This window comes from Bufo bufo, chromosome 2 (genome assembly GCF_905171765.1).
Source record: "Bufo bufo chromosome 2, aBufBuf1.1, whole genome shotgun sequence".
Lineage (NCBI taxonomy): Eukaryota > Metazoa > Chordata > Amphibia > Anura > Bufonidae > Bufo > Bufo bufo.
This window is the reverse complement of record NC_053390.1, coordinates 360,416,718-360,705,075: the sequence shown is the minus strand read 5'-3', so window position 1 is coordinate 360,705,075 and position 288,358 is coordinate 360,416,718. Positions and strand designations below refer to the sequence as shown.

The 288,358-nt window shown below is 45.4% G+C and overlaps 2 protein-coding genes across 3 annotated transcripts; one reads left to right on the top strand and one right to left on the bottom strand.

Annotated features, from left to right (window-relative positions):
- The first annotated feature begins 66,979 nt into the window (after positions 1-66,979).
- ERMP1 (endoplasmic reticulum metallopeptidase 1) lies at positions 66,980-114,316 on the top strand. The gene is made up of 15 exons (XM_040417145.1): positions 66,980-67,255; positions 77,254-77,555; positions 80,489-80,616; positions 83,162-83,267; positions 83,793-83,939; positions 88,414-88,506; positions 91,758-91,970; positions 92,060-92,280; positions 93,354-93,528; positions 94,571-94,761; positions 103,648-103,800; positions 104,711-104,910; positions 111,289-111,404; positions 111,686-111,849; positions 113,682-114,316. The coding sequence occupies exons 1-15, from the start codon at positions 66,987-66,989 to the stop codon at positions 113,844-113,846; spliced, it is 2,643 nt and encodes an 880-aa protein (XP_040273079.1). The 5' UTR covers positions 66,980-66,986; the 3' UTR covers positions 113,847-114,316.
- Positions 114,317-132,315: 17,999 nt separating this feature from the next.
- RIC1 (RIC1 homolog, RAB6A GEF complex partner 1) lies at positions 132,316-276,280 on the bottom strand. Of its 2 annotated transcripts, none has more exons than XM_040417143.1 (26): positions 275,979-276,119; positions 260,466-260,573; positions 242,299-242,378; positions 217,177-217,284; positions 216,902-217,044; positions 213,551-213,681; positions 210,668-210,759; positions 208,221-208,309; positions 207,470-207,614; positions 206,219-206,267; positions 203,576-203,719; positions 201,919-202,122; positions 174,894-174,932; positions 169,262-169,372; positions 162,483-162,572; positions 162,169-162,329; positions 160,830-160,968; positions 160,559-160,675; positions 156,592-157,320; positions 155,768-155,926; positions 147,515-147,651; positions 139,404-139,690; positions 138,585-138,773; positions 136,859-137,036; positions 136,505-136,693; positions 132,316-132,854 (listed from the first exon to the last, which is right to left on the bottom strand). In XM_040417143.1, exons 1-26 carry the CDS (start codon positions 276,117-276,119, stop codon positions 132,569-132,571), a joined length of 4,245 nt encoding a protein of 1,414 aa, XP_040273077.1. In that variant the 3' UTR covers positions 132,316-132,568. The 2 variants fall into 2 exon arrangements, with proteins under 2 accessions (XP_040273077.1, XP_040273078.1); XM_040417144.1 differs by having other exon boundaries at positions 132,569-132,854; positions 213,551-213,678; positions 275,979-276,280.
- Between the last annotated feature and the right edge of the window lie 12,078 nt (positions 276,281-288,358).

Sequence of the window (288,358 nt, the reverse complement as noted above, 5' to 3'; positions counted from 1 at the left end):
TCTGGGGGTGAACCCATGCAGCTGGGGTTTGCTCGCCTGTCCGAGGGGGAGAGGGCACTCCGGAGACGCGAGGGCCGATGCATGTACTGTGGTCTCGGTGGGCATTTTCGGTTGGCATGTCCGAACCGTCCGGGAAAACGCTCGTACCTGAGATCCTGTCGGGGGCAGATCTTGGGTGGAGTCTCCTCGTCCCCGGTTTCCCGTGTTGACAAACCACTGATCACTGTTGTCCTCTCCTGGGTCGGGGGCTCGGTGACGACCCAGGCGTTGGTGGACTCTGGTGCTGGTGGTTTGTTCATTGATAGTGTGTTCGCTGCCGCCAATTCCATTCCTCTGCAGGCTCGAGGTTCCCCACTGGCTCTTGAGGCGATAGACGGCAGACCCCTTCTACCGCCACACGTGACTCATGAGACCCTTCCAGTGGGGATAGCCATTGGTGCCGTTCACAGAGAGTCGGTCTGCCTCCAGGTTATTTCGTCTCCACACTACTCGGTGGTCTTGGGGTACCCCTGGCTCCAGAAGCATAATCCGACTTTCGATTGGAGATCGGTCGAGATCCTCTCGTGGTCACCGCAGTGTGGGGCTAGTTGCATCCATGGGTCTGTCAAGTTGCTGTGTACTTCCTCGGACTCTCTGTTGCCTCCTGAATACGAGGAGTACCGGGATGTATTCGATAAGGTGCGCGCGGTTGCCCTACCTCCGCACCGCCCATACGATTGTGCCATAGAGTTACAATCTGGTGCCGTTCTTTCTCGTGGCAAAGTCTATCCACTGTCGGTAGCGGAGAATGAGGCCATGGAGGAGTACGTGAGGGAGGCGCTTTCACGCGGACACATTCGCAAATCTTCGTCCCCGGCAGGGGCTGGATTTTTCTTTGTGAAAAAGAAGGGCGGTGAGTTGAGGCCTTGCATCGATTACAGGGGTCTCAATCGCATCACGATCAAGAACGCTTACCCGATACCCTTGATTTCTGAGCTGTTCGATCGCCTTAAAGGGGCCACGGTCTTTACCAAACTCGACCTGAGGGCGGCATATAACCTGGTAAGGATCAAGGCGGGCGATGAGTGGAAGACCGCGTTTAACACCAGGACCGGTCATTACGAATCCTTGGTTATGCCCTCTGGGTTGTGCAATGCGCCCGCAGTCTTTCAGAAATTCATCAACGATGTTTTTTCCGTGACCTGTTGCAGCAGTGTGTGGTGGTCTATTTGGATGACATCTTGGTATATTCTGAATCCATGGAGGCCCACATTCTGGATGTCAGACGAGTGTTGCAACGGTTACGAGAGAACAAGCTGTTCAGTAAGCTTGAGAAATGCGAATTTCACCGATCCCAGGTAACCTTCTTAGGTTACATCATTTCCGCTGAGGGGTTCTCCATGGATCCTGAGAAGGTTTCGGCTGTCTTACAGTGGCCCCAGCCCAGTGGTCTTCGTTCCCTGCAGCGCTTTTTGGGCTTCGCCAATTATTATCGGAAGTTCATCAGGGACTTTTCCATGCTGGCCAAGCCTCTCACGGATCTGACCAGGAAGGGCAGTAATTCCCAGGTCTGGCCGCTCGAGGCCATCCGAGCTTTTGAGGCCCTAAAGTCCGCCTTTGTGTCGGCTCCGATTCTGTCGCATCCCAACCCTGGGTTGCCCTTTGTCCTCGAGGTGGACGCGTCTGAGACGGGAGTAGGCGCCCTTCTGTCTCAGCGTAGAACACCAGAGGGTCCTCTGCTTCCTTGTGGGTTTTACTCCCGGAAACTGTCTTCCGCGGAGTGCAACTATCAGATTGGTGACAGGGAGTTATTGGCCATCGTGCAGGCCCTTAAAGAATGGAGGCACTTGCTCGAGGGTTCGGTGGTTCCGGTTCTCATCCTGACGGACCACAAGAATCTGACCTACCTTTCTGAGGCCAAGAGATTGACACCACGTCAGGCCAGATGGGCTCTGTTCTTGTCACGTTTTAATTACGTGGTCTCCTACCTACCCGGTTCCAAGAACATCAGGGCGGATGCCTTATCACGGCAGTACTCCGAGCTGTCCAGGGAGGAGTCGATTCCGACTTCGGTCATACCTCCGAATCAGATCCTGGCCGCCATTCGCACCAGCCTGACCTCTCCCCTGGGTGAGCAGATTTTGGCGGCTCAATCTGGTGCTCCCTCTGGGAGACCCAACGGCAGATGTTTTGTGCCTGAGGAGTTGCGCACTCGGTTGTTGCGAACCTACCATAACTCCAAGACCGCGGGGCATCCTGGAAAGAATCAGCTGTCCTGGGCTGTTTCACGTCTGTTCTGGTGGCCTTCCCTACGTTCCGACATCGCCGCATATGTAGCGGCATGCTCCGTTTGTGCCCAGAGTAAGTCCCCTCGGCACCTTCCGTTGGGCCTTCTGCAACCCATAGCCACCGGGGAGCGCCCATGGTCACACCTGGGGATGGATTTCATTGTGGACCTCCCTGCATCCCGAGGCCATACGGTCATTCTCATGATTGTGGATCGGTTTTCCAAAATGTGCCACTGTGTTCCTCTCAAGAAGTTACCCTCTGCACAAGAGTTGGCCACGATTTTTGCCAGGGAGGTCTTCCGGTTGCACGGTTTGCCCAAGGAGATTGTGTCGGATCGGGGGAGTCAGTTTGTGTCCAGGTTCTGGCGCGCCTTTTGCTCCCAGTTGGGGATTCATCTCTCCTTCTCCTCGGCCTACCACCCTCAGTCCAATGGGGCCGCAGAACGATCCAATCAGGCCTTGGAGCAATTCCTTCGTTGCTATGTCTCCGATCACCAAGACAATTGGGTTGACCTCCTGCCTTGTGCTGAGTTTGCCAGGAACACGGCGGTGAACTCTTCCTCTGGGACGTCTCCCTTCATGGCCAATTATGGGTTCCAACCTGCCGTGTTACCGGAGGTATTCTCTCCCCAGGATATTCCGGCTGTGGAGGATCACCTTTCCGTCCTACGTGCTTCTTGGGTACAGATCTAGAAGTCCCTTGAGGTCTCTGCGCAGCGCCAGAGACTCCAAGCTGATCGCAGACGAGCGCCTGCTCCTTCCTACCAGGTCGGAGACCGTGTATGGTTGTCCACCCGCAACCTCAACCTTCGAGTGCCCACTCCCAAGCTGGCGCCTCGCTTTGTTGGTCCCTTCCGAGTGCTTCGCAGGGTAAACCCGGTAGCCTATGCCCTTGCGCTTCCTCCTGGCATGCGGATCTCCAACGTGTTTCATGTCTCCCTGTTGAAGCCACTGGTGTGTAATCGTTTCACTTCCTCGGTTCCTCGGCCTCGTCCGGTCCAAGTGGGCAATCGTGAGGAATATGAGGTGAGCAATATCCTGGACTCACGCCTGGTCCGCGGTCGGTTGCAGTTTTTGGTCCATTGGCGTGGTTATGGTCCAGAGGAGCGTTCCTGGGTTCCCTCCGCAGATGTCCATGCTCCTGCCTTGCTCCGAGCCTTCCACGCACGCTTCCCTCAGAAACCGTTTTGTGTTCCGCGGAGGAGGGGCCCTTGAGGGGGAGGTACTGTCATGGTCTTACCTTCTTGCTGTTCTCCTTCGTTTGACATGTGCTGGCGGCCATCTTGGTTTCTGGGTTTCTTGTAGCCTTCCACCCTGCGGCTCCTCCTTCCCACTGGGAGGAGCTGGATGCCTAGCTCATATATATAGGAGGTCTGTGGCTTCAGTTCCTTGCTTGGTCCTCTTGTGTTCACATGCTTCTAAGACTGCTGCTGCTTCTGGTTCCTGATCCTGGCTTCGTCTGACTACCCTGCTGGTTCCTGATCCTGGCTTCGTCTGACTACCCTGCTGGTTCCTGATCCTGGCTTCGTCTGACTACCCTTCTGGTTCCTGACCTCTGGCTTCGCAAAGACTCTGCTCGGTTTCACCATCCGTTTGGACTTTTGCTTTACAGCTTTATTTTCAATAAAGCCTTCTTATTTCCACTTATCTCTTGTTGTACGTCTGGTTCATGGTTCCGTGACAGGTCTGCCTGGGGAATTTTACAAAAAAACATCAAGAAGTTTTGCTCCCGCATCTCCTACAGGTGTATCTTATAGGACAGGTATTTTACCTAGCTCTTTGAGAGAAGCATTGGTGGTGGTGATGCCTAAACTAGATAAGGATCCCAATATGGTAGATTCATATAGACCCATCTCACTCTTAACAGTAGATCTAAAAGTGTTGGCCAAGGTACTTGCTAATAGGCTCCTGAATGTTATCTTCCACCTTATACATGAAGATCAGTGCGGGTTTATGCCAGGAAAATCCACGTCATTAAACCTTAGGCGTCTGTTCCTTAGACGCTGTAACGGCCTTTGATATTGTTGAATGGGAATACTTATGGGCGGTTATGGCAAAACTTCGGCCCTGAATACATTAATTGGGTAAAATTGCTCTATAGTCAACCTAGAGCTAGACTGAGAATAAATGGTAAGCTATCCCCAATGATGACACTGGAGAGAGGCACACGGCAGGGATGCCCTTTGTTACCCCTCCTGTTTGCCATTGCTATTGAGCCCCTGGCTTGTATTTTGCATTCTACGCCACTGATTCGAGGTCTGGAGAGGGGGATGGTGGAGGAAAGAGTCTCGCTATATGCGGATGATATGTTATTATATGTGGGTGATCTGACATCATCAATAGATCCCATTATATCGTTAATCTCAGACTTTGGAAAACAGTCTGGTTTATTAATCAATTGGAATAAGTCAGTTATTCTTCCGCTGTCCCCTCTTCTGGAATCTCTTTGCTTAGATTATGTTAACCTGAAAGTGGTCTCCTCCTTTAAATATCTTGGAGTCACTACACTGCGTGCAGAATTATTAGGCAAATGAGTATTTTGACCACATCATCCTCTTTATGCATGTTGTCTTACTCCAAGCTGTATAGGCTCGAAAGCCTACTACCAATTAAGCATATTAGGTGATGTGCATCTCTGTAATGAGAAGGGGTGTGGTCTAATGACATCAACACCCTATATTAGGTGTGCATAATTATTAGGCAACTTCCTTTCCTTTGGCAAAATGGGTCAAAAGAAGGACTTGACAGGCTCAGAAAAGTCAAAAATAGTGAGATATCTTGCAGAGGGATGCAGCACTCTTAAAATTGCAAAGCTTCTGAAGCGTGATCATCGAACAATCAAGCGTTTCATTCAAAATAGTCAACAGGGTCGCAAGAAGCGTGTGGAAAAACCAAGGCGCAAAATAACTGTCCAGGAACTGAGAAAAGTCAAGCGTGCAGCTGCCAAGATGCCACTTGCCACCAGTTTGGCCATATTTCAGAGCTGCAACATCACTGGAGTGCCCAAAAGCACAAGGTGTACAATACTCAGAGACATGGCCAAGGTAAGAAAGGCTGAAAGACGACCACCACTGAACAAGACACACAAGCTGAAACGTCAAGACTGGGCCAAGAAATATCTCAAGACTGATTTTTCTAAGGTTTTATGGACTGAAGAAATGAGAGTGAGTCTTGATGGGCCAAATGGATGGGCCCGTGGCTGGATTGGTAAAGGGCAGAGAGCTCCAGTCCGACTCAGACACCAGCAAGGTGGAGGTGGAGTACTGGTTTGGGCTAGTATCATCAAAGATGAGCTTGTGGGGCCTTCTCGGGTTGAGGATGGAGTCAAGCTCAACTCCCAGTCCTACTGCCAGTTTCTGGAAGACACCTTCTTCAAGCAGTGGTACAGGAAGAAGTCTGCATCCTTCAAGAAAAACATGATTTTCATGCAGGACAATGCTCCATCACACGCGTCCAAGTACTCCACAGCGTGGCTGTCAAGAAAGGGTATAAAAGAAGAAAATCTAATGACATGGCCTCCTTGTTCACCTGATCTGAACCCCATTGAGAACCTGTGGTCCATCATCAAATGTGAGATTTACAAGGAGGGAAAACAGTACACCTCTCTGAACAGTGTCTGGGAGGCTGTGGTTGCTGCTGCACGCAATGTTGATGGTGAACAGATCAAAACACTGACAGAATCCATGGATGGCAGGCTTTTGAGTGTCCTTGCAAAGAAAGGTGGCTATATTGGTCACTGATTTGTTTTTGTTTTGTTTTTGAATGTCAGAAATGTATATTTGTGAATGTTGAGATGTTATATTGGTTTCACTGGTAAAAATAAATAATTGAAATGGGTATATATTTGTTTTTTGTTAAGTTGCCTAATAATTATGCACAGTAATAATCACCTGCACACACAGATATCCCCCTAAAATAGCTAAAACTAAAAACAAACTAAAAACTACTTCCAAAAATATTCAGCTTTGATATTAATGAGTTTTTTGGGTTCATTGAGAACATGGTTGTTGTTCAATAATAAAATTAATCCTCAAAAATACAACTTGCCTAATAATTCTGCACTCCCTGTATTTCAGTACAGCCCCGATCTTATGTAGCGAATAACCTAGTACCACTAATGGATAGATTTAAACAAAAAATGGTCACCTGGCATAAGCTTCCATTGTCAATGATAGGTAGAGGTAATCTTCTTAAGATGATATGGATGCCGCAATTGCTCTACATATTGCATAACTCACCAGTATGGATTCCCATTCATTATTATTATAAGTTACTTTGCAAAATAAATAATGGATGCACTGGCACTCAAACATAGGTGACTCCCATGGATTCACGTAGATTTATTAGGCATTAAAAACTATGTATAAAAGAGCTGAATTGTACAGCTATAATATGGCACACTAAAATTGCACACTAAAAGGAAATAATAAAACCATAAAAACACGCATGGAAAGGTAGGTAGACCACAAAGTCACTCCACATATGTTCCGTGTTTTCACAAAAGTCTCATATATAGGTATTTCAATAAATCCAGTTGTAGAAAGTTCATATGTAGACCAGGATATTATAATGAGATCGGTTGTACACAGTTCATGTCAGGCAATTCTGCTATTTATTGTTTTATTGTTGCACTGCTCCTGAAGAAGGGGGATTTGTTTGTAACCCCGAAACGCAATGAGCTAATTATTAATGGTCATTGATGAAGATGCTGAGTCCTGGTGCTGACATCGATTTCTAACACTCTACAAGCTACCTCAGCGGGGGAGGCGAAACCTGTTGGTGTATTTAGTTTATCCTTCAGACCCCCTCCCCGCTGAAGTGAGTTCACAACTAATTTTTACCACTATAACAGGGGACCTCCTGATGGTAGAAATATTAACAACATGTACGTGAATCTATTTAGTTGATTTGTGGCGCTCGTTATTACCCCCTTTTCCTTACCTCACCTTGATCTCCTTTACTTTCTTCCTCTTCAGAGGGATTGTCTCCCTCTAAGGGCTTGTACTGTTTTTAATAGGGATCAGAGCAGATGAAGTGTGAGGAAGCTTGACCGTCATTACAGGGGAGGAATACAAGCCACATATGGCCCGAAGGAAGGGGCCCATAAATCCATAGTCTCGCAGAGTGGTGAACATGAATGGCCAGCTTATGTGATCAAACGCATTTTCAGCATCTAAACTAATCAGCAAGGCTTGCTCCCCGAGAAATGGATCACATCCAGCAAGTCGATATTCTGTAGGCTATTGCCTCCTCCCTGTCTACATGGCACGAAACCCACCTGATCTTTGTAAATCAGATGAGGGAGGTAATAATTCAAGCGCATAGCTAGGATTTTTGCTAATATTTTAAGATCAGAATTTAGCAGCGCTATTGGCCTATAATTCTGACATTCTATGGGAGTTTTGCCAGTTTTCGGGATCAGGTAAGGTGTGAATGGGATATTGAGGTACAGACTAGATCCCCATCCACAAATGTGTTAAAAAGAGTTACCAAGTAGGGCATTAGTTCAAGTTTGAAAGTTCTATAATATTGGTAGGAGAACAGTGATTAACCTCCTCAGCCATGACTGGCTTCTTAATAATATTAAGAGCATCTGCGAGTAAAGTGGGCAGTCGACAGGAAGACAGGTATGTTTGCAGTAGTTACTCCCTGGATTCTGCATGCATGGGGAGGGTGTTGGGTAAGCTATACAGTCCAGAGTAATAATTGGAAAACCGCGCTGTGGTTCTCCAGGGGTCATAGAGCATGCTACCATCTTCCCCCTTGATGGCGTATGAAGTTGTGTAGTCTGGGCGATCACTCAGTTGTTTAGCCAATAAGGAATAGGGTTTATTCCCCCAAGCATAGAACCTCTGCTTAGTATAAAGGAGGAGTTTGTCAACTCTAGCCAAGGCATTCTTGTTGAGTTGGCCTCAAATGTCCACAATAATTTTAAGGGTATATCTGGATGGCTGTGCTTCCATCAACTCCTCTTTAAGCACTGCAAATGTAAGCCTAGAGCCCAAGCCATAGCTGTGGAGTCCTTCTTAAGCCTGGTGCCTAAGGCTATACAGTGGCCCCTCATCACTACTGCATATGTCTGCAAATGATCCCCCATTAATCTCAAAATAGGCCTTCAGAGAAGAACGCAATTTTTTACAGAGTAGTGGCCGCTTGAGAAGAGTATCATTGAGATGCCAATGACACTGACAAGTATGTCCAGTGTTAAGGTTCAAAGTTACTTCAATCTAGGCATGGTCAGACCACTTGAAGGGGCCACAGAGGCGCCGTTCAGAGCTTGCAGGATGGATATAGTGCCCAAAAAAATTATAAATTATATTTTGGGTGCCATGTGGAGAGGAAAAAAAGGAAAATGACCTATCTTCGTAACGACGAATCACTTTGCACAGTTCCCTAGAGGCCCGCTGTTGACTAGAATGAGGGGAGCACCCAGGCAAGGCCAGCCTATCCATAGAGTCAGAAAATATTAGATTGAAGTCGCCGCCCAAAAGGACTAATGAGTCAGACCACCTAAAAACCTTCTGAAACATTCTACTCAGGACATGTACCTGAGATGTGTTAGGTTAATAAAGGTTGCATAGGGTAATAGGGCGACCTGCCATGGAACCCCACAGTATAACATACCTCTCATGCGAGTCAATTACTAAAGATTGTATTCTAATGGGGCACATGGAGGAGAGTAAAATTGCCACCACTGTCTTACGACGGAAGTGCATGGCTGAAGTGCATGACGGAAGTGCATGACAGGAGGAGAGTGAAACAGGATCACTAGTGGGGTGACATGAGGAAAGGGGAGCAGGGTCACTAGTTGGGTGATAGGAGGAGGGGGGAGCAGGGTCACTAGTGGGGTGACAGAAGGAGGGGGAGCAGGGTCACTAGTGGGGTGACAGGAGGAGAGGGAAGCAGGGTCACTAGTGGGGTGACAGGAGGAGAGGGAAGCAAGGTCACAGGAGGAGGGGAAGCAGGGTCACTAGTGGGGTTACAGGAGTAGGGGGAGCAGGGTCACTAGTGGGCTGACAGGAGGTGGGGGAGCAGGGTCACTAGTGAGGAGACAGGAGGAGAGGGAGCAGGGTCACTAGTGGGGTGACAGGAGGAGGGGGGAGCAGGGTCACTAGTGGGGTGACAGGAGGAAGGGCGAGCAGGGTCACTAGTGGGGTGACAGGAGGAGGGGGGAGCAGGGTCACTAGTGTGGTGACAGCAAGAGGGGGAGCAGGGTCACTAGTGGGGTGACAGGAGAAGAGGGAGCAGGGTCACTAGTGGGGTGACAGGAGGAGGAGGGAGCAGGGTCGCTAGTGGGGTGATAGTAGGAGGGGGGAAAAGGGTCACCGGGGACCAGTCACATGAGTCCACGCTCCTTACCTCTCCAGCAGCCCTGTCATGTTGCCCAAGGTCCTTCGGCAGCGTGTTCCGCTCTCCTTACTAGAGCCACAACGGGAGCCGGCCCCTCCTCCTTCACAGCTCCCGCCGGCTTCCCTTGCCTGACCCGACTTGTATTGCTGTGGCGGGCTCATACCAACCAAAAACAAAGCTTCTTGCTGTAAGGAGCTTTGTTATTGGTTATTTCAGGCACAGGCAGCATCGCTGCGCTGCCTGTGCTGTTCACAGCGCTCACTGCGCTGATGAATGTAGGGAAAAAGTCTAAGGCGTATTGTTACGCCTTCGACTTTTTTCAGGGAGTCGCACGGGCCGCACGGATTTGGCCCGCGGGCCGTAGGTTGGGCATCACTGCTCTAAAACATTATGGGCGAGGGCCTGCTGCTGAGCTGACCATCTAAAACTTTAGGGGTGAGGGTCTGCTGCAGAGCTGACTCTCTAAAACATTAGGGGCGAGTGCCTGCTGCTAATCTGAGCATCGAAAAAATTATGGGCAAGTGCCTGCTGCGGAGATGACCATTGAAAAAATTATGGGCGAGTGCCTGCTGCTTAGCTAACCATTTAAAAAATTATTGGCGAGGGCCTACTGGTGAGCTGACCCTGTAAAACATTATGGGCGAGGGCCTGCTGGTGAGCTAACCCTCAAAAACATTATATGCGAGGGCCTGCAGGTGAGCTGACCCTCTAAAAGATTGTAGGTGAGGGCCTGCTGGTGAGCTGACCCTCTAAAACATTACATGCAAGGGCCTGCAGGTGAACTGACTCTCTAAAAGATTATGGTTGAGGGCCTTCTGGTAAGATGATCCTCTAAAATATTATATGTGAGGGCCTGCAGGTGAGCTGGCCATCTAAAAGATTGTAGGTGGGGGCCTGCTGGTGAGCTGACCATCTAAAACATTACATGCGAGGGCCTGCAGGTGAGCTTGCCCTCTAAAAGGTTGTAGGTGAGGGCCTGCTGGAGATCTGACCCTCTAAAACATTATATGCGAGGGCCTGCAGGTGAGCTGACCCTCTAAAAGAATGTAGGTGAGGGCCTGCTGGTGAGTTGACCCTCTAAAACATTACATGCGAGGGCCTGCAGGTGAGCTGGCCTCTAAAAGATTGTAGATGAGGGCCTGCTGGTGAGCTGACCCTCTAAAACATTATATGCGAGGGCCTGCAGGTGAGCTGACCCTCTAAAATATTATATGTGAGGGCCTGCTGGTGATCTGGCCCTCTAAAAGATTGTAGGAGAGGGCCTTCTGGTGAGCTGGCCCTCTAAAAGATTGTAGGTGAGCGCCTGCTGGTGAGCTGACCCTCTAAAACATTATATGCGAGGGCCTGCAGGTGAGCTGACCCTCTAAAAGAATGTAGGTGAGGGCCTGCTGGTGAGCTGACCCTCTAAAACATTATATGCGAAGGCCTGCAGGTGAGCTGACCTTCTAAAAGATTGTAGGTGAGGGCCTGCTCGTGATCTGACCCTGTAAAACATTATGGTTGAGGGCCTGCTGGTGAGCTGACCCTCTAAAACATTAGATGCGAGGGCCTGCAGGTGAGTTGGCCCTCTAAAAGATTGTAGGTCAAGTCCTGCTAGTGAGCTGACCCTCTAAAACATTATATGCAAGGGCCTACAGGTGAGCTGACACTCTACAACATTAGGAGCGAGGGCAGACTAATAAGCATGTTGATATGATGGAAGAGGAGGAGGAGAAAAGGAAGATTGAACCATATACCGTTTTTTGTGGTGGAAGGGGTGCATGGGAATACAGTGTATTCAGTACATTATACAACAAACATTTAAAGTGCCTTTATGTTCAGTCGCTTTCCTCTGGTGGAGTAGAGAAGTCAGGGGCAATCCAGGCCTTGCTCATTTTTATAAGAGTCAACCTGTCAGCATTTTCAGTTGACAGGTGGATGCTCTTATCAGTTATTATGCCCCCAGCAGCACTAAATACTCGCTCTGACAAAACGCTGGCGGCAGGGCAGGCCAGCACCTCCAAGGCGTAGAGAGCCAGTTCGTGCCACGTGTCCAGATTGGACACCCAGTAGTTGTAAGGCACAGAGGGATCATTGAGAACGCTGCACGGTCTGCTACGTACTCCTTCACCATCTTCCAAAATGTTTCCCTCCTTGTGACTCTAGGCTGCGCATCAGGGTGAGGGTGCTGGTGGGGTGTGATGAAACTGTCCCAGGCTTTGGAGAGTGTTGCCCTGCCTCATTTGGAACTGCTGTGTGATCCCCTCGTCTCCCCTCCTCGGTTGCCCAAGGAACTATGTACTCTGCTGCCAGCATTGTCAGCTGGAAATTTTTGGAGCAATTTTTCCACAAAAATTGCTCCACCACAGGAATGAGAGATTAGAAGTTCTCTTTGTAGCGGGGGTCGAGAAGGGTGAACAACCAGAAATCCGTGTTGTCCAAAATGCGTAAAACGCGTGGGTCACGGGAAAGGCAGCCTAACATATAGTCAGCGATGTGTGCCAGAGTCCCAACAGGCAAGACTTCGCTGTCGTCATCAGGAGGATGACTCTCAATCTCCTCATCCTCCTCTTCTGCCCATCTACGCTGAACAGATGGAATTAAACTTCCATGAGTACTAGCTTCTGTAGCGGAGGCAACCGTCTCCTGCTCCTCCTCCTCATCATCTTCCAATTTGCGCTGAGACGACAAACTGAGGGTGGTCTGTCTATCACCCTGTGTAATGTCTTCCCCCATTTCCACCTCTTCCACATGTAAAGCGCCGGCCTTAATTGTGAGCAGCGAGCGTTTGAGTAGACACAGAAGTGGGATGGTGACGCTGATAATAGCGTTATCGCCGATCACCATCTGTGCTGATTCCTCAAAGTTTCTTAAAACCTCAAAGAGGTCAGACATCCATGCCCACTCCTCCCTTGTGAAGAGCAGAAGCTGACTGGAAAGGCGATGACCATGTTGCAGCTGGTATTTCACTACTGCCCTCTGCTGCTCACAAAGCCTGGCCAACATGTGGAATGTCGAGTTCTCACGTCGCACAACAGTCGGTGAGCTGGCAATTATAAGCGCTGCTGCAGCGTTGACAGACTGGCGGAAGCTGTCGATGACTTGCGGAGATGGGAACACGCGCGGTGCACCTTTATTAGTATCTCAGGCAAATTGGGGTAGGTTTTGAGAAACCGCTGAACCACTAAGTTGAACACGTGGGCTAGGCATGGGATGTGTGTGAGCTTGCCGAGCTCCAAAGCCACCACCAAGTTACAGCCATTATCAGACACCACCATGCCTGGTTCTAGGTTGAGTGGCGAGAGCCACAGCTCAGTCTGGTCTCTTATCCCCTGCCACAGCTCTGCGGCAGTGTGCTGTTTGTCACCTAAGCAGATCAGCTTAAGCGCGGCCTTTTGACGCTTCCCCACTGCAGTGCTACACTGCTTGCAGCTACCGACTGATGGTTGACTGGTGCTTCAAGAGGATAATTCTGAGGTGTAAGGTGTGGAGGTGTGGAGGTGTAAGGTGTGGAGGAGGAGAAGTGGGGGTTGGAGCCACTAACATCGGAAATCCTGATGGAAGTAGGCCCTGCAATCCTAGCGTCGGTAGCCCCTGCGCCATCCCAGGGTCGCTCCCAACCTCCACAACATTCACCCAGTGTGCCGTCAGGGAAATGTAGCGTCCCTGGCCGAAAGCACTTGTCCATGTGTCAGTGGTTAAGTGGACCTTCCCAGTAACTGCGTTGGTCAGGGCACGGGTGATGTTACGAGACACATGCTGGTGTAAGGCGGCTGGGGACTGCGTAACGAGGGATGGCCTCCGACATCAGGCTGCGGAAGGCCTCTGTGTCCACAAGCCTAAATGGAATTTTTTTTAGGGCCAGTAATTTGGAAAGTTGCACATTTAGTGCTATTGCCTGTGGGTGGGTGGCTGGGTATTTGCGCTTGCATTCAAATGCCTGGGGTCAGGACATTTGCACGCTGCGCTGGGACACGGAAGTGGATGTGGTCGCTGATGGTGCTTGCGAAGGTTCAGGTGCAGGTCGGGAGGCATCCGGGCCTGCGCCTTCGAAAGGGGAATGACCAGCATGTAACACAGGGAAAGAGGAGGCAGTGTTGTGACCCGCAGACACAGATTGTGGACCCAGGCGTTCGGGCCACCTATTACGGTGCTTTGATGCCATGTGGGGGATCATGCTGGTGGTGGTGAGGTTGCTAGTGTTCACGCCCCTGCTCATTTTTGTATGGCACAGGTTGCAAATTACAATTCTTTTGTTGTCCGCACTTTCCTCAAAAAAGCGTCAGACTGCGGATCACCTACCCCTTGGCAAGGGAGATTTCCGCAAGGGTGTGCTCCGGGCATCAGTTGCGGGCCACACCAAACAGTTTGGTGTGGCCTTCCTTCTCCCTTTTGCCACCCCACTGCCTCTTCCAGCCTGTTGTGGTGCTGCGGATCCCTCCCCCTCTGTACTGCTGTCTTTGCTCAGCTTTCCACCTTCCCAGGTTGGGTCAGTGACTTCATCGTCCACCACCTCCTCTTCCACTTCCTCACTCTGCTCATCCTCCTGACTTGTTGACCTAACAACAACCTCAGTTTTTGACAACTGTGTCTCATCCTCATAATCAACCTCTTGAGACACTAATTGCCGTTGACTTAATGGCAACTGTGTCTCATCATTATCATCCATCTTGTGAAACACTAATTGCTGTTCCCCACCGTCATCTTCTTGTGACTGTCAATGCTCAAGAGTTTGGGAATCAGGGCACAAGATCTCATGTCCCTCCTCAAGTGGGCTTGTCGAGAGGCCCAAATGAAGGAATGGCGCTGAAAATAGCTCCTCGGAATAGCCGAGTGTGGGATCACTTGTTTGGCAAGACTCTCCATGGTGGGAGGAAGGAGGATCAGGGTGAGGATTGTGTTGAACAGACTCTTGGCTACTGAGACTGGACTTGGATGAAGACAGGGTGGTGCTTAATCGACTGAAAGCAGCATCTGCTGTTATTGAACCAACCACCTGGTCGCAATGGTCCGACTTTGAGAGCGTTGTCCTGCGCCGCCCTGCAAACTGGGACATGAAGCTAGGTATCGTGGATGATTGTTTTTCTTGTACTCTGGCAGCAGGCAAAGTTTCAGCGCGCCCAGGGCCACGGCCTCTGCATGCACCATCAGCATCACGGCCACTTCCCTGTCCCTTACTGCTCGCCTTCTTCATATTAAATGTTATATATGCTTGAAAGTATGCCACACATACAGTAGCATAGGATTTGTAAGTCTATGCGGAAAAAAAAAATAAAAAAAGGTATTTGGGATGTGGAAACATCACACAGGAGATATACCGCAGATAATGTCGCTGATGTCAGCAGCGGCTAATATAAAATTACAGGGAATGTCACAGGTATTTTGTATATGGAAACGTTACACAGGAGATGTACCCCAGGTAATGTCTCTGTCCGCAGCGGACACCGTCTACGGAAAAAGTACACTGGATGTCACAGATATTTTTGGGATGCGCACACGTTACACAGGAGATATAGCGCAGATAATGTCGCTGTCTGCAGCGGCCTAACTATTGCACGCTATTTAGCACAGGATGCGTTAAAAATATATATTGCTGCCACACACAACAGTCCTTAACCACTTCAGCCCCCAGTGCTTAAACACCCTGAAAGACTAGGCCACTTTTTACACTTCTGACCTACACTACTTTCACCGTTTATTGCTCGGTCATGCAACTTACCACCCAAATGAATTTTACCTCCTTTTCTTCTCACTAATAGAGCTTTCATTTGGTGGTATTTCATTGCTGCTGCCATTTTTACTTTTTTTGTTATTAATCGAAATTTAACGATTTTTTTGCAAAAAAATGACATTTTTCACTTTCAGTTGTAAAATTTTGCAAAAAAAACGAGATCCATATAGAAATTTTGCTCTAAATTTATAGTTCTACATGTCTTTGATAAAAAAAAAATGGTTTGGGTAAAAGTTATAGCGTTTACAAACTATGGTACAAAAATGTGAATTTCCGCTTTTTGAAGCAGCTCTGACTTTCTGAGCACCTGTCATGTTTCCTGAGGTTCTACAATGGCCAGACAGTACAAACACCCCACAAATAACCCCATTTCGGAAAGTACACACCCTAAGGTATTTGCTGATGGGCATAGTGAGTTCATAGAACTTTTTATTTTTTGTCACAAGTTAGCGGAAAATGATGATTTTTTTTTTTTTTTCTTACAAAGTCTCATATTCCACTAACTTGTGACAAAAAATAAAAACTTCTATGAACTCACTATGCCCATCACGAAATACCTTGGGGTCTCTTCTTTCCAAAATGGGGTCACTTGTGGGGTAGTTATACTGCCCTGGCATTCTAGGGGCCCAAATGTGTGGTAAGGAGTTTGAAATCAAATTCTGTAAAAAATGACCTGTGAAATCCGAAAGGTGGTCTTTGGAATATGGGCCCCTTTGCCCACCTAGGCTGCAAAAAAGTGTCACACATCTGGTATCTCCGTACTCAGGAGAAGGTGGGGAATGTGTTTTGGGGTGTCTTTTTACATATACCCATGCTGGGTGAGATAAATATCTTGGTCAAATGCCAACTTTGTATAAAAAAATGGGAAAAGTTGTCTTTTGCCAAGATATTTCTCTCACCCAGCATGGGTATATGTAAAATGACACCCCAAAACACATTCCCCACCTTCTCCTGAGTACGGAGATACCAGATGTGTGACACTTTTTTGCAGCCTAGGTGGGCAAAGGGGCCCATATTCCAAAGAGCACCTTTCGGATTTCACAGGTCATTTTTTACAGAATTTGATTTCAAACTCCTTACCACACATTTGGGCCCCTAGAATGCCAGGGCAGTATAACTACCGCACAAGTGACCCCATTTTGGAAAGAAGACACCCCAAGGTATTCCGTGAGGGGCATGGCAAGTTCCTAGAATTTTTTATTTTTTGTCACAAGTTAGTGGAAAATGATGATTTTTTTATTTATTTTTTTTTTCATACAAAGTCTCATATTCCACTAACTTGTGACAAAAAATAAAAACTTCCATGAACTCACTATGCCCATCAGCGAATACCTTGGGGTCTCTTCTTTCCAAAATGGGGTCACTTGCGGGGTAGTTATACTGCCCTGGCATTCTAGGGGCCCAAATGTGTGGTAAGGAGTTTGAAATCAAATTCTGTAAAAAATGACCTGTGAAATCCGAAAGGTGCTCTTTGGAATATGGGCCCCTTTGCCCACCTAGGCTGCAAAAAAGTGTCACACATCTGGTATTGACGTACTCAGGAGAAGGTGGGGAATGTGTTTTGGGGTGTCATTTTACATATACCCATGCTGGGTGAGATAAATATCTTGGTCAAATGCCAACTTTGTATAAAAAAATAGGAAAAGTTGTCTTTTGCCAAGATATTTCTCTCACCCAGCATGGGTATATGTAAAATGACACCCCAAAACACATTCCCCAACTTCTCCTGAGTACGGCGATACCAGATGTGTGACACTTTTTTGCAGCCTAGGTGGGCAAAGGGGCCCATATTCCAAAGAGCACCTTTCGGATTTCACAGGTCATTTTTTACAGAATTTGATTTCAAACTCCTTACCACACATTTGGGCCCCTAGAATGCCAGGGCAGTATAACTACCCCACAAGTGACCCCATTTTGGAAAGAAGAGACCCCAAGGTATTCGCTGATGGGCATAGTGAGTTCATGGAAGTTTTTATTTTTTGTCACAAGTTAGTGGAATATGAGACTTTGTATGAAAAAAAAAATTAAAAAAAAAATCATCATTTTCCACTAACTTGTGACAAAAAATAAAAAATTCTAGGAACTCGCCATGCCCCTCACGGAATACCTTGGGGTGTCTTCTTTCCAAAATGGGGTCACTTGTGGGGTAGTTATACTGCCCTGGCATTTTCCAGGGGCCCTAATGTGTGGTAAGTAGGTAAATGACCTGTGAAATCCTAAAGGTGCTCTTTGGAATATGGGCCCCTTTGCCCACCTAGGCTGCAAAAAAGTGTCACACATGTGGTATCGCCGTACTCGGGAGAAGTTGGGGAATGTGTTTTGGGGTGTCATTTTACATATACCCTTGCTGGGTGAGAGAAATATCTTGGCAAAAGACAACTTTTCCCATTTTTTTATACAAAGTTGGCATTTGACCAAGATATTTCTCTCACCCAGCATGGGTATATGTAAAATGACACCCCAAAACACATTCCCCAACTTCTCCTGAGTACGGCGATACCAGATGTGTGACACTTTTTTGCAGCCTAGATGCGCAAAGGTGCCCAAATTCCTTTTAGGAGGGCATTTTTAGACATTTGGATACCAGACTTCTTCTCACGCTTTGGGGCCCCTAGAATGCCAGGGCAGTATAAATACCCCACATGTGACCCTATTTTGGAAATAAGACACCCCAAGGTATTCAATGAGGGGCATGGCGAGTTCATAGAAATTTTTTTTTTTTGGCACAAGTTAGCGGAAATTGATATTTTTAATTTTTTTCTCACAAAGTCTCCCGTTCCGCTAACTTGGGACAAAAATTTAAATCTTTCATGGACTCAATATGCCCCTCACGGAATACCTGGGGGTGTCTTCTTTCCGAAATGGGGTCACATGTGGGGTATTTATACTGCCCTGGCATTCTAGGGGCCCTAAAGCGTGAGAAGAAGTCTGCTCCCTGGCAGAATGCACCAGTGAGGGGAGCCCCCCCCCCTCAGCTAGGGCCGACCCACCGCCGGCTGGACACTCGTACCGCATGGGGAGCAGCGCCGCTCCCTGGCAATGTGCACCGGATCAGAGGGAGCCCTTCCTTTACCTTAGGCCCCGGCCCCCGCTGGTTTGAATCGTGTGCCGCGTGAGGAGCCGCACAGCTCCCTGGCATTGTGCGCCGGTGCGGGAGTGCCCCCCCTCACCTAGGGGCTGGTTGTTGTGACTGGAACCCGCTGGGAGACTGAAGCCTGACCGGACCTACCTGTGACCGTGAAGGCTGACCTCCCAGGCCGTGGCTGACCCGCGTGCGTAGACGTGACGCAACTACCCGTAGATGCCCACCCAGTGCCTGTAGTCAACGGGAGTGCGACCGAGTCTGTGGATGTGACCGACTAGCCCCTGTAGTCATGAGGGGACCCTACATCGAGAGTAGCGGTAACGGACCATCGCCTGTAGACGTGGTAGTATTACCTCACTAGTCTGTTGACATGAGACTAATGCCTGCAGTCGTGGCAGGGCTTTCTAACGAGTCTGTAGTCGTGACAGACTAATGCCTGCAGTCATGGCAGGGCTTTCTAACGAGTCTGTAGTCGTGACAGACTAATGCCTGCAGTCGTGGCAGGGCTTTCTAATGAGTCTGTGGTCGTGTCAGACTAATGCCTGCAGTCATGGCAGGGCTTTATAACGAGTCTGTAGTCGTGACAGACTAATGCCTGCAGTCGTGGCAGGACTTTATAACGAGTCTGTAGTCGTGACAGACTAATGCCTGCAGTCGTGGCAGGACTTTATAACGAGTCTGTAGTCGTGACAGACTAATGCCTGCAGTCGTGGCAGGACTTTATAACGAGTCTGTAGTCGTGACAGACTAATGCCTGCAGTCGTGGCAGGGCTTTATAACGAGTCTGTAGTCGTGACAGACCGATGCCTGCAGTCGTGGCAGGGCTTTGTACCAAGTCTGTAGCCGTGACAGACCTGGCAAACCAACAATTATATATATATATATATATATATATATAAATATTTATTTATATATATGTATATATATTATTTTTTTTTATATATATATTTTTTTTCCAACTTCCCACCAAAGGCCACGACTGTGGGCGCCACCCTGCAAGACATGCATCAGTGGCCTGAGCTTAGATAGGCCACCATACCCAGTCCCCTAAGTCCACGCGGGAGTAAAGGGGTGGCCCACGCATGCGCACCATACCTGACTCACCTGGCGGCCATGACAGCCACAAACCCCGCAGAATCGCAAAGTAGCCAACCACCTGTGGACCTGAATAAACAAGGACAGACATGTGAGTGAGCGAACCCCGGCTGAGTGATCCTTCACCCACGCAACCGTTCCCTAAATATCCACCGGCTTGTCGCGGCTGTGCCCCGACCCGAGCCACTAACTCCCTACGTACCGTATGTGCTATGGGCGGCCAGGCTACGTGCCCGAGGCGTAGTGGCAATCCCCCTTCCTTGAACCCCCTTATTTAATAAAGCCCCTTTTTTTTTTTTTTTTTTTTTTTTTTCAACTGACGCCTGCCTTAGTACCTAGACACTAGTGCTGAGCAAGGAGCCCAGTACCTGGACTGCAGTACCAGTAACTGGTAACACTTTCACCTGTCTCAGGTGTGTTCAGACCTATGGCATTCCCAGCTTACCTCATATTGTTTTAAAAAAATAATAATTACTCATTAACTTAGGTGGATATAGGTTAGGAATGTCACTACCACTGTGTCAGGCCCTACATGACGAAACACTGAGTGCATCTGGTTTTATAGACCGGTACAAACATGTTATCTGCTTCTTCCTACTGTTTACTAGTTATCTAGTTCATCCATTAACCAAATAGATCTGCAAATGATGTTGCATTCTGGTATTATGTCCCATACATGTATGCAGTTTGATAAATCATTGAATTCAGAGTATCATTCCCGATCTGTTTGCTATACAGGATGCATGAAATTTTAACTAGTTATTTGGGCCGATGGCACATTATATAAAATCCACCCACTCATATGTTTTACACTAAACCTGTAAGAATGGTCTGCCTGTAGGTGTCGCCCTCTCTCAGCTAAGACCTGCTGGAGCGCCGAAGGGCAGTAAGCCGCACTGTGAAGCCGGTGGGCGGCGTGAGCGATGCGCTGCGTGCCATGGTATGAGCGGGAGTGCGACTGGCCGCAGCGGAGCAACAGGTGAGGGGTGACCGAGGAGGCTATTGCACCGTTAGCCTGGGGGACGCTGCATGTGAGCGGGGGAGCCTTAAACCGGATCGGAAAGTGCGGGCAGTCCCAGGTGCGGCTGGGGACCACGGCCACGCTCGGCTGCGTAACATGACATAAATAAACGAGACGGGTGGGCATCCCCCCGGCCTACCTATACTCCGCAGCGATGAGCCCGACGCAGCCGACCACACGAATTAACAACGAGACACGCGACCTCTCTGGAAGGACAGCCATCCCACGAGCCGATTCGAAAGCATTCAAACCGACAAGTGGGGGCAGGAGAGCCAGGTTTAAATAATTAAAGCCCCGCCTCCCCTCACACAAACACGGCACTCCTAATTGCCTACCACTCATGGCAGATAAGCCACAAATTTGCATTTGTGGATTTTTATGCAGCAAATCCAAAGCCTAAGAAATATCATCCGTACGCCGTGTAAATCTGTAGTGTAAATTAACCTATAGTGAGAATTTGAAATCTGCAGCATGTCAGGTTATAGAAAACATATAAAGACTGACACCACTACTGTTAGTAATATAAATGCCATCTTTATTAAATATACATGGTTCAAACACATTAGAAAGCCGTTATCAAACACGCACACAGCACAGGGAGGACTGGTAGGCAATGCTAGTTAACTCTTTGAGTCCCAGAGGAAATTCTTGTTTTTGCATTTTTGTTTTTCCTCCCTACCTTCCTGGAGACATACAGTAACCTCTTTATTTTTCTGGTCACATAGCCGTCTGAGAGCTTGTCTTTTATGGGACAAGTTGCACTTTCTAATGGCCCCACTTAAAGAGGACCTGTCACTAGTGATGGACGAACATCGGCCAGGACGTTCTCGTTCGCGATAAAATGTTCGCGAACCGCACGTTCACGGCGGGCCCCATTAACTTTAATGGCAGGCAAACCTGAAAAACCTTCAGGTCATATTTTCAGCCACCAAATACTTATTAGAAGTGCACAAATAGTACCACAACATGGACAGTGACATACCAGAGGGGGATCAATGTCAAAAATTCCCACAAAAAATATATATTTTAATCAGGGGCCATTTTTATGTGTCTTAAAGGGAAACTCTCAAAAGTGTGCCCTGCTGGAGCCTAGAAAACTTTTATTTTAGGCCACGGGAGTACAGGCCCCAAAAATTAGGCATTCACCTGACAGAAAAGAACAAGTGATTATGTGGCTGGAGGTACATTAGGCAGTCACTGAATAACAATTTTACTGTAGGCCAGTGGAGTACAGGCCCCAAAAATTAGGCATTCACCTGACAGAAAAGAACAAGTGATTATGTGGCTGGAGGTACATTAGGCAGTCACTGAATAACAATTTTACTGTAGGCCAGTGGAGTACAGGCCCCAAAAATTAGGCATTCACCTGACAGAAAAGAACAAGTGATTATGTGACTGGAGGTATATTAGACGGTCACTGAATACCAATTTTACTGTAGGCCAGAGGAGTACAGGAGTACAGGCCCCAAAAATTAGGCATTCACCTGACAGAAAAGAACAAGTGATTATGTGGCTGGAGGTATATTAAACGGTCAGTGTATAACAATTTTACTGTAGGCCAGTACAGGCCCCAAAAATTAGGCATTCACCTGACAGAAAATAACAAGTGATTATGTGGCTGGAGGTATATTAGACGGTCAGTGGATAACAATTTTACTGTAGGCCAGTGGAGTACAGGCCCCAAAACTAGGCATTCACCTGACAGAAAAGAACAAGTGATTATGTGGCTAGAGGTATATTAGACAGTCAATGGATAACAATTTTACTGTAGGCCAGTACAAGCCCCAAAAAGTAGGCATTCACCTGACAGAAAAGAACTAGTGATTATGTGGCTGGAGGTACATTAGGCGGTCACTGGATAAAATTTTTACTGTAGGCCACTGGAGTAGAGGCCCCAAAATTAGGCATTCACCTGACAGAAAAGGCCTTTTATGCCGCTGTATATACATAAGACAAGGACAATTCTTTGTTCTGGGTTGTGGCGGATATGTGTGGGCTGGCATGAGGAAATTCAATTACACGTGGTCGTCACAGGTGTTAAATTCCTCTGAAATGTGAAATGTGAGGTAGTCCACACTGTCATGAGCTAGGCGACTGCCCAATAAGGTCACTATCCCCCCTGCTGCGCTAAACGTCCTTTTGGACAGGACACTCAACGAGGGTCAAGCCAAGAGTTCCATGGCAAATTGTCACAGGTCAAGCCTGCACACTCAGTAGTCCGGGGGTTCCTCGCTTCTTAGTGCATCCATATCGACCGTTAACCCGATGTAGTTGGACACCTGTCCGTCTAGGCGTTCCCTGAGGCTGGATACGGAGGGTGGCTGTCAAGGGGTTGGCTGCAAGAATGATCTCATATCCGAAGTGACCAACACATCTTCAAACCGCCCTCTTCTTGCAGGTGCAGTAGGATTGGTACCCGCACCTGTTTCGCTGTGGGTGGAAATTCTTCTGCCAGAACCCGCAACATCAGAATGCAGCATCTCTCGCAGCAAGGCCTAGAAATGCTGCATTCTGCCAGCCCACTGTGATGCTGGTAACATGTCTGCCATTTTGTGTTTGTACCGGGGGTCTAAGTACAATGCCACCCAGTACTGGTCCTTGCCCTTTATGCTTTTTATACGGGGGTCCCTCTTCAAACACTGGAGCATGAAGGCTCCCATTTGCACTATTGGAAGCGGTGGAGCACCCTGGCTCCTGCTCATCGCCCAGGAGAATGTCGTCCTCGGTCTGCTCCCCCCAGCCACGGACAACACCAGGGATCCCTGAAAAGTTTAAAGTCCCCCTCAAAGCCTGCTCTTCTTGCTCCTCCTCCTCCTTCCCCCAGCCACCATCCTCCTCTGACTCCTCTTCACACTCCTGCTGACATGTCTCAGATGGAGTAGCCCCCCCTGGGAATTCATTCAGCATTGCGATTTCCTCATCTTCCAGCTTCTGATCCTCGACGGCTTGATCAATGACACGATGCAATGCACGCTCCAGAAAGAAGGCATAAGGTACGATGTCACTGATGGTGCCCTGGCTGCAACTGACCAGCTTGGTGATCTCATCAAATGCCCGCAGATATCTGCATGCATCACGCAGGAGCAGCCACTGGCCTGGTGAAAAGAAAACAAGCTCCCAGAACCTGTCCTGCTGCAGAGTTCGTACAGATAGTCGTTAATGGCACGTTGCTGCTGGAGCAGCCTATCAAGTATATACAAGGTGGAGTTCCAGCGCGTTGGGCTGTCACAAATCAGACGTCTGACGGGCAAGTGGTGTCACCGCTGAACATCAGCAAGGCGAGCCATGGCCATGTAAGATCTTCTAAAATGGCCAGATATTTTCCTGGCCTGACGCAAGACGACACCGGACCCCGGGGGTTTTGGACACAAATCGCTGCACGACTAAGTTCAGGACGTGTGCCAGGACGTGTGCCGTGTGTCATTTTGCCCTGTTTCAACGAGCTCAGCAGATTGGCACCGTTATCGCACACCACTTTACCAATTGTCAAATTGAGCGGGGTTAGCCACTGATCGGCCTGTGACCGCAGAGCTGAAAGCAGTGCAGGACCAGTGTGGCTCTTGGCTTCCAGGCACAACAGCCGCAGCACAGCAGGGCAACGTCTCACCTGGCACGACAAATAGATTCTGGGGAGCTTGGGGGTGCAGCGGAAGAGGCGGTAGCAGTGGAAAAGGAGGAGTCAGCCGAGGAGGAGACCGAGAATGGAGTAAGAGCAGAAGAAGCAGGCCTGCATGCAATCTGTGGCGGTAACACCAAATCCACACGTGTGCCACGGGTTACATGCTTGACGGCCATCAGAAGGTTCCCCCAGGGGGCAGTAAAAGTTATGTACCTTCTCTGCCCATGTTTGCTAGACCACATGTCTGTGGTCAGATGTATCTTGGCACTGACACTGTGTGCCAGAGATATATTCACTTGCCGCTGAACGTGGCCATATAGCTCTGGGATGCCCTTCTAGGAGAAATATTTCCTTCTGGGGACTTTCCGTTGACGTGTGCCAATGGCCACAAATTTTATAAAGGCCTCCGAGTCCACCAGTTTATATGGCAATAGTTGGCGGGCTAGCAGTTCCGACAAGCCAGCGGTCAGCCGTTCGGCAAGAGGGTTATCTGGCGTCATCAACTTTTTACGCTCGAATATTTGGGCCACGGAAGCCTACCTTCTGCCAGATGATTGCGACGACGGCACGGTAGAAGGTGGAGTGAAGGACAAATGGGAGGAGAGTGGAGAGGGAGAAGAGGCAGGACGTGGAGCATCGGGAGTGTGGCTTTGTGGGTTCTGACGGCGTTGCTCCCACTGGGCTCGGTGATGGGAGGCCAGGTGCCTTCTTAAGGCGGTCGTCCCCAGGTGAGTGTTGGGCTTACCACGACTTATGCGTTAACAGCACAGGCTGCAGATGGCAACACTATTGTCAGAAGCTGCTACACGTTAAAAAAAGCCCACACTGCGGAGCCATGTGCCGGAATCCTGGGAGCGCTAGATGTGACCATGCATGGTGGATGGCTCGCTCCAGATACATTTGCAGTCTGCTTTTTGCCTCCGGTGCACTGCGAGTTCTGCCTGCTTCTCCTCCCTATCTGCTGCTCCGTCTCTCCCTATTAACTCCCCTCCTCTTCCTCTCTTGTGGGCACCCACATGACATCCATCGACGTGTCATCATCGCCACCTTCACCACCACTGACATTATGGAGATCTCGGAGTAGGCACCAACAGCGGGGACCACCCTCCTTGGGCTGATCTGGGTACTGTCGTCAGACCCCTGGGTGGCGGCCGTTGCTACCTCCTCTTCCTCATCCGATGCCAAGAATGGCTGCGCATCGGTAAGGTCTGGGAATGGATGGGAAAATAATTCCTCTGACTTGAGTGGAGGGGCTATGGTGGTGGTGGTGTCTTTGGGGTGCACACAGCAGAGAGTGAGGAGGGTGCAGATACAGAGGTTGAGGAGGGTGCAAAAGCGGAAGGCTGAGTGAGCCACTCAGCCAACTTTGGTGCGTCCTTTGACATAATCGCACGCACCTTCTCCAACTTCCCACTTAGGCTCCGGCCTGGTGCACCTGCCTGACCCCTACCACCCCTGCGGAATGGCCTGTCTCTTCCTCTGCCTGTCATTTTCAAAATGACCCTGTGCCAAAGTCCCTAGAGAAGAGCAGTATTAGTGGAAGCAGGTATATAGCAGGCCTCAATCAGTATTTGGTGGAAGCTGGTATATCAAACCCCTTAATCAGTATTTTGTGGAAGCAGGTGTATCGCAGGCCTCAATCAATATTTGGTGGAAGCAGGTATATCAATCCCCTTAATCAGTATTTTGTGGAAGCAGGTGTATCGCAGGCCTCAATCAATATTTGGTGGAAGCAGGTATATCAATCCCCTTAATCAGTATTTTGTGGAAGCAGGTATATCACACCCCTCAATCAGTATTTTGTGGAAGCAGGTGTATTGCAGGCCTCAATGAATATTTGGTGGAAGCAGGTATATCGCATGCCTCAATCAGTATTTTGTGGAAGCAGGTATATAGAACCCTTTAATAAATATTTGGTGGAAGCAGGTATATCGCACCCCTCAATCTGTATTTTGTTGAAGCAGGTATATCAAACCCCTTAATCAGTATTTTGCGGAAGCAGATATATTGCACCCCACAATCAGTATTTTGCGGAAGCAGGTGTATTGCAGGCCTCAATCAGTATTTGGTGGAAGCAGGTATATCACAATCCTCAATCAGTATTTTGTGGAAGCAGGTATATAGAACCCTTTAATAAATATTTGGTGGAAGCAGGTATATCGCACCCCTCAATCTGTATTTTGTTGAAGCAGGTATATCAAACCCCTTAATCAGTATTTTGCGGAAGCAGATATATTGCACCCCACAATCAGTATTTTGCGGAAGCAGGTGTATTGCAGGCCTCAATCAGTATTTGGTAGAAGCAGGTATATCACAATCCTCAATCAGTATTTTGTGGAAACAGGTATATAGAACCCCATAATCAATATTTGGTGGAAGCAGGTGTATTGCACCTCTCAATCAGTATTTTGTGGAAGCAGGTGGATTGCAGGTTTAATCAATATTTGGTGGAAGCAGGTATTTTGCACCCCTCAATCTGTATTTTGTGGAAGCAGGTATATAGAACCCCTTAATCAATATTTGGTGGAAGCAGATATATCGCACCCCTCAATCAGTATTTTGTGGAAGCAGGTATATAGAACCCCTGAATCAATATTTGGTGGAAGCAGGTATATCGCACCCCTCAATCTGTATTTTGTGGATTGCAGGTATATCAAACCTCATAATAAGTATTTTGCGGAAGCAGGTATATCACACCCCTCAATCGGTATTTTGTGGAAGCAGGTGTATCACAGGCCTCAGTCAGTGTTTTGTGTAAGCAGGTGTATCACAGGCCTCAATCAATATTTGGTGGAAGCAGGTACTGTATATCAATCCCCTTAATCAGTATTTTGTAGAAGCAGGTGTATCGCACGCCTCAATCAATATTTGGTGGAAGCAGGTATATCAATCCCCTTAATCAGTATTTTTTGGAAGCAGATATATCTCACCCCCCAATCAGTATCTTGTGGAAGCAGGTATATAGAACCCCTTAATCAATATTTGGTGGAATCAGGTATATCGCACCCCTCAATCTGTATCTTGGGGAATCTTGTATATTAAACCCCTTAATCAGTATTTTGTGGAAGCAGGTGTATCGCAGGCCTCAATCAATATTTGGTGGAGGCAGGTATATCAATCCCCTCAATCAATATTTTGTGAAAGCAGGTATATAGAACCCCTCAATCAATGTTTGGTGGAAGCAGGTATATCGCACCCCTCAATCTGTATCTTGGGGAATCTTGTATATCAAACCCCTTAATCAGTATTTTGTGGAAGCAGGTGTATCGCAGGCCTCAATCAATATTTGGTGGAGGCAGGTATATCAATCCCCTCAATCAATATTTTGTGAAAGCAGGTATATAGAACCCCTTAATCAATGTTTGGTGGAAGCAGGTATATCGCAACCCTCAATCTGTATTTTGTGGAAGCAGGTATATCAAACCCCTTATTCAGTATTTTGTAGAAGCAGGTATATCACACCTCTAAATCTGTATTTTGTGGAAGCAGGTATAATCAAACCCCTTAATCAGTATTTTATGGAAGCAGGTTTATTACACCCCTCAATCAGTTTTTTTTTGGGCAACAGGTATATCACACCCATTGCAAATAGTTGTTCCAATAGCGCTTGTCCCGCTATATACCTGCGGTATCGCAGCAGAACCGCACACAACTGCTGCACAATACAAATGCACTATAATATACTTTCTATGTTAGAAAGTATATTATAGGTATATCACACCCCTCAATTAGTTTTTTTTGGGTCAACAGGTATATCACACCAGTTGCAATTAGTTATTTCAATAACGTTTGTCCCTCTATATAGCTGCAGTATCGCAGCAGAACCGCACACAACTGCTGCACAATACAAATGCACTATAATATACTTTCTATGTTAGAAAGTGTTTTATAAGTATATCACACCCCTCAGTATATCACAACTATCGATAGCACACCTATACCAGTCTTTAGAAGGACTTTTGTGGCCCTATTAGCTAGCGTTTGGTGTCCCTAACAGTCTGTCCCTGCTCCACAAAGCAACCTCTCCCTACATTGGCAAAACACAAAATGTAAAATAGCTGCCAGATCGGGTTCTGTTATAAGGTGGGGTTGAGTCCATGTGCTCAAACGTCTCAATTGGCTGTCCTGTCCCACCTGATGGATGTGTCATGGTTCAAAGTTTGCATATTTGGCGAATCGCGAACGAGCAAAGTTCGCCGCGAAACGACCGCCGGGCGAACCACAAGGCCATCTCTACCTGTCACATAGTCACATAGTTAATACGGTTGAAAAAAAGACATAGTCCATTAAGTTCAACCAGTGAGATTCAGATTTCTACACATATTCATAAGCATTATATTTACTTTTAAGAATTCATCTAAACCCTTTTTAAAACTGTTTACTGTTCCTGATGTGACCACACCCTGAGGAAGTCTATTCCACAGATTCACAGTTCTTACAGTAAAGAAGCTTTGACGCTTCTGGAGACTGAACTTTTTCTTCTCCAGTCGGAGGCAGCGCCCTCTTGTCTTTAGAGGGCCTTTTACATGGAACAGTTTTCACCATATTTTTTATGGCCCATTTATATACTTGATTAGGTTAATCATGTCCCCCCTTAGACTCCTCTTCTCAATACTAAATAAATTTAATTATTTTAATCTTTCTTCATAACTAAGACCTTCCATGCCCCTGATCAGTTTAGTCGCTCTCTTTTGTACTTTTTTCAGTTCCAAATCATATTTTCTATGGACTGGATAACTTTACATTTATTCACATTGAACCTCATTTGCCAAGTTGATGCCCAATCACTCAGTGTCCAAGTCAGCTTGTAGGTTTTGGACATCTTCCATAGACTGCACAGTACTACATAGCTTAGGCTACTTTCACACCTGCGTTAGGTGCGGATCCGTCTGGTATCTGCACAGACGGATCCGCACCTATAAATGCAAACACTGGTATCCGGTCAGTACGGATCCGTCTGCATAACTAAGTAAAAAAAAAGTCTAAGTCTAAGGCCTCATGCACACGACCATTTTTTTTTGCGGTCCACAAAAACGGGTTCCGTAGTTCCGTGATCCGTGTCCGTTTTTCCTTCCGTGGGTCTTCCTTGATTTTTGGAGGATCCACGGACATGAAGGAAAAAGTCGTTTTGGTGTCCGTCTGGCCGTGCGGAGGCAAACGGATCCGTCCTGACTTACAATGCAAGTCAATAAGGGACGGATCCGTTTACAATTGCACCAATATTGTGTCAATGTAAACGGATCCGTCCCCATTGACTTACATTGTAAGTCAGGACGGATCCGTTTGGCTCCGCACCGCCAGGCGGACACCAAAACGCTGCTTTTGGTGTCCGCCTCCAGAGCGGAATGGAGGCGGAACGGAGCCAAACTGATGCATTCTGAATGGATTCTTATCCATTCAGAATGCATTGGGGCTAAACTGATCCGTTTGGGGCCACTTGTGAGAGCCTTGAAACAGATCTCACAGGCGGACCCAGAAACGGCAGTGTGAAAGTAGCCTTAGTATCATCTACAAAAAAAAAAAGGGCTATTATTCCCATCCTCTATATCATTAATAAGTAAGTTAAATAATAGAGGACCCAGCACTGAACCTTGGGGTACATCACTTATAACCCCGGACCATTCTGAATAGAAATCATTGACCACAACTCTCTGGAGACGGTCCATCACTTTCAGACAGTTTTCAATCCAATTACAAATTATACTTTCCAAGCCTATAGACCTTATTTTACCTATTAAACATCTATGAGGGACAGTATCAAAAGCCTTTGCAAAATCCAGAAACACTACATCCACAGCCGCCCATCTGTCCAGGCTACTAGTCACCTCCTCATAAAAACAAATCAGGTTTGCCTAACAACTTCTGTCCTTGGATTTAAAGAAATGTTGGGCATTTGTTTAGCTCTCTTTTGCCACCTGCTGTTTGTTTTGTATTTTTGCAGATTTTACCTTCTTTTTACAGATTTTATTAAGCCCTTTGTAAACTTCTAAATCGACAGCTGACCCCTCAGATTTGTATTTTTAAATGCCCTTTTTTGTCATTTATTGCCCTTTTTGCATTAGATATAAGCCATGGGGGGTTAAATTTTGGCCATTTATACTTGTTACCTTCAGGAATAGATTTTATTGTGTAATTACTCACTATGGATTTAAAGCTCTCCCATTTATCCTCAGTATTATTATGTGACAGTATCTTCTCCCAGTCATGCCCTAAAATACTGCCCTCAACCCAGTGAAATTGGCCTTTTAAAAATTCTGTGTTTTGCTTCTTATAGTTCAGGGGGAATATAATTATATTGTGGTCACTATTACCTGGTGTTTCTCAATTAGTAACATTTCCAACAAGCTCATGCGTTGCATTATTAGAAATTACCAGATCCAACAGAGCATCACCCGTAGTGAGATCTTCTACAAACTGGCCCATAAAATGGTCCTGCAGCAAGTTGAGGAATCTTCTCCCCTTTGCAGTTGAAGCAGAACCATGACCCCAGTCAATATCTGGGAAGTTAAAATCTCCCATTATGACCACTGTACCAGCCTCTGCAGTCTGCTCTATTTGGTTATACAGTTGAGCTTCTATCTTCTCTGTGATGTTAGGGGATCTACAGATTACACCATGTATTATTTTTTCAGTGTTTATATCCCTTTGTAATTCCACCCATAAGGTTTCAACATCCTCACCATCAACTGCCTCTTTCACACTTGTGTTCATATCACTCCTCACATACAGACACACGCCACCGCCTTTTCTATTGACCCTGTCTTTCCTAAATAGTGTAAAACCCTAAATATTAACAGTCCAGTCATGTGAAGAGCCCAACCATATCTCAGCCACACCAACTACATCTATGTGTTCCTCTTGTACCATAGCCTCCAGCTCCCCAATTTTTCTAGCTAGACTTCTGGCATTTGTGAAAATAAATTTTAAATTACTATTACTCGTAAAGTGAATGTCCGTGATTTTTTGGGTACCTTGGTTGATATTGTTGGTATGTAATAGGTCCATGTTACCAGCAGCTCTATTTTTCATCAGTGTACAGTTCTGACCAGTCTTCTCCCTACTTTCCTTACTAACCCTAGCCCCCATTAAATCCCCACTGTCACCTTTCCTGACATGTCTTAGTATTGATGGTACTGTATCAGAGTAAAGGAATGGCTCCCCTGATCGCCACATGGGGGATCCGTCCCTGTCCCAGAATTGCTCGCTTCCAGGTTTTCAGCATTTAGATGCCGTGGTTACATTTGACCACAGCATCTAAAGGGTTAAAGGTGATTATGGGGTTATGCAGGGAATCTCAGAACTTGTAGTGGAGAGGGTGAAAGCTACAGCAATTTCTGTGGTAAAAAAATACATGCAATTCAATCAGTTTTTTGTTGCTGATGCTCGGCAAAATCCAAAGCAGAGTTTTCCATTCTATTTTACTGATGGATGTACCCTCAAAGGGACTCTGTCAGCCGATTTGACCATGCTAAGTAGGGACTGGGGGGAGCAACAGTAAACTACTTTTTGTGGAGCTTTTCTTATAGGGAATAGTATGAATATGAACTTTTATTCTGCCAAATTCTGCTTCTACAAGTGCACTGGAGGCGGAGATTCACTGTGAAGTGCTCTTGGCATTGAGATGTTTCACATACTGTACATCCCAATCATCTTGGATCTGCGGGACTGTCCTAAATTATCAGTGGCTGTCTCACGGTCCCGGGACGGCTGTTCCATTTTCAACTACAGTCAGGTCCATAAATATTGGGACATTGACACAGTTCTAACATTTTTGGCTCTATACACCACCACAATGGATTTGAAATAAAAGAAACAATATGTGCTTTAACTGCAGACTGTCAGCTTTAATTTGAAGGTATTTACATCCAAATCAGGTGAACGGTGTAGGAATTACAACAGTTTGCATATGTGCCTCCCACTTGTTAGGGGACCAAAAGTAATGGGACAATTGCCTTCTCAGCTGTTCCATGGCCCTGTGTGTGTTATTCCATTATTATCCCAATTACAATGAGCAGATAAAAGGTCCAGAGTTAATTTCAAGTGTGCTATTTGCATTTGGAATCTGTTGCTGTCAACTCTCAAGATGAGATCCAAAGAGCTGTCACTATCAGTGAAGCAAGCCATCATTAGGCTGAAAAAACAAAACAAACCCATCAGAGAGATAGCAAAAACATTGGGCGTGGCCAAAACAACTGTTTGGAACATTCTTAAAAAGAAGGAACGCACCGGTGAGCTCAGCAACACCAAAAAGACCCGGAAGACCACAGAAAACAACTGTCGTGGATGACTGAAAAATTCTTTCCCTGATGAAGAAAACACCCTTCACAACAGTTGGCCAGATCAAGAACACTCTCCAGGAGGTAGGTGCATGTGTGTCAAAGTCCACAATCAAGAGAAGACTTCACCAGAGTCAATACAGAGGGTTCACCACAAGATGTAAACCATTGGTGAGCCTCAAAAACAGGAAGGCCAGATTAGAGTTTGCCAAATGACATCTAAAAAAGCCTTCACAGTTTTGGAACAACATCCTATGGACAGATGAGACCAAGATCAACTTGTACCAGAGTGATGGGAAGAGAAGAGTATGGAGAAGGAAAGGAACTGCTCATGATCCTAAGCATACCACCTCAGCAGTGAAGCATGGTGGTGGTAGTGTCATGGAATGGAACTGGTTCTCTTGTATTTATTGATGATGTGACTGCTGACAAAAGCAGCAGGATGAATTCTGAAGTGTTTCGGGCAGTATTATCTGCTCATATTCAGCCAAATGCTTCAGAACTCATTGGACGGCGCTTTACAGTGAAGATGGACAATGACCCAAAGCATACTGCAAAAGCAACCAAAGAGTTTTGTAAGGGAAAGAAGTGGAATGTTAGGCAATGGCCGAGTCAATCACCTGACCTGAATCCGATTGAGCATGCATTTCACTTGCTGAAGACAAAACTGAAGGGAAAATGCTCCAAGAACAAGCAGGAACTAAAGACAGTTGCAGAGGCCTGGCAGAGCATCACCAGGCATGAAACCCAGCGTCTGGTGATGTCTATGCGTTCCAGACTTCAGGCTGTAATCGATTGCAAAAGGATTTGCTGCAACCAAGTATTAAAAAGTGAAAGTTTGATTTATGATTATTATTCTGTCCCATTACTTTTAGTCCCTTAACAAGTGGGAGGCACATATGCAAACTGTTGCATTTCCTGCACCGTTCACCTGATTTGGATGTAAATACCATAAAATTAAAGATGACAGTCTGCAGTTAAAGCACATCTTGTTCGTTTCATTTCAAATCCATTGTGGTGGTGTATAGAGCCAAAATGTTAGAATTGTGTCGATGTCCCAATATTTATGGACCTGACTGTATATCCTTTTTTTTGTCATTTATTGCTTTCTTTACAGTTCTATTTATCCACATTGGTTTCTTGTTCCTTAACCGCCTCCGGACCGCCTAACGCAGGATTGCGTTCCGGAGGCGGCTGATTCATTCCTCCTAGACACATTTACGCGTCATCTCGCGAGACGCGAGATTTCCTGTGAACGCGCGCACACAGGCGCGCGCGTTCACAGGAACTGCAGGTAAGCGAGTGGATCTACAGCCTGCCAGCGGCGATCGTTTGCTGGCAGGCTGTAGATGCGATTTTTTTAACCCCTAACAGTTATATTAGATGCTGTTTTGATAACAGCGTCTAATATACCTGCTACCTGGTCCTCTGGTGGTCCCTTTTACTTGGATCGACCACCAGAGGACACAGGCAGCTCTGTAATAAGTAGCACCAAGCATCACACTACACTACACCCCCCTGTCACTTATTAACCCCTTATTAACCCCCTGATCACCCCATATAGACCTGATCCCCCCCCCCTGTCATTGATCACCCCCCTGTCATTGATCACCCCCCTGTCATTGATCACCGTCCTGTAAGGCTCCATTCAGACGTCCGTATGTGTTTTACGGATCCACGGATCGGATCCGCAAAACACATACGGACGTCTGAATGGAGCCTTACAGGGGGTGATCAATGACAGGGGGGTGATCACCCCATATAGACTCCCTGATCACCCCCCTGTCATTGATCACCGCCCTGTCATTGATCACCCCCCTATAAGGCTCCATTCAGACGTCCATATGTGTTTTATGGATCCACGGATCGGATCCGCAAAACACATACGGACATCTGAATGGAGCCTTACAGGGGGGTGATCAATGACAGGGGGTGATCACCCCATAAAGACTCCCTGATCACCCCCCTGTTATTGATCACCCCCCTGTAAGGCTCCATTCAGACGTCCGTATGTGTTTTACGGATCCACGGATCGGATCCGCAAAACACATGCGGACATCTGAATGGAGCCTTACGGGGGGTGATCAATGACAGGGGGGTGATCACCCCATATAGACTCCCTGATCACCCCCCTGTCATTGATCACCCCCTGTCATTGATCACCCCCCTGTAAGGCTCCATTCAGACGTCCGTATGTGTTTTACGGATCCACGGATCGGATCCGCAAAACATATACAGACGTCTGAATGGAGCCTTACAGGGGGGGTGATCAATGACAGGGGGGTGATCACCCCATATAGACTCCCTGATCACCCCCCTGTAAGGCTCCATTCAGACGTCCGTATGTGTTTTACGGATCCACGGATCGGATCCGCAAAACACATACCGACGTCTGAATGGAGCCTTACAGGGGGGTGATCAATGACAGGGGGTGATCACCCCATATAGACTCCCTGATCACCCCCCTGTCATTGATCACCCCCCTGTAAGGCTCCATTCAGACGTCCGTATGTGTTTTACGGATCCACGGATACATGGATCGGATCCGCAAAACACATACGGACGTCTGAATGGAGCCTTACGGGGGGGTTATCAATGACAGGGGGGTGATCACCCCATATAGACTCCCTGATCACCCCCCTGTGATTGATCACCCCCCTGTAAGGCTCCATTCAGACGTCCGTATGTGTTTTACGGATCCACGGATCGGATCCGCAAAACACATACGGACGTCTGAATGGAGCCTTACAGGGGGGTGATCAATGAAAGGGGGTGATCACCCCATATAGACTCCCTGATCACCCCCCTGTCATTGACCACCCCCTTGTAAGGCTCCATTCAGACGTCCGTATGTGTTTTACGGATCCACGGATCGGATCCGCAAAACACATACGGACGTCTGAATGGAGCCTTACGGGGGGGTTATCAATGACAGGGGGGTGATCACCCCATATAGACTCCCTGATCACCCCCCTGTGATTGATCACCCCCCTGTAAGGCTCCATTCAGACGTCCGTATGTGTTTTACGGATCCACGGATACATGGATCGGATCCGCAAAACACATACGGACGTCTGAATGGAGCCTTACGGGGGGGTTATCAATGACAGGGGGGTGATCACCCCATATAGACTCCCTGATCACCCCCCTGTCATTGATCACCCCCCTGTAAGGCTCCATTCAGACGTCCGTATGTGTTTTACGGATCCACGGATACATGGATCGGATCCGCAAAACACATACGGACGTCTGAATGGAGCCTTACGGGGGGGGTTATCAATGACAGGGGGGTGATCACCCCATATAGACTCCCTGATCACCCCCCTGTCATTGATCACCCCCCTGTAAGGCTCCATTCAGACGTCCGTATGTGTTTTACGGATCCACGGATACATGGATCGGATCCGCAAAACACATACGGACGTCTGAATGGAGCCTTACGGGGGGGTTATCAATGACAGGGGGGTGATCACCCCATATAGACTCCCTGATCACCCCCCTGTCATTGATCACCCCCCTGTAAGGATCCATTCAGACATTTTTTTGGCACAAGTTAGTGGAAATAGATTTTTTAGTTTTTTTGTTTTTTCTTACAAAGTCTCATATTCCACTAACTTGTGACAAAAAATAAAATCTCACATGAACTCACCATACCCCTCACAGAATCCAAATGCGTAAAAATTTTTAGACATTTATATTCCAGACTTCTTCTCACGCTTTAGGGCCCCTAAAATGCCAGGGCAGTATAAATACCCCACATGTGATCCCATTTCAGAAAGAAGACACCCCAAGGTATTCGCTGAGGGGCATATTGAGTCCATGAAAGATTGAACTTTTTGCTTTTTGTCCCAAGTTAGCGGAAAGGGAGACTTTGTGAGAAAAAACTAAAAAAAAATCAATTTCCGCTAACTTGTGCCAAAAAAAAAAATCTTCTATGAACTCGCCATGCCCCTTATTGAATACCTTGTGGTGTCTTCTTTCCAAAATGGGGTCACATGTGGGGTATTTATACTGCCCTGGCATTTTAGGGGCCCTAAAGCGTGAGAAGAAGTCTGGGATCCAAATGTCTATGTCACGGCTGTATGTGAGCAACAGTAGTATACACAGTAAAAGAGCTACTGACCGGACCCAAACTAGGGAGGATAAAGGGTGACCCCTGTCAGACCCTCAAAGCTCTCCCTATGCTGCTAAGCACATGCCCGGATCCAAATGGCGGAACGAGGCATGCCCACGTACCTAAGACTAATGACCACTGTAACCCCTACAATAGTGGAAGGGGCACGGCCACCGGTGCCCTACTCAGTATATGGAGGGAACCGTGGCCACCTCAGATCCAGTCAGAAAATGATCTGGTACACAACAATGTCTGTACACTTAGCTGAAGGTGTTGCAGCCACAGAGAAGACGGATCCAAGGACAGCTGGCAATATCCGGAGTGCTTGCTGCAGCAGAACACAGGTCCAGTGAACTGATAGCTACAAGTGAAGATACTAAAGCAAGAGCTACAACTGAAATGAGAACTATAATCCACGCCCTACAATAGGAGGAGGGGTGATATAAAGAGAGGGAAATCAAACGCAAGAGGAACAGCTGGGAGGAAGGAAACCAAAAGTAAACAGAGCAGTGAGAACTCCTCCCAGCTCTAGTAGTGACATCATCACAGGGGTGGAGAAACAGAGCTGTGAGAACGTCCCAAAGCTCTGGTAGTGACAGTACCCCCCCCCCCTCTACGGGTGGACTCCGGACACCCAGGACCCACCTTCTCAGGATGAGCCCTATGAAATGCCCTGATGAGGCGAGTGGCTTTAATGTCCGACACCGGAACCCACATCCTCTCCTCAGGACCATAACCCTTCCAATGAACGAGGTACTGAAGAGAACCGCGGACAATGCGAGAGTCCACAATTCTGGAAACCTCTAACTCCAGATTGCCATCAACCAAAATCGGAGGAGGAGGCAAAGAGGAGGGTACCGTGGGCTGGACATATGGTTTTAAGAGAGATCTGTGAAATACATTATGTATCTTCCAAACCCGTGGAAGATCAAGACGGAAGGCAACAGGATTGATGACTGACAAGATTTTATAAGGCCCAATAAACTTGGGACCCAATTTCCAGGAGGGAACCTTCAGTTTAATATTTCTTGTAGACAACCACACCAGATCACCCACATTCAGGTCCGGACCAGGCACACGTCTCTTATCAGCCACACGCCTATACCTCTCACTCATCTTTTTAAGATTACTCTGAATCTTTTGCCAAATGGTAGACAAAGACGAGGAAAATCTCTCCTCCTCAGGTAAACCAGAAAGAGCCCCTCCCGAGAATGTCCCAAACTGCGGATGGAACCCATATGCACCAAAGAATGGTGACTTATCAGAAGATTCCTGACGACGGTTGTTCAGAGCAAACTCAGCAAGAGGGAGAAATGAACACCAATCCTCCTGGTTCTCTGCCACAAAACAGCGCAAATATGTCTCCAGATTCTGATTGAGGCGCTCAGTCTGACCATTCGACTGCGGGTGAAAAGCAGAAGAGAAGGACAGCCGAACCCCCAGGCGAGAACAGAAAGCCTTCCAGAACCTGGACACAAACTGCGTGCCTCTATCGGAAACAATATCAGAGGGAATGCCGTGCAATTTAACAATATGGTCGACAAAAGCTTGCGCCAACGTTTTAGCATTGGGTAAACCAGGGAAAGGTACGAAATGAGCCATCTTGCTAAAACGGTCCACCACCACCAGGATCACCGACTTCCCCGAGGAACGAGGAAGATCCGTGATAAAGTCCATGGACAGGTGTGTCCAAGGACGGGAAGGTATGGGTAACGGGAGAAGGGAACCTGAAGGCCGTGAACGAGGGACTTTAGCGCGAGCGCACCTCTCACAAGCAGCCACAAAGCCCTCCACCGACTTACGAAGAGCCGGCCACCAAAATCTCCGAGCAATGAGATCTACCGTGGCTCTACTCCCGGGGTGACCAGCAAGAACCGTATCATGATGCTCCTTAAAGAGTTTGTGACGTAGCTCAGGAGGCACGAACAACTTCCCAGAAGGACAACGGGCAGGTGCCTCAGTCTGGGCAGCCTGGACCTCGGCCTCCAAATCGGAATATAGAGCAGAAACAACTACCCCCTCCGCCAAAATGGGACCCGGGTCCTCGGAGTTTCCTCCTCCCGGAAAACAGCGAGAGAGAGCATCAGCCTTCACATTTTTTATCCCAGGTCGAAATGTAACAACAAAATTGAATCTGGAGAAGAACAGAGACCATCTGGCCTGTCTCGGATTCATACGCCTGGCCGACTCCAAGTATGCCAGATTCTTATGGTCGGTAAAAACGGTGATAGGGTGCCTGGCCCCCTCCAACCAATGGCGCCATTCCTCGAAAGCCAACTTGATGGCCAACAACTCCCTATCTCCCACATCATAGTTTCTCTCTGCCGGGGAGAGTTTTTTAGAGAAAAAGGCACAGGGTCGCCATTTGGCAGGAGAAGGGCCCTGGGACAAAACCGCACCCACACCCACCTCGGAAGCATCCACCTCAACAATAAAAGGTAAGGAAACATCGGGATGCACCAAGACGGGAGCAGACGCAAAACTCTCTTTAATCTTAGAAAAGGCTGCAAGCGCCTCCTCCGACCAAGAGGAAAAATCTTCCCCCTTTTTTGTCATGTCAGTAAGGGGTTTGACAACAGAGGAATAATTCAAAATGAACTTTCTGTAATAGTTCGCAAAACCCAGAAAGCGCATCAATGCCTTCTGATTCTCAGGAAGCTCCCACTCAAGTACAGCACGGACCTTCTCCGGATCCATGCGAAAACCAGAAGCAGAGAGGAGAAAACCCAGAAATTGAATCTCCGATACCATAAAAAGACATTTCTCCAGCTTGGCGTACAATTTATTTTCCCGCAGAATCTGCAGAACCTGAAAAAGATGATCCTGATGGGTCTGAACATCAGGGGAAAAAATCAAAATATCATCAAGATACACCAATACAAATTTCCTCATTAAATGGTAGAAAATACTATTAACAAAATGCTGAAAGACGGCCGGAGCATTCATCAGGCCGAAAGGCATAACGAGATTCTCGAAATGCCCGTTAGGGGTATTAAAGGCCGTTTTCCATTCATCCCCCTCTCTGACCCTGACCAGGTTGTACGCGCCTCTCAAATCCAATTTGGAAAACACCTTGGCCCCAACAATTTGGTTGAAGAGGTCCGGGATCAGAGGAAGGGGATAGGGATCGCGAATCGTGATACGGTTCAGCTCCCTAAAATCTAGGCAAGGTCTCAGAGAGCCATCTTTTTTTTTAACAAAAAAAAAAAACGCGGCCACAGGTGACTTTGAGGGACGAATATGCCCCTTCTCGAGACTCTCGGAGATATAAGTTCGCATTGCGATTCTTTCCGGTTGTGAGAGATTGTAGAGGCGTGCTTTTGGCAGCTTGGCGCCGGGAATGAGGTTAATGGGACAGTCAAACTCCCGGTGAGGAGGTAGCTCCTGAACACCGCTCTCGGAAAACACGTCCGAGAAATCAGAGAGAAATGATGGCACAGTTTTAGTAGACACCTCTGCAAAAGTCGCTGTGAGACAATTCTCTCTACAAAAGTCACTCCACTCATTTATTTGCCTTCCTTGCCAATCAATAGTGGGGTTATGTCTAGTGAGCCAGGGTAACCCCAAAACTAGAGGAGAAGGCAATCCGTTAAGGACAAAACAAGATATTTTCTCCACATGAGTGTCACCTACAGCTAGCCGGATATTGTGAACAATGCCCTTCAGAGATCTCCGTGAGAGTGGAGCAGAGTCAATAGCAAAAACAGGTATATCCTTTTCTAATGTGCAAACCTGAAAACCATTCATGGCTACAAATTGAGTGTCAATAAGATTGACGGCCGCTCCACTATCGACAAAAATCTCACAAGAAATGACTTTGCTCTCTAGCGCCACCCTGGCAGACAGGAGAAAACGGGAACTGCAGCTCAGAGGAAAAGCATCAATTCCTACATCAACTTTGCCCAAAGTAGCAGATGAAGCAGAATTTGATGATCTACCTTTTGAGGTTTTTCTCTTATTATCGCTCTTAGTACAGTTCAAGAATCTCCTAGACGGACAAACATTTGCCAAATGACCTATGCCCCCACAACAAAAACACACCATACTCTGAGGACTAAATCCTCTTTTATCAGGGGCAAGTCAACCTAGCTGCATGGGCTCCTCCTCAGAAGGGAGCGAGACAGGATGAGGCCCCTGCACACTGAAAGAGTCCGCACCACTGCCCCTAGACTGACAATGGCTGGACAGAGAGGTATCGTTTCTTTCTCTTAGACGCCTGTCAAGGCGTACCGCCAATGACATGGCAGACTCTAAGGACGTTGGTCTCTCATGGAAAGCAAACGCATCTTTCAATCTATCTGAAAGACCATGACAGAACTGACTCCGGAGTGCAGCATCATTCCAACCCGAATCAGCTGCCCATCTCCGAAATTCAGAACAATAAAGCTCCGCAGACAGTTTGTTCTGGCATAAAACACGTAAGTTAGATTCGGCCAGAGCAACACGATCTGGGTCATCATAAATCTGCCCCAGGGCCACAAAAAATCTTTCCACGGATCGAAGGGAGGGATCCCCTGATGGCAGCGAAAAAGCCCAAGTCTGAGCATTACCCCTGAGCAGGGAGATGACAATCCTCACCCTCTGCTGCTCATTACCAGAGGAGTGGGGACACAAGCAAAAATGGAGTTTGCATGCCTCTCTGAAGCGAACAAAATTCTCACTTCCCCCGGAGAACGTTTCCGGAAGTGAGACCTTTGGCTCGCAACAGACTCCATGAGCCGGAGCAGAGCCCAATGCTTGAAGCTGAGTCATAGATTGACGGAGATCCGCTACTTCCAAAGAAAGACCCTGCATGCGGTCAACCAGGCCAGAAAGCGGATCCATGTCAAAAAAGGACGGTTTTGGTGGATTATAATGTCACGGCTGTATGTGAGCAACAGTAGTATACACAGTAAAAGAGCTACTGACCGGACCCAAACTAGGGAGGATAAAGGGTGACCCCTGTCAGACCCTCAAAGCTCTCCCTAAGCTGCTAAGCACATGCCCGGATCCAAATGGCGGAACGAGGCATGCCCACGTACCTAAGACTAATGACCACTGTAACCCCTACAATAGTGGAAGGGGCACGGCCACCGGTGCCCTACTCAGTATATGGAGGGAACCGTGGCCACCTCAGATCCAGTCAGAAAATGATCTGGTACACAACAATGTCTGTACACTTAGCTGAAGGTGTTGCAGCCGCAGAGAAGACGGATCCAAGGACAGCTGGCAATATCCGGAGTGCTTGCTGCAGCAGAACACAGGTCCAGTGAACTGATAGCTACAAGTGAAGATACTAAAGCAAGAGCTACAACTGAAATGAGAACTATAATCCACGCCCTACAATAGGAGGAGGGGTGATATAAAGAGAGGGAAATCAAACGCATGAGGAACAGCTGGGAGGAAGGAAACCAAAAGTAAACAGAGCAGTGAGAACTCCTCCCAGCTCTAGTAGTGACATCATCACAGGGGTGGAGAAACAGAGCTGTGAGAATGTCCCAAAGCTCTGGTAGTGACAGTCTAAAAATGCCCTCCTAAAAGGAATTTGGGCCCCTTTGCGCATCTAGGCTGCAAAAAAGTGTCACACATGTGGTATCGCTGTACTCAGGAGAAGTTGGGCAATGTGTTTTGGGGTGACATTTTACATATACCCATGCTGGGTGAGATAAATATCTCGGTCAAATGCCAACTTTGTATAAAAAAAATGGGAAAAGTTTCTTTTAGAGAGATATTTCTCTCACCCAGCATGGGTATATGTAAAAAGACACCCCAAAACACATTGCCCAACTTCTCCTGAGTACGGCGATACCACATGTGTGACACTTTTTTGCAGCCTAGGTGGGCAAAGGGGCCCACATTCCAAAGAGCACCTTTAGGATTTCACAGGGCATTTTTTACACATTTTGATTTCAAACTACTTCTCATGCATTAGGTCCCCTAAAATGCCAGGGCAGTATAAATACCCCACAAGTGACCCCATTTTGGAAAGAAGACACCCCAAGGTATTCTGTGAGGGGCATTAGTGGCAAAATAAAATATATTCGCCGTTCAGCGTTGCACTCATCTGTTGAAAAGCCTTTTGTGTAAAAGTAGAAAAAAATTAGGGCCTAACTGCCGTTCTGCGGTGCATTGATATATTCTGAAGCCCTGTTTGTTGTGTATTAGTGGCGAAATAAAAATAATTTTGATCTAACATTCGATCTAACAGTATGTTAGAGCCTGCACAGGGGAGTGGCAGAGGCCTAAATGTTTCTGGCACAGGCAGAGGTCGCAGCAGAGTAAGGGTCCGTGGCAGCTGGGATCACTTTGAGAGGCCTGAGCTCCCAGTGTCAGCTAGCGGTCATGTCGTGACCAGCAACCCAGCGGTTCTTAACTCAATCTTCGACTTTGTCGCAAGTGACATCAGACACCCCAAGCCAGGAGTAGGAGTAGGCCCTCTGTCCTCAGCCTTCCTCTGTCCTTTCCTCCACTAGGAGGGCAAGTAGTGATGAGGAGAGTAGCGTGGGAGCTGGTGTTGCGAGCGGTCAGGCTTCTGACCCGGAGACGGTTGAGGAGGACATCAGTGACGTGCAGACAGCACTCGATGATCATGATGTAGCTGATCACACTTGGGAGTCGGGTAACAAAGGGGCTTTATTTTTTTTTTCTTTACATAATAATGTAATATAAAATCTGGTGTCTCCATGATAAATCTGCAGCGTGGGGGCCCCGTGTGGCTTCTACACACTTTCAAAATAATCCTTCAGCCGAGCGAATAGATGCCGGATGACCGGGACACTCCATGACCTTTCCAGGAGCTTCTGTCGGGAGCAGCGGTTCATTTCTGAGACGTCCATATAGTGCGGGGGGAATCCGAAGACCCTCTCTATCTCCATGCACCACAGGATGTCCTCATTCCTATCCATGATGACTGGGAACTCATGATGTTTTCCCTGACGAAGAGACCAGGGGCTGGTAGTTATGGTTTGAATCTTGATGAACTTCGCGACTCTTCCGGGCTCCAAGCAATCTTGAAGCTTTGTCTTATCATTGTCTGTAGCTACTATAGGCCTATTCATGCCAGGCAGGTTCCCCCAGAAGTATCTGGCTCGAAGAGCAGCCGATACCGCACTTGCATCAATCTTGACAGGATTCGTCTCCAGGTGGAGAAAAATTGTTCTTTGGAATGCTTTCTCAATCACAACCACGTCGTCAAATAACCAGAAGACTGTCCGATTCTCTCCTGTCTTAGGCAACACTTAATTTTTTTAATTAAATTTAAATATTTTATATTAAATTGAACCAAAACTTGATTAAAATTATATGAAACTAAACTTAAATTCCCCAATATATTATCCCAATCTTCGATGGAAATTCCCAGACAATCAATTTGCCAAGCCTTTTGTGCCGGAGAACATGTATTATTAAATCGTGCCGAACCGAGGTGGCCTCCTCATTCTGCTGCCACCTCCACAATCTCTCATTGTCGTGCTACTCTGTGGCTTCCTCATGCTGCTGCCACGTCCACAATCTCTTGTTGTCGTGCCACTCTGTTACCTCCTCATGCTGCTGCCACCTCCACAATCTCTCGTCATCGTGCTACTCTGTGGCCTCCTCATGCTGCTGACACCTCCACAATCTCTCATCGTCGTGCTACTCTGTGGCTTCCTCATGCTGCTGCCACGTCCACAATCTCTTGTTGTCGTGCCACTCTGTTACCTCCTCATGCTGCTGCCACCTCCAAAATCTCTCATCATCGTGCTACTCTGTGGCCTCCTCATGCTGCTGACACCTCCACACTTTGTCGTCGTGACACTCTGTGGCCTCCTGATGCTGCTGCTACCTCTACACTATGTCACCTATTAAATATTTAATATTAAATTGAACCAAAACTTGATTAAAATTATAAGAAACTAAACTTAAATTCCCCAATATATTATCCCAATCTTCGATGTAAATTCCCAGACAATCAATTTGCCAAGCCTTTTGTGCCGGAGAACATGCGTTATTAAATCGTGCCGAGCCAAGGTGGCCTCCTCATGCTGCTGCCACCTCCACAATCTCTCATCATTGTGCTACTCTGTGGCCTCCTCATGCTGCTGCCACGTCCACAATCTCTCGTCGTCGTGCCACCCTGTTGCCTCCTCATGCTGTTGCCACCTCCACAATCTCTCGTCCTCGTGCCACTCTGTGGCCTCCTCATGCTGCTGACACCTCCACAATCTCTCGTCATCATGCTACTCTGGCCTCCTCATGCTGCCGACACCTCCACACTTTGTCGTTGTGCCACTCTGTGGCCTCCTAATGCTGCTGCAACCTCCAGAATCTCTCATCATCATGCCACTCTGTGGCCTCCTCATGCTGCTGCCACCTACATATTATGTCACCTTGCCACTCTGTGGCCTCCTGATGCTGCTGCCACCTGCACACTATGTCACCTTGCCACTCTGTGGTCTTCAGATGCTGCCGCCACCTCCACCCTCTGTCATTGGGCCACTCTGTGGTCACCTCATGCTGCTTCCACCTCACCACTATGTCATAGGACCACTTTGTGGACTTCTCATGCTGTTCCCACCCTCCCCAATTCATTACTGAGCCACTATTTAGCCTTTTTGGCTTGGCTGACATCATCATTTATTTGACCCTTTTTCTGATCTATCAGAAGGAAGGAAAAATGAGAAGCACAGCGGATCCTCTCTGTGTAGCAGCTGTAAGGCCTGTATGGTCCCATCAGAGTTGGCTTAAAATTTGGTAGCCAAAAGCAGGAGTGGGTACAAAACACATAAGACATGCAAATATTCCATTCACGTGTCATCTCTGTTTTGGATCCACTTTTTTGGGCATTAGCAATACTGATGGATTACTGACCAAATGCTGAAGGCGGATGCTCAACAGACAGGATCTGTTTTTTTTAAATATAATGAAGCTGCACCAAAGTGTCAGATAACCAAAAGTGTGGTGCTCACAGCTGGATAGATCCACCCACTCTACATAAGAAAAAGTATACAATAGTATGACAACTGGGCACTCACTGATAGTTGGGCCAATAATAAAAGCTATTTTATTAAAATAAATAAATATAGATAGATATAGATGGCAAAGCAAGTTATACAATAAGCTAAATAAAATAATATAAAATGCGAGAGGTGGACAAGAAAATATAGCAATCCTATGGTATATGCAATCTTCCAATAATGAATAGGGCACAGTCTCTCACTTCATATTCGGTCGTACACCAAAGAATAACTCATGCCAGACCCACTCCAGGGTTCCCATGCAGTCACTTAGAACAATGATTATAGTAAGATAAGATAACATTCCGTAGCAAGTCAGCGGCGTCCCGCTTCACAGAGTTTCACTTTGCAGAGCTCTATAGCTGGTCTCACAGGTGTAAATTGCAAACTGTACAGCATAAGGTAAAAGTCTTACCGGGGTTTTATGCATATACGCAGTCTTGCATAGGACACTGCATTCTCAGTGTAGCTATTAACACTTACGGCTTAGCGTTCCCACCGCCTGTCTGTACGACGCCGGCTTGCACCGTACGCTGACCTCTGCCTGTATTCCGCTGCCGGTTCACTCTGTAACCAATGCAGTCTTTCGCGCGGGCAGGTTCTGTATTCAGCGGCTTGTAATAACTCCCGGTATCTTTATTGCAGATATTTCCTTAATGCTGTATTTGTGATCCAGTGATGCCATCCTGGTATTAACAATTACAGTTATTCTTGTCCTTTCATGGGAGAGCGGTACCATACGCGTTTCGGGACTACTGACGGTCCCTTCCTCAGTGGTTACTTATCTCCCATGATCCCCCCTTATTTATAAGGGGCTCAGTCTTTTCCAAAATATGGTATGGATTTAATTAATAGTATTACATAGGTTAAAAAAGATCATATTGAAGTTCTAAAATTGATAGAAAAAGATATACACTCACATATTTCAAGGTATAATAACCAAAAAAACATAAAATGCAACAAGGATCATAATGCGATTCTGATGCGGTTCTGTCCTAATCATACATTTTTAACTTCTTTAATTTAAGGACAAGTAAAGGAGAATCTCTAAAACTTCTTTAGTACATTTTAACTCTTTAAAAAAGTCCTCTTATGGATAAAATAACAATAAATATTAAATATGAAAACAAATAAATAAAAATAGAATTAAAAATAATAACAATAATATGAATTCTCTTATTTTCTTTATATAGGAGTCGAATCTTGGGACAGGATCAGTTTTTGTGGGTTATTATTATGACGGATCAGAGAAAGGGCAAAATATTCAGTGACGTCATCACAAATTTACTGCTGACACCCTCTCCACTCTGTCGGGAGGGGCTCTACTTGTTTAATAGAACAGGTTCTGTAGACAGCTATGTGGAATCAGCTGACGACAGTGTAAAAGGAGTGCGCTTCTTCTTGGCGCTAACATCAACCTGTAAGGCTGAGTTCATACTTGAGTTATTTGGTCAGTTTTGGCCCTGTGACTGCCCAAATAAGTGAAGTGTGCAGTGATTCTAAGAGCGACGCCTGTCATCTGCATGTCATACAGATTCACAGTATTATTTCACTACCAGAGCAGACTCCCTATGCGTGTTACTGCAGGGCACAGTGTTCTACACCCCTATAAAGGATCTCTGCAGCCTGGAAATAGCCGTTTTTTAACGAAATTCACCGCAAACAAATTCAGATCCAACCTAATTTTTCTTGGCGAACCAGCGATTCGAATTTATGAAAAATTCGCTCATCTCTAATTATATCCCCTAAATTTGAAGATTTTTTACATCTAAATCCGATTCCGTTGATAAGCAAGTTGAGGTCTAAAGTGACGGTATGGCTTCGACTGCCTTTATCTAGAGCTGACAGAATATCCCTGGTTAAGATGGTGATATTACCCCAACTCCTCTATATTCTTAGGAATTCTCCATTGTGGACTGAGGATAAATTCTTTAAGTTAATTGAGAGAATTATTAATGATCTGGTGTGGGGAAGAAAGCGGGTGAGGCTTAAACTGGAATACCTTTATAAGCCGTTGGAACAGGGGGGGTTGAACCTTCCCTATTTTAAGGGCTATTTTATCTTCACAGCTATGGCTTTATAACCACTGGGAGGAAAGTCCACTTTGTAGGAATCTGTTGAGTAGATCTACATATGATAATATGTTTACATTATTAGATACTGGCTTATTATCCAGAGTTCAACAGGATTATAGGGAATCTAGAAAGTTATTTATTAAGACGTGAAGCACTATTAGAGATTGGTTGGGAATAAGGAGATCTCTCCACTGTACGCCCCTTTGGTATAATTATTATTTACAGGAGTTGGTTGATTTAGCTGAAGATAAGTACTGGAAAAAAAAAAAACTATATTCTTTATGTTGCACAAGTGGTGAGTAATGGAGATATACTTCCTTTTTTGGAGTTGACACAAAGAGCGCATATAATTGATTTATCTTTGTTTAGATATTTACAGTTACGTTCGGCACTTTGTAACGTAAAAGGGAATTTTTTGTTACATATAGACACTTTTACTCCTTTTAATGATTTGATGGGAAATTTGGGGCAGAAGTGTAAAATTTCTCAACTTTATAAATATCTTCTTGATGCACTATTTAATGGTTTACATTCCCCCGGACAAATGGCTTGGGAATCTGCTTTAAGGATCCAACCAGACGACTGGGGGAAAATGATGTCTAATTTAAGATTAGTGTCACACAATTTTAATCATGTTTTGGTTCAATTCAATATCATACATAGATTATATGTTACACCAGTATGGCTTAACAAATGTGGGTTGAGAGGTACATCTAATTGTCCACGATGTGACTCACTTGGGGCTGATTATTTACACATGTTCTGGTCTTGTATACAACTAACAGAATATTGGGAGGCAATAGCTAAACTTATTACTCAAAAACTGAAAATAGTGATTCCATTTACGGTGGAATGCTGGATTCTGGGTGATTTTTCCCAAATTAATTGTGACAAGTATAAAAGGACCCTCCTGATTAAAATACTTTTTTTGGTGAGACTTTTAATCACGTGAGGTTGGTTTTCACGAAATACTCCTAATGTGTATATATGGTTAAATCTGGGCAATAAGATTAAGAGATATGAAAAAAATCTTATATAAACAGAGAAATATTGAGGAGAAATGGAAAAATATATGGGGGATTTGGAAGTCTTAGGTCTTCTCGCTTTCACCCCACTGTTATCCCTGCTCCGTCCTAGTGGATGGAGGGGATAGGAGACGCATCGCAAGGAAGGGGTAGGAATGGGGGGGGGGAAGTTTTGTGGTAAAAAGGAGAAATTTTATAATGTTGAAGATTAAGATGTTTAGAAAATAATTTTGTATTTTTCTCTGTCAATAAATCTAACTAAAAATAAAAATAAAAAAGGTAAGTATGTGGGGTTTATTTTTTTTTACTTTCTGTGAGGGGCACATAACTGGACATATTACTGGGGGGCACATAACTGGGCATATTACTGGGGCACATCTGGGCATATTAATGGGGGCACATAACTGGGCATATTACTGGGGGCACATATGGGCATAATTCTGTGAGGGGGCACATAACTGGGCATATTACTGGGGGCACAGCTGGGCATAATTCTGTGAGGGGGCACAATGTGGCATAAATACTGTTCGGTGGCATGAAGGGGGAATAATTACTATGTGGGGGCATTAAGAGGACTGCTTGGGATTAGGTGCATAGTTATGTTTTTGGCGGAGTTAGAGGTGTGGCCTATTGTGGAAAATTTTTGCCGAGGCACGCTTTACATGCCGCACAATGTGACCCTCTTTGTTCATTTAGAAAGTTGGGAGTTATGCTATACATAAAGGGGCACATATAAGAGGCATTATACATAAAGGGGGCACATACACTGCCTTTCCAAAAAAAAAGTCGCCACCTGGATTTAACTAAGCAAATAGTTATGAGCCTCCTATTGGATAATTACTGCATGGGCAATTATCTTTCAGCTGGCAACAAGTTATTCAACCCCAACTGGTGCAATGAGTTGCTTCTCATTTCTTAAACAACCATGTCGAAAGACACATCTCGTGGTCGTGGAAAAGATGTTAGTCTGTTTGAGAAGGGTCAAATCATTGGCATGCATCAAACAGAGAAAACATCTAAGGAGATTGCAGAAAGTGCTAAAATTGGGTTAAGAACTGTCCAACGCATTATTAAAAACTGGAAGGATAGTGGGGACCCATCGTATTCGAGGAAGAAATGTGACGGGGAAAGAATCCTGAATGATCGGCGATCACTTAAACGTTTGGTGAAATCAAATCGAAGAAGAAACAACAGTAGAACTCAGGGCTATGTTTAATAGTGAAAGTAAGAGCATTTCCATACGCACAACGCGAAGGGAACTCAAGGGATTGGGACTGAACAGCTGTGTAGCCGTAAGAAAACCACTAATCAGTGAGGCAAACCAGAAAAAAAGGCTTCAATTTGCTAGGGAGCATAAAGATTGGACTCTGGGGCAATGGAAGAAGGTCATGTGGTCTGATGAGTCCAGATTTACCCTGTTCCAGAGTGATGGGCGCATCAGGGTAAGAAGAGAGGCAGATGAAGTGATGCACCCATCATGCCTAGTGCCTACTGTACAAGCCTGTGGGGGCAGTCTATGATCTGGGGTTGCTGCAGTTGGTCAGGTCTAAGTTCAGCAACAGTATGTGCTCCAAGAATGAGGTCAGCTGACTACCTGAACATAATGAATCACCAGGTTATTCCATCAATGGACTTTTTCTTCTCTGATGGCACAGGCATATTCCAAGATCACAATGCCAGGATTCATCAGGCTCAAATTGTGAAAGAGTGGTTCAGGGAGCATGAGACATCATTTTCACACATGGATTGGCCACCACAGAGTCCAGACTTTAACCCCAATGAAAATCTTTTTTTTTTGGACAGGCTGTGTATAAGAGGCACTGCACATAAAGGGAGCACATATAAGAGGCTCTATACATAAATGGGGCACATATAAGAGGCTCTATATATAAAGGGAGCACATATAAGGCTACTTTCACACTTGCGTTCGGGGTTCCGCTTGCGAGTTCCGTTTGAAGGCTCTCACAAGCGGCCCCGAACGGATCCGTACAGCCCCAATGCATTCTGAGTGGATCCGCTCAGAATGCATCAGTATGGCTCAGTTTCGCCTCTGTTCCGCTCAGCAGGCGGACACCCGAACACAGCTTGCAGCGTTCGGATGTCCGCCTGGCCGTGGGGAGCCAAACGGATCCGTCCAGACTTACAATGTAAGTCAATGGGGACGGATCCGTTTGAAGTTGACACAATATGGTGCAATTTCAAACTGATCCGTCCCCCATTGACTTTCAATGCAAAGTCAGGACGGATCCGTCTGACTAACTTTTAGACTTAGATTTTTTTCTGAAATATAATGCAGACGGATCCGTTCTGAACGGATACCATTGTTTGCATTATAGGAGCGGATCCGTCTGTGCAGACACCAGACGGATCCACTCCGAACGCAAGTGTGAAAGTAGCCTAAGAAGCACTATACATAAAGGGAGCACATACAGTCCTGATCAAAAGTTTAAGACCACTTGAAAAATGGCAAAAAATCATATTTAGCATGGCTGGATATTAACAAGGTTCCAAGTAGAGCTTCAACATGCAACAAGAAGAAATGGGAGTGAGACAAAATATTTTTTGAGCATTCAATTTAATGAAAACAACGAATAAACTGAAACAGGACCACACCTCCCAAAAAAAACTAAACCCCCCTAAACAGAAATCCAACTTCCAAACATGAACTCAGTAATGAGTAGCTCTGCCGTTATTGTTTATCACTTCCAAAATTCGTTTCGGCATGCTTGATGCAAGCGTTTCCATGAAGTGAGTGGAAACATTTCTCCAAGTGGTGAAGACGGCCGCACGAAGGCCATCTACTGTCTGGAACTGTTGTCCATTTTTGTAAACTTCCCTTGCCATCCATCCCCAAAGGTTCTCAATTGGATTTAGATCAGGGGAACACACAGGATGGGCCAAAAGAGTGATGTTATTCTCCTGGAAGAAGTCCCGTGTCCTGCGGGCATTGTGTACTGTAGCGTTGTCCTGTTGAAAAACCCAGTCGTTACCACACAGACGAGGGCCCTCAGTCATGAGGAATGCTCTCTGCAACATCTGGACATAGCCAGCGGCCGTTTGACGCCCCTGCACTTCCTGAAGCTCCATTGTTCCACTCAAGGAAAAAGCACCCCAGACCATTATGGCACCCCCTCCACTGTGGCGCGTAGAAAACATCTCAGGTGGGATCTGCTTGTCATGCCAGTAACGGAAACCATCAGGACCATCAAGGTTAAATTTTTTCTCATCAGAGAATAAAACTTTCTTCCACCTTTGAATGTCCCACGTTTGGTGCTCTCTTGCAAAGTCCAAACGAGCAGTTCTGTGGTGTTCAAGGAGACGAGGTCTTTGAAGACATTTTTTGTCTTAAGGGCCTTAATTTGGGTCGAGGATCGTCCAGTGTCTTGACGGACAGCCAATTGGATCCTCCGGCTCAGTGCCGATGAAATTTTTTTGGGTATTCCACTTGACTTTTTTGTTCCATAACCCTCAGGGTCATTTAAGAAATTCCAAATGACTGTCTTACTGCGTCCCACCTCAGCAGCGATGGCGCGCTGTGAGAGACCCTGCTTAACCAGTTCAATAACCCGACCACGTTAAAAAAGGGAGAGTTTTTTTCCCTTTGCCATCACAACGTGTGACTACCTGACAGAAAATGACAATGAATCCACATCTTTGCACAGATTTGGCCTTTTAAAGGCGTGTGGTCCTAAACTTTGGATCAGCTGAAAAACAGCCTGTTTCAGTTTATTTGTTGTTTTCATTAAATTGAATGCTCAAAAAATGTTTTGTCTCACTCCCATTTCTTCTTGTTGCACGGTGGAGCTCTACTTGGAACCTTGTTAAGATCCAGCCATGCTAAATATGATTTTTTGCCATTTTTCAAGTGGTCTTAAACTTTTGATCAGGACTGTATAAGAAGCACTATACATAAAGGGAGCACATATAAGAGGCTCTATACATAAAGGGGGCACATATATGAGGCACTATACATAAAGAGGGCACATATAAGAGGCATTGTATATATAAAAGGGGCATATATGAGGCACTATATATAAAGGGGACACATATGTGAGGCTCTATACATAAAGGGGCACATATAAGAGGCACTATACATAAAGAGGGCACATATAAGAGGCACTATACATAAAGGGGGCACATATAAGAGGTACTGTATATATAAAAGGGGCATATATGAGGCACTATATATAAAGGGGACACATATGTGAGGCTCTATACATAAAGGGACACATATAAGAAGCACTATACATAAAAGGGGCACATATAAGAGGCTCTCTCTCTCTCTCTCTCTATATATATATATATATATATATACAGTACAGACCAAAAGTTTGGACACCCCTTCTCATTCAAAGAGTTTTCTTTATTTTCATGACTATGAAAATTGTAGATTCACACCGAAGGCATCAAAACTATGAATTAACACATGTGGAATTATATACATAACAAACAAATGTGAAACAACTGAAAATATGTCATATTCTAGGTTCTTCAAAGTAGCCACCTTTTGCTTTGATTACTGCTTTGCACACTCTTGGCATTCTCTTGATGAGCTTCAAGAGGTAGTCCCCTGAAATGGTTTTCACTTCACAAGTGTGCCCTGTCAGGTTTAATAACTGGGATTTCTTGCCTTATAAATGGGGTTGGGACCATCAGTTGCGTTGAGGAGAAGTCAGGTGGATACACAGCTGACTTCTCAGAATAGACTGTTAGAATTTGTATTATGGCAAGAAAAAAGCAGCTAAGTAAAGAAAAACGAGTGGCCATCATTACTTTAAGAAATGAAGGTCAGTCAGTCAGCCGAAAAATTGGGAAAACTTTGAAAGTAAGGGCTATTTGACCATGAAGGAGAGTGATGGGGTGCTGCGCCAGATGACCTGGCCTCCACAGTCACCGGACCTGAACCCAATCGAGATGGTTCGGGGTGAGCTGGACCGCAGAGTGAAGGCAAAAGGGCCAACAAGTGCTAAGCATCTCTTGGAACTCCTTCAAGACTGTTGGAAGACCATTTCAGGGGACTACCTCTTGAAGCTCATCAAGAGAATGCCAAGAGTGTGCAAAGCAGTAATCAAAGCAAAAGGTGGCTACTTTGAAGAACCTAGAATATGACATATTTTCAGTTGTTTCACACTTGTTTGTTATGTATATAATTCCACATGTGTTAATTTATAGTTTTGATGCCTTCATAGTCATGAAAATAAAGAACACTGTCACGGAACCATGAACCAGACGTACAACAAGGGATAAGTGAAAATAAGAAGGCTTTATTGAAAATAAAGCTGTAAAGCAAAAGTCCAAACGGATGGCGAAACCGAAGCAGAGTCTTTGCGAAGCCAGAGGTCAGGAACCAGAAGGGTAGTCAGACGAAGCCAGGATCAGGAACCAGCAGGGTAGTCAGACGAAGCCAGGATCAGGAACCAGCAGGGTAGTCGGACGAAACCAGGATCAGGAACCAGCAGGGTAGTCGGACGAAACCAGGATCAGGAACCAGAAGCAGCAGCAGTCTAGAAGCATGTGAACACAGGAGGACCAATCAAGGAACTGAAGCCACAGACCTCCTATATATATGAGCTAGGCATCCAGCTCCTCCCAGTGGGAAGGAGGAGCCGCAGGGTGGGAGGCTACAAGAAACCCAGAAACCAAGATGGCCGCCAGCACATGTCAAATGTAGGAGAACAGCAAGAAGGTAAGACCATGACAGTACCTCCCCCTCAAGGGCCCCTTCTCCGCGGAGTAAAGAACGGTTTCTGAGGGAAGCGTGCGTGGAAGGCTCGGAGCAAGGCAGGAGCATGGACATCTGCGGAGGGAACCCAGGAACGCTCCTCTGGACCATAACCACGCCAATGGAGCAAAAACTGCACCCGACCGCGGACCAGGCGTGAGTCCAGGATATTGCTCACCTCATACTCCTCACGATTACCCACTTGGACCGGACGAGGCCGAGGAAGTGAAACGATTACACACCAGTGGCTTCAACAGGGAGACATGAAACACGTTGGAGATCCGTATGCCAGGAGGAAGCACAAGGGCATAGGCTACCGGGTTTACCCTGCGAAGCACTCGGAAGGGACCAACAAAGCGAGGCGCCAGCTTGGGAGTGGGCACTCGAAGGTTGAGGTTGCGGGTGGACAACCATACACGGTCTCCGACCTGGTAGGAAGGAGCAGGCGCTCGTCTGCGATCAGCCTGGAGTCTCTGGCGCTGCGCAGAGACCTCAAGGGACTTCTGGATCAGTACCCAAGAAGCACGTAGGACGGAAAGGTGATCCTCCACAGCCGGAATATCCTGGGGAGAGAATACCTCCGGTAACACGGCAGGTTGGAACCCATAATTGGCCATGAAGGGAGACGTCCCAGAGGAAGAGTTCACCGCCGTGTTCCTGGCAAACTCAGCCCAAGGCAGGAGGTCAACCCAATTGTCTTGGTGATCGGAGACATAGCAACGAAGGAATTGCTCCAAGGCCTGATTGGATCGTTCTGCGGCCCCATTGGACTGAGGGTGGTAGGCCGAGGAGAAGGAGAGATGAATCCCCAACTGGGAGCAAAAGGCGCGCCAGAACCTGGACACAAACTGACTCCCCCGATCCGACACAATCTCCTTGGGCAAACCGTGCAACCGGAAGACCTCCCTGGCAAAAATCGTGGCCAACTCTTGTGCAGAGGGTAACTTCTTGAGAGGAACACAGTGGCACATTTTGGAAAACCGATCCACAATCATGAGAATGACCGTATGGCCTCGGGATGCAGGGAGGTCCACAATGAAATCCATCCCCAGGTGTGACCATGGGCGCTCCCCAGTGGCTATGGGTTGCAGAAGGCCCAACGGAAGGTGCCGAGGGGACTTACTCTGGGCACAAACGGAGCATGCCGCTACATATGCGGCGATGTCGGAACGTAGGGAAGGCCACCAGAACAGACGTGAAACAGCCCAGGACAGCTGATTCTTTCCAGGATGCCCCGCGGTCTTGGAGTTATGGTAGGTTCGCAACAACCGAGTGCGCAACTCCTCAGGCACAAAACATCTGCCGTTGGGTCTCCCAGAGGGAGCACCAGATTGAGCCGCCAAAATCTGCTCACCCAGGGGAGAGGTCAGGCTGGTGCGAATGGCGGCCAAGATCTGATTCGGAGGTATGACCGAAGTCGGAATCGACTCCTCCCTGGACAGCTCGGAGTACTGCCGTGATAAGGCATCCGCCCTGATGTTCTTGGAACCGGGTAGGTAGGAGACCACGTAATTAAAACGTGACAAGAACAGAGCCCATCTGGCCTGACGTGGTGTCAATCTCTTGGCCTCAGAAAGGTAGGTCAGATTCTTGTGGTCCGTCAGGATGAGGACCGGAACCACCGAACCCTCGAGCAAGTGCCTCCATTCTTTAAGGGCCTGCACGATGGCCAATAACTCCCTGTCACCAATCTGATAGTTGCACTCCGCGGAAGACAGTTTCCGGGAGTAAAACCCACAAGGAAGCAGAGGACCCTCTGAGACAGAAGGGCGCCTACTCCCGTCTCAGACGCGTCCACCTCGAGGACAAAGGGCAACCCAGGGTTGGGATGCGACAGAATCGGAGCCGACACAAAGGCGGACTTTAGAGCCTCAAAAGCTCGGATGGCCTCGAGCGGCCAGACCTGGGAATTACTGCCCTTCCTGGTCAGATCCGTGAGAGGCTTGGCTAGCATGGAAAAGTCCCTGATGAACTTCCGATAATAATTGGCGAAGCCCAAAAAGCGCTGCAGGGAACGAAGACCACTGGGCTGGGGCCACTGTAAGACAGCCGAAACCTTCTCAGGATCCATGGAGAACCCCTCAGCGGAAATGATGTAACCTAAGAAGGTTACCTGGGATCGGTGAAATTCGCATTTCTCAAGCTTACCGAACAGCTTGTTCTCTCGTAACCGTTGCAACACTCGTCTGACATCCAGAATGTGGGCCTCCATGGATTCAGAATATACCAAGATGTCATCCAAATAGACCACCACACACTGCTGCAACAGGTCACGGAAAACATCGTTGATGAATTCCTGAAAGACTGCCGGCGCATTGCACAACCCAAAGGGCATAACCAAGGATTCATAATGACCGGTCCTGGTGTTAAACGCGGTCTTCCACTCATCGCCCGCCTTGATCCTTACCAGGTTATATGCCGCCCTCAGGTCGAGTTTGGTAAAGACCGTGGCCCCTTTAAGGCGATCGAACAGCTCGGAAATCAAGGGTATTGGGTAAGCGTTCTTGATCGTGATGCGATTGAGACCCCTGTAATCGATGCAAGGCCTCAACTCACCGCCCTTCTTTTTCACAAAGAAAAATCCAGCCCCTGCCGGGGACGAGGATTTGCGAATGTGTCCGCGTGAAAGCGCCTCCCTCACGTACTCCTCCATGGCCTCATTCTCCGCTACCGACAGTGGATAGACTTTGCCACGAGGAGGAACGGCACCAGATTGTAACTCTATGGCACAATCGTATGGGCGGTGCGGAGGTAGGGCAACCGCGCGCACCTTATCGAATACATCCCGGTACTCCTCGTATTCAGGAGGCAACAGAGAGTCCGAGGAAGTACACAGCAACTTGACAGACCCATGGATGCAACTAGCCCCACACTGCGGTGACCACGAGAGGATCTCGGCCGATCTCCAATCGAAAGTCGGATTATGCTTCCGGAGCCAGGGGTACCCCAAGACCACCGAGTAGTGTGGAGACGAAATAACCTGGAGGCAGACCGACTCTCTGTGAACGGCACCAATGGCTATCCCCACTGGAAGGGTCTCATGAGTCACGTGTGGCGGCAGAAGGGGTCTGCCGTCTATCGCCTCAAGAGCCAGTGGGGAACCTCGAGCCTGCAGAGGAATGGAATTGGCGGCAGCGAACACATTATCAATGAACAAACCACCGGCACCAGAGTCCACCAACGCCTGGGTCGTCACCAAGCCCCCGACCCAGGAGAGGACAACAGTGATCAGTGGTTTGTCAACACGGGAAACCGGGGACGAGGAGACTCCACCCAAGATCTGCCCCCGACAGGATCTCAGGTGCGAGCGTTTCCCAGACGGTTCGGACATGCCAACCGAAAATGCCCACCGAGACCACAGTACATGCATCGGCCCTCGCGTCTCCGGAGTACCCTCTCCCCCTCGGACAGGCGAGCAAACCCCAGCTGCATGGGTTCACCCCCAGACAAGTCATCCCCAGGAGGCGTGGGAGGAGAGGGAGGCACGGGTGGGACAACAAACGTAGGCGCCAATCTGTTAGAAAACCTCCGCAGGCTCTCCTTAAAGGAAGGTCTCTCCCTGAGTCTGGTGTCAATCAAAATCAGGAAAGAAATAAGAGACTCGAGCTCCATTGGTAGGTCCTTAGCTGCAACCTCATCCTTCAAGGCATCCGAGAGACCATGAGAGAAAGCAGCGACCAGAGCCTCATTATTCCAGCCCACCTCTGCTGCCAGGGTACGAAACTCAATGGCGTATTCAGCTACGGATCGTGAACCCTGTCTGATGGACATAAGGAGCTTCGCAGCAGAGGCAGCACGAGCCGGCACATCGAATACCTTCCGAAGAGAAGCAACAAAACCGGAAAACTCGGCAACCACCGGATTGTTGTTCTCCCATAAAGGGCTGGCCCAGGCCAAGGCCTTGTCCGAGAGCAGCGAGATCAAGAAGCCCACCTTTGATCTCTCAGTGGGAAAGGCATGTGGCAGCAACTCGAAATAAATGCCCACCTGGTTAAGGAAACCTCGGCACTGAGTTGGCTCTCCCCCAAAGCGCTGTGGAAGAGGGGCAGAACCGGTCATACCCCGAAACACCGCAGGTGCAACAACAGGTGTCGGGGTAGACTCTGGCGCAACAACCGGAGCGGCAGTAGGAGCGAGCCCAGGAGCGACAACCGACCCATCGGCAACGGGAGCGAAATGAGCCGTGCGTTCAAGCAGGGTTTGCAACGCCACAGCGAACCGACCCAACAGGTGATCCTGCTGATCAAGTCTGGCAACCAGCGTGGGTAGCGAGGATGGCCCTGTACCGTCAGAATTCATGGCTTGGTCCTAATGTCACGGAACCATGAACCAGACGTACAACAAGGGATAAGTGAAAATAAGAAGGCTTTATTGAAAATAAAGCTGTAAAGCAAAAGTCCAAACGGATGGCGAAACCGAAGCAGAGTCTTTGCGAAGCCAGAGGTCAGGAACCAGAAGGGTAGTCAGACGAAGCCAGGATCAGGAACCAGCAGGGTAGTCAGACGAAGCCAGGATTAGGAACCAGCAGGGTAGTCGGACGAAACCAGGATCAGGAACCAGCAGGGTAGTCGGACGAAACCAGGATCAGGAACCAGAAGCAGCAGCAGTCTAGAAGCATGTGAACACAGGAGGACCAAGCAAGGAACTGAAGCCACAGACCTCCTATATATATGAGCTAGGCATCCAGCTCCTCCCAGTGGGAAGGAGGAGCCGCAGGGTGGGAGGCTACAAGAAACCCAGAAAGCAAGATGGCCGCCAGCACATGTCAAACGAAGGAGAACAGCAAGAAAGTAAGACCATGACAAACACTCTTTGAATGAGAAGGTATGTCCAAACTTTTGGTCTGTACTGTATAAAGGGGGCACATATAAGAGGCACTATACATAAAGGGGGCACATACAGTTGCAAGAAAAAGTATGTGAACCCTTTGAATGATATGGATTTCTGCACAAATTGGTCACAAAATGTGATCTGATCTTCATCTAAGTCACAACAATAGACAATCACAATCTGCTTAAACTAATAACACACAAAGAATTAAATGTTACCATGTTTTTATAGAACACACCATGTAAACATTCACAGTGCAGGTGGAAAAAGTATGTGAACCCTTGGATTTAATAACTGGTTGAACCTCCTTTGGCAGCAATAACTTCAACCAAACGTTTCCTGTAGTTGCAGATCAGACGTGCACAACGGTCAGGAGTAATTCTTGACCATTCCTCTTTACAGAACTGTTTCAGTTCAGCAATATTCTTGGGATGTCTGGTGTGAATCGCTTTCTTGAGGTCATGCCACAGCATCTCAATCGGGTTGAGGTCAGGACTCTGACTGGGCCACTCCAGAAGGCGGATTTTCTTCTGTTTAAGCCATTCTGTTGTTGATTTACTTCTATGCTTTGTCAACATCCATCTTCTGTTGAGCTTCAGCTGGTGGACAGATGTCCTTAATTTCTCCTGCAAAATGCCTTGATAAACTTGGGAATTCATTTTTCCTTCGATGATAACAATCCGTCCAGGCCCTGACGCAGCAAAGCAGCCCCAAACCATGAGGCCACCACCACCATACTTCACAGTTGGGATGAGGTTTTGATGTTGGTGTGCTGGGCCTCTTTTTCTCCACACATAGTGTTGTGTGTTTCTTCCAAACAACTCAACTTTGGTTTCATCTGTCCACAGAATATTTTGCCAGTACTGCTGTGGAACATCCAGATGCTCTTGTGCAAACTGTAAACGTGCAGCAAAGCATTTTTTTTTTGGACAGCAGTGGCTTCCTCTGCGGTGTCCTCCCATGAAAGCCATTCTTGTTTAGTGTTTTACGTATTGTAAAGTCACTAACAGGGATGTTAGCATATTCTAGAGATTTTTGTAAGTCTTTAGCTGACACTCTAGGATTCTTCTTCACCTCATTGAGCAGTCTGCGCTGTGCTCTTGCAGTCATCTTTACAGGACGGCCTCTCCTAGGGAGAGTAGCAGCAGTGCTGAACTTTCTCCATTTATAGACAATTTGTCTTAACGTGGACTAATGAACAGCAAGGCTTTTGGAGATACTTTTATAAGCCTTTCCAGCTTTATGCAAGTCAACAATTCTTAATCGTAGGTCTTCTGAGAGCTCTTTTGTGTGAGGCATCATTCACATCAGGCAATGCTTCTTGTGAAAAGCAAACCCAGGTGTGTGATTTTTATAGGGCAGGGCAGCGGTAACCAACACCTCCAATCTCATCTCATTGATTGGACTCCGGTTGGCTGACACCTCACGCCAATTAGCTCTTCGAGATGACATTAGTCTAGGGGTTCACATACTTTTTCCACCTGCACTGTGAATGTTTACATGGTGTGTTCAATAAAAACATGGTAACATTTAATTCTTTGTGTGTTATTAGTTTAAGCAGACTGTGATTGTCTATTGTTGTGACTTAGATGAAGATCAGATCACATTTTATGACCAATTTGTGCAGAAATCCATATAATTCCAAAGGGTTCACATACTTTTTCTTGCAACTGTATTAGAGGCTCTATACAGTTGCAAGAAAAAGTATGTGAACCCTTTGGAATGATATGGATTTCTGCACAAATTGGTCATAAAATGTGATCTGATCTTCATCTAAGTCACAACAATAGACAATCACAGTCTGCTTAAACTAATAACACACAAAGAATTAAATGTTACCATGTTTTTATTGAACACACCATGTAAACATTCACAGTGCAGGTGGAAAAAGTATCTGAACCCTTGGATTTAATAACTGGTTGAACCTCCTTTGGCAGCATTAACTTCCACCAAACGTTTCCTGTAGTTGCAGATCAGATGTGCACAACGGTCAGGAGTAATTCTTGACCATTCCTCTTTACAGAACTGTTTCAGTTCAGCAATATTCTTGGGATGTCTGGTATGAATCGCTTTCTTGAGGTCATGCCACAGCATCTCAGTCGGGTTGAGGTCAGGACTCTGACTGGGCCACTCCAGAAGGCGTATTTTCTTCTGTTTAAGCCATTCTGTTGTTGATTTACTTCTATGCTTTGGGTCGTTGTCTTGTTGCAACACCCATCTTCTGTTGAGCTTCAGCTGGTGGACAGATGGCCTTAACCCCTTAAGGACTCAGCCCTATTTCACCTTAAGGACTTGGCCATTTTTTGCAAATCTGACCAGTGTCACTTTAAGTGCTGATAACTTTAAAACGCTTTGACTTACCCAGGCCGTTCTGAGATTGTTTTTTCGTCACATATTGTACTTCATGACACTGCTAATATTGGGTCAAAAAAGTTAATTTTTTTTACATAAAAAAATACCATATTTAACAAAAAATTAGAAAAATTTGCAAATTTCAAAGTTTCAGTTTCTCTACTTCTGTAATACATAGTAATGTGATGTGATGACTTTACATTCCCCATATGTCTACTTCATGTTTGTAGCATTTTGGGAATGATATTTTATTTTTTGGGGATGTTACAAGGCTTAGAAGTTTAGAAGCAAATCTTGAAATTTTTCAGAAATTTACAAAAACCCAATTTTTAGGGACCAGTTCAGGTCCGAAGTCACTTTGCGAGGCTTACATAATAGAAACCGCTCAAAAATGACCCCATTCTATAAACTACACCCCTCAAGGTATTCAAAACTGATTTTACAAACTTCGTTAACCCTTTAGGTGTTGCACAAGAGTTATTGGCAAATGGGGATGAAATTTGAGAATTTCATTTTTTTGCCTAATTTTCCATTTTAACCCATTTTTTCCACTAACAAAGCAAGGGTTAACAGCCAAACAAGACTGTATCTTTATTGCCCTGACTCTGCCATTTACAGAAACACCCCATATGTGGCCGTAAACTACTGTATGGGCACACAGTAGGGCGTAGAGGGAAAGGTGCGCCGTATGGTTTTTGGAAGCCAGATTTTGCTGGACTGGTTTTTTGACACCATGTCCCATTTGAAGCCCCCCTGATGCACCCCTAGAGTAGAAACTCCATAAAAGTGACCCCATCTAAGAAACTACACCCCTCAAGGTATTCAAAACTGATTTTACAAACTTTGTTAACCCTTTAGGTGTTGCACAAGATTTAATGGAAAATAGAGATACAATTTCAAAATTTCACTTTTTTGGCAGATTTTCCATTTTAATATTTTTTTTCCAGTTACAAAGCAAGGGTTAACAGCCAAACAAAACTCTTTATTTATTGCCCTGATTCTGTAGTTTACAGAAACACCCCATATGTGGCCGTAAACTGCTGTACGGCCACACAGCAGGGCGTAGAGTGAAAGGTGCGCCGTATGGTTTTTGGAAGCCAGATTTTGCTGGACTGGTTTTTTGACACCATGTCCCATTTGAAGCCCCCCTGATGCACCCCTAGAGTAGAAACTCCATAAAAGTGATCCCATCTAAGAAACTACACCCCTCAAGGTATTAAAAACTGATTTTACAAACTTTGTTAACCCTTTAGGTGTTGCACAAGATTTAATGGAAAATAGATTTATCCACCAAGCTTCATCCATACACCTCTAGCATAGGTATATCCGCCAATACAGCTACACGCTCGCACGACATACACACCCCGTTTCATCTCGTAGACTAGTGTCATACGTCATACGGTCTGTTTTCCACAAATCCTATACTTACATACATCACCTACCACGTCTGTAGGTTCTTTAGCCCGCAGTATTCGTTTTTAATTAATCTGCCACGTCACAGATTCACACAAACTCGGGCTCGCTTCATACGTCAGTGGAAACGACTATCATACTCCCTGTCAGCCTCGAAGGCTTTTCGTTCAATCGTTTCACGCTGCTGGGGGGGGAAGGGGAGGGGCTTAGATTCCGTCATCTTGTTTGTCAGCTTACGGGCAGCAGGTCGTAGGGTTAACAGGTTGTTTTTTTTTTTTCTCTTCTCTTTTTCTTTCTTCGTTTTTTTTTTGTTGTTGTTGTTTTGTGATGTTTGTTGTGTTGTTTGCAGTGGTCTACGCCATCTGCAACTTCAGCCAGTGCAGGCTCCTGCATGTCTGTGCCACATGTTTTAGGGCACATCCGGTCACTGTCTGCACATTGAAGCCGGCGTGACTGAGCCGGGTGAATGTGGAGGCACTAGACCAGCTGCTGCGGCTTCATCCGGTTCAGCCGTTCCGTACATTCCTGGTGGAAGGGTTTTCACGGGGGTTTCACACTGGGCTCATCACCTTGCCCCAGCAGACTCATGAATGCCCCAACTTGCAGTCGGCTTCTAAACATGCTGGTCTGGTGGATTCACTCTTGGCAGTTGAGCTGGACAAGGGTTTCATCATTGTCCTTTCCAGTCCCCTCCTTTCTGCACTTGGAGGGTGAGCCCGGTGGGGGTGGTGCAGGGAAAATATTCCAATAAATTTCGTTTGATTTATGATTTGTCTGCTCCACATTCTTCCCACGTTCCTAGTCTCAACTCGTTGATTCCATCCGAGGAATTTCCTTGAAGTATACTTCCGTAGACCAGGCTATCCAGGTCATTCTTCAGACAGGCATGGGGGCTTGGCTGTCCAAAGCAGATGTCTCTGATGCGTTTAAACTGCTGCCCCTTAGCCCATCTCTCTGGCAGTGGCATGGCATCAAATGGAGAGATGCGTACTATTTCGCCACCAAGTTGACGTTTGGTTCCTAGAGCAGCCCCAGTCTGTTTGACAGGTTAGCGCAGGCACTGGAATGGATTTTGTTGGAACAGGGTTGCCAGAATGTCATTCACTACCTGGATGATTTTCTGTTGATCGAAGAACCCTCACAGGCACCTGTTGACTTGCAGGTTCTCTTGCAGGTCTTCAAGGAGTTAAACATTCCAGTGGCCGAACACAAAACAGAAGGGCCTGCGCAGGTTGTCACGTTCTTGGGGATCTCTCTGGATTCACGTGCCATGTCAGCCAGTCTGCCACAAGACAAACTCGACAGAATCAAATCAGGTGTCCGTTCCTTGCTCATGTCTCAGGTTTGCACCAAGAGAGAATTGCAGTCTCTGTTGGGCATGTTATACTTTGCCATGAGGATCATTCCTCAGGGTAGATCATTCATTTCAAGATTGCTAGTCTTATTACAACAGACCAGTGATTTGGACGCATCAGTGCATCTTAATGCGAACGCCCGAGCAGATCTGTTCATGTGGGACAGATTTCTCAGTGGGTGGAACGGCATTTCCATGTTTATTCCGAGGGCCACTTCTGATTTTCCACACGTATTTTCAGACGCGGCTGCCTCGGTAGGTTTCGCGGCCATATTTTGCTCACATTGGTTCGCCGGCTCATGGCCCACACACGTGCTACAGTTGCCGGGGTTTTCTCAGATGTCGGCATTGTTCGAGATCTATCCTATCGTAGCAGCTGCTATAGTCTGGGGGCATAGGTGGTCGGGTCACACGGTGGTTTTCCACACTGACAACATGGCGACCGCAGAGATCATTAACAAGGGCAGATCTAAATCGTTACTCATCATGTCTTTCATGCGTAGATTGACCTGGATAGCTCTGGAACAGGGGTTTCATTTTCATGCCCTGTTTTTGGACGGGGTCAGCAACGTTGCAGCTGATGCTTTATCTCGTTTTGATTTTTCTCGCTTTTTCTTACAGAACCCAGAAGCAGACTCAGTGGGCACCCCGGTACCGGACTGGCGGCTGCTGGTCTTGGATTAGACTCTCTGATGGTGGTCGCCAGTTCACTCATTACCAAGTCTTTGTCGGCCAGTACGTTGCGGTTGTACCGCCGAGCGTGGGTGGTTTTTTCGAACTTTAAGTTGGCATATCCTAGAGGTGACACAGGTCAGGTCAAGTATATGGTGGCTTTCGTGTCTTATTGTCATTCGGTATTGGCTTTATCCTACAACACCATTAGGCTACATTTGGCTGGGGTGCAGCATTTTTTGGCATTTCAAGAGCCAGACAGACCCTCTATATTTTCAGCTCACCCGATCAAGGCCATCCTCAGAGGCATTCAAAAAAGCCAGGTCACGGTCAAGTCGGTCCGTCGACCTATTAAGGGGGACACGTTTCGTAGCCTGTCGGAAGTTCTCACATTGTCACCATTCGGAGTCCTTCCCAGCCTGGTGATCAAGGCGGCGATGTACTTGGCGTTTTACGGGTTTTTAAGACCAGGTGAAGTGACACAGGCCAGACAAGGGGCGGTGGCTCTCCGCAAGGAAGATTTAGTCAGGATGGGCAGTAACTCATTCGCAGTTGCCTCACAACAAAACAAGGCAGGTGGGTCCCGGCCATGTAGTTAAGTTCTTCCAGACCACAAACGCATGGTGTCCAGTGACAGTCTTGGACAACCTCTTGCTGGCCCTTAGTCTTCACAGCCCCACCGACCCATTACTTCCATTCCCTGTTGGTCCACTGACGTCCAGCCAGTTCATCAAACATATTCGCATCCTGTTGACCAGTGTAGGATTGAATCCGGCTCAATTCTCGGGGCATTCTTTCCGCATCGGTGCGGCATCCGCAGCGTCCAAGCATGGAGTCCCTGTGCATATCATTAAACACTTGGGGCGCTGGGGGTGCTTTGTACGGTATATCCCGGAGCCACAAGCGGAGCTGGTCCAAGCATTCAGTACATTGGCAGAGTAGCACCTCAGGCCAATCCTTCCCTCACTGGTGGGTTTTGCCCCCTTTTTCAGGCATAACGACCTAGTGAGGCCAAGGCACACCTCAGGCCAATTAGGTAGGGGGGTGGTGGTTGGGCATCTTCCACTCGTTTAGGTCCTGACCACAAGTGTTAAGGCTGGCCGCAGGCTAGCCTGGATTTGTGGGAGGGGCCGGTACCTGTCTTAAGCAGTCTGGCTCTCCCAGGCAGCACGTCGGCATTCGGACGTCCCCTGCCCACCCATTCCCATTCTTCATTCAGTCATTCAACCATCACATTCAGGGTATGCCCCCTTTTTCAGGCATACCGACCTAGTGAGGCCAAGGCACACCTCAGGCCAATTAGGTAGGGGGGTGGTGGTTGGGCATCTTCCACTCGTTTAGGTCCTGACCACAAATAAGAGGCTCTATACATAAAGGGGCACATATAAGAGGCACTGTACATAAAGAGGGCACATACAAGAAGCACTATACTTAAAGGGGGCATATAAGAGGCTCTATATATATATATATATATATATATATATATAAAGGGGGCATATATGAGGCTCTATATATATATATAAAGGGGGCATATATGAGGCTCTATACATAAAGGGGCACATATAAGAGGCACTATATATAAAGGGGGCATATATGAGGCTCTATACATAAAGGGGCACTATTTATAAAGACCACCACTCTTGTATGGATGCCTCCAGAGACAAGCACTTGAGCCCTATAAATAAACCACTGGATTTTCTACCTGCAGTTTTACATAAATCAAAAAAGTCAGTTGAACCCAAGTAGAAAGTATAACAGGAGTCCTTATTATTGAGGCAGGCTCAGACAGCCGCATACAGACACTGGGCATGTTCACACTACAGCTATGCCCCAAAAAGCGCGCTCTGCTCAGGAATGAGCGGCGGTAATTTGACCCTCTCCGCCCACTGTTACTAGCCGGCAAGGACAACCGGGAACTGTCCGCGCGTCAGCTGTTTCCCGCCGCACGCTGATTGGATGACTCAATGACAGCGCGTTCTCTAGTTGGCCTGGGGTTACTATGGCAGCGGTAGGCGGAGCTGGAGTGTTTCAGTCATGGAGAGGTCGGGGAGTACGGGGCTGGCGGTCCGTAGGTCCCGGCACAATGTGCTTAGCTCTGGGGCAGGACCCGGACATGGGAACCGGCGGGAAGATAACGGGGGCAATGATCGCAAGTCTCGGAGCCGAAGCTTGGTGTTCGGAGCCGGAGTCCCGGTTGTACTGCTGCTCTATGTGCTGGGGGTGAGAGCTCTGGTGCACTTCTCACTGCGGCAGCTGGTGACACCTGGTACCCGCAGCACCGGCTTCAATGCCAGCTCTGCCAGGTAACTGGATGTCAGTGCGGGGTCTGTGTAGAGGTCCAGGAGAGCGCTGGTGGTAAGGTAGTGTCAGTGTGGTGCCTGTAAAGCCCTTCATGCCAGACTAGAGGATCCAAGCTGGCAGTGTCACTGGCCATGGTCTGTATCAGTCAGCGGGGAAACGTGCAAAAGATCTCCCGTACCAAAAGCTTCACGTGTTTGGTGCGGATTTGCTGCAGATCTCAGCCTTGCATTGGAAAGGGTGAAATCCACACCAAAAATCGGAGGCGCTGCGGATCTCGCCTTCGGGCAGGTTGGTACCTCCATGGAATGAATACGTGACCTCTGTCTAATCTCATGCGGTTTTCTGGTGCTGTATTACGCTGCGGTTTTTCTACACGGGAATTCGAGAGGAAAAACTGCACGCGTTCCTGATTGTGTGCAGGTGGCCTAAGCCCTCTTCCCATGAGCCGTACGGATTGTGTCAGGATTAGGGATGAGCAAACTTGTGTGGCCAAGCTCTGCGTATCTATGGATTCCGCTACCACAGACCATAAGTTATGGAATATAATATAACAGAATTCGTAGATAACCCGAACCTTGTACGTCGAACTTGAAAACACGCTCAAGTTCGCTTAACACTAGTCAGGATCTGTTCAGGGAAAAACTGATGGTTCTGCACTCAAGTTCAATCAGTTTTTTTTCTGCAATTGCGTTCAGCGTGTGCGTTTTTTTAACGCTCGTGAAGAAAAATCTATATCTCCTAGCAACCCTCAGGGAAAAACGCATTGCACCCGGATACCTTCCGTTTTTCATTCAAGCCCCATTCACCTCTATGGGGCCAGGGCTGCGTGAAAAACGCACAATATAGAACATGCTGTTATTTTATTTTTATTTTTTTATATATATATATATATATATTTTTTTTTTTTACGACGCGTGAAAAATGTGTGCACAGACCCACTGAAACGAATGGGTCAGGATACAGTGCGGACGCTTTGTGTTCACTACACGCATCGCGTCCCTCTGAAGGGGTATTCCAACTTCACAGTGTTGATGGCCTATCCGGACCCATACTGACTGTGTGAAAGTGACCTAATATGTGGAGATTCAGCATCAGATTCTGTTACTGATCTGCAGGCTATACGTGGCTGTACCGCGCTCATCCTCAGGCCACGTTCACATGTCCAGCGTGTACGGATATGTGAACGGTGTGATTCTTACCTTGTAAACATCTGCGTTTTGCGAGATCTGTCATAGGTTCTCAGGAAAACGCTTCAGTTTTGTCCCAGTTAATTGTCAATAGGGACAAAACTGAACGTAACGGGGTGCACCAAGGTGCATTTCGTTCCATTCCATTGCGTTCCCATACCGGACAGAGATACGCTGCAAGCAGTGTTTTTATGTGTGTCGAGGGATGCAGAGCAAGACGGATCTGGCATGAAACACAATGTAAGGGCTCATGCACACGACTATGTATTTTGCGGTCCGCAAAAAAAAATAAAAAAATACAGATGACGTCCGTGTGCATTCCGTATTTTGCGGAACAGAGCAGCTGGCCTCTAATAGAATAGGTCTATCCTTGTCCGTAATGTGGACAATAATAGGACATGTTCTATTTTTTTGGCGGAACGGAAATACGGAAACGGAATGCACGTGGAGTAACTTCAGTTTTTTTTTTGCAGACCCATTGAAATGAATGGTTTCGCATACGGTCCGCAAAAAAAACCGTAACGGACCCTAAGTCAAAGGTGCCGGATCCATTTTCTCTGCCATTGACAATGTGTGTCGTGCCGGATGCGTCTTGGTCATTTTAGAGATAATACAACCAGATCCGTTCGTAACGGATGCAGCCGGTTGTATTATCGTGACGGAAGCTGCTCCCTGCCACAGATGGGAAAGTAGCCTTAGTTTAGTTTTGTTCCCGAGATGGTGTTAGGATCACACAACATTGGTGCGCTGTGATCAGGCAGCAGATCAATATCTGATAGCTGCCACTAACCACAGCAAGCAGCTGAATGCCATAGTTCAGCCATGTTGGTTGTCACAGAGCCAGTTTGCTACATACAGAAATTCCCTCGGTGTACCTATGTCCCTCATTACCACATGCAGCATATCTGCACAGTCGATCAGTGTGCTGCCGCCAGCTTATTCCATAAAGTGCTCCGCTCCATACCGGGGGACCTTGTCCTCACAGTATTGATTGCCTGAAGTGTTCTCGGCTTAGGTGTGGGCTGTATTTCCCAGCTCCCAGTACAGGGCTGGTCAGAGGAAGCCTGTGATCCTGTGACACCTGCACACCGCAGACTGGTTCCTCACATCCTGGCGGACATCTGCCCACTTCTGTTTAATGGCGCCCATACTGCTCTGCATTTCCTTATGTAGTGGTATAGGCAGGTTGGGGCAACAAATTGTGGAGCCCATCTCGCCTCCTAAACGCCTATCCATATTAGAGACAGTTGGAGGAGGACAGAAGGTGGCAGTTATTGGTGGCCGCCACAGAGGGACAGCTTCTGGGGTGGTATTTTGTGCTGCACTGTGGTATTTGGTTCTGTGGGATGGGATTCTGTGCTGGTATTACTGACCCTGCCAACGTGTGTTACCCCACCTTCCGTAATTTTGGACCCACCTACAACATTAAGGCCACTTTTAGTTTTTTCCCAGTCAATCCCTAATGGAGGACAGTACAGCAGGTGTCAACCCAGAATGCTAAATGCAATGATTGCGCCACATATATTACTGACTTTTTATACTGAAGTACATGAGGGACAGCCATGAGGTACTGTCGATGTCTACGATTACATTCGCTGCGCCATTCTGATAACTGACACAATGGTGGCAAATGAAAAGCTGGTCATACACCTGAGGAAGCTGTTTGTTGAGCACATGCCTGGCCTAAAGCTTTTTCTCCTGTCTTGACCGTTACCGCTAGGCGAGGCCCTGGCAGCGGCTTATCTCCTGCAGAACAAAGGATCTTTCTTTCCTCAGAGGGCAGTGTTTACAGTTGATATGCTTGAGGATTTTCTGATATAATAGCCTTTCCTGCCAAGGATGAAATAAGTACAGTACTGTACTACTGCACTAGTGGGTTTCAGTTTACATCTGTTGCCCTGTAGCTGCCGGCTCGTCAGGTTTCAGATTACCAGGTTTTATAAGGTAGACACACCTGTGTTGCATGATAAAGCATAATTTTTTGATAGTATCGATTTTATTTCATTATGTCAAGAGTGGTACCCTGTTACTATATGGCTTTATATTTAAATATACATATTTTTATCCTTTTGAAGTAACTCTCCATTAACCTCAGTGTGTGTTACATGGGGAATGTTTTGGATTTTTTATATAAATTATAAATCTATTCCTTGGGACTCCTCATCTGACCCAGCACTTCAGAATAGTTTGGCCCGACAGGTACCGTTGAGTGACGTCACCAGCTTTGCTGATATCTAATTCAAGGCAGGTAAAGCTTCCCCCATATTGCCCCTGAGGAGAAGTGAGTTACAGCGACATGCACATCATACTGACGACATGACTATGCTAGTGATCCTATAGGACTATTCAACCTAAACCCCTTCCCGACATATGACGTAATAGTACGTTATGGCGGCAAGTGACTTGCCGCATTTTGATGTGCTATTACGTTATGGTGATCGGGCGGGCACCGGAACGGTGCGTGCCGGATCACTGCAGGCGCCTGGCAGTCGCTGATAGCCGGGCCCCTGCTGTACCCTTTTACAGTGATGCTGGCGGATTAACCCCTTCTATGCCGCGGTCAGCACTGACCGCGGCATAGAAGATGCATGTCCCATAGAGAATGAATGGGTCCGCACCCGTTCCGCACGGATGCGGACCCATTCTACGGGCGTGTGAATGGACCCTTATACTGTGTAATATACTAACAGGCAATGCATTACAATACACATATCGGCAAGGTTAGATGCCGATACTGATAACTTTAAAAATCATGAATATCAGCCGATAATATCGGTAACTCCGATAATCGGTCAATCCCTAGTAACAACCTGCTCTATAAAAATAGCACATGATCTACCCTGTCAGATGAATGTTGTAAAAAAATGAAAATGGTGCCAAAACAAGCTTGACAAAGGCTCTATGGATGAGCCGAAACATCGCTGTTGCTGTATTGTTCCACATGGGTGAATAAACTTTTGTATTGTTTTATATCCTTTGGAGTGCTGTCCACTTTTCCATTTATATATCTTGGGCTATTAGCCTATGCCCCAGGACATAACACCCATTTTTCTTCCTTTTGATTCATTGTCGGTGCTGCCAATATAAATAAATATATATATATATATATATATATATATATATATATATATATATATATATATATATATATTAGTGTGTCGGGTCCATAAATATTGGGACATGGACACAATTCTTTCATTTTTGGCTCCATACACCACCACAATGGATTTGAAATTAAACGAACAAGATGTGCTTTAACTGCAGACTGTCAGCTTTAATTTGAGGGTATTTACATCCAAATCAGGTGAACAGTGTAGGAATTACAACAGTTTGCATATGTGCCTCCCACTTGTTAAGGAACCAAAAGTAATGGGACAATTGGCTTCTCAGCTGTTCCATGGCAAGGTGTGTGTTATTCCCTCATTATCCCAATTACAATGAGCAGATAAAAGGTCCAGAGTTCATTTCAAGTGTGCTATTTGCATTTGGAATCTGTTGCTGTCAACTCTCAAGATGAGATCCAAAGAGCCGTCACTATCAGTGAAGCAAGCCATCATTAGGCTGAAAAAACACAACAAACCCATCAGAGAGATAGCAAAAACATTAGGCGTGGCCAAAACAACTGTTTGGAACATTCTTAAAAAGAAGAAACGCACCAGTGAGCTCAGCAACACCAAAAGACCCGGAAGACGACGGAAAACAACTGTGGTGGATGACTGAAGAATTCTTTCCCTGGTGAAGAAAACACCCTTCACAACAGTTGGCCAGATCAAGAACACTCTCCAGGAGGTAGGTGTATGTGTGTCAAAGTCAACAATCAAGAGAAGACTTCACCAGTGTGAATACAGAGGGTTCACCACAAGATGTAAACCAGGGCTGGCCAACCTGCGGCTCTCCAGCTGTTGTAAAACTACAATTCCCACCATGCCCTGCTGTAGGCTGATAGCTGTAAGCAGTCTAGGCATGCTGGGAGTTGTAGTTTTGCAACAGCTGGAGAGCCACAGGTTGGCCAGCCCTGATCTAAACCATTGGTGAGCCTCAAAAACAGGAAGGCCAGATTAGAGTTTGCCAAACGACATCTAAAAAAGCCTTCACAGTTCTGGAACAACATCCTATAGACAGATGAGACCAAGATCAACTTGTACCAGAGTGATGGGAAGAGAAGAGTATGGAGAAGGAAAGGAACTGCTAATGATCCTAAGCATACCACCTTATCAGTGAAGCATGGTGGTGGTAGTGTCATGGCGTGGTCATGTATGGCTGCCAATGGAACTGGTTCTCTTGTATTTATTGATGATGTGACTGCTGACAAAAGCAGCAGGATGAATTCTGAAGTGTTTCGGGCAATATTATCTGCTCATATTCAGCCAAATGCTTCAGAACTCATTGGACAGCGCTTCACAGTGCAGATGGACAATGACCCAAAGCATACTGTAAAAGCAACCAAAGAGTTTTTTAAGGGAAAGAAGTGGAATGTTATGCAATGACCAAGTCAATCACCTGACCTGAATCCGATTGAGCATGCATTTCACTTGCTGAAGACAAAACTGAAGGGAAAATGCCCCAAGAACAAGCAGGAACTGAAGACAGTTGCAGTAGAGGCCTGGCAGAGCATCACCAGGGATGAAACCCAGCGTCTGGTGATGTCTATGCGTTCCAGACTTCAGGCTGTAATTGACTGCAAAGGATTTGCAACCAAGTATTAAAAAGTGAAAGTTTGATTTATGAGTATTATTCTCGCCCATTACTGTTGTAATTCCTACACTGTTCACCTGATTTGGATGTACATACCCTCAAATTAAAGCTGACAATCTGCAGTTAAAGCACATCTTGTTCGTTTCATTTCAAATCCATTGTGGTGGTGTATAGAGCCATAAATGTTAGAATTGTGTTGATGTCCCAATATTTATGGACCTGACTGTATATATGTGTGTATATATATTATATACATACACTGTACGGTCAGCCATAATGTCACCCATACTGTGCCTAGAACATCCAGACATGAATGTTAAAGCAAACATTACTGAAGATATTTTAAAGAGTTTGGGAATTTTAGTGTTGTGGACACAATATGCAACTCTCACTAGTATAAACAGGTATCTGGAAAAACCTGTCTCACTTTCTCCTCCTGAGAGTGAATAAAGTTGTGACTACTCCTAAACATTATGCACAGTACAAAAACTTGCTTATAATTTATTATTTTTCAGTTTAAGAAAGTATACTGTGTATAATGCAGCTCTCCGAGCAGATTATTAAAGAGGTTATTGTGCAAAAAGTATTACAATGAAATGAATGGGGTATTTCAAATGAAATAGTATTGTAATATACATGATAAAGAAATAGTGTTTTTTATGTACATCATATTTTATTATATTTTCCTCTCAGGTAGCTTCCCTCGCTCTTTTTCCTGTGGCCAAAGCTTTGGTCCACCTTCTCTTGCATTCAGTGAGGGGCAGATATGTTCACTAGCAGTGGTCGCAATAACGTCTCTGCACAGATGTCATAGATGCCTGTTCAGGCCATTTTACTACCTTTAAAAAAAAGTCTAAGGAGTACCAAAACGTTTTACACTTTTCCCTGCCATTCATCAGTGCAGGGTGCGCTGTGAACAGCACAGGCAGCGCAGCGATGCCGGTTGGTTCGGGGCAGGCTGCCTGACCATTCAGCACACCGCTCGGAAGTTGGGAGGGAGACTCCTTCAGCAGCGTCCCTATGACATATCAAAAATGTGATTTGTTTCTAAGCCCCTGAGGGGGGTCTGGAATGAACGCACAGCGGGCTTCTATAGCCAAGTGATAATACAGGGAAGAGCCACTATATTGGACTGTACTTTATCACTTGGCTATAATAGCATGTGCTGCTTTCACTCCAGACCCCTCCCCGGGGCTTATTAACCCTATGCTAGAGGGAGGGGGTTGTTATTTACATGGGACTGTATGTTAGAGAAACTATGGGGAGGGCATGTTATCTGCTATTTATTTAACTGACAGGAAAGAAGCTGAAGTGACTCCGCTGACTATGATGGGATCTGTTCGGGATCCTGTCTTTTTACCAGACAAAAAATTCCTGCATACAAGGCTTTTTTGTCTGGTCTTTTTGACAGAATCTGCAACAGAGGCTACGTATTGGTCTACGTATTATGTATTTGAATTACTGCAACTTTCTTACTCCTCAGCTAAAAAAAATTTGTGTGACCTCTGCCCATTAGCTTCGTTCCCCTCAGAGCTGGCGTAGTGATCTCATCAGAGTCCATAGATTTCTGTATATCTTTATACGGGTTGCAGCAAGCACCATGATGCCAAATATATATATATTTTTTTTTTTTGTGTTTTTGTTTGGTTTTTTTTTACCACTTTTTATGGGGAAAAAACATATTTTTAAAATAAACTTTTATTAATTTTAACTGTTTATTAACTTCTAGTCATTGACTATACATGACTTTTATAATGCATTGGTAGATCTTATATACAGTCCTGATCAAAAGTTTAAGACCACTTGAAAAATGGCAAAAAATCATATTTAGCATGGCTGGATCTTAACAAGGTTCCAAGTAGAGCTTCAACATGCAACAAGAAGAAATGGGAGTGAGACAAAACATTTTTTGTGCATTCAATTTAATGAAAACAACGAATAAACTAAAACAGGCTGTTTTTCAGCTGATCAAAAGTTTAGGACCACATGTCTTTAAAAGGCCAAATCTGTGCAAAGATGTGGATTCATTGTCATTTTCTGTCAGGTAGTCGCACGTGATGGCAAAGGCAAAAAAATCTCCCTTTTTGAACGTGATCGGGTTGTTGAACTGCATAAGCATAATTTCTTAAATGATCCTGAGGGTTATGGAACAAAAAAGTCAAGTGGAAGACCCAAAAAAATTTCACCAGCACTGAGCCGGAGGATCCAATTGGCTGTCCGTCAAGACACTGGACGATCCTCGACCCAAATTAAGGCCCTTACTGGTGCTGACTGCAGCCCCATAACCATCAGACGGCATCTGAGACTGAAGGGCTTCAAAAACAAAAAACGTCTTCAAAGACCTCGTCTCCTTGAACGCCACAGAACTGCTCGTTTGGACTTTGCAAGAGAGCACCAAACATGGGACATTCAAAGGTGGAAGAAAGTTTTATTCTCTGATGAGAAAAAATGTAACCTTGATGGTTTCCAACGTTACTGGCATGACAAGCAGATCCCACCTGAGATGTTTTCTATGCGCCACAGTGGAGGGGGCGCCATAATGGTCTGGGGCGCTTTTTCCTTCAGTGGAACAATGGCGCTTCAGGAAATGCAGGGGCGTCAAACGGCCGCTGGCTATGTCCAGATGTTGCAGAGAGCATAACTTATGACTGAGGGCCCTCGTCTGTGTGGTAACGACTGGGTTTTTCAACAGGCGCTAAAGTACACAATGCCCGCAGGACAAGGGACTTCTTCCAGAAGAATAACATCACTCTTTTTTGGCCCATCCTGCGTGTTCCCCTGATCTAAATCCAATTGAGAACCTTTGGGGATGGATGGCAAGGGAAGTTTACAAAAATGGACAACAGTTCCAGACAGTAGATGGCCTTCGTGCGTCCGTCTTCACCGCTTGGAGAAATGTTCCCACTCACCTCATGGAAACGCTTGCATCAAGCATGCCGAAACGACTTTTTGAAGTGATCAACAATAACGGCGGAGCTACTCATTATTGAGTTCATGTTTTGGAAGTTGGATTTCTGTTTTGGGGGGGTTTAGTTTTTTTTTTTTGGAGGTCTGGTCAGACGACCATTGTGTTTTGCGATCCGCAAAATCCGGATGCCGGAACGCACAGCCCATTATAGAAATGCTTATTCTTGTCTGCAATTGCGGACAAGAATAGGACATGCTCTATATTTTTTGCAGGGCAGCAGAACGGAACTACGGATGTTGACAGCACACGGTGTGCTTTCCATATCTTTTGCGGCGCCATTAAAATGAATGGGTCCGCACCCGTTCTGCAAATTTGCGGACCGGATGTGGACTCATTTATACGGTCGTCTGAATGAGCCTGTGGCACAATCTCTAATAGGCATATAGTCATGTCAAGCATAGGGGCCTTAGTTAGGCCCCCAGCTTGCATGGCCAAAAATCTGCTTCACGTGATTGCGTTCGCAGGAAGCTGATGGTGGTAGAGTAAGCACTTTCCCTCTAACTGCCTAGATGCCGCAGTCGCTACTGGCTGCAGCATCTAGGAAGTTGAGCAGCTGGGATCAGAGTTGCAGCAGGAGCCTGGCTTTCTTCAGTGCCAAGCTCCTGCTGTGATCCGCAGCACTGTATTAATGCACCCTGAGGGGTCTGTTCCTGCTAGCCACACCAGGATTAAAGGGTTATCCGGGAAAAGATATTGATGCTCTGCCAGAACAGCCTACTGGATCTGCTTGACTGAGATATTAATGAGGCCTTAGATTTGGAGACTAGAAGATGTCTTCTACCATCAGCCCCTAGAATAGATAAAGTTTTTCTTCTACTATGTGAAATGTAGACATTTAAGCCCCTTCTGCGTCATTGAATACCCAGGACGGGTATTCAGACATGCAAACTGCTGCTTCATTAGTCTGTGCTGCTCCCTGTTGACTTCCCCATGCGTGTGGCAGTGAATAAGATTTGGGCATGATTATGTAGTTTCTGTAAGTACAACTCTCTTTTGTTAGTATGTGATAACTAGGCTGGTACTTTTTTCTAAGGACCTCTATATTTTAGACGTATAAATCTCATGATATTTTGTCTATATGTAATGTCATTGAAATGGGATTGTTTGAGCTGCGGATTCTGGGTTTTTAATCTATTTGTGATTTTTACAGGACTTACTTGGAGCATATTACCGCTATAGACTCCAGGACAGTAGGGAGCCCTGCAAATGAAATCCTTACCGTGAACTACTTATTGGACAGGATCAATGAGATTGAAAAGAAGAGCAGCAAGGCCCACAAAATCACAGTTGATATCCAGCGGCCTACTGGAACATTCAGCATAGACTTCCTTGGAGGTTTTACCAGCTACTATGATAATATAACTAACATTGCTGTGAAATTGGAGCCAACTCTGGGGGCACAACATGCGGTTCTAGCAAATTGCCACTTTGACTCTGTAGCCAACACCCCAGGTAAGGTTTGTTGGAAACCTGCACAATGCTGGTGCATAATTTTTGTACGTACTCAACTTCCTTTAATTTTATTCCCATAAAATAATACTGTTACAATGGCCTTATTTCTTTTACCCAAAACCAGGAGAAGCTGTAAAATATGAAACGTATAAAGAAAATCCTATTGAAAGTGTTTTTTATTTTACTTCTTCAGATATAAAAACGATTCCAACTTAACCATTGTAGACTTTTTCACGACTGCAATCCTGTTCCCCCATCCCCACCCTTACAGGGAACATTATTAATGTAAAAGAAAAATCTAAATCCGATATCTTATAGCGCGTGACGGTCTCTTTCTAACAAACTTAGGGCTCATGCACACGACTGTATGCCCTCCTTGCCATACGGTCCGTAAGCGGGCCAGAAGTCCTGGAGCGGCATGCATCGTGCGAACGGGAGCGCACAGCATCATGGGTTACTATGATACTGCGTGCATTGGGCTGCCCATGGGACTACTGTCCTGCACTCATATGATTTATAGTAACCTATGATGCTGTGCGCTCCCGTGTACACTATGTATGCCGCTCCGGGACTTATGGCCCGCTCACGGACCGTATGTCTCGGAGATATTCAGTTAACACCAGTCACAGATAAACTTAGCTTTTTCTTTACTGGAGTGTGGAATTAGAGGTTTTCTGGGTCTTAAATATTAATGACAATCAAGAAAAACAGCCACAGGTATACATTACAGCCAACCAATATCTCATGCCACTGATCCAACAAAAATATCATGGCCATATCGCTTTGGCACATACTGAATGAGATTTGCTTACGTGCGTGTGTTGACCTATTAGACCTTTATTCAGAATTTTTGTCATTTGTCTCTATTGTGTCAGCCATTTTTGCAAAAATGACTACAGGAAGTGTAGCCGTTTTGGTTCTCAGTAGGGATGAGCGAATCGACTTCGGATAAAACATCCAAAGTCAATTTGCATAAAACGTTGTACCTTGGAACCGAGCCCGAGTTCGGGAAAAGGTTTTTAACAGTAGAAATACATTTTGAACTTATTACCCAAAGTCTCGCGAGACTTCGCAAAGTAATAACTTCGGCTCATCGGAGCCAATACATTCTAATACCGTACAGTATTCTAAACAAAGTTTTATGTGGATTGACTTCGGATTTTTCATCCGAAGTCGATTCGCTCATCCCTAGTTCTCAGTTCTCCAAAACTTTTTGCAAATTGTCAGTTTTTTTTTATAGTGATGAGTGATATGTCTGCCCTCTTTCTTTTGCTAAGGCAACAGGTTTGAGATATGGCAAGTAAATGAAACACAATGAACACAACTTGGCTTCTGCATATTAAGTTATTTATAATCAATAATTTTAAAGGGTTGTCCCAGAATAAAAAGTTATCACCTATCCCCAGGATAGGTAATAAATGTCTGATTTCTAGGAATGCTACTGCTGGTATCACCACTGATCAGTAATATGGGGCCCTGAAATCCCCTTTCCTCCTCAATGCACCATTGCAGTGAGGAGCACTTTGTATGAAGCAGCAGTTGAGCTCCACTCCTTTCAGAGTGAAAGGGACTGATGGAGACAGCAAAGTCCCATACACACTGAATGGAGTGACAGGGTGGTCATACAGTGAAGAAAACAGGAGGCTCAAGGCCTAGTTCTAGTGATCGGTGGGGAAGCGGCAGTGGAGCTGCCAGAGATCGTCGATTTATTACTTATCCTAGGAGACATCCGTTTTGCATAATTTTATAATAACCATTTATGAAGTTAACAGTAAGTTTGTAATGTATTTCTTTTACCCTTATTGCTCCTATCTCCCGTTCTGGGCTGTGGTCACGTGACCATGTCCATGCAGCTCTTTCTTATATCCTGTGATGGTATGTCCATGCGCTTGTCAAAGCAGCAACAGGTTCAATGACAGGGGAGTGTCTATGTAACTAGCTGGTGGGAGGAGCTATACACTAACTGGGTGTTAGGGGCAGTGATAGGGGAGAGTCTATGTAACTAGCTGGTGGGAGGAGCTATAAACTAACTGGGTGATAGGGGAGTGTCTATGTAACTAGCTGGTGGGAGGAGCTATACACTAACTGGGTGTTAGGGGCAGTGATAGGGGAGTGTCTATGTAACTAGCTGGTGGGAGGAGCTATAAAGTAGCTGGGTGTCAGGGGCAGTGATAGGGGAGTGTCTATGTAACTAGCTGGTGGGAGGAGCTATACACTAACTGGGTGTTAGGGGCAGTGATAGGGGAGAGTCTATGTAACTAGCTGGTGGGAGGAGCTATAAAGTAGCTGGGTGTCAGGGGCAGTGATAGGGGAGTGTCTATGTAACTAGCTGGTGGGAGGAGCTATAAACTAACTGGGTTGTGTCAGGGGCAGTGATAGGGGAGTGTCTATGTAACTAGCTGGTGGGAGGAGCTATAAACTAGCTGGTGTTAGGGGCGGGGCTGGAGCTGTAGCAGAGAAAGGAAAAATGCATCATGGGTTTGGTTGGCTGCAGCAACAGGAAGTGCTACATACAGGATGGAAACAAACCAGAGTGATATGTTTCCATGGGGAAAATGGGTCAGGAGAGCCCAAATTGAAAAAAAAAAAGGGGAAAGATGTACATGAGGTATGCAACTACATGAACATGTCTGTTAAAAACCATAGTAATCCTGGAAAACCCCTTAAGTCTTGGCTCATGCCATAACTTTATTAATGTTATTGGGCTGACTTACAATACAATCAGTCAGTAATGGATCTTACAGAGTCTTTTGCCTTTGCCTGTTGATTAAGAATGTCTTGTACCTATATAAAATGATTTGACTGTGTACCATGAAGCGGTTCTTGTCTGAGCCGTCAGTGCCAGAGGCTGCCATTGTTAGCCCTATATAAAGTCGTTGTAACTCGGATGTGCTCTCTTATTATAATAATGTGATATTGTAATATTACTGCAGGTGCCAGTGATGATGCCGTGAGCTGTGCCGTTATGCTTGAAATCTTGAGTTCCTTGTCGAGCGCATCTGTTCCTCTGAAGCATGCAATCATATTCCTTTTCAATGGGGCAGAAGAGAACATTTTGCAGGTAACATAAATCTTCCCTTTGTGACAGGCTGATGGGTATTAAATGGTATTCTCATCTTATAAACTGATGGCATGTCACCAAGAAAGACCCTTGTAAACCAGGGCCTGCTGTGCTGGTGTAGGTGCTTGGTTTAAATATATATTTAACACCTTAATGACTACCAATACACCTTTTTACGGTGGTCACTAAAGAGCCTTAGGCTGGGCCGCTACCTTTTCATGGTGGCCCGGTCTAAGTGCTGCACGGGTCTCCCGGCAGAATTGCTAATTTTATTCTTAATCGCCACCGAAAAAGCGTAATAACAAGCGATCAAAAAGTATAATTTACTCCAGAATGATACCAAGTTGTCTGACAAAAATCAATCCCTCACACAACTCCATAGAAAGGAAAAAAAAAAGTTATGGTTCTTAGGAAGCAGCGATGCAAAAAGATTTTCTTCCTTTTTTTTTTTTATCGCAAAAGTAGTAAAACGTAAAAAAATATATGTATTTGTTATCGCTACTGATCCAGAGAATAAAGATATTATTTACACGAAAAAATTAACGCTGTAAAATTTATAATGTAAAAACGCAGTCGCTGTATTGCAGTTTTTTCCGATTTCCCTCCCAGAAAGAGTTAATAAAAGTTAATGAGAAAGTTTTTGTTTACCCCAAAATGACGATGAAAAAAGGAAGAGAAATGCTTGGTCATTAATGCCCAAAACAGGCTGGTGACTAGGGGTTATTACTGCTAATTACTCAATGATATCATGCCATGGCTACCTACTAGTTGTCGTGTACAATAGTCGCCCTTTGACCATATTTGTACAGTTATATTTCAGATCTGTGTTGGATATAAACCAGTCATTGGAGTGAGGAAAAAGATATTCAAAAAGAAGGCAAAGGTTTTCCTTGATTTCCATGACAGGATCCAACTAGGGCTGGGCGATTTTTATTTTTTTTGGCAAAAAAATAATCTGTTGTTTAAATTTTATGGACTATTATTGATCATAATCTCTATTTTTTGTTCTTTCTAAATGAACTAAAAATAACACGTCCATGACAGTCGGGTTCTTTACAAGTGGGATCATATTCTCTCAGTTTTTGGCTTCTATTCTAGGTTGGGTACATTAGGTTTAGAACACAGCAGGGGTCCATTGTAGGTCCTGTATATTCAGGAGTCAGATATCCTCAGGTGTCCACTCAAGTACATAGTCAGATGCTACTAACTTTCCATTCTAGGTCTTGCTTATGTACAGGTGCCACCAGGACACCATCAGCAGGACCTCGTTATCCATAGTTTAGGGTGAGCTATCAGTCCACATTTCTCACCGCACTCCACCATTAATGAGCCCATTTCAGTAGAGCACCAGGAGATAAGAGGCCGCCTAACACTTCTGGTGCAGTCCTACAACCCATCCCTCCAGAACCCTGACCATTGTCATTTGAGTTATTTATAACACACTCCATGTCTCCTCCTGATCCCTGTCCTTGGGCAGGAAGGAGGGGGGTGTAGGAGCACTTCTGGAATATCCTGCCTGCTCTGTGCACAATGAGACCAGGGCAAGAGAAGGAACTGCCTCCAACCCCCAGGTGCCTGATGCTTCATCCTACTCCCTGCTGCATCCCATCTAGGCCACCAGAAGCTTTGCGCTCACCCTCTGTGTGGGGTCTCTTCAGTCTATGCTGCCCGCCCGTACCATCAATTGTGGAGCGGGCAGCAGGGACTAAACGGAGTATACAGGCTGTGCTGATGCAGCATGCCATAAGAAAAAAAAAATCAATATGGCTTTAAAAGGGCGAATTAACCTAAATGAAATAATGCTCAGATCTTTTTGTGCCTGGCTTTTGGCCATGAGGAGGGTTTAGGGGGCCCTTTAGGCATCTGACCACTGGGAAATTTCCCTGTAGGATTTATGGCCAGCCCTCTATAACGGACAGGGATACCTGTAAATAAGCAATTAAGTGCACCGAGGGCAGGCCCAAGCCACTCTGTGCACCTTTGCTCCTCCTGCTTTCTCTGCCAGCCTTTCCTTCTTCTTGATTGATAGGGCCAGGTTCCAGTATAGTCATCTCGCCTGGCCCTGGTAATCAAGAAAAAGAGGGAGGGGCAGGCGGAGTAGCTAGGGTGCACACAGTGGCTTGGACTTGCCCTTAGTGCACTTAACTGATCATTTGCATATGGATTAAAAATATATTTCATCCAGAATGAAGCATCGGATCACTAAGTGAAAGGTATCATTACATTCAGCTGAGCTAGCTCTACTACAAGACATTGTGCCTGGTCTACCAGTGAATTTCCTGGTGACAGACTCCCTTAAAATGTGTCATAAAGTAGAATTTACAGTTTTGCCTATCGGCTATATGGATTTCTTTGTTTCTGTGGTATGAACTGGGAATATGGGTGTCACAACATATTATATGTACACCTCCTCGTCTTCGAACATGCTGCACTGTGCATTTACAGTGTCCGCTCTTGGTGACTTGCTGTATGAATAGTACATGGCACTGAACCTGAAATGAAGATCTGTAAAACAGGTAATAATCACTTGATTCTCTCTGAACAGGGCAGTCATGGGTTCATCACACAGCACCAATGGGCCAAGCTGGTTCGTGCTTTTATCAACCTGGAGGCTGCAGGAGTAGGAGGGAAAGAGCTGGTATTTCAGACTGGTATGAAACACGCTTCTATAAATGATTCATGTAATGTTCCATAATGTCCCAGTGCAGTGCCTGAGCTGAAATCTCGGGTACCATGGTTATATCTTATCTTATATGTTGATTGCTTATGTTTCAACATGTATACAACGCAGTCCATGGATATGCCTTTTTTATGTCAGGGTTGACATTTTCTGATAAAAAAAAAATTATGTATTTTATTTTTAGAAATGGGCTTTTTTATTTTTATTTATTTATGTATTTATTTTTTAAACATGTGCCCCCATGGGTATTCTCCCAATGTAAACCTTAAACACACACTGCTAGAAGGCACCCCCTGCCACACAGTTGCATATCCACAACCTATATCCAGAAACCTCTAGTTTGTACTTCTGTACAGACATACGAACTGTATGAGAGCACAGCAATTTTTAGATATAAGGTAGAATGGATTGAATCACCAAGTAATACTTGTCATAGTCTTCTGCAGTAAATGCTGTAGAGGAAGCTGATGTTTTCTGCTTATCACAATTGTTTCAGGTCCTGAAAATCCATGGCTCGTACAAGCCTATTCTGCAGCTGCTATTCACCCGTTTGCATCGGTGGTGGCCCAAGAAGTTTTCCAAAGCGGCATCATTCCTTCAGACACCGATTTCCGTATTTACAGGGATTTTGGCAATATACCAGGTCTGTTCTGGTGTATTTTCCTGAAAGTAGTGATTTATTATATTATAAAACTTTCCTTTTCATACCTGGTCCAAGGCAAGATAAGATCCTACTATATGTGGATGGCATGGTCCTCCTCTTGGGTGAAACAAACCATGTACTGCAGAAATTAATTGAGAGGTATTCAAACTTTAGAATTAATTGGTCATCCTGTCTTTTCATGGACCGTGAGGAAGTCCCAGAAGAGGCAACTGGCCGACTGATGGTGCTGGAGTTCTTTAAAGCGGTTGTCTCGCCTAAGACAATAGGGGCATATCACTAGGATATGCCCCCATTGTCTGATAAGTGCAGGTCCCACCGCTGGGAACTGCATCTATATTGAGAACTCAGCGGGCCAAAGTGGTGGCTGGAGGACTCCGGTCTGGCCACCGCCAAGCGCCCTCCCCATACAAGTTAATGGGAATACACCACTAATGACTGCCACCGCTCCCATTCACTTCTATGGGACTGACTGGAATAGCCGAGCTACTGCTCGGCTATTTTCGTCAGCCCCATAGAAATGAAAGGAGGGCAGCTATGCATGCGCAGTGCACCCTCCACCATTTTCGGGCTCCATTTAGGAGATAGGTGCGGGTCAGAGCGGTGGGACCCTCACCTGTCAGACAATGGGGGCATATCCTAGTAATATGCCCCCATTGTCTTAGATAAGACAACCCCTTTAAGCATCTGTGGGCTTTTTTTTTTTTTGCAAGAGCCGTATACCAATATACAGATTTGAATGTTCTTGCACTATCATAAAAGATTGGAAACAATAATGATGTATATATTCGTAGCGGCCAGGACTGGTGGTGTGGCCACAGGTCCTTTTTGTACTACAGAATTGCACTGTTTGGTTGGCAAAAAAACTTTAAAGGGAGCCCGTCATCTCCTGTATCCTGCCCGTCACAGACCCGCTAATTTCACCGGTCTGTCACTCCTGTTATGCCAAAACCCGCAGTGTGCACCAGCGATGTAAAAGAGATGCATCCAATGCATGATTCATAGAGATGAATCCACACACTTCCCCCACCCTCCCTCTGGACGATGATTGACCTTTTCTAATTGCCGATAGGAAAGAAAACTATCAGTCACCATCTGGAGGCGGGCAGGGGCAGCGAGCAGCATCGGTCTGTAAGTCTGTGACTACACTATGCTGCCCTCAGATAAATATAAAAAATAATAAAAATATCCAGTATTTAAAATGATAAATTATTGGGGATTTCAGAGACAAGATTTTTGGGCACTGGGAAAGTAAATGAATAAACACCAACAGGTTACATGTTACTTAAAATATGGGACACAAATAATAAGAAAAATATTAAAGGGTTGCTCCAGGCAAATAAAAAAATATTATAAAAAAAAAAAATCGTTAGCTCAAAGTAATGAAGCTATAAATTGGTCTCAGTTTCATTCACCTGAATGGTGCCATTACAGAGATCCCCCTGCTGTCCTCTACTAGGCCGCAGCTGGAGCCTGAGCTGCCATAATAACAGAGCACTACTGTCCTAAGCTACATCAGAGTCAGTATAAGAAATATATGGAGACCGCATCACCTAACGCTACGATGACTAGCTCCCTGCAGGATACTAACAGGACACCAGGCATGATGGGGCCTGGATAAAGTCCAGATGTAAAATGACCTCAGGTTTATGTCTCAGGCGCCATAATACATTTTCACGTCTGTGGGAGGGACTTAGCTGTGGGCACCGCCCACTGACATATATGTACTGAGATCTAGTTGCTATAATGCTGACTCCATTACTGGCCGTGGAGTCATGGGGGATGGCAGCTGCAAAAGGGAGAAAATCTGGTAATTGGAAATAAAAGAAGCAGAAAGCCTGAATGTAAAAGTAGGGTGCACATATAAATGCCAAGTGATGGCTGACTTCTCATGTTTGACCAGAGTGGTCCATGCATGGGTATTGGTAGCACACTCCAGTTTAGGTTAATAGACAGTGAAGAATAAGTCCATTAGAAAACTCCAGGGAACGTGGTACTATGGATATACACTAATCATTTAGGGGAGCAAGACTGAAATATTTTGAGGAATTAATGGCGGAATGTCAGTTTGGAAGTCAAGATTTACAGTATTATTTTTAGTGGCACCGCATTTGAAGAACCCACTGCTAGACATCATGCAAAGTAAAAATAGGGAATTGTCTGGATTATGTAGCTTTTTGGGCAATAAGCAGGCACAGGATTACAACACTTGAAGCTTTTGGAAATGGAAGGCGGCATTAACTCATTTGTCAATGGAGCAATGTAAAGATTGCATGATGATAATTTTTAAGAACGACACAGGACAAATTTTCACAATTGTTAGAGTACAGCCAAAATCTAATAAATTCCTCAATAGAAAGGATACAGTGTGTAAAATGCCATCAGAAGGAGTCCCTTTATTAAACTCTATGGGGAATATTTATCAAAATGCTGTAAAAAGAAAACTGGCTTAGTTGCCCATAGCAACCAATCAGACTCCACCTTTCATTTCTCAAATGAGCTCTGAAAAATGAAAGGTGGAATCTGATTGGTTGCTATGGGCAACTAAGCCAGTTTTCCTTTACACTAGTTTTGATAATTCTACAGCTAAATTCATGGAAAACCTTTGTTAGAATGTATTTCTTTTTATTTCGGCTGTGCTATACCATTGAAAACTAACTACAAAATGCTGTCCTGCAAAACCTTGAATAAGGCTACTTTCACACCTGCGTTCGGGTGTGCGCTCGTGAGCTCCGTTTGAAGGGGCTCACAAGCGGCCCCGAACGCAGCCGTCCGGCCCTAATGCATTCTCAGTGGACGCGGATCCGCTGAGAATGCATCAGTCTGCCAGCGTTCAGCCTCCGCTCCGCTCAGCAGGCGGACACCTGAACGCTGCTTGCAGCGTTCGGGTGTCCGCCTGGCCGTGCGGAGGCAAGCGGATCCGTCCAGACTTGCAATGTAAGTCAATGGGGACGGATCCGTTTGAAGATGACACTATATTCAAACCGATCCGCCCCCATTGACTTTCAATGTAAAGTCTGAACGGATCCGCTCAGGCTACTTTCACACTTAGAAATTTTTCTAAGTTATAATGCAGACGGATCTGTTCTGAACGGATGCAAACGTCTGCATTATAGGAGCGGATCCGTCTGATGAAACATCAGACGGACCCGCTCCGAACGCTAGTGTGAAAGTAGCCTAAGCTGACGATCAGCCTCACAGATCCTGAAAAAACTTTCATTCTAAACCACTCTCATGGTTTTAACAGATGTATCAAAATACAAGAAAACTCATATAAGCTACTGACGAGGTGGTATAAAACAGGATCATTCCGAAGCTACCCACCCAATGCTGGAGATGTGGGTCGGATGTGGGCTCCCTTTCCCATATTTGGTGGCACTGCCCACTCATTCAACCTTTTTGGTCGGAAGTGGGCTCAGTGATAGACCAGATATGCCATACAAAACTCACATTAGACCCCAAATTGATTTTACTATGGTGCCCAAACAATACCCTTACACCAACCAAGCACGACCTCCCTACTAGGCTTCTCACGGTAGCACGCTCACTTATTCCATATCTTTGGAAAAGTAGCTCTGTTCCTACTAAGTCTGCTTGGATAGATAAAGTGGACCAGATTTATTGCTTCGGAGAGCTGGCCCACTAGGAGTCCCATACCCGTTCGACGTTCCTAAAGATTTGGGGACCTTGGAAATAATTTAAGAAATTCAATACATACTGCCCCTCCCTTCACCAGCAGCTTCTCTACCAAGGAAACAGTATGACAGATGTGAGGATCGCTGGTCAATACACCTGACCTGAACCCTAAGCGCTCAGTAGAGGCCCTGACACATTGAAGACTCGTGTACTCTGACCTCAAATGATTCCATAAATATACACCATTGATAGCACTAGAGTTACTATTGTTAACTGCTCTTCGCTCAAGGCTAGCAACTCTCCCCCCCCTTCCCCCTCACCTCACCCTACCTCACCCTATCTCACCCTATCTCAGAGTACATAATCCACCTTATGTTCTCACTATTCTTTCTCTCCTCCTTCTCTTTCCGCGCAGTTGTTAGATTCGTAAAATCATAACAAGCCTAAATCGCCACACATTCTCTAGGCAATATTTCAGAGCTTGAGGTTGCCAATACAGCTTCTGTGTGATAAATACCACGTGTGTTGTTTATATTGTCATGATGTTTTACTGTTCATGTATACTTGTATAACTTTATTCTTTAATAAAAAGAGAATTGATAAAAAAATAAAAAAATTGTGAATAATACTGTAAGTTTGTGTCTGATCACAGGTCTACTGTACTGTACTCACATAATACCTGGAGCACAATACAGTAGACGCATGGTCAGGCAGGAATCGGACACGCGTGTGAAACTGGGGGTTACACAATAATAGAAGTAACATTTGGTCTAGGGACTGTAGTTTAGTTAGTTCTCATTTCTTTATGGATTCCTTGTAGGCATTGACCTGGCTTTCATTGAAAATGGCTACATATACCACACAAAGTATGACACCGCAGACCGGATTCATACAGACTCTATCCAGAGGGCAGGTAAGTGATGCTCTCCTTTCATTTCTCCAATACAATTTTTCTTATATTCCACTGTTCTCATGAAGTACACTCATCGTTTTTCCATGCCAGATGAGGAAAGCAAATGTTATGACCATATGAAAACCTTAGTTTCTTCAGCAGAAATCCCACAGACATGCTCTGTATTGCTTCCACTCCGTATCTTGCGAATTGTGGACCCATTCAAGTGAATCCATACTTCGGTTCCGTGGCCCAGCAAAAAAGATAGAACATGTCCTATTGTCCGCATTGTGGTCAAGAATCGGCATTTCTATCATAGGGATAGCCGGTATCTGTGTATTGTGTATTTGCAATTTGCGGGCCACAAAAACGGATACGGTCGTCTGGTTAAGCCCTTATAAAGGAAGACTCGTTGATGGAGTCTGGTTTCTCTTCCTCTATTGGCTGAGTGCCGTGAGCACAGACACTAGATTACTAGTCATTAGAACCGATAATACACAAAAATTCAGCAGTTTTGTCTAGCTACGTTACCATGTCACTGCTGCAGGATTTAGTTGAACCATTGATTTTAACCACTTAAGGACCACAGGTTTATACCCCCCTAGTGACCAGGCCCTTTTTTACAAATCGGCACTCCACAACTTTAGCGGTTTATTGCTCGGTCCTACAACTTACCACCCAAATGAATTTTACCTCCTTTTCTTCTCACTAATAGAGCTTTCATTTGGTGGTATTTCATTGCTGCTAAACTTTTTTTGTTATTAATCGAAATTTACATATTTTTATTTATTTTTTTTGTGCAAAAAAATGACATTTTTCACTTTCTGTTGTAAAATTTTGCAAAAAAAACGACATCCATATCTAAATTTTTCTCAAAATTTATTGTTAATGTCTTTGATTAAAAAAAAAATGTTTGGGTAAAAAAAAAAATGGTTTGGGTAAAAGCTATAGCGTTTACAAACTATGGTACAAAAATGTGAATTTCCGCTTTTTGAAGCAGCTCTGACTTTCTGAGCACCTGTCATGTTTCCTGAGGTTCTACAATGCCCAGACAGTAGAAAACCCCCACAAATGACCCCATTTCGGAAAGTAGACATCCTAAGGTATTCGCTGATGGGCATAGTGAGTTCATAGAACTTTTTATTTTTTGTCACAAGTTAGCGGAAAATGATGTGTGTTTTTTTTTTTTTTCTTACAAAGTCTCATATTCCACTAACTTGTGACAAAAAATAAAAACTTCCATGAACTCACGATGCCCATCACGAAATACCTTGGGGTGTCTTCTTTCCAAAATGGGGTCACTTGTGGGGTAGTTATACTGCCCTGGCATTCTAGGGGCCCTTATGTGTGGTAAGTAGTTTGAAATCAAAATCTGTAAAAAATGGCCGGTGAAATCCTAAAGGTGCTCTTTGGAATGTGGGCCCCTTTGCCCACCTAGGCTGCAAAAAAGTGTCACACATCTGGTATCGCCGTACTCAGGAGAAGTTGGGCAATGTGTTTTGGGGTGTCTTTTTACATATACCCATGCTGGGTGAGATAAATATCTCGGCAAAAGACAACTTTTCCCATTTTTTTTTTATACAAAGTTGGCATTTGACCGAGATATTTCTCTCACCCAGCATGGGTATATGTAAAATGACACCCCAAAACACATTCCCCAACTTCTCCTGAGTACGGCGATACCAGATGTGTGACACTTTTTTGCATCCTAGATGCGCAAAGGGGCCCACATTCCTTTTAGGAGGGCATTTTTAGACATTTGGATCCCAGACTTCCCCACATGTGACCCCATTTTCCCCACATGTGACCCCATTTTGGAAAGAAGACACCCCAAGGTATTCAATGAGGGGCATGGCGAGTTCATAGAATTTATTTATTTTTGCCACAAGTTAGTGGAAATTGTGAGAGAAAAAAAAACAAAAAAAAACAAAAAACAATTTCCACTAACTTGTGGCAAAAATAAATAAATTCTATGAACTCGCCATGCCCCTCATTGAATACCTTGGGGTGTCTTCTTTCCAAAATGGGGTCACATGTGGGGTATTTAGGGCCCCTAAAATGCCAGGGCAGTATAAAGCGTGAGAAGTCTGGAATATAAATGTCTAAAAAATTTTACGCATTTGGATTCCGTGAGGGGTATGGTGAGTTCATGTGAGATTTTATTTTTTGACACAAGTTAGTGGAATATGAGACTTTGTAAGAAAAAATAAAAATAAAAAATTTCTGCTAACTTGGGCCAAAAAAATGTCTGAATGGAGCCTTACAGGGGGGTGATCAATGACAGGGGGGTGATCAGGGAGTCTATATGGGGTGATCACCCCGCTGTCATTGATCACCCCCCTGTAAGGCTCCATTCAGACGTCCGTATGTTTTTTACGGATTCACGGATACATGGATCGGATCCGCAAAACACATACGGACATCTGAATGGAGCCTTACAGGGGGGTGATCAGGGAGTCTATATGGGGTGATCACCCCCGTCATTGATCACCCCCCTGTAAGGCTCCATTCAGACGTCCGTGTGTGTTTTGCGGACCCGATCCATGTATCAGTGGATCCGTAAAAATCATACGGACGTCTGAATGGAGCCTGACAGGGGGGTGATCAGGGAGTCTATTTGGGGTGATCAGGTGTTAATAAGTGACAGGGAGGGGGTGTAGTGTGGTGCTTGGTGCTACATATTACTGAGCTACCTGTGTCCTCTGGTGGTCGATCCAAACAAAAGGGACCACCAGAGGACCAGGTAGGAGGTATATTAGACGCTGTTATCAAAACAGCGTCTAATATACCTGTTAGGGGTTAAAAAAAATCGCATCTCCAGCCTGCCAGCGAACGATCGCCGCTGGCAGGCTGAAGATCCACTCACTTACCTTCCGATCCTGTGTGCGCGCCTTCACAGGAAATCTCGGCTCACGCGAGATGACGCCAATCGGCGTTAGTGTAGCCTGGGAGCGCCGCAGCAATGACGCCTTTCGGCGTTACGCGTGCGGCAAGAGGTTAAAGAGAGGTCAGTTTTCTGTGGGGTATTTTGAACCCCCTCACCCCTATGAGTATTCTGTACCGGTTTCGCCTGTCCTCCCATTTCAGGAGGCCAGTAGATTGTAATTCGACAGGGTTCCATCTTCATTGCTTTTTCCGGCATATTTTATGGAATCAATAGAATTGGACAGGATTGAGAAGTGACCACACTTCCCTCAAGATCATTGCACATTTGATTGCTTTTCCCTTGTACCGGTCCTATTACAATGCTTAACATGTCTGTTTTTTCCTAGGTGACAATATACTGGGTGTTCTCCGGTATTTGGCGACCTCTCCCCTGCTCGCTGACTCCTCAGAGTTTCGCCATGGCAATTTGATCTTCTTTGATGTCTGTGGCATGTTTGTGGCATCTTATCCAGCACGCATTGGAACTATTATAAACTATATTATAGCCGTTGTCACTCTATTTTACCTGAGCAAAAAGACTATTAAATATAGAAGAGGAGGTAAGCTTCACAAATCTGTGTTCCATGTATATGCTTCTGTGTGTTAGATCACCGTAGAATAACTGTTTTGTTTCTTCCTATGAATTTAGGTATAAACTATGCCCGTGACCTCATGATTGGCCTGTTCATAAGTGTAACCAGTTGGATCTCTGCTCTTGTAACTGTCCTCATTCTAGCGGTGCTAGTCTCTCTCACTGGCAACGCCTTGTCCTGGTATACACACTTTTATGTTGCTGTGAGTTTGTATGGAGCTGCTGCTGTGGCCAAGCTGATACTGATACACACAATGGCCAAAACCTTCTACTTTGCTGTAAGTTTATAGCTTTCATTATCTTCAGGCCAGTGTGATGTTAGATGGGCTGTGGTGACAAGTGTTTGGTCAAGTGTAGCTCTTACAAAAAGTTGTAAATGTCACCCAAAAATCAGTGTGATGTAGAGAAAAAAGCAACAATTACTGTATGTGTGCTTTTTACATACAGTTTGTTGTCAGTTATGATTGGTGCATTATCCTTCATTGTGATCGAATTAACAAATAATGATTGCATTTCTAGTATCTTGGGAGCCTGTTAAGCTGGCTATACACATTAAACAGCTGTCGGCCGACTGCTTTCTTCTCCATACTCGTGCATTGGCTCAGCCAAGCAGGGAGAGGGGAGAAAGCTGCTGCCAGACATTTATGTTAGCAGCTTATCTCCCTGGGAAAAAGAGTATCGGGGATGTCCAGTCCTCATCTGGGGTAGCTGGGAGGCCCAGATACAAATTAGATTGCCTGGTCCTGCTGACATTTACCAGTAATTTGCATGGCCACCTTTTAAAGAGGACCTTTCATTACAATAAAAAATGTAAACTAAGTATGCTGACATGGAGAGCGGCGCCCAGGGATCTCCCTGCACTTACTATTATCCCTGGGCGCCGCTCCGTTCTCCCGGTATAGGCTCCGGTATCTTCAGATTTTCGGCTCAACTGGGAGGAGCCGGCTCTTGTTCTCCTGGGCGTCTCCTTCTCCCAAGGAGAGTTATTTTTTTTCTCCTAGTCTATGAGCTGAGTGCTGCGATTGGCCAGCACTCCAGCCTGGGAGAAGGAGACGCCCAGGAGAACAAGAGCAGGCTCCTCCCAGTTGAGCCAAAAATCTGAAGATACCGGAGCCTATACCGGGCGAACGGAGCGGCGTCCAGGGATAATAGTAAGTGCAGGAAGATCCCTGGGCGCCGCTCTCCATGTCTGTATACTTAGTTTACATTTTCTATTGTAATGAAAGGTCCTCTTTAATCTTATCAACTGTAGCCGCAGTCGCCGTTTGCTTTCCTACTGTTATTAACACTTCTCAGTATGGCAGGTGGATTGGCTTTGACCATGCACGTTTTTTTTTTTTCTGTCTCTCAGAATACAAGTAGACCGTATTTGGGAGACCTGTTCTTCGATGTTTCCTTACTGTCATGGGGCATTCCAATGATGCTTCTTACTCAGAAGGGCCTGTGCTCCGCCTACTTCTTCGCCATGTGGGTGATTTTTCCATTAGTCACAAAAGTGATTGCTGAACAAGAATCTGTCCATCAAGGTACTGAACTCCTCTGTCAGTCATTGTTTATATGGTCTAACATGCTAACAACTGTATTTTTTGCTTTGTAAGACATAACTGATGTCGAACATAAAATTAGACCCCCCAATCTTTATCAGACCTCAGACTATCCCCCCCAATCTTCTTCAGACCTGAGATTAGAACCATAAATCAGACCTGCAATCTTTATCCGATAAGACCTCAGACATAAAATAAATGAAGTCACCTGTCCTGCTTCGGACAGTACGTTTTTTCTGCACTCACCGCTTCCTGGTCGTCTTCCGGACACTGTGGTGCCCAGAAGAAAAGAGAGCAGTCAATACAGCAAGTGCTACACTCGCTACTCCCTGCACCTCCTGCATACTAATAAACGTTTCCATAATGGAAGCGCTCATTAGTATATGCTTTATAAGACTCATTGCCATTTCCCCCCCCCCCCCCCCTACATTTGGTGGGAAAAAAGTGCGTCTTATTATAAAGCTAAAAAAATGGTATCTCTGTTTCTGTATTCTTCTAATGCTACATTAGCAAACAGTCAGACATGGTGGTCACCTTAAATAGTCTTTCCCGGGAATATAAACTGTTCAGGGATACTCTACATCACATCCGGTCCCCAGTTTTTTGTCTTCCAGCTAGGGAATGAACATGATACTTTTGCAAGACCATGCATGCTAGGGGGCCTTCCCTTTAATAGTTCATATTCCCCCAAAAATCCTTTAAAGGGGTATTCCAGGTATGTTGCTATTCCCTATCAACAGGATAGGAGATAACTATTTCAGGGGGCTCCACAGGGTACGGGGCCCCTTTCTTATGATTGGTGGGGGTCCCAGCAGTAGGACCCCCCACGATCATGAGAACTGAGGACCCCTACCCTACCCGTTCAGGCATGCGTGCAACCACTTTACACGCATGCCCGAGCTGTTGCTTCATTCATTTCTTGGAGCTCCACAGGGTATAGGCCCTCATTCTTGAAATTGTGTAAAGCTACAATTTTTTTTTATATTTCCCTGCATAAATGATGTAATCTCTTTCCCGTTCACAGCTTCTTCTTATAGATACATAGCAGTCTATCTGCTGGGAATGTTTTATCCTTATTTGCACACAACCTATTATGTATGGGCTGTTTTTGAGATGTTCACACCTATATTTGGCCGCAGTGGTACAGAAATTCCACCAGACGTTTTGATGGCTTCCTTCTTCGTCATTTGCACTATCATTTTAATGACTTGTTTTGTAAGTATATTTGTGTGTATGTAGTACATTGTTACAACATAAAATGTACTTACTCTTACCTAGATGGACTTTAACCAGTGGCAAATTTTTGTATCTGTTATTTTGTATAAACCAATTATTTGTGTGAATATATGAAATATACCTTTTTATTAGGGGAAATCATTCAGTGGTTCAACTGTATATAAAGGTCTAGAAAACTCCTGAGTAACCAAAAAATGGAGATGAGCTGGCCATGCACTGGCACGTCTACTTTGATGGTCGCCTAGTGGACTGATCTTGGTATAAGTGTTGGTCCCACATGCTTCATGCCATTTATAAAAATGTAAGATAATTAGTTTTTTGGAGTTTGGGGAGCCTACCGCTCTATTATGAAAATATTAACATTTTATTAGGTGTAGGTGCAGTTATTGGTTAAATAATCTACTTATTGTTAAAATAATGTATTTTTGTGACCATTTATTTTCATTTTAGGAAAATTAGGCTCAGGTATCCATAACTTCTTCTTATTTAGGATTAAAATGAGTTACATATAGTAGTTGTGCTGGAACTAGGGCTTGTTTTGGAGATATCCTTGTACAGGGAGGAGGAGAAGGCCACGTTTCTCAGTGGACGTCTCCTTCTCCCTGGCTGTGAGCTGTCTAATCACAGCGGACTGCACCACAGCCTTGGAGAAGGTGAGATTTTTTTTTTTTCCCCTCCCTGGCTGTGATGTGCTCCTCTGCGTTTGGACAGCTCACAGCCATGGAGAAGGACATGACCCCTGCGAAACTGGGCCGGCTCCTCCTCCCTGTACCGATGGTATGGATTAGCATACAGGACGGGAAACCTGAACGGGGAGCACAGCGGGAAAAGAGAGCAGTATACAGGAAAACAATAAGCATAAGTACATTTATTCAACATGCCCTATATTTCCATTTACTTATATTGTGAAGTCAGGACTGATGAAAGGTCCTCTTTAAATAATAACTCTTTAATTGAATGGTATTAGGAAAACTAGGTTTTTGTACTTACCGTAAAATCAGTTTCTCTTCCGTTCATTGGGGGGGACACAGGCTTTGACCATGGGTATAGCTGTTGCCACTAGGAGGCGGACACTAAGCACACAAAGTGTAAGCTGCTCCCTCTTCAGCTATACCCTTCCTACAGGGACTGAGCTAAATCAGTTAGTGCAAAAGCAGTAGGAGATGCAAGACGCAAGAAAATCACACTATGTACAAACCCAGAACCAGACAGGCCCGAAAAGGCCCTTAAACAAAAGATTGGGTGGGAGCTGTGTCCCCCAGTGAATGGAAGAGAAACAGATTTTCTCGCCCAGTTTCCTTGGGGGACACAGAAGACCTTGGGTATAGCTCATCTCCATAGGAGGCGTGACACTAAGTGAAAACTGTTAAGCCCCTCCTCCACAGCTATACCCTCAGCCTGGAGAGAGAGACTGCCAGTTTTTGCTTAGTGTCCAAGGAGGCAAGACACTCCCTGCTCTGCAGGGCTGTTTTCTCCTTGTTTAAATTTTTGATTTTTACTTTTTTCTTTTCTTTTTGTTCCAGATCATAAGGGACAACAGAGACGCACTAGACCTCTCTGTTCTCCCGGGGTTGAGCTGCGCCAGTGCCGGTCACCCGCACTGCTGCCTCCCCCACAGAAGGCAAGGTGGATCAGGGCAGCCCAGCTCCCCTACATCCCGCCAGCGCAAGGGTCGCCCGCACGCCAAGTCCCTCTTCCAGCGTCCTGCCACTACGGTGCCAGTAGCTGAAGGGGCGACCCTGCTGGAATGGACCGAGGGTGAAGACGGCTATGGTGAGAGATTGGCTTCTCCAGCCCTAGTCCCCCACCCCCCCACCCTGGTCTCCTGCGTGCCTGACCCCCATGCTGGGCCTCTGGTCCCTGCCGGATCTGCGCTGGCCCTTAGGGTGCCGCAGAGCGGCAATCTGCTTCTGCCTTCACCCCCCTGCCTGGCTCCCATGGGACATGCAGCCAGTGGCTGTCTCCCCAGAGTTGGCTGCAGGAGCTGCGACGTGGTTTCTGCGCGTCGCCTGCCTTCTCCTCTGGTCAGCGCAGGCATCCGGTCTCTGGGTCCCCCCCCATCTCCTTACCGGAGTGTTGCTCGAGGCCTGAGGTCCGCTCCAGACGAGCTGTGGAGTGGGGCCTCGCCTCCGGCCGGCATTGGTGATCCGGTGCGGCTGGGCGCCGCAAAAATCTTAGCCCAGGCTCCGCGGCCTGCTAGGCCGCCATTCCGGGTCCCTGACTCTTCCGGCCGGCGGGGTGGGCTCCCGCGGCCGGCAGGCCTCCATTCGGGTCCCTGACTCTTCCGGCCGGCGGGGTGGGCTCCCGCGGCCGGCAGGCCGCCATTCCGGGCCCCTGACTCTTCCGGCCGGCGGGGTGGGCTCCCGCGGCCGGCAAGCCGCCATTCCGGGCCCCTGACTCTTCCGGCCGGCGGGGTGGGCTCCCGCGGCCAGCTTTGGGCTCCAGCAGGCCCCGGCCGACCGTCGGTGCCGGTCGGTGGGGCTCCGCAAATTTTGGCCCAGGCTTCGCGGCCTGCTGGGCCGCAATTCCGACCGGCCCGCGGGGTGGGCACCCGCGGCCGGTTTGATGCGCCACTCCGCCTCAGGTCCCGGCGGTACATGCCGGGCGCCGCAAATTTAGACCCCGGCTTCACGGCCTACTAGGCCGCAAAATTCCGGCCTCTGGTGGAGGGGGCGGGAACTTCTCCAGGCGCGAATTCTTCCCGCCGGGAGGTTCATCCGCCCCCAGGGGATCGCAGCGCCGCCCTCCAGGCCGGATCCCTGTTAACCCTTTGGGTACAGGCCGGCTCCCAATGGGCCTGTATGGCTGCCCCCCCCCCCCCCCCCCCTTTTTCCTGACAATCTGTGCCCCTATATGGTGGCCCCCTTTAGCCTCAGAGAGGCTGTGTTTTAAAATAAAAAATAATAGATTTCTTGTGGGCTGCGCAGGACGCTGCAGCCTCATCAGTAGTGCTGCATGTCTGCATGCCCTCTTTCCACAGGCGGCATGATGTTGCGCTCCCAGCCTGCGTCGCTGCTAGGGCATTTCCCCTTTTAGGCGGTTTTCTTGCCCTCTTCCAGGATACGACGACCTGGCCAAGTGCATGCGGCCCTTCCGTAGGCAGCATTCATCATCTCTCCAGTTATGGTGCCTGCCATGTGCATTCCCCCCCCCCCCCCCCTCCTAGGCGGGATACTGCACTCTCCCTGGCTGCCGGCTGGCCATGTGCATGACCCCCTTTTAGGCAGGATACTGCACCTTCACCGGATACGGTGCTGGCCATGTGCATGACCCCCTTCCATAGGCGGAACGCTGCACTCTCTCTGATTTGCTGCCGGCCATGTGCGTGACCCCCTTCTCTAGGCGGAACGCTGCACTCTCACTGGATTCACTGCCGGCCATGTGCGTGACCCCCTTCTCTAGGCGGAACGCTGCACTCACTGGCTTCACTACCGGCCATGTGCGTGACCCCCTTCCATGGGCGGAACGCAGCGCTCTCACTGGATTCGCTGTCGGCCATGTGCGTGACCCCCTTCTTTAGGCGGAACGCTACACTCACTGGATCTGTTGCCGATCATGTGCATGACCCCCCTTTTTAGGCGGAATACTGCACTCACCGGATACGGTACTGGCTATGTGCACGACCCCCTTCCATAGGCGGAATGCTGCACACTCACTGATGTGCTATGATGTACTATGTTACTATGCTGCACTCTCACTGGTTTCGCTGCCGGCCATAGGCATGACCCCCTTCCATAGGCGGTATGCTGCACTCTCATTGGATTCGCTGCCGGCCTTTGGTATGCCTCCTTCCCTCAGGCAGCATACATACATCCATCTGTCTGTGGTTGTTTTTCTCGCAGGTACGTTGCTGGCCATGTGCATGTACCCCATACATGGCGGGGTGCTTGCACTCTCGCTGGATCCGCTGTCGGCCACATGCATGACCCCTCTTCCGTGGGCGGTGTACGCACTCTCGCTGGATTTGCTGCCAGCCATGGGCATGCCTTCCTTCCTCAGGTGACATACACACATTCTCACTGACTGTGTTTGTCTCTCACCAGTACGTTGCTGGCCCTGTGTATGACTCCCATACATGGCGGGGTGCTCGCACTCTCCCTGGATGAGATGCTGGCCATGCGCATTACCATCCCTTTTTTCTGGGCGGCATGCTACACTCTCACCGGATACGTTGCTGGCCATGAGCATGGCCCTCTAACATGGGTGGAACGCTTGCACTCCCATTGGATACGGTGCTGGCCTTGTGCGTGACCACCCCTCATTCCATGGGCAGAATTTGGCACGCTCATGAGAGTCACGGCTGTCCTTGTATGGCTGTGCTGGACTTGTACATGTCCCCTTTCATTGGCAGAGTAGTTGCACTCTCGCTAAGTTCAGTGTTGGTGTATTATTGCACACTCACTGCTAGGATAACCCTGTGCATGTTCCCCTTTCACTAGGTGGACCTCCTGCGTTCCTGCTGGATTATAGGGTATGTCCTGCTTCTCTGAAGCAGGTACGGCCCTAGGCATCACTCCCTTTTGGGACCGGCCTTTGCACTCTTGCCGACTGCAATTTGCCAGGTACAATTTCCCCCTTTCGGGGCGGACTGCTTGCGTTCCATCGCATGCTATACTAGGCTTGTGCATTACTCCCTTTCAGGTTGCACTTTGCAATTCCGTACATGCTGTGGCACTCTGTGGCGAGCCCCCTTTTTTCGCTGAAGTACGGGGCTGCTCGTACGTATGCCTCACCTGCTTCCTGCGGCATACTTTTGTTTTCTTGGGATACGATGCTTGCCACAAGCCTTGCACTCGTCTCTAAGGAGTTCATTCTGTCCACCTGACCCGGACGGGCTCTACTTGCTCTCTGCTGCACGGAGCTGGGTGGTACTCATTCATTTAGTTGGCCCTTCATCCCAGGGAGTGTTTGTGGTTCCTAGATGCGTGCCCATTCGTCCTTCCGCGGTATTGCTTCCCTGCGCTAGTGGTCACATGGTCGAGAGTGCTGTTGTCTGCAGCGCCCCTCGAATTCTTTGTTGGCTCTGGCAGGACTGCGGTTCCCTTGCCTGCTGCAATTTCCTCCTCTTCGGATGCAGTGTGGTATGAATCCTTCCTCTTGGCGCCTCTACGCTTCAGTCTGATCTGCTACCAGGTGCGGGCCGCTTTTCTCGGGAAGGTCACCCAATTTCTCTTGGGTGCTTGATTACCCAGGTCCGGAGGACCTCCACCTTGGGTTCTTCAGGGTATTCGCCTTCTGCGAGGCGGTGAACCGGGCATCTCAGTGTAGCAGGGTTCTGCTTTTGAGCTGTCCTATGGCTTCCCTGTTGCCCACTCCTCCTTTCGGTTGGAGGGTGTTATGCCGGCCTCTGTCTCGACTACCTTATCTCGCCGGCTCTGTTTGGCTCCCGCTCGGTACAGATCACTCCGATGTGGCGTCTGCCCCGCCAGACTTCAGAGGCTGTTCCTTCACTGTCCTCCCCTCTGGGGAGAGCATGGTTGTTCATGTGAATGGTTCCGGTGTTCCTTTTGGCCTCGTACTGTCTCCCTTGTTCACACTGGCTGTATTAGCTGTGCCTATTTACCGAGTCTACCGCGTTCTGTCCTCCCGCTGAGTGCAGATTGCGTGGTCCATTCTAAGACAATGGTCCTGCTGTAGACTTACCTTCTCGGTAACTTGGGGGGACTACCTTTCGGTCCAGATTGTCCTTTGATCTCCCACACCGGGACTGTAGAACATGGCTACATCAGCATGGACTTTAGTCTGTCTTGTCCTGGCATCTGGCGGATGCTGGGCGGACCCTTTGGTTCTTTCTGTTTGTCCTTCTGCTCCCCCACTCGGGTGGATACGGGACAACGTTGCTCGGGGGCCGACGGGACCAGTTTTGTCGACCCTTCTGCCCGTGTTACTGGTCTGCGCCTGATCACATTGGGTTTTCGCCCGCTTGCCAGGCGACTCCAGCGGGTTCGCTTCTGTCCGCTCCTGGCTGTGTTTCGTCCAGGATCTGTCGTAAGACTTATGGTCTTTGTGTCTGGGGTTCTGTGGGAAGCTGTGCATTCCCCACTCTGACTTTTTCTCTCCCCATGGTTCTGTCTTTTTTCCAGTCCGGCCTGGGACTGGGATTCCTTTACTTGAGGTGTCAAGTGTCGGCGCTGTTCTTCTCTTCCAGCGTTCCCCGGCCCTCTGGGCCTGTCAAGACCTTCTTACTTGAAGTGGCTCTTTGGTTCCTGTGTACTGTCCTTCGGTACCGCCCTGGGAACTACATACTGAGCTCTCGGCGCTCCAATCTTGTCCTTGGAGCCGTTACAGAAGCTCTCTCTACCCCGTCTGTCCTGTACGGTTGTGTTTCCGTATCAGTCGTGTCTCTGACGGGTGGCTGAATGGCCTCTTTTTTGTTCTGAGCCTTCTGTCTTTTCCTAGGACAGGGCTGTTCTACATCCCGTTTCTTCCTTCATTTTGAAGGTGGTGTTTGCCTTTCGCTTCAACACTTCACCGATTTGGACGTTGTTTGGGCCTTGCCATTTTTACTTGGAGATCTCCGACTCTTGTCGACGTTCGGTCTCTTGGGTTTTCTGGAGGTCCGCGCTTAGGGTTAACGGACTCCAGGGTGCTTTTTCCTCGGCTTTATCAGATTGGCAGGATTCTGCCTTTGCTGTCACCGTTCATTTCACCAGAGCGGTCGGTGCCTCCTGGGCCGGAGGCATTGGGCTTCGGCCATGCATCTTGGCAAGGCGGTCTTCCTTGCACGCCTTACCGAGTTCTACAGGGTGCATACTCTGGCTTTGGCAGATGCTGCCTTGGCCCGCCTTGGTCTGCAGGCGGCGGTTCCTTGATGCCTTTGGGTGCTTTGCCTTGGAGCTGTGGTCCCTCCCCTTTTGGACTGCTTTTGAACGTCCCAAGGTCTTCTGTGTCCCCCAAGGAAACTGGGCGAGAAAACGAGATTTTTGTATAACTTACCAGTAAAATCTCTTTCTCGCTCTTTCCTTGGGGGACACAGCACCCACCCATTCATTGTTTTTCTCTACACGGTTTCCGAGTTTTTTGTTACCCGTTGGGTAGTTGGCTTGTTGGTTCCTTGTTGGACTTTGCCTTTTCTCACTACTTGGACACGCAACTGGCAGTCTCTCTCTCCAGGCTGAGGGTATAGCTGGGGAGGAGGGGCTTAACAGTTTTCACTTAGTGTCACGCCTCCTATGGAGATGAGCTATACCCAAGGTCTTCTGTGTCCCCCAAGGAAAGAGCGAGAAAGAGATTTTACTGGTAAGTTATACAAAAATCTCGTTTTACGGTAAGTACAAAAATCTAGTTTTCTCATCCGTCTCATTGGGGGACACAGGCTTTGACCATGGGACGTTACAGAGCAGTCCCTAAGGGTGGGCATAACAAGCAACCCTCTTGTCAATCAGAGAACCGCCGTCTGCAAAACTCTACACCCCAGAGACACGTCAGCATACGTAAAGGTGTGCACTCTATAAAACTTGGTCGTCTTTGCATACTTTTTCCAAGTAGCAGCCATGCACACCTGGAGGGTCGAATCCCCGGGATGCACTGCCCAAGAGGCCCCCACTGCCTGAGCCGAATGAGCAGTCACCCGGAAGGGCGGGGCCCGATCCTTAACGCGGTACGCTTCCACAATAGCCAAACAAATCCATCGGGAAATAGAAGTCTTTGACGCTGCCAGCCCTCGTCTCGGTCCCTCTGGAATCACGAACCGGGATCCGTTCGCCGGAAAGATGCCGTCTGGGACAGATAGATCCGAACTGCTCCCGAGGATGAGACTGGTCCGGACAAAATGAAGGGAGAATAATCTCATTTAGATGGAATGTTGACACCACCTTCGGCAGGAAAGACTGCACAGGGCGAAGTACCATCTTATCCTGATGGAGGATCAGACAGGGCGACCGACATGACAGAGCCGCGAGTGCCGTCACTCTATGGGTAGAAGTAATATCAACCAAAAAAAGTCACCTTATAAGACAGGAAGCGCAGCGACACCTGCTGCAAAGGCTCAAACGAAGAAGATTGGAGAGCGTTGAGCACTAGATTAAGATCCAATGGAGGATGGAAAGGGGGCGCAGCATGCGCCACCCCCTGTAGAAAAGTCCGAACCGCTGAAAGCAAAGCTAAATTCCGCTAAAAAAGAATTGAGAGCCAGACACTTGCCCTTTTGAGGGAGCTGAGAGCCAGCCCCAAGGCCATGCCCGACTGCAGGAAAGCCAAAAGTCGCGGCAAAGAAAAAAACGAACGGGAGACAGCTGTCGCCGCTCTCACACCAACTAAAGTAGGACTTCCAGGTCTGGTGGTAGTCAAAACTTTATACTCACCTATGCGGCGTCTTCTACCCCCCTGGCTCCAGCCGGATCACCACCTTCGGTGTGCGGCCCCTTGGTGAGGGACGCTACCACGGAAACAGAGGGAACTTGCGTTGGGGCGGCCGTGGTGATGCAAATGCTGGCGAGAGACAGATGTTTTTAAAGGAACCTCTGGTCCTCCTTTCCTTCTGGAGCACGGGAAGGAGCAGGGGGTTTAGGTGGCCCCCTGTCTCCTGGGTTGGAGTACAGGCAGTTTTAAGGACTGCCTGAATCTTCCCACTAAAGAAGGAAAGAAGAAAAAACAAAAAATAGGCAGACCTGCAAGGCAGGGAGGTCTGCCTCCTACAGACACTAAGCTAAAACTGATTTAGCTTGGTCCCTGTAGGAAGGGTATAGCTGAAGAGGGAGGAGCTTACACTTTGTGTGCTTAGTGTCCGCCTCCTAGCGGCAACAGCTATACCCATGGTCAAAGCCTGTGTCCCCCAATGAGATGGATGAGAAATGTGTATTTGGTACACATGCAGTTGTTCAATGTAAATTTACTAATTTCAATTTTGGCTTTGTTCTCTTTTAGGTCAAGTTCATTTATCTTGTCAAGAGCACCAAAACAATAATACTGTTGTTGGCTGTTGTGTCTGCTGTGACATTTATCCTTGTGTGTTTTGGGGTGTTCTTCCCCTACAGTGCCAGTATGGACAGCCCCAAGCCAAAGAGAATCTTCCTACAGGTATATTATACATCATACGTTATTTATACTCCGCTTATGGACTTTGATTTTACGTGTAGATATAGCAGTGTAATAGAGGGGTCTTCCAGTACTGACATTTTCATGTGGTATATCCATGAGGCATTTCACCTGGGGCCCCGCTGATCTCTAAAACAAAGTACTTTGTATTGTACCAAAGTTTTGCCTAATTATAGATTTCTATAACTTTCTAACATATTGAGTATACAATAACTATTTATTCTATATGCTCAACACATTGCAATTAAAATAGAGTCCCGGGTTAGAGACCCCCACTGATTATATCTTCTAACATGCTGCATCTGGTGTGAGAATGGAGCAGTTTTAAACTGGAAGACCCCTTTAAAGGGAACCTGTCTTAAACTTTGTGTCCATACTAACGGCAGTATAAAGAAATGACAGGTCAGTTGATTTCAGCGGTCTGTCATTTATAAGTTAAAAGTAAGCGGTTGCCGAGAACCAACATCACAATCATTGCAGACTGGGCCTGGAAAAGAGTCCCGGCCACCTGAGAAGAGTCCTGGTTATTCATGAATTCCTGCTCTCCCGTCCACCTGCTGATGATTGACAGTCTTCTACCTAGTTTTCTCTCGTTCTATCTAGGAGAGAACTGCCAATCATCAGGAGAGCAGGAGATTATGAATAACCAGGACTCTTCTCAAGTAGATTTGACTCTTTTCCAGGCCTGTGCTGCAATGATTATGATGCCAGTTCTCGGCAACCACTGACTTTTAGCTCATGAGTGACACATCACTGAAATCAGCATTTCTGTCACTATTTTATGCTGCCCTCAGTGAGGTTAGCATAAAGTTGATGACAGGTTCCCTTTAACTATCTTATATACTTGTGTATGTCAGAAATATGTGTCAATGTTCATTCTCCCCTGCTTCAGCACACAACCCGATTGTTCCACAATTTGAATGGAGATGTGATAAAGCGAGATTCTGGGATATGGGTAAATGCCTTTGATTACAATGGAATAACACACCTCACGCCTCATGTACCGGAATTAAATGATACAGCAAGGGCTCAATGTGATGTCGGTCCATTCTGTGGGTTCCCTTGGTATTTCCCTGTGCATCAGTTACTCAGGTTAGTAAGTGTTCAATGTCGGACTGATTCTATGTGTGTACCAATATGCAGAAGTTCAGCATGTTGCATGAAGCACCAAGTTTTTAACCCCTTAGTGACCACCCATACGTGTTTTTACGGCGGTCACTAAGGGGCCTTAGGCTGGGCTGCCGCGTTTTTACGGCTCCCCTGCTCTAACAGCCCGGAACGGCAGGAGTGCCGATCCGGGCTGTTTAACCCTTTACATGCCGGGCACAATGGCGCCCCCTGAATGTAAAGTGGTGACAGAGGGAGCGGTCTCCCATCAGCACCCCGAAAATGCGATCGCGGGGTGCTGATGTGCTGGGAAGCTTACCTTGCTTCCGATCAGGGCCCCGAGCCTTTCTTCCGTTACTTCCAGCAGGCTGTGCCTCTCTGGCGCAGCCTGCTGGTCAATGTTCGAATAGCATTGCTATTGAAATGCAATGCATTATAGAGATAATGCATTACATTTTAAAAGCAATCAAAATAGTGTATTTCTATAGTCCCCTTGTGGGACTATTAAGTAGTAAAAAAAATAGAAAAAAAATACACATTTATTAAATAAAAAAAATTCCATAAAATAAAAAAATGTTTTTTTTTCCATTGAAAATACGCTTTTCAATGAAAAAAATTGCAAAAAGAAAATATCCCCCATATGTTTGGTATTGCCGCGTCCGTAACGACCGGGACTACATAAATATTACATAAATTATCCCCTATGGTGAACGCCATAAAAAATAAAAAAAGACAGAATTTCGAATTTATTCTTAGTTTCCAACGAAAAAAAACTTAATAACAAGCGATCAAAAAGCGGCATTTACTCCAAATTCATACCAATGAAAAATACAAGTCGTCTTTCAAAAATCAAGCCCTCACACAATTCCATATAAAAAAAAAAAAAAAAAGTTATGGGTCTTGTGAAGTGGCAATGCAAAATTATTTTTTGGGTTAATAAAAGGTGTTTTATTGCAAAAAAAGTAGTAAAACGTAAACAAAATTATAAGTATTTAGTATCACTGTAATCGTACTGACCCAGAGAATAAAGATATTATGTTATTTGTACCGAAAAATGAACGCCAAAAAATGTATAATGTAAAAACGCAGTGGCAGTATTGCTATTTTTCCCTATCTCCCTCCCAGAAAGAGTTAATAAAAGTTAATCAGAAAGTTGTGTACCCCAAAATGGCGCCATTAAAAACTACAACTTGTCCCGTCAAAAACAAGCCCTCATAAAGCTATATAGATGAAAAAATAAAAAAGTTATAGCTCTTGGAACGAGACCATAAAAAAAGGAAGAAAAACGCTTGGTCATAAAGGCCCAAACAGGCTTGGTCACTAAGGGGTTAATATCTGCTTGACAAAGTGAAAGCATTGTACTGTGTTGGGTTACATCTGTGTTACCCCAACATTCAGTACATTTAAATAGAAATATGATAAATACTTAGAATACAATTATACAAAAGACCAGGCTTGTCAGTGTAGGTGGGATTTCTTATCATAAGACCAGCACACCGATAATATATCAATAATAGGGATGAGCGAATCGACTTCGGATGAAACATTCGAAGTAGATTTGCATAATACTTCGTTTGGTACCACTTGGAACCAAACCTGAGTTCGGGAAATGGTTTATTACAGTAGAAATTATTTATGAAGTTATTATGCGAAGTCTCGCGAGACTTTGAAGTAATAACTTCGGCTCATCTGAGCCAATACATTTGAATACTGTACGGAACGCTCAATCCGTACAGTATTCAAACGAATTATTATGCGAATTGACTTTGGGTGTTTCATCCTAAGTCCATTCGCTCATCCCTAATCAATAATATCAAAATTATACTGTATTTTTCGCTTTGTAAGAAAATTGGGGGGAAAATGGCAGTTCTTCTTATAAAGCGCTCACTAGTATGCAAAAGGTGCGGGGAGTGTCGACTGTAGTGCTTTCTGTTCTCACTGCTCCCTGGTCATCCTCCAGGTGCCGCACTGCATGTGTCCTGACTGTGTAGAGCTTCAGGATGTAGTGAGCGCACTATGACCTGACGTACACAGTCAGGACACATGCAAAGTTGGGCCCAGAGAAGACCAGTGAGTGCAGGAGAAGACCGCCAGAACTGCAGAGTGGCAGCGGAGCAGGAAAGCTAAGTTAATTTATTTAATCTCTGATGGGGCTCTGATCTGAGGTGCGTCTTATAAAGTGAATAATACAGTATGTGTGTGTGTGTGTGTGTGTGTGTATATATATATATATATATATATATATATATATATATATATATATATATATATATATATATATATATATATATATATATATATATATATATGTAGAGCTTCAGCTAGAGATCCTCAATATTTCCCCAATATAAGCAGTAACTAATAAACAGATATGTCATAGTCCCTAGATAAAATGTTATCACCTGACGAAAACTGAAAATCTATGTCCTTACCAAGATTTATGTTACTCGCAGACTACACAGGGAAACTGTTGTTTTTTTCTTCTTCTCCTTTTAGCATGGTCTCTCGCTGTATCCTGGGAACAAGCATTCACAGATGAATAAATGGCACCATGTATAAAGTGTGGTAGGCAAGTAATGTAGGACTCTTCCCCTACCAAATGCCCCATGTGTGCTGCCCTACTCCTGCTGGCTAGCCCTGTTTACCTCTGACTCGCCCTATAAGGTATTAAATACATATGATGCAGTCTCAGCTTGTTTCCTCTTTTGATAAATAGCTTTATCCAGGGATTAGTTTGAATGCATCAAAAGAAAACGCAGTTGCAGGTAGATTGCGCCTATGCCCCATGCTGAGGTCACGACACCCAGATGCCCACTTTTAATTCTATATATGGCCGAACTCTGACATACTCACCATCTGGATGTTGTGATCTCAGCATATGGTATAGGTGCTGTATGCCTTCACATGTGTTTTCTTTTGATGTGTTCAAACTGGTCCCTTAACCACCTGCCATCTGGGCCATTTGCCCCCTTCCTGACCAGGCCAAATTTTGCAAAACTGACATATCTCACTTTGTGTTAATAACTTTGGAACGCCTTTATTTATCCAAGTCATTCAGATATTGTTTTCTCGTGACACATTGTACTTCATGATAGTCATAAATTTGAGTCAAAATATTTCACCTTTATTTATGAAAAAATCCCAAATTTACCCAAAAATCTGAAAAATTCGCAATTTTCTAAATTTCAATTTCTCTGCTTTTAAAACAGAAAGTGATACCTCATAAAATATTTATTATTTAACATTCCCCATATGTCTACTTTATGTTGGCATCATTTTGGAAATGTCATTTTATTTTTTTAGGACGTTAGAAGGCTTAGAAGTTTAGAAGCAATTCTTCAAATTTTTAAGAAAATTGCCAAAACCCACTTTTTAAGGACCAGTTCAGGTCTGAAGTCACTTTGTGTGGCCTACATAGTGGATACCCCCATAAATGACCCCATTGTAGAAACTACACCCCTCAAGGTATTCAAAACCGATTTTACAAACTTTGTTAACCCTTTTAGGCGTTCCACAAGAATTAAAGGAAAATGGAGATCAAATTTTTAAATTTCACTTTTTTGGCAGATTTTCCATTTTAATCAATTTTTTTCTTTAACACATCGATGGTTAACAGCCAAACAAAACTCAATATTTATTACCCAGATTCTGCGGTTTACAGAAACACCCCACATGTGGTCATAAACTGCTGTATGGGCACACGGCAGGGCGCAGAAGAAAAGGAACTCCACATGGTTTTTAGATGCCATGTCCCATTTGAAGCCCCCTGATGCACCCTTACAGTAGAAACTCCCAAGAAGTGACCCCATTTTGGAAACTAGGGGATAAGGTTCCAGTTTTATTAGTACTATTTTTGGGTACATATGATTTTTTGATCATTCATTATAACACTTTATGGGGCAAGGTGACCAAAAAATTGGTTGTTTTAGCACAGTTTCTATTTATTTATTTATTTTTACAGCGTTCACCTGGGGGGTTCAGTCAAGTGACATTTTTATAGAGCAGATTGTTACGGACGTGGCGATACCTAATATGTATACTTTTTCTCATTTATTAAAGTTTTACACAATAATAGCATTTTTGAAACAAAAAAATTATGTTTTAATGTGTCCATGTTCTGAGAGCTATAGTTTTTTTATTTTTTGAGAGATTTTCCTATGTAGGGGCTCATTTTTTGCGGGATGAGGTGACTGTTTTATTGGTACTATTTTGTGGGACATACGCGTTTTTGATCACTTGGTGTTGCACCTTTTTGTGATGCAAGGTGACAAAAATTGCTTGTTTTGACACTTTTTTTTTTTTTTTTTTTTTACGGTGTTCACCCGAGGGGTTAGGTCATGTGATATTTTTATAGAGCTGGTTTTTACGGACGCGGCAATACCTAATATGTATACTTTTTTTTTATTTTTTATATTTTTAACTTTTATTTTTTTCATTCCTTTTTTCATTCCTTTTTTACATGTGAAACTTTTTTTTATTTTCAACCTTTTATTTTTTATTTTTTTTTATTTTACACTTTTCGTCCCCCATAAGGTCATACAAGACCTCTGGGGGACATTTACTTCACTTTTTTTTTTTTTCACTGTTGATTTCTCCTGTAACTGGGGCTGACATAGTAGCCCCAGTTACAGGACAAATACACCCCTAGAGAGTCTGTACAGCAGCAATCCAGCTCTGTACAGCCTCAGAGCAGGGCTGATCGAGGTCTCTGAGAGACCTCACACAGCCCCTGCACTCTCCGGTCACGGCGGTCACATGACCGCCGGGCCGGAACAGGAAGCGCACAGCGCTTCCTTCTCTGCAGACACAGCGCTCGGTGAGCGCTGTGTCTGCAGCGATCTAGAAGGCAGGGACACCTGGGCACTGTCCCTGCCTTGTCTTAGGGTTGCCCTGCTGTCACTGACAGCGGGCAACCCGATCAGCAGCTGCACGATTAGCGTGCAGCTGCACTTTCTGAACGGACGTTCTGGAACGTCCATTCAGAAATAGACATCCACCCATAGGACGTTTATATCCTATGGGCGGACGTGAAGCGGTTAAAGAACTACCGGTAATTTACAAAAAAAGGGGAAATGTGTTGGGACTTTGCTTCATTTGTATTTAAAGGGCATCTGTCAGCAGATTTGTACCTGTGAAACTGGCTGACCTGTTACATGTGTGCTTAGTAGCTGAAGGCATCTGTGTTGGTCCCATGTTCATATGTGTCTGCATTGCTGAGAAAAATGAAGTTTTAATATATGCGAAAAAGCATCTAGGAGCAACAGGGGCATTGCCGTTACACCTAGAGGCTCTGCTCTCTCTGCAACTGCCGCGCCCTCTGCACTTTGACAGAACCTGGCAATGAAAACATCATCATGCCTGGCCCTGTCAATCAAAGTAGAGAGGGCGCAGCATTTACAGAGAGAGCAGAGTCTCTAGTTTTAATACCATTTATAGGGGGAGTCAAGATTATACTGGGCTAGCTGCCAGGAGTGGGGGCTTTACCTCAAAGTATAAGGGACAGCATACATTTAATAAGGCAAGAATCCTACACCAAGAATCTTATATGGTGCCCTGTCTTCATCTGTGACTGCTTGTTCCCAGGATACGGTGGAAGATCACGCATAAAGAAATGTATAGACTGTGTCTGTGAGTAACCTAAATCTTGGTAACTATAGATTTATAGTTTTTTGTCATGTGATCATTTTCATTTTGTTATGTTTCTGTGTACATTGATCCTCTTTAGCTGGGGTTTACACACATTTTACAGCATTGTTGCATATTATCAGTGTGCTAGTCTAAGGCCCCTTTCAGACGAGCGAGTGTCACGCTGCGAACTCGCAGCACAGCACCTGACCTCCCAGCACTGACGGGGTCGCATAGCATTACATTGATTTATGATGCTATGTAACCCTTAGAGGTCTGGAACGTATTGGATAACTCTGATATAATGTTGTCAGTGTTATACAATACATTGCAGACCTCTAAGGGTTACATAGTATCATAAACCAATATAATGCTATGCAACCCCGGCAGTGCTGGAAGGTCAGGCTGGGTGCTGTGCTGCGAGTTCGCAGCGTGACATTCTCTTGCCTGAAAGGGGCCTAATTGTGGTTAAAAATCCACAGCCTACGCTAACTCATCAAGGCTTTTATCTCTATTTTCAGAGGATTTACTATATTTCTATTTTAATGATACGTCCATTAAAAGTTATGTTTTAATAGTGAGGCTTTGTATTCTGCCTTCATTCAGTCATTTCATCTTTGCCCTCCGGTTGGATTTATGACTGTGTACCCTCTGCACACATTTGCTATCTATGAAGTTCAAACAAAAGCAAATCTTTGGACAGATCAGCTCAAAAAATTTTCTTCTCCTTTCGAACAGAAAAAATTGGTACATTCCTGTTTCTCCTCCTCCAGTCAAAAAGGACATGGACTTTAAACTGGAATCCAAAGAAGAAATGCCCTGGGGTACTATACGCCTGAACTTTGAAGTTAAAGGTAAGTACTTTGCTCTATTTCTAAATAGTAATAACTATTTCCAAATAATCGGATAATGAACATAGAATAATATTAGAAAAAGCTGCACTGAATGATGTTTATTCCAGTAAAATGCTGTTTTTAGATGTATTTTCTGCTGTTCAGGAAGAGTTGACCTTTAGCAATTCATTTCAAATAACAACTTTTTATAATAGTATACAGTGTATTGCATTCTTCGGATTTGACAGTGTGAATAACACTGCATTGCTTCACATATAGTATTTTTTTTTCCCTTCTGGCAGGGCCCAGTCATATAACCGTGTACATCCGTCCACATGAAACGTGTGTGCTGTCCAGCTGGTCCTTGGGTGATGGGACACCACTATCTGGCAGTGGGGGGGACTATTTTATATATTATTCCCATGGCTTGCATGCTCCTGCATGGGAATTCTGGATTGAAGTTAAGGTAAGCAGATGGGTCTGTCCTCTTTTTGGTATTGGAATGATATTATTTGTGCTTTTTCCTGCATGCCTGATAGAATACAATCCTATTTCTGGAGAGATATAGATATATATTTATATAGCCTGCACACTAAGTGGTAATATACTAATATGAATGAAGCTTTAGAGATTTTCTGCTTTCTACAATTGTTCTTTTATTTTATTTAGATTGTGCTGTTATGTCATGTCTTCTACTCCATTCATACCCAAAACTACCTTCCTAATTCTACTGCACTGTCTAACCCATCTTCTACTCAGATTTCTCTGCTGCTCTGAATTCAGATGCAGTTTGAATGTGTATAAGCTTTCAGAGTAACCATCTACCCAAGTTTTCTGGCATAAAATGGCAAACCCCGCGTTTGCCCCTTTTTAAACGCCACTGCAACATAATTTTGTCACAAGTGATGTTTTAATGCCGCCTTTGCCACTTTCTAAAAAGGTAGCCTGGTGATGGAGGGGTAGAGCCTGCTGGGAGAGTCTGAGATAAGTGAAAGTAGAAGCACTGGCCCTCCAGGAAGAGTTACCAGTCTGCATGAATTTTTCAAAAACTTCATGTTTTCTTAAGGGGTTATCTGGGAAAAGATATTGGTCATCTGTCCTCAGGATGGGTCATCAGTATCAGATCTGTGAAGGTCAGACACCTGCCGATCGGCTGTTTGAAGAGGCCGGTGCTCCGTGAGCGCCACAACCTCTTTCTAAAGCCTCATGCAGACGTCCGTGGAACACTGGACTGGCATTGGAGGAGCCGCACGGCGTCATTGGTTGCTATGACACCGTGCGCTCTTGCAATGCCAGTCCGGTATCTCACGGACCGTGTTCCACAGACGTCTGCATGAGGCTTAAGACAGTGACGTCGCCGTATATCGGTCACACCCAGTTGCAGCTCATCTGTTTCTTGCTCTCCCACCTCAGAAATCTGAGACCAGAGGGTGTTCATATACCAATTTTCAGGGCAATTTAAGCATATTTGATTCAGGTAGAATCTATTCGGACAGAATGAAACTGTTTGAAAAATTCCCTGAATTGGACATGAAACAAACTTCAAGAAATTTGCTCTTTATCTAGCTCATACCTCTACATACTATACTTCCAGAGAGTGAGCTGTTGTTAGCAAGGAGGTATGTTATACCTCCTTGGCTACTGACCATTACGGGCACTGTAATCTGCCCTACAATTAAAATAAAACGGGCATTGGCCTCTGGATGAAAATGCAGGAGATGCAGAGTAAAAGATGGTTGACTGACCCATAACATGTAAGGAGTTCACTTGTGATAATTAATATGAACTCCCCTAAGGCTACCTGCACAGGGGTTAAAGCAGAGATTCTGCATAAATTTACGCATAGAAACCAGAAATCGGATGTGTTACTTGCGATTTTTGGTGCAGATATCACCCTTACATTGAAAATGGTCAAATCCGCACAAAGGAACTGCTCAAAAAATTGATGTGCTGTGGACATCACCGGTCAGTTTCTGCACTGAACGAAAATCCAAAGTGTGTATGAGATTTGTCTAATCTGATACACTTTGCTGTTTGTTCCTAACAAGAATCTACGAGGAAAACCGATGCATAATCCGCAGCGTGTCCAGGTAGCCTAAGAGGTGGTGTATGCAGCCCGAAGAGCGTGGCCACCTTCCTGTGAGCGTACACCCATATTTTCCGTAGTACAGTAGAAAGGAAGAAGGAAAAAAAAAAAAAGTTTGGTTACTCTTTAAAGTCCTAAATTAGCACATCAACCCATTTTACGTTGTGTTTTGTGTATATCACATAGCCACTTACATTTTTGCTTTTTCCCAGGGCTCAGATGGACACCTTGATGGAATAGTCACAGTTGCAGCCGCTTCACATTACTTCTTTGGGGAGAATCAACACTCTCCTGAGCTTGACTCTTTACTGCAGAGGTTCCCAACCTGGAGCTTTCCCTCCGGCTGGGTCAGTTCATATAAGCAGTATGTGTATTGATGTCTTTCTATGCAAGCATCACCATAGTGCTCTATGTGCATGCACCATAACAACAACGTTAAGGGGAAAGGAATATGACGAACGCATTTGTATTAACTCTATGACTGCAATGACACATGGACCACTGCAGTTATTTGTTCTGATACTTGGGGAATTGGTTGATTTCATAATGATGAAAGCTGCACTGAATCTTCTCAATGGACGTGGAAATACATTGAACTGAATATATCCTGTGTATCTTGAACTAGTCTCCTGCAAAGAACATTATATATGGACTTAATATTTTTCACACTGGGTCATCCTTGTTTACATAACATTATTGTGGTCTAAACTAATGCTACCTGTATGTCTGTATTATAACCCTCATCATCTGGATCAGCTAGTCCTAATATGCAATGTCTGACAGGCTCATTGTCACATGTGCTCGAATACATGGAAAGCAGGAGTTTGCTTATGTCAAGAGTTATCTCTCTTCATAAAAAGGGTTTGAAATCAGTCTTGGGCCCCTTGCACACAACCGTGTGTCTTTTTCTGTATTTTGCGGTCCACAAAAAATACAGATGACGTCCATATTTTGCGGAACGGAACAGCTGGCCCCTAATAGAACAGTACTATCCTTGTCTGTTACACAGACAGTAATAGGACAAGTTCTCTCTTTTAGCGGAACAGATATACAGAAACGGAATGCACACTGAGTACATAAATTTTTTTTTTTCTGTGGAACCATTGAAATGAATGGTACCGCAAAAACGGAAACAAAATACGGTCGTGTGTAAGAGGCCTTAGAGACAGTACACCAAAACTGCTTCATATCTTGTACTAAGGTGTTCCTTGATAGTAATTACATTGCAGATGTATTTAAAAAAAAAAAAAGAAAAAGAAGGCCTGTTAGCTCTCCTAACCTATTCAGATATCTTTTCTTAAAACACTGCATTGTGCCGTTACTCAGTTATTCCTCCTGGTATTTACCACTAGGAGCTACTATTATTAGTGTCTCTACGGACTAACACAGTTCAGTCAATGCTGACACAGACCGTTGTACCAAGGGTTAGTAACTTCTAGTTGTCAGTTCCAGGTGGAATAACAGAAGAAAAGCCCAACGCAGAGCTATAAGAAAAGATGCTCCTGACATGTCTGTTTTAGTAAATACCATGTGCCTCGTAAAAAAAACCATTGCAGATGAAAAGAGCTAACGGTCAACCAGGTGACAGCATTTATGTGCTCGAAACATGACAGAAGGAATTGGAACTTGTCTGCCACCTACTGGTACTAGTTTTTGTATAAGGTCAAATATCTTTTACTATAGATTTATATACTGCAGAGAGATCGAGTTTTGGATTTTATGATCCAGTTTTCCAAAATTTTTTGCGTATCGGATCGAAGACCCATTTGTCAGTTGGGCTGCAAAAGCACGTCTGCTGTCCGCATTAGTTTGTCTGTTTCACTGGCTTGTTATAAAAAAATAGAACATATACCATTCTTGTCTGATACAGGAGATAAAAAAAATGATTTGTATGCTCACAGCTGGTATCCATCTTTTGAAGATTTGCTGACCACAAAACACATGCGGTTGCGTGCATCAGTCCTTAAGATGCCTACTGATTTGTTAATTCTCTAGGTGAGGGGGTTATATGATTTTATACTTGAATTCTACTTGATATACTTATCATATATGTTTTAAATGACTGATTTAAATTGTGTACACCTTTTCTATAACAATAATGTCGGTAGAACTGCTAAAAAAAAAATTGCCCTGGAGCTCTTTATCTTCTGTTTTTTGTTGCAATTGAGTCTGTAAAATCTGCTATTATAAGCAAACCAACCTCATTAATGGAAACAATTGTATTGTCTACTGCATTTTAATATTCATTGTAACATAAAAAATGATCAAAATGCTAATTGATGCTTCAAACACATGCATATGCATGGTCTTCTTGGTTATTACTTTATTTTGCTTTTTATAGTTTGTTTTACAGTAAGACTAAAAAGAGCAATGAATCGGATGTACAAATGCGCCATAGTAAAAAAAATTATAATCCTAGGCTCCTCACCATTTGTAGATCAAGAAGTAGCTCCTAGGAGTAAGTATAGGTCATAGTAGGGCAGGGTCATCAAAATCACAATAATTTGAAGATTTTACCTCAATTACAAATAATGAACGATTATTTTGTTTGTTTATTTTCCCCTCATAGTTCGATGTTGATAAGTGGGGTTTTTGGGGGGAAAAGGGTGCAGCCGCCGCAGGTGCAGTATCCTGACACAAACGTCTCAAGAGGAGTGTAGCAGCTCTAGCTGTAACCAGAATAACTGAAAGAATTGACATGGGAAAGATTTTGTCAATTAATCAGGCTGCATTTCAGTTTTTTTTTTTCAGCCCTAGATCATACAGTACATGTTAACACATTAATAGCAGAGTATTTCTGTGAAAGAACAAAGCTCTAAAGGCTGTACTAGACAGCCTGATTCTGCAGACAATTATTGGAAAGGAAGTGTTCCTTCCCAGCAATTGCCTGCTCAATAGTGGAAGAGAGTTCTACTATTGCATGGAGCGATCTCCTCCACAGATTCAGTGCTCCAGACTAAAAAAAAAAAATACCTAGTAGCCATTGGCTCCTGAACTAGAAATTTAGGAGCCAAATGAAATTTTTGGTCGCCAAATCGAAACCGAATCAAAATTTTGGTATTATGACAACGCTACGCCGATCAGATCGGCGTAGGGTTTTTTCGATACCAAAATTTTGATTCGCTTTCGTCACCATAAAAAAGTATTGCGATACTCAATACCGCACAAAAAAAACCCACCAAATAAAGCCGCGTGCATTTCGCATTTTATGAAACGTTCGGCCCATAATAGAACAGTCCTTAATATGAAAACGCTACGCCGATCAGATCGGCGTAGGGTTGTTTCGATACCAAAATTTTGATTCGCTTTAGTCACCATAAAAAAGTATTGCGATACTCAATACCGCACAAAAAAAAACCACCAAATAAAGCCGCGTGCATTTCGCATTTTATGAAACGTTCGGCCCATAATAGAACAGTCCTAGCCTATTTTTTGGGGTGACAAAGTGACTAAAAAATGGCGAATGCTCACCGCATAGGAGATATTTTTTAATAATTTAATAGTTTGGACTTTTCTGACTCAACGCTATGTAATATGTTTATTTATTGTTTATATATTTTATATGTAAAATTGGGAAAGGTGGGATTTAAACTTAATATTTTAGGGTACTTTCACACTAGCATTTTTCATTTCCGGCATAGAGTTCCGTCACAGGGGCTCTATACCAGAAAAGAACTGATCAGGCATATCCCCATGCATTCTGAATGGAGAGAAATCCGTTCAGGATGTCTTCAGTTCAGTCATTTTGACTGATCAGGCAAAAGATAAAACCGTAGCATGCGCCACCAATGAAGATAACTGACCTGTTAATACAAATACAGGAGGCGGGTGCTGGAATCAAATAGCCGGCACCCGACCTCTATGACAGGGAGCTGCGATCAGCTGCAGTTAACCCCTCAGGTACCGCACCTGAAGGGTTAACTGTCTTGTCGCCATTTGTAAATTCTAAGTCGCATTGGCGACCATTTTGGTCGCCATCTGGAGCCCTGAGATTGTTATACTACCACTTGTCTCAAAGCTGTCCAGTTGTTTGCCAGCATCAGATTTTTGTTAGAAAACCTGGCACTTTACTGGACCAAATTTTGTCACTTATTTTTTGCAGAGCCTCTGATGCAATTGTGAACGAAATGTTAACTGGACATTTATGTTTAGGACTCATACATACAAAGGAGACCTCCTGGAAGAGCTGGCAAATCTCCCAGGTGCCACACGAGGCTGGCTTTCCAGGAGAACTGTAACTACATTATATGGAGGGGTCAGGGTGCGATACAAAAAGAATGGGGGATGACTGGATAAAAGGCATGCATAAATGCCCAAAATACATCTGAAGCGCATAACTCCCACCTTCCAGAAGCTAGTGCTTATAACCCTTTTGCTTCCAGGGGTGTTTGGACATTTTCCACCTCTGGTAGGCAGGACAGTGTTTGCAGTTTGGACATGTACAAATAAAACCTAAAATACAACATAAAAAAAATAATAATCATACTCCCTCCCACTAACCATATAGGTTATATTTTCTGAAAGTGGACACCTGGCAGAATGTGCCTATACTTGCAGACAACTTCATGCAACTTTTATTTTTCATAAAAGTAGGACTCAAGCAAAATTTTATATGGAGCACTTCTTATGGCTACCTGCACACAGTGTGGATTTGTATGCAGAAATTCAGCGTGATAAACTGCACTTAAATCTGCACTATTTATTGTAGATTTTGTGTGGTTTTTGGTGCAGATATTCTATGTATTTTAACAACCCCATTGAAGTGTATAGAGAAACCACATTACATTAGCCTGGATGCAGACAATTGTCATGCTGCTTATTTAAAAATAAATAAATAAAACACCACAGGTCAATTACGGTGTATACAAAATACGCACTGTGCACATGAGATTTGTAGATCTAATCCATATAGTGTAGTTACCCTAAAAATAAAAGCTCAACTTGCGCAGCGTTCCTACATACAACTATGGCCTAAATTTACATGTAGGTAACTTCATAAAATCACCAGAACTAGGAATACCAAAAATCTGGTGTTTAAGATGGAAATAAAAAAAGTAGCAGCATGCTTACTTACTGGGATTACAGTCCTTGAAAAGTAAGTGACCCCCAAAACCTATATATTTCCTGGAAAGCAGACATGATGATTGTAGTTGCCTTGACAGACTGTTGACAACTTTCACCACGTTGTGACAAACTAATTATTAAAAATAAAAAAGTATCAAAACAATCATTTGCACCTAAAACTCACATCTAGCAGAAGTTTACATGTAAAAACTATGTAAAAATAATATATTCCCTTACGTCCTACCAGCAGCACAGATGGGGTTAACCACCCCCCATGGACTGGTAGGACCGGCGGAATTTTAATGAGCCCAAGTAATAATTAAACACTTAAACCTCCCCTATAAAAGAGGGAATCCCCTCCAGCCCATTGTGGTTTTTTCTGTCCTCCCGGACTGTTGGACTAGGCGGTGATGCCCCCTCTCTTAGGGGGGAATCTTTTTTTTCATGTTATCTGCGGGCTTTGCCTCCGCTTTTATTACTATGGCTTGTCTGGCAGCTTACCTGCTGCCGGCGCTGCGCAGCGGTGCGTTTTTCGGCATCCTCGGTCCTTTTCCTTGCGGGGGGGGGGGGGAAACCTTTTTATTTACGGTTATGTGTTTTCTCCTCTGGGGGCGGGACTTGGCTCTGAGCCCACTCCCTCCCCTATTTAAGAAAACATTGTGAACCAGGTCGTTCTCTGGCTGCACATGCTTTTTAAGCTAGCTCCCAGAGTCTCATAAGCTGGTGTTCCTCCACTTGTTGGTGCCTTATTTCTGGTCCTCATTTTCAGCTATCCGCCAGTCTGCCTTTTCTTTTACCTTTTCTCCTGAAACCTTTTATTGGTTGTTTACAAATGTTTTACTTATCCTTTTTTTCTTTTTCCTGCAGTGAGGTCAGTCAATGGTTATTCTAAGCTGAATTTACCTGCACTCGTCAGATCGCAGAAGATAAGCAGCTTGGGGCTTGGTAGGAACCAGCTTGGGAGACTGTTTGGGAATCCCTTGTTTCGTTGACTTTAAGAAAAAAAAAAAAAAAGCCTCCACGGGATTCGAATGGCAGAAAGGAAACATTTTTTGTGCTATGATTGTAGCGCGCTTTTGGAGGATAGCTGTCCCTACTCCAGGTGTGACGGCTGCCGTCCGAGGGTTCAACCTTCCACCGAACCTACGATGCAGGATATGTATCAGTGGGTAAAGACCTATGTTGATGGATCCATCAAAGGGGTTATAAGCCTGCTGGATGAGAGTCTTCCTACTCAGACTCCTATGAAGTCTTCGGCTCCAGTAGAGAGACCGTCCGTAGTCTCCTTGAGTTCCTCCTCCTCGGATGAGGAGCTTACTTCATGCTTTTTTCCTCCTGATAGGACGCAAAAGTTACTTAAGTCCATCAGGTCGGGGGACCATGATGTTGACCTGGGGGAGCCCTCTGATCCCGCTAGTCGGGCACTTCGTGTCTTTAAAGCGGATGAGACCCTACTCTCTGTCATGCGCACAGAGCGGAAGAAACCCGAAAGGGGTCCGATTCTAACTAAAGTTTCAGAACCATGTTTCCGATGGCTAAACCCTTGGTGGAATCGTGGGGTTCCATTCCCAAGGTGGACATGGCGATTGTCAAACTGTCCAAGCGCACTCTGCTCTCCTGTCAAGGGGATCCTGCAGACTCGACCCATCGTCCTCAGGAACCAGAATGCATACTCAGGAGAGGTTATACGGCAGCTTCCGCGTCTATGGCCATCGCTGCTACAGAAGTTTCTACCTTCCTCCGGTCTCGATTAAACCAGATCCAGATGGATGTGGATCAGAAGGTGTCTCGGGACGACATTCTGGTAGCTTTCAAGACTGTCAACCTGGCGATGAATTTACTGTCTGATACAGCGCAACAACAGCTGAAGTTGGCAGCCAAAACCATAACCCTGGTGTCAGCGGCCCGCAGGCCTTTGTGGCTTAAGCCTTGGGTCGCTGACAATTCCATGTAGCCTTCCCTTTGAGCCCAACCGTTTGTTAGACTCAGAGTTGGATAAGATTATGGAAGACCTGTCAGATTAAAAGGGAAAGAGTCTTCCCCAACAGTCCTTTCGGGGGCGGGGCAGACAAAACCGTGGTGGTAGGTCTGACCAGCAGTCAAGAGCCCGGAGGGACTGGGGAGCGTAGCAAAGTGGTTCAAGGCGCTCTTGTGAAGGAGCCAAGGATAAAAAAAAAATCCACCTCCTGACCACGGGCCTCCTCAAGGCTCTTGGATGACTCCCGTGACTCCTGCCATCCTGCCAGAAGACTTCCCCACTCCTCTGCCTCATCTTCCCATCGGAGGTCAACTCTCCCACTTCAAGGACATCTGGATCCGAGAGATTTCGGATCCCTGGGTCCTAAATGTCACATCAGAGGGGTACTCAATCTTCTTTCTCTGTCTCCGGACAGGTTCATCAGAACCAAACTTCCACAGGCCGCAAGGCAGTCGGTTCTGGAGGCTTACATTCAGGATTACATCCACAAGGGGGCTCTGGAGGAGGTTCCGGCAGGGGAACGGGGCTTAGGGATTTACTCACCAGTGTTTCTGGTTCCCAAGGCGTCAGGGTATCTCCGGATGATTATCGATTTGAGATTCTTCCACCGATACGTAAGGAAAGTAAGGTTCCTATGGAAACCATCAGGTCAGTGGTTCACGTTCTCAATCCTGGAGATGTGACTGCAACCCTAGACCTCAAGGATGCATATTTGCACATCCCGATTCATCCTGCTTCCAGGAAATATCTCAGGATCGCGGTCCAGGTGTCACCAGACACCTTTAGTTCGTTGCCCATCCCTTCGGCATTTCTTCTGCCCCTCACACTTTCAGCAAGGTGGTAGTTTCTGTGGTGGCGGCTAGCACTCCAAGGACTGACCATCATTCCTTATCTGGACAATTGGCTTCTAAAAGCCTCTTCCTTTGTGGTCTTGACCCACCATCTTCATGTAGCGATTTCCTTTCTGTTCCGCCTAAGGTGGATCATTAACTGGCAGAAGTCGAACGTGAGGCCGTCGACTTCAGTAAGATATATTTAGGCTTCATAATCGACTCCGTTGGGAGATCTCTCCGGTTGACTCCAGAAAGATGATCCCGAATACAGAACATGGCAGAATTCCTATCCGCGCCTTGGCGAGTTCCACTTTGGACTCTTATGAAGATGTTGGGGCTCATGTCTGCGTAAGCAGTCCCTTGGGCTTTATGGCACCTCCGGCCGCTGCAGTCGGAGGTTCTCTCCAAATGGAATGGCAGCCCCGCCGGGCTGAGCTCCCTGTCTTGGCAAACTCTGCATTCCCTCAGATGGTGGAGCCATCTTTTAGAGGGGAAGTCTATGACCCAGCCAACCTGGGTCATATTGACAACAGATGCGTCCCAAGTAGGCTGGGGTGCTTATCTAGACAACTCTCCAGTGCACAGATCCTGGTCTCCTCAGGAGCGGCTCTTCTCATCCAATCTCCGCGAGATTCAAGCTATCCGGCTAGCCCTCCTTCACTTCGCCCCTCAGATCCGGGGCAAACCGGTGAAAGTCCAGTCAGACAATATGACTGCGGCACTTTTACATCAACAAGCAGGGAGGCACAAGATCACTTACCCTCTTATCAGAGATCGGAGTGATTCTGGATTGGGCAGAATTGAACCTTTCACACTTATCTGCGATCCACATTCGAGGCTCCCTCAATATGATAGCGGATCGGTTGAGCCGCGGTCTTCCAACAGTGGAGTGGTCTTTACATCCGGAGATATTCAAGCAGATAGTCCTCAAGTGTGGAATGCCAGAGGTGGATCTTATGGCAAAAAGGTTCAACGCCAAGGTGGAGAGGTTTTGCTCCCTTTACAAGGAGGACAACCCCCTGGCGATAGATGTTTTGTCAAAATCCTGGAGGTTCAGGCTGGCTTACATCTTCCCTCCCTTTTCCATGATACTGAGGGTATTGATGAAAATTCGTCAGGATCAGGCCTCGGTAATAGCCATCATACCGTTTTGGCCCAAGAGATCCTGGTTTACCCAGCTCATTCAGATGAGTCGGGGACATTATTGGAGGCTCCCCCACGGCAGACCCTGGTGTCATGGGACACTCACCTCTGCCCAGATCTGCACAGGTTCAACCTGACAGCCTGGAGGTTGATCAGTCCCTTCCCAGAATAGAAGGGCTTTCAGAGTCGGTCCTGAGAACGCAGTCTCATTCAAGAGCAGACTCTACTAAGAGAGCCTACTCACAGATTATGAGGATATTCTCCTCTTGGTGTTCCTCAAAGGAGGTGGCGTCTGCAGATCCGCCCCTCCCCATCATCCTTCAGTTTTTGCAAGATGGCCGTGACAAAGGCCTTGCTCCATCTACCTTGAGGGGTCAAGTTTCAGCCATTCCAGCTTGTTTCAACAAGTCTTTTTCGTAGGACCCGCTCATTAAACGGTTCCTTAAAGGAGCTGAAAGATTAAAGCCTACAGTACTGAAACCCATCCCTCAATGGGATTTATCAGTAGTTCTCAGGGGGTTAGCATCTCCCCCCTTTGAGCCTTTGGAGGAGGTAGATTTCAAGTTTGTCACATGAAAACTTGTTTTTTTCTTCTTGCTGTGACTTTGGCCAAGAGGGTCTCTGAGCTTCAAGCTCTATACCATTTTTTTGCAAGACCGGGTCCTTTTAAGATTTCTCCCGTACTTTAGGCCTAAGGTTCCTTCTTTCCAGAATATCAACCAGGTGATATCCCTCCCGGTTCTTTCTAGACCTTCTACCACCTCCGAGGAACCTGCTATACATCCTTGGATATCTTGAGATGCCTCCGGATCTATGTGGATAGATCAAGGAGTTCAGGAAAGATGAAAATCTTCTAATCCTGTTTGCCGGTAAGTTTAAAGGCCGTAAGGCGTCTAAACCATCCATCAGTCGATGGATTAAGGAGGCTAATGGGGAATCCTTTGTTTCCCAAGCTCTAGACCCTCCGGGGTTTGTAAAAGCCCATTCTACGAGGGCTGTAGCTACTTCTTTTGCCGAGAGGAGTCTGCCTCCTGGAGCTCTGAATCAACATTCATCTCCCATTATAGACTAGATGCCAGATTAGCTGAGTACTTGGCCTTTGGGCAGACTATTCTTAGTTCTGCCAGGCATGATGGCCCTCCCTAGGGGTTCTTCTTGCTATCTCCCCATCTGTGCTGCTGGTAGGATGTAAGGGACATCGTTAATTTCTAACGATAATTTGTTTTCCCTTAGTCCTAACAGCAGCACACAAATTTCCCACCCTAGTAAGACTAGTTTTTTCTTGCTATAACACAATGGGCTGGAGGTGATTCCCTCCTTTATAGGGGAGGTTTAAGTGTTTAATTATTACTTGGGCTCATTAAAATTCCGTCGGTCCTACCAGTCCATGGGGGGTAGTTAACCCCCTCTGTGCTGCTGTTAGGACTAAGGGAAAACAAATTATCGTTAGAAATTAACGATTGGTGCACAAATCTCATATGCTACAAATATATGTTACAACAAGAATTTGCGGTCTTAAAAACATAATACATGGTCATCATGCACAAATGCGTTAAATATATATATACTGTACACAGCAATCAGCTGTTACCAATGTTGTCACCATGTTACCAAAATCTAAAAATTAACCCCTTCCCAACTTCTGTCGTACTATTACGGTGCAGCAAGAAGTGACATCCTGACCTGTGCCATTTTAATTCCGGCGCTCTGATTGGTTGGGCACAGAAACCGCGCTTGCTCGATCAGTGGCAGGGGCCCAGCTGTATGCGGCGACCTCGCTAATAGCGCCGATGCTGGTGGATTAACCCCTTTATATGCCGCAGTCAGTGATGACTGGCTCCCTCTGTCTCTCCATCGACCCACCACGCTGCAATGACTGGGCCAATGGTTGCCATGGCAACCCACAGGCCTGCAAAGACCCTGGGGCCGTCCAGCACCCAGGCTGCGTCTTATCGGTGAACTGTCAGTGTAAGGCCAAACTCACGCTTAGGGCTTGTTTATACGACCTTATGGTTTTGCGATCCATTTTTCACGGATCCGTCGTTCAGTTTTTTGGATCCGTTGTGTTTCCGTTTTTCCGCAAAAACAGGAACTTTGTAATCATTGCAAACACCAAACACATGTGCAAAATGGGCTGGGCATATAATTTCTACAGCATGGATCCGCAAAAAACGGATGACATACGGACATGTGTTCCGAATGTATTCCAGTTTTTTATACTGACCCATTGACTTGCATGGAGCCACTGAACGTGATTTGCAGACAATAATAGGACCTGACTCAAAATATTGTGGAACAGAAATACAGAAACTGAATGCATACGGAGTACATTCAGTTTTTCTGTGGACCCATTAAAATAATGGTTCCGTATACGGAAAGCAAAAAACGTTTGTGTGAACGAGCCCTTATTTGATCAGTTATTTCCATCAGTTATTGTGAGCCAAAACCAGTAGTGAAGGCTAATCAGAGATAACATATAATGTAAAGATTTCCTCCTGTTCTGTGTTTTTTCAGGTGGACATGAAAATAAATAAAAATGGTGCCAAAGCAACCATTTTTTTTATTCACTTTGCCTCACAAAATGTATACTATTGATGATACCTATGAAAACTTCCTCATCCACCAAAAAATGAGCCTGCACACAAGACCATCGCTAGAAAAGAAAAATATATGTAATGATCGGCTGTAAATATCGTTTGAGCTACCCATTTATGAAAACGAAATGAATAAAAACGGTCCCAGAACAGTTTAACTTGCCTCACAAATAGTGTAATATTGAGCGATCAAAAAGTCGTTATGTACCAAATTAAAAAAGTCCCCTCATCCTGCAAAAAACAAGCCCTCATACAAGACCATCTCCATAAAAATTTTAAAAATATGGCAACATGATTGTTTTTCAAAAATGCTTTATGTAAAAGTGTTTAAAAATAAAAAATATATATAAAATTGGTATCTGTTTAATCATACTGAAACATCCAAAGTCGATTTGCATAAAACTTTGAATACTGTACGGAGCGAGTACTCCATACAGTATTAGAATGTATTAGCTCAGATAAGCCAAAGCTATTACTTCGCAAAGTTTCGCGAGACTTCAGAACTTAATTTCTACCGTTAAAAACCTTTTACCGAACTCTGTTTCGGTTCCAAGTGGTACCTTGGATAGTGATCATAGGTCATATGTACACTAAAATAAAACCAATGATGATCGCAACTTATCCCGCAAAAAATAACCCCTCGCACAGTTCCATCGAGAGAAAAATAATCATATGGTTCTCAGAAAATGCCTGTGCTGGTTCCCCCGAGGCTGTTCAACATGGCACTCGTAAAATCTGAGCTGCAAAAGCCAAATGATGGTCGCTCCCTTTTTAACCCTGCAGCATACCCAAAGAGAAGTTTACTGTACATGCACATTTATGGCATTTCCGTAGCCAGTAGAACCCGCCCAACAATTTAAAGGGTGTGTCTCAGCACGAGCTGGGCACAACATATTGGGCACTGAAATGCATTTTCTGTTGAAAACCTCCCATTTAAATTTTGCACAGTCCCCTGCTTATTAATTTAACACCTGTGGGATCAAAATGCTTACTGTACCCCACAATAAATACCTTGAGGGTGTAGTTTCCATCACTTCTCGGGGGTTTCATTTATTATTTCACCCCAGAGACTCTACAGTTGTAAGCACAGGAAGGGAGGGGGGGGAGGGGATTTCACTTTTCACAGCTCCTTTGGAAAATGAAAAGTGGAATCTGATTGGTTGCCATGGGCAACTAAGCAAGTTCTACTTTACACCAGTTTGATAAATCTCCTCCAAGATGCGTAAATCACCACATTGGGCCTCCTGAGCCCTATGGTATGTCCAAGCAAAAGATTAGGGTCACATGTATCACACTGAAATTGGATATCTGTGTTCCTTTGACACCTGTGGGGTCAAAACATTCACTACACCCATTGGTAAATTCTATGAGGGGTGTGGTTTCTAAAATGGGGTCACTTCTGGGGAGTTTCTTTTTTATTAAACCTCAGAGCCTCTGCAGTTGTTGGCCAGTGCTGTATAAAATCACCAAACCAGATCTCAATGCACATTCTTTTCTGAACTTGTGTGCACATACAGCACTCACAACCACATATAGGATGTTTCTGTATTCAGGAGAAAATGAGTAACACAGTGTAGGGGGATTGTCTACTGTTACCCCTTGTAAAAATAAAAACTTGGGCCTAAAGTGAACTTTTCCATTTTCAAAGTCAAGGGTTTATGAATTCTATGGAATGCCTGTTGGGTCAAAGTGCTCACTGCACACACCTTTAAAAATTCCTTGCTGGTGTAGTTTCTTAAATTGGGTAATTTTTTGGGGTTTCCACTTTAGGGGTACCTAGGTGTCTACAAATGCGACATGGCACCTGAAAATTATTTCTGTGAAATCTGTGCTCCAAAAGTCATTTTATGCTCCTTCCGTTCTGAGCCCTGCCATGTGCCCATACAGCAGTTTATGACCACAAATGGGGTATTTTGACATATAGAGGAGAAAATGGGTAACAAACTGGTGTGCATTTTCTCCTATTACCCCTTGTGAAAATGAAAAATTTGGGCCTAAACTGACGATTTCTTATAAAACATGTAATTTTTCATTGTCACAGCCAAGTGTTTCTAAATTCTATGAGACGCTTATTTGAGAGCTCAGGACAACCCTTGAAAAATATCTTAGGGGGTGTAGTTTCCAAAATGGGGTCACTTTTTTGAGTTTCCACGGTAAGGGTGCCTTAGTGGTCTTCAAATGTCACATATCGCCCAAAAGAATTCCAGCAAAAATCTACGCTCCAAAAACCATATGGCGCTCTTTCCCTTCTGAGCCCTGCTGTGTGTCCATACAGCAGTTTTCCACAACTCATGGGGTGTTTCTGTAAACTACAGAATCATGGTAATCAATATTGAGTCTTGTTTTGCTGTTACAGGAAAATGAGGTTAAAATTGAAAAGTGGCAAAAAGTTACCTCTATTGTCCTTTAATTTTTGTGAAACACCTAAAGGGTTAATAGTTTGTAAAATCAGTTTTGAATAATTTGAGGGGTGTACTTTCTAAAATTAGGTCATTTATGGGTGGTTTCTATTAACCCTTTGGATAAGAGGTTTTTTTGTTTTTGCATTTTTATTTTTCTTCCCTATTTTCCGTGAGCCATAACTTTATTTTTCCGGTCACATAGCTGTATGAGGACTATTTTTTGCAGGACAAGTTGTACTTTCTTTCTAATGACACCATTAATTATGGCATAAAATGTTGTGGGAAGCGGTAAAATTCCAAATGGGGTGGAATTGGGAAAAAAAACGCAATCCCTCCACCGTTTTATGGGTTTTGTTCCCGGCAAAACTTACTCATGCACTTCATTCTCTGGGTCAGTATGATTACAATGATACCCTATATGTATAGGTTCTTTATGTCTAAATAGTCTAAAAATACATTTAAACTTTGCGAAAAATTATTATTTTTTATATCACCATATTCTGACCCCCATAACTTTTTTATACTTATGTCTACTGAGCTGTTTAGGCGCTCATTTTTTGTGGAACAATCTGTACTTTTAATTGATACCATTTTGGAGTATGTGTGACTTTTTGATCACATTTTTTGGGGTAAGAGAAGCAATGAAAAAATGACAAATCGGCCATTTTGACAGTTTCTTCCGTATTGTTTTTATTTTTTTATTTCCATTTTAATAGTATGGGCATTTTCAGTCACTGTGATACCCATGATGTTTATATTTATTGTTATTTAGGTATTTATTTTTTAATTATACGGAAAGGGGGGTGATTTAAGCTTTTATATATTTTTTTACTTATTTTTAGTGATTATTATGTGTGTCATATATGAGCTTTTTAAAAAAAATATTATTTTGGTTTATCAGGAATTTATTATTAGCTTATTTTGCTCACTTTTGCTCATTTCTTATCCTGGCCTGTTATCTGGTGGCCAAAATAAGAATTGCAGTTTGAATACTGTCAGCTTACTCAGCGCAACTACCTATGCCCGGATTGGACAGGACACACGGTGCATAGGTAGGAAGCACAAGCTTCCGGGTTTTTGCGCATTTAGGTGCCGTGATCTCACTTGAGATCTCACATTGAGCAATGTAACAAACTCCATAAGATATTGGTTCCTTGACTGTAAGAGAACGCACAAATGTGCCTGGAAGAAAAACAAAAACACTTGATCACGACATCTAAAGCATTTAATTACCGTGATTGGCATTATTGCCGGTCACGGTAATTAGCCGCAGGTCTCTGCTGTATGAAACAGCACAGATCTGCCGGCCATGACGCCCGCTGCACGTGTGAGCAGGTGTCATGTTTACACATCGCACCAGCGCCGTACATGTACAGTCCTGGTAGCCTAAGAGTTAAGTGTCACGAGAAAACAAACTATCTCAGAATGGCTAGAATAAGTAGAAGTATTTCAAAGTTATTACCACACAAAGTGACACAGGTCAGGAAGGTGAAAAATGGCAGGGTCTTGAAGGGGTTAATACACACAACCATATTCATGCAACTTTGCAACAACTAGTGGTAATATCAGAAATTGGCCGAAATTCAAATTTGCAACTAAAATGCAGAGTCCTTATGATGAATAAAACCGTCTGCAAAAATACTGCAAGATGTGAAGAGTTCACACATACTGCACATATCAACATTCAATGTTGCATGTGTTACTGAAATTAAAAAAACAACAACACAGGAATGCACCAACCAATGTATGCATGCATGTATTGGGAATTATATAGTATATAATATGTACAATCTGTATTCCTAATCCTAGAGCAAGTCTTGCTGTGCAGCCTTATCAGCACTCCTTTTTCTGGGCATATTTGAGACTATGTAGCAGCTTCAGATTTGTGGTCTTGTTTTAAAGCTGACAGTCTAAGCTTTAAAATGAGGCAAAGATTGCAGTACTAGCTCTACAGCAGGAGATATAGCCTTTAGAAATGGGGTTGAGAGTCAGAGCTCCATATATATGCAGCTCTCACTTGGGCCAATTTGTAAGTGCTGCAACTCCCAATGGGTCGTAGCTAGTTCTTCCATGAGCTTGTTTTAAAGCTTTGATTGTCAGCTTCAAAAACACAGCCAGAGATGCAGGATCTGAGTTAACACCCCCTAGCCTGGCTGACCTAAGAATCACTCACTTAGTCCCCCACTGCTCCTGCACCATGACTGCTTTCGTCAATCTTCCAGTCCCAGGCTTGTTTACTTCCAACTAAGCTGCCTGCGGACAGGGTCATTTGCACCACTGCAGCTAATAATTGGCCTCGGCAGTGACACATTCTCAAGCAGCATGTGAACCAGCAGTGACATGCTGCTTGGGGACACATCCCCACTGAGGCGAGTCACTGGCTGCAGCATGCATATGGCCATGGCTGGACGTAAACAAGCTTGGGACAGAAAGATTGACAAACACAGCCAGGGTGCAAGACCGGAACAGCCAGGACCAGGTTTGTATGATTCTTGTATTAAGTCAATAATGCTAGGGGGCTAACTAAAATCCAAAGGGATCCTGGACCACCCCTTTAACATTATCTTCTAGATATTCTAACATTAAAAAGATTCACCAATGTGTAAAACCAAGACAAAAAAAAAGGTAAAACAAACCATAATAACCACAAATCAAATGTATGGAAAAGCAAGTTACAATAGCTTTATTACTTTAATAATTTATTGCACTTATTTGAATTAGTGTCTGATAGAATTGTGCATTGAGCAATGTAACAAACTCCACAAGATGTTTGTCCCTTGACAGTAAGAGAATGCACAAATGTGCCTGGAAGAAAAACAAAAACAGTAACTAAATGAAGGGAGTGAGGGAAAAATTCTAATAAAAATAATCAAGCACAGGTTTCAGAAGAGTATTCTATTTAAAAATATAGTCCATTTTTACATAGGCGTTATATGACATTTACTGGGGTTCTGAAATCACTAATTCTTTATACATTAAAACCTGCAAACCAAATAACTGTAAGTCATTTGAAAACATTCTCCCCCCCCCCCCCCCCCCCCCCCCATATGTGTTAGAGATTTAAATTTCCTTGATCACACCATTAGCTTAATATTGTGCACAAAGTGGAACAACTACAACACATCTTGATGCAAGTTAACTACAGTGTACCTAGAGATCATACATATGACCTTAAGTCAGTGTGGGACAGATCCCAAACATGGTGGTTATGCATTCCAGGGGAGGCATACATACCATTGCATTTCCACAAAGATATTTTTTTTCTCCATCAGATGCTGTACATTTGCCATATTCCCCACTAGTCATGCTATTATAGAGTTAATTTAGAGGGGGATAGAGTGCAATATGTGGCAGTAAATACTAAAAATGCACCATATTGGAGCCTGTGACAGATCGGGCCTTTGGCTGTGTTCACACTAGCATCAGGTGGTTTACTTAGTAGTACAACATCCTAATTGAAGTGTTTGAGGACTTCACAGCATCTATTCCCATGGAATGGACCCCTGCTACACTGTCATTAATACAGTCCCTTCCATGGGATAAGTGTAAATATTTGTACAACTGAGGCCCTGGGTGTAATAAATCCACCATTTTTATTACCATAGTTATTATAATCCTTTTTACAAATGAGATACAGTTATTTGAGCATTCTTTACATTTTAGGGAGACTCCAGGATTAAGAAGATCTGCTGAGCCTCAAGTGTCCTCTTCATACCTGAATGGAGCACTGCTCCCCCAGTGTCATTGTGAAACCTGTGTTGTTACAATCACCCTTCACATTCAGACGAGTTACTAGAAACATTTGGTCCACATAATAATCCAATAGATCTATTATAAAAATAAACGTATGTCTTGTATAAAATAATACATTTTGTTTTCCCCCCCAATTGCACGGTACAAACAGACCAGTTTCTATATCTTAATACTGTAATGCAAGAATATCAGCTGTAGATTTTAGATCCGGGGACATTAACAAGAAGAGGAGATGAGGTTTGACAAAGTGTATGTTCTTCTTTTCCAACTAAATACACGATTTATGGAAGGTAAAATTAGGTGGAATCCACACACTTAATAAAATAGTCAGAAATACATTTTTGCCTATAGTTGAAATTCAATTTTCAGGTATTATGGAACATGATTGCTGACTTTATTTACAAAAAAAACCCTATGTTCAAGTGAATTATTGTACAAAGGTAATAAATAAAAACCTTCTTGTACCTCAATTAAAAAGCTAGACAACAGAAGGATTTGTTCTGGGGTCAGTCACAGTAGTTAAATGAAGATTCTGTAAAAGCACAGTGTAGTTGATGAACTGATATTACAGAGAGTCATGTCCATTGCAAAGTGCAACAAAAAAATGGCTTTCCAGCTAGTGGCAGGCTGGCGCTGACGGACCTGCACCTTTATCTTACAAATTCATAATAATAAACTGCAAGAGAGAACTATTCACAAAATACACATTATTTACACTGCAATACCAAACCGATTTAGATGTAGGAAAGAAAGATCGGAGCACCTAAATGTCTGATGCATTGAGGTGGATGACAAGTCAAATTATATATTCCACCGGCCTATACATATCCCTCCAAAAAACGGAGGAGACCCAAATACCTATCCAGACTCTTGCTAGTTTTTGGGTTATGAGAAGATGAAATAAACAAATGATTGAGGCCGACATTAGGTAAGAGCAACAACCGTGAAAGAATCAGTGGAACCACATAATTACATTTACACTTTCACTCCAGATCCTCTCGTGTCGGCCTCTTTACGGTGCTTTTCGCACACGATACACATCTATCCTGTTACCAAACAGCTCAGCTTTTTATCCAGGAGATAGGAGCGATTGGTTCCATATGTACACTGGAGTTCTCATTAATAAGAATAAAAATGTATTTAAGAAAAAAAAAAAAAGTTATAACAACAAAACAAACGTAAGGCTTCAAATTTGCAGAGTTGGTTTCTTGGAAACCACTGAGAAAAAGAAGTCATTTCACACCTATTAAAAACCGCCAGCCATGTGACCAGCCACAAGTGATTGATTCCTTCTATAATACTGTTGTGATGGCTGTGTGAGCTCACTCAACATTAAGAGATTACGCAGTCGTAACTTCCCTCTTGAAGAGCCTCCTCTTGCTCTTGTCTGGATGCATTCTCCTCATATCTGCTGATGTTGCAGCTGCCTGGGTCACTTTGAGGGCTGGCACTGTGGCTGGTGGAGCTGCGGCTGTCCTCGGCCCTGGGGCTGGATTGCTCTGTGACTTTTGAGATAACTGTGGGCTGAAAAGCTTCAGGTTGCACTTGCTCCACAGTCACTTCACTCAGCTTCTGAAGTTGAGGTTTTATTATGTTTAGGAATGGCTTGTATCCAGGGCTGCAGAATAATATATAATGCAATGTAAAATAATATTCACATAAGTAGCAAAACAATAAAAAACTAGTCAAATAAAGAGGAAGTACGGGTTTAAAACTATGTTGAAGGGGTTTCCTGAGATTCGAATATTGATGGCCTATCCTCCCAGGAGTCGGACTCCCACTCATCAGCTGTCTGAAGAGGCCACGGTGTTCTTCCTAGGCTAATGATGTTCATTAGTCATGTAGCCTAGGTTCAAGTGAACAGCTGCAATACCAAGCACAGCTGCTATTCGGTGGACTGTTCAATGCTTGGGAGGCTGCGTGCTCACCCTTCGCAAACAGCTGTTATGTCCTGAAGATAGGTCATCAATATCAGAACCTTGGAAAACCCCTTTAAAATTTAGTAAACGATACCTAAGGTATGCCTTACAATTATAACCGCCACGGGGTCCTTTAGGGGCCAAAAATTGTCAAGTATAAAACACGCTTGGCACAACTACACTTACACGATCGCTAGTGAAAGCACAGATATCAATTCTAGCCATCTACCTCAATTGTAGCCACATACCACAATTATTTTAATTACAGCAGCATCTAAAAGGGGTTTGAAGGGAGTCCGTCAGCATCTGCACCACTCTTAAACTGTGCCCTAGGTTAGATCGGTATTGCTCACCGGATTCCCCGACAGTGCTTCTTTCTTAATTTCATATTTTCTATGTCAAGCACTGTGCAATGAGTCATTGGCGCATGCGCAGTTGAAGAATTCTTGCCCAGGCAGAGATCTCCGGCTCCACAGCGCATGTGCCGCTGTTTCATTGCGCGGTCCTTGTGTGAGAGGACAGGGCCGGGCAGGATGACGTAATGCCTGGCTCTGTCCATCAAACTGCTATGGGAGGGGCTGGGTGGCACAAGGAGCATATAGCAGCAATGCCATGGGTGCAGGGAACAACTCATTTGCATAGTTTAAAAAATGCAATTCCGTTGATATAGAAAGTATAAAATTAAGAAGCACTGTTGGGGAATCTAGTGAGCAATACCTGTCTAACCTTGGTCACACTTTAGTAGTGATGCGGATGCTCACAGACTGCCTTTAATAGCCAGGATCAGATTTCTCTCCACTGTTCTTACAGCCCACCAATCATAGCAGCTACGCCCATGATATCACCAGGACATAACTGTACTCCTTGGTCCATTAAGCACTGCAAACAATCAAGGGTTAAACGTTTTTTTTGCCACAGAATCAACTATCCACAGGATAGGGAATGAGCATGTGATCTGTGGGGGTCTGACCACTGGGACAAGAATGGAGATGCCTAGCACCAGTATAAAGCAGCAAGTTGAGACACTTTATTCTTTCTCTATGGGACTGCCAGGTAGAGTACAGCGCTTTGCTATCTCCAGCAGACCCATAGAAAAATGAGTCACAACGCAATGGGGGAGGGCCTGTTTGTTTAAAACTAGCGCGATGCGCGGCTCATGGCTGCTAGAGACGCCAAGTATTAACCAGGGACACTGAAAACCAGGTAGTGTCCCACCTACCTAAGGAGCATTATCACATGCATGCTCTAATCTATGACACATAAGTGGGATTGCGATTCTGCATCCCCTTCAAGGACTTCTTCTGGGATTACCTACACCCCTTGCTAGAAGAGACATTAGCCCAGTGTCCCCGGATGATTCTGGGGCTAGAAATAATTAGATGAAGCGCGTTGGGCCACGTTATAGGTTTCTTTTTGCACTTCTCTATTGTTTTCTTTGCACTTTATATTTGTTATTTTTTTTACTTTGGGTGCACCTTTCTGGTTCTATCCAATATACCACCTTTTCAGCATATATACGGTATTGTACTACAGCGTGAGGGCTGCCTAGGGCCTTGATCAGGGCAAGGTTCCGGACAGGTCTGCTCTTTTCAGGGCGATGACTCTGTATTAGAAGGTCATTAGGGTCTATCAACTTGATTAGGGACAACTAGGAACAGATTAGGTCCCTGCCCCCACCCATCACGTGTTGAAGCCGTATGAGAGTGTGACATCAAAAGAAAAGCATTGTGATAAGGAGCTTCAGGAGAGATTTGTTGCTTGCTGCACTCCATTTCAAGCTACACTCACATAAGGCAGAACTACAGGATTGGTAAGGTTCATCTACTTTCTTACCAGCCTTTTTTCAAATGGTTGGTTAAAGAGGACCTTTCACTTGTAAAAACTATGTGAACTAAGTATGCTGACATATAGAGCGGCGCCCGGGGATCTCACTGCACTTACTATTATTCTCGGGCGCTGCTCCGTTCTCCCGTTATAGGCTCCGGTACCTTTGCTCCTTAAGTTATAGTAGGCGGGTCTTCCCTTGTCCTGTGGGCGTCTCCTTCTCCTAGGCTGTATCGCTGGCCAATCGCAGCGCACAGCTCACAGCCTGGGAGAAAAAAACCTCCCAGGCTGTGAGCTGTGCGCTGCGATTGGCCAGCGCTGCAGCCTAGGAGAAGGAGACGCCCACAGGACAAGGGAAGACACCGCCTACTATAACTTACAGAGCAAAGGTACCGGAGGGCATAACAGGAGAACGGAGCGGCACCCGGGGATAATAGTAAGTGCAGTGAGATCCCCGGGCGCCGCTCTATATGTCAGCATACTTAGTTCACATTGTTTTTACAAGTGAAAGGTCCTCTTTAATATATATATATATATATATATATATATATATATATATATATATATGCGTATACATGTTTTTGGCGTTCTTGGTCTTATAATGGGGTTTTTTGATTTAAAGGGAGTCTTTCACCTAAAATCACCATTATAGAACACTAACATCAGGATTTCCATTACATTCCCCATGTTAGAATGCTACCTTCCATATTGGTGTCCATCTCCGGATTTCTCAGAAAACCACTTTTATTTAATATGTTAATTAGCTTCTATAGCTGCCCAGGGGCGGCGTTCATGCGTCCGGTGCCCAGGCCCCTCGTCGCTTTTCATACGAAACCCCTCCCCTTTCACCCCTCTGGCCGGCCCTAGGTTCTTCTGATTACGTCCTCCTCTTAGTGAGAAATACAGCGCCAGCGCCGTTCAACAGATTCGCCGCGCCTGCGCACTTCATTCGAGGCACAAGAGCGTTTAATGCGCATGTGCCGGCCCGTACATCCCGATCTAGCCGGCCTTGTGTCTCTGCCCATAATGGGGAATGAAGTGCGCAGGCGCGGCGAATCTGTTGAACGGCGCTGGATTTCTCACTAAGAGGAGGATGTAATCAGAAGAACCTAGGGTGGGCCAGAGGGGTGAAATGGGAGGGGTTTCGTATGAAAAGTGACGAGGGGCCTGGGCAACGGCCGCATAAACACCGCCCCTGGACACCGTGAGAAGCTAATTAACATATTGAATAAAAGTGTTTTTCTGAGAAAATCGGCGATGGACACCAATATGGAAGGTAGCATTCTAATATGGGGAATGTAATGGCGATCCTGATGTTAGTGTTCTATAATAGTGATTTTAGGTGAAAGACTCCCTTTAAGGGCATTATTATATGCTTTTTTTTTTTTGCCTTTATATATTAAAAGTTATGTTTTAATGATTACTACTGCTCCCCTTCCACATTATTGGTAATGGCACACCCTTAAGATTTTGCAGGTAGCCAAAAAAAATAAAAAATCATGGTATTTGCAGTGTTCACACTCACCAGTCATTAAGGGCCCAGGCATCCACAGCCTGTATTCCATTTTGAATGCCCTGTAACATCTCCTCTGCAACTTCAGGGCATTGCAAAAAGATCAACACTTGGTTAATGATGGAGGAATCTCGTAGTATAAGACCAATGATGACACACCACTCCAGGCAGCCTGCCTCCAGGAAAACATGCAACAGGTACCTGCAGGTTGAAGAAATAACCAGCTCATTCTGCATCTGACATCAGACTTCCAGGGCAAGGAGCAGACAGTAGCCATGTGAAACATGGCAAATATCCCAACAGAAGTTCTTGTTCTATGGTTACCTACTGTATATGTACACACAGTATTACTTAACTACCACTTACCTTAGTTGGACTTGAGATTTGTGAGGTCCCTTGTTGGCCAGCTCCATTGAAATGTGTTCTAGTTCTGACTGCGTCAGACTCAGGGTGGAGAAGTTCTCATCCACCATGGTCCAGTCCCCATCCACCATGGAACTTGTTTCCGTGAGGTCAGTGGCCGATCCAATGCTACATTCATCTCCTACAAGTACAGCAATTCAAAGACAGAAAACCATTATCGTCTGCAATAAGATTGATCCAATAATGCAATGCTGAGGACTAGGACTAAGACAGACTTTTAGTAGTGAAATATTCCCATTTTATAGGTGATTTCCCACATTTTAACACTGATGACCTATCCTCTGGATAGGTTATCAGTATCTGATCGGTTGAGGTCCAACTCCGGCCGATCAGCTGTTTGGGAAGGCACTGGCACTCCTGTAAGTGCTGCGGCCTTCTCTAGCTTTTCCTAGGTCAGTGATGACGTACATGGAGCTGAGCTGCAATACCAAGCACTGCCACTATACAATGTATGGCACTGTGCTGGGCTCATACCAGGGTATAGGTTATCAGTATTAAAATGTCAGAAAACCCTTTAACTATTAAATGACAGTTGCACTCCGCATTATTCCAGTGGAAATCTGGAAAAAAAAAAATCTAAATGGGTGGCACTGTGAAAAAACAAAAACAATTTCTTCATAGCTGTATGGATTTTATTTTTACGGCATACCCTATGCGGTAAAACTGACATGCTGTGGGTAAGTATGATTACAGCAATGGCATTTTTTTTAAAGATCTTCTAATTATTTATATTATTTAGTTTTATTACTCTTAAACATATAAAAATAAAATGTCTTTGCATCTCTATATTCTGACATCTGTAATTTGTTTTATAGTTACGCCTACAGTGCTGTGTAAGGGCTTATATTTTGCGGGGTTGATCTTTAGTATTTACGGATAGCATCTTGGGGGTATTATGAATTTTTGATCAAAGGGGTTAAACCAAGTTTCACTCTTTTGGAATTGGTCATTGTCAGTCTCTTATATGTTAAAGTATCTCTGATTCATGACCGTTCAGGACATATCATATTTTGGCGCCATTTACTATACCTTCTTTGATGTTAACAAGATCCCCTGTCTCTGCTTAGAATCCCCCAGACTGATCTTCCTTGGGCGCACCAAAGTAAATGATCCTGAGGAGCCACCCTCTAAAATTACAAAGGGCCCCTGTGCAAGAAAAGTGAGTGGCCCCGTCTGCCCCTTTTAATCATAGTTTGTTGAGAGTGTGGTGCTCATTTTATAGCTCCTTTGTAGCAAATTGTTTAATGCCGTAAAAAAGCTTCTCTTGTAAATAGTAATCCACTAGTGACAGCTATGACAATAGTTAACTGTCCTTTACTTACAATTAACTGCATGTTAGGGTTTTCTAGATAAGATGGTGGTGGGCCCTTTTTCCCATAGGGCCCCTGTGCAGCTGCACTTATGGTATGTCCTCCCCTGATCTTCTACTTTAAGGTCATTTCTGAATAGAACGGTCTTCTACTAGACATTGGGGGCCTTGTTTTACTACGTGTTCTTTATTGTAATAGTAAGATTGTAATTGATATTGGGCTTACTGGAAGATCCTCTGATGGGCCATTCCGAGCCTGCTGCAGTTCGCTGACATTCTGACCCCCATGAGGTTCCTTGCAGGACTTTTGGAACTGCCAGACTACAGGACAGGGTATAATAGAAACATCTGTATGCATACCTTTATTTAATAAAGGAGATAGCAGTGCATCCTGCGTGTGAGGACTGTGGGATGAGGCAGTGTCCATTTCTTGATGTGCAGCTCCAATACTACCCATCCAAGTGAGACTTCGAGGAACGCTAGGAATACCACTGTCCACGTCCAGAAAGTTATCAGCAGATTGGGACTTCAGGATCTGCTCCCCAATTGCTGTAAATAATAGCAATAGGACAATAGTATCAAACTAAAAGTCATCTTTGTCAAAATAAATTGATATACTTCAGAACATGACACTGATCTTAAGACCATCTGCAGCTTAAAGGTTATAGACACCTTCAGGGCATTTCTTATGATTGTATTTTACTCAGTTGGGGCTAAAAATCATTTTCTCAATTGGTCTTTATTTTTTTAATTAGCAGTTTTTAAGATACAGGGGTTTCAGACCATCACTTCTGAGTCCTTGACCTCATAAATACTCATTATAGCTAAACTGATAAGAATATGGCTTAAATGAGTGTGAAGTCAGGAAATCAGAGATAAGGCTTCACATGGTCTGTCAGCTGATGGGAATCAGAAGTAATAGTCTGCGAACAGACTGATTTTTAACACCTTTATCTCAGAAACTGATGAAAATAATAACCAATTGAAAAAATTATTTTTAGCCCAAGATTTGTTGCAGAAAGTGGTGACATTCAGATTAATCTCAATGGGGCTTGCAGAAATCCATCTGCTTGATGCCGGAACAACCTTATTTAGATGAACAGAACAGATTCCCAGTCACAGAAATCGGCTGTGTGTGAATTTACCCTAAAGGTTTGAACTCCAAGACAGCCAACATACCTGCCCGAAATTTGCCATTCTTAAATGGGGAACTGATGGAAGAAACTGGTATGACTGGAAAAGGCCAAAGGAAATCCCTATGAAGCTTCTTCAAGGCAGTAACAAAATCTTCCACTCGTGCAGCCCGCGTGCGTTCTTTGCATAGCCATCCTATCAACTCGAATCCCAGCTGAGCAGAGAAACAGCCAAGGTCTTTTAGCCTGATTTCTTCCAGCAGTCTTCGAGCATGCCTCCACAACATCATGTCTATGTACATGTTCTCTGCACAATCGCTGTCCTTACTCCATCTAAACACAGCACAGAAGTTACACCACATACTGCAACATCAAATCACCAAAGCAACCTCATAGTTATGCATCACATCAGTATTTATACAGCTACTATATGTAGGAGATTGTCTATGATGCTCATTGGGTGCATTACTATGTGCAATTGCTTATAATAAGAACCACTGCGGCTTAACCCATGAGGAAAATTCATGGCTAATATTATGACCACTTGCCAAGTGGACATAATACCAGCTCACAATACTCAAATTTATGGAAACAAAGTTCCAGATAAATGTATTGTAACTGGCTCAGTGATAGAAAACAGAGGGTGGCTATTAACGGTACACACTCGTATTGGGTCACTGTCACTAGTGGGGTACCTCAGGGGTCAGTATTGGGCCCTATTCTCTTCAATATATTTATTAATGATCTTGTAGAAGGCTTGCACAGTAAAATATCAATTGTTGCAGATGACACTAAAAACTGTGTAAAGTAATTAAGGCTACTTTCACACTAGCAGCAGCATTCTCCGGCAGGCTGTTGTAGTTTTATTCCGGCCGCCTCTCCGCATGTTTTCCGTGCTGCCGCCGGAACTCCGGCCCACCCCCATTATAGTCAATGAGGTCAGAGTGGACCTCCGGCGGCACGCATGCACTAGAGGCAGCACGGATCCGGCAGGCTGTTCATCCTCCGGAACAGCCTGCCGGAGAAGGCTGGCGTTAGTGTGAAAGTAGCCTAACACTGAAGAGGACAGTATACTACTACAGAGGGATCTGGATAGATTGGAGGCTTGGGCAGAGAAGTGGCAGATGAGGTTTAACACTGAAAAATGTAAAGTTATGCACATGGGAAGGAATAATACAAGTCACCGGTACTGGTACATACTAAATGGTAAAACACTCGGTAACACTGACATGGAAAAGGACCTAGGAATTTTAGTGAACAGCAAACTAAGCTGCAGAAACCAGTGTCAGGCAGCTGCTGCCAAGGACAATAAGATAATGGGTTGCATCAAAAGGGGCATAGATGCCCGTGATAAGAACATAGCCCTGCCACTTTACAAATCACTAGTCAGACCACACATGGAGTACTGTGTACAGTTCTGGGCTCCTGTGAACAAGGCACACATAGCAGAGCTGGAGAGGGTCCAGAGGAGGGCAACTAAAGTAATAACTGGAATGGGGGGACTACAGTACCCTGAAAGATTATCAAAATTAGGGTTATTCACTTTAGAAAAAAAGACGACTGAGGGGAGATCTAATTACTATGTATAAATATATCAGGGGTCAGTACAGAGATCTATCCCATCATCTATTTATCCCCAGGACTGTGACTGTGACGAGGGGACATCCTCTGCATCTGGAGGAAAGAAGGTTTGTACACAAACATAGAAAAGGATTCTTTACGGTAAGAGCAGTGAGACTATGGAACTCTCTGCCTGAGGAGGTGGTAATGGTGAGTTCACTAAAAGATTTCAAGAGGGGCCTGGATGTGTTTCTGGAGTGTAATAATATTACAGGCTATAGCTACTAGAAAGGGGTCGTTGATCCAGGGAGTTATTCTGATTGCCTGATTGGAGCCGGGAAGGAATTTTTTTTCCCCCCTAAATTGAGGAAAAACAAGATTTTTGTGAACTCACCTGTAAAATCTCTTTCTCGCTTTATTCATTGGGGGACACAGGACCGTGGGTATAGCTTGCTGCTGCCACTAGGAGGCGACACTAGGCTGAAAGCTGTTAGCTCCTCCCCTGCAGGCTATACCCCCTCCAGCCTGGAGAGAGCATATCAGTTTGTGCTTCAGCAGTAGGAGAAACAGTACCGAAACAAAAACACAACCAGTAAGGACCACTGCCCAACAAAAAAACCAAACCGGACACCAGCCCCAACCGGCAACTTGGACCCACTGGCCTCATAATAAAAGAAAAAATGGGTGGGTGCTGTGTCCCCCAATGAATAAAGCGAGAAAGAGATTTTACAGGTGAGTTCACAAAAATCTCGTTTTCTCGCTCATATCATTGGGGGACACAGGACCGTGGGACGTCCTAAAGCAGTCCCCGGGGCGGGAAACAACCACTGGCCCAGAACAAAACCAACTCCCTCCGGTAAGACACTACACTGCGGCCTGCAAAACTCTGCGGCCAAGATCAGCATCCGCCGAGGCGAAAGAATGCACTCGGTAAAATTTTGTGAAGGTGTGTAAAGAGGACCAAGTCGATGCCTTACACAATTGAGACGCCGAAGCGTGGTGAAGGTGAGCCCAAGAAGCCCCGACCGCCCTGGTAGAGTGAGCCGTGATACCGGGAGGAGGGACCTTGCCCTTAGAGCGGTAGGCCTCTGCAATGGCCGATCTAATCCACCGAGCAATCGTCACCTTCGAGGCTGCCAAACCTTTACGAGGACCTTCCGAGATTACGAACAGGGAGTCCGTACGTCTAAAAGGGGCCACCACTGCCAGGTAGATCCGCAAGGCCCGTACCACATCCAGACGGTGGAGAGCCACCTCCCTAGGATGAGAAGGGTCAGGGAAAAAAAGAGGGCAGAACAATGTCCTCATTAACATGAAACGCCGACACCACCTTCGGCAGGAAGGACGGCACTGTCCGGAGTACTACCTTGTCTTGATGAAACACCAAGAAGGGCTCTTTGGACGAGAGAGCCGCCAGTTCCGACACCCGCCGGATGGAGGTAATTGCAACCAGAAACGCAACCTTCCATGAAAGCATGCGAAGGGAGACTGATCGCAGAGGTTCCAATGGCTCGGACTGGAGCGCTACCAGCACCAGATTCAGGTCCCAGGAATGCAACGGTGGCCGATAAGGGACTGCGGTGTGAGCCACTCCCTGTATGAAAGTCTTGACCGGACCCAACACCGCCAGTGTACGCTGGAAAAAAATGGAAAGAGCAGAAACCTGACCTTTCAGCGAACTCAGAGCTAGTCCCAGCTCTAAACCCGCCTGAAGGAAAGCCAGCACCGTAGGGAGGGAAAACTGCCTGGGAGGAAGATCCCTGTCCTCACAGAATTTGAGGAAAGATTTCCACGTCCGATAATAGATCTTGGCGGAGGAGGGCTTCCTAGCCCTAATCATCGTGCGAACAACCGCATCGGAGAAACCTCTTTGCTTCAACAGGAAGGTTTCAATAGCCACGCCGTTAAACGTAGCGTATTTAAACCCTGGTGGAAGACTGGGCCCTGTGAGAGCAGGTCGGGCCTGAGTGGAAGGGGCCACGGCACGTCTCCCAGAAGAAGAATGAGCTCTGAGTACCAAGCTCGACGAGGCCAGTCTGGGGCGATCAGAAGCGTCTGAATGCCCTCCATCCTGATTCTGCGTAGGATCCGAGGTAGGAGCGGTAACGGAGGGAACACGTACAGAAACGTAAAGTTGTCCCACGGAGCCACGAGGGCGTCCACGTCGTACGCCATCGGATCTCTTGCGCGAGACAGAAAGCACGGGAGTCTGTGATTAAGCCTGGACGCCATCAGATCCACTTCTGGGCGTCCCCACCGGAGACAAAGGTCCTCGAACACCTCCGGATGGAGAGACCACTCCCCCGAGTCCACCGTCGTTCGGCTGAGGAAGTCCGCTGTCCAATTGTCCACACCCGGGATGAATATAGCCGAGATCACCGGAACATGGGCTTCCGCCCACTGCAGAATCCTTGCGGCCTCGTTCATCACCGTCCCGCTGCGAGTCCCCCCTTGGTGGTTGATATAGGCAACCGCTGTAGCGTTGTCCGACTGTGTCCTGATCGGACGGCCCTGCAAGTAGGGGGTCCAATGGCAGAGGGAGAGGTAGATGGCCCGGAGCTCCAGTATATTGATAGGTAGTTTGGACTCCGGAGACCAAACGCCTTGGGCTGTCCGGGTACCGAAGACCCCTCCCCAGCCGCTGAGGCTGGCGTCGGTCGTGACCACCGTCCATGACACTGGAAGGAAGGACTTCCCCGAGGACAGGTGGTCCGGTACCATCCACCAGCCAAGAGCCGAGCACGCACTGGGTGGGACAGAGAGATCCTGAAGTCCAGAGAATTCCGGGACTTGTCCCAGGAGGACAAAATGAGTCTCTGAAAATCCCTGGTGTGGAACTGGGCGAATGGAATCGCCTCGAAGGAGGCCACTATCAGGCCCAGTACTCGCATGCAGCTGCGAATCGACACCCTGCGGCGCTGAATAAGCAGACGCACCGTCCTCTGAATGTCCGATCTCTTGTCCAGTGGTAGACGCACCACGGCAGCCTCGGAGTCCAGTGTCATGCCCAAGAATCTGATCTGAGTGGTGGGACACAGGCATGACTTCCTCAGGTTGATTATCCACCCGAAGCGAGTGAGGGTGCTCATCGTAATCTGAAGACTCTCTTCGCATTGAGCCGCTGTAGGTGCCTTGATTAAGATGTCGTCCAGATACGGGAGAAGAGTAATGCCTCTGGACTGCAGAATCCCCAGAAGAGGGGCAAGAACTTTTGTAAATACTCGCGGAGCCGTCGCCAGACCGAACGGCAGAGCGACGAACTGGTAATGAGCTGCCTGGATGGCAAATCGAAGGAACCGTTGGTGGGCTGTGGCGATGGGGATGTGGAGATATGCATCCTGGATGTCTAAGGACACCATGTGCTCCCCTTTCACCAGTGAAGCAACCACGGAACGGAGGGACTCCATCCTGAACCTTTGAACCCGCAGATAACGGTTCAACATTTTTAGGTCCAGCACTGGCCTCACATCGCCCTCCTTTTTGGGGACCACAAACAGGTTGGAATAAAAACCCGTAAACCGCTCCTCCAAGGGAACAGGGGAAATCACCCCCCGTGAGAGAAGTGACTGGACTGCGTGCAAAAGAGCCGCAGCCCGGATGGGATCCCTGGAGGGCTGGGAGAGGAAGAAGCGGTTGGGGGGAAGAGACCTGAACTCTATTTTGTATCCCGAGGAGACAACCTCGAGCGCCCATGCGTCCGGAATATGGGCGTGCCAAATCTCCTGAAACAGGAGAAGACGCCCCCCCCACCTGTGAGGGTGGGGACAAACCTTCATGCTGAAGGCTGCTTACCAGGGGCTGTGCGAGGCTGCTGAGGCCGCGGACGCCAGGCCTGCTGGGGCTTAAAGGACGGTCCTTTCCGCCGATCCTGATTGGGCGGCCCCGCCGCTGAGGTAGGTGCTGAACGGGTGCCCGAAAAGCGGCGAAAGGACTGAAAGCGAGAAGATGAAGTTCTGGACTGAAAAGGCCGCTTTGCCCTGGGTTGGGGCAGATGGGTGCTTTTTCCACCCGTAGCCTCCGAAATAATCTCATCTAATTTGGACCCAAATAGCCGAGACCCCGAGAACGGAAGCCTCAACAGGGAGAGCTTAGATGAGGAATCTGCTTTCCAGGCCTTGAGCCACAACTCCCGGCGGATGGAAGTGGCGAGAGCTGAGGAACGGGCGATCATAGTCCCAGCATCCAGAGCCGCTTCACAGAGATATTTCCCTGCCTGAGAAATTTGGAGCGCTGACGATTGAAGTTCAGCGGGAGGGAGGTCGGACGCTATGTCCTGGTTCAAACGGAGGGACCACTCCGAAACTGCTTTGGCTACCCAGGCAGAGGCGAAAATCGGCCGCAATGCCGAACCGCTCGCCGTAAAGATCGACTTAGAGAGTGACTCTATGCGGCGGTCCACTGGATCCTGGAGGGACGAGCCATCCGCCACCGGGATGGTAGTGAATTTTGCCAAGCGAGCAACCGGTGGGTCCACCTTCGGTGGGGAGGACCATTTGTCCACGGACTCGCGTGGAAAAGGGTAGAGTAGGTCTAGGCGTTTCGGAATAATGAAACGCAAACCTGGCTGGTCCCAAGCCTTCGTGACAACGATAGAAAAATCGTCGTGTAATGGGAACGATTTGGAGTTCTGCTTCGTACGCAGAAATGACACCCCTTGTTGGCTAGTGGAGGGAAGGTCCTCCTGAACCTGGAAGGTGTCCCTTATTGCCGATATCAGGCTATCCACCATGGATGCAATCTGAAAAGAGTGCTCCGGATCCATATCTGCATCCGAATCCCCAAGCTCTCCTTCTGACAGTGCGTCGCCTAAAAGGGAGGACGCCTGTGGATGGGATCCAGGAGCAGGGGGGGGATGCTGAGGCGTCAGAGGAGGAACGGGTGCCTGCTCTGGGGCGCTTACTAGGAAGTCTGCCTCTGGTTTGTGCTCTATGCGACTGTGCGGGTTGCGCCGGTGTCGATTTCTCTACCAAACGACCCAGCAATGAAAGGGTGGAATGGGAGATTTTTGAGAGGTCTTCCACTGCCCGTGACAGGGACATTGCCCAGTCTGGTTCCCCCTGGACAGGCCGCTCCAGGGCTTCTGTGGGCTGTTGTGCCCTAGGGGGATGGCTCTGTGCAGGTTTCTGACATGCAGAGCACAGTAATAGTGACTGACCACGAGGGAATTTCTCCGAACATAAGGAGCAGGCATAGTAAGTGGTCCTACAGGGTGCCTGGTGGGGGTCAGTGGCCGGGTCAGACATGGTCAAATCTCCTGCTGGATGGGGGTATCGATTGCCTACCAGTATGGAGGTCCCAGGTCCTGTATCCTACCCACGCAGCGCAGAGGAAGAATCAGGAAGCTGAATCAGGGGGGGAGAATAAGCCACGCCCCCTTTCAGTCCGGGACCGGCAAGCCACGCCCCCTCCCAGAACGGGCCCGACAAGCCACGCCCCCTTCCAGCCCGGGAACGGCTTCCTAATGCTGAAGTGAGGTCAGAATGCCTATGTTCCCCATGTCCGGCACTGACCACAGCGGTACTGGAACCGCTGCGGCTAAAAGGTAATGTGTGCTATGCCGCCGCCTCTAATAAATAGACCAGATATGCCGCAGAGCGGCCGTGTGGCGAGAGCAGTGAGGCCGGAGATCGGGCTGACGGACGGACGGACGGGCGAGCGGGTGGGTGGGGAGGGGGTGGAAGATGGAGGAGGATCTCCTGCAGCTAGGGGGATGAAGCAGATTACTTACCTGTCTTCATCTGTGTTCTTCACCCTAGGATGCAACACCAGCAGGGCCACCCTATGACCGCTGGCACCATGCGACAGGGGTCCGGGCAGAGAAGGGCTGAAGAGAGGGTGGCCCTCTTGCTGGGGGGAAGCAGGGGAGCGAGGCTGCCCTGGTCCACTTTGCCTTCTTGGGGGAGGCAAGGCGGTGACTTAGATACACCGGCCAGCCTCCCGGGGATACAGGGACGCAGGCGACCCTGTGCCCCCTTCCAGTAGTCTGTGAATTAAAGATAAAAATAATAAAATCAAAAGAAAAAAGCCACCCTGCAAAGCAGGGAGGTCTGCCTCCTACGACACTAAGCTAAAAACTGATATGCTCTCTCCAGGCTGGAGGGGGTATAGCCTGCAGGGGAGGAGCTAACAGCTTTCAGCCTAGTGTCGCCTCCTAGTGGCAGCAGCAAGCTATACCCACGGTCCTGTGTCCCCCAATGATATGAGCGAGAAATTGGCTTCTACCCCACAGGGCCTTTTTGCCTTCCTCTAGATAAACTTGCAGGATAACAGGCCGAACTGGATGGACAGAGGTCTTTTTTTCAGCCTTATAAACTATGTAACTGTTAAATTCACTGGCTACTGTCCATGTTGCAACTGATATTCTTGCCTGTTTTACATTATGGGTCAGTCAGTGATGTAGTGCTTGGTCTGAGAATGTAGAGCAGGCATGCTCAACCTGCGGCCCTCCAGCTGTTGTAAAACTACAACTCCTACGATGCCCTTCTGTAGGATGATAGCTGTAGTATGTCAGGAAATGATGGGAGTTGTAGTTTTGCAAAAGCTGGAGGGCCGCAGGTTGAGCATACCTGATGTAGAGGATTCACAGTTTGTTCTCACCGCTTGCCAGCTGGTCCAGAGGGCATACTCAGAGTTTTCTGAAGGTTGAACTTTCCAACAGGAAGATTCTCAGCACATTGGGACAAGCTTATGCTGCGGTTTCTAAAAAATTCAAAACCACCGGCAGAACTTGGCTCCTGTACAAAAGCACAAATATGAAATTATCAAAAACGATTCTGCTTTCACATTGAAGAGAAACCAGCATTTTCATAATTCGCAATCACATAGTTTAACAGATTTGTCATGCAGTATATGTTAAACTTTGTCCAAATCTTAAAGTCAATCTGTTTTTTGAAATGATCTTTGTTAGAGTAACATGGCAATTGCATCTTTAAAACCACAGAAAAACTCGGAAAGACATTCATGCTATGCTTGGTCGCCCTGAGCGTGTATAAGTATGGAAGAGACAGAACAGAATAACTCTGTTCCTGGGGATGTCATCATGTAACAGAATTATTTTTTGTTTTCAATGTCTTACTTCGCTCTGTGCCGCTCCTTTCTTTTGATGCCACCAGGGCAGTGGCAACAGTGGGCAGGAATGCCATTAAACGATTACGGTTGCCATGACTCTTCTCACAGACATTGCTTCTATTTCCAACTGCCTGCATGCCCTTCTATTACAAACAGTAAGGTAGTGCTCAGGCTACCTTTCACTTTCCGCTATTGAGATCTGTCATAGGATCTCAATAGCGTTGGGGGGGGGGGGGAACGCTTCAGTTTTGTCCCCATTCATTGTCAATAGGGACAAAACTGAACTGAAGGGAAGGGAGTGCTCCAAAATGCGGATCAGTCATGACTCACAATGTAAGTCAGTGGAGATGGATCCGTTTTCTCGGACACAAAAGAAAACTGATCCGTCCCCCATTGACTTACAATGGTTTTAGAGACGGAACAGTCATTGCTATGTTAAAGATAATATAACTGGATCCGTTCATAATGAATGCAGATGGTTGTATTATCATGACGGAAGCGTTTTTGCTGATCCATGACGGATCCAGCAAAAACGCAGATGTGAAAGTAGCCTAAAAAAAAAAAAACATAGGACTCCACAATCACTGCCAAGCATGAGAAATATGATCCCTCTAAAGCAGTGGTGGCGAACCTATGGCACGGGTGCCAGAGGCGGCACTCGGAGCCCTCTCTGTGGGCACTTTAACCCTGGAAAAAGTCTATGGTGTACCAATATGCCCTTTGTATTTTCCTGCCATTCATCAGCGCAGGGCGCACTATGAACAGCACAGGCAGCGTACTGAATGCAGGCAGACTGTTACTACTTTCACACTGGCGTTTTGGCTTTCCGTTTGTGAGATCCGTTCAGGGCTCTTACAAGCGGTCCAAAACAGATCAGTTTTGCCCTAATGCATTCTGAATGGAAAAGGATCCGCTCAGAATGCCTCAGTTTGCCTCCGTTCCATCTCCATACCGCTCTGGAAGCTGCAAGCCGCGTTTTGGTGTCCGCCCGACGATGCGGAGGCAAATGGATCTGTCCTGACACACAATGTAAGTCAACGGGGACGAATTAGTTTTTACTGACACAATCTGGCGCAATAGAAAACAGATCCGTCCTCTATTGACTTTCAATGGTGTTCAAGACGGATCCCTTTTGGCTATGTTAAAGATAATACAAATGGACCCGTTCTGAACGGATGCAGACGGTTGTATTATCGGTGTGGATCTGTCTGTGCAGATCTATGACGGATCCGCAACAAACGCGAGTGTGAAAGTAGTCTAATGATAAAGTACATGGGAGATATACTATATTGAACTGTAGTATTCAGGGTAAATTGCCGTGTTGGCACTTTGCAATAAAAACTTGGGTTTTGGGTTGCAGTTTGGGCACTCGGTCTGTCAAAGGTTCGCCATCACTGCTCTAGAGAGAGTGAAAGGAAGAGTGGAGAGTAAGGGAATGTTAGAGGCATGTGATGCGTGATATCCAGTACATCAGGGAGAGGGGAGATAAGTATGTGTACGGTGGCATCTTAGCTGTAATAAATGCATATCTAAATTACTAACGTCAGTGCCTATAAACCATTGGCACAAAAGTCTGAAAATGCTTTAGAAATGTATTAATGTGTTGAAATTTTCTTTCTACTGAATCCTTGAATTGTGTAACCATTAACATGGCGACCCCACACTGTCTCATGATGCTTTCCACTGAAAACACTTACATCTGTAATATCACTAGAACATTCAACTGGAATAGCAGCAGTTAAGATGTGAACAGTAAATTGGTGTCCAAAGATTATATAGTTGGTGGCTGAGCCAACATGGCAGAAAAGTGGAATTGTTGACAAAAGACCAGAGCATCAGCAGTACTGCTGATAATGAGGTACCAGGAGGCCTAAACTTTCTAGTGATAACACATTTCTACAGTTGGGCTGATATTTACAACCATTGATGTTTACACTATTTATATCAAATCACTTCTCTGGGTAAAAATAAATATATATGGGGGCGTGGCCGGAAGCTGATATGAGCGGACGCACTTAGCTGAGCCCCGGACCCAAAACCCTAACTTCATGGTAATCCTGTAATTTATCTGCCGCAAAAATTACATCCAGATCGGGCAGGAGGTCGGGAAAGACCCGCAGCACAACCATGGCCCGTAATAGAGCACAGTCGGCCGCTGACCGACTCCGGGAGTTTGCCCGCGTGGAAGATCAAGATGGCGCAGGCTCCCGTTCACCACCTCCGGATGGGATTAGAGATGGCCCTGCGCATGAAGAAGCGGAGTGAGCAGCTACAGAGCCGTCCTTGAAACAGGTCACCAAGCAATTGCTGCAAGCGATAGCCACCTGCCGCACATCAATGGTGGGCAAGCTGGAGGAGGTGAAGGTGGATATAGGCCTACTTCGCCATGATATGCAGGCCATGCGTGAACGCGTCAAAGAGACCGAAAATAGGATCTCGGAAGTGGAAGACCGTGTACAGGCGCTCCCCGCAAAAATACAAGAGCTGGAGCAGAAAGTCAACTTTTGGCAGCCAAAATGTGACGATTACGAGAACCGCACAAGACGCAATAATTTGAGGATCATCGGTTTACCTGAAAAATCTGAGGGTAACAACCCATGTGCATTCGTCACTACCTGGCTCCGTAACACCTTCCCAGAGGCAACATTCTCATCGGCCTTCATTGTAGAGCGCGCACATCGCGTTCCTGCCAAACCCCTTCCACCGGGGGCTCCTCAAAGACCTCTACTTGCGAGATTGCTAAACTCTACGGACAGAGATCATGTGCTGCAAATGGCGCGTAACAAGCAGGAGCTGAAGTATGATAACAACAACATCATGATTTTCCTGGATTTTTCGTCCGAATTACAGAAGCGCAGGGCAACATTCAGCACAGTGAAAAGAAGACTCCGGGAGCAGAACCTATCCTACTCCATGGCATAACCGGCTCGATTAAGAGTGGTGGATGGGGAAGTGAGCCGGTTCTTCAACAATCCTGAAGAGGCCACAAACTGGCTGGATGGCAGGGGCAGAAACGCTAGACCTCCAAGATGAAAGCCCGCATAGTCCTTCACCGCCAACGGCAAGGAGGGGATCTCTGGACTCGGGACCTGTGGGGACACTTACACTGACTAAGTATCAGAACTCTTGAATGTTATCGTTTATTATTGATTTCAGTTCTCAGCTAAATCTCACAAGAGATAGAGTGATTAAGCCCATAGTTAGTTAAGAAGGGGAATGTGAGATTAGCGGGGAATTGTACATGACAAGGTAATGATCTTGTATGTCACAGCTACTGTCTGGGCAAAAGTGGAGTTAGTGAGAGTGAAGGGGGGCCCTGTTGGACTACTTACCCGAGTCCTAGGTCTGGATCCCATTAGAAGTTAGGGATTGGGTCCTTAGTCACTATGTTATATATCTCCTATAAGTAAGATACGAGTTATATGGTGCTACTGGTAACTTACCATACGCACACCCCGTTCATCTAAAGTGCCACACAACTGGTGAAGTGTCTTGTCTTTAACAGCTAAGAGTGTCATAGCTGGTTTAATGTTTCACCATGCAGGCACTTATCACCTATATCAAAGTACACCTGATGGTTCGAATGTTATATGTTATGTGCCGGATCGGGAAGGGTAAAGTACAGAGAGGGAGACAGGAGGGCAACAAAGTCCTTTTCATAAGATTGACATGTCGGAAATACCTATAATGTCCTGGAACGTTAGGGGACTGGGTAGTGCCAGGAAACGCACCATGGTCTTTTCTGCAATCAGAAGATTTAACCCACATGTACTCTGTTTGCAGGAAACCCATTTAACGGCAGATACTACTCGACGTACCCAAAAGCCTTGGGTTCAATGGGCACAACATTCATGCTATACCAGCTTGTCTAGGGGGGTGTCGTTGCTGGTACATAAATCCCTTAGGTGGGAATTGGAGGCTTGCCAGATAGACCCGGCTGGGAGATTTGTGTTCATAGCTGCATACATTAACTGTATACTGTATGTTATACTAGGTATCTACATACCACAGCCTTTCTCCTTACAGATTGTTCAGCAGGCAGTGAGTTTTGCAGCCTCATATCCATCGGCCCGTGTAGTAAGTCTTGGTGACTTTAATACAACCTTAGATAAGGACTTAGACAGACATCACTTGGCTGAGGCTTCTGACGACCGCCCTAGTAATAAGACATCTCTAGCCGCATTATTGGTAGGATGGATAGACATGTGGCGCCTTAAATACCCTGATACTAGACAGTACTCATGCTACTCGACTAGCTATAATACACTATCACGAATAGATTATGCTTTTGGTAACTTAGCTATGTGCTCTCTGACATACTGTATAGAGTACGGACCAAGGGACATCTCTAATCATTCGCCGATACAGCTAGTGTTGAGACTGGGAGGGGATGTGATCAGACGCTCAACACGGATTAATCCTTTCTGGCTGTCCCTGTTTGGACCTTCTGATCGCATTCCTGACCAATTGAAGGTTTTTATGGAGGGGCATGGAGAAGTTACAGACTACACATTACTCTGGGAAACCATGAAGGCATATCTTAGGGGATGCCTGAGATCTACTATATCATTGATCAAAAAGTCAGCAGCTAGACAGGAGGAAAGACTAGCAGCGGAATGTACTAGATTAGAAGCAGCATATGTTGCTGACCCCAATGACTTGAATAGAGAATCTTGGTTAACATTAGGGAGTCAGTATTTGACCCTACTCAAAGAAAAGGCCCAACGGAAAATGTTCTTCACAAAGCAAACATATTTTGAATTGGGCAACCAATCTAGCAAATTACTCGCTCATATCGTCAGACAGAATCAGGCATCCCCGACGGTATTACTTATCAAGGCCTTAGATGGTCAGATATTGTCAGACCCTGAAACCATAGCGGGTAGATTTCAAGAGTACTATAAGGACTTATATGAGACCAAAGTAAATTATGAGACGGATGACGTCATGCAGTATCTTGATGACCTGGAATTCCCTACATTAGCACAGGAGGCAATAGACAGTTTAGAAGCCCCTATATCCACTCTGGAACTAGAAGATGCTATAGCACAACTAGCTAGGGGTAAATCTCCCGGTCCCGATGGATTACCCCTAGAGGTCTACGTTAAATATGCTGCCCACATCAACCCATTGCTAATTCGTATGTATGAGGATGCATTTCAAAAAAGATGATTACCACCATCAATGTATGACGCCACCATAGTGGTCCTTCTTAAGCCGGGCAAGGATCCAGACGAGTGTGGGTCGTATCGGCCGATATCCTTATTGAATATCGACTATAAAATGATAGCAAAGATTTTGGCCATACGCCTTGGGAGAGTGGCTAGTACCTTGGTTCATCCGGATCAATCTGGATTTTTGACCGGTAGATCTACCACTGATAATATCAGACGGGTGCAGGTGGTGACCCAAATTGGAGTACAGAAAGGAGAGCGATGGGCTTTAGCGTCTTTGGACACCGCAAAGGCGTTCGACTCCGTTGAGTGGCCCTATTTGTTCCAGGTTCTTCACAAATTTGGATTTGGTCCTAACTTTATACAATGGATAGCCATGTTATACAAACATCCCAAAGCGGGTATATTGGATAATGGGTTGATGTCAAATAGCTTCAGCTTGGGGCGAGGTACACGACAGGGATTTCCTCTGTCACCATTGCTGTTCGCCCTAGCTATAGAGCCGCTTGCTATGCGAATCAGAGCGGATTCACAATTCCATGGAATTAAAATAGGAGAGCAGGAGGATAGGGTCGGCTTATATGCTGATGACATGGTGCTATTCATGTCACAGACGGAAGCCACACTTCCTAGTGCAATCACCATAATTGAAGTATTCAGCCGGTATTCTGGACTGAGGATAAATTGGTCCAAATCGACCTTATGTCCTTTATATCCACTAGATGATACATTCCCCCAGGGAGAATTACCTGTTGTACCTAGCTATAAATCCCTGGGTATATATATATATATAAAACAAAGGATACTGCATCCTTCCACACTCTGAATATCCATCCTCTCCTAGAGTATTGCAAAGATAAATTTAGGGTATGGCAGGGATTACCTCTCTCAGTACCTGGGAGAATCAATTTAATAAAATTGATTATTCTACCTAAGTGTCTGTATATACTGCAACACGCCCCACATCCTTAATGTCACCTTTCATCTGGGGTGCGAATAGACCGAAGTTGTCTATATTAAATCTTACGCGTCTTAAAAGGAAGGTGGCATGTCTCTGCCTGATATACACTTATATTATCTAGCGGCGAAATTGAGAAATATAAAAACATGGATATTGCCAAATGGCACTCTCTGCAGACAAGAAAAACACCTTGCAGAATATCTAGATCTTACTAATCTATGGCCAGTTCTAGAACAACCTAAATTGTTCCCCCGTAGGTTGCTACCGATTCATAGGGTAGCTGTCCAGATATGGTTGGCTTGTAAGCATCTACTTAATATAGGGTCAGACCTATTGGAGACACCAGTTTGGGATAATCCCATGTTTCCTGACCTAATGGTACTGCGGGACGGTGCATTCTGGAAGGAGCATGGGGTTGTCACACTGGGGAACTTATACAATAATAATGTTTTTAATGATTTTGAGTCCCCGAGTCAGAGACATGAGTTGCCCAGGAATACATTCTATAGGTTCCTGCAGCTAAGACATGCCATGCAAACGCATTATCGTGATACCCCAGTCCTATTGTCCACATTTCCGATGATTGGAGTCATACGTTCTCAAGGACCACGTGGCTTTATATCAGCACTTTACACCCATCTCCTATGTGTCAAACTGAGAGGTAACCCGATACAAGCACTGTCAAAATGGAAGGCAATGATTCCGGATTTGTCTAATGAAGACGATGAGGATATACTTGAATCCCCCACACTAGTATCACCAGCCATAAACAATAAGTTTATACAACTATGCATAATACATCAAAGTTATATGTCTCCACAGAGGTTACACAGGATGGGCAGGCTTGCCTACTCCGGGTGCCATAGATGTGCGTCAGAAAATGCTGATTTCTGGCATCTTATGTGGGCATGCACTTCCATAAATAAGTTTTGGGAGGAAGTGGTGACTCTACTCACAGATTTACTGGGATGCGCAGTGCCACTTCATCCTAAAATAAGCCTCTTTGGAATATTGGACGAGATTCTATACTCTCACCATACAAGGATATTCCTGGGAGAAACCCTATTTTTGGCACGAAAAGCGATTGCCATTAGATGGATGGGAGATAGAGCACCTACTTTAGCACAATGGAAGCAATTGGTCAATACTATAATCCCATATGAAAATATTGTGTTCAAGAATAGGGGCTGTATACACAAATTTCAAAAGGTGTGGGGGCATGGTGTTCATCAGCACGAACGCTCTATTCAGCTGGCATATTGACAGAGGGTTGCGGGCGGAACAAGGTAGATATTTGTAAGGTTTGACAGGTTGGGGAAGATGGGAAATGGTAAACCTAGGTATGCCACTTTAGCTGCTACTTTTGCTGCTATCTTTATTAGCAATATGAGCCCCCCCTCTAGAGATGGAAGTAATCTCACCGATACGGCACAGGTGTTAAATGTTTTATTCATTTGAGTCATGTATATGTTACTTGCACAACTCACTTTCATTATGCTGATGTATAATATAGGGAAGCACTTGTACAATGAGTGTCATTATAATTGGCTTTATGTGTTCAATAAAGCGAATTTAAAAATAAATAAATAAATATATATATTACAGAACAGATTAGTACTTTGAAAAGGTACTCCCAGTAATACCCACCTGTGTAGTGGGAGTAGCTGGGGGGGTGTCACATTCGCCAGATCCGATAGCCTTCAGAAACCGTATCATGTGCCTGCATAGATCCCACTTCCCCTGTTCCAGAGCAGTGTTGAATAGGAGAGTTGCATGCTGTCTGCTTACTGCTGCTGCCTCCATGTTCTGTAACAAAAAGATACTGGTCATCATAAATGGAAACCTACTATCAGATGCTAATTTATAGTATAACCAGACTTCCCACAAAATACTTAAATAGTTCTGTATTATTCACATTTTCTGAGAATTAACAGAGCTTTCAGACTTAAAGAGGACCTTTTACAGATTATTACACTATGAACTAAGTATACAGACATGTATAGCGGCGCCCGGGGATCTCACTGCACTTACTATTATCCCCGGGCGCCGCTCCGTTCTCCTGCTATGCCCTCCGGTATCTCCGCTCACTAAATTATAGTAGGCGGAGATTCCAGTCACTAAGTTATGGTAGGCGGAGTCTGCCCTTGTTCAGCTCTAGCGCTGGCCAATCGCAGCGCAGAGCTCACAGCCTGGGAGGTTATTTTCTCCCAGGCTGTGAGCTCTGCAATGCGATTGGCCAGCGCTACAGAAGAACAAGGGCAGACTCCGCCTACCATAACTTAGGGAACGGAGATACCGGAGGACATAGCGGGAGAACGGAGCGGCACCCGGGGATAATAGTAAGTGCAGTGAGATCCCCGGGCGCCGCTCTACATGTCTGTATAGTTAGTTCATAGTGTAATAATCGGTGAAAGGTCCTCTTTAACCAACATATATAGTGAAGTGAAGAAATGTTTGTCACACAGGACTACCTGGAGAATGATGAGATAAGAGGCCGCAGTGTCAAGGTCCTGAGCCATTAGGCACTCCTCAAACAGGTCTTTAGGGTTGCCTACAGCAGCAAACAGGTAATTCCAGAGGGCATATTCTGTCTTTCGAGCACAATGCACCACTGTCTGAAGAAAGAGCGGGAATTCTGTGATGAATTTAGCCACGGTGGGAAGCAATGGATCAGGAATAGGTTCCCGTGAGGTAGCTTCTTCTTCTAATACTTCATGGAGCATAAGTTCTAGCACATGTGGGAAATAAGGTAAAGAGGCACACGAGTGGGCTAAGAGCAATGCTTGCTCTCCTAAGTTCCTGACTAACAGCTGTCTTAAGATATGGTGGAGGTAGATCTGTGAGGTTCTCTCTACAATACAGTAAGGGAACTGAACCTCCAAATGTTCAGCAGGAGAGCCCAGGTTGTTCAAACAGTCATAAGCCACAGTTTCATTAATGGCTCCAAGAACCAGAGCATCCTCAAACAGAACTGCAAGCGGGTAAATGTTGATGTGAAAAGGCAGCATTATCCGTCTGGACAGGAAGGAATGCGGTTTACGGTGATCTCTGGGGAACAAGGGGAGCCAAACCTTCATGCCTGCTCCACCACAGCTAAGCCACAAAGCCTCCAGCAGATGGCGTTTTTGCTTGTTGGCCCGGCAAGTGCTCCAGACATTTTCCACAGACTGTGCTAGGACCACTGGTGCACAAAACGGCAGCTAAATAAAGCAAAATAACATTAAATACTTGTAAATTTGCAATTCAGGAACAAGCTGCTGATATTTTAGTATAATGTGTAGAATTACTGCAGAGTGAAAAAGCTACTCCACTGGGAATTCAAGTATTGCGTCCAAGCTATTTATTTTACAAAGTCATTTGCTTTTACACATGTGAATGAAATAGATGTAGCGGCATACACACCCAAATACAGTTCAAAATTTATACAATTTCAGGCAGTTAAATCATTCAATACTAAAGATGAGCGGACTTGTGTTTTCAAGTTCGGAGTACAAGTTTTGGGTTATCTAAGAACTCCGTTATGGATTCTGCTACCACGGACCATGACTTATGGTCCGTGGTAGCGGAATCCATAACTGCATTCTTAGATAATAAATAAGAAAAAGTATAACCGCATGCAAAGACTGCCATTTTTATACCATTTTTTTATTTTTTATTAATCACCACAAGACAGAAGTTAAAAACATCTTATACAATCAAGACCATGTGTTAGGGATGTGTATTGGACACAATTCTCTGTCCTATAATCACAAAGTCCTAAATGTGGACACATGAAAGCCGCCAAAGAAATATAAAATTCATAATAAGGTGATGAATATGACATCAATGAATGCTAGATACTTATCAAATATGGATACAGGCAAGCATGGTGCATAGATGCAACGCCCCATGCATATCGCTGGAATCACCAGCTTCCTCAGGGGTCTCTAAGCCCTGTTGTGTTGGGAATATATATACACAGATAATGAGACAGAGATAATAATCACCTATTAGATAAGCAAATTGTATATTACCAATCGATTTGTTCCTCAAAACAGTTCTTGAGCAGCGAAGGGCTGTCTATACTGCTCAAGAGGCTCCCCCTTCCCCTTGATTGACAGTGGCGGACATCTTGCCCGGCCCCGTCAATCAGAAACCCTGCTCCGTTGCGCTGAGTAGTGCACAAATGCAGAGGCTCTGCTGTTGCTACAGGTGCAGCGACTGTGCATGCACTACTACACATCAGGATCTATCAAGTAATCAATCATTGAGGGGGGAGCCTCTTGAGCAGAGGGTACAGCCACTCAACTCAAGAACTCTGTTCTGATAAAGATGCCCACAGAAGAGCACTGCACTTAGTGTAATGTGTGATGGTCTAAGGCAGTGATGGCAGACCTTTTAGAGACCGAGTGCCCAAAGTACCAACACGGCAATTTAACCTGAATATAACAGTCCAATGTAGTATATCTTCCATGTACTTAATCATTTAGCTATAATCAGGGCTTTTTTTCTCAGAGAAAAGGTGGTGGAACTCAGCCCCCCTCCCCTGGCCCCGCCCCTACCCACCCCTAGGACTGCCCCCTAAAATCGCTCCTTTAGAGAACAGGGATGCAAGTAAAATTTGGGAGGACTATAAAAGTCCAGCCCAGCAAAGAAACCCCCCAGATGGGGATGGCACTGTTAATGGGGGATCTGGGGATGGCATCCGCAGATCCCCCATCCTATAACAGTGCCATCCACAGACCCCCCCCATCCTATAACAGTGCCATCCACAGACCCCCCCATCCTATAACAGTGCCATCCACAGACCCCCCCATCCTATAACAGTGCCATCCACAGACCCCCCCCATCCTATAACAGTGCCATCCACAGACCCCACCACCACCCCATAACAGTGCCATCCACAGACCCCCCCCCCACCCCATAACAGTGCCATCCACAGACCCCCCCCCACCCCATAACAGTGCCATCCACAGACCCCCCCCACCCCATAACAGTGCCATCCACAGACCCCCCCCCCACCCCATAACAGTGCCATCCACAGACCCCCCCCCCACCCCATAACAGTGCCATCCACAGACCCCCCCCCCCCACCCCATAACAGTGCCATCCACAGACCCCCCCCCACCCCATAACAGTGCCATCCACAGACCCCCCCCCACCCCATAACAGTGCCATCCACAGACCCCCCCCCACCCTTAACAGTGCCATCCACAGACCCCCCCCCACCCTTAACAGTGCCATCCACAGACCCCCCCCCCCACCCTTAACAGTGCCATCCACAGACCCCCCCCCCCCATAACACTGCCATCCACAGACCCCCCCCCCCATTGCCGCTCCAGTACAGTTATAAAATGTGTAAAATTAATAATGATTCTATTCATGAGGCCCCCTCTGTAGTAGAACATTCAATATATCCATCCTACTCACAGGGCTGTTATCGTAATCCAGGCCGGCCAGGCAGATGAGCGGCAGCGTCACTGACTGACGTCACGTGCCTGCGCCGCCTGCTTCATTCATAAAGTAGGCCGGGCAGGCACGTGACGTCAGTCAGTGACGCTGCCGCTCGTCTGCCCGGCCGGCCTGGATTGCGATAACAGCCCTGTGAGTAGGATGGATATATTGAATGTTCTACTACAGAGGGGGCCTCATAAATAGAATCATTATTAATTTTACACATTCTATAACTGTACTGGAGCTGGGGGCCGGAGCACAGTGAACGCACCGGCCCCCAGCTCCTCCTTCCAGTCCCTCCCCGATGATACATCGCAGCCTGCGATGCTGGAGCATGGCAGGCTGCGATGTCAAAAGGTGGCGGAACGCCGTCCCGGTGCGTTCCGCCAGAAAAAAAGCCCTGGCTATAATAGCCTGCCTACATTCAGTGCGCTGCCTGTGCTGTTCATAGTGTGCCCTGCACTGATGAATAGCGGGAAAGATCTAAGGCATATTGGTACACCACAGACTTTTTCCAGGGCATGGGTGCTCACAGAGAGGGCTCTGAGTGCCACCTCTGGCACCCATGCCATAGGTTCGCCACCAATGATCTAAGGCTACGTTCACACTAGTGTTTACAATTGCTGTATTCTGTTTCGGAGAATTTGGACACCGACGGCTTCCGTTCACTGTAATGAGATTGTCGGGTCTCCAGCATGAATGCCGGCATTCTGGTGGACAAAATGTGAAATTACTCATCCCCCTTTCCTCTGTGGTTGCAGTGAATCGTCTGACTGAGAAAGTCAAACGAGGCCGTTTGCTGTGCTAAAAGTAGAAAGAGAGGAGGACGTTAAAGAGTCAGGACAGGAAGTAGAATACATGGAGCGACTTCAAAAATTATATCCAGAAAACCATCCACTCATTTTTGTAACAAAAAAACATAGAATATTCACGTACTTCATGCACAAAGGTTTGATACTTTTAGAGAGGCTTTTATTACCTATAGAACTTGAATTGCTTACTTACAAGTTTTCGCTGCTGTGAGTTGGCTTCTTTTTCTCGGATTTGAGGACCAGACCGATCCCGCTGTAACATTATTAGCTGGCCTGCTAGATTCAACATAATGCTTTCTGCATCACATGCCTAAAAGTAATAAAAAGTCATTAAAATATCGATATTTCAAGTTTTTATTAATTGAGATGGTTTTGTATTAAAAGATAAAACACAAGTTCTAAAAAACATAAAACAGAATATACACAGCACAGGGGTTTACTGTATGAAGCGATAGGTACTGCACCTGCTGGGGCATTTTTAGGGAGATGCCAGTCTCTGTCCTCACAGATGTTAGAGTGATGGATACAACAAGGGAAGGATGTGAAATGTACCGAGACATGGACACTTCCTGAAGGACTTGTAAACAGACCAAAGGATGTGGACTGCGGAAAAGAATTAAGATGGTATTAAAACTTTAGTTGCAATGTATGGTATTAAGATATATAAATGTGATTGTACATTCACAGACATACATCTACAATTACTTATATTTTCTTAGCATTTCCTTTTAGTGATAGCAGAGGGAAACCTGTAGTGGAAATATTACCTTCCCATTTTCTTTGATTACAAATACCATTTAAAAGGGACCGATTCATAAATAAATAATTTTTACATAATTTTCATATTAATGGCCTATCCTCAGGATAGGTTATTAATATGAAATCTGTTGGGATTCTGGGTGTTGGACCTGCGGGATCAGCCGTATGAAAAGGCAGTGACGCTCCATAAGCGCTTAGGGCTTTTCCTGGGCCATGTGACATCACGTTCATCAGTCACAGAACCTAGGCGCAGCTGCGTCCCATTCAAGTGTACGGGGCCCGAGTAATATTATATTATTTTTTCTGTTTTACTTAAAAAATAGGCATCCAAAATTCAGGTGTTTATAGCACTTTGCAATCTGTACACTGGTACACCACTGGAATGTCAGAGGTGTACTGGTGTACAGATTCCACTGTGAGGCTGCTCCTGTGCTAACTCCACTCTGCCTGGTATACAGATTCCAAAACACTATAGACACCTGAATTTCAGATGCCTATTTTAAAATGGGAAAAAATAAAGTATATTAAAAAATGATGCTGTGACATTTAAAATAGTTTTTAATAAAACTTGTTCATAAGGTTAGAAACACTTTAAAGGGGTATTCCCATCTGAGACAATGGAGGCATATGGCTAGGACTGCTAAGAACCGCACCTATATCGAGAACGGAGCAGGGAAAGTGGTAGCTGGAGGACCCTGGGGTTCACCGAGGCCAGCCACCACCAAGCACTCTCCCATAGAAGTGAATGGGTGCACAACCTTACTTTCGCGGCCACCGCTCCTATTTATTTCTATGGGGTCAACAGAAATAGCCAAGCTGGTGCTCGGTCATTTTCCACGGCCCTATAAAAATGAATCAAGGGTGCGAGTCCCACCTCTGGGTCCGATAATGGGAACTTACCCTAGTGATATGTCCCCATTGTCTGAGATGGGAATACCCCTTTAGGGCTTCCAACAGAAAAATGTAATATTTATTCATGGGACGACCCCTTTAACATACAGGCTTAAAACCTATGTTGATGAACAAATCCTTTAGAGAACTCACCCTTCAGATTTTCTTTCAATACTGTAAAGACAAAAAGAGCAATCTGCTCGAAAAATAATCAACATATCTCTGAAGACACTAAGAAGCAATGTCTCCTGCTGCACCTTGGTGACATGTGCAAAAGCATTGTCTAGATTTGATGTACGAAGATAAACCCGTAGCTGGGGGAGGGAAAAAAAATAGTCAGTTAACAATCTTGCAGTGTAAATTTTTTTTTACAACCAAGAAATAAGAAAAATGATGTAATATATAAGGCAAGCGATGAAGTTACTGAGCTGTAGTTTTATTCTTTATGGAATTGTAAAAGTGCTCACCTCCTCTTGCCGATCATTTAAATTATAACATGCCAGAACAATGAAGTCATTCCACCAAGCCATGCCTCCAGTCACCATCATGTTCTGTTCCTGAAAACATATGATATAAGGGATTACTCAACAATTTTACATTCAAGCCTTCAGTGATCACCAATCGGTGGAGAGAAGATGGGTTTGAAAAATGATCTTATAAGGGTGCCGTCAGGAGGGGAAACAGTGACTCGTAGGATCGTTTTTATCAAACTCGCCTTCTCTCCACGATTCTTCTGTGCGCCACTGGTTCCCAATCCAAGGCAGCAGTCATCAATTATCATTTTTTTTTAAACTCGTTTTATTGAAGTTTAACAACAGACATGGTACATCACAGTCTGAAACAGTGACAACCCGTGCAGGGGAGCCACGTGTTTCCCATCATATCATCAAGTCACACAGTGTATTAGGCAGGTATCTATAATATCGGGCAACTAAGCATTAAGGCATTCTAGATCAGCAGTACAGGGATCACACATCCATTGCAACAAGATCCTCCGACACGGAGCGTAAATGCACAGGCAGTAAAGAGTGCGGTGAGGAGCACCACTCCCCCCATACTTTCTGAAATTTCTGAGGACATTTTCTGTGAATATACACTACTTTCTCCATTGCCATTGCATGATTCATTAAGGTCTTCCACTGACCCACCGTAGGGGTTCTTTCCGCCATCCACCGCAAGGCGATCGCCTTCCTAGCTAGGAAGAGCGCCTCTCCCAAAAATACTCTTTGATGATGTGTCCACCTTTCTTCCTCTAACACCCCCAAAATGCATATTTTGGGGCAGACCCCTATCGACACCGGCAGTATCGCAGAGAGTATCTCAACTATTTTGCCCCAAAACACCTGCAAGTGCGTGCAACCCCACATCAAGTGCCAGAAATCCGCTCCCTCCTCCTGACATCTGTGACACCTACTGCTCGTTGAGCTTCCCATTCTGAGCAACCTGACAGGGGACAGGTAACTCCTATGTAGAATGAACAATTGCGTTAACCTATTATTTACCGAAGGGGAAACCTTGGTGGGCACCAACATAGCCTCCTTCCAATCTTCAGCGTCAAGAGTTGGGATATTAGTCTTCCATTTCGCCTCAACCTCCAGCGGATGCAAAGCCATGTGTTCCCCCAGTAGATATGTATATAATATTGAGACCATGCCCCTAGGCCCCTGTGATCTCAGTACTCCTATGAGCGGGTACTTGGAAATACTGCGGCCTGCCCCCCTAAATTGGGTACCCAAAGCGTGCCGTAATTGAAGGTATCTGTAAAATAAAGAGTGAGGAATCTCAAACTTCTCCTGGAGTTGCTGTAAGGACCGCAATACACCCCCATCATACAAGTCAGCTAATGTGAGCACCCCACACTCTTTCCACATCTCCACACCCTCCAGATTCACCAAATGTGGGAAGATGGGGTTATCCCAAAGCGGTACCGAGTCCGGCAAGTCCGCATATGAGTTAAACTTAGTCGCCTTCCAGACCTGTTGAGCCAACCTGTGGACAGGCAGTAGTCTCCCCGAGACCGATCCTGGGGACTCCAGCACAGGCCAGAGGGTAGACAGGCCAAGATACTCCCTCAGCCAGTACTCCGGGCCAGGCAGCTCCTCCTGTTTCACCCATGCTGCCACATACTTCAGTTGCCCGGCCAGGTAGTAAAGGAAGAAATCGGGTAAAGCAGCCCCCCCATTCGTCTTAGACCTCTGCAGCACTTTCAATGAGAGCTTCCGTCTGGCCTTCCCCCAAACAAAAGCCACCATTAATGAATGTAGTCTGTCGAAAAAGGCCTTAGGTACCGGGGCGCACGCGTGCGATAGGAGATATAGACCCTTGGGGAGCAAAATCATTTTAACTAGGTTTAGTCTCCCCATCACCGAAATCGGCAATGCCTTCCACGTTTTAAATTTGTCTATGAATAACGACTCTATTGGGTCAATATTTCTTGCCACAGACGCACAGGGGTCCCTTGTAATCACGATACCCAGGTACTTAAACTGATCCACCACCGGTAGGTTATGTACGCACTCCGGCCAGTTGTGGTCCCATAGAGGCATAATAGCCGATTTCATCCAGTTTATGTGCAAGCCCGAGTATATGCCAAACCTCTCAATTACCTCAATAGCTCTGGGAAGTGTGCGCTCAGGCTCGGCCATAAACAGAAGGAGATCGTCCGCGTACAGGCCAACCTTCTCCACCCTGTCTCCCTTTGCGACCCCTATAAAAGACTCATCCTGCCTAATACGCAATGCTAAGTGCTCTATTACTACCGCAAACAGGAGGGGGGAAAGGGGGCATCCCTGCCTAGTTCCTCTTTGTAAAGTGAAAGAATCCGACTGGGTTCCGTTTACTAATATATTCGCCTTAGGTCTCTGATACAGAATCTCAACCCACCGCAGAAACCCCGATCCAAACCCAAATTCCTTAAGGATCCGCAGGAGGAAAGGCCACTCCACAGAGTCAAAGGCCTTGGCTGTGTCAAGAGACGCCAGAGCCCATTCACAACCCCCCGCTACCCCAGCCTGAGCTATAACCTGGGCCCTCCTGATGTTGTCAGAGGTGGTCCTTCCAGGCATAAACCCTGCCTGGTCCTGGTGAACTATTGACGTGATCACCCTGTTCAGACGGGAGGCGAGTATCCTGGTCAATATTTTGTAATCTAAATTTAGTAGTGAAATTGGCCTGTAGGAGCCACACACAGTAGGATCTTTGTCCGGTTTTAATATGACAACAATAGTTGCATCATACAGAGTCTCGGGCAGCTGATGACGTTGAAATGATGCCAAATACAATTTAAGAAGTTGAGGACTGAGGATCTCACTATACCGCGAATAAACTTCTATCGGGATCCCATCAGGACCTGGCGCCTTCCCAGCAGGGAGATCACGAATAGCCATCTGAATTTCTTCCAGGGAAATATCTCTGTCTAACAGGGTCGCATCCGCAGCGCCAAGCTTGGGGTGGTCCACCTCTACAACATAGTCATTCAATTCCCCCTCCGTATAGTGTGCTGCTGAGCTATACAACGACTTAAAAAACTGCTTAAATCCCTCAAGTATCCCCTCCACCGTTTCCGCCATTCGACCCTCCGGATTCAGAATCCGTAACACTGGAGGAGACGACTGATTGGTCCTAGCGATCTGAGCCAGAAGCCTGCCCGCTCTATCACCCGCTTCAAATGACTGCTGCTTCATGAAAAATATTTTCCGTTCACTCTTCTCCTTGAGGTACATCATATACGCCCTACCCTTAGACATCCACTCCACCCTATTACTCTCTGTGGGAGCAGCACAAAAAAGGACCTCAGCCTCCCTACACTGAGTATGCAAGTCTAATTCCTTACGAGCCGAGTCCCTCTTAACAAATGAGATGGAAGACTTTAAGCAGCCCCTCAAGTAGGCCTTCAGTGTGTCCCATAGCAGTAGTTCTTCCGTCTCTTCCCCCTGTACATCCAAAAAGACCCTCAGTTGGTCAGGGATCCTATCATTTTGAGTTAATAGGGAAAGCCAAAAGGGATGTATTCTCATTTTCCCCCTACTAGACGTAGCCCCAGGAATATTAAAGCGTGCCACAACCGCAGCATGATCTGAGGGGCCCCGCGGCTCATAAGTGATATCTATTACATCCGTACTTACAACAGCGTTACCAAATACGTAGTCAATTCTCGAAAGCGCCCCCCTGGCGGGAGTGAAACATGAATATTCCCTCAGTCGCGGGTTTCTAAGTCTCCACAAGTCCAGCCATCCTAGTTCTGTCGTGACCCTAAACAATGTTGTCACCGAATAAGCCCCAGTTCCTCCTCCACCAGCTACTCTATATCTATCTAGCTCTTCCTGCATGACCATGTTGAAATCTCCCATACAGAGCAGTCTGGCAGTGGGGTACTGTGCTGCAAACCCTAAGATCACTTGGAGAAGTGAAATACTGGCTGGAGGAGGATTATATAAGTTAATAATAACGTACGGGATGTGGTTAATAAAGGCATACACTAGCAAGTATTGACCTTCCGGATCAGTAACACATTTCTGTGGCTCCCAGAGGAGTCCCTTACGCACCAGTAAAGCAGTTCCTCTAGAATTCGATGTGCCATATGATTGAAGTGACCACTGCACCCATTGTTTAGCAATTCTGTGCCCAGTGTCAGCTGTCAGATGAGTCTCCTGAAGTCCCAGAACGTGAGGGCAATACCTTCTCACATGCGAAAATACCGCTATCCTCTTATGCGGTGCACCCAAGCCTCTCACGTTCCAGGACATCACAACTAAAGAACCCATAGTGCAGTCAGGAGGCTATTCCACCCGTAACAGAGGATGCCAGCCACTGGGCAAAAAGAAAACCTGCTCAGTCTAACAGCTCGCCTTCTGCCCACACTCTCAGCGTGAAAAAGATGTGACCATGTCTTCAGTATTCTAATAAACATATAACCGAACAGTGGTGCAACCAACCCCACTAAACATACAATCAGTGCACATATCATAGTGTCAGTGATGTGGCAATGAAATCGGGGACCAGCACGGGAGGGAAGTTGTTATACCCGTGCAGGTAGCCGACCATTCCCCATTCAATGCAGATGATGAAGCTGCAGGTACAATCTAGCTTCAATAAATGCATGCATGCTTATATACCCCTCAGGGCTCAATTTCCCCACTCATCTAAATCGGAGGCCTCAGTGGTCTGAGAGCCCGCCAAGCAGCAATACACGCATAAGTGAAGCTTAGATTGCCCCATTAACAAAATAACATTAACTGAGTGGCAGGGCGCCCGTGTCATACATCACAGGGATCCAATAATACTTGCAGCTCAGAATTCAAGTCCCGTATCAGCGCGGCCTGGGGCGCCTGGCGACCCATTCCTCAGCTTCCTTCGGATCTGTGAAAAATATAGGCCGGTCTCCGTCCACCACTCGAAGACGCGCCGGGTAGGCCATAGAGTACTGTAAGTTCAGTTCTCTGAGGCGCCTTTTGACCGATACGAAAGTGGCTCTTTTCTTTTGTAGATCCGCAGAAAAATCCGGGAAAAGCGACACATTGGCGTTGTCATGCGAAATGGCCCCTTTGCTCCTTGCTTGACTAAGGATTAGATCCCGATCCTTCCAATTTAGCAATCTGGCCAGCAGAGGCCTCGGTGGTGCGCCCGGCGGCGGAGGTCTGGCCGGAACTCTGTGCGCCCTCTCAACTGCATAGGCCACAGAAAACGCAGCGTTGGGGAATTGGGCCTTAAACCACGTCTCCAGGAACCCGGCCGGATCTCTCCCCTCCGCCCGCTCTGGCAGCCCCAGGATTCGCACATTATTGCGCCGCGCCCGGTTCTCCAGATCGTCGCATTTCTGTCTCCATAACCCAACGGCTCTCTCCACCTCCGTCAGTCTGGAATCCAGCGGCCGCGTGTAATCCTCCAGCTCCGACACTCGATCCTCCGTCTGCTTGACCCTCTCCCTCAGCTGCTGCACGTCTTGCCTCAACAGGCCTAGGTCAACGCGCACCTCCTCAATCTTGCAGGTAAGGGAGGATTGGCAGGATGATATCGCCGTAAGCAGCTGTTCAGAGACCGCTTTCAGGGTGATCTCAGGTTCCCCAGCATCCTCAGGCTCCATCTGCTGTGCGGCCTGCCCTCGCGTCACCGCTGCACGTGGAGTGGCGGGAGCCGCGGCGCCATGTTGGTTCTCCTGCCGGGCATACTCCTTGAGCTTGTCTGCCGCGGACTGAGCTTTGCTGGGCCCCATGTCTTGGTGTCTAGGCTTCCTCCTTCTCCTCTGCACTTGCCACTCTAAATTTGAAGAATGCAGCTTGCCAGGATTAGTCAGGATAGAAGTCAGGGAACGGAGCCGCTCTCAAGTGCGTGCGCTCATGTCGGCAGTTAGCCACGCCCCCCATCAATTATCATTTTCAGACCTTCCATCACTACTATAGGTGTAGGGCGCCTTTCACAACACCCCAAGGTAGGTGTATAACCACTGGTTTGGCTGCTTATCACCCTTAGGCCCAAGTTCACACATCAGTTATTAGGTCAGTTATTTCCACCAGTTACTTTGAACCAAAACCAGTAGTGAAGCCTACACAGAGATAAGGTTAAGGGAAAGATCAGCACCTGTTCTGCGTTTTGGACCCACACCTGGTTTTGGCTCAATAACTGATGAAAATAACTGAAGTGTGAACTTGGTCTTACCCTACGGTTATTTACATGAGGCACCCCTCCTGTATTTTCTATCCTTCCGAATAAGACCGGATATGTGTGCCGTGATTATCGGATAGAGAGGGATATATTTACTACTAAATGGGAGGGAAGATAAGCAGTTGCGCATATAATCACTACTGCACCCTATTAGGCTTCTTGTTGTCTCCTTGTCTCTAATGTTCACTGGCATCTGGACCACAGGAATCTTGTGAAGACATATGCAAGCAGACATAGGCATGTGGCATGTATGAACTCTGTCTACACAGTCTGAACTTTCAGGATTAGGAAATGTTGTTTGCCTCAAAATCTGCTTGGCTGCAAAAATAATGCCTTTTTTTTTTTCTTTTTACAAAATGTCACACTTTGATGCAAAATTGCATGAAGGTGCCCATGAGGGTAAAGTGCGCAATGGTATTTTCATAGCGTGCCATCTGTCTACTTCAAAAAAGAAAGAGAAGTATAATGGCATATGATTTTTAAAATGTTATAATGCAGGTTTTCTTTGTGGATGTCGAAAGTGTGAAAAGCTTTCTGAAAGGTACACCTTAGGTACTCCTATTTCTTCTGCTGCCAGCTTACTTACTTGAGTGATATTCCCAAACAGCTTCCATTTCTTGGTTAGCAAAGAGTAGTGTGCAAATCCACATTTTCCAGAAACAGCAACATTTTGGCCAATTTTGTCTATGGCAGAATACTGTAAATTGAAAAAAATAAAAAGTCAATAAGGTTGAAGTAATTTTACTTAAGAGCTGAAAATGAAAAAATTAAAACACCATGAAAAAAAACAGTATGCAGTACTAAGGCCAGGAGCACACACAACTGATGATGACATGACAAACAAAAAACTATTGAGCGCGGTGGGCAGGTGTAATTACAACTATACCATTCAACTCACTTCAATGGGACGGATCCTTCCTATTCACTTGAACAGGAAGGAGCCGTCCCAATGGGAAATGTTAAAATACATAGAAAATCTGCACCAAAAACCGCAACAAATAGTGTGGATTTATGCACAGCCTTTATCGTGTTTTTAACCACTTCCAGACCGGGCCATTTACCCCCTTCCTGACCAGCCCTAAATTTGCCAATGTGTCACTTTATGTGGTAATAACTTTGGAACGCTTTTACTTATCCAAGCATTCAGAGAATGTTTTCTCGTGACACATTGTACTTCATGTTAATGGTAAATGAGTCAATATGTTTTACCTTTATTTATAAAAAAAAACAAAAAATTTATGAAAATTTGAAAAAAAAAATCACTGTTTTCAAATTTTGAATCTCTGCTTTTAAGACAAATAGTGATGCCTGTTAAAATATTCATTAATTAACATTCCCCATATGTCTACTTTATGTGAGCATCAATTTGGTGATGTAATTTTATTCTTTTAAGTCGTTAGAAGGTTTAGAATTTTAGAAGCAATTTTTGAAATTTTTAGGAACATTTCCAAAGTCAACTTTTTTAAGGACCAGTTCAGCTCTGAAGTCACTTTGTGGGGCTTACAAATTAGAACCAACCCATAAATGACATCCCTCTGGTTTTAGAAATGTTGTTAACCCTTTAGGTATTCCATTGGAATTAAAGCAAAATAGAGGTGAAATTTAAAAATTTCGCTTTCTTTTGCAGATTTTACATTTGAATAAATTTTTTCCTGGAAAACAGCAAGGGTTAACAACAAAACAAACCTCAATATTTATTACCCTAATTCTGCAGTTTTCAGAAACATCCCATATGTGGTCGTATACCGCTGTTTGGGCACACAAGGCAGCGCCATCTGGTTTTTGGAGGGCAGATTTTGTTGGAATGGTCTTTGGGCACCATGTTGCATTTGAAGAGGCCCTGAGGTAACCCCACAGTGAAAACCCCCAAAAAGTGACCACATTTTGTAAACTACACCACCCAAGGAATTTTTAAGCCCCCTTTCAAACGGGCGAGTTTTCCGCGCGGGTGCAATGCGAGGTGAACGCATTGCACCTGCACTGAATCCGGACCCATTAATTTCTATGGGGCTGTGCACATGAGCGGCGATTTTCACGCATTACTTGTGCGTTGCGTGAAAATCGCAGCATGCTCTATTTCGTGTTTTTTCACGCAACGCAGGCCCCACGGAAGTGAATAGGGGGTGCGTGAAAATCGCAAGCAAGTGCAGATGCGGTGCGATTTTCAGGCATGGTTGCTAGGATGAAAGTCTATTCACTGTATTATTTTCCCTTATAACATGGTTATAAGGAAAAATAATAGCATTCTTTAATACAGAATGCTTAGTAGAAGGTCAATTGAGGGTTAAAAAATAATTAAAAAAATTAACTAACCTTTTCCAATTGATCGCATAGCTGCCGGTCTCCTGTTCTTTCTTCAGGTCCTGTCAAAGGACCTGTGGTGACATCACTGTGCTCATCACATGATCCATCACCATGGTGATGGACCATGTGATGAGCTCAGTGACGTCACCACAGGTCCTTTGACAGGACCTGAAGAAAGAACAGAAGACAGTCAGCTACGCGATCAATAGAGGAGGGGAGTTCATTTTTTTTTTTTTTTTTTTTAACCCTCAATTGACCTACTAAGCATTCTGTATTAAAAAAATGCTATTTTCCCTTATAACCATGTTTTACAGAATGTTCAAATTAGACATAGGCACAATCAGATATTTGGGTCACTTGGAAAATACAATAATTTTATTAAACATCCGATAACATAAGAATATAAAAGAAATATACTAAAAAAAAAAAAAAAAACACACATAAAAACCTATTGGCTTTGGCCAAGGGCAATAAAACAAGGAGATAAGTATTCTAAAATCACCAAGCAAATGACGTGCAATGACAAAACAATGGTCACATATAAATATATGGAAAACTGTGGACTCCAATCTATAAATGTCGAATCAAGATTGGATCTGATACAATTGTCTCTCCAGGAATAATACAACGAGTTGGTTGTGTGCTGTGCGTCCTAACACTGACGTCACTCAGTGTTTTCCCCAAGATTTCATAAAGTGGGGATATTAGATATATTATTGCTCATCCACTTTAAATTAACCCCCGATCTCTACAAATTATTCTTTCGGAGTATCGGCATAACAGGGTACTCACGGTTGATGTAACCAAACTGCGGATAGAGTTGCACGCTGTGTGGCGTCCCACCTGTATTCAGCGTGACTGTGGTTCTTTGTGCAGTAAGTCTCGTGAGTTATCACGGGATTTTAGAATGTTCACCGTGTTGAACTTGCCGGCTTTCAATCCTGGGGGCTGTGAATCGGTGGACAGCTGTTCCTTTTACTTAATCAAGCTTGTAAGCACGATTTTGTGGGTTAAGTTCTGTGTATTATTTCAGTTGCGCAAATCTGTAGTCGTTTCTTCAGAAAATACTTGGTCAATTCATAGATACTTCATTAAAACCAAACGCGTTTTGAAGTGTATATAATTTCTCACTCCTTCAGTGGCCACTGAAGGAGTGAGAAATTATATACACTCCGAAACGCGTTTGGTTTTAATGAAGTATCTATGAATTGCCCAAGTATTTTCTGAAGAAACGACTACAGATTTGCACAACTGAAATAATACACAGAACTTTACCCACAAAATCGTGCTTACAAGCTTGATATCCCCACTTTATGAAATCTTGGGGAAAACACTGAGTGACGTCAGTGTTAGGACGCACAGCACACAACCAACTCGTTGTATTATTCCTCGAGAGACAATTGTATCAGATCCAATCTTGATTCGACATTTATAGATTGGAGTCCACAGTTTTCCATATATTTATATGTGACCATTGTTTTGTCATTGCACGTCATTTGCTTGGTGATTTTATAATACTTATCTCCTTGTTTTATTGCCCTTGGCCAAAGCCAATAGGTTTTTATGTGTATGTTTTTTTAGTATATTTCTTTTATATTCCTATGTTATCGGATGTTTAATAAAATTATTGTATTTTCCAAGTGACCCAAATATCTGGTTGTGCCCATCTCTAATTTGAACATTTAATATTTTTACTGACAGTGGGGATCATTTGATAGTAGCACCCATCCATCTCACCTATCTTGTGGAGCCACCCAATTACATTTCCACGTTTTACAGAATACTGAACCCAAACCCGAACTTCTGTGAAGAAGTCCGGGTTCGGGTACCAAACATGGCAATTTTTCTCACGCGCGTGCAAAACGCATTAAAACGCTTTGCACTCGCGGGGAAAACTCATGTATGTTCCCGCAACGCCCGTGTGAACCCAGCCTAAGGGGTGTAGCAAGCACTTCGCTCAACAGGTGTTTCATAGAATTTTTAATACTTGGGTGTGAAAATGAAAAATTAAATTTTTTTATTTGACAAGAAAATGGTGCTTTAGGCCCAAACTTTCTTTTTCACAAAACATAACAGAGAATATCCCCCCACAATTTGCTACCCACTTTCTCCTGAATACGACCACAGTTGGTGTGTTACTGTAAACGGTTATTTGGGAATACAGAAGGGAGGGAGCAGCATCTGGATTTTCTAACATGGAGGGCTTATTTTGTGTGGGATAAGCTGTAGTTTTTATTGGCACCATTTTGGGGTACATCTGACCTTCTGGTTGCTTTTTATCTCATTTTTTGGGAGGTGAAGTCCCAAAAAAAACAGTTTGGTGTCATTTTTCAATTTTTTTTTTATACTGCTTACCTAATGGGGTAGATAATGTGATATTTTTATAGATTCGGTCATTACGGACGCAACGATACCAAATATGTCTTTTATGTTAAGTTTTACACAATAAAAACATTTTTAGAAAAAAAAACATGTTTTTGTGTTGGCATTTTCTTAGAGCCATTATTTTTTATTTTTCTAACTATAGTCTCAAGTGAGGGCTTGTTTTTTGCGGGACGAGGTGACATTATTGCTACCATTTTGGGGTACATACGACTTTTTGATTGATGACAAAAAAAAACTAAAAGCTGTTTTGGCATTTATTTTATACCGTTCACTTGATGGGGTAGATCATGTGATATTTTTGTAGAGCCAATTGTTACAGACGCGGCGATACCAAATATGTCTATTTTTTATTACTTTTTTTTACGTTTTACACAATAAGAGCATTTTTTGAAAATAAATCATGTTTTTGTGTTGCAATTTTCTTAGAGCCATATTTTTTTTATTTTTCTGGCTATGGCCTTGCGTGGGGGCTCATTTTTGCAGGATGAGGTGACGTTTTTATTGCTACCATTTTCGGGTACATACAACTTTTTGATTGATTAACATTGTGCTTTTTGGGAGGTGAGCTAAATAAAAAAATCAGTTTTGGCGTAATGTTTATTTATTTAATTTTTTAAGGTGTTCACCAGATTGGTTAGATTATATGATATTACAGAGCTGGTCATTGTGAACGCGGTGATACCAAATAGGTCTATTTTACATTTTTTTCTTCTATTTAAAAAAAAAAATGTAATAACAGATTTGGGGGGAAAAATATATTTTTTTTTTTAAATGTGAAAAACTTTGGTTTTTTTTCTTTTTCAAAACACTATTTTTTTATTTTACACTTTGTGTCCCCCGTAAGGTCATACAAGACCTCTGGGGGAAATTTAACGTAATTTTTTTTTTTTAAACTATTGATTTCTCCTGTAACTGGGGCTGACATAGTAGCCCCAGTTACAGGCGAAATACACCCCCCAGAGAGGCTGTACAACATAATACTGCACTGTACAGCCTCAGTGCAGGGCTGATCGTGGTCTATGGAATCCCAGTCAGGTCCTGCACTCCCCCGGCGGTCACATGACCACCGGCCTGGGACAGGAAGAAGCATAGCATCTCGTTGAGCACTGTGTATAGAGCGATCTAGAAGGCAGGGACATACAGGAACAGTCGCTGCCTTCTCTCTGGGGTGTCCTGCTGTCACTGACAGCGGGCCCCCCACTTGGCAGCTGCACGATTAGCGTGCAGCTGCCATCTCTGAAAGGACGTTCCAGAACATCCATTCAGAGATAAACCGACCGCCCAAGGACGTTTATAGTCAATGGGCGGTCTGGAAGTGGTTAAGCTATTTTTGTATGGATTTTTTGCATACAAATCTGCACAGTGTGCAGGTACCCTTAGACGGTCAACATGTTTGTCAGCATTAATCTAATATGCATGGGCAGCTTAAGCCTGCCACTTTCCACAAACACATTGTTCTTACAGTACAGTAATTGTTATTAGTATTCCAGGTACTGGGAAAAAATTGTCTTGGCGAACAAATGACTCACCCTTATAGGCCAATTGCTCTCCAGGTAAGTGCTGTGTATCTAAGAAGAAGGAAAAAAATGACAATTACAATGAAACATAAACTGATATTATAAAACAAAGACACTTAAAGGGGTTCTCCAGGAATTAAGAAAATGAAAATACTTAAATATTACTTTATAATAAAATATATTTCCAAAAACCTTTTATTATTTATTATGGCTCGTTTTGTCGGGGGAGCAATCATCAGGGGAAACCAAATGGCCGCTGTCCTACCAGTACACACAGAACCTGTCCAGAAATCACACAGGAGGACAAGTTACTTTACAACACTGAAGTAAACGGCTCCCCCATCCTCTTCTCTGCTCTACTTGTCAGGGGTTATGATCCTGAATACATATGATAAGAACTTTAGCTGAATCTCGGGGGAATTTAGTCTATGAGGAGACATGAAGTACAGAGAGGATTGACAGGACAGACTGTGGTAATGGCGACTGCATACAAGAACTGCTGCTCATTACCCCCACCTCCCCTCTGTACTTCATGTCTCCTCATCAATTCCATTCCCACAGAGCAGAGAGGAGGATGAGGCATCTTTTCATCTCAGTGTTGTGAAGTAACTTGTCCTCCTGTGTGATTAGGACAGGTTCTGTGTGTGCTGGTAGGACGGCAGCCATTTTATTTCTCCTAGTGATTGCTAAGTAGACAAAACTAACCACTCTAACTAATGAAAGATATTTGGGAATGCATTTATTATAAAGTAATATTTAAGTATTGACATTTTCTTAATTCCCGGAGAACCCCTTTAAAGTGTAACTGTGTATCTAAGAAGAAGGGAAAAAAAATATTATTTAATAATAATAATAATAAAATTTATTTATATGGCGCCACCATATTCTGCAGCGCTTTACAAATTCATAGGGTTCATGTACAAAACAAAACTAACTGGCTAATATGCAACTGAAACACTAGGAGTCAGGGCCCTGCTCGCAAGAGCTTACAATCTATGAGGAATTGGGGGTGACACATAAGGTAGTTTATTGTGATAAGTAGGATTTGAGACATTATTGAACTGACAGGAGTGGTGCCGGCCGATCTGCTTCGGGTTTGGGACTGCTAGGGGATCGAGTTTAGGCCAGAGGAGTTGGTGAGGGAAAGGTTTAGTCGGGAAAAAGTTTAGCTTGATAAGCCTGCCTGAAAAGATGTGTTTTTAAGGCACGTTTGAAGGTGGAGAAGTTGTGAATTGACCTAGTATTCCGCAGAGTATTCCAGAGAGTAGGTGCAGCTCGAGAAAAGTCTTAAAGACGCGAGTGAGAGGTACGAATTATGGAGGTTATTAATCTTTAAGACTTTTCTCGAAGCCAGTTAGTTTTGTTTCGTACATGAACCCTATGAATTTGTAAAGCGCTGCGGAATATGGTGGCGCTATATAAATAAATTATTATTAACTGCCGTTAAATTTTTTATTTATTTTTTTGCTAATGCATAGGGAGAGCTACCGGGAACATTTTTGTAATATACTTTATTTAGGGAAAACATTTAATTTGTGCTAGAAAACTTGAGCGTTACTAAGGCCCATCTGTCTTCTATCGGCATAGGAGAGACGGGCTGTGCGGGAGCTGCGGACCCCTGCCTGCCCTCACAGCCTGGTGGGGACAGAAGCCTAATGTGTTTATAAAGTAAATATACATTCCCGCTTTTTATAAAATATGGACTTCTACACTATTGTATATGTTCACTGACCAGTGCGGCCAGTGAGCCTTCCCCCTGCCATCCTGAACCAGCCGCCGGAAGCGATGCCTGACCGAGCGGTAACCGGTTACTACAGGCAGTGCAGGGGGAAGCTGTTATACAGTATACAGGGACATAACTGAATGAAAAGAGATTTAAATGAATAAAATACAATATTACAGGAACCCCCAAAACCGCCACCAAAAAAACTGAATAGGACACCATGCTGAACGGGGAACGTTTGCATTAAACTCGAACAACCCCTTGGATATATGGCAGTTCTTAGCAGGTTATATTCCCACCTGTAAGTGATATTTGCTGCTTACTTATTTATAGTGGAAAGGTTTCTGTTCAGAAGAGCGATTAGAGAGGACAAGACAATTTATAATTTATGGCTTGCAGCAGCCATTGGTAAGATGTGAGGAGGCAATAAGTGATATGTCAGGCATATCAACAATCTCAGCAAATATGTAATTCCACTGATCATTTTAAAATGAAAATGGGAAATACATGCAAAGTACCATATATACTTCTGTGTGTGAAAATTAAACCTCCACACAGCTTCACGCTTACCAATTACAGGCAGTTTACAAACAGTCTGTGGTCTGTATCCCATTAAGGGTCCATTCACACGTCTGTAGTGTATTGCGGATCCGCAATACACCCGGCCGGCACCCCTATAGAACTGCCTATTCGTGTCCGCAATTGCGGACAAGAATAGAAAAATAACTGAAATAAAGTGGCCTAAATGGGTGGAAATGCTCAAAAACCCCAAACACTGTGGTGTGTTTATAACCGGGGGAGCAATAGAACATGTTCTATTTTTTTTCGGAAGTCGCGGACCGGAAGATTGGGGCCGGGCTCTGGAAATGCGGATGCGGACAGCACACTGTATAGTTCGGGTTCGTACCGAATTTTGGGGTGTCCGTGACACGGACCCGAACATTTTCGTAAAAGTCCGGGTTCGGGTTCGGTGTTCGGCGCTTTCTTGGCGCTTTTTGAAAGGCTGCAAAGCAGCCAATCAACAAGCGTCATACTACTTGCCCCAAGAGGCCATCACAGCCTTGCCTACTATTGGCATGGCTGTGATTGGCCAGTGCACCATGTGACCCAGCCTCTATTTAAGCTGGAGTCACATAGCGCCGCACGTCACTCTGCTATGATCAGTATAGGGAGAGGTTGCAGCTGCGACGTTAGGGCGAGATTAGGCAGATTAACTCCTCCAAAAGACTTCATTCTGTGATCGATCTGCAGCTGTGGATCATTGAAGTGCTATTATTGACTTGCTCACTTTTTTGAGGCTGCCCAGAGCGTTTTTAGATCACTTTTTTTCTAGGGTGATCGGCGGCCATTTTGTGACTTGTGGTGCGCCAGCACGAGCTATCACCAAGTGTATTTAACCATCGATAGTGTGGTTATTTTGTGCTATATCCTACATCAGCTGCAGGCTGAGCCTGTGTCACCGAAGTGCATTTAACCATCAACAGTCTGGTTATTTTTTGGCCACATATTACATCAGGGGCAAGTTGAGCCTGTCACCCAAGTGCATTTAACCATCAACAGTCTGGTTATTTTTTGGCCACATATTACATCAGGGGCAAGTTGAGCCTGTCACCCAGCGCCTAAAAAATAGACCTGACATTTCTATTCAACCAAATCTGCACAGTTTTAGCTGGTCAAGTTATTTGTAGTGACCGTCAAAGCAGACTTTTTGTTCTGGGTTGAAAAAGCATTCCCAAATTTGCCATTCTGAAAATAACTAGTTTGTGGTATTTCAGGCCTACTTGAAATCTATCCCAAAAAGAAAATCTTCCATTAAAGTTATTGATAGTATCATTCAGAAAAACCTAAGACACACGCTAGCGTGCTGATAGAAGTGTCATTCTGTGATTAAACCTATAACTGTCACACAGCGCAAAAAAAAAACAGGTCTCACATCTCTATTCAACCAAATCTGCACAGTTTTAGCTGGTCAAGTTATTTGTAGTGACCGTCAAAGCAGACTTTTTGTTCTGGGTTGAAAAAGCATTCCCAAATTTGCCATTCTCAAAATTGTGATGAACGGGAACAATGAGGAAAACATCTAATAAGGGACGCGGACGTGGACATGGTGGTGTTAGTGGACCCTCTGGTGCTGGGAGAGGACGTGGCCGTTCTGCCACAGCCACACGTCCTAGTGAACCAACTACCTCAGGTCCCAGTAGCCGCCAGAATTTACAGGGATATTTGGTGGGGCCCAGTGCCGTTCTAAGGATGGTAAGGCCTGAGCAGGTACAGGCATTAGTCAATTGGGTGGCCGACAGTGCATCCAGCACGTTCACATTATCTCCCACCCAGTCTTCTGCAGAAAGCACACAGATGGTGCATGAAAACCAAGCCCATCAGTCTGTCACATCACCCCCATGCATATCAGGGAAACTGTCTGAGCCTCAAGTTATGCAGCAGTCTCTTATGCTGTTTGAAGACTCTGCTGCCAGGGTTTTCCAAGGGCATCCACCTAGCCCTTCACCAGGGGTGGAAGAGATAGAATGCACTAACGCACAACCACTTATGTTTCCTGATGATGAGGACATGGGAATACCACCTCAGCACGTCTCTGATGATGACGAAACACAGGTGCCAACTGCTGCGTCTTTCTGCAGTGTTCAGACTGAACAGGAGGTCAGGGGTCAAGACTGGGTGGAAGACGATGCAGGGGACGATGAGGTCCTGGACCCCACATGGAATGAAGGTCGTGCCACTGACTTTCACAGTTCGGAGGAAGAGGCAGTGGTGAGACCGAGCCAACAGCGTAGCAAAAGAGGGAGCAGTGGGCAAAATCAGAACACCCGCCACCAAGAGACTCCGCCTGCTACTGACCGCCGCCATCTGGGACCGAGCACCCCAAAGGCAGCTTCAAGGAGTTCCCTGGCATGGCACTTCTTCAAACAATGTGCTGACGACAAGACCCGAGTGGTTTGCACGCTGTGCCATCAGAGCCTGAAGCGAGGCATTAACGTTCTGAACCTTAGCACAACCTGCATGACCAGGCACCTGCATGCAAAGCATGAACTGCAGTGGAGTAAACACCTTAAAAACAAGGAAGTCACTCAGGCTCCCCCTGCTACCTCTTCTGCTGCTGCCGCCGTCTCGGCCTCTTCTGCTGCTGCAGCCGCCTCGGCCTCTTCTGCTGCTGCTGCCGCCGCCTCGGCCTCTTCCTCTGCCTCTGGAGGAACGTTGGCACCTGCCGCCCAGCAAACATGGGATGTACCACCAACACCACCACCTGCGTCACCAAGCATCTCAACCATGTCACACGGCAGCGTTCAGCTCTCCATCTCACAAACATTTGAGAGAAAGCGTAAATTCCCACCTAGCCACCCTCGATCCCTGGCCCTGAATGCCAGCATTTCTAAACTACTGGCCTATGAAATGCTGTCATTTAGGCTGGTGGACACACACAGCTTCAAACAGCTCATGTCACTTGCTGTCCCACAGTATGTTGTTCCCAGCCGCCACTACTTCTCTAAGAGAGCCGTGCCTTCCCTGCACAAACAAGTGTCCGATAAAATCAAGTGTGCACTGCGCAACGCCATCTGTGGCAAGGTCCACCTAACCACAGATACGTGGACCAGTAAGCACGGCCAGGGACGCTATATCTCCCTAACTGCACACTGGGTAAATGTAGTGGCGGCTGGGCCCCAGGCGGAGAGCTATTTGGCGCACGTCCTTCCGCCGCCAAGGATCGCAGGGCAACATTCTTTGCCTCCTGTCTCCTCCTCCTCCTACTCAGCTTCCTCCTCCTCTTCTTCCACCTGCTCATCCAGTCAGCCACACACCTTCACCACCAACTTCAGCACAGCACGGGGTAAACGTCAGCAGGCCATTCTGAAACTCATATGTTTGGGGGACAGGCCCCACACCGCACAGGAGTTGTGGCGGGGTATAGAACAACAGACCGACGAGTGGTTGCTGCCGGTGAGCCTCAAGCCCGGCCTGGTGGTGTGCGATAATGGGCGAAATCTCGTTGCAGCTCTGGGACTAGCCGGTTTGACGCACATCCCTTGCCTGGCGCATGTGCTGAATTTGGTGGTGCAGAAGTTCATTCGCAACTACCCCGACATGTCAGAGCTGCTGCATAAAGTGCGGGCCGTCTGTTCGCGCTTCCGGCGTTCACACCCTGCCGCTGCTCGCCTGTCTGCGCTACAGCGTAACTTCGGCCTTCCCGCTCACCGCCTCATATGCGACGTGCCCACCAGGTGGAACTCCACCTTGCATATGCTGGACAGAATGTGTGAGCAGCAGCAGGCCATAGTGGAGTTTCAGCTGCAGCACGCACGGGTCAGTCGCACTGCGGATCAGACCCACTTCACCACCAATGACTGGGCCTCCATGCGAGACCTGTGTGCCCTGTTGCGCTGTTTCGAGTACTCCACCAACATGGCCAGTGGCGATGACGCCGTTATCAGCGTTACAATACCACTTCTACTGTATGTCTCCTTGAGAAAACACTTAGGGCGATGATGGAAGAGGAGGTGGCCCAGGAGGAAGAGGGGTCATTTTTAGCACTTTCAGGCCAGTCTCTTCAAAGTGACTCAGAGGGAGGTTTTTTGCAACACCAGAGGCCAGGTACAAATGTGGCCAGACAGGGCTCACTACTGGAGGACGAGGATGAGGAGGAGGTGGAGGAGGATGAGGATGAAGCATGTTCACAGCGGGGTGGCACCCAAAGCAGCTCGGGCCCATCACTGGTGCGTGGCTGGGGGGAAACACAGGACGATGACGATACGCCTCCCACAGAGGACAGCTTGTCCTTACCTCTGGGCAGCCTGGCACACATGAGCGACTACATGCTGCAGTGCCTGCACAACGACAGCAGAGTTGCCCACATTTTAACGTGTGCAGACTACTGGGTTGCCACCCTGCTGGATCCCCGGTACAAAGACAATGTGCCCACCTTACTTCCTACACTGGAGCGTGATAGGAAGATGCGCGAGTACAAGCGCACGTTGGTAGACGCGCTACTGAGAGCATTCCCAAATGTCACAGGGGAACCAGTGGAAGCCCAAGGCGAAGGCAGAGGAGGAGCAAGAGGTCGCCAACGCAGCTGTGTCACGGCCAGCTCCTCTGAGGGCAGGGTTAGCATGGCAGAGATGTGGAAAAGTTTTGTCACCACGCCACAGCTAACTGCACCACCTCCTGATACGGAACGTGTTAGCAGGAGGCAACATTTCACTAACATGGTGGAACAGTACCTGTGCACACCCCTCCACGTACTGACTGATGGTTCGGCCCCATTCAACTTCTGGGTCTCCAAATTGTCCACGTGGCCAGAGCTAGCCTTTTATGCCTTGGAGGTGCTGGCCTGCCCGGCGGCCAGCGTTTTGTCTGAACGTGTATTCAGCACGGCAGGGGGCGTCATTACAGACAAACGCAGCCGCCTGTCTACAGCCAATGTGGACAAGCTGACGTTCATAAAAATGAACCAGGCATGGATCCCACAGGACCTGTCCATCCCTTGTGCAGATTAAATATTAACTACCTCCCCTTAACAATATATTATTCTACTCCAGGGCACTTCCTCATTCAATACTATTTTTAATTTCATTTTACCATTATATTGTGGGGCAACCCAAAGTTGAATGAACCTCTCCTCTGTCTGGGTGCCGGGGCCTAAATGTGTGACAGTGGCCTGTTCCAGTGGTGGGTGACGTGAAGCCTGATTCTCTGCTATGACATGAATACAGATTCTGCGCTGACATAAGCCCAGATTCTCTGTTACGGGACCTCTCTCCTCTGCCTGGGTGCCTGGGCCTAAATGTGTGACAGTGGCCTGTTCCAGTGGTGGGTGACGTGAAGCCTGATTCTCTGCTATGACATTAAGACAGATTCTGTGCTGACATAAGGCCAGATTCTCTGTTACAGGACCTCTCTCCTCTGTCTGGGTGCCGGGGCCTAAATGTGTGACAGTGGCCTGTTCCAGTGGTGGGTGACGTGAAGCTTGATTCTCTGCTATGACATGAATACAGATTCTGCGCTGACATAAGGCCAGATTCTCTGTTACGGGACCTCTCTCCTCTGCCTGGGTGCCTGGGCCTAAATGTGTGACAGTGGCCTGTTCCAGTGGTGGGTGACGTGAAGCCTGATTCTCTGCTATGACATTAAGACAGATTCTGTGCTGACATAAGGCCAGATTCTCTGTTACGGGACCTCTCTCCTCTGCCTGGGTGCCTGGGCCTAAATGTGTGACAGTGGCCTGTTCCAGTGGTGGGTGACGTGAAGCCTGATTCTCTGCTATGACATGAATACAGATTCTGCGCTGACATAAGGCCAGATTCTCTGTTACGGGACCGCTCTCCTCTGTCTGGGTGCCGGGGCCTAAATGTGTGACAGTGGCCTGTTCCAGTGGTGGGTGACGTGAAGCCTGATTCTCTGCTATGACATGAAGACTGATTCTGCGCTGACATGAAGCCAGATTCTCTGCTATGGCATGAAGAGACTGATTCTCTGCTGACATGAAGCCAGATTCTTTGCTATGGCATGAAGAGACTGATTCTCTGCTGACGTTTAGCCAGATTCTCTGCTATGGGACCTCTGTCCAATTGATATTGGTTCATTTTTATTTTTTTTATTTTTATTTTAATTCATTTCCCTATCCACATTTGTTTGCAGGGGATTTACCTACATGTTGCTGCCTTTTGCAGCCCTCTAGCTCTTTCCTGGGCTGTTTTACAGCCTTTTTAGTGCCCAAAAGTTCAGGTCCCCATTGAAGTCATTGAATGTTCGGGTTCGGGACGAAGTTCGGATCGGGTTCGGATCCCGAACCCGAACATTTCCGGGAAGTTCGGCCGAACTTCTCGAACCCGAACATCCAGGTGTTCGCTCAACTCTAGTTTTTATCTTGTTTTATTACTTAAAAAAAAAAAAACTTTGGCAGTTTTGACAGTTAGGTCCATGAATATTTGGACATTGACATATTTTGTTTTTATCACCTGTTTAGTAAAACATATTTAAGTTATAGTTATATAATGGACATGGACATAAAGTCCAGACTTTTAGCTTTCATTTGAGGGTATCCATATTAAAATTGGATGAAGGGTTTAGGAGTTTCAGCTCCTTTACATTTGGCACACTGTTTTTAAAGAGACCAAAAGTAATTGGACAATTGACTCAAAGGCTGTTTCATGGGCAGGTGTGGGCAATTCCTTCACTATTTCATTCTCAATTAAGCATATAAAAGGCCTGGAGTTGATTTGAGGTGCTTGCATTTTGAAGATTTTGCTAAGAAGTAAACATGCTGTCAAATGAGCTCTTCATGCAGGTGAAACTAGCCATCCTTTATCTGCGAAACAGAAAAAACACATCCGAGAAATTGCTACACTATTAGGAGTGGCAAAATCTACAGTTTGGTACATCCTGAGAAAGAAAGCAGTGGTGACCTCAACAATGCAAAAAGACCTGGACGCCCACGGAAGACAACAGTGGTGGATGATCGCAGAATAATTACCATGGTGAAGAGAAACCCCTTCACAACAGCCAACCAAGTGAACAACACTCTCCAGGATTATAGGCGCATAAATATCCAAATCTACCATAAGTGAAGACTGCATATAAGCAAATACAGAGGGTTCTCTGCAAGGTGCAAGCAACTCATAAGCCTCAAGATTAAGGCGGCTAGATTGGACCTTGCTAAAAAAAACATATTTAAAAAACAGCACACTTCTGGAAGAACATTCTTTGGACAGATGAAACCAAGATCAACCTCTACCAGAATGATGGAAAGAAAAATATATGGTGAAGACATGGTACAGCTCAAGATCCAAAGCATACCACATCATCTGTAAAACATGGCGGAGGCAGTGTGATGGCTTGGGCATGCATGGCTGCCAGTGGCACTGGGTCCCTAGTGTTGATTGATGATGTGATACAGGACAGAAGCAGCCGGGTGAATTCTGAGGTTTTCAGAGACATACTATGTGCTCAAATCAAGCCAAACTGATTGGTCAGCGTTTCATAATACAGATGGACATTGACAAACAGAAAGCAACCCAAGAGTTTATTAACCACCTCCGGACCGCTGTACGCACAGACGCGTCCTGGAGGTGGTTGATTCATTCCTCCTGGACGCGCCGGCGCGTCCTCTCGCGAGACGCGAGATTTCCTGTGAACGCGCGCACACAGGCGCGCGCGCTCACAGGAACGGAAGGTAAGAGAGTTGATCTCCAGCCTGCCAGCGGCGATCGTTCGCTGGCAGGCTGGAGATGTGTTTTTTTTAACCCCTAACAGGTATATTAGACGCTGTTTTGATAACAGCGTCTAATATACCTGCTACCTGGTCCTCTGGTGGTCCCATTTGTTTGGGTCGACCACCAGAGGACACAGGTAGCTCAGTAAAGTCCCACCAAGCACCACTACACTACACTACACCCCCCCCCCCCCCGTCACTTATTAACCCCTTATTAGCCCCTGATCACCCCTAATCACCCCTGATCACCCCATATAGACTCCCTGATCACCCCCCTGTCATTGATTACCCCCTGTCATTGATCAACCCCCTGTAAAGCTCCATTCAGATGTCCGCATGATTTTTACGGATCCACTGATAGATGGATCGGATCCGCAAAACGCATCCGGACGTCTGAATGAAGCCTTACAGGGGCATGATCAATGACTGTGGTTATCACCCCATATAGACTCCCTGATCACCCCCCTGTCATTGATCACCCCCCTGTCATTGATTACCCCCCTGTAAAGCTCCATTCAGACGTCCGCATGATTTTTACGGATCCACTGATAGATGGATCGGATCCGCAAAACACATCCGGACGTCTGAATGAAGCCTTCCAGGGGCATGATCAATGACTGTGGTGATCACCACATATAGACTCCCTGATCACCCCCCTGTAAAGCTCCATTCAGATGTCCGCATGATTTTTACGGATCCACTGATAGATGGATCGGATCCGCAAAACGCATCCGGACGTCTGAATGAAGCCTTACAGGGGCATGATCAATGACTGTGGTTATCACCCCATATAGACTCCCTGATCACCCCCCTGTCATTGATCACCCCCTGTCATTGATCACCCCCCTGTCATTGATTACCCCCCTGTAAAGCTCCATTCAGACGTCCGCATGATTTTTACGGATCCACTGATAGATGGATCGGATCCGCAAAACGCATCCGGACGTCTGAATGAAGCCTTACAGGGGCATGATCAATGACTGTGGTGATCACCCATATAGACTCCCTGATCACCCCCCTGTCATTGATTACCCCCCTGTAAAGCTCCATTCAGACGTCCGCATGATTTTTACGGATCCACTGATAGATGGATCGGATCCGCAAAACGCATCCGGACGTCTGAATGAAGCCTTACAGGGGCATGATCAATGACTGTGGTGATCACCCCATATAGACTCCCTGATCACCCCCCTGTCATTGATTACCCCCCTGTAAAGCTCCATTCAGACGTCCGCATGATTTTTACGGATCCACTGATAGATGGATCGGATCCGCAAAACGCATCCGGACGTCTGAATGAAGCCTTACACGGGCGTGATAAATGACTGTGGTGATCACCCCATATAGACTCCCTGATCACCCCCCTGTCATTGATCACCCCCCCTGTCATTGATCACCCCCCCTGTCATTGATCACCCCCCCTGTCATTGATCACCCCCCTGTCATTGATCACCCCCCTGTCATTGATCAACCCCCCTGTCATTGATCAACCCCCCTGTCATTGATCACCCCCCTGTCATTGATCACCCCCCTGTCATTGATCACCCCCCTGTAAGGCTCCATTTAGACATTTTTTTGGCCCAAGTTAGCGGAATTATTATTTTTTTTTCTTACAAAGTCTCATATTCCACTAACTTGTGACAAAAAATTAAATCTCACATGAACTCACCATACCCCTCACGGAATCCAAATGCGTAAAATTTTTTAGACATTTATATTCCAGACTTCTTCTCACGCTTTAGGGCCCCTAGAATGCCAGGGCAGTATAAATACCCCACATGTGACCCCATTTCGGAAAGAAGACACCCCCAGGTATTCCGTGAGGGGCATATTGAGTCCATGAAAGATTAAAATTTTTGTCCCAAGTTAGCGGAACGGGAGACTTTGTGAGAAAAAAATAAAAAATATCAATTTCCGCTAACTTGTGCCAAAAAAAAAAAATTTCTATGAACTCGCCATGCCCCTCATTGAATACCTTGGGGTGTCTTCTTTCCAAAATGGGGTCACATGTGGGGTATTTATACTGCCCTGGCATTCTAGGGGCCCCAAAGCGTGAGAAGAAGTCTGGTATCCAAATGTCTAAAAATGCCCTCCTAAAAGGAATTTGGGCCCCTTTGCGCATCTAGGCTGCAAAGAAGTGTCACACATCTGGTATCGCCGTACTCAGGAGAAGTTGGGGAATGTGTTTTGGGGTGTCATTTTACATATACCCATGCTGGGTGAGATAAATATCTTGGTCAAATGCCAACTTTGTATAAAAAAATGGGAAAAGTTGTCTTTTGCCAAGATATTTCTCTCACCCAGCATGGGTATATGTAAAAAGACACCCCAAAACACATTCCCCAACTTCTCCCGAGTACGGAGATACCAGATGTGTGACACTTTTTTGCAGCCTAGGTGCAGCCAAAGGGGCCCATATTCCAAATAGCACCTTTCGGATTTCACTGGTCATTTACCTACTTACCACACATTAGGGCCCCTGGAAAATGACAGGGCAGTATAACTACCCCACAAGTGACCCCATTTTGGAAAGAAGACACCCCAAGGTATTCCGTGAGGGGCATGGCGAGTTCCTAGAATTTTTTATTTTTTGTCACAAGTTAGTGGAAAATGATGATTTTTTTTTTTTTTTTTTTCATACAAAGTCTCATATTCCACTAACTTGTGACAAAAAATAAAAACTTCCATGAACTCACTATGCCCATCAGCGAATACCTTGGGGTCTATTCTTTCCAAAATGGGGTCACTTGTGGGGTAGGTATAATGCCCTGGTATTTTAGGGGCCCAAATGTGTGGTAAGGAGTTTGAAATCAAATTCTGTAAAAAATGACGAGTGAAATCCGAAAGGTGCTCTTTGGAATATGGGCCCCTTTGCCCACCTAGGCTGCAAAAAAGTGTCACACATCTGGTATCTCCGTATTCAGGAGAAGTTGGGGAATGTGTTTTGGGGTGTCTTTTTACATATACCCATGCTGGGTGAGAGAAATATCTTGGCAAAAGACAACTTTTCCCATTTTTTTATACAAAGTTGGCATTTGACCAAGATATTTATCTCACCCAGCATGGGTATATGTAAAATGACACCCCAAAACACATTCCCCAACTTCTACTGAATACGGAGATACCAGATGTGTGACACTTTTTTGCAGCCTAGGTGGGCAAAGGGGCCCACATTCCAAAGAGCACCTTTCGGATTTCACTGGTCAGTTTTTACAGAATTTGATTTCAAACTCCTTACCACACATTTGGGCCCCTAGAATGCCAGGGCAGTATAACTACCCCACAAGTGACCCCATTTTGGAAAGAAGAGACCCCAAGGTATTTCGTGATGGGCATAGTGAGTTCATGGAAGTTTTTATTTTTTGTCACAAGTTAGTGGAATATGAGACTTTGTAAGAAAAAAAAATAAAAAATAAAAAAATCATCATTTTCCGCTAACTTGTGACAAAAAATAAAAAGTTCTATGAACTCACTATGCCCATCAGCGAATACCTTAGGGTGTGTACTTTCCGAAATGGGGTCATTTGTGGGGTGTTTGTACTGTCTGGGCATTGTAGAACCTCAGGAAACATGACAGGTGCTCAGAAAGTCAGAGCTGCTTCAAAAAGCGGAAATTCACATTTTTGTACCATAGTTTGTAAACGCTATAACTTTTACCCAAACCATTTTTTTTTTACCCAAACATTTTTTTTTTATCAAAGACATGTAGAACAATAAATTTAGAGCAAAATTTATATATGGATGTCATTTTTTTTGCAAAATTTTACAACTGAAAGTGAAAAATGTCATTTTTTTGCAAAAAAATCGTTAAATTTCGATTAATAACAAAAAAAGTAAAAATGTCAGCAGCAATGAAATACCACCAAATGAAAGCTCTATTAGTGAGAAGAAAAGGAGGTAAAATTCATTTGGGTGGTAAGTTGCATGACCGAGCAATAAATGGTGAAAGTAGTGTAGGTCAGAAGTGTAAAAAGTGGCCTGGTCTTTCAGGGTGTTTAAGCACTGGGGGCTGAGGTGGTTAAAGCAAAGCAGTTGAATATTCTTGAATGGCCAAGTCAGTCACCTGATCTGAACCCAATAGAGCATCTCACTTGTAAAGACTAAACTTCAGACAGAAAGGCCCACAAACATACAGCAACTGAAAACAGCTGCAGTAAAGGCCTGGCTGAGTATTAAAAAGGAGGAAACACAGCGTCTGGTGAGGTCCATGAGTTCAAGACTTCAGGCAGTCATTGCCAACATTTTATTTACAATTATTTAAATTTGTCCAATTACTTTTGAGCCCCTGAAATGAAGGGATTGAGATTAAAAAATGCTTTAGTTCCTCAGATTTTTATGCAATCATTTTGTTCAACCCACTGAATTACAGCCGAAAGTCTAAACTTCAACTGCATCTGAATTGTTTTGTTCAAAATCCATTGTCGTATTGTACAGAACAAAAATTAGAAAAATGTTGTCTGTCCAAATATATATGGACCTCACTGTAAATTTAAAAAAAAGCTGAATTTTCTTTTTATATTTTGGTCTACAGAGCTGTATGAGGACTTGTTTTTGCAGAACAAACTGTAGATTTTATTGATACTATTTTTGTGATATGTACGGTACGACTTTTTGATAAATTTTTTGGGGATATGACAAGGTTACAAAAAAAAATGGCAAATCGTGTGTTTGAATTTTTTTCTGTTACGGTATTCACGGCGCTCGAATTTTTTTGGAAACAGCGTTACACAAGATGTTTATTTTTTTCAGGTTTATATATTTTTATGTGTAAAATTGTGAAGTGGGGTCATTTTTAAAATATATATTTTTTTTTTACCTCTTAAATCTTAGGGCTCATGCACACGGCCGTATGTATAGATCTATTCTATTAGGGTGAATGGCATTATGATGCACTCCTTGCCGAGCTGTGCCTCATCCAGTCCCCAGGCTGTCATGGTAACAGATCAGAGCCCCGCAAGATTAGAGACTATGCTATTAGTAGATCAGACACCACTAAAGATAGTAGGGGGGGGGGGGGGGGGGGGGAGGGGGGATTTCAATGCTGTGGTGAGTAGGGCAGAAGATAGGCGCTATCCACATTCTCTGACTATATCTTAGGGACATGGCGATAAAGTACTGGCTCCAATGCTTGCCTCAATGGGCCTTGTGAATGCTTGGTGGGTGTCTATTGTATTCGCACTCCCAGAAACCCAGGTCGCGTTTGGATTATCTGTTGTGTCTCCCCTTCTTCAGTCAAGAGTGTTATTGGCAGATTTTGGTGACTTAGTTCTATCTGGCCATGACCCAGTGTTACTAGACATATGTGATTCATCCCCTAGAGCAGTGATGGCTAACCTCTGGCACTCCAGCTGTGGTAAGACTACGACTCCCATGACGCCCCCTTGCTTGGCTGTTCTCAGAACTCCATAGAAATGAATGGAGCATGCTGGGAGTCATAGTTTTACCACAGCTGGAGTGCCGGAGGTTAGCCATCACTGCCCTAGAGGAGGTTTGCATCATGCCTTACTGTGGAAGAAGAGTTTTGTAAGATCCTCAGGGGATTGTGGATAGAATTTGTTGGGGACATTAGGGTCCATAGCCAGGAATTAGGGCTCTACTGGGAAACAGCCAAATTGGTAATGAGGTGTTGAATACTTGCTTCTGTGAAAAGTAAGAAGAGATAAGCCCATTAGAACTTAAAAAGCAGCCAGTTGTAAGGTTAGACAGGCCTATATTCGATTTGTGAGGGATCCCACACTGGCTCATAAATCGAAATGTCAGCTAGCAAAGCGGGACTTTCAGAAATATACGGCAGAAAAGGAGAGGTACTATATGACAGCTTCTGAAGCCTATTTAAATAGGTTTGGTAACAAATCAGGGAAATTACTTGCGAATAAGAAAAGAGGCAGGCAACCGATACACCACATATCAAAGATTAGGACCCAGGATGGCATGACAAAGACTGACCCGACGGATATTAATACAATACTGGCCACTTTCTTTGAGATGCTATACAGGGATAGAGAAGTGAAGACCTTGAGAGACACTTTACTAAGCCAAACAACACTTACTAGCATTTCATATGAACAATTACCGGTAACTTATCTAAACACTGACGTCACCCCGGAGAACCCGTCACGTGCGATCCGAGCATTGGGGAAGGGGAGGAGGTCCCTGATAGAGCCAATACATTTTACATAAAGTTATTGCCAAAACTCAGTAAGGATCTTTTGGACCCTGGGTCCTACTGCCTAAAATCCTTAATAAACGTCAACACGAAAATAATGTCTAAGTAGCTTGCAGATAGGCCAGCCTGCATTCTGCCAAGTTTGATCTCTCCTGTACAATCAGGCTTTATCAAGAGGCGGTCAGCGGTGAGTAACATTCAAACAGTATTGATGATATTAGATCGGGTGTGTTTGAGCCCACAGGGCCGTGAGGCTCCAGCCCTCCTCACACTAGATGCTGAAAGAGCCTTTGATATCTGAGGTTGGGGTGGCTGTAGTCAGTCCTGGATACATTTGGGATGTGGGGGGGCCTTTAGGACATATCTGGCAGGGCTGTATAAAAATCCAAGGGTGAGAATATGTACACAGGGATATATATCTAACCTGTTTGTCTTGCAGAAAGGAATTAGTCAGGGATGTCCTCTTTCCCTTTCACTGTTCAACGTGGCCATTGAGCCTCTGGCTAGATTCCTATGCGCCTCAGATCTATTTGAGGGCATTATGGTGGGTAAGTGCCAGGTAAAAGCGACTTTGTTTGCAGATGATATTATACATTTTCTTAATAACCTCCAGAGGTCGTAGATGGTATCATTAAAGAATGAACACATTTTGGTACTTAATCAGGATATAAAGTAAACGTATCCAAAAGTGAATTGTTACCCTTGTTGCTCAAGGGGACCTAGTCAGATTCGAAAAACTGGAAATCACAATTTAAGATTACCTATACATATCTAGGGATTAAAATAAGGAGGATGCCACATTCCATGTATAATCTGAACTATTAGGCATTAATTAAGAAAATCAAAGGGGAATTAGAAAGATGGCATCACCTGCCTTTATCAGTTCTCAGTCGCTCTCATCTCATCAAAATTATGAGCATGGCATGGCTTTTGGCTATGCCCTAAACTGACATTGTTCTGGGAAGAGGTGTGTATACTGTTGAAGAAAATATGTAATTTTCAGGGCCCGATTCAAGAGACCATGGTTTTATACCAAAGGGCTCAAAACAGAGTGCCCACCCTATCCCTAGAATAGGACATTTGGTACTGATGGTAGCAAAGAAATGTCCTTTGAAGAACTGGTTTACACCAATGGTGTCGGGAATCCACCAAGTGGTGAAACAAATCACAAAGATTTTGTACTTACAGATATTGTTCTTTATATTTCAGATCTTCCAAACAAAGATTTCTCAGCAAATGGTTTTATTGAAAAGGAGACTTTTGTATTACTTACCAGTAAAGTCTCTTTCTCGCTCTTCCTTGGGGGACACAGGAAACCATGGGTATAGCTCTGCTCCCTAGGAGGCGTGACACTAAGCGAAAGCTGTAAGCCCCTCCTCCATCAGCTATACCCTTCAGCCTGGAGAAGAGACTGCCAGTTGCGTGTCCAAGTAGTGAAAGATAACCACCAACCGGAAAAAGAACTGTCGAGCCCCAACGGGGGCAACCAAGCCGGAACCACAACTGTAACCCAATGAAGGGCGGGTGCTGTGTCCCCAAGGAAGAGCGAGAAAGAGACTTTACTGGTAAGTAATACAAAAGTCTCCTTTTCTCGCCCATATTCCTTGGGGGACACAGGAAACCATGGACGTTCCAGAGCAGTCCCAGAAGGGAGGGACCAGAACAAACTCAACCAACGCCAGAGGGCATCAATCAACTGCCGCCTGCAACACCAGACGGCCTAAAGCAGCGTCAGCCGACGCATGAGTATGCACCCTGTAGAACTTGGTGAAGGTGTGCAAGGAGGACCAAGTGGCCGCCTTGCAAATCTGCTCCGAAGAAGCCCGATTTCTCTGAGCCCAGGATGCCCCGACCGCTCTAGTGGAGTGAGCGGTAACACCAAGGGGAGGAACCCTGCCCTTGGCGAGATAAGCCTCAGTAACAGCCATCTTGACAAAACGAGCGATAGCAACTTTGGATGCCGCCATCCCTCTGCGCGACCCTTCCGGGACCACAAAGAGCGAGTCAGTATGCCTGAAAGAGCTGGTTACTTCCAGGTAAATCTTGAGCGCCCTGACAACGTCCAGGCGATGAAGCTTCCTCTCCCGCGGATGGGGAAGGGAAGGACACAAAGAGGGGGAGAACGATGTCCTCTGTTCAGATGAAAGGCGGAGACCACCTTAGGAAGGAAGGAAGGACCGGACGAAGAACCACCTTGTCCTGGTGGAACACTAGGAAAGGTTCCAGACAGGAGAGTGCAGCCAATTCGGACACCCTCCGAAGAGAGGTGATGGCTACAAGGAAAATAACCTTGCAGGACAGAAGTCGCAAGGGAAACCGTCCGCAGAGGCTCGAAAGAGAGAAGCCTGGAGCGCTGAGAGAACCAGGTTCAGGTCCCAGGGCGTACCGGAGGGCGATACGGGGGGAACCGCGTGAGCCACGCCCTGAAGAAGGTCTTGACAGGACCAAGGGGGGCCAGTGGGCGCTGAAACAAAATGGACAGCGCAGATACCTGACCCTTCAAAGAACTAAGGCCTAGACCTTGGCCCAGTCCGCTCTGCAGGAAGGACAAAACGGTGGGGAGAGAAAAAGCGGAGCGGAGGAATCCCCAGATCGGCACAGAACCCCAAAAAAGTCCTCCAGGTCCTATAATAGATCCTAGAAGAGGACGGCTTACGGGCGCGGATCATGGTGCGGACGACATCCGCAGAAAAACCCCTACGTGGTCAGGACGGTGGTCTCAACAACCACGCCGTCAACGTAGGGACCCTAAAACGCGGGTGGGAAGATCGGTCCCTGAGAGAGAAGATCTTCCCTGGCGGGCAGTGGCCAGGCGCGTCTGCCAGGAGCAGCATGAGGTCGGCATACCAAGACCGGCGGGGCCAGTCCGGAGCGACCAGAATCACCGAGACGCCTTCCGCCGCGATCTTCCGAAGGACCTTGGCAGGATAGGGATGGGAGGGAATATGTATGGGCGCGCGAAGCCTCGCCAAGGAAGAACGAGGGCGTCGGCTCCGCAAGCTCCCGGATCCCTGGCCCTGGACAGATAGGCGGGGACCTTGTGATTGAATTTTGAGGCCATGAGGTCCACGTCCGGAATGCCCCAACGAAGGCAAATGGCCTCGAATACCTCCGGGTGAAGAGACCACTCGCCGGGGTCGACGGTGGTGCGACTGAGGAAGTCCGCCGCCCAATTTGTCCACCCCTGGAATTAAAAATTGCAGATAGGGCCGGGACGTGGGCTTCCGCCCAACGGAGAATGCTGGTGACCTCCCGCATCGCTGCAGCGCTGCGAGTGCCCCCCTGGTGGTTTATGTACGCCACGGCCGTGGCGTTGTCTGATTGTACACAAACTGGATGACCCTTCAGCAGATGAGTCCAGTGTCGTAGAGACAGAAGGGCCGCTCTCAGTTCCAGGACATTGATCGAGAGTTTGGACTCCGATGGAGACCAAATGCCCTGGACGGATCGGGGAGGAAACACGCCTCCCAGCCCGAGAGACTGGCATCGGTTGTAACCACCAACCAGTTGAGTGGCAGAAAGGACCTGCCCAGAAGAGGGGACTGTAACCACCAGCGGAGAGATGACCGCACCGGAGGCGACAGATGGAAGGGATGATCCAGAGACTGCGGGCGATTTGTCCCAGGAGGAGAGGATCGCCCGTTGGAGAGGGCGGGAGTGAAACTGCGCAAATGGGATCGCCTCGAGCAGGCACCATCTGCCCCAATACCCGCATGCAGAAGCGGAAGGACGGTCGACGGTGGAGAAGGAGACCCCGAACCGCCCCACGGAGGGATCAGACGTTTTTTCCGAGGGAAGACGTACCTCCGCCGCTCCCGTGTCTAAAAGCATCCCCAGGAAGACCAGTTGTCTGGAGGGGGGAAGGGAGGACTTGGGGAAGTTGATGACCCAACCCAAACCTCGCCAGAGTCCTCTAGAGTGAGATCCACGCTGGCAACCGCTTGAGAAAGGGGACGGAGCCTTGATGAGGATATCGTCCAAGTACGGTAGCAGAAAAACACCCCTGGAACGGAGTAAGGCTAAAACCGGGCCCGGACCTTGGTGAACACCCGGGGGGCTGTTGCCAGTCCAAAGGGAAGGGCGACAAATTGGAAGTGGAGGTCCCCCACGGCGAATCGAAGGAAGCGATGGTGACACTGGGCTACCGGAACATGGAGGTAGGCATCCTGTATATCGATGGAAGACATGAAATCTCCCTGCTCCAGGGAAGCCACCGCGGAGCGGAGGGACTCCATCCGAAACCGTCGAAGGAGGAGAAAACGGTTTGAGCTTTTTGAGGTCCAAAATGGGCCGCACCGAACCTCCCTTCTTGGGAACTACAAAGAGGTTCGAGTAGAACCCTTGGAATCTTTCCTCTAGAGGAACGGGGGTAATCACCCCCCTGTCCAGTAAAGCTTGAACGGCCGCGGAGAACGCGGCCGCGTTCTTTCGGGTCTCGCGAGGGGCGGGAGCGAAAGAACCGATCCGGAGGGAAGGATGCAAATTCGATTTTGTATCCGGAGGACACAATTTCGAGGGCCCAGGCGTCGGAGACGTGAGCCATCCAGACGTCCTTGAAAAGGAGGAGCCGGCCCCCACCCACCCGGGTGGGGGGCCTTCAGGCAGAGGACTGTTTTGCTGCGGGTGTGCGGGCAGCCTGCGGCTTGCGCCAGGAGGGCTGCGCCCGAAAAAACGGCTTCCTACGCTTGTCCTGGGAGGAGCCGAAGCGGCAGCTGTGGTGGGAGCCCCAGAGGCCCTGCGGAGGACCGAAAACGAGACGCACCAGGGCGTCCGCGGGGGGCGCCCCTGGCTTGGGGTTGAGGAAGATGGGTGCTTTTACCACCCCGGCCTCTGAAATAAGTTCGTCTAAGCGGACCCCGAAAAGGCGGGAACCCGCAAACGGTAGCCCCGCCAAGGAACGTTTGGAGGCAGCGTCCGCTTTCCAGACCTTCAGCCAGAGCTCCCTCCTGACGGCAACTGCCAGGGCGGAGGAGCGCGCAATAAGGGCTCCCGCATCAAGGGAGGCCTCACAGACAAAATTCCCGGCCCGAATAATAAGCTGGGCCAAGGAACGTAGGTCCTGGATGGGGATGTCCGAGTCCAACTCCTGTTCCAGCTGCGTACCCCAAGCAGAGATTGCTTTCCCTGCCCAAGCAGAGGCAAAAACCGGTCTGAGGGCAGAACCGGAGGCAGCAAAAATGCCCTTGGACAGGGTCTCCATGCGACGGTCCTCCGCTGACTGAAGAGAGGACCCGTCGGGAACAGGGATGGCCGTGTTCTTTGACAGCCGGGCCACAGGGGGGTCTACCTTGGGTGGGGAAGACCAGGTGGCCACGACATCGGCTGGAAAAGGATAGCAAATGTCCAGCTTCTTTGGGTTGACAAAACGGGCGTCCGGGCGAGCCCAAGCCTTAGACACCACGGAGGAGAAATCAGAGTGGATTGGAAAGACTTTTGAGGCCTGCCTGGGTCTGATAAAGGAGACGCTAGCTGCGTCCGAGCTAGGGGGGTCATCCTGCACCTTAAAGGTGTCACGTATATCAGAGATGAGTTGACCCATCGCTGAGGCTAGCTTGGACGGCAGGGCCGAGTCCATTTCCAAATCTGAAGCCGCCAATTCACCTTCAGAGAGCGAATCCTTTGGAGAGGAGAGGCTCGTCTGGGTGCGCACAGCGTGGCGGGGAGAGGGAGGCATCCGAGGAGGAGGCTCGCTCTACTCTAATACGCTTCTGAGAGTGCCTAGCTCGGGAGGGGTCCACTAGGAGAGGATGAACCCGCTGCAGCGGCAGAAGCAGTGGACCCGGAGGGCGCGACAGTCAGAGTGGCGTCCCTGCGGGGTAGGTGGCCTGTCTATTAGGCGGCCCACGACATGAGTGAGGCTTTCCACGGCCTGGGACAGGGATCTAGCCCAGTCAGGCGGGTCAGAGGAAGCAGGGAGCGACACAGCGGGCGGACTGAGGCTGCGGTGGAGCTCGGCATGCAGTACAGTGCGGATCAGACTGCCCCCGGGGAAAGGGTTCCCTACAAGCGGTACAGGCATGGTACCATGGCTTGGCGGCTGCAGAAGGGTCTGACATGGTGGAAAGATGTTGCACTTTAAAGCAACAGTACTGTGGCACGGAGGGGGTTAAACAGTCCTACCAGACCCGATGATACAAGCGGCAGCTGTAAGGGGAACAGACTGAGGAGGCTGTGGAGGAGAGGCAGCAGCACGGAGCTGAAAGGCTTCAGTATCGCACGGCAGAGAGATGAACCCGGAAGTAGCGGAGCGCAGCAGCACGGAGCTGAATGTGTAAGGAAGCTCCGCCCCCCCTCTGCCGCGCTGAAGCCGAGCAGAGCCGCGCGCGCGGCAAAATGATTTTAACCCCCAAGGATGTTGAAGTGCCGGCCATGACATGGCGCCGTTCATGCCAGGAAAAACGGCTCCCACCGCGCCTAGATGTAGCAGACGGCTTGCACGTCTGCAGCCGTCCCCTGTAAGGCAGCGTTCTAGGACCTGCCCAGATAGACTGCCCTCCACTATGCCCGGTAACGTCCCGATATGCGGGGGGGGGGCGGGGGGGGGGGGGGGGGGGGGGGGGCGGGGGGTAGCAGTGGTCATGTAACAGTGGCCATGTTGGTAGCAGCGGTGGGAGGGAGGAAGGGGAGGCTGGAGCAGCCACTCTCACCATACGCTGTCTTCGCCCTCAGTCCATCCAGCGGGGGTCGCCCCTTCAGCTCCTGGCACCGCGGTGGCAGGAAGCCGGGGGAGGGACTTGGCGTGCGGGCGACCCTGAGCTGGCGGGACGCAGGGGAGCGAGGCTGCCCTGGTCCACCTTGTCTTCTGTGGGGGAGGCGGCAGTGCGGAATTACCGACACTGGCGCAACTCAACCCCGGGAGAAACAGAGGGGTCCAATGCGCCTCTGTTGTCCCTGTAGGTAGAAAAAAACCGAGTTAAAAATAACAAATACGTAAAAAATAAAAATCATAGGATAACAACCCTGCATAAGCAGGGGGTGTCTTGCCTCCTTGGACACTAAGCAAAAACTGGCAGTCTCTTCTCCAGGCTGAAGGGTATAGCTGATGGAGGAGGGGCTTACAGCTTTCGCTTAGTGTCACGCCTCCTAGGGAGCAGAGCTATACCCATGGTTTCCTGTGTCCCCCAAGGAATATGGGCGAGAAAAGTATTTGCCCCAAAATGAAATGGGAGATTTTATAGCTTTCTTTAGTATTCACTCTTGATCATTTGTTGCTTGGAAAATGAACTGAGAGGGTCTTTGGGAGTCCTGGAGCGGAGACCAGGGAAAATAGGGACACTGACTGTGCCTTGTGAGAGATATAAAAGTTCGAGGCAAGTGCAGAGAAAAAGATTTGATTATTTTTTTTCTTTTGTCTATGTGTGTGCATTACCACGTTTATATCTCTTTGTATACAGTGATTATCCGGAATAAAGAAAATTACGGCAAAATAAAAAACAAAAAGGAAAACAAACAGCCACCTGCCACTTTATTGCATATCTGGCTGAAAATACTCTCCCAAGTATACTAAGAGTATTTTAACTCTTCAGCAAAACATGTAACCCAACCTCTGCATGCAAAACATAATATAAATATAAAATATATATTATACTGTACACAACATTTTATGAGAACTGATACATGTTTTGACATTACAATCCCAGATAAAACCACCACCTTCAGCTATATGTAAACAAATGTCAACTCTAGAATACAATTTTATGCATTCCTCCTATTCAAATGATATCAGCAGGCACATCTAGACTAGTCCAGGCCCAGCAGAATGTTCTGACATGACAGCTATGAAAGAACACACCAGCACTAGGAAACCCATTGCAATGCAAACTCTTTCAAATATGGCATTTCACACCAGGCTGTGCTCCATGAGTTTACAATATACAGTGCCTTGAGAAATTATTCATACCCCTTTAACTTTTCCACATTTTTTCATGTTACAGCCACAAACGTAAATGTATTTTATTGGGATTTTATGTGGAAGACCATCACAAAGTAGCAGGTATGTGTGATGTGAAAAGAAAATGATATATTGTTTTCAACATTTTTAATAAATAAAAATCTGGAAAATATATGTTGTGCATTTGCATTCAGCCCCCTGTACTCTGATACCCCTAAACAAATTCCAGTATGACCAATTGCCTTCAAAAGTCACCTAATTAGTAAATCAGGTCATCCTGTGTGTCATTTATTCTCATTATAAATACAGTCATTCTATGAAGGCCTCAGAGGTTTGTTAGTGAACATTAGTGATCAAACAGCATCAGAAAAACCAAAAAGGAACACACCAGACAGGTCAGGGATAAAGTTGTGGAGAAGTGTAAATCAGGGTTAAGTTATAAAAAAAATAAACATCCCAGGCTCTGAACATCTCACGAAGCACTGTTCAATCCATCATCCGAAAATGGAAGGATTATGGCACAATTGCAAACCTACCAAGACATGGCCATCCACCTAAACTGACAGCCAAGGAAAGCACTAATTAGAGAAGCAGCCAAGAAACCCATGGTCACTCTGGAGGAGCTGCAAAGATCAGCAGCTCAGGTGGGAGAATCTGTCCACAGTACAACTATTAGTCATGTACTCAACAAATCTGGCCTTTATGGAAGAGTGGCAAGAAGAAAGCCATTTTTGAAAGCAAGCCATAAGAAGTATTTTTTGCAGTTTGCCACAAGCCATATGGAACATATGGAGGAAAGTGCTCTGGTCAAATGAGACCAAAGTTGAACTTTTTGGCCTAAATGCAAAATACTATGGGGGTCATTTATTAAGACTGGCGTTTTAGATCCACCGCCACTTCTAAATTTAAGCCAGGTTCCGAGCTGTCTTACATTTAGACCTTTTTCTATGCCTGAAACAGGCATAGAAAATGGTAAATGAGATGGGCCTACTGGCCTGTCACCTTTCCCGCCCAAAAGTGCAGATTGTGGCGCAAAGGTTAGTTAGGCATATTTCAGCTTCATAAATGACCGCATATGTGTGGTGGAAAACTAACACTGCATATTATCCTGAACACACCATTCCCACCGTGAAACATGGTGGTGGCAGCATCATGCTGTGAAGAAGCTTTTCTTCAGAAAGGACAGGGAAGCTGGTCAGAGTTGATGGTAAGATGGCTGGAGCTAAAAACAGGGAAATCCTAGAGGAAAACCTAGTAGAGGCTGCAAATGACTTTAGACTGGGGCGGAGGGTCACCTTCCAGCAGGTACAATGGTTTAGATGAAAGCATATTCATGGCCCAGTCAAAGTCTGGACCTAAATCCCATTGAGAATCTGTGGAAAGACTTGAAAATTGCTCTTCACAGATGCTCTCCATCCAATCTGACTGAGCTTCAGCTATTTTGTAAACAAAAAAATGGGCAAACATTTCAGCCTCTAGATGTGCAAAGTTGGTAGAGACATACCCCAAAAGACTTGCAGTGAAAGGTGATCCTAAAAAGTATAGACTCAAGGAGGCTATATACAAATGCACGCCTTGCCAAGTTTTTATTTAATAAAATGTTTGAAAATGATGTAACATTTTCTTTTCACTACAAACATACTTTCTACTTTGTATTGGTCTGTCACATAAATTCCCAATAAAATACATTTAAGTTTGTGGGTGCAAGGTGAAATTTTTTTAAAAAGTTCAAGCGGTATGAATACTGTTTCAAGGCACTGTAGATGAAAGGCTTTTTTCACACTGAGGGCTTTGTAATGGGCCATGCCAAAAAAAACTAGAGTAAATCAGGAATGCTGCAAGCTTCAGTTACACAACTTGTAAACAGTACTGTTAAATCTTTAACTCCAAATACCCCCTCCTCTTCTAAGCGTTATACAACATTGATACTGAGGAAGGACAGCACAAGCATTTTTCAAAAGAAACACAGAAAATAGAAAGCCTGTGTTTCTGGCCAACAATTTACTGTGTACTAGACAGGTGGATAGACAGGCACATGTTGGATTTCAACATGCTCAATCATTTGATTCCCAGGGGGATAAGACGCTATCAGAGGTGTCAGTAGGATTAAGTACAGCCACCTTAAGAGTTAAATAGGACATAATCTCCAGGCAATTACACTACAAAGCTTCAAATGGACCATACTTCCACAGATGCAGACCATCAGTAGACTATAATGTCTGAGAAGTCCACGTTCAGCTCTGCAAGGATGTTTCTGAATGTCCCTACAGAGTTAGCAGCTGCCCTATCTCTGGAGCAGAGAGCCAGCTGTCGGTAACAGTCAGACTTTCCATAGGGAAGCAGAGATGTGGTTTTTTTTTACCACCCCTGCCCTTTCCATCACTCAATGAGTTCCATCTATACAGATCAAGAGACGGCAATGCTGCTTCTAGCTCTGGTCCTAGTGATCTTGTGATTGCTGTGGGTGGAAGACTGCATGAGCTGCTCAGTCTTAGAAGACCCAGATCAGCTCTGCAGTGAGGCTCAACAACCTGTAAAACCTCTGAAAATATGAGTCCTTAAAATAGGGCTAATAAGTCAGTCCCAGGTACAATAAGAAAATGTAATGTTACAATGCTCCCCAAAGGTCTTAAGACAAAATAAATAAAATCATATAAAAAACAACCACTAGACCACACTGCAGCTTCTAGCCCTGCTCCAACTGACCAGATCCCATATATCAAAACTGTAACAGAAAAGAGGCATCATTTTCAAAAAAATATTTAGTTGCCCTTTGAGCTATTAAAAAGAAATTTGAAAAAGATGTAAAAACTTTATTTTAAAAAAAAAAATATTTTGCTGGGTATTAAAAATATATATATATATTAAAACAAAAATGACAAAAATAACTGAGCAGTAAATAGTTATGGCTTTCGAAGATGCACAAATTCATAAATGGAAAATGCATCTGGTCAGGAAAGGGCAGTAAATGATCCAGTTTTGAACTGGTTAAGTTAGGGTACAGTAATTTTTAGAGTGAACTGTTCTCTCACGTACCTGCACAACGTGCCAGTGTCTATGTCCCAGTAAAGTGCTTAAGCCCTGAGAATCTACATTTCCTACAGGGAACGGACTTCTGTCACGTATAGACTTGTGCTCAGGATGTGATGAAGAGCCTCTAACATGCTGTGTCTGAGTTGCATCCCCGCAGTTCAAGTACAGGCGATCTTCTCCTTGAAGCAAAACTTGCTCTTGGTTGCTCTGTAAGAGAGAAATACGGGTTTAATCTTTTATATTCTTGTCAGCATTTGGATACAGGATACAAGGTTGCTGGAAATATTTAGGGGAAAGGGGCTTTAGTGCAACAGAAATAGCTCCAATTAGTTACAATTTTGCAGAAGACTCTCTTGCAATTATGGTGCAATTAAAAAAATAAAATCATCATCTAAATTGTTCATTAAGAAACGTGACACTGATTTGCCAGCGTGTGATGTTTAGTTTGAGCCTTATCTATACTGAGCAGTGCACTAAGGCTACTTTCACACCTGCGTTAGGTGCGGATCCGTCTGGTATCTGCACAGACGGATCCGCACCTATATGCAAACGCTTAGATCCGTTCAGAACGGATCCGTTTGCATTACCATGAACAAAAAAAAATAAAAAAAATATTATTTTTTTTTTGTTCATGATAATGCAAACGGATCCGTTTTGACTTTACATTGAAAGTCAATGGGGGACGGATCCGTTTGAAAATTGAGCCATACTGTGTCAACTTCAAACGGATCCGTCCCCATTGACTTACATTGTAAGTCTGGACGGATCCGTTTGTCTCCGCACGGCCGGGCGGACACCCGAACGCTGCAAGCAGCGTTCAGGTGTCCGCCTGCTGAGCGGAGCGGAGGACAAACGGTGCCAGACTGATGCATTCTGAGCGGATCCGCATCCACTCAGAATGCATTAGGGCTGGACGGATCCGTTCGGGGCCGCTTGTGAGAGCCTTCAAACGGAACTCACAAGCGGAGCCCCGAACGCTAGTGTGAAAGTAGCCTAAGCATGCTATTTTAGTGGCACTACTATTAAAGTACAAATATGGCAGCTCAAACCCTTATAAGTCAAGAGTCTAAAAAACATTCCCCATGTGTACAGAACTTCATACAGCTACCAAATAAGGAGGAAAGTTTCTAAACTACAGGTCCATTTAAATTGGAACCATCAGTTTGTTAGTGGATCACAGTTGTCCTGCAATGCTTTGTTTTTTCCTGTAGGGGGTGCAGTTTCATTGCGATACCCTACGTCAGGGATGCCCAACCTGCGGCCCTCCAGCTGTTGCAAAACTACAACTCCCAGCATGCCAAGACAGCCTACAGCTATCAGCAGGGCATGATGGAAGTTGTAGTTTTACAACAGCTGGAGGGCCACAGGTTGAGTATCCCTGCCCTACATAATCAACACTGCTCTACAAGCAGCTTGCCAGAAAAGTCAAGGGAAAGATGATGCTTTCTGTTCATACCCTGCTGATACACAGACAACAGAAAATTTCATTCTGGCTGAGGACTTGTAAACAGCAGTGCTCAGGCATGGGTAAAGATCTTGAAGTAACTCAAAAGTGCCACAAGAGGAAATTAAATAAAAAAACAAAAAAAATAAAAACAGAAAGACCAATTCTAGTTTCACGTCACAGTTGTAGCAAGTGTCATAGTAGCTCACATCTTACCATGCATGGGTTCACAGTAAGAGCACTCTTAATAAACTGAAATTGGAGTATTCCAGACTGCTTGGGTACAGTTTTGTCACTTGCCGCATGTCCAGTACACTCTGATGCAATTGCCCATAAGTGGTAGCCTTCAGGTCCCCAGCTCTGCAACAAACAATAAACTTAAATTGTACTTATCGTTTCACTTATTTTAGTCCAGAGTTACAGTTGCACAGATTAAAGGGGTATACCCATCACATACAATAGGGGCATATCGCTAGGATACGCCCCCATTGTCTGATAGGTGCATGTCCCACCTCTGGGACCCGAACATACAAGGAGAACGGAGCGGAGAGAGCTGTGGCTGGAGGACCCGGGGTTTCCCAGGGTCCGTCCAACACCAAGCGCTGCTCCCATACAAGTGAATGGGAGCACACTGCGCACGCGCGGCCCCTGCTCCCAATTTCTTTCTATGGGGGCTATTTTCGGAGGCCCCATTGAAATAAATAGAGGGCGGCTGTGCAGTGAGCCCTCCATTTATTTCTCCGCTCTATTCTTGTTGTAGGTGCGGGTCCCAGTGGTAGGACCTGCATTTATCAGACAATGGAGGCATATCCTAGCGATATGCCCCCATTGTATGTGATGGTAAAACCCCTTTAATCTCATGATATCTTTTGACATCCGTTTTCTCCTGATCCAGAGATCCAAATCAACTGCTTCCATCCATACAGCCATGTGGGAAGCATGCTGAAACTATAAAAAAACTCCCCCGTATATGAATGTATGTGTGCATGTGTACATATAGAATACACACACACAAGATGACACAAGATTGACAGACTGTACTCCTCACAAGAAAAGGCAGTCAATCTTGTTCATTTCACTAATATCATATTAAAGGGAGCTCGTCACCAATAAATTCACTGTTAAACCAAGCACAATGCCTTAGAGCTAGCTCAGCTGAATGCAGGGATACTGTTCATTTAGCAATCTGTTCCTTCATTCCAGAAGAAACTACATTTATTCCATATACAAAATCAGCAGTTAAGTGCAATGAGGGCGGGCCCAAATCAATCTGTGCACTCTTGCCCCTCCTGTTTCCCCTACCAGCTCCTCTCTCTTATGTAGACATCTCTTTTATCACCTGTCAATAAAGAGAGAGAGGGAGGGAGACACTGGCAGAGGAAGCAGGAGGAGCAGGGTGCACAGAGTCAGCTCTGTGCACTTAACTGCTTATTTACACATGGATTTAAAGTGATTTTTCTCCAGAATGAAGCAACAGATACTCTTCACTTAGCGATCATTACATTCAGCTTAGCTAGCCCTACAAGGTATTGTGCCTCGTTTACCACTGAATTTCCGATTTCCTTTAGGGCTCTGTGAGTGTGATCCTCCGTTCTGGACACTGCTCGCCTTGCAGGAGTGCACGGCATTATACTGATGTAGACACAAAGCATTTTAAATCAGTATAATGCAGTGCGCTCCTGCAAGATAAACAGTGTCCAGAACGAAGGATCACGCTCACGCACTCCTGTGAAACAGCTCCAATTCCAGCAAAATACAAACCCTTAAAAACAAGATACTTTATTATAATTGGTTAAAAAACCTTTACCCTATAGTATAGATGATAAGTGATCAGTTCATCCGACAATACTAATTAATATAGCTAATACGCAGTCCACTGCAAATTGAGGAGATCTTTCCCTAAAGATCACCCTATGATATAACCTCAGCCCAGAGACGACCCCTAATGGTGGGGACTCTCTGTCCTCGTGCCTGGGCTACAACACCCTAACTGGCCCTCAACAGGTCCTAGCACCCCTGTGAAACAGCCCTTAAACCTGTAAGATATGTAAGATCTCCATGCTTTTAAAGGGAATCTTCAATGTAGAAAAAGCCTTGCAACACTCCTAAATCCGATACTAATCAGGTTTGATGACAGTATGTGAAATAAATTTGGCTCTCAAACTTAAAGGGGTTGTCTGTCTTCAGTAAGTGGCCTTAATCATGTAGAGGAAGTTAATACAGACCACTCACTTTATACTTCTACATGATAAATGCCATTTGCTAAAGTGAGACAATCCCTTTAAGTTGCTTGCGAGTTTTTTTGAGTTGCAATCCACAGAAGTTTACTCAAGTGATGTTTCGGTCCTCCAATATGGACCTTTCTCAAACACGCACTGCAGTGGCAGAAGGTCTGAGGAGGTAAATGCAGCACTGTGCGGAGCAGTAAACACCAGTACGGTCCATTAACACGTCCGTGTGTGTTTTGTGGAGCAGTAAACACCAATAAAAAGAGTCTCTTTAGTGGTGTTTACAGCTCCACACAACAGTAAAAAAATAAAATAGCCATGAAAAACAGACACTGTGACAATGGGAACAGCATGATGCTAAGGTCTGTAAAGCTCTGTGGAAAATGTCAGCGCCATCTAAAAAAGTAAAATAAAATAAATCAGATTTTTTTTTTTAATGCTCGCTATTCACTGGACATAAAAAAAAAACATTTGAATGGCCCCCTTGACAATTTGTTCTAAAAACAGCTGTTTGACGTGGTGCGAATGTAGCCTTACCTCTACAACCTTTTGCTGCTAATCCATGTCTGAAGAATGCGAGACATCATGTAGTAAAAGTAAAAAAAATAGACGGAAAATAAAAAATTCTTACCATTGAGCTGATTTTTAAAGTCTCTTTCTTTGTGCCATCTGCTCTGTATCTAAAAAGAGAATCACGATATGTAAAAATCATCATTACCTCATTGTATTACACCATACAAAACGTTGGCTTAACATGCCAGTAACTGCCGAATTACAATCATCAGGGATTTCTACATGAGAACCTTAAAGGGAATGGGTCATCAGAAGAGGAACTATTGTTTTACCATTTTTTTAAGTACTGGTATTTTTGGTGATTTATTTTAACTATCTATATATTTTTTTATAATTCAGCAGTTTTCATAGTGGTAACTAGGCCTAAAATACGTTAAGACTTCCTGTCTTTTGAGAGCAGCTACATCTGCCATAGACACAATGGACAGGAGACGAGCCTTTGTGTTCTATGGGAGAGTTTTCTAGGCCTGCTCTGTGCCCTGTGCAGAAGACCGGAGGGAGCTGATCAGCTGTGACTTCACCTGTTGTGAGTGGTGGATCCTGTGTTATCTATACAGAGGTGTTACTTGTCATTGTAATTCTGCCTGTGGTGATAATGAGAACGGCTACTGAAAAGCTACCTGTACAGAACAGGAAATAGTGTCCTATATGGACCTAGTAGTCAGTGTGAAAATGACAGGATTATATAGATTTTTAAACTATAGATAAGTAACATGGAAAATATTTCAAAAACTCACCAAAAATTTATAAATAAATAAATAAATAAAATAAATAAGGCTACTTTCACATCTGCGTTCGGTGCGGATCCGTCTTGTATCTGCACCGATAATGCAAACGCTTGTATCCGTTCAGAACGGATCCGTTTGCATTATTCATTAAAAAAAATTGCACCATATTGTGTCAGTGAAAACGGATCCGTCCCCATTGACTTACAGTGTAAGTCAGGACAGATCCGTTTGGCTCCACATCGTCAGGGGGACACCAAAACGCTGCAAGCTGCGTTTTAGTGACCGCCTCAAAAACGCAACGGAGACCAAACGCAGCCAAATTGATGCATTCTGAACGGATCCTTATCCATTCAGAATGCATTGGGGCTGAACGGATCCGTTTTGGGCCGCTTGTGAGAGCCCTGAAACGGATCTCACAAGCGGACCCAGAAACGCTAGTGTGAAAGTACCCTAACACATAAACATGATTTAAACAATAGGTCCTTTTCTAAAGACATCCCCTTTAAATTAGTAATTACTTGAGTACATGATAATGAGTGCAGGTAAAAGACAACATGGAGAAGTAGCCTGTGATCACTTACGCAAAGTCTCCTCCAAGAGTACAAATAAGATGTGCCCCAAATACGCTCCACAGGGAAAGTCCTCCACATTCCCACGTCACCATGACAACGCTATAATCAGGTGACCACCGTATCAGCTTCACTGACCCAGTCTTGTTCCAGATATCTAATGTGACCAGATAAAAGGAATAATATACACCAAAATAATAATAATAGAAAATAACATTTCCTATTAACCTTTGCTCCCAACACACATACAATATAGCTAAGTAAGGATTTTAAATTAGATAGGATACACATAGGATGTTAGCGGCTTGAGAAGGCAGCGGCGCTCGCCGCACTGACGCCTTCTCTAGACCATGTGATGACACATTTATCGGTCACATGGCCTAGGCACAGCTCAGATCCTTTGAAGTGAATGGGGCTGAGCTGCGATACCACGCACAACCGCTATACAAAGTACAGAGCTGAGAGAAGACCGCAGCGCTACTGCCTTCTCAAGCAGCTGATCAGCCCGGGGTCTTGGGTGTTAGGTCATCAGTTTCTGAAAAAACCCTTTATGAAGGTCTCCATGCTATTTCCTAGTATGCAAACCATTCAACATACTGACAAATGAACGAACATACCTTAAATAATGAAGGAATAAAATAAAAAAAATTAAAAATTTTCACACATCGATTCAAAGAAATAGGCTAAAATATAAGGATTTTTCACTAGCTCAAAAATTGTGCATGAAAGTGAAGTATTATTTTGACAATGATTTAGGTCTTACCTGGGTACTGCTTGGGAGTAAGCTCCAATTTATGGGAAAGCTGCATAGCGCCAGTTGTGTTATCTATTGTGTATACAAGAACAGATCCGCTAGGGAAATAAAAGACAGGTAAAGCGGGTTATGACTCTGGAAATGACAGGCTGGCCACAGATGTTAGAGAGTCAGGATTGGCTCAACACAGGGGAAACACGAATCTGCGCGGTTCTGTTAACCTGCAAACCACAGGTCAGATTTCGGGTTTCTTCATTATATGCTGGACATTAAAAGGCGAATGGTTGGGGATTATAAAAATCCTGGCACTAGACAAGAAAAGTAAAATAAAAACGTGTTAAAAGGTGTACACAGGATGCTGAGAAGAGGGAGACACTTCTCTAAGGCCTCATGCACACGGCCGTTGTTTTGGTCCGCATCTGAGCCGCAGTTTTTGTGGCTCGGGTGCGGACCCATTCACTTCAACCGGGCTGCAAAAGATGCAGACAGCACTCTGTGTGCTGTCCGCATCCGTTGCTCCATAAAAATAAAAAAAATATAAAACCTGTCCTATTCAAGACTAGGCACTTATATTAATGGCTGTCTGTGCCGTTCCGCAATTTGCGGAACGCACACGGACGCCATCTGTGTTTTGTGGAAACACACAATGGTTGTGTGCATGAGGCCTTATACTCCTTCCTATTGCCCAATATCTAATTTTTTATAAAGAGTTTTTATCATTCAGCGTGGCAAATAAAAATAAATAGCAGCCATCTGGAAGGAGCCAGCACTAAGTGCATGCTGCCATAAGACTGGCAAAGGGGTAGTACAGTATTGGAAAATCATAGCGGATTTCTTCAAAAACCAGCAACATACCTCTCCATGGGTTGTGTCAGGTACTACTCTAATCATTTCAAGGGAGCTAGGCCACAATACCAGACTCATTCCATTTAGATGTCTGTTCAAGAAATCAGCAAGGACATGCTCCTGTGGCTATGCTTCCACTATTTTTGGATGTCTAAATGAATTACATATAGCGGTGACAACTCCGATTTCTGCTGCGGATTTGCAGTTGGGGACATTCAGTGAGGTTAATCAGCCTATGGTCACCCGCTGTAGTTTCCACAGCCAGGACTGACACGTTAATTGTCATTTCAGATCCACATCGATAAAGTTCATGAATATACCATGTGGATTCCCATTGAAACCAATGGCGCATGCTTTGTGGATTGTTTTTCCCAAGACCGGTATCACTGTAATCAGCAGTATCAAACGTACCTACCAGTATGCCTGGATTTATAGGGCTGATCCTGCTGGCAGGTGCTTTGTAAGCTATAACATTTATTGTAGTCTATACATTTATTTGATGTCATATCTAGTGACATGGCGTACTTTCATGCCTCAGGAGCACATGTTATAATAAAAACTATTCGTTTTACATGCTCACGAGAGATTTTCATGCACAGGTACCGCCCATGTTTAAAATGGACAGCACATGCAGAGAAAACAAACGCATTAAAGTCAATAGGGGGGGGGGGGATTTATCATGAATATATGAAGTCAGTTTTGCTCGAGTCTGTGTTGGTGTACTTTATATCATATTTATCAAATGTTGCATGTTTGATCATTTTGTCTTATCCTTAAAGGGGTTCTGCAGTTTTTTCAAACTGATGATCTATCCTCTGGATAGATCATCAGCATCTGATCGGTGGGGGTCTGACACCCAGGACCCCTGCCGATCAGCTGTTTGAGAAGGCAGCAGCGCTGGCAGTAGCGCCGCGGCCTTCTCGGACCCCCGCTGATCATTTATCCAGAGAATAGATCAGTTTAAAAAAACTGCAGAACCCCTTTTAATGTAATTGTGACTTTTTAATTAAGTCTCAATGATGAATCTGGAGTAAAACTCATTAACATAACTAAACACACCCACTGCCCCCCCCCCCCCCCCCCATCTTTCAAAACTGGAGTGTATGGTGTAAAACTGCAAAAAAGTTGCAAAATGTTTGCGCAAGTGAGCCCAAAAAGTCGCAAAAGCCCCATGTTGTGACTTGTTAAAGCCAGAAGAAGGCCTGATAAAGCAGAACCAATTAGTTTATGCATATAGGTGTTTTTTCCTCATGCTCGATTGCTCTGCGGGAAATAGAAAAAGCAGCATGTTCTATCTTTTGCATTTTTCACATGAGAAAAACCTCAGAGAAATCAATCTTTCTGCATGAAAAATACAAAAAACTCAGGGCATGTGTTGTTCATGTAGGCCTTGCCCGTTCAAGTCAATGGGTCAATGAAAAATAACAACTGAAGGACTGCAGGACCCTGTTTTTAACCCTGGGAGATGCCGTGCGCTATTCTTCCTCTTAGAAAAACGGACATCGGTGCAGAAAAAAATGCAAGCACTTCACAGAATCACAGAAAGCACTGAAATAAATGAGAAAAGTCTCACAGTTTAATATTCTATACACCACAGCCGCGATACTTACTTGGCACATCCAAATGCCATTAATCTGTATTTATGGTTCACTGCCACGCAGGTTCCATCCACCACATCCTGTGCCCAAACCCCATGGATCTGCTGTTGGCAGAAGAAATAGGGCTTTACTGCACGGTAACATGAATCGGACCTTACATAACAGTAAGTGAGAATGGGACTTGGACAATGATATCAAACAGTCTGATATTGGATGACAATTGCAGCTGCACAAAGGACTATTGCCAGAATACAGTGGAATTATTATGCCCTTTCTACCCCAACAAGAGAACCATTATGCCATACACAGTACCAAAGTGTATGTCTGAATGCTAATGGGGCTCTTCTCTCCAAGTCTACCATAAAGTAAGAGCCTTGTTTCAGGAACAATGCCATAAGAATCGGACCTATTTCTTATGAATCTAGAATGGTACGCTTTCCTATGACAAACAGGGCTCTTGGGGTAGGTGAGAGGCAGGACATTCTTGGGGTCCTCTGCACATGAATATACAGAGGTAAAAAGTAATGCAGACATGCATTTACTGTACGTGTAACATTCGCCCACATTTATTAATCCTAAAAACTTAGGCCAGACCTGCCCCAGATTTATCACAGGGGCTCAGGATGGACAGACACTTCTGTCTAGTTCTATACGATCAGCTTACATTGAGATAAACATTTTAAGCCAGAACTGTGGTGCAATTTTGGCGCAAAATGGCACATCTTCGGTTTGCCTTTTTTCCGACAAAACTCTGAACTTTTCCAATAAGCCTGTCCATTTTCCAGCAAGTCAGAAAAAAGTGTAGAAACTGTAGCTGTGGCAAAGATGCGCCACTTTTTAGGTTACTTTCACATTTGCGGTTTCCCTTTCCGCTATTGAGATCAGTCATAGGATCCCAATAGCGGAGGATAACGCTTCAGTTTTGACCCCATTCATTGTCAATGGGGACAAAACTGAACTGAAGGGAACGGAGCGCACCAGAATAAATTCTGTTCAGTTTCATTGCGTTCCCATGACGCACACAAATTCTGTTCATAACGGATGCAGATGGTTGTATTATCATGACGGTAGCATTTTTGCTGATCCCTAAGGATCCGCAGATGTGAAAGTAGCCTTAGACAGGTTTGAGCTGCAGAGACACGTACATTTGGTCCATATGTATGTTTTTTGTTATTTTGACTGCCTTTCTCTCCACATTTTAGCATTCATTCTTGTCTCGCCTGCAAACGGTTATTTGCTAATCATTCAATTAGCATCTTTAGATTAACCAGTGATTGCAAACTTTCACTCAATATAATATTTTCCATGATAACCACTTCATGTAAAAACTGACATACCTTCTCAGGGCTGCCGCGGTCTTCAGCGCTGCCTCCCATTGAAATGAATGGGAGGCAGAAAGGACACAGCTAGAAAAATTTCAGCACGGATGTGTGCACCAAAATTCAGCAGCAAAGCCCACTTAGAGGGCTCATGCATATGACCGTATTCATTTTGCAGTCTGAAAATCGCGGCTCTGCACCATCCATATGTATTGAACATCCGTATGTCTTTCCTGCTAAGGACAAAACATGTGCTATGCGGTTTCTCAAAATGCAAACCGCTAACCCATTGAAGTCGATGATGGCATCCTTAGGCTACTTTCACACTCGCGTTTGGTGCGGATCAGTCATGGATCTGCACAGATGGATCCGCACCGATAATACACCCACATGCATCCGTTCAGAACGGATCCGTTTGTATTATCTTTAACATAGCCAAAACGGATCCGTCTTGAACACCATTGAAAGTCAATGGAGGACGGATCCGTTTTCTATTGTGCCAGATTTTGTCAGTGAAAACAGATCCGTCCCCCATTGACTTATATTGTGTGTCAGGACGGATCTGTTTGCCTCTGCATCGTCAGGCAGATACCAAAAAGCTGCAGGAAGCGTTTTGGTGTCCGCCTCCAGAGTGGAATGGAGGCAAACTAAGGCATTCTGAGTGGATCCTTTTCCATTCAGAATGCATTGGGGCAAAACTGATCCGTTTTGGATCGCTTGTGAGAGCCCTGAACGGATCTCACAAACGTAAACCAAAACGCCAGTGTGAAAGTAGCCTTATTTAGGAGATCGGCAATTTGCACACCGGTCATGTGCATAAGCCCTTAGTTACACAGCTCAGTAGGCAGTATCACACATGAGAATCTTTGATACAGGAACATTGGATTGTAGATACAGAGACACAGAGAACAGTATTGGACGTGAAAAGGCTTTGATACACACCACATCAGAGAGTATCGTACAAGTAAATTATATACACAGCTCAGCAGACTGTATTGTACATGATAGAATAAGGTACAGATTTATTTTAATGTGCTTGCTAATCAAGCTGTTTACTGCCCTTTGGAGATGGTGAGGGAAGTGATGTAAAGCAGCAAGAGACACGACACTGGAAGGACTCATGAATGAGTGTAGTACCATGGCCACAGGAGCAGACTGAGCAGTGTGCCAGGCAGGGCCAGACTGTAACTCTTCAATCTGCAGTGCAGCCAGGCTTGGTAGTGAAGAAAACAGGAAGCACTTAATGTAAACAGACCTGCCAGAATACTCTGATGCCCAGACAGGGGGAAGGAAAGCACAGACATGAAAAACTATATATTGGGGACACTGCTCATTTCTAGGGGTTGTGGTCACTACTGCAGCGCAGATAAAAGGCGGCGCCTTTTGAGTTGCTGCGTGCACATGTGCTCTCCCACAGTGCCGACCACTTTTTCTACTACCTAATAGCACTGTATACGCAAGCCACATATGGAATAACAGTTTGGTTTGTGGCACCTCAGATGCAGAACGACGGAGCAGATATCCTAACAGGCACAAATGACATCTATAACCATCCTGTTCAAAGCTATGTTCTTACATCTGCTGTACTTGACACGGGTGTGATAAATCCAATACGACCATCGTTAAAAACAACAGCAAACCCATCAAGAGTTACACAGTGCTCCATATCCCGGATGTGGACACCTTCAAAATCTAAGAATGAACCTGCTGGGGAGAAAATAAAACAAGCAATCATACAAGGTATAGGCTGATACTGGGAAATTAATAATTAATGCTGGCCCTTCGACCTCAGGTACTCAAAGATTACCATTTTGACTGTACAGTCTCTCGTATTCACGGCATGCCTTACACCCAGCAAAAACATCAAACTGTCAAAGTCTGTGAAGAACCCTACTACATCTTATTTGCTTTGTGTACAGAGCATTATATTTTGGGGAGAGGGAAATAATTCCTACGGATCTTAAGGCCCGTTTATATGGGCCAATGATTGGAGCAATTATTGGGAAGGAGATGTAAAAAAGAGCAGATTATTGCAATTGCCATATTAGCTCCATCATTTTCAACGTTTTGAGCTTCTTGCTCCTTAGTAAAAGTGTCAAGATAAATATGGCACTTACACCAGAAACTGGAGTAAATTGTAGCTGAAATCTACACCAGCACATAGGTGCACAAAAAGGCAGAATATGTGCCAAACTTCTTAACAGGCCTGTGCCCCTTAATAAATGTGGTGCATCTTATTCTAGCACACTTTCTACTAAGATTTCGTAAATCTCCCCCTTAGGCTAGTTTCAGATTTGAAGCAGGGAACTCTGGCAGGCTGTTTCGGATACTGCCACCTTCCCCCCCCACTACTACAGACAGCGGCCAGACAAGTAGGGCCGCAGGTGAGAAAGAAGCCTTAGGTCTAGTTCACACTTCAGTGTTTGGTCAGTGATTTCCATCAGTGATTTTCAGCCAAAACAAGGTGTAGGTCCAAAACACAGAACAAGTGCAGATCTTTCCACTCTACCTTATCACTGGAGGCTCCATTCCTGGTTTTGGGTTAAAAAACACTAATGTAAATCACTGAAGTGTGGACTAGGTCTTAGTCTTTAAAAGGGTATTCCTACATATTATGGCATATCCATAGGATATGCTTTAAATGATGACTATCTGTAGGAGTCCCTTATAAAGGCTTCTGCATAAAGCGGTCCACAAACATTAGACATATGTCAGCTGAGCTGCTGAGTTTAGAGAGACTGGATGACCTGTGGGGGTATGGGGATCTCCCAACTGCCCAATCCTTTTTACCTTTTTACCCCAGGGATTTAAGCCTCCCCCTCTTCCTGCTGAGCACACATGTACAAGAGGGATCGGGGAGGCCGATATCTGCTAAAATTTGATTTTCAGAAATCCTTTCATAGCAAAAAGATAGCAGCATCCTGATTTACAACTATGAGGCGTGAATAAATTGTAATCGCAAGAAACTAGTAAAAACGTGTGGATCCTTTGTTAGCCCACAGGCAACATTTTCAGCTCGGAGTTACTGCTGTTTCTTGCATCACAACTGTATGCGACTGCACTAGATGTGGATGCAGTTTCGTGCAGTTTTAGAATGGGCCTTGGTAGATTAAAGGGTTTTTCCAGGCTCCTGATCTTCAGGATAGGTCATCAATATCCTATCAGTGAGGGGATAACACCTCCTTACCATTGGTCATCTGGTCGACCTGCAGCCTCCAGTGCTGTAACTAGCACTGTGAATGGAACAGGAAGCTCAGCTCCGGGTTACTGCAGCTCAGCACTCATTCACTTACAGTAACCCAGCACGGCCACTACACTCAGGATAGGTCATCAATATCAGATAGGCAAGAGTCTGACACCCGATGAGCTGTTTGAAGGGAAGGTGCACGCTGCTGCTGCTATGTCTATGGCAAAGCAAGAAGAGAGATGGGAGAAGGCACGTGTGCCCCGCACGCACCTTCCCTTCATACAGCTGATCGGTGGGGTTGACCCCCTGCTCATCTGATATTTCTGCTCAAAAACTGCACAAACAGGGACAGCTTTCATCTAAAAAATATTAGAACATCTGGTGCTCATGTAAGTCTGCCAAACATCACACAGAACTGAACAACTGAAGTGTTTCTATTTCTAGAAGACATGGTTTCCAAGATATACAGGTAGCTTTCCATCTCCTAAAAGTCACGAGCGAGGATTAAAAAAAACAAAAAACACAGCCCGAGGAAGTTCAAAAAGTTGTAATAATTTAACCCACTAATGACAATATATGTAAGTTAGGAGCACAGGGGTACATGCTGCCTAAGGCCCCTTCACATAGGCTGACACACAGGCAATTATCGGTAATGAACCACTTGTTCCGGATAATTGCCTACTCATCAGCCAGTGAATGAGCTTTTGTTCATTGGGTGATTGGCAGCACCTTTAGGGCTCATTCACGCGAGCGGATGCCGTGCGTGGAATCCACTGCCTGAAACAGTGCCAAGCCCCGCTCCGGACAGCAGAGACATGGAGCATTAACATGATTGATAATGCCCCGTGCCTCTCTGTGACCTTTTTACTACAAAATCACAATGAGATAAAGTTGTCACCATGATTTTGTATTAAAAAGATCACAGAGAGGCACAGAGCATTATCAGTCATGTTAATGCTCCGTGTCTCTGCTGTCCGGAGCAGGGCTTGGCTGTCTTTCATGCAGTGGATTCCACGCACGCCATCCGCTCGTGTGAAAGAGCCTTTAGTGTTCCTAGGAACACTCCCAATAATTGACCAATCACTGGCCCGTGTAAAGAAATCTTTAGAGTACACAATGTCTTAACAGCTTATGCCTTCTTGATCTATTTATCCCTCTATTGGTATCACCAGGGAGCCAGTGTTTAGTGAGAATTGCTGGGACTAACAAGACCAAATCTAAAGAACAAGGGTTCCCCCTATCCTCAGGATAGGTCATTAATATCAGATCTGCGGGGGTCTGTCACCCACCGATCAGCTGTTAGAAGAGGCCTTGAGCACCGCGGCCTCTTCCTAGGCTAGTGACATCACTGTACATCAGTCAGATGGCTTAGTTGCAGCTCAGTTCCATTAAACTCAATGGGGTCAAGCTGCAATACCAAGCACAGCTGATATACAATGTATAGCGCTGTACTTGGTAAGCTGCTGGGAGGCCACAGCGCTAATTGAAATGCTTATGAGCGTTGTGGCTTCCTGAAACAGCCGATTGGCAGGGATGCCGGGACTCAGAACCTCGCCGGTGTGATAACGATGACCCATCCTGAGGATAGGTCATCATTATCTTTTCCAGGATAATACCCCAGAGCTGCAAGTCCCTGTGGACATGCCGTAAATCTCCACATAGAAATAACCAACTACAGCATTATTTATTTCATTATAATGACTTTCTTTAAAGTGTTAAAAACTTAGAGGGTCACAGTACCTCTAGATGGCTGCAAATCGACTGAAAAAGGAATGGTAGCGAGGTTGATAGCTTTCCTTCCATTAGTCATGCCTTCCCAGTGAATGAGGTGAAGCAAACAATCCTCTGTGGCCACCAGAAGGTCGTCCATCATGGACTGGATACTAGAACCACAAATTAAAATGGCACACACACACACACACACACACACAAAAAGAAAAAAAAAAGAAGAAAAAACTTATAATGTATAAAATGGTTAGTTATAATATTGCGTTTTGCAAGCCCTTTGTACATACCTTGTTATTGGTGCCTGTAAATCTAGAACCTTCTTGGTCTCTAAATTTAATGCTGGAGCACATTGTTCCTCCTTGTAATGAGGGATCGTCTTCGCGTGAGAGCTTCCCCTATTATAAAAAAAATAAAAATAGGAAAAAAAACTTCAGCTATGTTATCTTATGTAAATATGTTCGATTGCATTCATTTAGAGATATTCAGATACAAGGCTATCTACATTTTAAATAAATGGTATTCTTTGTATAATGAAAAGCTTTCCAAATTTTCAAACATACTTTCTGTACTTTCTGCTTGCAGGCAATTAGTATTGGCATTACAGGTTTGCTTCCAATGGATAAAAATCCTGGTCAAGTGTTGAGCACATAGGTACACAGTTTATGGCAAGATAAGCACACCAATAAATGTGAAGTATGGCAATTGGTGGTAATCTGTGTGCAGAAACCCTTACTAAGCCTTGATAACATGTCCGTGTCTGCACAAAAATCTTCTAAAATCTTCTAAAACTCAGATGTCTGTTTTAGTAACTACTGTAGGGTTTCGCTCTGGTAGACAGGATTAGCGGACGCAGTATAGAGGCAACAAGTTCTTTGGATCAAACAGTTCAGTGTTTTATTCACATTTAAGGCAAGTGACAAAACAGTCATATTCAAGCAAAAAGTCACCTTGCGGTGTTGGTGGTAATTCATACTATGCGGCAATTCTGCCTCAAAGAGTCCTTGACCATAGCAGCACCAACCTGTTTTCACGCCAAACAGGTAGCAAGCCTTCATCCAGACACAAGGCTCCCAGATCCCAACACAGAGACATGGCTTCTGAGTCCAGCTGCCTATTTAAGGACAGCCAGGTGCTGCCAAAACCCGGAGCGGCACTTAAACTCTGGTCAGGTATTTGACCTCACCTGGCTGGAAATTAGCCCAGCCGCACATGCTGGGAGGAAAATACCTGCCTTGCCAGACACAACCCCTTACTGTGTCACACTACTTACATTCCCAATGTAATAACAATTCTGGAGAATCTTGTCAAATAACTGTTATGTTGTACCATCCTCTGTTATTCATACTAGAAGTTTATGAATGAATTTCCAACTGGGGGGGTGTCCCCACAGAATCTAAGAGTATCTAATCAGTGCTGAACACTATTCAGTGACACCCCCCAACTGGTAACACCCAGTTGACCTTTTGGCAATATATTCGTAAACTTCTAGTACAGATAATAAAGGAGTGGAACAAGGCAGAGTCACTGTCCCCAATGGGGCTCACAATCTAAGGTCCCTATCAGCATGTCTTTGGACTGTGAGAGGAAACCAACACAAACACGGGGAGACCATAGAAACTCCATGCAAATGTTGCAAATTTGAACCTAGGACCCAGCGCTGCAAGGCACCAGTGCTAACCACTGAGCCACCGTGCTGCCCCCTATACAACAGAGCTATAATGTGTGACTATAGTTTAGCTACATTGCCTAGAGGGAGTCTGAGACACACCTTCTACCTTCCCAGATTGGATGCCGTGTATAATACTAGTCTGTCACAAGCATTCCCAAAGTCAGTGCATGGAGAGTGGATTTCCATTACAGCAGAGGCAGAAAGAATAAAATGTACAGATTACTTTACCACAGACGAGAAAAAGGAGAACTCCAAGTAAAAGAGGATCGCTTTACACTGGGTTCAAACCTGAGCGTATTTGAAATGCGCGTTTAACGCGCGCTTTTGTCCATAGTCAACGCGCGTATTACGCGCGTTTGTGTGATTGACAGCAGTGTCCTATGGCCGCAAACGCGCAACAAAACGCCCCAAAGAAGCTCAAGAACTTGTTTATGCGTCGGGCGTTTTTCAGCGCGTTCGAACGCGCTGTAAAACGCTAAAATGTGAACCAGTCCCATAGGGAAGCATTGGTTTGCATCGGTTATGCGTTTTACAGCGCGTTCGAACGCGCTGTAAAACGCGCAAGTGTGAACTTACCCTTAGGCTTCTTTCACACTAGCGTTAGGCTTGTCCGGCAGGGAAACGGGTTGCCGGATCCGTACTAACGCTTGCACATGTGTGCTGCTGGAAGTCCGGCCCGGCCCTATTCTCTATAATGGGGACGGGTGGGAGATGTGGCCTCAGCACGGCAAACATGCAGAGGCGGCCGGACAAAAACTGCAGCATGCATGTTTGCCGTGCTGTGGCTGCATCTCCAGCCGTTCCCATTATAGTGAATGGGGCCGGGCTTCCAGCAGCACACGTGTGCAATCGTTAGTATGGATCCGGCATCCCGTTTCCCTGCCGGACAACGCTAGTATGAAAGAAGCCTTAAGGAGGCAACCATCTTAAGGCTTCATTTTTTTTCCGGTTTTCTCTCTCAGTATTTCAGATCCTATAACTTAGTTTCACACTGTCAGATCGGGCCTCTGGGTCTCTCTGGATCCCGCATTGCTGTAAACAAGGCATGCTCAACCTGTGGCCCTCCAGCTGTTGTAAAACTACAACTCCCACAATGCCCTGCTGCAGGCTGATAGCTGTAGGCTGTTCTGGCATGCTGGGAGTTGTAGTTTTGCAACAGCTGGAGGGCCGCAGGTTGAGCATGCCTGCTAAACTAACTGGGGAACGGCGGAGATCCGTCCGCAACCCGGCAGCAAAATTATGATCATTTTTGCAACTTTTTAAAAAACCTGCAGTTGAAAACCTGGAGTAAGTGGTGGAAAAATGCACCATCTGGCAATTTTTTGTATCCAATAAGCCATATAATTCTGGAGTGCAGGGCTTGTGCAATGTATTAAACGCTTCAGCGTTTGACTCTACAGCCAACTAGCATGGTGTCATCTGGACAGTGAAAAAAAACTATGGGAAAGTTCTCAGCACTGCTGCCTGTAAACGTAACATAATTCCCCAAGTCTGCTTTTTGAGTACGAACTGCTCTGACCTTTAAACAACAAATATGTGTTGCCAGCAGAGGCAGGGAGGAATGTTCACTCGGCACTGCCACATCAGCAGCAGCCTTGCTCCAGTTCTGCTGGTTTGAAACGCGCCAGCAGCACACAGCGTGAAGTGTCATATACTAACATTGTTCCAGGTAGCAAACAGGAAATCAGTCCTCACCTGTCATCACAAGCCTATCAGCACAAACTACTGTATTACTGAATGACGTGGGGGACGCCCTAGCATACTGTAAAACTTAGTCTACTTTCACACTGGTGTTTTGGCTTTCCGTTTGTGAAATCTGTTCAGGGCTCTCACAAGCAGTCCTAAACGGATCAGTTTGCATTCTAATGCATTCTAAATGGAAAAGGATCCGCTCAGAATTCATCAGTCTGCCTCCGATCAGTCTCCATTCCACTTTGGAGGCGGACACCAAAACTCTGCTTGCAGCATTTTGGTGTCCGTCTGATGAAACTGAGCCAAACGGATCCGTTCTGACACACAATGTAAGTCAATGGGGACAGATCCGTTTTCAATGACACAATAGAAAAAGGATCCGTCTCCCATTGACTTTTAATGGTGTTCAAGACGGATCCGTCTTGGCTATGTTAAAGATAATACAAACAGATCCGTTCTGAACGGATGCAGACGGTTGTATTATCTGAACGGATCCGTCAATGACGGATCGGCACAAAACGCAAGTGTGAAAGTAGCCTTATATGAAAAGTTTTATTAACTACTTGCATTCCCCGTGTAATAACTATTCTTGAACATCGATTCTTATGACTATGTTGTGCCATTCCTCTATTATTCCTGCTAGGAAGGTTATCAATGAATTGGCAGAGGTCTGCAATAAAGATTCAACTGGGTGTTACCAATTGGGGGGTGTAGGGACATTCTGAAACTGGCAGCATGGATTGGACAGTGTCAGACTACGCAGGGACACCCAGCTGGACCTTTATTGTACACTGCTGGCAATTCATTCATAAACTTCTGGCAAAATTAATAGAGGAATGGCACAACAAAGTGTCATAAGAATAGATGCTGCAGAATTGGGGGAAAGTAAGTAGTTACTAAAACAGATAGGTAGGTAGGCTTCTCATCTACCACCATTGCTCAATTTTCAGTGTTATATGGAATGTTGAGGGATGGAGAGAGAGAGGAGAGTACTCCGGCTTTCTTGAAAGCATGGAAGGAGGAGTTGAAGACCTCTTTCCCAGGAGGATCAATGGAATATGGCCTTTGATTTTACTCACAAAACGTCCATCTCATGTAGGTTCCAAGAAAGTAATTATAGGATACTCTCCCGCTGGTACATGGCACCCGTACGACGTCAATGGATCTTTCCGCAAACCTCCCATATTTGCTGGAGATGTGGAGCGGCACCAGGCTCCATGCTACATATATGGTGGTCATGCCAGGTCCTGATCCCATCTCTATGACCACCTATATGGAGACTCTGTGGCTCTCACACATTCAATGGCCCTATTGTCTATATTCCGTGGACAGTTTGTGAGGATTATAGGGTTCTTTCTTAAAACATGTAGGATATGTGGAAACACTTAGGATAATCCCTAGACTTTGGAAATCCACTGCCCCTCCGACCAGGCTGGAAGACACTCAGTCTCAGGAGATTTTTATCAAATGATGGAGGCCATGGCCTGATTTTAGGGCATTTCCCATGAATGCTGGTTGGGTGACGGGTAACCCACCATGATAAACCGGATCTATGAGCTTAATGCCCTTGAGGGAGGCACGGGCTGCTGATTATATTTCTTTCCCTGTTGATCTAAGCGGCACTGGTTAGGTTATATTCCCCTGACCTTTCCCTTGTACTTTCCTATTATGTCCTTGTGATGTCCACTCGTTCTGGTGTCTTATTTTATAAGCAAAATTGTCTGCATTGACTGGATTTCTTTCTACCTTTGCTCTTGATGATTCAGGTTTCCGTGCACAATTGTACATGCAGACTGGCTCAATAAAAAGTATTTGACCCATAAAAGAGACATGTCAGGAGATGCGACAGGTCCTCTTTAAAATACACACCAGGTATTGAAAGATGTGCCTCATATCATGTCTCTGAGCCAAGCATGCATGTTTATTTCAGTTGGAAGAGGGGAATCAGCTCCTGCCAAAAATTACTGACAGCTGCTCATTTCCCATGGGGACTTGGGCATGTTCTTTTCCCATATCGGGACCGTTGTGAGGCCCCTATATACAATACCAATTCCAACCAAATCAGTGGATTCCCCTGAATTTTAGCAAACTTGTTAAATCTCTATAAATGCCTCTTATCAGGAAGGATTATTAGACTTGCCAAGGACAATAAGTAATAATGAAAGTTCCATCTCTCTAAATCTAAGACAGTCTGCATATAACAGAATATTTCACGCTAAGCAGTCCTCTACATGCAGAGGGAGGGGAGTAGCAGGTTGTAGAACTCTCGGCAGCACATCTGCTCGTTGGGGGGGGCCAATCCAGTAAAATGTACAAGAGGGAATTGCAGAGACAAACTGAACCCAATTGTCAGCGGCTAAACATCGGCACTTTATGTGCTTTCTGAGAAACAGTCTATTGTCTTAGCATTAGCAAATTACAAACAAAATGTATAGACAGATTACCACCAGAGAGGAAAGACTATAAATCTTTTCAGACTACTACATTTTAACCAAGAATAACCTGAACTTTCCAACACTGGACCAATACTAACAACTTGCCACTGAGGCAGCATTAATGGTTTTTGGAGTATTAAAAATAACTGACAATTTTGTTCCAAGTCCTAAAAGGACATACATGATGATCTATGTAATAAAACCATTTCAAATGGATTATTTGCTGTGCCCTTGTGTGCTTACATTATGGTGTCCTTGATAAACTGTATGCTATATGGTCCCCAGGGATCGAATCCTTTCATGTAAATGCTAACTCTTGATTCCTGACATACCAGACAGCCTCCTAATGTTCCACACTATATATCTAGTACACGTTCATGCCAACCTGCCATTGGAGTCTTCTCCTCTCCAGGATCTACTGCAGTTGAATGAGATGAGATTGCAGGTCTAATTCCAGCTATATTTTTGTTGTACTTTAGGTACTGAGTTTCTCATGTCATGTTTGGAGCGGATAGGTTTAAATCTGAATTTACGTTTATGGTCCTTGATTGGAGAGGAAACCAGAGACGTACTACATCTGATGCTTCGCTCACATGGGGAAATACCTGAAATCTACCTCTCCCCTTCAATAAGAGGCAGCGAAAGGTGCTTTTTTTTCTTTGCTCTATCTTGTGGTAGTTTCGGGACCAGAAAGAGGGGTCAAACCACGGCATGTGGCCACACATCGACGATCTTCATTGAATGGGGCTAATCAACAAGCAGATGGTGGATAAAAATCCATGGTAGAAACCCAAGGCTCAGCCTCCACTTTTGGCCACCGGTTCCACAGGAAAAAAAACATTTGGATTTTTTCCGTGTATTTTTCCCTTTTCCTTTATTGTACACCATTTGCAATCACAACTTTGATGTATAAGACATGTGGACATTTTCTCGTTTGTATTTTTGATCAATAAACTAGTTTTCTGAATGCCAAAAAAGGACTATGTACACAAATAAAAATAGCAGAAAAGTGACAGATTTAAATGAAGTTTATGGGGAACGATTCCAGATAACTTGTATTTTATTCATTTAAGTCTTTGCAGTTATTGGCAGCCATCACTGTATGCACGCTCACACACTGAAGAATGGCAATCACTAATATGATCACCGGCTGGAAGCAGGGATTCTAGGCCCAATTATACTGCCCGATATTCAGGCAGGATGAGCGCCGGGTGGATGATAAACATATCCATCGGAGCTCGTTAGCACCGGCCTATTACATAAGCTGATGCAAAGTAAATGTGGGAGGGAGGCTAGTTAACAGTCATTCCTCCCTCATTCAGTTCTTGATTACACAAGTAGCCGGCGATAATCTGGCATCCTTCATCCTGAGGAAAGATACTCGTTAACTGACAAATAGGCGCTTGCACCTTTAGCCGCTGATCAGCTGCACAATTAAAACGGGCCGATTATCAGGAATGAGCATTTCTATTAAATGTTTGTTCCCAATGACTGGATTGAATGTGGTTCGGTCTAATAGGGCCTTTACATTAATGCAATACAAGTTATACCAAATCTTTTTCTAACTCTAAACCAAGTATTTCATTCAAAAATTGGGGCAAAATGTTGCTCTTTAGGCCATCCTGCAGTCTAAGAAAAATAAAACTAGCAACTGGAAACCTGAATCTAAGAACATGATATAAAACTAACCACTAGAAAACAGAATCTAAACTTTCCTGTTGTAACTTGTAGCCTGCATATGAGACTAAAGATATTAGAAGGGAAAAAAAGCCAAGACATACAATGTAACCAACAAAGTGCCTACAGGAATGTGAAGAAAGCTGTGGAAGCAGAAACATACGGTAAAGGATTACAATCCTCAGATGAGGCCATCAGACACGGCAGAAGAACGTGCACAGGCAGGCCACAGTTCTTTGTGAAGCATCTTATGTCAACTGAGCAATAGTTTAATAAACTAGAGAGATCCAATAACTATCCTGAGGGTAATTCCACCAACACAGCCCACTGACCGAATATACACTGCTCAAAAAAATAAAGGGAACACAAAAATAACACATCCTAGATCTGAATTAATTAAATATTCTTCTGAAATACTTTGTTCTTTACCCAGTTGAATGTGCTGACAACAAATTCACACAAAAAAAAAATATGGAAATCAAATTTTTTAACCCATGGAGGTCTGGATTTGGAGTCACCCTCAAAATTAAAGTGGAAAAACACACTACAGGCTGATCCAACTTTGATGTAATGTCCTTAAAACAAGTCAAAATGAGGCTCAGTAGTGTGTGTGGCATCCACGTGCCTGTATGACCTCCCTACAACGCCTGTGCATGCTCCTGATGAGGTGGCGGACGGTCTCCTGAGGGATCTCCTCCCAGACCTGGACTAAAGCATCTGCCAACTCCTGGACAGTCTGTGGTGCAATGTGATGTTGGTGGATAGAGCGAGACGTGATGTCCCAGATGTGCTCAATTGGATTCAGGTCTGGGGAACGGGCGGACCAGTCCATAGCATCAATGCCTTCGTCTTACAGGAACTGCTGACACACTCCAGCCACATGAGGTCTAGCATTGTCTTGCATTAGGAGGAACCCAGGGCCAACCACACCAGCATATGGTCTCACAAGGGGTCTGAGGATCTCATCTCGGTACCTAATGGCAGTCAGGCTACCTCTGGCGAGCACATGGAGGGCTGTGCGGCCCTCCAAAGAAATGCCACCCCACACCATTACTGACCCAATGCCAAACCGGTCATGCTGGAGGATGTTGCAGGCAGCAGAACGTTCTCCACGGCGTCTCCAGACTCTGTCACGTCTGTCACAGTTGCTCAGTGTGAACCTGCTTTCATCTGTGAAGAGCACAGGGCGCCAGTGGCGAATTTGCCAATCTTGGTGTTTTCTGGCAAATGCCAAACGTCCTGCACGGTGTTGGGCTGTAAGCACAACCCCCACCTGTGGATGTCGGGCCCTCATATCACCCTCATGGAGTCTGTTTCTGACTGTTTGAGCAGACACATGCACATTTGTGGACTGCTGGAGGTCATTTTGCAGGGCTCTGGCAGTGCTCCTCCTGTTCCTCCTTGCACAAAGGCGGAGGTAGCGGTCCTGCTGCTGGCTTGTTGCCCTCCTACGGCCTCCTCCACGTCTCCTGATGTACTGGCCTGTCTCCTGGTAGCGCCTCCATGCTCTGGACACTACGCTGACAGACACAGCAAACCTTCTTGCCACAGCTCGCATTGATGTGCCATCCTGGATAAGCTGCACTACCTGAGCCACTTGTGTGGGTTGTAGACTCCGTCTCATGCTACCACTAGAGTGAAAGCACCGCCAGCATTCAAAAGTGACCAAAACATCAGCCAGGAAGCATAGGAACTGAGAAGTGGTCAGGTCACCACCTGCAGAACCACTCCTTTATTGGGGGTGTCTTGCTAATTGCCTATAATTTCCACCTGTTGTCTATCCCATTTGCACAACAGCATGTGAAATTGATTGTCACTTAGTGTTGCTTCCTAAGTGGACAGTTTGATTTCAAAGAAGTGTGATTGACTTGGAGTTACATTGTGTTGTTTAAGTGTTCCCTTTATTTTTTTGAGCAGTGTAGACTCTCTCAATAGCGTTTGTATTCTGTCAATTGCATCTGCAGTGGAGAATTTATAGGGAAGCTGACATGTTGAGCATTCAAGATTCACTTTATTCATTCAACTGTACAAACAAAGCACAGAAAAACTAAATTACAAGCAAATGGTTTAATAAATAAAAAAAAACACAACAAAATATACACTAAAAGGTAGGGCAACTACCAAAAGTGCACTTACTAATAAAAGAAATCACATTTACATGAAACTGTAACACCTATAAAACATCACGATAACTGCACATAATGATCACCAAAAATATTAAAGGTGTTTTCAGACATTTTCTGATCAGAAAATCTTATCAGCTGTGCTGCTGCCTTCTCTCAGCTCATCAAGCATAGCATCGTACAGGGTAAGCGGCTGTGCTTGGAATTGCAGGTCAGCCTCATTCACTTGAATGGGGCTGAGCTGCTCCTAGGTCATGTGATGAACATGATGTCACTGGCCTAGGAAAACCTCTTTAACCCCTTCCCGACCAGCGCCGTAATAGTACGGCGCAGCAGGCGGGACGTGACGTACTGCCCGTACTATTATGGTGCGACAAACCCCCGGCCATAATCGCTCTGCTGAGCAGGCAGCCATGTTAGTTAAGGGCTGAGGGTATTTCTGCCCCCTTGCAGCCCCGATCGCTGCTATTGGCCGGAGCTGCAGGGGGGGGGGGGGGGGGAAGGCGGTGGTTGTCATCTGGAGGTGACCAGTGGTTAACAAGTCAGCACCTGTCTCCTCCTAGGTCAGGCAGGGGACACCAGTGTTTTGGGTCCCCTGCCAGCGCTGCTATTGGCTGGACCAACGCTCCAGCCAATGGTAGCGCTATAGCTGCACAGGAAGAGGCAGAACTTCCCTGCATGCAGCCATTCTAGCTGGTGACTGCGTGCAGAGAGGTTCTGTGTCTTTCTGTGATGCTTTTGGCTTGCTGGGACTTACGGTGCACCACCACTGCGCTTTAACCCTTTCCTGCTGAAAGAAGAAAAGAACAAAAGAAGAAAGAAGAAGAACATCTAAAATAGCTGCACAGATTTTTCTTTCATTTGCAGCTGTTCCAGATCTCTAAACCACCCTCCGTCCCGATCCCTCCCTCTGTCCTTTTTTTTTTTATGGATGCCTTTTTGTGATCTTTTTACCATTTTCCAGCTCTGCACCACTTTTTCTGCGTGCGAGCTGTGACCGCCAAGTGCTGTTCAGTGGGTACCTGCCTGATCAGCACCTGTGGATTATTTGTGCTGATTTTTTTGGCAACTTTTTCATTTTTTAAGGTTAAAAAAAAAAAAAGTAGTTAGGGCTTTATATAAATATATAGAGAGTTCTATATTTCTATATATAGATATAAGTAAAATTTTTAGCCAGTGTTCACTGTAGTGAATTTTTCTACTACAGTTTTTGCGCGCACGCACGATCTGTGTGCGTGCTGTAGAGCACCATACAGTAGTGTGATCAGTAGCATTTGCACATTTTTGAGGTTTGTTTTTAAATTTTTTCGGTGTGAAAAAAGAGCTCCAGTTAGAGGTAGAGGTAGATTAGATATAGATATACAGTACATACCAAAAGTTTGGACACACCTTCTCATTCAAAGAGTTTTCTTAGTTTTGATGCCTTCATAGTCATGAAAATAATGAATTAACACATGTGGAATTATATACATAACAAACAAGTGTGAAACAACTGAAAATATGTCATATTCTAGGTTCTTCAAAGTAGCCACCTTTTGCTTTGATTACTGCTTTGCACACTCTTGGCATTCTCTTGATGAGCTTCAAGAGGTAGGCCCCTGAAATGGTCTTCCAACAGTCTTGAAGAAGTTCCCAGAGATGCTTAGCACTTGTTGGCCCTTTTGCCTTCACTCTGCGGTCCAGCTCACCCCAAACCATCTCGATTGGGTTCCGGTCCGGTGACTGTGGAGGCCAGGTCATCTGGCGCAGCACCCTATCACTCTCCTTCATGGTCAAATAGCCCTTACTTTCAAAGTTTTCCCAATTTTTCGGCTGACTGATTGACCTTCATTTCTTAAAGTAATGATGGCCACTCGTTTTTCTTTACTTAGCTGCTTTTTTCTTGCCATAATACAAATTCTAACAGTCTATTCAGTAGGTCTATCAGCTGTGTATCCACCTGACTTCTCCTCAACGCAACTGATGGTCCCAACCCCATTTAGAAGGCAAGAAATCCCACTTATTAAACCTGACAGGGCACACCTGTGAAGTGAAAACCATTTCAGGGGTCTACCTCTTGAAGCTCATCAAGAGAATGCCAAGAGTGTGCAAAGCAGTAATCAAAGCAAAAGGTGGCTACTTTGAAGAACCTAGAATATGACATATTTTCAGTTGTTTCACACTTGTTTGTTATGTATATAATTCCACATGTGTTAATTCATAGTTTTGATGCCTTCAGTGTGAATCTACAATTTTCATAGTCATGAAAATAAAGAAAACTCTTTGAATGAGAAGGTGTGTCCAAACTTTTGGTCTGTACTGTATATATATTTCAGTTAGTGGCAGTTTAGGTTATTGCACGAACGTACCATCTGCGTGCGTGAATTTTGAACACCGATCTGTAGTGTCTGTTACTGATCGCGTCTGCTCAGTTTGCACTGCAGTTTTTCTTTTTTTTGTGCAGAAAATCCTTTTTCTTTTAGAAGACTTTTTTGTGCAAAAGACTTTTTTTTTACAACTTTTCTTTTAAATTTAATACAATTACAAGCCCCTTCATGTGTGAAAACACTACATACACACCTCACACTAAATAAAGTTTCACACCCCAATAAAATAAAAATGGCCCGTCCATCCCAATGAGTGTACTCAGCTGAAGAGGTTATTACCCCACTCCCCTGACGAAGCCGCAAGCAGCGGTGAAACATGTCGGGAGGGGTAGTGTTTGCTGTTGTATTTTAGACAGGGATAGGGACAATTTAGATGGATAGTGTGTTGTGTGTGTAGTAAACTGTGTATGTGACCAATCTGCTCAGTGCTTGAAATCACAATTCACATAGCATATGTGAACGAGCAGAGTGTACAATCAGTACGCAAGTAATAGCACACTTAGCAGTGAATACCACAGTAGCATTATACTGTGAGTCTCTCACCCCCATAGCACAACGTGTCATACATCGCAAGTCTAAACAGGCTGCAAATGTCAATACATTAAAAGTAGGGGTGGGCGATATAGACGATATAGGCGATATGCGATATAAATTTGTGCCACGATATGGATTTTGAGCATATCGCCTATATCGCCGGACCGCGATATGATCCTGAGCCGGCACAGTGGAGAAGGAGAGAGTCCCTCCCTCCCCACTGTGCGCGGCTGCCGCTGACCACCAATGAGAACAGAGGAGGAGGGGAGGGACTGACTGTAAATCATTGAGTTTTCACGATCTCAGTGAGCGCGTGAAAACTCAAATCCGATGGTATATTCTAACCCCCAGGCGTTCCCATGGTGACAGGGACGCTTGCCTGGGGGTTAGAACATACAGGGCCACGCCGCTGACAGTAGAACATTTAAAAACTAATCAGTAACTTAGTCTTTAACTTTATTCATTGGTGATCTCTTTACTGTATATACCTTACTAGGTCTTAGCTCCGGTAACAGCAGGCAGTGCGGGGGGCGGCGCTCACTCACTGACGTCACGCGCCTGCTCCTCCCACTAGGCGGCGCAGGCGCGTGACGTCAGTGAGTGAGCGCCGCCCCCCGCACTGCCTGCTGTTACCGGAGCTAAGACCTAGTAAGGTATATACAGTAAAGAGATCACCAATGAATAAAGTTAAAGTTACTGATTAGTTTTTAAATGTATTCCTGTGAGCGTCGGGGGGGGGGGGGGGGGGGGGGGGAGAATCTGTGGATGGCACCGTTTAGGGGAGGGAGGGGTGTCTGTGGAGGGCAACCGTTTAGGGGGGGGGGGGGGGGGATCTGGGGCTGGCACCGTTTAGGGGAGGGGGGGGGGATCTGGGGATGGCACCGTTTAGGGGAGGGGGGGGGATCTGGGGATGGCACCGTTTAGGTGAGGGGGGGGGGGAATCTGTGGATGGCACCATTTAGGGGAGGGGGTTTCAGCTCCCTGCTGTTGTGTGCACAAAGCACAGGCAGCAGGGAGAGTGTAAAGTCCTATTCACCCTAATAGAGCTCTGTTAGGGTGAATATGACAAGGGTTCTACGTTCTAGCCCTTAAGGAGACTAATAGTTATTAAATAAAAAGTAAAAAAAAAGTTTAAACACGCCCCCCCAAATATAGAAAACAATATATCGCAATATATATCGCACATGCTTAAAATTATATCGCAATATAGATTTTAGGCCATATCGCCCACCCCTAATTAAAAGGCTACATCACATAATAACACACTGTTCGTCCCTTGAAAACAGTGTTCATTAACATATAAACAGCTATAAAATAAAGTCCTGAACGGACTACTGTTATACTAACAAAGTAGTGGATTACAAATGTGTAGGTGATAGTACATCAAACGATCAATATCGCAGTTGAATAACACTGCTAATAACCACCTCCAGAACAGCAACACATTAACACTATACACCGCCGCAATACCATACAGGGTGCAAAAGTGAATATACAAAAAGGTTATATATGGAGGTGTTGATATTATAATAAAAAAAACTACACACCACTCCGTTTTCAACAAGCAGTATTTACTATCAAACACAGTGTCACAACAGCACATATCTTAGTACTGCCAGATACTGGTGTTAAAACTGATACCCTCTGCTTAGTCCTTAATTATACACATTTTTTCTTTTCTATAATAGCAGTTTTAAGTGAATAAAAGATGTAGTTTTAGATACATATATAGTTAGGACCCCTAAAGGGATCCTTGTTTAGAGGACCGTTTTGTTTGTTTGTTGTCAGAATTATCCCGAGGGTCCTAGCAAGGGCCCACGTGTGTTTATACGCCATTCTTGCCTCCGATACGGAGACTGCTAGCGAGGGAGAAGAGGATGCCACTTTCCTCCTCTCCTCTACCCCCTCATCATCATCATCCGCTGATGAGGGACCCTTTAAAAGGTGCCCCAGGGTAGCAGCGGAGGTAGCCCCCAGAGTGACCCCATATGGACCCCACCCCCTGACGATTATCAGCCCCAAATTCCAAAGTTTGTGGAAAACTCTGGAATCCAAACTGACTGCATGGGCTTCACAGAAATAGATTTTTTTCAAAATCTTTTTCAGTGGAGATTTAGTAACTTTTATCGTGGCCCAAACAAATTTATATGCCCAGCAGTTTACTACCCACAACCCCACATCGCCATTTGGAAGACCCCTTGGTTGGACCCCAGTTACAGCAGCAGAAATGAAAATCTTTTGGGGGCTCCTGCTGCATATGGGGCTTGTTAAAAAAAACTGAAATTAGACAGTATTGGAGTCCTTGACCACCTCATCACCAAGTTTGCTGAAGTGTACGCCCCAAAACAAAATATCTGTATAGAGGAGTCCCTGGTACATTTCAAAGGGAGGGTACGATTCCACCAGTACCTGCCCAGCAAGCGAGCAAGGTATTGCATAAAAATGTATAAACTCTGTGAGAGTAGCTCCGGGTACACCTATAGGATTCAGGTTTATGAAGGGAAAGATTCCCGGATAGAACCCCCAGAATGCCCCCACCCACCGTCCTAGGAGTTAGTGGGAAGATCGTGTGGGACTGCTGGATAAGGGTTACCACCTCTATGTGGATAACTATTATACCAGCATACCCCTATTCATGTCCCTAACTGCCAGAGGTACTGTGGCTTGCGGCACAGTGAGCAAAAATCAGAGAGGCCTCCCTAGATCCCTGGTAAGGCAACCACTGAGAATAGGTGAAAGTAGGGTTCTCCTCCATGAGAACATGCTGGTGGTTAGTACAAGGACAAGAGGGACGTCCTTGTACTGACCACCAGTCACAGTAACGCCAGCTCCCCTGCCGCTGTACGTGGTACCACTACCACTGTCCTCAAACCAGACTGCATTCTGGACTACAACAGGCACATGGGCAGGGTTGATCTTTCAGATCAAGTTCTGAAACCCTACAGTGCCACAAGAAAAACAAAAGTGTGGTACAAAAAGCTGGCCATACACATTGTACAGACGGCAATGTACAATGCGTACGTGCTATATAAGTCTAGCAGACACACAGGAACATTTCTTCACTTTCAAGAAGTAGTGATCAAGGCCCTCATTCTTCCAAACCAAGCAGAAGAGGGCCCCAGTACTTCTGTAAGTCACAGTGGCTGTGTTGTACCAGGACATTTCCCAGCTGAAGTCCCCCAGACAGCAAGAAAGGGAAGGACCCAAAAAAGATGCAGAGTGTGTTCAAAAAGGGGTATTAGGAAGGACACCATTTACCACAGCAAAACCTGCCCTGAAAAACCTGGCCTGTGCATCCATGGAGTATTAATTTAATTTCATCCTTTACGCTCCCTGTAATATCTCCACTTTATATCTCTGATTTAGTCCACTTCGCTTGCATATCCACTTTCCAACAACCACTACATATTTTTTTCTGTGAGACAACCATGCACTTTCCACCCCTTAAAATGTTCGTACGGGGGTGCACTTTCCAAAAGGGGGTCACTTCTTGGAATTTATCAGTTTCTGGGGACCTCAGGAATTTTTTTAAATGCGACATGGCAGCTAAAATCCATGTTTGCCAACTCAGGCCTGTCAGCAAAATTAATATTTTGCCGTTTGCCTGCTATGCGCCCATACAGCAGGCTACAAGCACATATGGGGTGTTTCCTGAATGGGGAGAAAATGGGGAACACAACCTGGGGTGCATTTTCTCCTTTAACCCCCTTGTGGGGAAAAAATTGGGGTCTGCTAATAATTCTCCCCCCCCCCCCACACACACACACACACACACACACACACACACACACACAAATCTATGCTTTGAAATGCTTTCTGTGTTCTGCTTTTTCCGAAATGGGGTCGCTTGTTGGGGTTTTTAATTTCTGGGGACCTCAGGAATTTATTTAATGCGACATGGCAGCTAAAATCCATGTCTGCCAACTCAGGCCTGTCAGCAAAATTAATATTTTGCCGTTTGCCTGCTATGCGCCCATACAGCAGGCTACAAGCACATATGGGGTGTTTCCTGAATGGGGAGAAAATGGGGAACACAACCTGGGGTGCATTTTCTCCTTTAACCCCCTTGTGGGGAAAAAATTGGGGTCTGCTAATAATTCTCCCCCCCCCACACACACACACAAATCTATGCTTTGAAATGCTTTCTGTGTTCTGCTTTTTCCGAAATGGGGTCGCTTGTTGGGGTTTTTAATTTCTGGGGACCTCAGGAATTTATTTAATGCGACATGGCACCTAAAATCCATGTCTGCCAATTCAGGTCAGCAAAATCCATATTTAGCTGTTTGACTGTAGAGCCCTGCTGTGCGCCAATACATCATTTTTTGAGCACATGTGGTGTTGGCGTATTCGGGGGGAAATGGGTAACAAAATATGGGGTGAATTTTGTCCTGCTACCCCTTGTGAATGTGAAAAATGTGGATGTAAAGCAACTTTTTCTGGAAAAAATAGTAATTTCCTAATTCTGTGAAACGCCCGATGGGTCAAAGTGCTCACTACACACCTTGAAATATTCCTTGAGGAGTGTAGTTTCCAGAATGGGGTCACTTTTTGGGGGTTTCTATTGTAGGGCCACCTCAGGGTGTCTTCATATGCAACATAGCTCCCAATTACCATTCCAGCAAAATACGCTCTCCTAATGCCATATGGTGCTCTTTCCACTCTGAAGCCTGCCGTGCACCCATACATCACTTTTTGAGCACATATGGGGTGTTGGCGTATTCGGGGGGAAATGGGGAACAAAATGTGGGGTGCATTTTGTCCTGTTACCCCTTGTGAAAGTGAAAAATGTGGGTGTAAAGCAACTTTTTCTGGAAAAAAATTTTATTTTTCATTTTCACAGCCAAGCGTTTCCTAATTCGGTGAATCGCTCGATGGGTCAAAGTGCTCACTACACACCTTGAAATATTCCTTGAGGGGTGTAGTTTCCAAAATGGGGTCACCTTTTGGGGGTTTCCACTGTAGGGTCACCTTAGGGTGTCTTCATATACGTCATAGCTCCCAATTACCTTTCCAGCTGAATCCGCTCCCCAAAAGCCATATGGTGCTCCTTCCACTCTGAAGCCTGCTGTGCGCCCATACATCAGTTTTTGAGCACACATGGGGTGTTTCTGTAAACTCCAGATTCAGGGTAAGGCCTCATGCACACGACCGTATTTTTTGCGGTCCGCAAAACGGGGTTCCGTTTTCCCGTGATCCGTGACCGTTTTTTTCGTCCGTGGGTCTTCCTTGATTTTGGAGGATCCACGGACATGAAAAAAAAGTCGTTTTGGTGTCCGCCTGGCCGTGCGGAGCCAAACGGATCGTCCTGAATTACAATGCAAGTCAATGGGGACGGATCCGTTTGACGTTGACACAATATGGTGCCATTTCAAACGGATCCGTCCCCATTGACTTTCAATGTAAAGTCTGGAGTCCCTTTTATACCATCGGATCGGAGGTTTCCTCCAATCCGATGGTATATTTTAACTTGAAGACGTCCCCATCACCATGGGAACGCCTCTATGTTAGAATATACTGTCGGATATGAGTTAGATCGTGAAACCTCATTTTCGACAGTATTATTCTAACACAGAGGCGTTCCCATGGTGATGGGGACGCTTCTAGTTAGAATATACTACAAACTGTGTACATGACTGCCCCCTGCTGCCTAGCAGCATCCGATCTCTTACAGGGGGCCGTGATCAGCACAATTAACCCCTCAGGTGCCGCACCTGAAGGGGTTAATTGTACTATCATACCCCCCTGTAAGAGATCAGGGCTGCCAGGCAGCAGGGGGCAGACCCCCCCCCCCCCCCAGTTTGAATATCATTGGTGGCCAGTGCGCCCCCCCCCCCCTTCCATTGTAATAATTCGTTGGTGGCACAGTGTGCCCCCCCCCCCTTCCTCCCTCTATTGTAATAATTCGTTGGTGGCACAGTGTGCGCCCCCCCCCCCCCGCCCTCCCCTTCCTCCCCTATTGTAATAATTCGTTGGTGACACAGTGTGCGCCCCCCCCCGCCCTCCCCTCCCTCCCTCTATTGTAATAATTCGTTGGTGGCACAGTGTGCGCCCCCCCCCCGCCCCCCCCTTCCTCACTCTATTGTAATAATTCGTTGGTGGCACAGTGTGCGCCCCCCCCCCTTCCTCCCTCTATTGTAATAAATCGTTGGTGGCACAGTGTGCGCCCCCCATTGGCCCCCCCCCCTCTATAGCATTAACAACATTGGTGGCCAGTGTGCGGCCTCCCATCTCCCCCCCCCCGATCATTGGTGGCAGCGGGTTACTAGCAATAGTACAATAGTAAAAGATTCATACTTACCTGGGAGCTGCGATGTTCGTGTCCGGCCGGGAGCTCCTCCTACTGGTAAGTGACGGTTCATTTAGCAATGCGCCGCACAGACCTGTCACTAACCAGTAGGTGGAGCTCCCGGCCGGACACGAACATCGCAGCAGCAGGTAAGTATGAATCTTTTACTATTGTACTATTGCTAAGTAACCATGGCAACCAGGACTGTAGTAGCGTCCTGGTTGCCATGGTTACCGATCGGAGCCCCAGCGATTAAACTGGGACTCCGCTGCCACCAATGATGGGGGGGGGGGAGAGATGGGAGGCTGCACACTGGCCACCAATGTTGTTAATGCTATAGAGGGAGGGGGGGCCGATGGGGGGCGCACACTGTGCCACCAACAAATTATTACAATAGAGGGAGGGAGGGGGCGCACACTGTGCCACCAACGAATTATTACAATAGAGGGAGGGGGGGGCCGCACTGGCCACCAACCTATTATTACAATAGAGGGGGGGGGGGGGGGGCCGCACTGGCCACCAATGATATTCAAACTGGGGAGGGGGCAGTCTTGTACACAGTTTGTAGTGTATTCTAACTAGAAGCGTCCCCATCACCATGGGAACGCTTCTGTGTTAGAATATACTGTCGGTTCTGAGTTTTCACGAAGTGAAAACTCAGCTTTGAAAAAGCTTTTATGCAGACGGATCTTCGGATCCGTCTGTATAAAAACTAACCTACGGCCACGGATCACGGACACGGATGCCAATCTTGTGTGCATCCGTGTTCTTTCACGGACCCATTGACTTGAATGGGTCCGTGAACCGTTGGCCGTGAAAAAAATAGGACAGGTCATATTTTTTTCACGGCCAGGAAACACGGATCACGGATGCGGCTGCAAAACGGTGCATTTTCCGATTTTTCCACGGACCCATTGAAAGTCAATGGGTCCGCGAAAAAAAACGGAAAACTAGATATTTAGTTTTGTTTGGCTGTTAACCCTTGATGTGTTGCAGAAAAAATAGATTAAAATTTTAAATCTGCTATAAAAAAAAAAGTGAAATTTTGAAATTTCATTTCCATTTTCCTTTAATTCTCGTGGGGCACCTTAATGGTTAACAAAGTATGTAAAATCAGTTTTCAATAGCTTGAGGGGTGTAGTTTCTAAAATGGGGTGATTTATGGGTGTTTTCTACTATGTAAGCCCCACAAAGTGACTTCATAACTGAACCTGAAAAAATTGGGTTTTGGAAACGCTCTTAAAAAGTTTAAGATTTGCTTCTAAACTTCTAAGCCTTCTAACGTCCCAAAAAATTAAAGTGTGATTTTCAAAAGGATCCAAACATATAGTAGACATATGGGGAATGTAAGGTAATTACTATTTTTGGAGGTATTACTATCTAATGTAAAAATAGAGAAATTTGGAAATTTGCTAATTTTTAAAAAATTTGGGAAAATTTGGTATTTTTTCATAAATAAAAATGACATTTTTTTACTTATTTTTACCCCTGTCATGAAGTACAATATCTGATGAGAAAACAATCTCAGAATAGCCTGTATAAGTAAAAGTGTTTTAAAGTAATTACCACATAAAGTGACACGTGTCAGATTTGCAAAAAAAATGGCCTGGGCAGGAAGGTGAAAACTGGCCCGGGGTTGAAAGGGTTTCAAACGGATCCGTCCCCATTGACTTTCAATGTAAAGTCAGGAGTTAATATACCATCGGATCGGAGTTTTCTCCAATCCGATGGTATATTTTAACTTGAAGCGTCCCCATCACCATGGGAACGCCTCTATGTTAGAATATACTGTCGGATATGAGTTAGATTGTAAAACCTCATTTCCGACAGTATATTCTAACACAGAGGCGTTCCCATGGTGATGGGGACGCTTCTAGTTAGAATATACTACAAACTGTGTACATGACTGCCCCCTGCTGCCTAGCAGCATCCGATCTCTTACAGGGGGCCGTGATCAGCACAATTAACCCCTCAGGTGCCGCACCTGAAGGGGTTAATTGTACTATCATATCCCCCTGTAAGAGATCAGGGCAGCAGGGGGCAGACCCCCCCCCCTCCCCAGTTTGAATATCATTGGTGGCCAGTGCGGCCCGCCCCCCCCCCCCCTTCCTCCCTCTATTGTAATAATTCGTTGGTGGCACAGTGTGCGCCCCCCCCCCCCTTCCTCCCTCTATTGTAATAAATCGTTGGTGGCACAGTGTGCGCCCCCCCCCCCTTCCTCCCTCTATTGTAATAAATCGTTGGTGGCACAGTGTGCGCCCCCCATCGCCCCCCCCCCCCCCTCTATAGCATTAACAACATTGGTGGCCAGTGTGCGGCCTCCCATCTCCCCCCCCCCCCCTCCCGATCATTGGTGGCAGCGGGTTACTAGCAATAGTACAATAGTAAAAGATTCATACTTACCTGGGAGCTGCGTTGTTCGTGTCCAGCCGGGAGCTCCTCCTACTAGTAAGTGACAGTTCATTTTGCAAAGCGCCGCACAGACCTGTCACTTACCAGTAGGTGGAGCTCCCGGCCGGACACGAACATCGCAGCAGCAGGTAAGTATGAATCTTCTACTATTGTACTATTGCTAAGTAACCATGGCAACCAGGACTGTAGTAGCGTCCTGGTTGCCATGGTTACCGATCGGAGCCCCAGCGATTAAACTGGGACTCCGATCGGAACTCCGCTGCCACCAATGATGGGGGGGGAGATGGGAGGCCGCACACTGGCCACCAATGTTGTTAATGCTATAGAGGGAGGGGGGGCCGATGGGGGGCGCACACTGTGCCACCAACGAATTATTACAATAGAGGGAGGGAGGGGGGGGGGGCGCACACTGTGCCACCAACAAATTATTACAATAGAGGGAGGGGGGGGGCCGCACTGGCCACCAACCTATTATTACAATAGAGGGGGGGGGGGGGCGCACTGGCCACCAATAATATTCAAACTGGGGAGGGGGGGGGAGGGTCTGCCCCCTGCTGCCTGGCAGCCCTGATCTCTTACAGGGGGCCGTGATCAGCACAATTAACCCCTTCAGGTGCCGCACCTGAAGGGGTTAATTGTGCTGATCACGGCCCCCTGTAAGAGATCGGGTGCTGCCAGGGAGCAGGGGGCAGTCTTGTACACAGTTTGTAGTGTATTCTAACTAGAAGCGTCCCCAGAATTGTATAGTTTATTACTTTGTTCAAAGGTCTAAAGGCAGACTGATTCATGTTACAATGCAGACTGCTATACCTTTTTCCTGATGGTAGAAGAGTAAACAGACAACAGAAAGGATGTGTAGGGTCCCCACTAATACTTTTAGCTTTCAGCTCAAGGCGATTTTGTACCACATCCTCAATATGCGTCGTCCCAATAATCTTTTCTGCGGCCCTCACCACTCTCACAAGGCCTTTTTTTTATATATACACTATTGCAACACTCCTACCTATAGAACATTTTCTTTTGTACCTCAATAGAAAGTGGCGAGAACGGATGGGCTTCGCAAAAAATACAGTCACTGATGAGCTTTTTTTTTTGTACCATACAAAATAGATGTACATATCCAAACATACAACATGGGAGGGTGCATGCCTTCCGTGTATGGATTCCAAAGCGCTATAGGCACCTGAACTTCAGTTTAAGTACAACCTTTGCACAATGAATTGCCCGATGAACGAGCAAACGCTTAAAAATCAGCGGTTGTTGGCGCCAGATCGTGCTGTCTAATAACCATCTGTGGCTGGCAAACCACTAGACAGTGTGGGGAAGAGCGACAGTATAGCGATTGCTCTTCCCCATACTGCAGAGATCGCTGCATGTAATAGCAGTGGTCTCCTCCACTAGCTAGCAAGCAATTGCCAGGAGGGAACGCTTCCCTCCCAACAATCGCTAGCTCAATCAGCTTGTCTAATACAGGCTTTAAACTTCTCAGTCTCACACTCCTTACCTATGATCTGCGCCAACATTTACTGCTACAGCTGTCTACTCGCTTCCTCATATTTAAGTTCTGTTTTACAACCCTCATCTCAGTCCTTCCGTTCCAAAATATGTGACGGTCATATACCACGCATGATGGAGACCTACGTAGTCTCCAAAGCTTGCCATTTGTTGTAATCTAGTCGGTTAGCCATTAAAAGGCTAAAAAACGACTGAAGACTTTGAAATTTCACCTTCTCTGGGTATCGGGATAATCTGTGCTTCACATTGTAGTTCTCAGACTTCTGCATGCTTCTTCATCCTGCTCTTCACAAACACAACCCTCCCCCATTTGTTTGCAGTAGTCAGAACAGCATGAAGGTGGAAAATGTTAAGACTGAGTCTACGGGTGGGGGAGTGAACACTATGTGCCCAGCACAAGAAGGCTAACAGTGGATTAAGCTACACCAGTGTCATTAATCAGCCTGAGAGATAAACCATACAAATGCAATAGGTCGCTTTCTTTTATAATTACTTATTTGGTGAATAAGCTCATGCTTCTACTTTTATCAAACATCCATTTCAAGGTTTGTGATCGGTAAATGTTGATGCAACATGAAGAAGCATCTGAGGTGGGTCCCAATTTAGGTAAGCAGCATAAGTGGAATAACCTTGGAGCTGAAGATTTGAAGATTAAAGGGGTTATCCAAGAGTCAGACAGGCCTCCTAGAGTTGCTGACCCAGGTGATCATAATTATCTGGTGCTTGCCGCTGGGTTCGGTGGCCAACGCTCCCAAGCCAGCTCTTCCTCTACTCCGTCAGGACAACTGGTCACGTGATGCAAGGAGAGCAGGTCACCTCTGCAGTCGGTGGCTGCAGCAGGCAAGTGTCCCCCGTCAACAAATGTTGATCTCAGTGCAGCAGGGAGAGGAAAAGCCGTCCCGAGAGCATTAGACATCGAGCTCAGCAGTGGAGGCCAAGTAAGTATGCTCTCCACTGTGGGTAGCCCACTCTAGGAGGTCTTTATTACTCTTGGATAACCCCTTTAAGCAAACATTCTATTGATGACCAGTAGAAAAGGCACACTCCCCACTTAACAAGCTCATATTATCGGCCACAAGTTTGTGACAGGTTTGTAGAATCCATCTTCTCAAGAAGCTGGAAGTCAAGTACTAGAAACGGCATGTGATGTCACACCTAGGGGAGCATATAATAAGGCACAAAGCATTTGGACCACATCTGTTTTCTATACAAGTGTTTCTCTTAAAGGGGTTAGCCCACAAAAGTATGTATGTATCACCTATCCACAGGATAGCTAATAAACACTGCATCCTGGGTGTTTCAACTGCTGGGACTTCCTGCGGTCCCAAGAATGAGTGGTCCTGAGGCCCCTCACTGAATGACGTTGCAGTGCACGTTGGTCCACTGCACTATTCATTTCTATATAAGTGACATAGACACCACTCGAACAGCCCCACAGAGGTCAATGAAGAGGTGAACCATGTGCACTACTGCTCTATTCAGAGAGAGGGGACCCTTCACAAGTCGATATTTATCACTTGTTCTGTGGATAATTACTTTAAGAAATAACAACCCCTTTAAGGCAGAGATGCTCAACCTGCGGCCCTGCAGCTGTTGCCAAACTACAATTCCCAGCATGCCTGGACTTGTAGTTTTGAAACAACCGGAGGGCCACAGGTTGAGCATCCCTGCTTTAAGAGTAGCACTATCTAGTGAAACAATAAAAATAAAGTTACTCTAGAATTGATATTTCACAGGGTTCACAAGTATGTACTAAAGTAGACATGTGCGGCATGGTGGAAGGTCCTCGTTAAAGCTTTTTTTGTTTTAACACTGCAACAAGATACAATTTTCATAGACAGTATGTGTAAATCAAATAACACAAAAATGTTTAGGTCTATTCACACAGATATACCACATTCACATTCTTAGGGCTCATGCACACGGCCGTTTTTGTGATCTGCAAATTGCGGATCCACAAAACACGGATACCGGCTTAGTACATTCTGCATTTTGTGGAACTAAATGGCCGTCCGCTAATAAAAACAGTTCTATCCTTGTTCCGTAAAACAGACAAAAATAGTATTTTTTTTATTTTATTTTTTAACGATCCTCCGTGTGACGCGCCGTGCGCGGCTGTATTCGGCGCATGCGCAGTGAATGTCTGACCGCTTCCCTGCTCAGACATCTCCACTGCGCCTGCGCCGATGAAGTCATAGTGCTCCAAGGAACAGGCGCAGTGGAGATGTCTGAGCAGGGAAGCGGTCAGACATTCACTGCGCATGCGCCGAATACAGCCGCGCACGGCGCATGCGCAAGAACTCGTCCGCTGCGTCACACGGAGGATCGCATTCAACAGGAGATGGGCGGGCTGGAGGGACGTGCTGGGCGGTGGCTGTTTATGAAGGTAGACGGAGCCTCTAGGTGCTAATGACGCCCACATAGCACCTAGAGGCTCATTAGCATATTTAGAAAAGTTATTTTTTTTAGCAAAACGGCTGCCCCAAAAGCTGTTACAGTAGGATGGTTGGCCAGAGCAGACACTAGCGGATCGCTAGTGTCTGAGAGCTAATTATGTCATATGAAGTGATAGAAACCCTTTAAGTGAATGTGTCCGCATCTAACCCGCAAAAAATGCATATTGGATGCGGACCAAAAATATGTTTGTGTGCATGAGCCCTTAACATAGAAAAGTTTGCAGATACATAAGAAATAACTTACTTTGGATACACAGGTTCATACAAATACTTGTCCTCTGCAACAGGAACTATGTCAAAGAACAGAATATATCCATTGGCAGTCTGAAAAAAATTTAAATATATATTTAAAACACTCGCATAACTAAAAATAAATATGTAACAATAGATAAAAAACACCAATGCAAAAAAGAAAGAAAAATAGGAGTTGCCCATAGCAATAAGTTTGCCAGTTTAACTGAGAAAAAGGGCAGCTAGAATCTGGGTGGCTACTATGGCGCCACAGTTTTATATTGAGCCTCATATTTATGCTGCAGCCTATCAGTGAATGTGTCTAAAGAGGGTGCAGAGCTGTCGTGCTGAAAGTGCAAATACTACCAAGAATGTCATCTATATTAAGAAAAACATCTGTAATATATCATACAGACTCCAGCATACATTACTAGTGCATGCGATAAAAACTTTGCTCAAGCTCATAAGAAAAAGCTAAATTACCTCCACTCCAGCCTATTGCCAGCTGCAGTGAAGCAGAGAATAATGCTGCTGTGAACTGTTAGGCTACTTTCACACTTGCGTTCAGAGCGGGTCCGTCTGGTGTCTGCACAGACGGATCCGCTCCTATAATGCAGACTTGGGATCCGTTCAGAACGGATCCGTCTGCATTATATTGTAGAAAAAATTCTAAGTGTGAAAGTAGCTTCAGACGGATCCGTCCAGACTTTACATTGAAAGTAAATGGGGGACGGATCAGTTTGAAAATTGAGCCATACTGTGTCAACTTCAAACGGATCCGTCCCCATTGACTTACAATGTAAGTCTGGACGGATCCGTTTGCCTCCGCATGGCCAGGCGGACACCCGAACGCTGCAAGCAGCGTTCAGGTGTCCGCTTGCTGAGCGGAGCGGAGGCTGAACGCTGCCAGACTGATGCATTCTGAGCGGATCAGCATCCACTCAGAATGCATTAGGGCCGGACGGATGCGTTCGGGGCCGCTTGTGAGACCCTTCAAACGGAGCTCACAAGCGGAGCCCCGAATGCTAGTGTGAAAGTAGCCTAAGTAAAACCATAAAATTCCCAGCACACGTCTTTAGAATAATTTTTTTTCCTTTAAAAGGGAACCTGTCACCGGGATTTTGGGTATAGAGCTGAGGACATGGGTTGCTATATGGCCGCTAGCACATCTGCAATACCCAGTCCCCATAGCTCTGTGTGCTTTTATTGTGTAAAAAAACCGATTTGGTACATATGTAAATTAACCTGAGATGAGTCAGAGCTTGAAATTATGACTCTTCTCTGGTCACACAAGTAAGATATGACTCTTTTATGTTAATTTGCATATGTATCAAATCGTTTTTTTTTTTTACACAATAAAAGCACACAGAGCTATGGGGACTGGGTATTGTGGATGTGCCAGCGGCCATCCAGCAACCCATGTCCTCAGCTCTATACCCAAAATCCTGGTGACAGGTTCCCTTTAAAGGATATTTATCATCAGAAAAATCACATTTATGTTTAACATTTTAAATAATTTTTGGTAATGTTATTTTTAATTTTCCATATCACTATATTTAAACAAAATCCTGCAGTTTTCGCACTGGCCACTAAGCCTAATATTAGGCGCCACTTCTGGATCTGTACAGATCACTTTACTGTAGTTACCTGCTTATCATTAAAGTCAGGATTAGAACATCAGATAAGACAGGATCCACTATTCCCAAAAGATGATTGTCAGAGCTTATCTATTCTTTCCTTGTACAATGACCTCTGCACAGGTCACAGAGCATGCCTAAAAGACTCTCCCATAGAAGTCAGTGAGGTTCCCTCCTGACCATTGTGTCTAAGGCTCATGTGGCTGCCGTAAAGCAGTTTTGTTAAAAGGGTTTTCTGAGATTTTTATACTGATGACCTATCCTCTAGAATAGGTCATCAGTATCTGATCAGTGGGGGTCAGACATCCGGGACCCTCGCCAATCAGCTGTTTGAGAAGGCACCAACGCGCCTGTGATCCTGCTTTTCCTAGGCCGAGTGACGACACGTTCATATATCACGTGGCCTAGGAGCAGCTCAGCCCCATTCAAGTGAATAGGGCGGAGCACAAAACCAAGCACAGCAGCGATACAATGAAGGGCGCTGTGCTTGGCGTCCACAGGAGCACCGATTTCTTCTCAAAACAGCTGTTTGGTGGCGTGTCGGACCCCCACCGATCAGATACTGATGACCTATCCAGAGGCTAGGTCATCAGTATAAAAATCTCAGAAAACCTTTTTAATGCTTTCTAAATGCTATTAAGAACAGTTCAGGCAAGATGGCGGCCCCCATAATCATGTTCAGGAAACAATAAATAAATAAAAAAATTAAAAAAAATGGACAATCAGAAAATAAAAAGATTAGGGAAAAAAATGATATCTGCTGCGATCTGGTTTTAACTGGCAGGAGAAAAAAATTGCTACTGGAGAATGCATAAGTCTAAGGCCTCCTGCACACAAACGTGTGCTTCCCGTTGTCGTATTGCGGACCGCATTTGCGGATCCACAATACACCGGCGCCGTTCTGTGGCCATTCTGCATCATGGATGCGGACCCATTCACTTCAATGGGTCCACAAATCCAGAGATGCGGAATGGTGTGGAACGGAAGCACGGAACCCTACAGGAGCACTACGGATACAAGGCTATAGAAACCGCATTGCCAGGTCACCATGGTGACTAGAAAATCTGCTTTGGTGATTGGGGTTTCCCGCACTTATGCATTAGATTTAGGCCTCCTGCATACGAACGTGTGCGCCCCGTGGTCGTGCAATGCACGAACACCGTCCATGGGGCAGCCACAGTACATCGCGGACCCATTCACGTTTATGGGTCCGCAATCCGGCCGTTCCGCAAAAAGATAGGACATGTTTTTGCAGAACGGAAGTATGGGACGAAACCCCACGGAAGCACTCCTTAGTGCTCCTATAGGGTTCCGTGCTTCCGTTCCCCATCTCTGGATTTGTGGACACAATTATCCCATCAGAAAACCAGTTTTATTGCATTCAAAGTTTTAGCAAAGCTACATTTCTAAGAAATATTCCTAGAATGTAGAAACCATGACTGTAGCGTTCCCATGTAGTTTTCATGTGTTACGTGGTTTCCCCCACTTAAGGAAAAAGGGGGGTATAAAAGCTATCCAAATGCAATAGATGCGCGTGATGTCGTTAAAAAAATAAAATAAATACTATGTCTATGATCAGGTCTAAGATTCAGAATGGCCTTTCCTTTCTCATGCTGTTTCAGATAATGGAAGGGATCCAAAATGCAGGAAACATTTCTGTAGTTATTCACTTGTATATGAGAAGCAACATGACAACCTGACACTGGTCTTTTTTAAGCAAAGAATAAAGTGCAGTGAGGAGACCTACATAGAAAACCCCCCACTATGCATAATAATTTATTATAATGGTAGCCATACGGTCATAACAAGGTACACTACATACATTCAAATATACAAAAGGAGAGATATATATATATACCCTGTTTCCCCGAAAATAAGACAGCGTCTTATATTAATTTTTGCTCCCAAAGGTTCGCTAGGTCTTATTTTCAGGGGATGTCTTATTTTTCCATGAAGAAAAATACGGTACACATTTATTGTTGAACAAAAAAAAAAGGAAATCAGGGTGGGGAGGGGGATCACTTAAAATGACACAGGGGGATCAGAAGGGGGAATCAAAATGGTACAGGAGAATCAGAGGTGGGGGATTACTATAGCATTTTAGTACCCCCTTCTGATCCTCCTGTGTCATTTTGATTCCCCCCTCTGATCCCCCTGTGCCATTTTAAATGATCCCCCTCCCCACCCTGATACCCCTGTGTCATTTTGATTCCCTTCTCTGATCACCCTGTGTCATTTTGATTCCCCCCTCTGATCACCCTGTGTCATTTTGATTCCCCCCTCTGATCACCCTGTGTCATTTTGATTCCCCCCTCTGATCACCCTGTGTCATTTTTAATTACCGTTTTTAGTCTCCCTCCCCCATCTTCACCAGACATCCCCCACCTTCCATCAGATATTCCCCCCCCCCTACCTGTCACCCCGTCCCCTGTGTGTCCGTGCCAGCCAAGTTGTGAGACTCCATCAGGGCAGAGCGAGCTGCGAGCGGAAGAAGGCGGCAGCTTGTCCTGGCAGCGGCTGCGGCCAATCAGTGAGCTCCTTACATTCTGGGGTGGCTTGCTTTATAATCGGGGAGGCATTATGTCCGGCCGATGCTTTATAAATCGGGGAGGCCTTATTTTCGGGGGATGCTTTATTATCGGGGAGGCCTTATTTTCGGGGGGGATGCCTTATATTACAGCGATAGGCAAAACTAGAGGTAGGTCTTATTTTTGGGGGATGTCTTATTTTCGGGGAAACAGGGTATATATATATATATATATATATATATATATATATATATATATATATATATATATATATACACATATACATACATACATACATATATACACACACACACACACACACACAATCTCTGAAACACTCAACGTAATGTTGGCAGTCTACGTCTGCCAGCATCTCCCCTCTCCTGGTGGTCATGGCTGCAGGAGTACTCAACCACACCGCTGCACTACAGTTCAAGTAGCTCACAGCATGCCTTTCTCATGCTGTAGCTCGAGCCCTATAGGGTGTGCTTTTAAAGTGCCAGCGCACATACAGGTTAATCAGTCACCAGCATATGACAGTGCTCCCTGAAGTATACATGGCAACTTCCCCTATGGAAAAGTGCTTGAGCAATAAGGTTTCCAGCTTGTCGAGTTTCTGCAAAGGTGTGCCGGCCGCTACCATGTGTTCTGACCTTCTGTGTCTAACTTCTGCCTAATAACCGTATTGAGTTAATGCCACCTGTCCTGACCTCTGCCCGACTGACCCTGTGCTGACTGCTCTGATTTTTAGTCTGTTTTACCGCGTTGCATGAACTTTGCCGGTTTTGACTGTGCTCCTGCACAATGCCTTGGTGCCATGCACTCGTGCTTGTCGAACCTGCCTGGCTCAGCAGCCTCTGAACAGAGATTACTTCTAGAGGAAGCAGCCTGGTGGCCCCTGCAGTGATCCAGATCCCCGTACAGGGAGGGGGAAGGGGAGTGGGTGAAAGGAGCACCTCAAGTCCAAGCCGTTCAGCAGCACAGTGGGTCTACACTTGTAATGTTTACTGTCTGAACAAGCGGTGAATGCATACATGTGCTGAATGAACATGTGTACATTAAAGTGCTGTTCAATGAAGTTTAGAGCTGCATTCACAGCTTTGTGTCTGTCACAACACGAGCTTAGAAGATTAGGTACCTATGGTCGCTAGGCTGCATAACGGGGTGGTTTTCACACTGCATTTAAAGGGGTTTTCAAGCACTTGTCTATTGATGACCTATTCTTCAGATACGTCATCAGTATGAGAACGCCCGGGTTTTGAGTCCCATTGTCCCCACCAATCAGCTACTTTACTAGCTGCAGTGCTGGAAGCAAGCACATCGTACACTGTATAGTGGCCATGTCTGGTTACTGCAGGGGCGCTCTCATTCACTTCAGCCATCAAAAAAACACCCGATCGGCAGGAGTGCTGGGAGTTTAACCCAGGCAACCTGATGCTGATGTCCTATCCTAGGATAGGTTATCAGTTGGCAATTTCTAGAAATCCCCTTTAGGTATTTGCTTGAAAAAGACCCAGGGTTGAAAAGACAATCTGTTAATTAAAAACATATGGATCACACATCCACATGCCATACATTGATCTACTGTTTCTCAGATCTCTACTGAGGATCTTAGTATACGTTTTAGTCAAAATGCATAGGCCCACTCACCATGTCAAGGTGGCCTCTTATGAGTGGGCCCCTACTCTAATTTAGTGCAGCCACAAGGCAACCACCGCAACACAGCAAGACACAGCAGTCCAACAGCACCCCTGCTATCTAGCCAAGCCCCTAGTTGAAAAGCTGCTGCTCAGATTCATTTGAGTAAGCAGAGAATTCTATTTTACTACATGGCTTCTGATTCTTGAGTATGCAAGTTGCAACCAAATTAAGCATGTTGAAGACAGAGGAAAAAAACCAAGAGTCAGCATTAAAAAGCAGATGCAAGCTTAAAGATGTTGGTGTGTTGTCATGATGTAATAGTTCTGGGGCCAAGCATGAGAAGTATAGTACTGTATGCTGAAAAGAGGAACAGAGATTTATGACAAACTATAATAGCCTAGGGTTATTTTTTTCTAGCTTGCTATGCATTACTTAAAAAAAAGGAGAAGCATAAATAAGATGAGTTTACAAAGACTAGACCTACTTTGAAGTGGCTACCATAAGGATCACAAATCTTCCACAATGGTTCATAAATGTAAATAATGCAATCTTTCAATACATTCAGAGCCTGTCTGCCCACCCCAGGAGATAATGTGCCTTTCTTTAGGCAAGCTAAACTGTAATAGACATCAATACTCAAAACTTTAAGAATCAGCACCAAATATGCAGGCATTCTGAGTTGCCCCTGAGCTAGTAGACGGAAACCAGCTGCTATGATGTCTCCCATAGACTGCCCATACAGAAAAAAGATTTGCCTTCTCTATCTCTTTGTAGCAGAAGCAGCAGTGATGGAGGACGTTATACAGCAGTACTAAGCAGTTTAGATCTGAATACAGTAATGAGACTGCAAAATATTTACTAGACAACAGGAAGGTGTGTGTGTGTGTGTGTGTGTGTGTGTGTGTGTGTGTGTGTGTGTGTGTCTGTGCCTCTGCCTCTCTCCAGTTGACCCTCCAGCTCCGTTCAGTTATTTTCAGCAGTCCCATAGAAATGAATTGAGGGCAGCTGTACAGGTGCGGTCCACTATCCTTCACTTTGGGGGCTCTGTTCTACAGATAGGTGCAGGTCGAGAACCCCCTTTCTAGGGGTTCCTCAGGATCTCTTCAAATGTGACATGGCACAGAAAACCATTCCAGTAAATTGTGCCCTCCAAAAACATTATTGCAGCCCTGCAGTGTGCCTATGAAGATATTTACAGTGTTTCTGTAAACTGCAGAATTAGAGTTATAAATATTGAGATTTGTTTGGCTGTTAACCCCTGCTGTGTTAGACTAGTTTCACAATTGTGTTTAACTTTTCCGGTATTGAGATCCTGCAGATCCTGCATCCGTTTTGTCCACATTCATTGCCAATGGGGACAAAATTGAACAGAACGAAGTGCTCCAAACTGCATTCCGCTCCATTTGGTTGCGTTCCCATACCAGACAGAAAACCACAGCAAACTGTGGTTTTCTGTCCGGCATGGGATGTGGAGCAAAACGGACACCATACAGTGGTTTTAATGCTGGATCCGTCATTGTTATGTTAAAGATAAGCATGGCCTATACTGTGTACACTTTAACTATTAGGGTGAGTTCACATCATGCTTTTGCTATCATTTAAGTAAGTTAACCTATAAATTAAATTGTTTTACACTTGAACTCTATGGTGAACGGATGCCACTGTACACCATCAGTCTGAGGCATCCGTTAAAGGGGTTGTCCGGCTTTGAAAAATAGAGGACATATACTCAGGATAGGTCATTAATATCAGATCGGCGGGGGTCAGACACGCGGCACCCCCTCGGTCTCCCATTTCTCTTCCTGCTCGCTGCTGCTGTCTATGGCAAAGACTATAGGAAGCAGCGGTGAACAGGAAGAAGGGACGGCACGTACACACTGCGTCTCCTCAGACCCCAGCCGATCTGATATTGATGACCTATACTGAGGATAGGTCATCAATAGTAAACCCCTTTAACATATACGTTTATTACAATGGAATTCTATGGTGAACAGATGCCACTGTACGGCATCAGTCTACGTATACGTATTTTGAATACACGGATGACAAAAACGAGATGGGAACCCAGCCTTAGACAGGGTTAGTAAATCTGGCCAAAAATATTTTGATGCCAATTAGTACAATACGGCCCAGTCGCTGAATGACCCAGTCTCGATAATATGCTGTAATTCCCACTATAATAAGTATAGAATTTCTTCACACATTCTAAAAAAAACTAAAAAACATGCAACAAGGAGTTAAACCTGCAAACCTCCCCAGACGGTTTTATACTTGTCAGGCAATCACAGCCTATTCTTACTCAACATTCCATTCCTATGGACTCCATTCCTGCAATCTCAAGGGGCTCTTTTCTGAACAGTTTCCAAAAACCCTTACGTCAAAAGTTTTATTGCTCTCATTAAGAGAAACAAAATAATGACTTATTCACACGTCAGTCATAAGGTATAAGGGAAAGATCTGAGCCTGTTCTGTGTTTAGAGAACCTGGTTTTGGTTCAAAATAACTGATGACCAAAACACTGATGTGTGAATAAGGGCTCGCGCACACGGACTTTGCCCGGCCGTGCCCGTAATGCGGCCCGCAAACAGTGGGTCTGCAATATACTGGCCCCAGCCGTGTGCACAATGCATCACGGACGCGGGTCCGCAATCCGGGAGGTATAGTGCAGAATGGAGGCACAGAACCCCACAGAAGAACTATGGAGAGCTTCCGTGGAAGGGGGGGGGCGGCTCTCTCTGTGCCTCCGCACGACAAAAAAATAAAAAATAAATAGAACTTGTTCTATTTTTTTTGTGGTGCCGACAGATCAAGGAGCCATTGAAGTTGAATGGGTTTGGATCAGTCTGCAGCAGCCGCACGGATGTTGCCCGTGCATTGGGGAACGTAAATTGCGGTCCCCAATGCGCAGAACAGCCGAGCAATGGCTGTGCGTATGAGGACTAAGGCATGTGAGTCTTGCAGGTTTGATACCTGCTAATGGCTAACAAAAATAGGAGCAACGATGTTACATAGAATTTGAGACAACTTGGGCCCCAAGGTATAGTTACTATACTAGTGCGGATCATCCCCGTCCCTGCCTGCCATTGGCTTCTAGCCTCCACCCGACACCAGATGTTTTGATCAGTGTACAGGGAAAAGCAGCGCTGCGGGGACTAGGAGCGGCGCAGGGAGTGAGGTAAGTATATTCCCTCTGAGGGGTCCGGCACATGGGGGGGCTGTTGTAGGATATTGGATAACCCCCTTTAAAAAGGTAACATACCCACAAGACTCTTATTTTGTTTTGCTTAAAGGAGGTTGTCCGGGTTCAGAGCTTAACCCGGACATAACTTCTCATTTAGCATGTCTGAGTGGAGCATTTCTTGCTCCAATGCTCCCCTTTGCCCTGTGCCCTGTGCTGCATTGCGCAGGACATGGTCTGTTTTGTTTACATCCTCACTGTTCGAGGCGGAGGTTTCCACCTAGCAGTCATCCCCGCTGACGTCAACGGCACAAATGAGCGGTCTATAGCTCTAAAACAGCCTAGGGCACCGTTATAGACCGCCCATTTGTGCCGATGACATCACCGGGATAACTGCTAAGCGGAAGACTCCTCCTAGCATACTCATGTGAAGCCTGTATGTATGTCACCGGCAGTAAAGAAAACAGACCTTGTTCATTGCAGATTCATATTGAAGACATAAAAACAATGACGGCACACACATCTTGGACATTGGGTCCAAATCCCTAGTATTTGCTTGGCTATTTTTGGAAGTCCCACTGAAACGAATCGGAAGAGCATCGTGCAAGCACAGCCACTGCTCCAGTCACTTCTGTGTGGCTTACGGAAATAGCCGAGCCAGTGCTCAGCTATTTTCGGTGCTCCCATAAAAATAAATGGAGCAGTGGCCGCGCTTGCATGGTGCGCCCTTTAGAACTTTGCGGGGTCCATTGTAAGTATAGGTGTAGGTCACAGAGCTGGGAACTTTCACACTGGCGTTTTGGCTTTCCGTTTGTGAGATCCATTCAGGGCTCTCACAAGCGGTCCAAAACGGATCAGTTTTGCCCTAATGCATTCTGAATGGAAAAGGATCCGCTCAGTTTGCCAGATTGCGTCAGAGAAAACTGATCCGTCCCCATTGACTTACATTGTGACACAATCTGGCACAATAGAAAATGGATCCGTTCCCAATTGACTTTTAATAGAGTTCATGACGGATCTGTCATGGCTATAGAAGACATAATACAACCGGATCCGTTCAGGACGGATGCATCCGGTTGTATTATTGTAAGGGAAGCGTTTTTGCAGATCCATGACGGATCCGCAAAAAACGCTAGTGTGAAAGTAGCCTTAATGACAGCTTTGCACATCCTTGGCATTCTCTCAAACAGCTTCATGAGGTAGACACCTGGAATGGTTTTCAGTTAACAGGTATGCCTTTTCAAGAGCTAACTTGTGGAATTTCTTGATTGATCATAGTGTTCTGCACAGGTAGGATTGGTACACAGTTCCATACACTGGTTATCTCTATTCTGCTGCTGTTCTGATCCACATTATATACTTAACTAAGTAAAGAGAAGTTTAGTCAATCTGGAAAATGTCCATAACTTGGAAGTTATGTTCAAGTTATGTTCAAGTGCAAGCACGAAAACCCTAATGCTATGATGAAACTGGCTCTAATGAGGAACGCCCCAGGAAAGGAAGACCAAAAATTACCTCTTCTGCAGAGGATACATTCATTAGAGTTTACCAACCCCTTAAAGAGGACCTTTCATGGGTCCAAAGAATTTCTTCTGAAATAATGATCCCTAAATCCCTTTCCTCAGATACTGAGGTTAGGACTGTATCACTGATTTTATATTCTGCTCTTGGGTTTTTACGCCCCAGGTGCATTATCTTGCACTTATCAACATTAAATTTTAGTTGCCAGATTTTTGACCATTCCTCTAGTTTTCCTAAATCCTTTTCCATTTCTAATGCAATTTTCTGTTGCCTTCAATAGTGCCACTTTTAAAGTAGTCCCATTTCTCCTGGACTCCAATGAAACTGTTCCAATCTGATAGGGACTCGTATACCACTAATCTAATTTTAGAAAAAAGTCAGTTTTTCTAAAATCTAAAACTTTTGTTTTTGTGTGGTGTGACCCAGTCACTGTACTTATAGTAAACCACACTGACTGGTGATCACTAGATCCCAAGCTTTCCCCTACAGTAATATCATATACCAAATTCCCATTTGTAAATCTAAATTGGCCTTCTTCCGGGTTGGCTCCTCAACTACTTGCTGTACAGATAATCCCAGTAGGGAATTTAGAATATCTGTACTCCTGGCAGAACTAGCTATTTAGGTTTTCCAGTTTACATCTGGAAGATTGAAGTCTCCCATAATGATAACTTCATTTTAGCTATTTCCTCAACTAGTAGATCATCTAATTCTTTGACTTGGCTAGGTGGTCTATATATCACACCTACACGAGTTACCTTACGATTATCAAGCTGCAAGGTAACCCAAACTGACTCTAAATTGTTCTCGCTAACTTGTATCAAATTCGATTTTATGCTATCTTTCACATACAGGGCCACCCCTCCCTCTTCTTGCCTTCTCTGTCTTTCCTGTATAGAGAGAACCCTGGTATTGATATATCCCAGTCATTACTCCCCTTAAACCACGTCTCAGTAATAGCCACTACATCTATATTCTCAGATGCCATTATAGCCTCAAGTTCATTGATCTTATTCCCTAAACTGCGAGCATTTGTAGACAAGAATCTGAGCTTGTCATTTCTTAACCTTTGTGCTACTGGCATCTTATGGCAATTTTTCCGGGGGGCAGTTGGACTGCTGGATTATCACTCTTTTGCCCCCCTTTCCTAGTTTAAATGCTCCTTAGCAAATACTTGGAACTGTTCACCGAGGACATTTGTTCCCTTGAGAGAAAGATGCAAACCATCTTTCTTGTACAGTTCTTTTCCAGTCCAACAAGAGCTAACATGAGACACAAAGCCAAACCCTTGGTTCAGACACCATTCACCAAGCCATACATTGAATTCCTTAATGCGCATCTTCCTGTCATGCTGAAGGTGCATCTTCCTGTCATGCTGAAGGTTATGCACAGGCAAAACTGCAGAAGATGAAACAGTTGATGCAACCTCCCGTATATCCTTTCCAAGTGTGTGAAAAGCTTCTTTCACCTTTGAAACCTCATTGCAAGCCAGATCGTTTGTCCCAAGATGGATAATAACATCCACTTCCCTTTCCTGCTTTGCTTGCCTAACAAAATTAAGGATCAGTCGTCTATCCCTGCTAGCGGTAGCACCAGGGAGACATCTCACAACACCATTCTCCTCAAACTTCACACCTCTTATGATGGAATCGCCCACCAACAGCTGCTTACTATCAATCCTCCCCTTCTCCTTTTTGTCTTTGGCTGCAGTCTTACATACTTTAGGCATGGGAGACGATTGTTTCTCACCCACTGTGCTTGAGCCATCATCCATGTTGCTCTTGCACTCTGAAAGTGCTGCAAATGGATTATGGAGAGACACAGATTGTGGAACATGTCTTCTATCCACAACTCTCAGTCTACCAGAACCTACAATAACCCATCTTCCATTTCTAGGGGGCCTCTGTGGCAGTGGCATTGCAACGTTCCCAGCCTGAGTTTGTTTAACAGTTAATTTACAAATCTCATTTCAAAAAGGTAATTTCCTGCTGCATTATGGAGAGCTGTCTACAGATCAGACAGTATCCAAACCTCTGACCTTATTTCTGGATAGTAAATGACCCCCATAATACTTAGGCCTACACCTGATCACATCTTCGTTGGAGGCTGTGTTTGGAGCCTCTGTTGCTGATTCTGACAAAAAAAAAAGCCTTGTATGCAGGAATTTTTTGTCTGGTAAATAGACAGGATCCCGAACGGAAACTGAACGGATCCCATCGTAGCCAGCTGAGTCTCTTAGGCTTCTACCCTGTCAGTAAGGCTGGGTTCACATGACGTTTTCATCATACATTTAACATACAAAAAAACAGACAGACATACATGTCACCATAGAGTACCATTGTATATATATATATATATATATATATATATATATATATATATATATATATATAACAAGAAAGGACACCGCAGCACATCCGTAGGTGAAAAATAGTGGATCTTTATTCACCCTTGCGACGTTTCAGTCCACTTGCTGGGACTATTATCTTGTCCGTTTTGCGGACAAGAATAGGCATTTGAACCATACTGCGGGACATACAGAAGGGAAAATGCAAGATGCCCATGGCTGTTACCCCTGTTTTGCCGATCTGCGATTTGCAGATCGCAAAAACAGATCCGGTCATAATCACATAACATGCAAAGCGGTGTTCAGTTCAGTTGTAGTCACCCATGTAAAACTGATCTTGTTTGATCTACATCCCACATATACAGGATCTGGCTGCAGACATGCTGTACTCTGTGACCTTCCAGTGCCTTTCCAGACATGGTGGGTTATGTCTTTGTAATCTCACCAAGTTATTAAAGGGGAACACCTAAAGGATCTGTCGGGCTGAAATGGATAAAAGACTTGTGTGGCTATGAACACTAGAGCAGTCTTATCCTGTTTAAGGTTTCTTTATTTTCCTGGCTCCTAAGCTGAATAACAGGAAACTGGCTGATGGAAAGAAATCTGAAACCCTCCATTTTCTCAGCTCCTCAAGTCAAGCAGCTGTTGCTCAGAGGAAAACTCTATAAGACACTACGTTATGATAGTAGCGAGTATATCCGTTGTTGGTGTTATATTAGGGGGTTAACTTCACCAGACTATAATTCTTCACTGTTCCAGGGACGTTTAAAAGTCATTTACACAATCAACTAAAACATTGACTAAACATAAAAAGTATATCAAACTAAACAAATCAAGAAACAAAGAAGAAAGATGCTTGCTCACATATTATAGTGCACACCATCATCTAAAGAAAGTGACTACCCACACACAATCAAGGACCTTTAGAGTCTATCTGTACAGTCTCAGCACTGGTACCACAAAAGAACTGTTTCGCCAAAGAAGATGTCCATAAATGGCCATACACATTAGATGTAGGTCAGCCGATCATGCAGATTTCAGCAGGACCAGCTGACTAATGCAGGCATCCTCAAACTGCGGCCCTCCAGCTGTTGCAAAACTACAACTCCCAGCATGCACGAACAGCCTACAGCAGGGCATTGTGGGAGTTGTAGTTTTACCACAGCGGGAGGGCAGCAGTTTGAGGATGCCTGATCTAATGTGTATGGGAGCCTCCTAACTCTGGGACAGAAGGATTTTTATTCTCTGGGAGATAAGCCACCACCAGTGGGTCTCTCCTCTCCCCATTTAAAAGACAAGCACGCTTATCTGAGGAGCATAAGGAGAGACAGCTGTTGGCCGAATGTACATTCGGCTGACTGCTATCTAATTTGTATGGCTGGCCTTATTTTGACTTTGAGATGTGGATTCAGTGACTTCAATGGTTGTAACATCTCTGCATGTCCAACAAAACCCTTTAGAATATCACCAGCCACACACCATACCTTTTACCTCACATCTCATGATTACTGTATCAAGCCTGCCACCACAATTTTTCTTAATCACTACACCATCATGTTTTTGTACAAAAAAATACTGCAAAGTAAGAACGCCTTCAAAAATAAATAAATAAATGAAGTATTAACACTTCTATCAATTAACAAAATTCAAAGTGAATAAACAAAGGAGAAATTCATATCTAAATCAATATTTGGTAATAATTAACGGTGTCCATCATGCAATACCAGTGAGGCACTTGAATGGCTCTGTATCTTTTCTGTAGCAGGACAATGATGCTAAATATATAGTCAATGTCATTAAAAGATTGTCCGGTCCCAAAATCAAAATCATTTTGTGCTCCTAACACCCCTCACCATGCATACATATGCCCCAATACCCGTTTGTCATGCCTGAGCTTTCCTTCCTCCATGAAAGACATCACACTATCCTGGCAGATCTGTTTACCATCTCTCCTTCTTGTTTTGTTGAATACATAACTTTATTGCTACACAAGCCTGGCTGCACTGCACAGAGAGGAGTCACAGTCTGGCCACGCCCCCCACACTGCTCTGTCTGTCTGTCTGTCTGTCACGCTTCTGGGACAGCAGAGAAGGGCTATTATGACAAATTAATCCTTGCACTCCCCTATGCCCAATCTGGATTGGGGGGGGGGAGAAGCTTGTATATGGGCAATTTCTGCTTATACTCACACAGGACTGTAGGCATCAGCCCTCACTGCAGTGCTACTGCCAGAGCTTCTGCAGCAATCTCCATAGCCACGCCCCAGGGGCGGGGCTTACACAGCTCTCTTCAACAAGCTGGTGAAGAAGACGGAGGCCGACGCTTCCAATTGCAGGAGGCGGTGATGTCATTAGAGACAATCCGTCTCCTGCTCAAGCCAGGAAGAGAGGAGCAGAAGACAAGAAGACGGACTATTCCGGAAGCAAAGAAAAGACATCTGGAGGGACCACGAGACCGGGAGGCAGATCTCAGGAATTGCTGCACTTTGGAAGGTAAGTATCTGGTAACTAATCTTTCCTCCACAGGTTTGATTTTTTTAATGCAAAAAAAAGGTTAATCCCGGAGAACCCCTTTAAGAATGATCTTCAGAGTGAAAAAGGACGAGGAGTCTTGGAAGTGATAATATGGCCCCCACAGAGCCCTGATCCCAACATCCAGTGAATCTGTATGAGATTACATGAAGAGACAGTAGGATTTAAGCAAGCCTACATTCACAGATCTCTGGTTAGTACCTCCTGCCAAATTCCTTCAATAACTGTGGGCAAAAGTACCTAGAAGAACCAATGCTGAAGGGAAAGGGTGCTCCCACCAGATATTGATTAGAATTCTCTTTTGGATGAAGACTATTAGGGTCATTTATCAAACTGGTGTAAAGTAAAACTGGCTTTGTTGCCCATATCAACCACTCAGATTCCACCTTTCATTTTCCAAAATGACTTGTCAAATGAAAGGTGGAATCTGATTGGTTGCTATGGGCAACTAAACCAGTTCTACTTTACACCATTTTGATAAATGACCCCATATATTTAATTGGCACACTGAAGTAACATATGTAAAATAAAAAATAAAAATAATTTGGAAATTCATACTTTTTACATGTGCAACAATAGAACAAACCCATAATAGTAGTGCATTTTGCTAGTATAAATTTTATAAACCATAATTTTCTGCAGATAAATTTTCATATAAAAAAATAAAAAAAAACAATAGAATTGTTGGAAAGAGAAGTATGTACACTATAAGAGCACAGACTGGTTAAAGACAGCCTTTCAGTGATTCATGCTGCCCAAACTAGACAAAAGGGAAAGGTTCCCTGGCTATGTTTCACTCAGATGTTGCAGTGTTATAGGGGAGAATCATCAACACTAACAGAAAAACAACCAATCACACAACAGCTTTCATTTCTTAAAGTGTGCATGAAAAAAGAACGCTGTGCTGTAATTGGTTGCTATGGGCAAAGTTTTCCATGAGTTTAACTCTGTTTAAAACAAGACAAGCAGGGGGACAAGAGACAAGTGGAGAGCTCCATGCCCAACTCAGCTTGACTGACAGCCGACAGTGACAGTTCTCGTGGTAGATGAGCTGCAGCCAGAGGATGGGGGTATAACCATCCTTAGGGTTCATATTGCAGCATGCTGCCTCTCACACGGGAAGGCCCAATATACACAACTGTGTCCTGTGTTGCTGATCCGCAAAATAGAGATGTGGTCTGTGTGCGGTGTGGACATTTATTAATGCACAGCTCACCGAAGGTCCCACCACAGGTTTCAGTTGAGTTGCAGTCTGGACCTCGACGGGGCCTTTGCCATAACTTGTTTCTTTTATTTTGAGCCATTTTGTTGTAGATATGCTACTTTGCTTGGGATCACTGTCCTGTCACATGACCCAGTTTTGGCCAAGCTTTAGCTGTTGGATAGATGGCCTCACATCTGACTGTAGAATACTGTGGTATACAGAGAAGTCCATGGTCGACTCAATGACTGCAAGCTACCCAGGTCCCGTGGCTGAAAAACAAGCCCAAATAATCACGTTCCACGTGCTTCACAGTTGGCATAAGGTGTAAGTGCTGATAGAAACCTGGCACTGTGTAGTATGACCAAACATCTCCACTTTTGTCTCATCTGTCCAAAGAACAGTGTTCCACAAGTCTTGTAGTTTGTTCAGATGATACTTAGCAAAATTAAGTTGTACTGCCAATCGTCCAGAAACTCATAGGCAGTTTAGAAAAATAAGGAACTGTTTTTCTTGTGTCCAAACAAAAATAGATAGTCCATGATTTTTTTGAGGCGGGTTAGTTTTGTGGTAATTATTATTTTACAGTTTCCAGTATGTTGATCTATAGTCCTGTATTACTTATAATCTGTATTATTCATTTTTCCCCCCAATAGGTCTGTAAAAAATGCTGTCTGTTCGTAATGTTTTGATGAATTGTCCAGAAAAAAAAAAGTTAAATTCCAGTTGGCAACCCTGGCTGCCATGTTCTTTTTAGAAAGAAGAGGCCTTCTCCTGGCAACCCCTCAAGAACTTGAACATTTTACATGCCGACTGTGGTCTGTAGAGTCTTAGATGTAGCTCATTTGTTTTTTGCAATTTCTCAGATTTTGGGGTGAATTTGCTGGAAAGTCCACTCCTGGTAAGATTGTCAGCTGGTTTGAATGATTTTCACTTGTGGATAATCTGTTTCACTGTAGAATGGTGGAATTTAAATTCTTTGGAAATGGACTTATAACCCTTCCTAGATGGATGGGCAACAACAATTGCTTCTCTAAGCTCAATACTCATGTCTATCCTCCTTGGCATTGTGTTAACACACATCTGAATGCTCCAGACCAGCAAACTGCCAAAACTTTCTTTTTGTAGAGGTGTTCACACTTGCAGATGATCAGTTAATCAAGGGCATTTGATTAGCAGCACTTGGCTGGGACTTACCCACTTAATTCCTATGGAAGCAGTAAGGGTGTACTTAATTTGTCACAGATTCTGCATTTCGGCCTAGTTTTTGTTAAATAATGACATGTTGTAACTTGTCAGGTACTGTTCTTCACCTGAGGTTACATTTACCCAATTTTAACACTTTCTAAGTGCCAGATTTTTTTAAATCATGTTCTGATACGGAAAACTGTAGAATACAAGGAGAGGGTACTTTGTTTTTCTCATGACTGTACATTACAAAATGTGCGGTTGACTGAATTTTACCTTGACAGATCACACAGTACAGAACACATAATAAAATATTGAAAATTATTATGTAATGAGTTTGGCCTAATACCACTCAATAGTGCATACTGGAGAATATCTTTTCTTGCAGATTCTTGCTGGTAGACTTACTGTAATGACAACGACACTGCTGTCCGGCTTCCATTGTGACTGCTTGTAAGCTCCAAACTGGGCCGTTGCCTTTGCAGACTCCTTGTAACTGGCTATTAATACGCTGGGCTGAAACACAGAGAAATGTAACATTACAAGACAGAAAAAGCAGGCCTTTTTAAAACAATTGTCATCTTAATCGACTGTGCATCATCAGAAGTTGAAATTAGATTTTTATTTTAAACATATTTTTGAAATTATTTTACTATCCACTTAAATCCAGTTTTCACATTGGCTGCTTGAGCTGGCACAATAGGGCTTATACGTCATGTAATCTCTGGCTCGCTTGTTCGCTTTGCTGTACAGACTGGAACAGAATTAGCAGTCACTTCATTCCCAGAGTCTTCTCAATATCATTAGAGGGTAATGGAGTTAAAAAGCTCTAACAACCTTATTGTACTGTAAATTGTGGTAGCAAAGTGGATGAGATTATACAAAATCTCATCAACATACTGCAGAATTTTTTTGTTTTGTTTTATGCCCTAGTAAGAAAGGGGCATGCACAGATTTTTTACTTTACCACTATTTATCAAAACTGCCTTATTGTAAAGGCATCAGCCTACCATTGCGTCCTGTGGGAAATCTATTTTGATAATCAGTTGATGTTGGTTACGTCCTGCATTGGAGTCTTGTAATTTAGGAAACACAAGCCTCATTGGTAAGAACAAGGGGCAAAGTTAATGCCAATTGTCCTGCTGATGTCAGGAGACATTTCACTGCCCTAATTCATGATGGGACATGGGGGGGGGGGTGGAGGGAGAACTATCTAAAAGGAGGGATGGGCGCTAGAGTAATTGATGAAAAAGTTTAAAATGAAAAGTAGTTTTTGGCACAATTTTCATTTTTGCATTTTCCATTTTTTTTCCTTCCTGCCTTATATGGGCCATAACACCTTTAATTTTCCGTCACACAGCCAAATGAGTGCTTATTTTATTTTGTGGGAGAAGTTGTATTTTTTTTTAATCGCACCATTTAAAAGGGGCATTCCCATCTCAGACACATTAGGATATGCCATCAATGTCCAATACGGGGCCCCCAAAGTGAAGGACAGCATGCAGCGCATGAGCCCCACAATTTTGCTACAGGGAGGTCTGATCACATCCGCAATTCTGTTGTGCATTTTACGGAACGGAATTGCGGACCCATTCATTTCTATGGGGCCGCACGATGTGCTGCCTGGATCTGGAAATGCGGACCCACACTTCGGGGCCTGCAATTCCGTTCCCGAAAAAAAATAGAACATGTCCTATTCGTGTCTGCAATTGCGGACAAGATTAGGCATTTTCTATTAAGTGCCGGCGATGTGAGGTCCTCAAAATGCGGAACGCACATTGCCGGTGTCCCTAAAGGGTGCTTCCACCCTCCATTTAACCACAACTCAGATGCGGTGGCCTCTAATAACCGTGACTTTTGAGGGATTAAATGTATATTTGAAGCTGTCAATTTGGAAGATTATTTTATGAACTATATCTGATCTGCATATATAAAGTGGATTGGGACATGTTTTCATTCCATTTGACTCTTGTGAGTATGGAATCAATCTATGCTCTTAACTGTGCCTGTCAGTCTGCACCATCTATCCACCTATTCCATCTAGTGACTCCTTTTGGAAAGGATTGTGTATCGTACGGTGTGAACTCCTGGAACACCCACTCTGAGCTCAGCCGGGAGCAATCCTTTCCTGCCAACACAGCAAGTGCTGATTAGTATCCATCGGTGGAGTAACTAAAAGGAGATACAGGACTGAGCAGGAGATCTCATCTTCCATCCCTTGGAGGGGGGCGCTGAGTTATAAAAAAAAATAAACTCTGTCTTATGTTCTGAATGAAACGCAAATCACCTCCGGCTCTATACGTTTTTTGGTGTAGTATGAACACTCTAAACCAAAACACTTTTAAAATATAATGAGGGTCATTTACGAAGATGCCTACACCAGTTTTTGGCATAAAAAAAATTAAAAAAATAAAAAATTATATATTTGAAAGACCCCGTTTTGCAACTTTAACTTTGGCTTTTTTTTGTTGTCCTTGCCACTTGGGACTGGTGGGGGCTGGGGCTTGTGGTGTAAAAAAAAGAAAAAAAAAAGAAAAGGGAGTGAAAACTACTCCTGTCAGGGGCTGCCTGAGGAGCGCCTAATTTCTGACGAAATGCACACCATCTGAAACAAAACGGCAAAGTTTGCAAAAGCAAAATCCCTACGGTTTCTGCCATGGGTTTTTTCACTTTGAATGCCATGGACCTGCTTGCGTTTTAGGGTACTTTCAAACTTGCGGCAGAAATATCCGGCAAGCAGTTCCGTCGCCGGAGCTGCCTGCCGGATCAGGCAAAACGTATGCCAACTGATGGCATTAGTAAGACTGAACAGGATCCTGATCAGTCGAAAAAATGCATTGAAACGCCGGATCCGTCTTTCCGGTGTCATCCGGCAAAAACGGATCCGGCATTTATTTTTTTCACCTTTTTTTCAGTCGGCGCATGCGCAGACCAGAAGGACGGATCTGGCATTCCAGTATTCTGAATGCCGGATCCGGCACTAATACATTCCTATGGGAAAAAAGGCATTCAGGCAAGTCTTCAGTTTTTTTGGCCAGAGATAAAACCGTAGCATGCTGCGGGTTTTCTCTTTTGCCTGATCAGTCAAAACGACTGAACTGAAGACATCCTGATGCATCCTGAACGGATTACTCTCCATTCAGAATGCATGGGGATGAAACCGATCAGTTATTTTCCGGTATAGAGCCCGTATGACGGTACTCTGTGCCGGAAAAGAAAAACGCAAGTGTGAAAGTACCCTTAGCCCCACTGAATGGCACTAAAACATGAGTGGACCCCCGTCACAGTTTCCAGTAGCATCCATTTGCACACCATGCCAAGAAAGTCCAAGTCTATTTTTGGCGAGGTCGCAGCTATAAACCACGGTCACGTGAAGTGTACCGCAGATACCCACTGACAACAATAGGAGGCAGATTCACAGCGGCTACTGGTGACTTTTTGGCACAGGATCTGCCAGCAAACAAAGAAAGAAAACCCATTTTCTACTAGATTTTGTGTTTTACCAATGTATTATCTAATGTATTACCATTTTCAATATCTCTACTTGAACACAACAAGAGAAGCCGAATAACTTGCACGGTGCTCACAATATCAAAAGGGCAGGTATGCCAGCATCCAAAATATACATAAAAGTTCCCTTTTATCAAGCATGGTTAAAAACACTAAAGGTGCACATCCATTAAAATTAATTAAAAAAACGAATTTAGGCATTTTGGACAGCAGCAGCCTGCTTGGACTTACAGACTTCTGCTCACCCTGGCACACAGTTTGTAAGAGGATGGCCACATTGTCCGGTTTCTTAATGCAGTTTTGGAGGACAAAACCAGGAGTGAATTATATGAAAAAAAAGAGAAGAGGAAAGGTTGTATCTGTCCTTTATACTTTCTCTATTTTTTAGCCACTCCTGATTTTGGTGTCATCTCCTGTGTAATCAGAGCTCTCTGGTAATGTGTACATGTGTCAGTTTGTCACAATCAGGACAGGTTTCAGCTTACTGTAGGTATAAACAATTCAAGGAAGATTACTTACCTGCTTCTTGGAGCTGACTCCCCACCCCTTCTCCTCCAGGCCTGCGGTGCTCCACTGTGACCATTTGTCATGATGTAAGGGGATCCGGTCTCCTCCACGGCCAGTGATCGGCTGCGGCAATGTCAAACCAGAGGTTTACAGCCAAGGAGCAAAGCGTAGCATCCGCAGGCCTGGAGAAGAAGGAGTGGGGAGCCAGTTCTGGGAAACACTTTACATTCACTGGCAACAAAAAGAGATACTGAAAACAAGTCACCGTAGGAGGTGTCAGCTGTATAGTACAGTCAACACCCAGCACACATATCCCACGTGCAAATGACAAATTTGGCAGCAATTCAAATGAATAGCCAGCAATGTACATCGCGCCCGCACTGAATCCTGACCCATTCATTTCATGCATCAGTTCTGCGTTGCGTGAAAAACGCAGCATGTTCTATGTTCTGCACCCCATACAAGTGAATGGGGCTTCAGTGAAAAACGCATTGCATTCGGAAGCAAGTGCGGATAGAATGCGTTTTTCACTGATGGTTGCTAAGGAGACGAGGGATGAGCGACCCGGGACCCCATTCACTTTATTATTTTCCAATATAACATGGTTATAATGGAAAATAATAGCATTCTTTAATACAGAATGCAAAGTCCAATGTCAATTGAGGGTTAAAAAATAATAAAAATATTACTCACCTCATCCACTTGATCGCGTAGCCGGGATCCTCTTCTTTGTTCATCTTGAAGGACCTTCTATCTTCATTCAGCAGGACCTGCGCTGACGTCACCGCTCTCACCACGTGGTGAGCGCAATGACGTCAGCAGAGGTCCTTTTGCAGGTCCTTCAAGAAGAACAAAGAAGAGGATCACGGCTGCGCGATCAAGTGGATGAGGTGAGTAATATTTTTATCATTTTTTAACCCTCAATTGATACCGAACCCAAACCTGAACTTCAGTGACTAAGTCTGGGTTCGGGTCTGGGTAACACATTGTTTTTTCTCACGCACGTGCAAAACGCATTTCACTCGCGTGGAAAAAAACAGAACGCAATCACAGTCAAAACTGACCAAAATTGCGTGCCTACTCGCACGCTTTTCCCTGAACGCACCCGCATCGCATCCGGCCCTCACCCGCGACGCCCGTGTCCAAGAGGCCTAAGAGATGTTGTCTGTAAACCTTCAGTTTTTTTCTCACGTGCGTGAAAAACGCATCCAAACGCATTGCACCCGCGCGGCAAAAAAACTGAACGCAATCAGACAAAACTGACTGAACTTGCTTGCAAAATGGTGCGAGTTTCACTGAACGCATCCGGAGCCAGTCTGCCACGCTCGTGTGAAAGAGGCCATAGAGTGGCAGTGCGCATGTTCAACCTCTGCTTCATCCCAATGGGGGACACAGACCACCCTTCTTGTGAAGAGTGGGTTTGGACCCCCACCGGTTAAATAGTTACTCGTTTTACAGTTCAAAAGTTTGCTTTATCAAACAAATGAATCCATTTGATTTTAAAAATTTTGACCACTCAGGGCTGCTTTTTTCCATGACACAAGTTTTTATTTACTATATAGTGCTGACATATTCCGTAGCGCTTCACAGACATTAGGTTCACACTGTCCCCAATGGGGCTCCCCATCTATGTTCCCTATCAGTATGTGTTTGGAGTGTGGAAGGTAACCGGAGCACCCGGAGGAAACCCAGGCAAACATACTTGGAGGATAACTGTTCCTGAAATCTGTATTGTATGGTCAGCTTATGTGGTGGCAGGTCTGGATAATAAAATAATCTGTCACTGAAATCCGCTAGGGTCATTTATCAACCTGGTGTAAAGTACAACTGGCTTTAGTCGCTCATAGCAACCAGATTCCACCTTTCATTTGACCCCACACGTGTTTAAAGAAGTTGTCTGGGATGAGCCTGCACTGAAGAGCTGGTAAGAACCCACACTGCTGCTCCAGTTAGCACCGGCCGGGGTCTGTTTACATGGCTGCAGCAGGGACATCAAGTCGAAAACATGTGACTGCTGTAGCCAATCACTGTCCTTAGCACTGAAAAGCCAGTGACAGGCTGCATCGGTCACATGTTGTCTCTAGGACGTGGGTCAATAGATCCTGGCCTGAAGAACCAGAGCACCGACCTGGATTATGCCAGGTAAGTACTTACCATTTCTTTACTGCAATCTTATCCGGATGGTTCTCAGATTTCTCCTGAAACTGGACAACCCCTTTAAGGCTTAACAGCCCATTCAAGTATGACCTATCACGAGTAAACATCAGTTAAATTACAACTCAGTTAGGGCTCCTGCAGACGAACTTGTGCTGCCCGTTCCGTGCATTGGGGACTGCACCACACCTTCCGGATTGCAGACCCTTTAAAGTGAATGGGTCTGCATCCGTGATGCGGTGCACAAACGGCCAGTGTCCGTATACTATGGACCCGCTTTTTGTGGCTCGCAATATGGGCCCCGGCTGCCACACTCTGGGGCCGTGTGCATAAACCCTTATAGGGATTGCACAGGGATGCAAAACCCCTCCACTATATATCCCTGCATACAAGTATATGGAGGTTTTTCTTTCTATAAGGCCGTTGTTTTGGTCCGCAAACAAAAAAATTAAAATAAAAAAAAATATATATAACCTGTCCTATTCTTGTCCGCGCTTTGCGGGCAAGAATAGCCAGTTATATTAAAGGCTGTCCGTGCCGTTCCGCAAAATGCAGAACGCAAAACACACAACGGTCATGTGCATGTAGCCCAAGGGTACTTTCACACTAGCGTTATTCTTTTCCGGCATTGAGTTCCGTTCTAGGGGCTCAATACTGGAAAAGAACTGATCAGTTTCATCCCCATGCATTCTGAATGGAGAGCAATCCGTTCAGGATGTCTTCAGTTCAGTCTTTTTGACTTTTCAGGACGGAGATAATACCACAGCATGCTAAGGTTTTATCTCAGTCCAAAATTCTGGAACACTTGCCGGAATGCCGAATCTGGCCTTTTTTCCCCATTGAAATGCATTAATGCCGGATCCAGCCCCGAGTGTTCCGGCAAAACAGAATCAAACAAACAGAGGATATAGTGTTATATTAAGAAAATACCTTTGTAATCGGGCAGTAAAGGGATCGGACCTCTGGACAGCAGAGAGCACACCCCGACGCACGTTTCGCTACCGCCTTCTCAAGGGGTTCTTCGGGGTGTGCTCTCTGCTGTCCAGAGGTCCGATCCCTTTACTGGCCGATTACAAAGGTATTTTCTTAATATAACACTATATCCTCTGTTTGATTTATTCATATACCCACAGTTGGGGCCTATGAGTGAGCGCTATGGTGGAGTACTACATATGGGATATTTAGGCGGATGTTTGAATTACCTTGGGATATTACAGCCATTAGTGCCTCTTCACTTACCATTGAAGTGAGCAGTTTTTAGGCTGTGGGGATCTGTTTCTCTCTGGTACAGCAGGTGAGCTGCTTGTCGCAGCGCTTACTTGCATTGCTGCTGTATTTTATTAATTAATGTACTATTTGTTTGTAATTAATTGTCTAATAAAGCTATTATATGTGATGTGTGTCCCCTTTGTGGGGTTTTTTCCGGTATTATTATTGCAGTCACGCATTGTTTCCATCTCATAGATGGTTAAGTAGGTTGTACTAGTTTGCTGCAATGTATCAGTCTGGAGTCAAGTCAGCAAGCATTGTCTAGACCGCATGCAACTGTCAGCTAGGACAAGGACCAGGTGTGTACAGGTTTGAAGTCTGGGTTCTCATTCACTGACAGCAAACAATACCTTTATAACGGTGAGGAAGCAAATCACAAGGTATATTACAAAGCTGTAGAACTTTCCCCTTATGTACATAAACCCACCGCATTGTACACTGATGTCTGAAGTTACAGTGGCCTCTGGTTACACTGCTTTCATCTTATGAAATGAGCATGCACACGCATCCAACATACCAGTGGCAGGTCTGCGGCACATGTGATTCAACATGTGCAGCTTTCAGGTTACATGCCAGAGATTAGCGAATCACACAGTCGGTAAGCAGTGACAATTGGGGGTACTGTATAACTGCAGTGCCTGGACAGACTGCCCGTCTAGTGGTGCCGCTCTACAGTATATTACAGTGCTACATGTTCTGTACTGCTGCGTACCAGGATGAGCGGATGCCAGCTGAGGGGGCATCCAGTTTATTTTTTTGGTACAATGTACTTACTATAAAGGAGCCTGAAGAAGCTACTGTCCGCTACCTAGACAGTGATTCACCGGATTCCAGCAGCTATTTCTTGCTTTGCCTGTATTATGTAGTCCTGCTTTCTATGAGGCCTGCAGGCTTTATGTGAATATTCATAAACCTGAAGCAGTATCTGAAGTGACCTAGTGGATCACTGCTAAAGAGTTAATATTGTGATTTATTGCCAAAATACCTTAAAGTGTAACCATGATGTTTTCATAAAAAAAAATTTTTTTAGCATACGTTACTGCTGCAGCAGCATTATGCATAAAGCAATCTTTAGTTTCTTCTCATACCACTGTTTTCCTTGAGTTTTCCCCTTAGTTACGGCTGTTTAAACATTTACAATATGAGAACCTTCTCAAGATGGCTCCTCTGCCAGTTCTCTGAGGCCAAAACTGCTTTCCCTCACTTCCCATACACACTTGCTGTAGCCAGCAGCTTCCTGCCAGCCAATCAGATTGGATTAGTGAGAGACACGCCTCCTCACTCTGAAGACTAATGCAGGCATTCAGTGTGAAGGACCGCCCCTCTTTCTTCCTAGCCGGAGACAGATGAGCCATAGCAACGGTCTTTTAAGGGAGCAGTGGAAAGGGACAGAGGACACTAATGAAAGCTGTTATTATAAGGTAATTACAGATCTTTTGACAATCACTCACAGACCAACTCAGGTATACATGCTTAGCTCTAATAAACTAGCAAATAAATAAAAAATGACAGTTACACTTTAAACGTTAAAGTATTTGTTTTCTTGTGCACAGTGTATCCCAGATGGTTCTGTATAGGTAGCAAATAGTTAACTGGCAGCTCTTTGGTGCAGTTGCAAATGTGATGGGCCTGTCCCATCCCCTGGTTAGGAGTCTTTTGCGTAGCAGCCCTAGAGTGAGGACGTGTGGCTGTGTGAGCTGCTGGCAACTAGGCCTAGTCCAGGAAACCTTCATCCCCGAGACTGAAAGATGCCAGAAAAGCAACTGGACTGAGAGACTACATCTGAGAGAAAGAGCACTGAATATCTACAAAAGTTGAGGATTACTCAAAAGGTTGTGGATTGAGATAGTAAGTTAAACGCATTACACCAGCAATATACTTTACTGCATGTGGAAAGAGTCAGTTGCCCATCACACTCCTGAGACAGCCTGGCTATCCAATCAAAGCAGTGGTGGATTGGGAACTTAAAGTGGCCCTGGAAAAAAATACTAAAAGTGGCCCCATTTTGTAGTTGGGTCCAAATTGATGGAAGATAAGGGAATCCATACCATATTGTGGCACATTATACCACTCCAACAGAGCCAAAAACCAAAGTCCATCACAAAATACTGCCAGCAGCAAAGAATACATCCCCAAAAACTTCCACTGGCCGGCAGTAAGGAGTAAGGTCTATGGCCAATCCGCCCCTAGATCAAAGTTCTACACACCTCGGACTGGGCATTGCCGAAAGCATACTGAGAGTTACTGTGCGCCTGTGGTCATTTGGAAAGATTGCAAGATGTATTTGGAGAGAGACTAAGGGTTGACTACTACCATTGTTGTTACCGCCTATATAGAGCTACGGGAGAAAGCCTATGTGATATAAGTCAGAACTGTGCCTATAACTGATACAGTTAGGTCCATATACATTTGGACACTGACACAAATTTTTATTTTTTTTACCTGTTTACTAAAACATATTTAAGTTATAGTTATATACTGGACATGGACAAAAAAGTCCAGACTTTTAGCTTTCATTTGAGGGTATCCATAATAAAATTGGATGAAGGGTTTAGGAGTTTCAGCTCCTTTACATTTGGCACCCTGTTTTTAAAAAGACTAAAAGTAATTGTACAATTGACTCAAAGGCTGTTCCATGGGCAGATGTGGGCAATTCATTCACTATTTCATTCTCAATTAAGCATATAAAAGGCCTGGAGTTGATTTGAGGTGCTTGCATTTTGAAGATTTCGCTAAGAAGTAAACATGCTGTCAAATGAGCTCTCCATGCAGGTGAAACAAGCCATCCTTTATCTGCGAAACAGAAAAAACACATCCGAGAAATTGCTACACTATTAGGAGTGGCAAAATCTACAGTTTGGTACATCCTGAGAAAGAAAGCAGTGGTGACCTCAACAATGCAAAAAGACCTGGACGCCCACGGAAGACAACAGTGGTGGATGATCGCAGAATAATCACCATGGTGAAGAGAAACCCCTTCACAACAGCCAACCAAGTGAACAGCGCACTCCAGGATATAGGTGTATCAATATCCAATTCTACCATAAGTGAAGACTGCATGAAAGTAAATACAGAGGGTTCCCTGCAAGGTGCAAGCAACTCATAAGCCTCAAGATTAAGAAGGCTAGATTGGACTTTGCTAAAAAAAAAAAACATCTTAAGAAACCAGCACACCTCTGGAAGAACATTCTTTGGACAGATGAAACCAAGATCAACTTCTACCAGAATGATAGAAAGAAAAAAGTATGGTGAAGGCATGGTACAGCTCATGATCCAAAGCATACCACATCATCTGTAACACGGCAGAGGCAGGGTTATGGCTTGGGCATGCATGGCTGCCAGTGGCACTGGGTCCCTAGAGTTTATTGATGATGTGACACAGGACAGAAGCAGCCGGATGAATTCTGGGGTTTTCAGAGACATACTATGTGCTCAAATCCAGCCAAACTGATTGGTCGGCGTTTCATAATACAGATGGACATTGACAAACAGAAAGCCAAAGCAACCCAAGAGTTTATTAAAGCAAAGAAGCAGAATATTCCTGAATGGCCAAGTCAGTCACCTGATCTGAACCCAATAGAGCATTTCACTTGTAAAGACTAAACTTCAGACAGAAAGGCCCACAAACATACAGCAACTGAAAACAGCTGCAGTAAAGGCCTGGCCGAGCATTAAAAAGGAGGAAACACTGCGTCTGGTGATGTCCATGAGTTCAAGACTTCAGGCAGTCATTGCCAACATTTTATTTACAATTATTTAATTTGTCCAATTACTTTTGAGCCCCTGAAATGAAGGGATTGAGATTAAAAAATGCTTTAGTTCCTCACATTTTTATGCAATCATTTTGTTCAACCCACTGAATTAAGGATGAAAGTCTGAACTTGAACTGCATCTGAATTGTTTTGTTCAAAATCCATTGTGGTAATGTACAGAACAAAAATTAGAAAAATGTTGTCTCTGTCTAAATATATATATGGACCTAACTGTATATGTCAGGTATGGCCAACCTGCGGCTCTCCAGCTGTTGCAAAACTACAACTCCCAGGATGCCCAGTCTGCCTACAGCTATCAGCCTACAGCAGGGCATGGTGGGAGTTGTAGTTTTACAATAGCTGGGGAGCCGCAGGTTGGCCAGCCCTGGTATATGTACTGCAACTCCCATCATTTATTCAGTAAAGAGTGATTTTACTTATGATAACCAAATAGGCCTGGTCACACTCCACCATCCATCCAGCCTTGCATCTCTCTACCCATCTACCTAACATCAAGCACCCCCAGCCAGGAGACCTCAAAAGTCCAGGGTGTGCCCAGAGGAAACAAAGGTGCACCCTCTCATCACTGCACGTCCCAAGGAGAGCCAGAGTGAGAACTGCCACCACTCTCATCCTCTCTGCCTCCCCCAATATGTCTGTGAGAAGTGGGCAACATAATGGACGACACATTTAAAGGGTTATTCCAAACTCCTGGAACTGTGGATAGGTCATTAATATCCGTTCGGTAAGGGTCCGACACCATGCCAGAGGAAGACAACAACAAAGTACACTTTGGCTCTACAAGCTACGGATTGGTATTGACCTTTTCCTGGGTTCTTGTCTGTTTGCCTGTGTGTCGATGGTGTCTTCCTTATTTCTGCTCCTGCGTCCAAAGTGAAGGGGATATTAGCGCGAGCGAGCTGAGTTTGAAACTGAGCACTGCCGCCGGCTGGGGCAGGCTCAGCATAAAACTATCACAATAGGGTCCAGCCTCCCAATATCCCCTTCACTTTGGACGCAGGAGCAGAAATAGGGAAGACACCATCGACACACAGGCAAACAGACATTAACCCAGGAAAAGGTAAATACCAATCCGTAGCTTGTAGAGCCAAAGTGTACTTTGTTGTTGTCTTCCTCTGGCACCTACTACTGGTCATCGCGCAGTACTTAAACATAGAACGTAATTAGAAAAATAACAAGGCAGAGGGCGAAGATGGGACAAAGTCTGAAGCTATGTACAGTAGATAATATACAGTAGCTTACACTGACTGAAATAAAAACCACTATAATAAAACACGCCTTCCTATTCTTCTTGCACCAACTGTCCATCAGCAAGGTTGGCACTAAATGGCCGATCAGAGCGACATGATGACCCCCACAATTCTCACTCTAACTACTTTCACACCTGCGTTCGGGGTTCCGCTTGTGAGTTCCGTTTGAAGCGGCTCACAAGCGGCCCTGAACGCATCCGTCCAGCCCCAATGCATTCTGAGTGGATGCGGATCCGCTCAGAATGCCTCAGTCTGGCAGCGTTCGGGTGTCCGCCTGGCCGTGCGGAGGCAAGCGGATCCGTCCAGACTTACAATGTAAGTTAGGGCTGCACGATATGGGAGTTTTGTGCGATTGCGATTAGGGCCCCAAAAATTGCGATAACGATATGCGATGCAATATTTTAAGGGAATTGTGCTAGAGGTCTATTTGCTTGGATTTTCAAGGCAAAAGCACACAGAAATTACTGATAATGCTGAAATGTAGTTGTGCTTAACTCAAGAACTGAAATGCACAGTGTTTTTCAAAATAAAACATCTTTTACAAAATTAAATAACATATTTGCATTAGGGCTCTTTCACACTTGCGTTCTTTTCTTCCGGCATAGAGTTCCGTCGTCGGGGCTCTATGCCGGAAGAATCCTGATCAGTTTTATCCTAATGCATTCTGAATGGAGAGAAATCCGTTCAGGATGCATCAGGATGTCTTCAGTTCAGGACCGGAACGTTTTTTGGCCGGAGAAAATACCGCAGCATGCTGTGCCTTTTGCTCCGGCCAAAAATCCTGAACACTTGCCGCAAGGCCGGATCCGGAATTAATGCCCATTGAAAGGCATTATTTCGGATCCGGCCTTAAGCTAAACGTCGTTTCGGCGCATTACAGGATCCGACGTTTAGCTTTTTCTGAATGGTTACCATGGCTGCCAGGACACTAAAGTCCTGTTTGCCATGGTAAAGTGTAGTGGGGAGCGGGGGAGCAGTATACTTACCGTCCGTGCGGCTCCCGGGGCGCTTCAGAGTGACGTCAGGGCGCCCCACGCGCATGGATGACGTGATCACATGGACACGTCATCCATGCGCATGGGGCGCTCTGACGTCATTCTGGAGCGCCCCGGGAGCCGCACGGACGGTAAGTATACTGCTCCCCACTACTACTATGGCACCAGGACTTTAATAGCGTCCTGGGTGCCATAGTAACACTGAACGCATTTTGAAGACGGATCCGTCTTCAAATGCTTTCAGTTCACTTGCGTTGTTACGGATCCGGCGGGCACCTCCGGCAAATGGAGTACACGACTGATCCGGACAACGCAAGTGTGAAAGAGGCCTTACTGCAAAAGTACAAAATACAAAACTTGCCATTTTCTTAATAGCACTGCACAGAACAGATAAACAGAATAAATAGAAGAACATTTGTTCATTAAAATAACGACTTGCCTCCAGCCCCTCCTCCCTCCCCGCACTGTAACTGATGTATCGCCGGCCGCGCTGTGCAATATAGCGGCCGGCGATGCATCCGAGTCAGCCACGTAAAAAGTCAACCATCGCTTTATAAGACGCACTGCCATTTTCCCCCCACTTTTGGGGGAAAAAAAGTTTGTCTTATAAAGTGAAAAATATGGTAATACAATTGCTGCATTTTTGGGTCGGCCAATTGGCGATTGCGATATGGCGATTTATTGCGATTGCGATTGCTTTGGCGATATATTGTGCAGGCCTAATGTAAGTCAATGGGGACGGATCCGTTTGAAGATGACACTATATGGCTCAATTTTCAAACGGATCCGTCCCCCATTGACTTTCAATGTAAAGTCTGGATGGATCCGTCTGAACAACTTTCACACTTAGATTTTTTTCTAAACTATAATGCAGACGGATCTGTTCTGAACGGATCCAAACGTCTGCATTATAGGAGCGGATCCGTCTGTGCAGACATCAGACGGACCCGCTCTGAACGCAAGTGTGAAAGTAGCCTAATCAGTTTATACATACCTCCGGCAGCACTACATCCTACCCATATTCACAGCTGTATAAAGAGGACAATGTGAAAGTGAATCTAAGGCTACATGCACACAAACGTTGTTTGTTTCCGTGTTCGTTCAGTTTTTTTTTTTGAAGATAGGATGTGGACCCATTCATTTCAATGGGTCCGCAAAAAACGCGGACAGCACACAGTGTGCTGTCCGCATCAGTATGTCTGTTCCGTTGCCCCGCAAAAAAAATAGTGCATGTCCTATTTTTTTCTAGTTTGCGGACAATGATAGGCATTATTACAATAGATCCGCAAAAAAAACAAACTGATGCCATACGGAATGTCATCCGTTTTTTTTGCGGACTGCAAAACACATACGGTCGTGTGCATGTAGCCTAATAGAAAGAGCATATCTATGTAGACCTGAACTGCCCCAGAAAGTCTGCACGTAATATGCATTGAGTGCATGTGGCCTTAAAGGGGAGGTGTCAGGAGTTCTGACCCTGCTAAATGGCTGACAGAACCAGGTACAGGATGGGGAGAGCAGTACAAACATATATGGAAATATTATCAGGATTAGTGTGAATATGACAATTTATTCTGCTTCCAAATTGCACTGGAGGCGGTGCTTCACTATGAAGTGCCGTGTGCACTGAGCTGCTTCCCAGCCCCTTCCCTATGAGTGACAGCTGCTGCATCCAATCAGGACACCACTACAGCTGTCACTCAGAGCAGGGAAGGGGCTGCGAAGCAGAGCAATGCAGAGAGCACTTCCCAATGAAGCGCCCCCTCCTGGGCACTCGCTGAAGAAGAATCTGGCAGAATAAAAGGTTCATATTCACACTATGCCAGATAATAAAAGCTCCCCTACCCACTGCTGTCAGCAGTTTCACATGGGCAAAACTCCTGACAGAGTCCCTTTAACAATAGACTGTCAAACACGTGGACAGAAGAGCTTTTATCTTTCACATCTTCCAATGATGAGCTGATCAGTAGCGCAATATGTAATGTGAAGATCTGACACGTCAACAGAGGTGATCTAATAGCAACAGAGTACAATATCCAGACGCTAAGACAGCCGATGCAAAGTATACAATAGTCATAGAAGCATTAGCCCTATCGTCTGTGCACTTCTACAAGGGGATCCCATCTGTTGGGTTTTAGATACTGGTGTAAAGTAGAACTGGCTCAGTTGCCCAAACCAACCAATCAGATTCCATCTTTCATTTCTTCATAGCTCCTTTGGAAAAGGAAAGGTTGCATCAGATTGGTTGCTACGGGCAACTAAGCCAGTTCTACTTTACACCAGTTTGATAAATCTCCCCCCAATGCCTTATTATTAGTATCACCAATGAACCCCATTACTGGACCTAGGCTGATCTATGTATCGGTCATCACCAACTCACCCCTGCTATTGACATATGCATTTCCAACGAAGCCTGACACAAGTGCAGAATACAGAGAACGCCCCATAGGGGGCAACACTCACCCTGCTGTACCATATACTGAGCTGAGTGTGCGACAACACTGCCAGGAACAGGCGCTGCGCGTCCGGCTGGATGTGAAAGGGCTTCTCCACACTCTTCAAGGGGCACAGCAGCCTCTTGGGCCAGCCACTGAGAAAATACATGACGCCTGTCAGTGTACAGTCCGGCGCACAGGGGCGAACATCACTCCCAACTCTTCCGCCAGAACATCCCCGGTACACACAGCCCCCGGCGACCAGCGACTCTGGAAGTACCGGAAGCGACGAACACCCGTACAGTAACCCTGCAATACACTTCCCTGCAGAACTCCTCCTCCAATCCTTTCCCAACCAATGAGCGCTGAGAGAAAAGTGAGCCAATCACTGTGCGGCTTTCATAACTGGCAGGTTAAACGCCAGCTATGATTGGTGTGTACTTTCCTAAACCCGTGAAGCATGGTGTGTGCGCGAGTTTGAGCCTGAGGGGAAAGTTCCAGGCGGACGTCAGCGGGCGGGATGTGTGAGGTGGAGGTGTTTTGCCCTCTGGTGGGAAACTCTTTGGAGGCAGTGAAAGAATAGATTTGTGTCACTGGTTATATAATAATGACTGTGAAAAGACAGGTGGAACTGAATGAGCTTATGGAGAAGCAAATAGCCAGAAAGTATGCATTTTTCTTCCTTATCTTCCTTGAGCAGTAACTTTTTAATTTTTCCGTTTACATATCCATATGAGGGCTTATTTTTTGCAGGACAAGTTATACTTTCTAATGCCACCATTTAATATATCGCACAATGTAGTGGGATACGGGAAGAAATTAAAAATTTGGAAAAAAAAACGCAATTCCTCCACTGTTTAACGGGTTTTATCCCTACGGCCTTCCCTTTGCAGCAAAACTGACCTGTGGCCTTCATTCTCTGGGTCAGTACGATTACAACGATACCACATATGTATAGGTTTCTATGTCTAAATAGTGTAAAATCACCATATTCTGACCCCCATAACTTTTTTATAGTTATATCTACTGAGCTGTGTGGGGCCTCAGTTTTTGCGGGACGATCTGTAGTTTTTATTGACCCCATTTTGGAGTTTGTGTGATTTTTGTTTATTACATTTTTTTATGTATTTTTAACATTTTTTTATGGTATTGTAGCTCATGTTTGAGGCTATAAAACTTTTTTTTTATTCTGAACCATCATGGTTCTTATAGATCCATGATGAGAGCAAAATTTCAAATTTCTTATGTTGGCTTGCCTCCTGCTGGCCAAAATAAGAATTGCAGCTTCAATACCCTGGCTCTTCAGAGAGACCCAGCGTATTGAAACCAATTACCAGCATCCTCATTGACCGCAGAGGATGCCGGTAATAAGCCCAGGTTTTTGAGCTTTTAGATGCTTTGATCACAGCATCTAAAGGCTTTAATGGTCGCGGTCATTAGCCACTGGTCTCTGCTGTTTGAAACAATGGAGACCCGCTGGCCATGTTTGCCCATGATTTCAGCTCCGCACATGTACGGCGCTGATAGCGAAAGGGATAAAAAAAGAAAACAATTATTTATGGTGACATAGATCACATATATTAGGTGATGTCCCCTGGCATGGTGGAGAAAATGCCAGAGGGGAACTGATCCCATATTCTTCTATGGGATCATTGATATTAATCCAGAGGGTCACTGATGACACCAGGTGTCAAATAGCATCAGACAGAAAAATGCTGCACGCTACATTTTCCTGTCCTGCGCTATGAGTCTATTGATGCTGGATTTGTCCGCTAAGTGCACATCCAGTTGTGTCCTGCTCCTGGCACCATGCAACAGATATATGTGAAGTGGGCCTTAGTAATCCGTATCACTATTACTGCAGCGGGGAATGTGTATCGCCAGAGAAGTGGTCTGTATATTTTACACTAAAGATCAGAAGGGACAGTGTAACAGGGACGCTTTATTGAAGCGTGTGCAAGTGTTTGGTGCAATTTATTTGACAATGTGATCTGGGTGCTAGTAAGGGGCTCAGTCGTGGAGTCAATAAAGCAGCCTAATTAGGAGCAGGGGGTGATTCAATGAGCAAGAAGTCCCCCATATAGAGTGTACTCTCTCATAGACAAGGGGGATTGATAACCTTGGTATGGAGCAGCGTGCAGCACTTATTTGTCCGGTGAAATGCTAGGTTTTGTAATCAGATCCCATTATATTCCATGGGGTTCGCAAGGAGACGTTCATTTCCGACATTTGAAAGAAAACACCACTTCTGTTATTTTTATTTTGCTCATATAACAGAGCAGAACAACGGAAATAAAACCACCAATGTGAACCCAGCCGTATACCTCCCCTCTGATCGTGTACAGTTACACAGGGAAAGGAGGATCTATGCCTCCCTCTGCAGCCTGTGAGCCCTTCCCCCACTGGTCCCCCCTCTCCTTTTCCATGCTGCCTGAGATCACAGCTAAGGCTACTTTCACACTTGCGTTCAGAGCGGGTCCGTCTGATGTCTGCACAGACGGATCCGCTCCTATAATGCAGACGTTTGGATCCGTTCAGAACGGATCCGTCTGCATTATAGTTTAAAAAAAATTCTAAGTGTGAAAGTAGTTCAGACGGATCCGTCCAGACTTTACATTGAAAGTCAATGGGGGACGGATCCGTTTGAAAATTGAGCCATACTGTGTCAACTTCAAACGGATCCGTTCCCATTGACTTAGGCTACTTTCACACGAGCGTTCGGGTGTCCGCTCGTGCGCTCCGTTTGAAGGGGCTCACGAGCGGCCCCGAACGCAGCCGTCCAGCTCTAATGCATTTCTCAGTGGAGGCGGATCCACTGAGAATGCATCCGCCTGCCAGCGTTCAGCCTCCGCTCCGCTCAGTGAGCGGACACCTGAACGCTGCTTGCAGCGTTCGGGTGTCCGCCTGGCCGTGCGGAGGCGAGCGGATCCGTCCAGACTTACAATGTAAGTCAATGGGGACGGATCCGCTTGAAGATGACACAATATGGCTCAATCTTCAAGCGGATCCGTTCCCCATTGACTTTCAATGTAAAGTCTGAACGGATCCGCTCAGACAACTTTCACACTTAGAAAATTTTCTAAGTTTTAATGCAGACGCATCCGTTCTGAACGGATGCGAACGCCTGCATTATCGGAGCGGATCCGTCTGATGAAACATCAGACGGATCCGCTCCGAACGCTAGTGTGAAAGTAGCCTAACATTGTAAGTCTGGACGGATCCGTTTGCCTCCGCACGGCCAGGCGGACACCCGAACGCTGCAAGCAGCGTTCAGGTGTCCGCTTGCTGAGCGGAGCGGAGGCTGAACGCTGCCAGACTGATGCATTCTGAGCGGATCCGCATCCACTCAGAATGCATTAGGGCAGTACGGATGCGTTCGGGGCCGCTTGTGAGACCCTTCAAACGGAGCTCACAAGCGGAGCCCCGAACGCTAGTGTGAAAGTAGCCTAACTGAGGCAGCTTCAACCTGGAATATCTCAGACTGTATAGCAGCTAGAGATTAACCTGCAGATCTCACTCTGGCTGTATGCACTTATGTAAAAAGTACAACCTAGTGGTAGTTTGCCGGCCAGGTAGAAACTCTAGTGGTACATTATCCTGCTGCAAGAGGCCTCTTGTGGAATACTATTGCCATAAAGGGGTGTTCTTAATCTACAACAGTGATTCAGAAGGTGGTATGGTTCAAAGTAATATCAACCTAAGGGCTCATGCACACAAATGTATTTTTGGGCCGCTTCTGATAGATGCGGACCCATTCACTTTAATGGGGTCGCAAAAGATGTGGACAGCACACCGTGTGCTGTCCGTATGTCTGTTATGCAGCTCTGCAAAAAAATAGAACATGTCCTATTCTTGTCCGTTTTACAGACAAGGATAGGACAGTTCTATAGAGGGCAGGACGTTCCGTTTTGTAAAATGCAGAACACACATGGTCGGTATCCATGTTTTGTGGATCTGCAATTTGCGGACAGCAAAAAAACAGCAACGGCCGTGTGCATGAGCCCTAAATGCTAGGAGCCAAGGTTTTCCAGCAGAACATTGCCCGGAGCATGTCCCTATCTCTGCTGTCCCCATCTCTGGAGACACCTGAATCAATGGTCCCCACCCAACCTGACAGAGATTAAGAGGATCTCCAGAGAACAAATGCAGTAAAATACCCAAATCTAGGTGTGCAAACCTTGTAGCATCATACCCAAAAAGGGTGTAATCGCTGCCAAAGGTGCTCCAACTAAATGCTGAGTAAAGGATCTGAATATTTATGTCAGTGCAATATTTTGGTTTTAACTTTTTCATGAAATAGTAAAGATTTCTAACATTCCATTTTCACTTTGTCATCATGGGTTTTAATGAGTGCAGAATGATGGGGAAAAACTTAGGCTGGGTTCACACGAGCGTGTCCGGATTAGTTCCGGATGCGTCCCGGTGTGTTGCGGCAAACCCGCGCGAGTAGGAATGCAACTGTGGTACCCAGACCCGAACTTCTTCACAGAAGTTCAGGTTTGGGTTCGGTGTTGTGTAGATGGTTATAAGGGAAAATAATAGCATTCTGAAAACAGAATGCTTAGTAGGTGATCAGTTGAGGGTTAAAAAAAATTAACTCACCTTCTCCTGTTGTTCGCGTAGTTCTCCCGGTCTTTAGTTCTTTAAAAGATAAACTATGGGCTAAAGGACCTTTGGTGACGTCAAATCACATGCTCCAATCACATGGTCCATCACCGCGGTGATGGACCATGTGATTGGAGCATGTGATCTTACGTCACCAAAGGTCCTTTAGCCCATAGTTCATCTTTTGAGAAGTAAAGAAGAGACCGGGACTTACGCGAACAAACGGAGAAGGTGAGTTTATTTTTTTTATTTTTTTTAACCCTCAACTGATCACTTACTATGCATTCTGTTTTCAGAATGCTATTATTTTCCCTTATAACCATGTTATAAGGGAAAATAATACAGTGAATAGACTGTCACCTAGCAACCATGCGTGAAAATCGCACAGCATCCGCACTTGCTTGCAGATGCTTGCGATTTTCACGCAACCCCATTCACTTCTATGGGGCCTGCGTTGCGTGAAAAACGCAGAATATAGAGCATGCTGCGATTTTCACGCAACGCACAAGTGACGCGTGAAAATCACCGCTCATCTGAACAGCCCCATAGAAATGAATGGGTCAGGATTCAGTGCGGGTGCAATACGTTCACCTACCGCATTGCACCCGCGCGGAATACTCGCCCGTGTGAACTCAGTCTTAAAGTGTGAAAAAAGTGAACGGGTCTGAAGAATTTCCAAATGCATTGTACACGTACAAATGTTGGTTTAACAGGATCTCAGAGGCTACTCTTTTGTTGTGTACCCCCTGGTGAGAGATTATTGGCTGCTAGACATAGAGGGAGTGCAGAATTATTAGGCAAGTTGTATTTTTGAGGATTAATATTTTTATTGAACAACAACCATGTTCTCAATGAACCCAAACAACTCATTAATATCAAAGCTGAATATTTTTGGAAGTAGTTTTTAGTTTGTTTTTAGTTTTAGCTATTTTAGGGGGATATCTGTGTGTGCAGGTGACTATTACTGTGCATAATTATTAGGCAACTTAACAAAAAACAAATATATACCCATTTCAATTATTTATTTTTACCAGTGAAACCAATATAACATCTCAACATTCACAAATATACATTTCTGACATTCAAAAACAAAACAAAAACAAATCAGTGACCAATATAGCCACCTTTCTTTGCAAGGATACTCAAAAGCCTGCCATCCATGGATTCTGTCAGTGTTTTGATCTGTTCACCATCAACATTGTGTGCAGCAGCAACCACAGCCTCCCAGACACTGTTCAGAGAGGTGTACTGTTTTCCCTCCTTGTAAATCTCACATTTGATGATGGACCACAGGTTCTCAATGGGGTTCAGATCAGGTGAACAAGGAGGCCATGTCATTAGATTTTCTTCTTTTATACCCTTTCTTGCCAGCCACGCTGTGGAGTACTTGGACGCGTGTGGAGCATTGTCCTGCATGAAAATCATGTTTTTCTTGAAGGATGCAGACTTCTTCCTGTACCACTGCTTGAAGAAGGTGTCTTCCAGAAACTGGCAGTAGGACTGGGAGTTGAGCTTGACTCCATCCTCAACCCGAAAAGGCCCCACAAGCTCATCTTTGATGATACCAGCCCAAACCAGTACTCCACCTCCACCTTGCTGGCGTCTGAGTCGGACTGGAGTTCTCTGCCCTTTACCAATCCAGCCACGGGCCCATCCATCTGGCCCATCAAGACTCACTCTCATTTCATCAGTCCATAAAACCTTAGAAAATTTAGTCTTGAGATATTTCTTGGCCCAGTCTTGACGTTTCAGCTTGTGTGTCTTGTTCAGTAGTGGTCGTCTTTCAGCCTTTCTTACCTTGGCCATGTCTCTGAGTATTGCACACCTTTTGCTTTTGGGCACTCCAGTGATGTTGCAGCTCTGAAATATGGCCAAACTGGTGGCAAGTGGCATCTTGGCAGCTGCACGCTTGACTTTTCTCAGTTCATGGGCAGCCTTGGTTTTTCCACGCGCTTCTTGCGACCCTGTTGACTATTTTGAATGAAACGCTTGATTGTTCGATGATCACGCTTCAGAAGCTTTGCAATTTTAAGAGTGCTGCATCCCTCTGCAAGATATCTCACTATTTTTGACTTTTCTGAGCCTGTCAAGTCCTTCTTTTGACCCATTTTGCCAAAGGAAAGGATAGGGTGTTGATGTCATTAGACCACACCCCTTCTCATTACAGAGATGCACATCACCTAATATGCTTAATTGGTAGCAGGCTTTCGAGCCTATACAGCTTGGAGTAAGACAACATGCATAAAGAGGATGATGTGGTCAAAATACTCATTTGCCTAATAATTCTGCACGCAGTGTACTTCTACAGGGCACTTTTGACAGACTTTGAGAGGGAGCTCATCACTGGACTGAGAGAAGCAGGATAGTCATTGCAACAAATTGCCCACTATCTAGGCCATTCTGCCTAGCTCTTATGAGGTGTTGGGAGCAGTGGTTAGGTGAGGGCACCCACAGACAATGAACAGGCTCTGGACAACCCAGAAAGACCGCCAGTAGGCAGGATTGTTTGATCCACTGACAAGTTCACGCAACTCCCTCAGTTTCCTTTACCACCATCTAGAAACAGATGGCACCTTCATTACAAAACCCTGTCTCTGCCTGGACCATTTCCAGGCACTTAGCAGAAGGAAATTTGATGTCACTGTGCCCATTATGTGTCCTGCCATTGACAGCCAGCCACTGTAACCTTCATTTCCAGTGGTGTCATGAATTAGAAGCCTGGCCTGCTACGAACTGGGATAGTATCATCTTTAGCACCAAATTCGGGTTCTGTTTGAGATCCCACAATCCTTGGGCTCAAGTTTGGAGGCCTAGTAGTCAGCGCTTCAATCCTGCCTTTGCTGTGGAGCAACTTACTGCTCCAAATTAAAAGTAAAAAGAAATCCAGCAGACACAGATCTGGACAGTCTGGAATGTATAGACAACTTCTAGATGTAGTTAATCACTGATTTATCCGGTGTGGACTTCAAAAACAGTTTCTACTCATCCCTTCTATATTGGATCAGACAGAGGAGCAGGAAATAGTGAAGTACCGCAACCACTTATGAAAATTCAGCATTTATTGTACTTACAAAATTCCTTGAAATCACAGGCAAATCAAGTTTAAAATCAGTCTCCCATCATGTGCCCATTTGGTGTGAAAAGAACTACACCTGAGACCTGCAGCACTCATAGTATTGACAGTTAAGAACCAAATATATTTGTTATACTGCTCCAACTGCTGGTTTGATGATCTGGGAAGCCATCACATCTGACTGTCTGTCACCCCTGATAGTGATACGAGGGACACTAGCAGCTCAGTAATACGTGCAGAACATCCTTCGGCCACATATCTTGCCTCTCATGTCAGGGCTTCCAACTGACAGTTTTCAGCAAGATAATGGTCATACACAAACAGCAAAGGTATCGCAGGAATGTCTTCGCCAGATTGTAACACTTCCTTGGCCTACCTGGTCACTAGATTTATCTTCAATTGAGCATTTATGGGACCAGCTGGGAGGTCAGTTTCGTCAACCTACAAGTTGCAGAATCTATAAGTTCAGCTGCTACATCTATGGGATACCATATGGAACCTGTGAGCCTCCATGCCTGTATCTCACCTTGTATCCAGGCTAGAGGTGGTCCAACAGGGTACTACAGCCTTCTTTCAGTTGTACAGTTTTCTCTAATCATAGAGATGAGTGAAGTTTTGAAAAATTTAATTTGGCTGTTTTGCCGAACTTCAACAAGAAATTTGATTTGTTCCGAATTACTTTGTCACAAATTATTTTACATTGTATGGAGAGGGCACAATGACGGGGAACGGCGATTGCACTGCCTCCCATCACTTAACCCCTCAGATACCACGTTCTATGCTGATTGCGGCATCTGTGACTCACATTAAGCCGTTCAGTATGCCAGGATAGCGTCCTCAGGTCTAGCACAACGTCAAACCAGTCAATTGGCACAATAATTCCACAAAAATTGTCCATAACACTTGTATTGACATGTATAATATGATACTTCAGCAGAGCTCGTCAGTCTGAGCCGGGATGAAAGCATTTTTCAAAATGAAAAGCAATAGAGATTGGCGAATTTAATATTTTGAAATTCGGTCGCGCTTTGGTGGTAAAAGCAGAATTGTGTTATGGATTCTGTAACCTTTGACTATAATGCAATTCTATGACGTAATGCATAACGGAATGCCTTTCAAGGCATTCCTTTTTTCATTCCATCATAATAGAAGTCTATGGGCTGCAAAACGGATCCGTCCCGTTTCCATTATGCAGAGGAGTCCTCTCCTGCATAACGGAAATGGGACAGATCCATTATGTAGCCCATAGACTTCTATTATGACGGAATGAATAACAGAATGCCTCTAAAGGCATTCTGTTATGCATTCCATCATAGAATTGCGTTATGGTCTGTGGTAACGGAATCCATAACGCAATTCTGCTTTTACCACCAAACGAAGCGTGAACGAATTTCATGAAATTCACTCATCTCTAAAAAGCAATTAACAAGGACTGGATTGGTAAACAGCAGATAACGTGAGAACTAGAAATTTCCTACTGATAAAACATATTACAAACTTTCTTGTGGTCTCTTGTATAATTGATTTATGCAAAGTGAAATGAAAAGTTAGTGATCATTTAAATGTGGCAGTGTGAGAGTGATCTCACCTGTGCCACGAGTCAGTCAGTGAAAGTTTTGATCTTGTAGATATTTCTTCTACTCAGGTGCTGTTATTGTGAAGTGAATACATTTAGGAGTAGCAGCAGCTCAGGCACAAAATGGTAGAACATGCAGACTCAGAGTGGGGAAGCCAAATGCTGATGTGCATGGTACAGCTGCACATTAGTTTAAAGCTGTTGTCCAAGTTATAAGAAAACTCCCACAGTGCCCCCCCCCCCCTCCAATATAATATAAGAACACTTACCACTTAGTCCCATGCCTTTCCAGCATTGACACAGCTCTATATACAGTAGTACATAACCGCAGTGGTCAAATGCAGCTTTGTCACCAGTGTATCCCGTAAACAGAAGCCGAATGTGAGGATTCAGCTGCAGTACTAGAAACGGTTTGGTACTGAGTGATAAATATGTGTTCTATTATTGTTTTATCACATTTGGGAGCAGTTTGGAAATTTCTTACAACTTGGACAACCCCTTTGAGATCTCCATTAGCATCTCCACTGGATGTGCCCCCTGAAGTGATGAAACACATTTGGCAATCTCAATCTGATGGATGGGTTTGGCAAATGCTAGGTATTGCTGCCTACTGAAATGTATAGTTACTACTGGCTCTTCTTTAGGATTTGGGCTAGGCCCCATATTTAAATTTTTGGGTAATGTTACTGCTACAGCATATAAAGGTAGTTGTATGCTTCCATCTTTGTGGTAGCAGTTTGAGAAAGGTTCTTTCCTGTTCCGGCATGACAGTGCCCCTGTAAACAAACCAAGGTCCATTAAGACATGATTTGACAAGCTTGGTGGCCTGCACAGAGCCCTGACCTCAATTCCATCTAACACCTTTGAGATTTTTTGGAATGCTGATTGCTTTTCGGATCTTTTCATCCATCAGTACTTTACATAACAAAATTCCTACAGACAATGGAGGCAGTTATAGCTGCAAAAAAGGGCCCAATTCCATATTAGCCCTTTCTGGACCGCCCGTTGACTATATACATCGGGGATTCGGGGAAGTCCGTGTTTATCTCTGCAATGATGCAAGGACTTTAATCCTCCTGTAACTGGGACTAATATGTCAGCCCTAGTTACAGGAGAAATCCACAATTAAAAGAAATGCAATGTTTAAATGCTCCCCAAAGGTCTTGTATGACCTTTTGGGGGCAAAAAGTATTAAATAAAATTAAAAAAAGATAAAATTATCCTGCTCCAGGTCTTCAATGGAGTGTCTCCTAGGCTCCCCTTCCCGGCGCAGACCACCGAGGCTCATATCACTGTTATCCCGAAATCGGGAAAAGACCCGCACCTGTGTGCCAGCTACCGTCCTATCTCTCTTTTGAATGTAGATCTTAAGATTTTTGCCAAATTAATGGGAAATAGATTGATAACTTATCTACCGTCACTGATCTGCAATGACCAGGTTGGATTTGTGCTGGGGAGGGAGGCCCGGGATAACACTCTTAAAAACTTAGATATCATCCATTATGCCAAATCAAAGAAGATCCCCCTCATGATACTTTCCCCAGATGCAGAAAAGGCCTTCGATCGGATATCTTGGCGCGCCATCCGAGAGCCTCTCTCACACATAGGCCTGGGCCCGATATTACTGTCAAAGATCTTGACATTATACCAACACCCCACTGTTAGAGTTAAAGTAAATGGAGCCCTCCCCCCCCCCCTTTTTCAATCCACAATGGGACACGGCAAGGCTGCCCATTATCCCCCTTGCTATACGTCCTGGTCATGGAACACCTGCTGGCCTCCATACGCGCCAATCCAGATATCTCGGGAATAAAGATTGGATCACAAGAATATAAATGTGCGGCGTTTGCCGATGATCTCTTTCTCTACATAACCAACCCACGCATTTCTTTGCCATCTTTGCTTCGGGAGATATCTCACTTTGGTGCTTGGTCCAATTTCAAAATTAACATGTCTAAATCGGAGGCCCTGGATGTCTCTTTGCCAAACAACCTGACCCCCGCCCTCAAGGCTTCTTTTCCCTTTGCTTGGCCACCAAGTGGTATAACATATCTGGGGATAAAGGTGACAGCAGATCTCTCACGACTCCATAAACTGAACTTCACGCCCCTTCTCCTACAGTTCCAAAAAGACCTAGATGGATGGAGCAAACAAGACTTTTCCTGGTTTGGTAGGATCAGTATATTAAAGATGACCCTCTTACCAAAACTACTGTACATTTTACAAACCATCCCCCTTCGCATCCCGTCAACATTCTGGTCCCAACTTCGCAGATGCTTCACGCAGTTTGTGTGGGCTCCTGGCCGACCGCTGATAAAATGGGAGATAATGACTCGCACCAAGGAAACTGGAGGGGTGGGTCTCCCAGACTGTCGACTATACTACCACTCTGCAGCCTATGCCCGACTGTTGGACATGACGCATACTGACACATCCAAATCATGGGTGCAAATTACACAGGACACCTCACCGTGTTCTGTAATAACCCTCCCATGGTTGGTGGGCTCTCCACGTCATACGTTATCGCAATTGTCCTTCTCTGCCTATCATACCCTTGCAACCTTAGCATCCATAGGTCGCCCAACTTCATTGATTGACCCCAAAGGCCCTCTAGTACCGGTAACTGACCACCCCAGATTCCCTCCAGGCAGGGCCGGATTAACGTAGGGGCTGATGGAGCTGCAGCTCCAGGCTCCTACCATAAAATAGGCCCATCCCCAGCCAAAAGGCCGTCGGGAGGGTTAAAAGTCCTCTGTTATACACAGCACAGCGTCACACAGTGCACAGACAATGCAGAGACGCTCACCTCACCTGGCAGCAGGGAGCCTGAGGGAGGGACTGGGTAGGAGCGTAATATGATCCTAGAGTGGAAGCTGCTTCTGCCAGCCCCTCCCCTCCCCGCCCACCAACCAATCAGAGCTTAGGCAAGGCAACCCCTAGCAGCTCTGAGTCGTCTGAGTAGTACAGGGAGTCATCACAGGTCCTGTAAGAGAACTGCACAGTGTAAAGTGTAGCTCCCAGGTTAGAACAGTGCATCTGCCAGGACCTGTGATGACATCATCTTCAGCATCACAGGTCCTGCAGAATCTAGCAAAGGAACTGCACCAAAAATGGTGTAGTTCCTAGGTTTGAAAGGTACATCTGCCAGGACCTG

Coding starts and splice junctions, on each gene's coding strand:
- ERMP1 (XM_040417145.1), top strand. CDS start 66,987: ATGGAGAGGTCGGGGAGTACGGGGCTGGCGGTCCGTAGGTCCCGGCAC. Junction 88,507..91,757: donor AGACTCTATCCAGAGGGCAG/GTAAGTGATGCT, acceptor GTTTTTTCCTAG/GTGACAATATACTGGGTGTT. Junction 111,850..113,681: donor AATTCTGGATTGAAGTTAAG/GTAAGCAGATGG, acceptor GCTTTTTCCCAG/GGCTCAGATGGACACCTTGA.
- RIC1 (XM_040417143.1), bottom strand. CDS start 276,119: ATGTATTTTCTCAGTGGCTGGCCCAAGAGGCTGCTGTGCCCCTTGAAG. Junction 260,574..275,978: donor TCAGTATATGGTACAGCAGG/GTGAGTGTTGCC, acceptor TCTGTGTTTCAG/CCCAGCGTATTAATAGCCAG. Junction 138,774..139,403: donor GAATGGCAAATTTCGGGCAG/GTATGTTGGCTG, acceptor TATTATTTACAG/CAATTGGGGAGCAGATCCTG.